Source organism: Mytilus trossulus, chromosome 10 (assembly GCF_036588685.1).
Source record: "Mytilus trossulus isolate FHL-02 chromosome 10, PNRI_Mtr1.1.1.hap1, whole genome shotgun sequence".
Taxonomy (NCBI): Eukaryota; Metazoa; Mollusca; class Bivalvia; order Mytilida; family Mytilidae; genus Mytilus; species Mytilus trossulus.
In genome coordinates this window covers 52,379,065-52,667,422 of record NC_086382.1, presented here as the reverse complement: position 1 = coordinate 52,667,422, position 288,358 = coordinate 52,379,065, and the positions used below count along the sequence as shown (strand labels likewise).

Sequence of the window (288,358 nt, the reverse complement as noted above, 5' to 3'; positions counted from 1 at the left end):
TGGCTATCCAGATCAAGTCTACTGAACACACACATCCGAAATACCCATCACTTGAAAGCAACGGTTATCAAAATAAGCAATACAAATATAACAACAATGAAAAATAAATTTTAACATTAAAACTTTTTTTTAAAGTAACAGTCAATTAAAGCAAAGTTAATTAGACTATGAACGTAAACGCTTCTAGTGTATTTTCTCACCTGCATTTTCAGTTTGAATTTGTTACAAATGCTTATTTTTCATGGTCAGCATTAATACATATACAGACTTTCATCAAGTCTGGTTACCGGTTTGTTTGTTAAATTATATAAAGGCGTTTTGTATTGTTATAAATACTAGAATTGCCGAGGGAACTTCTTTTCAAGGATGTTTTGCAATATGTCGGATTCATATATCTCGCAAATGTTTTTTTTGTTATTTCACTAGATTCGTCGAAAACGATTTTTCCAAATGATCTTCTTCTGTGTTGATTTGCATCATAAAGTTGAACAGTAAAGCTGCGGTTGTGGTCATGTTGAGTATATCTTTGTTCCAGAAAAATAGATGTTCAAGTTACGACTTTACTGCGGTTGGGCCTGATCCTTGGCTAATTTATCATCGTATTTATCATACTAAATTTGGTCCTGGTATCTATGATGAGTTTATTTAATTTGATACTTTAAACAATTTAGCTATTCAACATTTATAAAAATAAATACTACAAAGTGCTATTGAATTCACGTCAATATAACATTAGTCCTAAAGAACCAATAACCAAAGGTAACATAATAAGGTCATTGTGTTATGACTTGGTGTCGTCTTTACATTAAATACATTGGATGTTGAATATGTACTGCTTGCTAGTTAAGTCTTTTACACATATATGATTTGCATTAGTTTTTTTTTTTTAACCTTGAACTTCTTGTCAGTACACTGTAGCTTCTTGTACACTGATCTGTACTGTTATGTATGGTGCATTCATTTTTTCATTTTAATCGCCTTTTCACAATGAGCACATCATGGTAACATAATAAGGATATCGTGTTATGACTTGGTATCGTCTTTACGTCAAATACATTGGATGTTGAATATGTACTGCTTGCTAGTTAAGTCTTTTACAAATATATGATTTGCATTAGTTGTTTTTTTTTACCTTGAACTAATTGTCAGTACACTGTAGCTTCTTGTACTCTGATCTGTACTGTTATGTATGGTGTATTCATTTTTTTCATTGTAATCGCCTTTTCACAATGAGCATATCATGGTAACTCAAATCACAATTTCTATCTTGACTTTCTTATATTCTAAGACGTTTTACAGAGTTTGTAATATTATAAGCAACATGACGGTACTGGTGCTACATGAGTAGCAGATTACCATTCCGGATCACCTCAGAACACCCGCAGTTTTTGGGGGGTTCGTTTTGCTTAGTCTTTCAATTCCTAGGTTGTGTCTTGTGTACTATTATTTGTGTGTTTGTCTTTGTCTTTTTTAACCATGACGTTGTCAGTTTATTTTCTATCTCTGAGTTTGAATGTCCCTCTGGTATCTTTTGACAAAAAAACTTCTCCTATGGTGTCATTTTCTAGGAAACAAACCTACTGGCGTGAAGAAGACTTCCGTGTACCTTGGAAGGTGTGCACGCTGGATTGACAGTAAACTTTCATAAACTCCTGAGTTATACAGTGCAGGGGATAAAAAACATTAAATCACAATACAGAAGTTGGGATATTTATATAGTATTTTAATAAGGAAATATGTAATGATTTCCTATGGCTGTCAAACTACGGGAGTCAGATGGTGTTAAATTCCCATGACTTGCTTACTCATAGTTGTTATGGAATATAATTAACGATATATATTGTATTGCACAAGATGCGCACATCTTTTTTTCTGATTTGTTTGGAAAAAAATACCTTGGGCAGTCTGGAATTATTTCCGCAATTTTCTAAAAAATATAAAACAACAAATGTGCCATATGTGAGTTTTAGTGTCCATACTTTAAAATACGAAATTATCTTTTAAACATGACTGCCATTTATATTATAATTCAAATTTTTGCCCTTTTTTATTTAAATTTTTTTAACATGACCATCAATTGTCTCCTCTGACAACTCTGCACATATACAGCCAGTGGAACCTTCTAAGTAAATATCCCATATGCTATGTCTTCCTTGTGTTGCACTGAATGGGCTGCATTACTCATTCATGGTATAAAAAATTCTTTCAACTGACGATGTAAATACTGGAATAATGTTCATTGGTGGAACTAGAATTGAAATCCTATTTTAGCATATCAAAACTAATGTCTTTTTGAAGTGTGTATTCTTCCAAAATGCAAAGAGACTTTAAGATAATAAGTGGATTCATAGTGAATGCTTTATTGAGAAAAAAATGCACAAAAAACTTGTAAAATAATTGTGTTTCTTTGTTGTTGTTTTTAAAAATGGTTTAGTTTAACATGTTTAAGTGAAATTAATTTACAGATAAAGGTTGTAAGTTTAATCACATCATCAATCATTAAACTAAATTCATTTCATAACTTTCTTTTAATTGGAATGAGCTGTGATAACCCCGAAACATTTTGTATGTATGTGCCTGTCCCAAGCCAGGAGCCTGCAATTCAATGGTTGTCGTTTGTTTATGTGTTACATATTTGTTTTTCGTTCATTTTTATACATAAATTAGGCCGTTAGCAAAGCTCATACCACATAGTCAGCTAAAAAAAAAACCGAAATGACAATGTGACCTATTGTTGTTAATTTTTGTGTCACTTTTGATATCGTGTGTTTTTCTATGTTGTGATGGTATGCTATTGTTTCAGAAAAACGGAGAAGGTTTCGATTGATTTTCACGTTTAATCCCGCTGCAAATGTTTGCACCTGTCCTTAGTCAGGCTTCTGATATACAGTAGTTGTCGTTTGTTTATGTAATGTATACGTATTTCTCGTTTCTCTTTTTTTTTTATATAGATTAGACTGTTGGTTTCCCGTTTGAATGATTTCACACTAGTAATTTTGGGGCCCTTTATAGCGTGTTGTTCGGTGTGAGTCAAGACTCCGTGTTGAAGACCGTACATTGACCTATAATGGTTTACTTTTTTAAAATTGTTTTTTGGATGGAGAGTTGTATCATTGGCACTCACACCACATCTTACTATATCTATCTTGTGGAGAGTTGTCTCACTGGCAATCATGCAACATCTTCTTTTTTTTATATCTTAATAGTGACAGGTAATTGGTCTAAGCAGTGAGTTGGCTATCCAGACCAAGTCTATTGAACACACACATCAGAAATACCCATCACTTGAAAGCAATTCTGATCAAAATAAGCAATATAAATATAACAACAATCAAAACTAAATTTTAATAGTATTTTTTTTTAATTTACTTTCAATTAAAACAAAGTTTATTAGACTATGAACTAAAACACTACTAGTGTATTTTCTCAACTGCATTTTCAGTTTGAGTTTTTCCCAAATGCTAATTTTTCATGGTCAGCATTAATATTTATACACACTTTTATCAAGTCTGGTTACCCGTTTGTTTGTAAAATAACATAAAGGCGTTCTGAATTGCCATAAAAACTAAGAATTGCGTGGTGTCTTTTTTTCAAGGATGTTTTGCAATATGTCGGATTCATATGTCTCGAAAACAATTTTTTTTATTTTACTTGATTCGTCGAAAACGATTTTTCCTGTGTTGACATGAATATCAATAGTGTGCTCATTTTAATAAAAGAGGGACCAAAGATACCAAAGGGACAGTCAAACTCATAAATCCAAAACAAACTGACAACGCCAAGGCTAAAAATGAAAAAGAAAAACAGAAAAATAATAGTACACACGACACAACATAGAAAACTAAAGAATAAACAACACGAACCCCACCAAAAACTAGGGGTGATCTCAGGTGCTCCGGAAGGGTAAGCAGATCCTGCTCCACATGTGGCACCCGTCGTGTTGCTTATGTGATTACAAATCCGGTAAATAGTCTAATTCGGTAGGTCACATTCATGAAAGGGAAGGGGATTGTAGTTACGACGTAAGAAACATATCCGATATCATTTGTGAAACGGTTATTCCATAACGGTCAACCAACTCGTGATGGCGTCCGTAAAATTTACAAAGGGATGATTTCAACCTCACCATTTGGAACTCTTGGTTTAATAGCTTCCTTGTGAGCAGTAACCTTCTATCAAGAAAATCATGATAGGAAATGCAAGCACGGGAATATCGTATCAATTGGGAGATATATACCCCGTATGCAGGTACTGCTGGAATGTTGCTACTTAGAAATGGAAAGTTCACAATAGGAAAGCTGAAATCATCTCTTTTGTCGTAAAGTTTTGTTTTCAACCGACCCTCATTGTCAATTTCTAGATGTAAGTCAATATATTAAGCCGACTTAACTGTATCTGTAGTATCCTTTATCTCCAATTCGATAGGATAGATGCGTTCCACATAGTCACCAAATTTTGAATTGTTTAGTGAAAGAACGTCATCTATATAGCGGAAAGTAGAGTTAAGGGATATTGCTAACTTCTTATCTTTCTTCCTAAGAAGTTCCTGCATAAAGTCAGCCTCATAATAATAAAGAAACAAGTCGGCAAGTAGAGGGGCACAGTTTGTTCCCATTGGGATGCCGACAGTCTGTTGAAAAACATGTCCTCCGAACGTAACAAATATGTTGTCAATCAAGAAATCAAGCATCTTGATAATATCGGTTTCAGAGAATTTTTTGTTTGAATCAGAGTGATTCTTTACATTTATCCCTCCCTAAGACAAGATACTTGTATCTACGTTGGTCATTCTTTTTTATGAAGCAAAGTAATACCAACTCTTTCAATTTGTCTTTTAGTTTGGAATGTGGAGTACTTGTGTAAAGAGTAGAAAAGTCAAATGTTTTAATACTATTACAAGATAAAAGAGAGTTAGATTGTATGTACTCTAAAAGATCTTTGGAATTTTTAAGTATCCACATTAAATTTGATAAATTTCCTGTTACAATTTTTTCGAAAAACTAAGGATTTTGTTATCCCAGGCATAGATTACCATAGACGTATTTGGCACAACTTATTGGAATTTTGGATCCTCAATGCTCTTCAACTTTGTACTTGTTTGGCTTTATAAATATTTTGATAATAGCGTCACTGATGAGTCTCATATAGACGAAACGCGCGTCTGGCGTACTAAATTATAATCCTGGTACCTTTGATACCTATTTACACCACTAGGTCGATGCCACTGCTGGTGGACGTTTCGTTTCCGAGGGTATCACCAGCCCAGTAGTCAACATTGCGGTGTTGACATGAATATCAATAATGTGCTCATTTTGATAAATTTCCCGTTACAAAACTTAGAATTTTTCGAAAAACTAAGGATTTTCTTATCCCAGGCATAAATTACCATAGCCGTATTTGGCACAACCTTTTGGAAATTTGGATCATCAATGCTCTTCGACTTTGTACTTGTTTGGCTTTACAAATATTTTAATTTGAGCGTCACTGATGAGTCTTATATAGACGAAACGTGCGTCTGGCGTACTAAATTATAATCCTGGTACCTTTGATAACTATTTCCAAATGATCTTCTTCTGTGTTGATTTGCATCATAAAGTTGAACATTAAAGCTGCGGTTGTGGGTCATGTTGAGTATATCTTTGTTCCAGAAAAGTAGATGTCCAAGTTACGACTTTACTGCGGTTGGGCCTGGTCCTTGGATAAATTTATCATCGGCGTAATCTCAGAAGTAATTAAAGGTATTAAAACTGAACTCTTGAAATTATAATTGTTGCTTACTGGGTGCGCTGAGTCTACCGAGGCACTGCAGTTTAACAGCAGTGTATATAAACTCATCATAGATACCAGGAGTAAATTTAGTATATACGCCAGACGCGCGTCTACAAAAGACTCATCAGTGACGCTCGAATCCAAAAAAGTTAAAAAGGCCAAATAAAATACGAAGTTGAAGAGCATGTGATGCGTTATGTAACGACGATATAGTAGAAGTGCTGGGTGGAAACAATTAAAACATTCATCGGTATTTTCTTTCTATTGTGAGTCTGTAAATATATTATTACAGTCCAGGTGTTGGGTACCACCTTAAATGACAAATGTTGTCATGTTTTTCATTGTTACCCTCTATCTTAAAAAACTATAATAGATAGAGAAAAACTTTAAGTTTCTAAAAAGGTCAGCAAGACAAGATTCACGAGTAAGCATGCATGTTTGAAATCTTCAATCGGCTCCTTATAGAGTAATTGCCATTGAATGACGATATTTGATATGCATTTTTGCCTCATATCTTATAATTATAATATATAGTTATATAGAAATTGAATAAATAAAATATTATTAGCAAGACAAGATCTACATGTTAGACAATATGTTATGAAATTTACAACGACCCCGTATTGGAGTAATTGCCCTTAAATGACAATCTTTCAAAAATATTTCCGTTTTGCATTATATGATAAAAAAAAATAATAAATACATTGAAATACATTTAAACTTTAAATCAGAAAAATATCATCAAGGCAAGTTTCACAAACTGAACAAGTCAAAATTGAGTGACAAGTTTAGAAGATTATCTCTGTTCATATGAGTGATTACCTAAAAATTGAGGATGTGTTAACCCTCTTTAGTGTTAGCAAAAAAATAACGAAGATAGAAAAAAAATAAACAGATAAAATGATCAGTAATACAAAATCATTAAAAAAGAAATGTTTTCATGAAGTATATTCTTGTCTACAATGTTGGAGATAATTCATTGTTCATAATGCACATATAACAAGTTGAGCAACACAGGCCCTTTAGAGCCTCTAGTTTTATTGATCTATCTTCATAAGGAACACTCGAAAACAAAACTCTGACAGACAGCCAGGTAAAAGAAAAACATTATGACGCTCCTCATTGGCAAAGATTGTAGTGCCAGATAAAATTCCAGGGCTTATAATATTTCTAATACCGATGGGAATCCTAGGGGGAAAGGTTTGAATAAAGGCAACAGTAGTATACCGCTGTTCATAAGTGTCATAAATCCATGGACAAAAAACAAAATCGGGGCGACAAACCAACACCGAGGGAAACGCATTAATTACAAGAAGAGAACAACGACACAACACAAAAATGTAACACACACAAAACGGACCAAGCATCAGACAAATTCCCACGAGAATAACAAATATAACATTAAAACCAAATATAAGAATTTGGGATAGACAAGTACCGTGACACGTCTTATCGCAATGTGAATTTACACTAAAAATCTGTCCCAACTATGAAACTTCAATGATCTGTCTTATTCAATATCCCTGAACATGCAATTGCACAACTGCCACAATACAATTTATTTGTAAATGAAAATAAATATAATCATAAAAGTATGCCGTTCATTAATGAAAAATGTCAACAAAACATGCCAACATTGAATAAGTGGCTCAATTCTCTACAGAACAAATTCACTGTTGTAAAGAATGAATACAAAAGAGAAATACGAGTACACTGGAAGTTCTGCGGGCCGGATTGGCAGTAAACTTGTTTACACATATGAAGTTTTTTGGTGTGGGGGATAATGGAAATCATTTCACACTAAGATATTTGGGATATTTATATAGTATATGAATAAACAATGTATTATGATTTCCAATAAGTTTCATAAGTTCTCATGATGTGCTAATTAATCTGTGTATTTAGAATACCATTGACGTAGGTACCTACTTTCTAGCATCAAATGCACATTTCGACAATAAAAAGTAAAATCATAAAAATACTAAACTCCAAGGAAAATTCAAAATGGAAGTTCCCAATTTTAATGGCAAAATCAGAACTCAAACACTTCAAACGATTGCACAACAGTTGTCACATTCCTGACCTTGGTACTATTTTTCGGTGTTTATTCGGTGATCCCCGTGACCAAAACCTAATACAAAAGTTGAAGAGCAGATAAAACAAAAATTTGCACAAAAAAATAGCCAAATCTGGACAAATAAGTAGGGCTACACACGTAGGAGATACACTCCTTAACTTATTTAATTTTATAACATCAAATCTAAATAAGGCAATGTCAGTACGTTCATGTCAGAACCGAGTGTAATGCTGCTGGGCTGGTGATACGTCGGACACTGACAGTCCTTTAGCAGAGGTATCGACCCAGGTATGAATTTAATGATATTTATTTTAATGCAAAAGATGCGCATTTTGACAATTAAAGTCCCTTCAGTGATGCTCGAGGTCAAAATAAAGTAATTCCAGAACCTAAAGCAAACGTTAAAAAGCTGACTAAAACCAAAAAAACGCAAAAAGTATAGCCGAGCCCAGACTAGGTATCAGAGTAACGCTCGTGGGGATACATTTCTTAACTTAAAATGATTTTGAAGTTTTATAACATGAAATTTAAAAAGAACAATATCAGTATTCAATTTGGCTACTCATCTGGTAACACCCTCGACTGTGGTATCGTCACAGATGTTGAATTTAAGGTTTTATTAATTGTATACCGTCAATTAGGATGGTGAAATAACAGTACTCAATCGGTCTATGTCTAACAAAACTCTGACAGACAGCCAGGTAAAAGAAATAAAATATGACGCTCCTCATTGGCAAAGATTGTAGTGCCAGAAAATATTCTAGGGCTTATAATATTTTTATTACCGATGGGAATCACAGGGGAAAGGGCTTAATCGGTTCCAACTATGAAACTTCAATGATCTGTTTAATTCAATATCCCTGAACATAGAATTGCACAACTGCTATTGACCACGCAATACAATTTATTTGTAAATGAAAATAAATTGAATTATAAAAGTATGCCGTTTATTAATGAAAAATTTCAACAAAACATGCCAACATTGAATAAGTGGCTCAATTCTCTACAAAAAAACACTCATTGTTGTAAAGAAGGAATACAGTAGAGAACTACGAGTACATTGGAAGTTCTGCGGGCCGGATTGGCAGTAAACTTGTTTACACATATGAAGTTTTTTGGTGTGGGGGGTAATGGAAATTAGTTCACACTAAGATATTTGGGATATTTATATAGTGTATGAATAATACAATGTATTATGATTTCCAATAAGCGTCATAAATTCTCATGATGTGTTAATTAATGTGTGTTTTTAGAATACCAATGACGTAGGTACCTACTTTGTACCACCAAATAGACATTTCGACAATAAAATGTAAAATACTAAAAAAACTAAACTCCGAGGAAAATTCAAAACGAAAATTCCCTATTTTAATGACAAAATCAAAACTCGAACACTTCAAACGAATGGTCCACAACTGTCATATTCCTGACCTTGGTATCATTCGTGTATCTTCGGTGACCCATAAACTTAAACCTTATACATAAGTTGAAGAGCAGATAAAACAAAAATTGCCCAGAAAGTCAAGCCAAAACTGGACAAAAATAAGGGCTACACACGTAGGAGATACATGCCTTAACTTAAAATGATTTTTGAATTTTAAAACAGCAACTCTAAACAGGACAATGTCAGTATGTTCATGTCAGAACCGAGAGTAATGCTGCTGGGCTGGTGATACGTCGGACACCGACAGTCCTTCAGCAGAAGTATCGACCCAGTTATGAAATAATTAATGATATTTATTTCAATGCAAAAAATGCGCATTTTAACAATTCAAGTCCCTTCAGTGGTGCTCGAGGTCAAAATAAACTATCTCTAAAACCTAATACAAACGTTACAAAGCTGATTAAAACCAAAAACGACAAAAAGTATAGCGGAGCACAGAATATGTTTCAGAGTAACGCTCGTGGGGTGATACATTTCTTAACTTAAAATGATTTCGAAATTGTATTGCATGAAATTTAAATAGAACAATATCAGTACAGGCTACTGAGCTAGTAACACCCTCGGCTGTGGTATCGTCACAGAAGTTGAATTTAAGGTTTTATTAATTGTATACCGTCAATTTGGATGGTGAAATAACCGTACTCAATCGGTCTATGTCTTTGTCCTTTCTTCAAGTTTGGGACAGATCGATGGAAATTAATATGCAAAAAGAAAATCTATCGCAAAGATTTCTTATAATTCATTTAAAGAGGGACGAAAGATACCAAAGGCACATGCAAAGTCAAAAATCAAACATTAACTGACAAAGTCATGGTTTAAAAGAATAAGACAACCAATAACACACAAAACACACCAAGGAAAAATGAAGACTAAGCAACGCAAACCCAAACAAAAACATGGGGTGATCTCAGGTGGTCCGGAAGGGTTATCAGATCTTTCTCTACATTTGGCACCCGTTGTGCTGCTCATGTTAGTACAAATCCGGTAACAAGTCTAATCCGGTCGGGAACATTTGTAAAAAGGGGAACTGATCGTTGCTATGACATTGGGACCACATTCGCTATCATCTGTTAAACGGATATTCTGTAACGGTTAACCAACTCGTTATGGCGTCCGTTACATTAACGAAAGAATGATTCAGCTTAACCGTTTGGAAATCATGGTTAAAAGCTTCCTTGTAAGCAGCAACCCTCCACCAAGAAGATCATGATGGGAAATAACAGCCCTGAAATATCGTATCGATTGGCAAATAAACCTTTCCTATTGAATTCCATCAACATATTCCCTAGAACTAGAAGTTAACGAAGCAACAGACAATGCTTACTCTGCCTCATATTTAGACTGATACCTCGAATTTGACATACGCAGTAATCTCAGTACGATAATCTATGACAAGTGAGACGATCTCAATTTTGAAATTATCAATCCCCCCTTCTTAGAAGCAACATCACAACTTCACCTGCGAAATATATTTTCCAACTTATTCGGTATTCAATAACTTGCGCAGCTGCTACTATGGTTTTGTAAAACGTCACCAGTGTCTGACTAGAAAGTTGATGAACCAAGGGTATGTCAAAGTACGTCGCGTCCGTTTTCTAAAGAATTTCATCGTAAGGTACCATTACCTTGTTGATAAATATTCCATATAAACTCACAAATAATCCATGATGGTCCTATAAAAGTATAGATCATGGGTACTGGCTATGTATATCATCTTATTAACGTGTTCAAATATTCTTTTGTTTATCTTCACGAATATTTTTTTTTTTAAACAAATAAATATTCTTTAATATTGAGATTGATTGTTACAATTTTACTTCATTGACCAAGTTTCATTTGATTGTCCCTGTGAATTTCTTTCCGAGTATGCATGAAAAAAACACAGAATTAGAGAAAAAAAAACCTAACCTTTTTAAATTTATGTAATATACATTTTCAGACAATTTTGATCTCATTCATGACCCTTTGTAGTTCCTTAATGAACATTGCATATACATCTAAAAAATTAAGATTTTGCTGGGAGACATGGTATGACTTGTAAATACAAAAATCTAAAATTATCAAAAAATATTTAAAACCGTAATACCCTGATCTAATATTTTGTATACAAATACTATACGTTTTGCTAATATCTTTTTTGAAAAATTATTTTTGCTAGAAGATACTGTACTTTCTCCCAAAAATCGTTCAAAAACTTACATATAATGACGTATTTGTGAATATTACTTCAACTGTTTAGTCTGGTTTTCTGTGATATCCATTTGACGTGGCTGTGCTTATACATCATGTCATTGTTTTATTGTTCTATAGTAAAAAAGAATTTATTATTGTCTGGTTTTGTTTTTTTGCTGATGAACTTTGCATATATGCTTTTTTGTTCCTTTGTTGCATATAACGTGGTTCTGTACATCCCGTCATTGTGATTTTTTGGTGTAGTTTTGTCTTTCTTTTTTGTCAATGTGCTTTGGCTAGTATATGCCTTTATTTGTTTCTTTGTTACATGTTTGTTTGATTTTTATAGGGATTGAGATTGTAACACAATGTTGACTGTTGTACCTCTATTATCGAATTTATAACTTTTATGTCTGTTTGTTTTGTACACACATTGTTATCAATATAAGAGAATTGTATGCGACTGTCATATAAGTGAGAGGTTTCGCTAGCTACAAAACCATTTTTAATCGACCATTTTCTTCCTAAGAAAATACTTGTACCAAGTGTAGGAATATGACAGTTTGATGTGTTTGAGATTTTGATTTAGCAATTCGATGAGAGACTTTTCTTTTTGAATTTTTCTTGGAGTTCAGTATTTTTGTGGTTTTACTTTTGACTCAAAACGAAGTGATAAGTTTATTATACAAGATATATACTTCAAACGAAAATATTAGTTGCACAAACAGGCTAATCATCTGACTCCAAACAAAGTAGTTAGGTCCGCATAAAGGCTAATCATTTGACAAGCTCTTTTCTGAATTTAACCTCACCAGGAAAGATTATAGCAAAAACATCGCAAGCTGAGGATTTATATACCTAAACACGCGGTGTGCTACTTGATCGAAATAAACCTTGTTAGCCATCTAATTTAACTTTGCCTTAGGGCGTTTGAATCAAATTGTTTGGTAAATTAATTTCTCAAAATTATAAATGAGGAATTAGATAGTGAAAAATAAAATTAAAATTCCAAGGATCGAAATTTCAAAACGGAAAGTCTTTAATCAAATGTCAAAATCAAAAGCTCAAAACATCAAACGAATGGAAAACAACTACCTGACTGTGTACAGAAAAGTACAGAAGGTATATGTCATGTCGAAACCGAGTATGCACAGTGAGAAGAACATCCTACTGATGACACTATCGGGATTTACATTTATCCAGCTGTGGTACAGTCCCAGTGGTAGAAAATGGAAACAACACCTTAGAAATACACCGTGTCTGATTAGCTTTTCTGAATTTTCCTTCATTAGAAAAGCTCAAATTTTACATGTGTCCCCAGAAGTAACTGTATTGTCTCCAAACGAAATTATATACTAGGTTCGTCGACGCTTTTAATGGACTTCATTAAAAAACTACTTTTCGATGAAAGCCTATTACTTCTTATTTTTCACAAATATTTAGGAAACTAAAAAATTGTCGTGAATCAAATTAATAGGTTCTGTATGAAACGAGTCTACGGGGATGAAGAATTGTATATCAGAACTGTCAATGGTAAAGTTATTTATGATTTCGGGGGAACATCAGAAATATACGAAGGGTGACTTTGATAAAGAGTTGGTGTGGTTTTCTTTTTAACGTGCCGAGTATACATATGACATCTGATGAACGTCCCAACTCTTACGAGATGTGGCTGTGTATTTGTCGGTGTCTTCTCATTTATCCAACTTTTTAAAATAAGGCATTCTCATTTAGCCAACTTTTTATTTTTGTTAATTATTGGGTTGTTTGTTTAGTAATAATAAGGTGTGTTTCTAAAATTTGACAGTAAATTTGTTCCTGTATGTTTTTATATTATCCACAAAATATTATATAAAAATAGGCAAAAGTAAACTTGTTTCATTTTATTTTTAAATAAATTTTAGTTTATATTAAATAATGTCAATAATGAATAAATGTTTCATCAATTGTACAGAAGAAACCCACAAATCAGTAATATTTTTATATCAACATTTTTTAAAAATGGATCTACTGAACATTCATTTAGTCACGGTGTGCTATTGAAATTTCGGTGCCAGTATTTTATAATCGTTTAAAACTCCGAAGATAAAGTGTATTTGCTTTTTACTATCTATTTTTAGTTCACTAATTTAATCAATTTCTAGTCCAGCTCCTTCTTTTCCCCCCCAAAAAATCTATTTTTTTGTATTAATTTCAATAATGTAAGCGTTTATCTGTTTATTATGAACATTCATTGTTATAAATAAACTTATAATGTAGAGAGTCTTATAACAACAACACTTTAGGTACTGCTGCAGATATTTTATTGACATCTGGCCAATGGAAGCTAGCGAAATGGTTCGGAACTGTTTGTAATTTATTAATAAACTTGTTGTTTTATATCAGTTTTTTTCTCCCAAAATAACACAAACGGAATAATCATAAGAGAGGATGTTAAAATGCGACTATACGTGGTACCTTTAGCTATAGCTATAGAACGTTTAATAGTATAGATGTATATTGTTTGAATTTTGTTCTGTTAAGTTTTTGTGTAATAAAACGTATTCAACTTATATTTTGTCCTAAATAGATCATTTGGTCAGAAGAACAGAAAAAAACCGAATGAAGAGTATCTATTACACAAAAAAAGCATTGACAAATCTCTTAATGAATAAAAGTGCAACTGATATTTTTTCTATACAGTTCACATTTTAATTAACGCTTAAAAAACTTTAAAATACTTTCAAATGATTAAAATTACATTAACTTAATGGCAGTTGCACATTTTAACATGCTATGCTAAATAATACTACAGAAAATTTAATCCGGGTAGCCTAATTTTCAGTCTTATTTTTCACCTGTCATTCAACCCAAACTCTAATTGAAAAACCCTTTGTTCTTGATTACCTTTGATCTCATCTATCCAACTTTTCTTTTTACCTTTACTACCTAACATTTTAAAAAGTTGGATAAATGAGAATGAACCTCTTTGTCAATCCCGAAACAATCAAACAGACATTCTTCAGCAAACATTTTACTAACGTGAAATAAACGTATACTAGTATTTAATTTATTGCTATATCCCAAATAAATCTTGGGATTGCTCTTTTTATATAAATTATCGCTTGGAAAAATAATCTATATATTCAATTATTATATATCTATATTGTTACGGCGAAGCTGTTCTTGGAATTAGCCTACTTTGCGAAAACTGACAAAATTGGGTTTATGCTTTGAAAGTAAATGTAGGCGACCGATTTATAGCTGCAATTTACATTTCCATAACGCTTACGTAACGCGTTTAAAGAGGTGAATTTAAAGACCAAACTGGCCCCGTAACGTACGTTCACCTTTATGAAATGCTCTAGTTAAAGCCCAAAGTACAACTGTCTGATTGGATGAGACATAAAGCATGCAGCTATGTAACTAAGCTCTTAAACTTCCTCGTTCTTGATACTTAAACAGTTGGACGTTAAGCGACCATCAATTAACAACCCAGTCACAGTACAGATATATACAAATCGCATAGTTGATACTTAAAAAGGATGATAATTCAACAAGTACTTGAGGTAAAGCTACCGTAAAGTCTTAATGCTAAATGAACAGGCTACTGATTTTAGAATTCTATAAGAATCGCGAAACAAGTTATAAATAAATTTGACCTTTAATTGGTACACTATTTGTGCTACGTTCAAGTAAACGACTTAATATATTTGCTAGTTTATATGTTAAATTCGAGTCATTTAGTTCCCTCTTACCTTGTCTCTTATTTTAGTACAATTTTCGTACATTTAAATATCGATAAATATTACAAGCAATTGTTTTCCCAAATGTTTATCACAATACCAACTAGTGGTTTTACAGAGTCTGTGTCGCTTACCTTGGTCTAAATGCATATCTAACTACATTGTGGACGAGAATAGACTTCATGACAAAAAAATCTATATTTTGCTGATCTTGTTTTTGTGAACATTTGGTCTGTTTAGTTTTCCTCAATCGTCTTTAGTTTTAGCTCAAAACACAAAAGAGGGAAAACAAATTGCTCAGTTAAGCGCAATCACTGCTATGGAGAGTGACAGTCTACTTACTATTTGACTTTTGAGTAGATGTTGCCTTGCTGATCATTTTTGTGATTTATGAGTCCATTTATCTTTTGTAATATAAATCATATAAAGGCATAATACGTTTTCATCATGATTGGCACACATGGCCAAAAAAACTGGTAAATGTATGGGCAATTACTCTTATAAGAATGTGTCTACCAGTTTAATGATTAATGACAAATGGAAGAGTTCACATTTTGAATATTATTACTCCTTTCAGATTTTCTCTTATTATAATGGTTTACAAAATAAAAGACAAAAGTTGCATTAATTGTTTTTTTTACAGAGATAAAGATTATATAACACAATGTTGACCACTGTTTTTCTATTTATGACTATTATGTATTTATTTTGATCACACATCGTTGTCAATATAATTGAATTTTATGCGACTGTCGCGAATGAGAGGTATAGCTAGCTGCTATAAAACCAGGTTTAATTCACCATTTTCTACATAAGAATATATCTGTACCAATATACGAACATGTCAGTTTTTACCCATTCGTTTAATGTGTTTGAGCTTTTGGTTTTGTCATTTGATTAAGAACCTGTCATTTTGAATTTTCCTCGGAGTTCGGTATACTTGTGATTTTACTTTTCATTATGATGCGGTTCGGGTGAGTTTTTACCACATGCAAAATTACACCAGTGCCACTGAATGTATCCGATGAAATATTTTTTCCATTTAACACAGTTCTGAAAAATTAACCAATACAATAGATTATCCATAAGCAGATGTTTTCATTATAAAAATATACAGTAACCTTTATAAAAACAAAATAAACAAATAACAACGTCACACAATCTGGAAATGTCAATTATATGTCCAAAATAAGACTGTACACTCACAAGATTTAATAAAAACAGGCATATTAAAAATTGTTCCAACAATACATTAATTGCCAAAATATTTTTAGATTCAGAATTTATTTAAATCGCGTAGAAATGTTTTGTTATTCTTTTGATTAGAACAAATATAATTAAGATTTCGAGTTTAATGTATGGTGATGGTAAAGTGAGATTTCAACAAATTTGGGTACATTTACGGTGAATTTGTACAATCAAGTATTTTATAAATGACTATTTCCACTTAAAGCATGATCATATTTGTTGCGGCTCAGATACTAGTATATCAATTTCTGCATCATCAGTTGTTCTAGTGTTTTCATCTCAAGTATTTTCATTGAGTTCCAATGTTTGCTCAATCGGACAAATGCTCTTCGCTACCAATTTTAGCAATAAATCCTTCTGGAAATAAGGAGGATGTTTGCCTATTTGATTACATCTATTCCACGCATAGCTAAGTATGGAGCTCTGTTAATGTCTGTATGGGGATTTCCGTTTTTCTTAAATTGTACAAATTTGACATCACGCAACCGGTCTGGCTTTATAATGGGTATCTCGCATCCATGTGATAACCGTCGTCAATGAGCGAGCTAATTCTGATGTTATGATGGTTATCACAGGCCAACGGTGTCTTGGCTCTGGAGTGTCGAGGTTTACAATGAACAATTTTACATTCCGGCCATAATTTTTCAAACTCGCCAATGATGTTTGTAGTGAATTCAGCTTTTCTATCTCTATGAAAAATAAAACGGAGCACAGAAAAAAGGGAAGATATCAACTTAATTTTACCGCCCCAAATTTGATCAGGAAATCTGGGGAAAAGTCTTTTTATATTATGTCGGTGATGTTGTAAAATCCCTAGTAAAAATTAGTGATTTTATAAAAATCCTAAACGAGGTCAGTCAATCTAATTAAAATATTGATCTCTGATTACGTTATACTGCATATGCAATATTTTAATTAGATTGGAGGTCAGTGAGTATACCTGAAATTTCAGGGACTTGACAAATTCACTGTAACATATAGAGACCGCCTGTTGGCTGTATGTTGCCTATGCATCTTACCCAGGATAGATTCTTTTGAATTATATTCAAGAAAATGTTCACGCAGCTGGTCAAAGAAAGCAAAATGACGGATATTATTTTAATGTTAGAATGATATGTGCGCATGATTTGGCCACATATGAAGAGAATATTTCATTTTTATAAGTCTGGTTATTACATTTATATATATGTTATCAAAGCCGATCCATATGAAATGAACAGGACCGGTGCATGTATTTAGATATTGAAAATATTTCATTCATGTTCAGGACAAGAACAAATTTAATAATAAATACAAAACTAAGTATAAGGTTCTGTAATAGATATCGTCCGGAGAGAAGGTGTGGAATTATACACTGCAACTGTGCAATGAGAATATATAGGATAAGGTCAAATATTTTGCTTTGCAACAGGTCACATAATGTCCCATTAAAGAGTTGTTTCAAGGGTCCTTAAATTAAAGAGACCTTGATACACTCTCTTCAAGAGGCGTGTGATTTAACGTCCCAATTCTGACCGAGCGTGACTGCGTACTTGGAACATCCCCCACAGCCAAACGTTCGCTCCCACTTTGGACAGGGTTTTACTGCCTGACGGAGGAAGACCTGTAGTGACCATATTTCTATCTGCATATCACACACAAGTGTTGGTTAAATGAATAGTGATTTGAGCAAACATATAATCCACCTTAGGAACGCACTGGATAATTACTAGTATTTCGTCACATATAACAAACAAAATGAGTTTGATAGAGAGTAAACCCCAACTCTGATGTTACGATATCCGTGTGTAAATGCAGTATAAAAATAACTTAGTAGAAGTTTGTGTCAAAAGTTTAGGCTGCAAATACACCAGAAAAAAATACACACGAATAAAAAGATTTAGGGCATAAAATTCTTAATAACCTAGCTTAACCGCCTGGAACCTTCTGGTTAAGTTGAACTGCCTTATCCTTCCTGGGTGTTATTCGAAAGAGGGATTTTCATGTGTAGCAGTAGTATTAAAACAGTTACAATTTCTTATGAACTGAAAAATTGCAGTTGTTGTTTTCCTGTTTCATTCACGCATACCTCGCGTGTGTCTTTATTCGGATCTTGAGGATTGACTTGGGAATAGAAATATGGTCAACTGGACTTCCTCAATCAGACAAAGTATTTTTAAAGACGCAGTATCTCCACAAGGCCTACGTCGGGTATGAGAACGGTTAAAAGTGGTAAAAGACTCCGTGCCTCGTCTATCTTATTAGCTGGTACCCACGTGAAATCAGTCATGATTAAAACAATGATGTTAGAAGAGGAAACTGAAGACAGTTAACTATACCAAAACAGTAACGCAGATCTACAAACAAGAAAAAGATCATGCTATAAGCGAGATGTGCTTAGTTGTAATGCTTAATACATAGTATTTAGCAAGGCGAAAATAAAAATGACGTTCCATTTACAAAAGCTGTTTTCTATAATATATAATTGATCTGGGTAGTAGTGTAATAGTATCCACTGGACGTAACGAAACAATCAACTAATCAAGCATTAAAAGTTCCTAAATGCTATAGAAATGATCTAAAATAACACCTTTTATGTCGCGCGTGTCCACCTTAGCTGTTTAAATTTTACTACGATAATCAATATCCACAATTATTGACCAGCCGTATAAAATATTGCCATCAGAGTTTCGTAATGTGGCGTTAATTTTGCTGGTCTGGATGCCAACGTTACAAATCTAGAATTAAATGCAGTACCTGAAATTTGGAGAGAACTGTACGTTTTAGTAATTTATCAGTTGTACTGGTAAGTTTTGAACAAGCCTTCAGTAACTGCGAGTACTCTGATCGGTCGATACAGTGTGTCGTGTTCGTTGTTTTGCATCGGTCTGGTGAGTCAATCCTTATTCAACTTATTTTTGCTGTTTGTTCTAGTATTGTGCTGTTTAACCACTATACAAGGTTTGGGAAGGGTTCAGCGATCGCAAACATGTTTTCTAACCTTCATCCCTTTCTATATTTGCCTTTCCCTCAGGTTCTATCCCATATCAAAAGCATGTAACTCAATTGTTGTTGTTTGGTGCTGTCTATATGATTTGTTTTTGGTTATTGCGTTGTGCTTAAATCAAGCTGGTGGCTTCATAATTTTAACTGTTTTGTTTACATTTTGTAAAGTCTGGAGCATTTCACAACTTACTACCAGTATATTGGCTTATTATTGAAGGTCGTTGGAAAGTTATCTAGGGGTTGCTTACATTTTACTTTTTGTCTCTAGCGGGTAGCTCTCGTTGGGAATTATACCACACTTTCTTGTTTTCATTTTGAATATAAAATTAAAGAAGTCACTCGTTGAGACGCTTAAAATTGATCTGCACAGTAGATTTATCTTGCTGTTATCGGTTTTTTCTTTCGTTTTCAATAGCAGTTCAAATTGGCTGCGCGTCATCCAAAGTATTAGAGAAACTTAACATTTTATGAAAGATTGTTCTAACCTCGTAATAATGCATCAACTATTTGCCACTGGGTGTGAAACAAGATAATATAAATCAATAAAAAAATGTCAGGTAACGTGCATCCCGAAAAATTCAGAAAAGTGAATATTTTAAATCGCTGTTGTTCATGTTGTTGTTTTGATTTTTTTAACTCATTAATTGCTTTCTTTGATTGAAACTCCCATCATGTTAACTATTCACAAATAATGGACGCAGATTTACACATATCAACCATCTGTGACAAAAACATCAAACGAGATTTTGGTTTTAAACAATTTACTTAAAACTGACAAAACATAAAAGTAATCTCAAAAGGTGAGATAAATACATCATATTTGATAAATAAATACTATTCTATAATAATAAACATGTTACATGTCAAAAAAGTCATTGACAAATACCTTCAAAATAAATAGGATTAATATCTTGTTTCAAACGCACATAATGTCTCATACAAAACACTGTCATGGATTCTGAACACATAAGTTTACAATGCACCATATCACTCCATTCTAATATTTATCTGTCAACTTTACCATGTTTACAACTTAAAAGACAATGATTGAAATTATCTATAACGATTTTGTAGGTTGAAAGTTTAGAAAACAAAAGTTATAAGAAAGAATAACACGATGTGTTACTAAAGAGTTTGTAAGTTGAAAATTCAGAACACAATCTGTAACTATAAAATGTTTCCTAAAATCACTTAATGCCGTGTTTAATTGGGTAACCATAGAGAGAGCAGGATAGGGCAGGTGAAATTCATACATACTGGAGGGTTGAAAACTGAGTGGAAAGTCCTAAACATGCTAGAAGTTGTATAGAGTAGAAACAATAACGTTACCATTATATTAAAATACAATATAAACATCAAAACGTAACAAATAACAAATGATCGTGATGATGATAGGATCATGTATAGCTACTATACGGTGGCACTATGACTAATGAGATTGTTTATGAATTGAGACAATATCAAAGACCATGATAAATATACTGTTTATGACTGTACTACTGCTCACTAGGATAATTCTCGTCTTCTACATCAGAGAGCGATTCCCCTTCTTCTAGTAGAGACAGGATTTCCTCTGCAAGACTTGTTATGGCAGCCATGTTTACATTTTGTAAACCAGATTCATTGTGTTTTATATCATCGTCTAATTCGATGGTACTGTCAAAGTTTGTTTTTTCGATACATTCCTCAGAATCTGTAGACTGACTGTTCAATGATACACCGGAATCGTTTATACTCTCGTTTTCGGATGAGTTTAACGCGAGATTATACTGTTCAAACATATATTGTAAACTGAGTAATCTTTGTTGTTCTCGCAAATGATCTTGAAGTCCGACAACAATGGGATCGTCTGGTGCAAAGTGTTCCTCTTCAATTAGATATCGAATAGCCTCGTCTGCACATGCATTGTAACCTGCATTTAGTGAGTCCTGACAGGACGAGTTCATTCCAATCAGAGCAGGGTGAACGACCGGTTGTAATGTGGAGTATTCCATATATTCCGGTACAGGAGAAGATTGAAACTGGATCATCTCATCTGCAAAATAAAAAATAAAAAATAATGAATAAAAGATGTAGAAATAGAAACTTGTGAGTCTGCAAACATTATGAGCACCATATTTTAAACGGGGGAGAAATACATGTATACAGGGATTGCCATCTGCACAAACTACACGAATTTGTCCTCAGGTATAAAAATTGCAATTGAATGAATTTCATAGTGATCATACAAAAACGCTGGTTTTCTTAAAACATTTGAAAAAAAAAAGAAAGAAAAGATAAAGGTATCTACTGACAAAAATCTAAGAGTAAGGCTTTTAAGAATCATTCTTAACCTCGACTGTAAAAAATAGGTATAAAAAAAGGTAACTAAGGAAAACAGGTACAAATAAAACAAGTCCCATTTTCACAGAAGATTATAACAATAGCTGTATAATAGATTGCATTTTGTAATGAATACATATATATATATATATATAGTGTTGAATCGAAGTTGAATCAGGATAAACGTTAATTAATTATTGGGTAAGGAACGTTTGAAAAGTTTGTGTCGATGCTTACAATATATACCACACAGATGTGAAAAATCGTTTCTCAAGTGTGCAGGTTAAACCAATGTTAACGCTCTTATATTTTCATTCATAACTATTTGAAAAGTGAAATGTACATGCTGTTATGTAAGTGCATGCGTACTCTTGTTACTTTTACTGCATAGGTACATTACATGTAGCCAATAATGTTAACAAGGTCATAGAACAAAATTTACATTACGAGTTCAGTATTAATTTTATTTTAATTTACGTTAAATTCTACACTTTTATAACATTAAATAGAAAAAAAATCGATGTTATCCAAGTCTAGAAGTGTAGCTTGAGCTCTTTTTATTGTAATTTTACAAATGTCTATAAATTCACAATTTTTCGTGAGAAAATAAAAATCCGATAGCTGACGGCGGTCAAGACATCCTTTCGCACGCTCCAGTTTATAGAAATTCCTGGGAAATTTTTCCCCACCAGTCGATCGTGGACTGTTGCATTGGTTACAAATTGATTGAAATATTAATGGCAATATCTGTTTTCCGGCCTATATAGAATCGTTACCAGTATGAAAGGAAAAACGTATCAAGGAATATTGATCCGGCATCTAGCAAACGATGAATTAACGAATTGAATCAAGCTCGGTGACAAAATGAATGAAACAAAGTATTGGTAATAACTCTGTATATAAACAAATATTGACGCTTTTTTTCATTTCTTATAAAATCTTATTTTCCCTCTGAACAATTAGAACTACAGATCGTCATAAATCTGTAAAATATGGGATGCAAAAATATCAGTAATGTTTCTTGCTGGACAATGTAAGCAAACGACTGCTTTAGGTGGACTAGTGATTAAGCTGCAAACATAACGTGGATTTATTCTGGCATAAGACTTTTATATTTTAAATATTTGTAAAAATGCAAAAATACATACATCTAATCAAAAATAAATGAGTTTAAGATAATATTTAAATGCTTCTCAAATACTGGGATGCAGCAAGGTAAATGAAAGTCTTTACAATAATTTAAAAATTTAAATACATTAAAACCTAAAATCGTTTAACCCTATGCAACTCTCTAAAATAATAATATTATAGTTTGCTTTTATATTAACTTGCATCATATATATTATATATAGTAGGTCTCTTATTTAAACGAGATTTTTTGCATTGAATGACTTTTCACGTTCGTTACATCTTTTAAAGATTAATACAAAATTCCTTTAAAAACTGTTTATTTTTTTAAAAGCGCTCTTTTTAACTGAACTTAAACTTATTCTTTCGATAAATGCAATTTTACAATTACAATTTACAAAACCTACCTCTTTTAACTTTAAGCATATTTAGTCCAAAAATAAAATGCACTTTATGTGTATGTCTTAAGTCGTTGATAGTTTCCTTTGTGAGTAGTTGAAATATTCCCCAGCTGTCAGTATTGCCTGCTGCTGTCTGGTTATCGAATTTCAATGGTAATGTAGTGTGAATATAACACATGTGTATAGGAATGTTGGGCGAGTCCAAGTTTTTATCGGGGGATTACAAGTTATATTGTCAATACAATAATTGATAAAATCAACACTATTATTTAAAATCTGAACGTTTTATGAAAAAAATTAAATATTATAAAGATAATATGTTATCATTATGCAGAAGCTTAACTGTACTGTCCGTTTTAAAATTTGTGGTTTTTAAATTTTTACCTGTAAATTTTTTGCAAGATTCCTTCTTTTTGAATAGTAAACATCGATAGCAAAAATTCGGTTTTTATAAATAAAAGGGATTTAAATGACTGTGTGTCTAATCTAATTGGCTATTAAAATCCGAAATCTCGAATCAACACAGTAAGAAAAGAGTTAATTAAATTGTTTATGGCGATATGTATAAAGAACATCAAAGAACGCCGTATGATGTTTGTTACAGAACGGTCGGTCCTGTAATCACTATTTTACTATGTATGTAGGAGGAAAATTATATACTTTTCACAGTTGTACGAGAATCTAATTTATATATATGCATGACTAACAAATATACGAAAATGTGTCAAATGGTCGTATGACCAAGTTCGGACGTATTTACCTTTTGTACTAGTAGAATACTTAGTGTGAACAATTTCGAATGGCCAAAATTAATAGATTCGATAGCCTAAATCAAAACCAAGAAGGTTCAGTATGTCACTATTACAAAAAAAAATGAAGATATGGTTTGATTGACTATGAGACAACTATCCACAAAGACAAAAATGACAAAGACGTGAATACGGTCTTAAAAAAACTCTGGCTTTGTCTTAGCAATGATTATATATCCTTCTTTTTTGGAAAATTCTTTTTTCCAGAAAAAAATTATATACATACCAGATAACGTGCCAATGTTATAACCTCGTGCGTAAAACCTACAAACTACTCAATGGGTTGGCTGAAGGTTCAGTATGGTAAGCCGGTCATAAAGTACAGGAATTTATACTCAAATCTCCAAATTTTTCATGTTGAATACGTAATGATAAAAATTAATTCATCTTGAAAATTGATGTATAGATGTAGCCACTGGGTTTGATCAGGGATAATAATTTAATAAGTGAGGCCCGTCCGCGAGCCTTAATATGAAAGAAATCAAAATAGAAACACAATTCATGTGATTTTGAATTTCTAGTTTCAATTTAGAAATGAAAGAAATACATTTTACGCGATATGATTTTTCAACATTGATATAAAGTCGGATCAAAAACCGTGAAACAATATTTAAAAATTGATAATTTTAGAGGCAAGTCTAACGGATTAAGTGATGTCGCCAGGTACATTTTTAAACTTGAAATGAAGCGACTATATTGTCGTCTATATCTTTATCAATTCAATAGAAATCAAAATTTGCACACTTTGTGTTTGACAATGTTAATTGTCAATAAAAATGTTATTTTTAATTAATTGTAATTTAAACTCTAAATGTGCATTTCTTTTATATTGACTAGCGACTTAGTTACACAAATAAATTTCACGATTTGAAAATTAATGATGCAATCAAAATAATTTGAAAACGAAGTCAGGTATCAAAAAATTTCTTTTTCTATTTTTTCATTTTTTTTTTAAAGTTAAGTGTGACTTTTAACTTAGTAAACTTTTAAATAGATAGACTGCTCCACTTGTATACAAAATGACACACAAACTGTGACCAGACGGACTCTTGGCTTGGTGTCATAATAGGATTAATAGGGAAAAGACCGTTGACCTTGAACATTTCTGTGCTACTGTAAAAAAAAAACCTTTCGGAGATGCATAACCTGTGGTTGTAAATGAAAATGCCTGTGGTTTCAGAAGAAAAGGTTATACAAATAAGTGTAAAAATGATTATTTATTATTGAAATAAATGCTTGTCGTGTCAATCTTGATAATCGTGATATCATAGAATGGAAGGAAGAAAGTTATTTAAAAAAGAAGATATGTAAATATTACAAAAGGGATAACAGATGCACCAACTACCATGGGGTAAACAATTGTCCAAATAACGTGTCAACATTACAAATGGTCAACAAGGAAATATATTTGTATTAATAACACCTGGGACATAATATATTGTTTGTTTACTGTTCCCAGATAACACTCATAACTTTGAATATGATGATAAGAAAAATCATAGTAACGTTCGAATATATCTTTCGATGATTTTTCAGGTTCTTATAGAGCTAGGAAAAATAGTGGTATGTAAATAGAGTCGCAGGATTTTAACAATCTTTCGATTTGATATGCAGTAGAAGACCAATGCTTTTCAACGCAAAAGACTAGTGTATCATTATATACCCCCATTTTGTGTACTCCCTTGGATGTATTATGCAATTGTGGCCCTATAATAAATCTTTGAATAATTAATATCAGTGGGACATAATATATTGGTGTTAATGTGCTATTCCCAGAAATAACCAAACATGGAATATATTTTAACGATTAATCCAGGTTGAAATTCCCATGCTGTCACGGCTATTTCTAGTATTATAATGTAATTAATTCGTCATAATTTTCTATACATTGCATAAACTCTTGAATTACTGCCATCACTTATGATCTTTTAATAGAAATTTACGGTGAAAGGTTAATGAAAATCTAAATAGAGATAGGGATGTGATAAGGATACGTCCATTGTCCGAAGGTGTTGACACCTTCAATTATTGTCCTACGATTATTTTTCACATTCTTGTACAATGAGATGACATGTCTATAGGAATGTTTGTACAAAATCTTAAGATCAACACCTTCTTTAAGCTAACTGCAATTTGGGTAACACTCGTTGTGCGAATTAACGATAATGTTTTTATTGATGCCCGCACTACAATTTTCTTAAATGTCCACAAAGTGTCATCAACGATTAAACGTCAAGTTTTATAACTACTCGTAAAGCAGTTTGCCTAGTAAGTGTCAGTGCAATACAATTCAATGGCATGCCGTAAGGTGATAAAAAATATCATTTAACAATTTTCTTATGATAAAATCAATTAATCTATTAACACAGTGTGTCGTTGAATTTAAAACAGCTGTCAAAAGAATTACTATGTGTGTATTTCTTTAAATTAAGATTAAAAATGTTAGGACATTATTTCACAAATTACAATACAAAAAAATATTCAATAAAAAAATTTAAACATTAATTGACTATTTTGTAAATACATGGTAAAACGTTATTTGTTTAAAAGTTTGTTTTTGGTCATAGTATTATCAAAATCAATTGGCTATCCTGTGATCAGATATTGTTTTCAAGGTCGCATTGTAAATTCTTAAAGATGATTTATGTTTTTTGTTTTTGTAAAAAATGAGTTGAAAAATATTTTTCAAGTCATAAAATCATATTAGCGCCATGGAATCGTTTACACAAGGATGTGTACAGTACTATATAACTTATTGTTTAAGGCATCACTATATAGAAGAAAGTAAATGTATAAAACGTCCGGATAAATATATATGTATAGTCACATACATTTGCCATAAGATCCAAAAAGTGTTCTCGTTTTTTGTTTGGTCAAAATGTTTGAACTAACCATTACATATTATATGTTTTTTTTGTCTTTGTTATAAATAATGGTCGCTCTTTTTACAGATTAACTATCATTTAAGCTTTGTTTGAGAATAATTAGTGATTGCAGGTTTACCCAGAATGTTTGCTTCATTTATGCAAACCAAAATATATCAATGGAACAGAAACTGTTCCATTTCAAGTATTTTCACCATAAAAGGTTTTTTTACAAAGAGGTTCATTTTTCTTAATATTAAAATTAATTGTCTGTTTAATGCTTAGTGGATTATTGATTGTCTTTTGTACTTTTTTTCCATAAAGTTGAGAATGGAAATTGGGAATACGTCAAAGCATGGAAGTATTATATTGACAATATAATACTTCCATGGTCAAAGAGACAACAAACCGACCAAAGAGCAGATAACAGTCGAAAGCCACAAATATATGGCCATGGAGTTGACTTTTGAATTTTGTTTTCCCCCACAAATGTATTAAAAAAAAAACCACACACACAAAAAAAAGAACTGATATATACATGTAAAGGGTGTTCGCTGGTCTTGTTTTGTTTTTAAAACTCCTGTAAGTAAAGATATTCGGAATCCGATTGTTTTATCCATGTAGTAATAGTAAACATTTCGCCTACTTATATCTTTTCTTGTCATCATACTTTTATTATCAAAAGGCCATATTTTGAAAACATTATGAAATTCATAGTATTTGAAAGAAGTAAATGTCAATGTTGAATATAAGAAAAATTGAGAGATAATTATTTCCCGCCAAATTTTCAATGACTAGGGTACGGACCATACATTCTGTTTGCTTTCATAGTTCATTTATTTATATGCTATCGATTTATAATAGTCTTTTAAAGAGCTTGCTATTATGGAAAAGAGTAGCGAGCTTCCTTAATATCATATTTTAAAAAAAAGAACACTAATCTTATGCCACGAAATAACTTGACGTTCTCATTGATTGATATGGTTACATATATAAATTGACTGTTTACAAATTTTAGATTTTTTTTAAAAACTTAGGCTTTTCTACCTCAGGCATAGATTACCTTAGCTGTATTTGGCAAAACTTTTAGGAATTTTGGTCCTCAATGCTCTTCAACTTCGAACTTTATTTGGCCTTTTTAACTTTTTTTGGATTCGAGTGATGAGTCTTTTGTAGACGAAACGCGCGTCTGGCGTATATACTAAATTTAGTCCTAGTATCTATGATGAGTTTATTTTATATGAAAAAGTTGATATAAATCAGAAAATACTAGATTTGATGCAAAAATCAAATATTTGATTAATCGGTATACAGCATTTATATAAAATATAATTTCGAAGCCTATAAAATAAACAGCCAATGTGCAGATAATTCTTCTCACGAAGAAGTCATCTGATTTGTGGTAGCTAGCTGTTACATTGTATAGATGTTCGCAGCCGCTAGTATTGAATATTTAAGATGAAAGTCGTCTAAAGGCCATGTGCTGTCCAATGGAACAATGGTGTACCGTTATAGACTAATAATCCTAGGACAGGTGCTACATGTGTATCTTAAGTGGGTATTAAGTTAGTTGATTGTCTACTTCAACTTTAGCTTTTATTAACGAGCAATTCACAAATAGAAAAACTATTAAAGTCCCAGGTGAAACACATCTAAACAACGCTGGATGAAGACGATGCAAATATCCCTACAGAAGCCTGAACTTTAACAAATATCCCCACAGATGAGCCTGAAGTTTATACAAATCTGTAATGGGTTTACATAAAATGACACCTATTCTGTGTACACAGTGACAAGATTACACACCTTTGTAATAATCTATTCTTTTCCTTGAATATTGTTAAAGTTGATAAAGGAGTAAAAAAGTCATCGACTTTAACCGGTATTTATACTTGAGCGGCTTCGATTGTTAAATAGTTTTATCAAATTAAATGTATATTTTACGATTTAAAGATTTAATAATTGTATATAGTCTGCTGGTTTCAAATCAAAATTTAAGAATTTTATATTGATGAATACTACACCTGACGCTGATGGGAAATTCGTTTTAAATTTCAACGACTCGCTCGAAATCTAAACTTCATTTTTTTAAATTAAAAGTTTGAAAATAAATTCTCAAATGCATTGAGATTTTCACTTCTTTTTTTAATATAAATTCCATAATGTATTTGTATTTTGAAAATACAATGGCTATAACAACATTTATACCACTTCAAATGTTGCCTTCCTGCAATGTTCCTCATAAAAAATACGGGTAACTCCAGTATTGAAATATGACCATCTCTTGGACTTTGTGGGGAATCCCGGTGCAGTTTTTGCGATGCAAAACTACGCAGCCAAGTACGGTCTGAATTAGGACTTTATATGAGAGGGAGGGTATGTTTTTTTATATATTGTAATAAAGGCATATTTTGGTATACTGCCATGAGCTGTCGACATTAAAGTGCTGATTGCTCCTGTTCATTAGATCCCAAAGGAGTATATTCGAAGCATGCTGTTCACTAGCCAACAATTACTATAAATTCTAAGAATAACATTTAATATTAAGGCAGGTAATTTATAGAATGTTCTTATTCGTTTTTCCAACAGAAAAAATAGCATGTATCAATGTGAAACACAATAATTGTACAGCAAAAGGTCAGCAAACTATACAAAATTTAGATATACTAAACTTTATAGTATAGATTTGCCATAAACATGAACAGTGTATGAGTGTAGCTAAATGTCTAAACTAGTATTTGAGACCCTAGTTTCTATGATCTGTAATTTTACATTTACATATTTTAACAAATATTTTTTGACACGTTGAATGGAAATCCGGCTTATTACTTCATTCAAGCATAATAATTAAGAACACAAAAACCCCGAGAACGTTGAGGAGTAACAAATTTCATAGTTTCCCACACCACTTGTCTCCATATCCTCGGAGTTACGAGAGTCTGAAAAATGAGACATCTTTTATTCCCACATCTTTCGATGATATTTATTATACTACCATTGCATCAATTCATAGTATAATGATGACCATTGACCTAAGGGGTTAGGGTTGCAGGGTTAAATACATAAAATTTTAATCCGATATCATTTCAAAATTCACGTTCGAAAAAGGGTCATTGTCCACAATTAATGGTGCACCAGATGAGATGACAAAACGTTTTTATAGTCCAAGTAAAGAAGTCTTACAAGAAAACCATTTGACCGTCTATAGGTCAAGAGTGAGTAGTGAACCATGTTTTTATTGATGCAGTAGAATAGAAAGGGTCTTTTCAACCCCAGTCATATATCTGACAGTTACATCTGAATATTATAAATGAAATAATAACTATCCCAAGAACATAGCTAAATACGACAACAAAAGACTGACAAATTTTTCAAGCACTTGATATTTTGAAGTGTATGAATAGCATCTAGATTGTATCTCATTGGTGTTTAGTAAGCCATTCATTTATATGTTTAAGCGAAGACCTGAAAGAAAATCTGCTCGGAAATCTTTAAAAATTCGCATCGTTTTCATGTTCTTATATTATTTTGATATCAACTGTTTGCATTTTTATTCAAAAACATAAATAATAGCACCCTTCCTTGTGACGTTTCTACGAAATCTTATACACCTCGCCATATATAGCAATATACATTTTAAAACAAAAAATCATTAAAAAAAAAGAATAAACTTTTAATCGTTCAGCAGCGAAGTTATATTACAACCTATGTAACGCATATTCATGAGAGGGTAAAAACTAAAATTAATTTCGTTAGGTATAAATTTGGCAACCCTTTAAGTCATGAGTCGAAAACAATCTGACTATGCCCAGGGAAAAGGATCAATAGGCAAACAACTGTATAAGACTCGCACCATAAAAAACACAGCACTGCAACACAAACCCCACCAAAAATCGGGTGTGATCTTAGGTGGCCTGGAAGGGTAAGTAGCTTGATCTTGCTTTACATGTGTCACCCGTAGTGTTACTTGTATAAAATACGCTGATAAGTTATCTAGAACTAAAAGTTCCACGTATAAAAGCAGATTGAAAATCGACTCTAATCTAAGCATAAGACATCACTACATTCGTTTACCATCGGTCATGTAAGTTTTCTAACCTGGTAACTTGACCAATTTTGAAATTGAAAAATTTTATTATGACAATCATTCTAATTCGATTTATTTACAATTGTTAAGCTATGCTCGATATTGGTATGCGGAATTCTATGATATGCTTATAAATTAACTATTTCAGATTTAATACTGATCGCACTGATACATATTCATGAATATCTTTGACTCTCGCACGGTTCCGGAGCGGATTATTTTATGGATCATTGAAGTTCTGAATTCCAATTTAAGGGTGCGATAGTTTTTAAACAAAAAATCTTTTCAACCGCATGATTATTTGTGTACAGTGAATATGTATATTACACCGACTCAACAATGGGCAGCTGGCAATAGAAGAACCTTTGGCAAGTATTATTTATGTATAGTGTAAAAAACGTGCTGGATACCAACGAGTCCATGCAGTTGTTTATAGAAGTGGTCCAAGACATGTAATATTCAATCAAAATTAAAAATAATTTATGCTTACCTCCATTCTGTCCAGAGTATGAATTTATTTCAGTGGCGACCTCTACATGTAGCGGTTGACAGAAGTCAGTGTAGTCCTGCATCTACAAATGGAAAAGAACAGATTCATAGTACTATGCTGAAGACATGAGTTGTAAAATCTTATAGCGAATATAGTTTAATTTCCAAACAGATGTAATAGCAATTTTGACGACAAAATATTTATATCATATCATCTACTATCTATAGTAGTATTCAACGGAAAAAAATATAGCCGAAATGTATATGTTACTCCGGGTTTGTATTCCTTTGATGTGTTGCCATCGTCGGTTGCTCCTTTTAATTTCGTCGTGATACGTTAGAATAGTTATCAAAGGTACCAGGATTATAATTTAGTACGCCAGACGCGCGTTTCGTCTACATAAGACTCATCAGTGACGCTCATAGAACATGCGTGCACGTTAGATATGACGGAGACACCATGCATACGTTTGCCAGATTTGACAGAGACACCAAAGGGGCACATAACGTTTGCGCTTATAACGATAAGACACACATGCGCTTCAAATATGTAAAGACATTTGCGCTTTAAATTTTGATAAACCTGTAGTACATGTTATACGATGGATAAACATTCGGTTAATTACATTAACTAATTCGTTATATTGATGAACAGGCATCTCAGTCAAGGATTGAAATTTTTAAATGAGAGCGAAATACCAATCAGGACAAATAACAAGAGCGAATTTGTTCATTTCTTGGGTTGAAAATATCAAGCGAAAACCATTGGTAACTACGCGTCTCTTTGATGTTTTCATAATGTTTACTTCTAGGTATCTTTAACTTAACTATATGAATGTGCTATGAAATTACCTATAAAAAAGAAAAAAGAGCAGGCTAATGCCGCTTCAAGACAGTACTCGCACCTGCAAAGTGGGAAGGGGTTGACATAAGTTGCAATAACTTGTTTCCCAATCCACTATAAATAAATATATTTAAACAAACTTTTAACCATAAAGAAATATTGCAAAAGCGCAAATGTCCTATACGAAAAGTGCAAATGTCCATACCTAAATAGCGCAAATGTCCTATAAATTGAAGCGCAAATGTCCTATGGATTGAAGCGCAAATGTCCTCTGAATTGAAGCTCAAATGTCCTATGAATTGAAGCGCAAATGTCCCTTATAAGAAGCGCAAATGTCCTTTATAAAAATCGCAAACGTCCCGCGCCGTTCTCAAGAAAATCAAAACATTTACTGAGAGAAATGGACACCGTATCGCTGAGTGTAATGTATTAATACGTCTCCAGTGACAGTCCAAATTGTACATCCTTCATCCCGACCCCCCTGTTCTGCAGAACCTGCCTATTATTTTAATTGTTAATTTAGCATGCATGTAATAGTTACCACTGGACGTAAAACCAACAAAAGCAATCATTTGGTCAATCCATTCTAACCAGACTTGACATCTATACAGTTTGTACAGTCTAACGCATAGCTTAGCTCTCGAACAGAGAATGTTAAGGTAACCTTATTTTCCTTAGGGAACCAATATTTCATTTCGTAATAAGCCTGAGTTGTTGAACGAAAATTTCGACGCTTTCTTAAATCTGCAAACGAAAAAAATCCAACTTGATTGACATTTCAAATCGCTATAAAAATTAACTTGAAATCAGGCATTCTAGATGAATTAAATGCTAATTTTCATACTTTTTTGGGGGAATGTATACAAACGTTGATCGAAACACATTTTGTATGAAGATCTATGAAGTGCTTAATATTAAAAACGTGCGCACGATCAGCCCTGTTACAACCCAACAGAATTATAAAAAGAAGCAGCAAATCATCATAATTACATGTTTTACCAAAACCACGATTGTCGTTATTTTTTTTTATATTCTTTTATATTCATGCTGAAGTAAATATTGCATATTATATGAGGTAGTGTCCACCATCAGATTTCATATGTGAAAATCCACGTTAGGAGGAAATTAATCCCATTTTCTAAGATTAATGCGCTGTTTTCCTTAATTTTTTTTTTAAGTCCAAACTGTTACCTGCATGCATTGTAAATATGTAAGTTTTAAACTGTTTTGCATGTAAAAATTAATAACTAACATTATTTACTTTCACTTGAGGAATTTAACAAGCCATTAAAGTGTGACGTACACGCGTCGGAACAAAGAACACACGTAATACGCCCCGCGGGTTGTGATAAAAACCACAGATTAATCCAGGTAAGCAGTTGTCAGGATTCACTAGGGCACGCGACAGCTGTCGTTTGGTGACCTTATGTCGTAGCGTCAAAATACTATAATCGCAGTGAGGGAACTGATAGGACACTTTTGAATTTTATTTTTTATCCGTATTTTTTTCTACAATTTAATATTTTTTATCTGTATAAATATAAATTTACGAATCATATTTAAGAATAATCATGCTTGCCATACCAGCAACTTTATTTCCGTCATATATTCCTTTAAAGGTAAACGAAAGAAAGAAAAAATAACCCAAGGATAAAACATGAAATTGGTTAATAGTTTTAAGATAAATTATAAAAGTTATATTTGAATGGAATTGTTTAAAGGTAGTATTACTAACTAGCAAGCTTGATATTAAAGACAACATATTTTATCGTAGTCAAGATTTATGCAATGTTCATAAATCAACATCAGACAACATATCATATCTGCCTGCATAAATAATTAAATTGTTTGGTGTTTATATTGGAATTATTCTGAAAGAAACCGTTTAACTTTAGAACGTTATAACGTTATTTTTGGTACTTAAATTCTTACCTGAAACTGTTAATACATGACTTTATATTAATCCAGGTTAGTACTCTAAATTAAGTTTCTCGTGGTTACAAAATTTAAAACTGTTGTTTTCTAGTCGTTTCAAAACTACATTCCGCCACTGGCATTATTAACCAATCGGAAGGTTGTTCTGTCGCGTGTGATCTATTAAAAGACGCACGACCGACGCACACACACCTGCTTTCAATACATTTCTTTAATGCTAATCAATACAAATTAAAGCGGGAGACTGAAGCTATCAATATTTTATTTTTGAATTATAAAAAAGATATCTGATGTTTAATATGCAACACTAATCACAGGTTTATGAGAAATCCAATTAAAAATAATATTGCATTAGATTTTATTGGCAAAACGACGTCTACTTTTGAGATAATTATCAAATCTCAGGTTTTATATAAAAGTATTGAATCTATAAAAAAAAAAAAGAAAAAAAGCGCATGATAAAATACAATATATATATACATCACTGACAAGCACTTCAAGGCAAAACTTTCTTTCAGACGAATATTCAAAGAGTATTTAAGATGCAATGGCCATTTGTGCCTGTAATATACTAGTAATTGATTTATTCACCGCATAGTAGCGGTTCTATTGAGTGTTTATTCATTTTGTATATATATAAATGTTAAAGTAAGACTTTTTTATTTGAAAAAAGAGGTTGATATGATTTTTATGTAGTCCTTGGACAATTTAAAAGAGAACATTAGAGAACTTTCTTCAATTGTCGTTAGTGCAATGATTATACGCCTTGAAGATAATAGTACATCCTATCACTGAAATCAAAGCATGAAAAATATACAAAAAACTTTTTTTTTTCATTTTAACAATCTGCTTTACGTCTACCTTGAAGTAAGCAAGCCAAACTTTCAACGCGTGCTCATATTTATTCAATTATGGGTTGTTTGCATGTGGGAAAGCTTGTACATGTTTATTGACTTGGATAGCAAGTTATCTTATTGACACTCGTATCACGTCTTCTTATATTTATCTAAAAAACAAAAATTTAAAAGGAATCACCATTATTCTGACATTTATCACTAGTTATAAGGTGCAATAGTTTTGATAAGAATTCTTTTCAAAAACCGAAAACAAAACACAAGTAAAAGTTTACACACCACAAGCCGGTTTCAAATTTGAAATATTTTGTCAATAATTGGGAATTAGATTTTCAAGTTTCTCACATTCAAAAAAACGTACGTTTACAAATCTATAAAAGGAAAATGACATCGTACGAGTGTGGTGTGTCGGAAGCAATGTTTTGTATTCATACGTCTCAACTCGACCGATTCCGTACCCTCATCTAGATAGAAAAAGAGTAGCGGATTATACCTAGGATAGCCGAATGGTTTAAATTGTTATACGATGATGACTGATGTACCCATATTTTGACTATTTTAATAATTGTGACTGTTTATTTAACGCATCATGTAAATGTAGCGGAATTTGATGAGACTGTTATTAAAGTGAGAGGGTTAGCGCTATAGAACCAGGTTTAATCCACCATTTTCTACATTTGAAAATGCCTGTACCAAGTCAGGAATATGACAGTTCTTGTCCATTCGTTTTTGATGCGTTTTGTTTTTTGATTTTGCCATGTGATTATGGACTTTCCAAATTGATTTTCCTCTGAGTTCAGTATTTTTGTGATTTTACTTTTTGTATCATCACTATCGCATGCGTTCTAACTCAGAAATTTCAGAATGGTCAAATGTATATTTTCTGAGCAGCTATTGATCAAAGGTACCGATACCCAAACTTTACCAAGGGGAATGAAAACGTATACTTTCTAAATACCTTGTATAAAATCTATATCATCGGAGAATTTAAGACAGTATAATGTTGTAATATAATTCATGCCAGTGTCTTTACATGTACGAACATCACAACTAGCTAAAAAAATAAACATACAAAATGGAAACACGACTTTACATAAATTTTGTGAGTCCGAATTGATTTTCTAGATTAACTGTCATCAGGAACTCTCAGACCCTAACGTATCCGTAAAATCCAGAAGTGCCTAATTTTGATATCTTTATAATATATATTGATAAAAACTTTATTTGCAACAACATTTCTGATAAAAAAAATATGCCTGAGTGACATTTTATTATATGAGGGGATTTTTTATTGATATCATAGCAAAAACATTTTCAAATATATAAATAAATTCACAGTGTATGATGTGTAAGCAAAATATGAAAAACATGATTCGCTGTCATTTCCCATTGAAAAAGAGGAATTGCTCTATAATAAGCAAATGTTTTAACACGTGCATAGTTAGTATAAAAAAAAGTCCGAGATCTTGTAGTTTACAAGTAAAAATATTTTGAGGTGTGGCTGAATTTTGAGGTCTTATAACATTTGTGTAACCAAGGAAAAGTCGATGATTTCCCAAAGGCAGTAATATTGCAAAGTTTATACATGCGAATTTGCTACCCACACCTTATTCGGTAGAAGACGGACATTATCTGGAAAGATATTAATTAAACGTTAATATCGTTTGTAATGCTGTTTGAATAAGAATTTATGCAATTGGTGCCAACGGAGTACATTAAACGTTAACCTAATTTTCAAAATTTGTGGCCAATATTTTGTAAATCTTTTTTGCTGTTGTTGACATTATTATTATTGAATACGGGCAAATTTCAAGCTTAATGTTCTGGCTTTGGGACGCAGATGTCCAGTTTCCAATATGTCCTCTTTGATTTTAAGCGGTAACATCAAAGGAATGGAAAACAATTGTAATCGGAAAAGGCAGATGTACCGTTATATTTAATAATGGTTTCGAATCTCAATTGAAATAAGTTAGTTCTTTTCTAAAATATTTCTACCATTTGTCTTTTTAATAACTAAATATCGTTATTATGATAATTTATAAAATAATCAGATTGATTTTATTCCGGAGATTTATTTCGGATTGTTTCATACAAAATGCTAATGTGAAAATGTCTTTTCCCCCAAGGGGACCCCTTGTAGTTTAACCGAACACCTGCCGAATTTCGCACTTGAAAGAATAAGTGACGATGCGACTATATGCAGATGGCATACGACGGTCTGGTAAATAGAGTGTACATATGACCATGTGCATCACGCTTTAATTTGCCGATTTACAAAAGAAGGAGGAGAAACTATTAAAACGAGATCTTTATCGGCTTTATTTAAATAGTATCATACAAATGTTTGCTAAGTAAATAAAGAAAAGTATCTATAGTAGCCCTTGTACAGGTGTAATGGAAGTTACGTCGTCACATTGTTAAACTAATTTTGAGTAGACAATATTTTTTAAACGTTTTTCGCCTAGAATCTGCAGGATAATAAAATTTTAGTCAAAAGTAATACAGCTTACAGAAGTTACATATACGAAGATAATAGTATCAATTAAGCTTTTGTAGGAATATACCAACTGATTGTTTGAATCCAAAATATTTTTTTTGACATTGATATAATATAGCTTTCCTGTATCAAAGAGGCTTAATTAATATCCAAATTATAAATTAGATTTAGGATTGCATCTCTTGTGATGAGCCTCGAGCCTCGCTTTTCATCATTTTTCCAAACTCGTACACATAAATTATGCAAATTCGACACTGTACATACTTGTATTTATAATCATGTATATCAAGCTTGCTGTTAAATTTTCAAATGCCTTAAAATGACGAATTCTAATGAAACACGCATGTAATGCAATTATAAACCATGACAATTGTAAAAAGGAGAATTCCATTCTTAAAATAAAAAGATTTTGTTCATTCATGCAATAGGAATTGTCAACTGTCGGCGTAAAACGTTTACAATAATATCAACACAAAATAAGTGAGCCAATAAAAATAACGGGTTTTTATGAAGCTAACATGTAATGTAATTATACGGAAATTGAATATGATATTGGATTGCCTTGCGATTGTTGTCAGCCAATCAATATCAAGGATTCTATAAAATATGTACATGTAGGATAATCAAGTTGTCGTAAATATAGGGACTAAACTAATTGCAATCCTTGTACCAAAATTCATGATAAACCACAATTTCCATTTCCTTAGTATTGATAACATGGATAAACTTTCTTTTATGGATTGTAATGTTCTATTGATTCAATATGTTCCTGTTGCCAATAATTGCGACACTCTTGTCCTGAACATTCACGAATATTTGCCACTGGACGTTAAGCAATCAACAATCAATCAATCAACTGCGTAACAGATTTTAATGACATGTATGTTTTACATCATAATGAATAAGCAAGCAAGTAAAGCTCTAAGAGAATGGAAACCTACAGATGAGAGAATAATAACAGCAAGATTCCATTCAAAATCTGTTAAACTTACTTTGATTCAAAGCTATGCACCAACTAACGAAGCAGACATTGAAACTAAAACCGACTTCTATGAAAAGCTAAGAAGTGTAATGGAAGGAGTGCATGCCCATGACGTTTTACTGGTTAATGGAAACTTGAATGCATAAGTAGGTAGTGACAACAATGGAGTGGAGATAATAATGGGTAACAACGGAGTGGAGATAATAATTGGTAACAACGGATGTGGAACTTGTAATGAAAATGAAAACCTACTGATTGAATTTTGTGGACTAAATGGTCTGGTAATTGGTGGTACAATGTTCCAGCACAAAGATATACATAATCTTACTTGGACATTGCCAAACAGGAGAGACAAAAATTAAATTGACCATCTAATGATAAAAGGCAGATGGCGGCATTCACTCAACGATGTATCTGTAAAAAGAGGGACAGACTGTGGAAGTGACCACTACCTGATTATTGGCAAAATAAAATTGAAGCTCCGAAGATGAACGAGCAGAGCAGGAAAACATTTGATCTGCAGACTGAAGGAAAACAAAATAAGACAAAAATGTACTACTGAAATAAAAAAAAACAGATACCAAGCACTCCGTGAAATTGATGACAACAATGAAAACATGGGTGAAAACATAACTGAAGTTTGGGATAACATCAAAGACGTTTATACTAAAACAGCTGAGAAAGTATTGGGTTTAAAGAACAGAAAAAGAAAACAGTGGTCGTCAGAAAAGACCTTGGAAAACATCAAAGAAAGGACAGCCATAGAAATAAAAACAAATGCAGCTAAATCTAACAGATTGAAAACCAAATTGCAATCATACTATAGAGATAAAGACAAAGAAGTAAAAAAAGATGCAAAGAATCATAGGAGAAACTTTGTTGAAGAACTTGCAAATGAAGCGGAAGAAGCGTCAAAGCGTGGAGAGTTCAGTGCAGTATACAAAATCACTAGGCAGCTCTGTGGAAAGTCCGGGAATAATGACGCACCAGTACTATTCAAAGAGGGGAAGCTTCTTACTACAAACAAGGAAAAGTTAGATCGTTGGGCAGAACACTTCAAAAGTATCCTTAATAGGGCTGATGCAAACGATGATATATATCCGACATTCAACCGTTTGGAGATGCACCACTGGAAATAGGCACAGAAGCTGTATGCAAAGATGAAATCCAAAAGGCAATAAAACAACTAAAAAATGGTAAAGCACCAGGCATAGATAACATCAGTGCAGAATTACTAGAGTCAGACATACAGTCAACAAGCGAGATACTACATTATCTATTTACCATATGGATAGATGGAGAAATACCAGCTGATAGGGACAAAGGAATTTTAATAATAGTTGTTGACTGGTATATGAGATCAACCTTAGGAAATTGAAACACTGGGATAATATGTACACAAGAAAACTTCAAGACTGAAGGATATGTCAAAGAAACTTGGGCTCAAAATAAACATCGAGAAAACGAAAGTCATGTCAATCAACGACCAATCCAATAAAATTCCAATAAAGATTGGATCCATAAACATTGAGGAAATAGAACAACTAGAAGACTTTATATACCTAGACGGTGTAATAAGCAGTGATAACGAGACCACCAAAGACATCAAATCAAGACTGAGTAAAGCTAGACCATCCTTCTGTCAACTCAGACTAATCTGGAAATCATCATCCCTTGACAGAATCACAAAGCTTAAAATCTACAACAGCAATGTCAAATCTGTACTGCTTTATGGCTCAGAATGTTGGAGAATTGTACAAACTGACTTCAACAAACTGGCTCCATTCCACAATACCTGCTTGAAAAGAATATGTAAAATCTTTTGGCCAAACAAAATAAATAACCAATCAGTAACTATTCAAACTGACAGCACAAAGAGACATAAGAGATGAAATAAAAACAAGAAGATGGAAATAGATAGGCGATGTCTTAAGGAAGGAACCAGTAAACATCGCTAAAGTGTCACTAAGGTGGACTTCAAATGGCAACAGGAAAAGGAGAAGACCTAAAGAAATATGGAGAAGAACAGTGGAAAGCGAGATGAAAGAGGTTGGAATTTCATGGCGAGAAGTAGAAAAGAAAGCACATGTCAGAGTGTTATGGAGGGATCTAGTGTCGGCATCGAAGCACGAAGAGGATTAAGTAAGCAAGTATGTTTTACCCGTCACTTTGTCTCACTCAATATAATTAAAAACAATATGATATATAATAGTTCTATATATACAACAGAACAAAATTTACAATATGAACAGTTTGTTTATGAAAACTATCTACGGTAACTATAAAGTTTTCAGTTTCCAACTTTCACATAAAAAAAACACCACATCGACTTGTAAATGTCTGATTTCGCTTCGCGGTTTTTCTTTTAACTTAAGTGCGCATAATTAACTTAATGGTGCATGTATTACTAGAATTGTTTTAGAATGTAACAAGAGTTTTGCATCCAGTTTAAGCCAAATGAACTAAAATCGGTAACAAACTAAATTGATGTTGTGGTTTTTTAGCAAATATAAAATCATGCAATGAAAAAAATGTCAATATCTTTGATTTTAAAACCTGTTAAATAATATATGTCCTACACGATTTGATTATCAAATACCCACTATTTCACTTGGTTAAATCTGCAGTGACTAGTTTTAGAGTGTGCCTCTGACATGAAATTCCCCAAATAAAAATATGCTGAAGAGAGAAGAGGTGACGGGAGACTGAAAGAATAGACAGTTTAAAACACAGAAACATGTTTATACCGATTTTGATCAAAATGAAATTGAGAATGGAAATGGGCAATGTGCTTGAGAGACACAACATAACCAAAGAGCAAAGCCCCCAGGATTAATAAAAAAATAAGATTTGGTATGACTGCCAATGAGGCAACTCTCCAAAAGAGACCAAAATGACAGAAATTAACAACTATTCATGTATCTATCTATCTATATTATATACGTATCTAAAGTCTATATCTTAAAATCAACTGTTTACTGACCAAAATGGTTTGTAAGATACAATTTGAAAAAGACTGCGGTTGTTAAATATGTAAGCTTTACTTAGTCTGAGTCTGCGACTGCTTTGTGCAAATTTAATCATGAACTGTGTCAGTTAATAAACTCATCATAAATTCCAGGACTAAATTTTATATATACGCCAGACGCGCGTTTCGTCTACAAAAGACTCATTAGTGACGCTCGAATTTAGTTACCTCAGGTGTCTCCAGTTTTTAGTAGATATTGTAATTTCGAAAGATTCCTATTTACCAGGCGTTAATATCTGTAACTTCAAAAGGACAAAGTTTATAAAAAAAAAATAGTAAAAAAGTAAGATAAAAACCGCACTATTCAAGTCTTATTATAGTGCACCGTGCACCTAAAAAACGTTTAAACGGAAAACAAACTATTACCAAATACAAATACATTTGTCATACAATTTTAGTTTTATTATGTTTTAAATGCATTTTGAAACGTTATGAAAATTTAGCCTTTGGTTGTTGGCTTATTATCAAGTAATTTTGGATTTTAATGGCGTTTTGAATCTGCACACCTGATCATTGAAATAACATTATTTGATTTGTTGAAAGAATTTGGCATTATTATTTTAAAATCATAAGCAATAACATTTTCTTATGCATAATATACTTAATGATTATTATAAACGTGAATTGAATATTGATAAAGAATGTGAAATAATTCAATTTTGATTACATTCATAAGTTCAGGTACAAAATTTAAATCCAATAATGTATTGAATAAAAATCTAATTTGGTTACATAAAATTATCAAATTGAATTTGAAGAATTGAAAAAAGATATTGCAAAATGAATTATTAAATTCTGCATTGAAAGATCGTCAATTTTAAACCGTTGCATCATGGTAATTTGATGCACCACGCATTTATTGTGACTGACATCTGCATGAAGAAAAAATACAACGCTTTGTCAATTTTTTCTGTACTCAGTCAACAATTTTAGTGTTTAGAAATCAAAAATATGTAAATGTACCATACGATAACCCATTTTTTTCATCATTTTGTTGAAATTTGATAAAAGGGTTATTCGCTAATAAAGCGTAATATTGTTTTTAGAAAACAATCGTTTAAAATTTGTTCAAGTGCGCGGAAATTTAAAACATTCGACACTTAAAATTATAAATATCTGTTTAAAAACTTCTATAAACTTAAAATTAAATGAAATGTTTCTTCTACACTAACAGTATACTGGAGGACACAGGCATCCATTATGCAATGTCAGTGTGCTGTATAACGCTGAGACTACTATATGGCACATACATGAACATACTTTCTTCTGCGATAGCATTATATTATATGGAATGGACTGTAACATGTTATAGGATGACACTATGTTGTAGGACATGGACTGACTGTTTTTAGGCAGTTAAGCTGCCTTATGCGAGCACCCTGGATTTGTGTCCTACCCAATAAATGCTGAAATACGTGCCATTGTTATCATCTAGCTGGTTACTATTATTTATTATTATTAGACTGTTTTTTCATACTTTACATTCTGGATTAAAAAAAAATATGACCAGAAAAACCTTATATGATCGTCAAAGTTTTGAAGTTGCACATAGGAAGTAGAGTACATTAGGAATCCTTGTGTAGTTTATTATCCCCTGAGCTTTTGGCTAAGATGGCAAAGAACAAATGTATGAAATATTTAATCGCCGAAAATCTCTAAAGACAAGTAGTTAAAATTTCCCAAATTGCAAAAGTCGTAGGAATATTGTTTGTCATCAATACGTAGTACAACGTCAGTAGTCTATTATATGATAAGTTCAACTGTTCATGCTGTTGGCGGCAATTTCAAATTAGAAGACGAAATTTTTATATCTTTTCAATATCTAGGCAAGGGTTCAAATAAGCGGTGGTCCGAGGTCCGCGACCTTCCACTTTTGCACGCGGAAATTCGACTTGGTTTCTAGCTGCATGTGTATGTTCGCCCGACGGAGTCACCGTCCACTAAAAGAAAACACGAAATAACTTTGCAAACCTTTTCACAACAGTCTCCAAATAAACGATCTAAAAGCTTATTGTCAGCATTATAATTCATGACAGCGATGTTTATTTTGTTCAACCGCTAGCTTTATACAGAAAATCGCCGACAAATAGTGTTTAAATTCGACTAAATTCGTATCTGATTGACAAAAACGACATTGTAAACACAATAAAATGGCTGCCGTGATGACAACATTTTACAATATCGGAACCGATTCCGGAAGCGGATAAGGGTAATTCCGGGTTTGGCGGATAACTACTAAAAAAATCCAGACAGGTGACAAAATACATCTATGCATAGTAAATGATAATAAACACTAGAATTGAAAAGCAAAAGATATATGTTAAAGAAAGAAATGTTCAGCAGAAAATATTTTATACAGACACTCAAAACTAATACTTTTTGACAAATTTTAATGTCAAAATCCAATACAATGTGACAGCTGGGAACAGTGTATCTAACAATATATATATGTTCATGGTCACACTACAGTATAAATTTTCTTTATCAGTGATAAATGATGATAATGCATGTGAAACAAATTACTGCAATTTTAAAGGGGTATTTTTTTCTTAATTTTCAGGGTCAATTAATGTAGCTGGAAGTTTCTTACTTTATTTTCACAAATAATGCAACTATATTACATAATACCTGAATGCAAGCAAATCATATGATATATAAGTGGCGTCCTTAAGGCCACTCTACCCTCACTTGTTTGATGACTTGGAAACGGGTGAGATCCCCACCCCTAAACCATATTTCGGTATTCAAGTTTAGGACAATATAACAAATTAAATAAAATATAGGAGTTGTCCCTGGAGTCACCCAGCCCCTCCTGTTTGAGAACTTGGAAGCGGTTGAGATCCCCACCCCTTAACCATATGTATTCATGTTTGAGACAATATTCAAAATCAAATGAAATATAGGGAGAGCCGCTGGGGGTCACCCCGCCCCTCATGTTTTAAAAACGGCCTAGATCTCCAACCCTAAACCCTATAGTTTCATGTATGGGACAATATAACAAATCAGATGAAATAAAGGGGGAGTCCCTGGGGTCACGGTACGCCCTCCTGATTGAGAACTTGGAAATGATAAAGAATTCTCACCCCTAAACCATATATGCTCAAGAATGGGACAATATAACAAATCAAATGAAATATAGGGGAAGTCCCTGTGGTGACCCCACCTCTCCTGTTTGAAAACTTGGAAACAGTTGAGATCCCAACTGTAAAACAATATATACATTAATGTCCGGGCCAATATAGTTAGTTGAATGAAATAATGGGAGAGTCCCTGGAGTCACACTTCCCCCTCCTGTTTGAGAACTTGGAAACCGATGATATCCCAACCCCTAAACCATATACATTAATGTATAGGACAATATAACAAATAAAATGAAATTAAGGGGAAGTCCCTAGGGTCAACCTACCTTTTTCCTGTTTGAGAACTTGAAAACCGTTGAGATCCCCAACCCTAAACCATATATATATATATTCATGTATGGGACAAAATAGCAAATCATTTACATTTAATATGGGCCAGTCAGTCAGACCTCAACTTGTACTACTAGCAGTCAACTAAAACCAATGTTAACTACCAAGTAGAACAAATGCAATCATTGCGAACTTGTATCACTGCTGACTCACCATAAAAATATACATTGATATATGCATTGCTTTTGAAACCTTGATTACATACAAATTATTTGCCTTAATAATTAACTCATTAGATTACCATAAATTTATTATAAATGAATGATTAATGTTGAAGCAACATTGCCACAGTTTTCATGATTACATTGGCCTTGGTTTTTGGTTAACTGCCTTCAGTGCTTACAGCGCAAAGACAGACATTATGCTTCAATGTCAGTTCAGTGTTTAACGCAAATATACTTCCTTATGCGATGACAGTATACGGATTGACATCGATAGTCTTTCTTATGCGACGAGAGTTTACGGTATGGCATAGACAGTTTTTCTTATGCGATGACAGTATACGGTGTGGCATAAATAGTCTTTCTTTTGCGACGACAGTATACAATATGGCATATATAGTCTTTCTTATGCGATTAAATTTACAGTATACGGTATGGCATAGATATTCCTTCTTATCGGACCACAGATGACTTATCACGTTGTGATTGGTTAAACGCCGTCACGTGGTGACCCCCTATGAGACCGTAGGGGGTTAGTAGGTTTCATAGGGGGTTCATGACGCGTTAATGGCGACGTCATCTTTTGATGTTGTTGTGTTTCAATGTTTATTTTTTAACAAAACGCCGCAGAAAAAGTCCAGCGTCCGATAAATTCGTTATACGGTTAACTACTGACCCCCTACGGATCCATAGAGGGTGAATAAAATTCATAGAGGACTCGGCCTCCGGCCTCACCCCCTATGGATTTTACTAACCCTCTATGGATCCGTAAGGGGTCAGTAGCGAACCATATAACTTATATTATGCGATTACTGTAAACGGTTTGGCATATATAGTCTTTCTTATGCGATGGCAGTATATGGTATGGCATAGACAGTCTTTCTTGTGCGATACCAGTATACGGTATGACATAGATAGTGTATCTTATGCGATGACAGTAAACTGTATGGCATAGATAGTCTAACTTATGCGATGACAGTATACGGAATGACATAGATAGTCTTTCTTATGCGGTGACACTATACGGTATGGCATAGATATTGTATCTTATGCGATGACAGTATACGGTATGGCATAGATAGTGTATCTTATACGATGACAATATACTGTATGGCATAAATAGTCTAACTTATGCGATGACAGTATACGGAATGACATAGATATGCTTCTTATGTGATGACAGTATACGGTATTGCGTAGATAGTCTTTCTTATGAGATGACAGTATACGGAATGGCATAGACTATTAGTACGTTGCTTAACACATTTTGTAACATTGTATGATACAGACATAATTTATTATGCGTTAACAGTACAATGAATGGCATACTAAATCTTTCTAATATGATGTCAGTCCGTTTTATACATACATACTTTCTTATACGATGAAAGAGTACGCTATGCCACAAACTTTATTTCTTGGTTTTACTGCATACTATATGATACAGACCTTCTCATATAAGTATGGCACATCATATGACGCAAACAGACTTTCTTATGTGATAAAAAATATTCTGTCAGTCACAATTTTAAACGGACTTGTTTATGTGATAACAATATACAGTAAGGATCAGATAGAATTAGTCTTATGATAGCAGTCATACTAGTTTTCATAAACATACCTCTTCACATCTACTGTCGAGCAGTAAGCTAGGATCATCGAACGTAAAATTGAATTTTAAAATTGCCTACAAACTTATTGTCATGGAGTTTTCATCCATTTTCAGAGACCTTTTTAATGTCCTACAAATGGGATCGATTTTCAATATTTATGGCCTGGAAACCAAACCTTCTGTCCTATATATTATTTCATCTCTCCACACACTTTCTGGTAGGAAACACATTTTATGCAAATTTGATAATACTGACCTGACTGTAAATATTATGTGATCTAATTATTACAAGAATAAAAAGATGGATTTAAAAAACGAAAAATTAAATAATGACCAGACTTACCTACACTTACACGTACTTGCGGCTGCAAGCTAGGTCTGGATGAAATATATAGTTATCCCATGTCTTCCAGATGGATAAATACCCTCAATGTTAACTACCTAGTTGTATTTCAATATGAATACTTATGATCACTGACCTCTCACCTTTTTCTGAGGTATTTATTCATAATATTTGTTCTCGTCTGCAGGAATACACTTATAAAATTACAAGAATCTGTTTATTTGTTTTATATTTATAATCCGCACATACAACAAAGGGATATAAAAATAACCAATTTATTAAAATAAGACAACAAGAGTTCTTAAGTGTTAAATATTTCAAATACAAAAAAGGATATTTAATGATTTTAAATGTATTACATTTAACCGGCAACCCATCGGAACGTGTGTGACACAAGCTGTGCCACGCGGCCAATCAAAGTATAATTTACCTGTAGTCTGCTTACCTGTAAAATTTAAATAAATATTTTGACATCTTACAAATAAATTCTTTATACTAATCATGTTTATGAATGAAACAATATATACTATTTTGAGAAATGTAAAATATTGTACTTTAATTATCTTTAGACTGTAAAACATAAGGAAACATGAATACACTTCGATGTTTCAGATATGGTTTTATAAGTCCAATATTTGCATGAATTCAATTTCAACAAAACTTGGTGAATTGTTCATGCAATCGAAAAAGGATAATGGGATAAACACAAGGTCATACGGATTGAGTGTTTAGTCTTAGAGGCATGATTTTTTATTAGTTGTTAGTGGCTTTGAACTAGCTGTCAGAATACTGCGAATACTCTCAGATCTGTTCATTGTGTCTTTTTGTGTCGGGATGTATAAATACCCGGCCACGTCCACTTGTATTTTTTGTCTATCTGATGAGTTAAGCCTTTTTCAACTGATTTTTATAGTTCGTTCTTATGTTGTACTGTTATACCACTGTCCCAGGTTAGAGGATGGGTTGGGATCCCGGTAACATGTTTAACCCCGCCACATTATGTATGTATGTACCTGTCCCAAGTCAGGAGCCTGTAATTCAGTGGTTGTCGTTTATTTATGTGTTACATATTTGTTTTTCGTTCATTTGTTTTTACATAAATAAGGCCGTTAATTTTCTCGTTTGAATTGTTTTACATTGTCTTATCGGGGCCTTTTATAGCTGACTATGCGGTATGGGCTTTGTTCATTGTTGAAGGCCGTACGGTGACCTATAGTTGTTAATGTTTGTGTCATTTTGGTCTTTTGTGGATAGTTGTCTCATTGGCAATCATACCACATCTTCTTTTTTGTTTTATATTAAACAATAATTTAAAGATTACATATACTAATGTTAGATAAGATTATCTCTTAAAACGAGAAAGCGTGACACTTTGTATAAAACCTTTCCTTTTGTTAATACATACTTATTACTTGTGCTAAACTGTTATCACTTTGAACATTTAAAAAAGAAGATGTGGTAAGATTGTTAATGAGACAAATATCCACAAAAGACCAAAATGACACAAACATTAACAACTATAGGTCACCGTATGGCCTTCAACAATGAGCAAAGCCCATACCGCATAGTCAGTTATAAAAGGCCCCGATAAGACAATGTAAAAGAGGAAAATTCAAAACGGAAAGTCCATAATCAAATGGCAAATCAAAAGCTCAAACGAATCAAACGAATGGATTAAATGCATACAAATGACTTGTGTTAGCATGCTATTAGGTAAGATTTGTTTTGTATTTCTAGTTACATGAATATAAAATCTAATATAGTATGGACATCTTATATAGTATGGACATCTTATATAGTATGGACATATGTAATCTTTGTTGGATTTAATATGCATTCTAATTGGTTCAACCAATTGGAATATTTGCATGTTTTTCTGTGTTGTTCAAATTCTAACTTGATATGGCTTTCTACCTGTTTGGAGTCGAGTGCATCTGATGAATTTTTATGAAGACAACGCGGGCACCTGGTGTTCCAATTTATTAGCCTGCATGCTTACTTTGATGATTAGAATTGATAAAGGCAAATGGAAATATTATGTTAAAACATCAACTCGACCGAAGAGCAGAAAAGTGACAGCACAGGGCCATAGATAAAGGCAACAATAGTGTACCGATGTTCAAAACTCATTGAATTGTTTCACATTTTGTTATGACGAGTCCCTGTTTTAACTTGCTATGTGATTGATCATTGTTGAAGGTTTTTGGTGACCTATGGTTTTTAACTTCTGTATCATTCGATCTCTGGTCGAAAATGATCTTATTGTCAATCATACCTCAATTTCCTGTTTATTTAAGAAGTATAATAATCTACTTTCATTAATGTAGTTGTAATTGTGTGTGCTGCTTAGTAATCTATATTAGTATTTTAGGTTCTTAAGGCTGGGTGTGCGATAGAAATTAACTTCTATCTTTGCACTCAACAACCACTATTCAAAAACCAACCCAACAACAAAAACAACCTAAAACATCTAGAATTCAAAAATAAAAAAAGTAGGAGTTTCATGACCTGGAACTTGCACAATAACAAGTGACGAAATTAAACTAGTTATATACCTTTATCAAGATAAAGTCATAGTATAGAAAATCAAGTAAAATAGATCGAACTCTATAATAACTATATAGCTATTAGTGTCACATACAAATCATACCAAGTAAAAAAATGCCCACTGCTATTGGTTTATGATAATCCATCGAACAGAATATCTATGGTCTGAATATGCATAGGATTCCATGCCAATCTTTCAAAAGTATTGCGTTGAAACTGCATCTTAGTAACGCCCTAACGGCCTTGTTTTTTTTTTTACAAATTTCAAGATTACGCTGGTTCGGTCGTACACCCTTTTTTTGCCGTTTAAGTGATGTTTATAAAAATATACACTTAACATCATGCCTAGTATTAACTGATGTTGTTCCAGTAAGCACTTGTATCGTATAAGGTCATGAAACTCCTACTTTTTTATTTTTGAATTCTAGATGTTTGAGGTCGTGTTTGTTGTTGGGTTGCTTTTTGGATAGTAGTTGTTGAGAGCAAAGATAGAAGATTATTTCTATCGCACACCTAGCCTTAAGAACCTAAATCTTATAAGATAAGCAAAATGAGGATGTTAAATTTGATGTATGCTTTAAGATGATAACACAATGTTGACTGCTGTGCCCCTATTTTTGACATTTTACTCTTTGAGTATGTTTGTTTTGTTCACGAATCGTTGACAATGTAATGGAAATTGATGCGACTGTCATACAAGTGAGAGGTTTAGCTAGCTATAAACCCAGGTTCAATCCACCATTTTATACATTAGATAATGCCTCTACCAAGTTAGGAATATGACAGTTGTTATCCATTCGGTTGATGTGTTTAAACTTTTGATTTTGCCTTTTGATTTTGGACTTTCCTTTTTAAAATTTCCTCGGAGTTCAGTATTTTTGTGTTTTTACTTTTTCTTTGTAACCACACATCTGGTTAGCACCATCATGAAATATGTTCTTCCCTACATCATCGATAGTTTGTATTCTAGTTATGTCAATGGTACCTCAAAAGAATTACATGTATTTTTAATAAACATTGCATTTCAATATTTTAGTTGAAATCGTATGTTTCGCATTGAGTTCAATCATATTTTCCGTAGTTGCAATTTTAATACGAATTCAATGCCATGTTTATCAATTTATTTGTCAACAAGTTTCAGAAGAGTTGCACTTTTTTGAATGGAACTGTCGCCGGTTTCAAAAGATAAAACTAAATCTTCAAAAAGTATAGTTATCTATGAATGTCTATGCTATTTGGACTCACTCGAACAGAGGGTATTTTACTGTTCATACGACTCCCCAAACAACAACTACAAGGGACATTGCAAGTCCAAAGAGCATAACATTCTCCTTAAATAAAACCACAATTATACATCCACATGCCGCTCATACGTGGCTGTGTATTCATGCATCCTGTAGAATGTAGATGCATACCTCCAAATGTGTTTCACTTTCAGGTGTTCAATATTTTTTTCCTTATCCAACCCTTTGGTTTTGATTCATAGAAATAGAAAGCAAATGACCGTTTTTTATTTACGTTTACTCACTTTTGAATATTTGCAAAGTTTGTCAAACAATTGCGTGAAAGGTGTCTCAATTTTATACATTTTGATAGCATACTGTGGTTAATTATTACCTTTTCTATAAAAGCATTTAATAACATGCAACCATAAACGAGACCTGTTATTATGCAGTCTAACATTAATTTTAATAACAGGGTTATGCATGTAAAATAATTTTCACTTATTGATTCAATCTATTAATGTAGTATCTACTATTTACTTTGAACTGTCAATAGTTTAAAGGAAGGATTTGAACGGAAATGTATTCCATTAAAGAATTAAGTTACACTTTTTCTTTCAATTTTTCTTGCATATCATTTATTAAAAAAGGCAAAGTTTTGAAATTTATCAAATTCTACGATTTAAACTTAAAAACAGTCAGTTATATTTAATTAATTTTATCACAACGTTTTATCTTAATGTTTCGCTTTCATCGTCTATGTGCATACAGTGTAAAATGTTCGTCCTTTTTTTTACATGAATATCGATTAAATTAAATTTGTCGTAATTAAGCATAATTATACCTTAGATCAAAGATTCTTTTGCAAAGGGAACAGCGTCAAACCATCAATTCGAATAATTGAATTTTATTTCATAGCTTTTATACTTTTCAGCTTCTTATTCGTGTATCAGTTAATTTTAAAATGGTTTGTACTTAGTTTATCTGGCCACACAGACATTTGAACACATTAAAGTTTTACAAATATCTTTTCTTGTCTATGTCTAAAGTTGCGAGGAACCCTCCCGTATGCTATCATTCATGCATATATATGTATTTATTCATATGAGGTTTTTCTTGTTATAGAACACGTGCCCCCTCTTAATATTTCATGTAATCCAAAATGTTGGTTCTACGGCTATACACAAATCATTACTAATGATAAAATGCCTTATAACCGTTATTTATATATTTTTTTAATCATGTCCGGTTTTGGCTATATGCTTTTGACCCTTTTGGTTTCGCCAGGTCTTTAATTTTTGGGTTATCAAATATTTTTGTCTCGAGCATAACTGAAGAGGCATTTTTTACCACAATGAGCAGTAGGTGCAGAAACATTGGGACTGTAAATGCTAATATGCCATCAGAACTCTCGCATAAATCAGATAAGATCTTATACATGTAATTGAATTCAGACAACTCAACAAAAGAAGCATAACTCTTTTGGTACAGATATATGGTTAATCTTGATTGTCTTTCATACAGAAGTAAAACTGTTATAATTAAACTGAGCTATCGATATACTGTGATTAAAATGTGTAACAATTACGTCAGATCAAAATTGTTCTATCCGATGCTAAGGGTATACTGTGTATCACACTCTCTGCAAATTAAAGAACCAGCGAGGGGTCCGTAGGTGGCCTATTGTAAGGCGCCAAATTCCTCATACCAAACAATTTGCAGTAAATATGTAACTTTATCATAGTAGATATAACTCGGAAAACCTATCATTTGTATTGTACTTTACATTCATGGGCTAAGTGTAACTGAACTTCAAAATAAAAGTAGATCAACAATATTGAACTACAAAGCTAATTCAAAAAGGGGAAATCTATGAGCATGACGTTTATTTTAAAAATAATTAGATTGACTATCGAAATTCACATTGTTCATCTCTCGATTAATTTTGGTTATTTTTGTCTTTGCATTGCTGCTTCGTTGCACCTCAAATTCCTCATAATCATGAACTATTTGATGAACATTTTGATCACAAGTGTTTTATTTCACGTGTGCAGTAATATGAAATATTAAAGTTTTTATTGTTCAATAATTAATCTCTTTGATCACAAATTCAATAATTTATAATTTTTGTATGCTATCTGGTACATTTGTCATATGAGGCGCCGAAGGATACACGGTATTACACACGTCGTCATTGGGTTGATCATAGTTCTCAGTGTTTGTTTGAGTCGTAGTGTATGTACTTATTGTACTTGGTGCTTTCAAACAAATTATTTCCTTCTGAGGAAGTCTTTGATATCCACTGAAAATTAAAAGAACCAATTGTCAATTATACAAAACTTCCAATATTGTTTCATATGTTTCATTTGTCTTAGATGTTTTCATTGCTCATGGCATAACACTATCCATCATAATCTTTTAACTGCTTATTATGATCACCATAAACACGAGCTGTTTTTCGTTACGGGGAACATGATCAAGTTCATCATCATGGTTTGAGATTTGTGTTATGCAATAAAAAATTATCTGTAGAAACATATGTCGCGAACTGTTATTATTTAATTTCCTTTAGTCATTGTGCAGTTTATCCATCTTTGTATCTTTTTATGCTTTGAATTATTAATTGTGAAGTGATTAAATGTTATTTGGTCTAAATAAGACTTGGAAGTAAATATAGAACTGTTTTGCCTCACCTCTCACCAAGGTATGTCAGCAGATCAGTTATTTAATGTAGATATTTAGATTTTTTTTTTATACATAGATACACATTATTTTCTCAAAGTACCCAAATTAGGACCTTCATACGAAATTAAAGAAAAATAATGTGCTTTTTAACTATTATCATGGGTGTATTTTGTTTCAACAAGATGTCCTATGAATACGGGAAATGTATAACTAATACATTTGACTTTTCATAGAACTGCCCGATAACGCCCCCCAGTTTTAATGTCTTAACTTTATATATAAGGTTAACGCCATCACAATTATCAATTATGCTGTTTTAAGTGTTTTAGTCCATTCTTTCAAATTTATTTTCAAATTGTTCAATGGTTATACTAAGGAAGTTTTTTAAACAATGACAACAACTTTGATTTTAAGTTGCAAATACGTCGCACCTGTGATTTTGACAGATTTTTAGGCTGGTGTCGAATAAGATAATTAAGAACGCAGGTTTTTTTAAACATTATTTTCTATCATTTCTTTTTTCTCAGGTTGACAATACTAGACCTTAAATATTCATCAATAACCCTCACCCTGTTCTCTTGCATCCGTATGTTACAACCACAGCTAAGGTAATAACAATTATGAGAAACACTGCCCCAGACGATACTGCCACGGTGTGCCACAACTTCCATTCGTTTTGTGCTAGATTTGTATAGAATAATTAGACAAACTAGATTGACAATAATGATAAACAAAAGTTAAGATATATCAGCTAATAATTACTCCAATAAAATAATGTTTCTTTTATCTGCTCAGCTGTTTTATTACTTTTAAGTAAACACTTAGTTGGTTCGAATGCCCGGCATCTACTGTTGCTTTAATACATTCAAATTCTTATTTCCAATATTCAATTTTTTTCGTCATTCTATCCAACAGGCCCAGCTGTTATTTTAGTCATATTATCAGGACGTCCATCATTACAGCTTTTGTTAAGTAGCAAAATTTGTCATGAAAACATAATGAAACCTATATCTTTGCATCGTGATGCGCAAAAACTACTACGTACCATGCTGACATGTATCTCCATGAAAACCTTCTTGACAAAGACATCCGGGCATGTTACCTACAGCTACACATGATCCACCATTCTGACATTCTCGTGAACAAGTAGCTTAAATAAAAGGAATAGAAAGAATGTAAATCATGAGACGATAGAAAAAACACTTCAACATATTAAACCCCTCCACATTCTGTATTCGCATGTCCTAAGCCAGAAGCTTTGTTTGTTGTTGTGATATTTAGTTGTTTATCTTTCATTAATTTGTACATAAATTAAGCCATATAGTTATCAAAAGTACCAGGATTATAATTTTATACGCCAGACGCGCGTTTCGTCTACATAAGACTCATCAGTGACGCTCAGATCGAAATAGTTTAAAAGCCAAATAAATACAAAGTTGAAGAGCATTGAGGATCCAAAATTCCAAAAAGTTGTGCCAAATACGGCTAAGGTAATCTACTCCTGGGGTAAGAAAATCCTTAGTATTTCGAAAAATTCAAAGTTTTGTAAACAGAAAATTTATAAAAATAACCATATAATTGATATTCATGTCAACACCGAAATGCTGACTACTGGGCTGGTGATACCCTCGGGGACGAAACGTCCACCAGCAGTGGCATCGACCCAGTGGTGTAAATAGTTATCAAAAGTACCAGGATTATAATTTTATACGCCAGACGCGCGTTTCGTCTACATAAGACTCATCAGTGACGCTCAGATCGAAATAGTTTAAAAGCCAAATAAATACAAAGTTGAAGAGCATTGAGGATCCAAAATTACAAAAAATTGTGCCAAATACGGCTAAGGTAATCTACTCCTGGGGTAAGAAAATCCTTGGTATTTCGAAAAATTCAAAGTTTTGTAAACAGAAAATTTATAAAAATAACCATATAATTGATATTCATGTCAACACCGAAATGCTGACTACTGGGCTGGTGAAACCCTCGGGGACGAAACGTCCACCAGCAGTGGCATCGACCCAGTGGTGTAAATAGTTATCAAAAGTACCAGGATTATAATTTTATACGTAATTGTTCTCGTTTGAAATGTTTCGTATTTGCCATTTCGAAGCCATTTGTAGATGACTTTGCGGCATGGGCTTTGCTCATCGTTATAGACAGTATGGTGACCTATGGTTATTTATATCTGTGTCATTTGGTCTCTTGTAGAGTTATGTCATCGGCAATCATACAACATTTGTTCAGTTCAAGGCATAGTGCATTTACATCATAGATGGATTTTACTTACACTAAACACCAAACACACTTTTCATAGTAAACATCGTATGAATTAATGAATTCAAATTTGTTTTTTAAGTAACATTGTAAAAATAATGATTAATTGTTGGTTGTTTCAAAAATATTATTAGTCAGTTTGCTTCTTCTGGACATAGCAAATATTTAGAACGAACCCCTTCCTTAAAATTCCTATTCTAATTCGTCAAGTTTTAGACTAAAATCTGAAACTTAGTTATTCAATTTTAAGTCACTAAAATCTACATAGATATTTATATCTAATGTTCACCCATTTCATTGTACTTACGTACTGTACATTTTCCAGACCCATCTTCCCTCCACCCTGAACAGCATGCTTCTATTTGATGATAACGAATGGCGTATTTTTGTTTTGGAGTGAAACATGTTTGTATTCTGTAACGAAAAATAAAGTTTTTAGGGTTTTATTAGTTTCATTATTTCCAGTCTTGTCATATGCTGTACATTTGATCTAATCACATTAACATTCATTGAAGTCAATTATAAATTTTACATTATTTTTCATTTATTGTGCTAGCATTTACAGATTGTCGCAATGAAAGGTTAAAATTTCTATATATAATAATTGATGTTTACGTTTATCCAAAACATTTGCAATGTATTCTTCTATTATATATGTAGCTCTGGAAACATTTCTGTAATACCCGATAAAGATACTGCATTTAACCTACATGTATATCATATGTACCAATTATCGAATAGCATGTATCGTACACTGTTTAAATTTTTGTACCTCTAGCATATTAATATAATAGCGCAATAATAAAAAGAAATGGAAAATTGTTTATAGCTTTTCAATATCACATACGTATGAACCTGATACACCAATACAGTTTCGGGAGCTCTGCATAATTTATTATGTGTGATCGAACGAACACTTATAAACGGGAGTCTTGTTTGGTTTTGCGAACTTTTAATGTTCACATAATGACATTGTATAAAAAATAATCTAGGAAAATACAATTGTTGTTTTAAGAAAACAAATGAATAGTTTTTTTCTTCTTGACTTTTCTACCCTTTTGTGAATTTACAAGCATCTACATTTAATATAAAAAAAACAGTAGTATAACACTGTTTGATAGTCATACATCGGATGAGAGAAAACAAATCCGTGTTATAGACTAAAACTGAGGTTAAAAATCATATTTGAAGATATAATGTATACCGATATTTTGTACACCTCCTCCAATCAAGATGCCCACAGCTGGTTGTATATCTCTCCTGGCATATGAAAGCCTGATTGTACGATGTTAGATAATTCTCAGCTCGCTCTCTTGTACAAACATGCCTGAAAAAGTGAAGTATTTAAACTTCAATAAATCAACTAATAGAATCGAACAACTGGCTAAGTAGGAAAATAAGGAGATGTGGCATGACTGCAAATCACACAATTATCTATCAGAGACCAAAGGAGAGGATTAGGATGTAAACAATAAATACATGCTCTCCATTACAAAGCAACACAGCAACGCAAACCAATTACTCCAATTTGTATATATACCCCAGCACCGTTTAAAGGAGGTATGTTGTTTTACCCTTGTCGATTTGTATGTTCGTTCATTTCAAGATATTTCTATCACATGTTTCCATGATATTCAATATCTATATGAGGATGCTTTACCTTGTGGTGGGTTTTCTCAGCCATTGTTCTACAACGTCATGTCTACCGAATACTTCAAAGCGGGGGTTACAATAGTGAGCCATAGCCCACAGTTCCACATGATACAAATGTTGAGTTTAATATCCTCATAACTAAATCTATACCACTGATTGTGAACGGTACGTCCCCTAGAATACAATCCAACTGATAGCTTCTTTATTTCGGTAATGATATAATTGATACGTCATCAGTTGATAATTTATGTAATTTTACTAGAACTATTTTGCCTGTTAGGGCATTAGGCATGTTAGGTCCTTCATCCTTTTGTTGTTTTATGTGTTGTTTTGCATCTTTAGCTTTTGGTCTCTTTTGTATCCGAAGGAGATAAGTTTTTCTAGAAGCATGTAACGTGGAATTGAAATGTATTTGCCACTTGACATTTAGTAAATACATTTATACATTTATATATTTTCCCTCTTTCAGCGGATATCAATAATATTTACTAAGAAGTTAATAAAGCAGTTCTAAGCAGTTCAATTTAATAAGAGTGAATTTTTGTACTCACCCTGATAAGCAAGCCAAATGATACATACAATCCATAACAATAAGTACTAAAAGTTCCAGCTTGATGCTTATTTCCATTACTGTAAATATGGCGTGCACTTCGTATATGCGTTTATTATTTATCGTTCTTATTTTCAAATTATATTATTTCCATCTCTATCAATCTCAATCTTATTATCTCCATATTGTGTTTATTTACTACTTCATGAATTTTCACCTGTTCTATAAGTACTAATTCAACTTTCTGATAAGATATCGGAATATGGAATAAAAGGTTTTGATAGACAATCTGAAGTATATCCAGTATAGAAGAAGACCACTGTAACTTCCAAGTAAACTTAATAATGATTGCAGTATTTTCTGTAAAATGCCTGTACCAAGTCAGGAATATGACAGTTGTTATCCATTCGTTTGATGTGTTTGATGTTTGGACTTTTGATTTTGGATTTTCCTTTTTGAATTTTCCTCGGAGTTCGGTATTTTTGTGTTTTTACTTTTTTCTTTATTTATATCGTTATAAATAAATCGAGATTTGTACAAGTTTAGTGTTAATTACCTAGTTTTGTATTTAAAAAAAATTTTGTACAAACTTTTGTAGACTGGGGTCAATTTAGAAGACTCTTCGGAAATCTTGTACTAAGCCCAAGATTTCGTTTTAATTTCATTTTGCTCTTAAGTTGCTGTATCACTAATTTACACCTCTTATTCCCCTCACAATATCAAGCAAAATAATCAAATATAACTATAAATCTTCATACCCTCATCTCCACCAAAACAAAAACAAAAACAAAAGTGGTCGCCTTTGTAAATAGTAATAAAAGGTACCAGGATTATAATTTAGTACGCCAGACGCGCGTTTCGTCTACATAAGAATCATTAGTGACGCTCATATCCAAAGTATTTATAAAGCCAAATAAGTACAAAGTTGAAGAGCATTGAGGATCCAAAATTCCAAAAAGTTGTGCCAAATACGGCTAAGGTAATCTATGCCCTGGATAAGAGAATCCTTAGTTTTTCGTAAAACTCAATGTTTTGTAAACAGGAAATTTATAAAAATTACCACATTATTGATATTTATGTCAACATCGTAATGTGGACTACTGGGCTGGTGATACCCTCGGGGACGACACCTCCACCAGCAGTGGCATCGACCCAGTGTTGTAAATAGTTATCAAAGGTACCAGGATTATAATTTATAGTACTCCACACTGCTGATGTGCTTGCATGGTCTACAACTCTAATTGATAAGAAGATAGAGTTAAGTGTAATAAAAAATAGTTACTGTTTTTTTTTAATTTTCAGTGTTAAACAAATAAATGGATTGGTATCACATTTTCATTGTAGAGAAATAGAACTGTGAATGGACGGGGCCACACCTTTTTATAAGATTAAACATTCCAAAAGAGTAGACAGAAAATAAGGAAACCTATCAGTTTTCCTCTGAAATATATCAAATTCCCATGATCTTTAGAAATTACCTGTGTTATCATCGACCAATCCGTCATTGAAAGAATTCCCTCATTTCAGTTCTTGACTATCAAATACATCAGCCTATTAACATGGGATTTACCTGACAGTTCTAGGTATGCAGGGGCGACAAGAAGATGGAGATGAGATGTTTTTTGTTAAGTTATGTCATTCCGCTCGTCTGCATATACAGTATATGTTTTGTTTTCTTAGGACTTACATGTTTGTTTGTTTGGTTTTTTTTGGGTTTTTTTTGTTGTTGTTTTTTTTAAAGTAGACCCCTATTTTGCAGAATACTTTTTTGACACATACTAAGATAACAGGAATAATCATACTGACAGGATTTTGATTTTCATAATTTTTAATTGTTGTTAAATCTTGTCAAGAATGATTTGAGTGAATGGTTTGTCAATATATCTACTGCAGCATTTTCAACCTAAAAACTTAAATTTATATGTAAATGATATTTTATTCGTAGATATCTTCAAGCCTAAACATTACTATTTGACGTGCTGAAAGTACTAACAGTTTGAGTAATTTCAAATTTAGGTAGATGATTTTTTAGAATGAAGATAACTCTCAGTATCCTATAATTATTCATAAAACATGTTCACATGATATGTACAAGTAACAAAATCCACTATTTCAACAATGTTTGTATTTGCTTTTAAATGGGATTATGTTTTCTATCTTATTAATGTTATGTTTTCAATTGTCTGTGCATTGCCTTTTTTGTCAAAGACACACACTTTTCTTTTATTGAAGAACTGCTCTTGTGGACAGTTGTCTCATTGGCAATCATACCACATCTTTTTTGTTATATTTGCTGATCTCTAGATAACTTTTGGTTATTTGTGTCGTTGGATATATTGATGATTTGAATTATTGCAATTCATTACCGTATACCTATATCTATTTTTATCAATTTGGGATGCACTTTTTAAATAACAAAAAAGAGACCAACCTTAACCATAGTGTTTCTTCGCTAGAATGTTCAATTCGAAAATAGATGTAAAAAGAGTTGGAAAGGTATTGCTATTATTTGTAAGTACACTGTGTAGTTTAAAAAGTATTTGAAGTCTTAACAAAGCAGACAGTAGCATTTTATTAAAAATATTCTTATGAGTTATTGTGACAGCCATGAATTTCCATATTCATGTACGGTTTGTAACTGTGATGCCACGTCAGGGTGAAGAATCTGATGAATCTGGTATCTAACGGTTCGGGTAGATTGACTTTGTGAGCACTGCTAGACGTGGTACCAGAGAAAGTCTGCAAAATACATGCAGAATTAATTGTCTAATTCTATACAAAAAATACGAATGGTATGGATGACTTTATGATCATATCAGCTAAATGCAATAAAAAAGTATTTGCATAAAGCTTTATAGTTTTGACATCTACTTTTGTTCCTATTCAAGATTTATATTACCATTATGCATATTTATCATTTACGAATCACAGTTTAATTACAATACATCCGTAACATGATACCTATGTAAACGAAAATATCAGTTTCTGAAGTTAATTCGTTAAACGATTTTCCGTATTGACGTTCATAAGAACGTTCTTGCCTCAAAAAATAAAATCCAGATATAGACTAAATGAGGATCCTAATGAGAACAGCCGATCATATAAACTCTCTTTTCCAGTAATCTGGATTTGTTACACTACTTTATGAGCTTACTAAGAAAATGCATGTAGTTTTGACCTTTGCTCATTTATAACGCCGAGGGGAGACTGATGCCTGCCTTCTTAGTTTGAAGAGAAGCTTAAGATACAAGAGTGACATTCACACTCACAAGGCGAAAATAATATAACAACGCCATTTCTAAAAAACACCAAAACAACCAGACAAACAATAGTATACAAAACACATATATAAAACTATAGACCGAGCATCGAGAACCCCACCAAAAACTTGAGATGATATCAGGTGCTCTGGAAGAATACGTTTAACGTGTATTCGTGTTACTGAATGAAAAACCCTTACACCTTAAATTAATCACTTACAAATACATTTCCGTTGGAACTTGATGTGTAATTATGGAATATGTTTCCATCAATGCTATGTTGTATGTAGAAACTCCCAGTATTATATGCTGAAGGGCTGGAACTTCGAGCTTTGATTTGAAAATTGTCTATATGAGATACATTTCCTAAAAGTAAAATTATTGTATTCTAAAATAAAGATACAATAGTAGCCGTTGATAGCTGAGTATTCTGATTTTTGCCTATGGTGAATTGCATTAGCAAATTGAAATCTATATTTGAAATATGTACACATGGTCATAAGTGTTTGACCTCTTACATGTACAATGTAGCAACTCATAAACAAATTAATTCTGAAATATACTTGTTGTCATAGTCTACTGTATATCCGCAGTTACTAACAGCTCGTTCAAAGCCAATAAAAACTAAATGAAAACAAATATCTATCTAAGACTAAAATGTTATAACTTCATATTAATTTCCATGTTTGATGATACTTCAGTTTTACCTACTATGTGCAAAATAAGATATGTTCATGTTTTTTTTCTCCATATTTGATAAGTTACATTGATTAGTAACCTTTAAATAACTACAACACACTATAAAACAAATTAATCGCCACCAACACAAGATTGTGTCCCCAGTACACGGATGCCTCATCCGCACTATCCTTTTTCATGTTCAGTATATCGTGAAAATGGGGGGAAATCTCAAATTTGGCAGTAGAATTAGAAAGATCATATTATAGGGAACATGTGAACCAAGTTTCAAGTTGATTGGACTCCAACTTCATCAAAAATTACATCGAACAAAAACTTTAACCTGAAACGGGACAGACGGACGAACAAACGTTAGACGGGACAGACCAGAAAACATTATGCTCATAAATGGGGCATTACATTTTCCAATTGTCCCACATTCAAACTTCCCAATTGTCCCCCAAAATTATTTTTTACCTGTAATTTCACAAAGTGGGATATTCAGGAAAACACCGAACTCTTTTTGGTATGTACTCCCAGCACTAAAGTATAGTTATTTTTTTTTATCAAATGAATGTCGATGTTTTCAGAACAAGGTGTGAGATAAGGAAATACAAACATTTTCGCTAACTTCATTTAAATATATATATATACTTATATCAACAGTATATTTCCACACAAAAACAAACATATGCAATATAGGCGAAAAAATAATAATTGTGCTAGTGAATCATTCATCATCTACATTTATTAGCTTAGTTTGGCAAAATTAAACCATACTGGCTATTTCACTTTCATTAATGATTGAACAAAAAAACAAGAATGTGTCCTTGTCATCTGTACTCTGATCTTTAGTTTTTTTGCCATGTGGAAAATTGGATTAAAACTCTAATTTGGCATTAACAGTAGAATTTCAAAGATCATTTATATATCTCGTAGCTAGTGCACCTTTTATCAATATTGTGATTCAGATTTTAGAAACATGCTTTTTAAATAAGTTGTGTTTAGTTTTGAAACTTCTGTCAGTAAATGTGAGTACCATCAGATCTGTACTTAATTTATTTCTGTTGTTGGGATGTACAAGTACCCGGCCGCGTAAACCCTGTTTTTTTAAGATTTTTTTTTTCTATTTGTATTCATCTGATGAGTTAAGCCTTCATCACCTGATTTTTATAGGTCGTTCTTATCTAGTGCTATTACTGTCCCAAGTTAGAGGTGGTTTGGAATTCCACTTACATGTATAACCCCAGCCTACTCTGTATGTGTGTATGTATGTTTGTATAAAACAAAGATGTGGCGTATTGCCAATGAGACAACTCTTCACAAGAGTCGAACGTATGTCCCAATTCAGGAGTCTGTGGTTCTGTTGTTGTCATCTGTACTCTGACCTTTAGTTGTTAATTTCTGTGTCATTTGGTCTCTTGGGTAGTAGAGTTGTCTCATTGGCAATGATCCACCACATTCAAATGACAAAGATAGCAAGTAATGATAGATCACAAAATGGCCTAAAAGTCAAATGGCTTTACTCAATAGAACAATTGTCTAGTGTACCTTGCGAAAAAAGTATACGCAATAAATGACTAGAAATTGTATCTTTAAATGATAAAGAGTCAATTTTAGATTCGTGGTGGTACCAACATAAAATGCATAGCAATTGTTTCTTAATATTTATTTAACCAACCTAAATCTACTTGTAAATAAGATGTTGAATCCTCCCCGTACCATCCACCTGCATTCCATCTTGCATCCTTCGCCACATTTGAACTGTACATATTATATCCTGTTAAACTGGCATCAGGTATAGCTTTGGCATTTGATGGTCCAATAAGATTGTTACTGCTACAGTCTTATATGGAGACAATTTGTTAAAATGATAAATTGTATATTAATTAAGCTATATTGACTATATTTGAAATTTATTATTTAAAATTGAGAGCTTATATTTGCTGATTTGCTTTTTTTCCCTTGTTTTTAAGTTCATGGCTCTTTGCGAGCTATTGTTTGCTTTAAAGTTCATCTGGGTCTTGTTGAGCTATTGCAATTACTTAAAGTCCGTCCGTCCTCTGTAGTCGTCGTAAACGTTTAAAAAAACTTATCTCTTCTGAAACCACTTAGGCCAAGGAATAATAATTTCCTACTTCCTTTTGGTCATTTAACCAATCTGTTACCTATTTGGTAGTGAAAAAAACCACACAACGACGTTTTTATGTAGCGTGACACTTTTTGCGATGTTTTGTGGTACACTTTTCACACAGAACACCACTTTTAATTATGTATAGCGTAACCACGAACTCGAAATTGGTGATCCTATCGTAATGTATTTCATGATTTTTACATAAATTTAGGAACATGTTTTGTAGGTTTTATGTGCTTTTTTACAGTTGATATGACGCTATTTTGATGTTTAAGATAATACAAGAGATAGACGTATTCTATTTTCGTTTTTAAATTATAGTTCCACGAGCTAAAGCTTTATCAAAATCTGTGACAGTTATTTACTGTAACGTGACCTTAGCCAATTTTAACTTAATTTTAACTGCATGAGTTTTATGATATTTAAAATAAGTTTTTGTTCCTGCCATCAAACAAACAAGGGTGCCATGACTAAAATAAACCAGAAGGCTAAATCAATTGAAATTGTCTAATTAAAAAAACCCAACCTTTTGGAGAAATTATAACAGGGCGAAAATGGTCAGAATGCATGACCTACCTCCTTTCCTAGATCGGATCACTCCTTATATGAGTTATTGCCTATAAATGGCATGTTTTGAATAGAAAATTTTTCATGTCTTTGGAATATTATCTTGGAAACTGTTTTGAAAGATGTGGTGTGAGTGCCAATCAGACAACTCTCCATCCAAATAACAATTTAAAAAAGTAAACCATTATAGGTCAATTTACGGCCTTCAGCACGGAGCATTAGCTCACACCGAACAACAAGCTATAAAGGCCCCAAAATTACTAGTGTAAAACAACCGGGAAAACCAACGGTCTAATCTATATAAAAAAACGAGAAACACGTATAAATTACATAAACAAACGACAACTACTGTAAATCAGATTCCTGACTTATGACAGGTGCAAACATTTGCAGCGGGATTAAACGTTTAAACGGTACCAAACCTTCTCCCTTTTATAGATAGAAACTGTAAAATGAAAAGTTGGAGCAATAGAAGCTCTTCAAAATTGTCTATATGACCGACACCACTTGATATAATTACGGAGCTATTGCCCTTTAATGATGATTTGTCACTAATTTATGAATGTGTCTTTTGTTTCAATAGTAAATAACAGGTTGTCGATTCAGTTTGTTGAGAGTCTCTTATTAAATTTAATTGTGTTTTTTTTTATTTGAAAGAATGAGAGATTTTTGGCCTATTATTAAGGTTATTTTGATACGTACCAATTTCACATCTAAGACCACCATATGGATTTGGACAGTAACACTTGTATCCTGTAGTTTCATCTAGACAAACGCCTTGATTAACACAAGGTTTCTTTGTGCAATATATTATTCCTAAGTAAGAAAGAATAAATGATGATAAGGCATGATTGATTTTGATTTGTTATTTAATGTACTTATTTGGAATCAATGTTCGATAAGTCCGTTTTTAATAATTAAGCATATTTTGAAAAGCATGTCTTTGAAAAAAATTAAGTAGTTCAGAACAAAAATGCACAGAAAAATTTAATAATTCCTCTATATTTCCATTAGTGAAATATGCTTACCACGGGTAACAATTTTGAATACACTATCAGCAAAATGACCATGTATATCTGTAGCTCTAATAGTTATCGTGTAAGTGGCATCAGAATCGGGAATTAGTCCATGTATTCGACCGGAATCAGGTTCTAGTTTTACTCCAGGTGGCAACATTCCGGCTACAATACCATACACTATTGGTTGTCCTTCCGGGTCCTGTGACGACATAATTTTAACTAGACTAGCATCTATATATCGAATTTACAAAGACAAATTAATATATTTGAATTCGCTTCTTAGTTGCATAGTTTTGTACTTGAGATTTAATGGTTCCTTATGTAAGTGTATTGAAGTGTAAAAGCTTGGATCGAAGCACATTTTGAAAAAATCTAAAATTGTTCAAACGGTCATTTCAAATAATTACATTTATATGATACAATCCTGAAATTACGATTGCTAAATTAAGATTTGCTTTTTTTTTTCAATGCAGTTTTGTCTAGACACCATGATAACCACTCATGTGCCTGTACGATTTTATAAATTTTGAGTCGAACAGATAATAATGCCATTAAGTTTAAAAACAATGATTCTGTCATGTATTTTCAGAGGAAAAGATTTTTTTTTTCAATTGATGTTAATCGTCTCACTGCAATTGATTTTAACAAATCGGAGTCAATTGCTAAACATTTGTATTGCACCCTCCATACAAGTATATTCCCTAGAATGCGTTCAAACTCTGTTTAAGTTATGATTTTGATTGCATATAATGACCCAAAATGTATTTGCCTTTCAAACATGCAGCCTCCAGTGATCCTATAATATATGATTGAAAATAAGAGTTATTATACATACTATTCACATAATGTATACCTTAGCTATGACGTTTACATCTATTTTGTCCCCTGCGTGAAATTCTCCAATATATCCAAACGGAGAATGTTCTTCCCATACGGGAGGTTGACTAAGAATCAGCTAAAATGAAATGAAATGAAAATCGATTTTTTCAAGATTTGTTTATTTGTTTTTTCTTCCTGTTTCTCATAAAACACAGCAGCGCATTCGTTCCAAATTGACAAATTTTGTATGTGTTATAACATTGTTCAATTGCATTTAATGTTGTAATACCCTCGTAGAGCAAAACTGTGCTAATAATATCAAAAAGTAAATTAACATGGCTCTAAAAGGCTTTCGTATATTTCTTTAATTTCTCAAAACAAAAAATAAAATGCACTGCATTGACGATACAAATATGGCAATCTAATGATATACCTGTATTATATAATTTAAGTCTTCATTATCAAAGATGACTTTGCCGGTTTCATTGTATCCAATCTTTATATCTCCATTATTACTCTACAATTAATAAAATAACTTAATGGCTATATGAGTATATACAGATGCAGTTTTAAAGTAAATAGTCTGTAATCTTGAACGTATTTTTCTCATTCCCGTATCATCAAACAAGACGTAGTGTATATAATATATATGCTAGACATGACCATTATTGTTTTGTTTGTACTTATGTATTATTATACCGTTATTGTATGTGCATTATTTGTACTAAGTTTATGTACAACTTTTCCTTAAGCTTTGTTATTTCACTAATCAATATAAAAGAGGAAAGGGGCCTAGAGATCTTACTACATATAAACTTTAACACATACATTGTGATTGTCTACATAATGGTCCATTTAGACGTTCTTTTTATCTGTACATGTCTTTTGAACATTTTGTGTCGTCGATGGTGTTGTCTCTTTGGCAAAATCGATATTAAATTTAAACGTTCATAGCCTTATTACAAGTTATCAAGTTATAAGCAAAAAGTCCAACTTCGCCAGTTTTCAGACATAGAATACATTGCATGTACAAATGAAATATAACACAAACATGTACCTTCATAGTAAAATCACCAGAAGTAGCGGCATGGACTAAAACATGAGGTGGAGTCACTAGCATTGGACTGAAAAGTATAAAATTATTGTTCCGTATATTGCATATAAAGGCAAAGGGCAATTGCCACTTAATACATCTAGAAAAATATATAGTTTTCTCGTTTGAATTGAAAAATATACATCTTTGTGCTTATATTTTTCCTTTTAAAGAAGAGTATATGGTTTGAATGTTACTCATTGTTGAAGTCCCCTTTTGGTTGTTATTTTTTTATGACATTATGGTCTCATGTGGGGAGTAGATAGTAGTCTTATTGGCAATCATACCACATCTTTTATTATTTCTATATATATATATATATATATATCCTGTTCATAAAACAGAAACAAAGACACTTTCGGATGTAATACACATGTTCATTGAAGCGCAAAAATCGTTATACCATTGACGTAAATAGAGGACTCGATTATTGCAATACCATAGAGAACGAAATTAGAATATAATATTTCACAAAAAATATTACAATAAAGTTAACTTGACGGTTAGTCGAAATGATTTTTTTCTGACTAATTTACAGACCAGTATACAAAACACAACATATAAAACTTAAGGCTGAGCAACACAATCTGTCAACGAACGGGGGTATTTTTACTTTGCGGAAGATTGATTGTAAAATGAGCCGTATTTTTAAATGGGGCAAACAATGCAATCCAGATGACTGGCTTCAACGTTAAATATAATTAGTTACTTACTCAAAATTAGTTTGTGATGAAATAATGGAAACAAGAGAAAATCCAAACAGAACAACAAGCGCCATCTTGGCAGCCATCTTTGAATCAATTCTTCGTTAGATGAGCGTAATTTTTGGAAGGCGGAACTTCAGCTGTCTGTTAATGTTAGGTGCCGGCCTTTTCTACCTTGTTTAAGAAAACATAAGTACGCAGTTACGGACTGACGACCTAAAACTTAGACAGAGATATATTCATAATTATGTTTCTGAGATAATATGAATTTTAATCCATTTATTAAGTTTTGACGATGATAAATGTCACATGTGTTTGTTTTAGTTGCTTTGAAGTTGAGGTTATAAACAAGTTGAAAAACCTTAGTTTCTAGGTGGATATGAACTTTGGATTAATGAACTAGGAAGTAGCAGTATATTTCTGTAAGGTGCAAAAACATCTGAATGACCTTGCTTTCTTCTCTGTTTTTCCTAATATACCTTGCCATTGTGTACAATGACCAAAATCATTTTTATGTTGTCAAGATTTAAAAAATTTCAGGTTAACAGATTTTTTTTTGAGAAACAAGAAATTAAAGATTTAAAAACTTATTCTGTAAGACTTATTTGTAGAAGTTTTGATTTTCCCTTTCATATAAAAAGTAGCGAGTCTTTAAACAGTTTGCTAATTGGATAGATAGAGTGAGAGAGTAATGATCAGATAAGGATTTGCATGTGTTTGTCAAGAATTTTCAATGTTTGCAATATGCAGTTGCATATCATTATAAACCTTTGCCAATCAAATTCCCCCCCCCCACCCACCCCCCCCCCTCAAGAAAAATAATAAATATATATTTATAAATAAACCAACTCTATATGTGGTTTGGAGAGAAACCCTCATCTCTTTTAACCGGATTTACATAATGGTATGACGGTCTTCAAAACATATATATATATATATATGTTTAAACAAGCCAACAAAAAAGTTGACTGTCGATTTGCAAAGATTCTGCATAAGCGAATGATGAATGCAATAATGGTTTGAATATTTACAATACTAGTGACTCAGTCAAACATTAAATAGCATGATTTGAGGCATATACATTTGTACTTATGTTTTGTTTGTGTGTTGTTGTCATTTCGATCACTGTTAGGCCATAGTTATTATATTTTTAGTTTTACGAAATTTTTTGACAAAACCAATGGGTAGGAGGACGAAAAAAAAACAAAAAAACTGCTGCTACTGCTGCTGATTTTTTTTAATACCAACCGTCAATATCAATTTTTTTTTAATTATTTCACCAGGAGATTTTCTACTAGTGTAACAACTATTTTTTTTTTCTTGACAAGGTTTGAATTGAAAATCAATGTGCAACAACTTACTAAATCACCAAGAGCATAAATTTAGATTCTTTCATGCAGTTATGAACTAAAATTTATTTTTTTTTGCATGAAAAACACTTGGTCGGAGGAGAAAAAATAAATAAAAATCAACATTTTTTTTTTTTTTTTTTTCCTATTTGGCAAAAAATTAGGGTAGGAGGGTTCGTAAAACTAAAAATAAAAAACTACGGCCTTAAGTTCACTCGACGTTTCTTAATTACTTCATTTTATGGAATGAGATCAGCTCGATGTTTGCACTGTTTATGACGAATTCAGTAAGTGGCAGTTGCATCAGGGTTAGGATTCCCAGTTTGGGGTCGGTTGTTCTCTCTGGCTTCTCCATTAATAAAAACAAATGACCACCACAATAAAGCTTCTCCATTAATAAAAAAACTGACCACCACGATAAAGCTTCTCCATTAATAAAAAAACTGACCACCACAATAAAGCTTCTCCATTAATAAAAAAACCTGACCACCACGATAAAGCTTCTTCATTAATAAAAAAAACTGACCACCACGATAAAGCTTCTCCATTAATAAGAAACTGACCACCACGATAAAGCTTCTCCATTAATAAAAAACCTGACCACCACGATAAAGCTTCTCCATCAATAAAAAAACTGACCACCACGATAAAGCTTCTCCATTAATAAGAAAAAAAACTAACCACCACAATAAAGCTTCTCCATTAATAAAAAAACCTGACCACCACGATAAAGCTTCTCCATTAATAAAAAAACTGACCACCACGATAAAGCTTCTCCATTAATAAAAATCTGACCACCACGATAAAGCTTCTCCATTAATAAAAAAAACCTGACCACCACGTTAAGCTTCTCCATTAATAAAAAAAACTGACCACCACGATAAAGCTTCTCCATTAATAAAAAAACTGACCACCACGATAAAGCTTCTCCATTAATAAAAAAAACTGACCATCACGATAAAGCTTCTCCATTAATAAAAAAACCTGACCACCCCGATAAAGCTTCTCCATTAATAAAAAACTGATCACCACGATAAAGCTTCTCCATTAATAAAAAAAAAACTGACCACCACGATAAAGCTTCTTCATTAATAAAAAAAACTGACCACCACGATAAAGCTTCTCCATTAATAAAAAAACTGACCACCACGATAAAGCTTCTCCATTAATAAAAAAACTGACCACCACGATAAAGCTTCTCCATTAATAAAAAAACTGACCACCACGATAAAGCTTTTCCATTAATAAAAAAACTTACCACCACGATTAAGCTTCTCCATTAATAAAAAACTGACCACCACGATAAAGCTTCTCCATTAATAAAAAAGTGACCACCACGATAAAGCTTCTCCATTACTAAAAAAACTGACCACCACGATTAAGCTTCTCCATTAATAAAAAAGTGACCACCACGATAAAGCTTCTCCATTACTAAAAAAACTGACCACCACGATAAAGCTTCTCCATTAATAAAAAAAACTGACCACCAAGATAAAGCTTCTCCATTAATAAAAAACCTGACCACCACAATAAAGCTTCTCCATTAATAAAAAACCTGACCATCACGATAAAGCTTCTCCGTTAATAAAAAAAAACTGACCACCACGGTAAAGCTTCTCCATTAATAAGAAAAAAAACTGACTACCACGATAAAGCTTCTCCATTAATAAAAAAACTGACCACCACGATAAAGCTTCCCCATTAATAAAAAACCTGACCACCACGATAAAGCTTCTCCATTAATAAAAAAACTGACCACCACGATAAAGCTTCTCTATTAATAAAAAAAAACTGACCACCACGATAAAGCTTCTCCATTAATAAAAAAAAACTGACCACCACGATAAAGCTTCTACATTAATAAAAAACCTTACCACCACGATAAAGCTTCTCCATTAATAAAAAAACTGACCACCACGATAAAGCTTCTCCATTAATAAAAAAAACCTGACCACCACGATAAAGCTTCTCCATTAATAAAAAAACTGACCACCACGATAAAGCTTCTCCATTAATAAAAAAACCTGACCACCACGATAAAGCTTCTACATTAATAAAAAACCTTACCACCACGATAAAGCTTCTCCATTAATAAAAAAACTGACCACCACGATAAAGCTTCTCCATTAATAACAAAAAACTGACCACCACGATAAAGCTTCTACATTAATAAAAAAAAACTGACCACCACGATAAAGCTTCTCCATTAATAAAAAACCTGACCACCCCGATAAAGCTTCTCCATTAATAAAAAAACTGACCACCACGATAAAGCTTCCCCATTAATAAAAAACCTGACCACCACGATAAAGCTTCTCCATTAATAAAAAAACTGACCACCACGATAAAGCTTCTCAATTAATAAAAAAACTGACCACCACGATAAAGCTTCTTCATTAATAAAAAAAACTGACCACCACGATAAACTTCTCCATTAATAAAAAAAACTGACCACCACGATAAAGCTTCTCCATTAATAAAAAAATGACCACCACGATAAAGCTTCTCCATTAATAAAAAAAATGACCACCACGATAAAGCTTCTCAATTAATAAAAAACCTGACCACCACGATAAAGCTTCTCCATTAATAAAAAAACTGACCACCACGATAAAGCTTCTCCATTAATAAAAAAACTGACCACCACGATAAAGCTTCTCCATTAATAAAAAAAACTGACCACCACGATAAAGCTTCTCCATTAATAAAAAAACTGACCACCACGATAAAGCTTCTCCATTAATAAAAAAAACTGACCACCACGATAAAGCTTCTACATTAATAAAAAACCTTACCACCACGATAAAGCTTCTCCATGAATAAAAAAACTGACCACCACGATAAAGCTTCTCCATTATTAAAAAAAAAACCTGACCACCACGATAAAGCTTCTCCATTAATAATAATAAAAAAAAGTGACCACCACGATAAAGCTTCTCCATTAATAAAAAAAACTGACCACCACGATAAAGCTTCTCCATTAATAAAAAAAAAACTGACCACCACGATTAAGCTTCTCCATTAATAAAAAAACTGACCACCACGATAAAGCTTCTCCATTTATAAAAAAGGCTGACCACCAAGATAAAGCTTCTCCATTAATAAAAAAAAAAACTGACCACCACGATAAAGCTTCTCCATTAATAAAAAAAAATTACCACCACGATAAAGCTTCTCAATTAAAAAAAAAGAACGGACCACCACGATAAAGCTTCTCCATTAAGACAAAAAAAAACCTGACCACCACGATAAAGCTTCTCCATTAAGAAAAAAACTGACCACCACGATTAAGCTTCTCCATTAATAAAAAAACTGACCACCACGATAAAGCTTCTCCATTAATAAAAAAAAACTGACCATCACGATAAAGCTTCTCCATTAATAAAAAAAAGTGACCACCACGATAAAGCTTCTCAATTAATAAAAAAAACTGACCATCACAATAAAGCTTTTCCATTAATAATAAAAAAAAAAGTGACCACCACGATAAAGCTTCTCCATTAATAATAAAAAAAAAACTGACCACCACGATAAAGCTTCTCCATTAATAAAAAAACTGACCACCACGATAAAGCTTCTCCATTAATAATAAAAAAAAAAAAGTGACCACCACGATAAAGCTTCTCCATTAATAAAAAAACCTGACCACCACGATAAAGCTTCTCCATTAATAAAAAAAACCTGCCTAACACGATAAAGCTTTTCCATTAATAAAAAAAAGCTGACCACCAAGATAAAGCTTCTCCATTAATTAAAAAAACTGACCACCACGATAAAGCTGACAAAGAAATTACTTTAAACAAACAAGAAATCAATCTATAAAATTTGGGTGACCTGTCATACTCTTATAAAGTAATTTTGATGCCTTTTATTATTGGGTTAATATTTTATTTGTGCTCATTATATTAGTCTTATTGGGTTGCTGCTTCATTATTTTTCAAATCTTATCGAAGTTATTTATTACTGGTCGTTTTCCTACGTCGTCCCTATTTTTAGCTCAGATGCACTATCGTAATATACCATAGTTTGGTTTCTTAGATAACAACAGTTTATGAATTACTGATATCTAAACGTTAGTTAGACATATATTGCCAAAATCACAAAAAATGGCTACCACCAGCGTTTTGATATTATCTTCATGCTTCTTGACAATTTATGCGAGGTAAGAACTTTTTATAATATAACAATATTTTATAAAAATATTAACAAGGCATACATAACATACAGATGCTTTTATATATTCATTGATGGTAAATCGACAATTTTAAATTTAAAAAATCTGAATTAAATAATTTGTTTTAATTTGATTATAGATTTCTCATATTTGTCTTTAGTGAATGTGAATAAAACAATTTATAGAGACCGGTTTTGTAGAGCGCACAAAATGGATTAGTGTGTACGTTTTTTTTTTTATTTGACTTTTTTATTGTCAAATCTCTCTCAACAGTGGTTACCCTTTTGGAACATTTAAGATTGCCTCACGTTTTAACTGGGGTTCATCTTGCTCATTCTTTTGGTTCGCTGTGTTGTGTTTCGTGTACTATGTACTGTTGTTAGTTTGTGCGTGTTTTTTTTTTTTACTTTTGTTTGTTTTTTTGCAATTGCGTTGGAATTCTATTTTTCGACTTTTGTGGTTTTTTTTGTTGAGCATGTACTGATTTTATATCATGGATAAATAATCCATATCCTTTGTTTTCCTATTATGAGGTCGAATATCCATTTGGTATCCTTTGTGTCTCTTTTTTCGTAATTTTTTTTATTTAATGTTTATTCATTCATACCTTGCACTGTATTATACATTTTCATTTTTTGTATATGTTTATTTGTTTTTGTTATAACGTTCATTTCATTAGTTTAATCTTCAAAAATTGAGTATAACTTTCTGTTTATCCTTTTTATTTTCAGTTTCTTTGACATACAATATCCTAATGTGTACATTACAGCAGAAAAGGGAGGCAATCTTACAATACAGGTAATAACGTTACAAAGTATTAAACATATTCAATACAATTTAAGTAACTGCTTACCTACTATTGTCTAAAAGATGCCTAACATGTCTGAGTAAAATTTGATAGTTTTTTTCATATTGTCATATTAAAAGGGAAATCATTGATGGCTAAGGGAATTTTTAGCATACATTAATACCAAAAAAAATGTAATAAGATTAAGACGACGAACTGTCCGACTAGGCTATTCTGTTAATGTTTCATTTGGAAAAGACATAGAGTAATGACCAAAGAGCGATTACAAATATGCTATTGTTATGACATATCATTCACGTACATTTGCACTATAGTCTTTTCTAATTTTGAAGGCAGGACCTCAGCAAGGCAACATCTTTATGAAGCCAAATGGAAATGGCACTGTTTACATTGGACATACAGATATGCTTAAATTATTTGAGGTATAGTTATTTGAGAAACTATAACAGAAAAGCATATGCTGCACATTATCTGGTCGGACCCTCATACATGTTCTTTTTTTCTTTTTCAATTCTTCCAAAAAAGAAGCACATTTTAATTTTTATTACAGAAAAGTGGACCGAATTGATCAAACCAACACCTAACAATTTGTTATAACAAGCCATATATTATATCATGTCGGCGAATCATGAATCATAACTTATTTACACTTTTATAAAAAAAGATGTTTGTGCAAAAAGTAAATTCACGAAAATACTGAACTCCGACGAAAGTTAAAAACGGGAAGTATGGTTCCTTTGGCCTAGAAGTCTTATTGCTTCGTTTATTATGTGAACCTAGCTTAGACAAAAGCTTAGCCGTGGGTTATTTAAACGTTTTAAAGTCAAATGAGGGTAAGGCCACAACACATTGATTGTAGACCTCATTTTGAGTGTTCTGTGAATTTAACAACATACATTTTGGTCCAACGAATGGACAACAACGTCATTTCTAGTCATGTTAAAATGATATTTGTAACAATGACATACACATTTTGAAAAATATTACAACGCTCTCATAAGAATAGTTAAAAAACTTACTATATATATTCTTTGTAGATAGTTAACAGTTTACCACCGACATGGAAGGTTAACTCAGCACATGGCAGTCTTGGAGTGTTTGCCGGAGGACAGTCAGTCAACTTATTGTTAGAAGCAATTGTAAGCATTGGGCACTTAGTTCTCCGAATGAACAATTGTAACATTTATAAAAGTGGATTCTGGATAAAGATTTTTTTTATATATTATTATTAATTATTACTTGTATTCAGTTATAAAACTTGAACAGAAACGTAAATATCATAATAAAGATTGGAAATATATTCGTTTACGAAGGGATCAAAAGAACTGATAAACAGGGTAACAGTCTTTGTTGTTGTCTCTTTGACACATTCCCCATTTCCATTCACAATTTTTATTTACATTTTAAAATGTAGTACTGAATTTTTTTAATTACCTCAAAATTTTAAATATTTTAATTTCAATGTTCGAATTCAAGTTATCATATATTATTTGGTCGCCGTATTACTATGTTTATCGATTCAATATCTTTACAGGATCCCGAAGGTGGCAAAATGAGATTTGAGAAAGTATCTGGAGCTTTCCCTCCAGGTGTACACCTTGACAAGACTACAGGTCGATTAACTGGAAATGCACCGGATGTAGATGCAACGTACGAGTTTGGCATTCGTGTTACTGACGCTCATGGCAAATATGCTGATCAGATCTTTTCAATCGACACAAGGGGTATACTGTTTTGATCATACGCGGGAACATGTAAAATTTTGTCCCTTCCGTGTAGAATATTTTTGATTGTCCTACGTTATAATAGTATTTGGCTTTTTTAACTCGATTTTCCATACAGAATTTGCAAAATGGTGTCATAGTTCTGTTTACTGATAAGATTTTAGAAGAATATTTTAAACATAACATTTCTTTAAGTTCATATTATGCAATTCGTCATTTTTGTTTCCGCTATATTTTGATAAAAAAAAATTGACAAAGAGCATGTTGTTTAAAGACCCTTTTTAGTGTATCACTTGTTGTTGGTTTACTTGATTACGCATACTGATTAATATGTAATTTTTTTTACGACTGGCAACTGTTTGATGATGTTATGAAAAGGCTGTTAGAGGAAACTACTCTTATGAACGTATTTAGAGTCTCATGAATTGCAAATAAAATAATATGCGCTAAATGGGATTCTACAAGTGTTAAACTCAATTCTGTATGATGCTAGTAAGAATACCGAATCTTGTTATATTTTCAGAGAAGAACCAGTGCAATAGTAATCCCTGTCAGTACAATGGAAAATGTGAAGATGCTATAGATGATTATAAGTGTAACTGTACAAATCCTTATGGTGGATCATCATGTCAGTTTGGTACGTTTTATTTTAATATTTATATATATTAGTGGTCATAAGGATATCAACTTTGAAAACTTCCAAGTGTATGATCAGGATCCTTGTTTTATTAATCGCACATCTAATTATATTAAAACTTAAAAGTAGATGGTTAGCGCTATAAAACCAGGTTTAACCCGCCATTTTCTACATTTGAAAATGCCTGTACCAAGTCAGGAATATGACAGTTCTTATCCATTCGTTTTTTATGTGTTTTGTTATTCGATTTTGCCATGTTATTATGGACTTTCCGAATTGATTTTCCTGCAAGTTCAGTATTTTTGTGATTTTTCTTTTTACAAATAGGGTTTATACTAAATTTCTTTAAAAGTTATTATCTGTTAATCAAATTTCCCAGCAAAAACCAAAAAATTGACATCAATATTTTTTGTACAGATTGTAGAAGTAAAGCTGTCGGTGTAGATAACGGCGTTAAGACCATACCAGATGCTCAGCTGTCTTCCCATTACGCTTCAGGAGATCACCCTGCTTCTGATGGAAGACTAAACAACCCACGTGGCTGGTCTGGTACCAATACAGGCTCTTGGTTACAGGCTAGTATAACTTATTCATCAAATATTTTAATGATCGTACATGTAGAAAATAGCAGATTCTCGAAAATGAAAGTTTCTTCATATTCATTTCATTTTAGTGCTCAGTTATTTCTACATAAAACTTGCCAATAAAACAAAACTTTAAAATTACAGGTTGACATAGGTCATCCTACATCTGTTTATGGAGTAGCAACCCAAGGTCAGTCATCGTCAAGCTACATCAAGACCTTCAGGGTACAGTACAGTGTTGATGGAAATACCTTTACCAATGTTGTCAATGGAACATCTGCAATGGTAAACATAGTGCTTCTGTTATTACCCATAACACACATACATTTCTTTATATGTTAATGCATGTGAAGTCGACCTGATAGTTTTAGCGATTTGAAGAAAAAAAATAATTGTTAACTACAATACACTTTCATGTTGTATTTTTGCTGAGGTTTTTGTTTAATTTTAAAGGTGTTCGTTCTTTCCCTAAGTGATTGATTCTAATTATATACATAATAAACAATTTGTAAATATAATACTGTTGTTATTAATACTACTCCGTAATATAATAGGTTCTTTCTAAATGACTATCCGAGCGTACACCAGTTAAATACTTTTTTTTTCTTTTTTCTTTTATTTGTTTTTCAATAGTCAGGATTTTACAATACCCCTTCAATCACCACCTGACTATGGTTTTCGGGGTAAATTTTGAAAGTTGTATACAAGACTATCCATTTTTTTTAAATAAATATATTCATAATACAAGAATACAGAATCTACCAGTTAAATAATTGTTTTGTATTATTTGACAATTTACTTGCATTTTCCTTTTTACAGGAATTTACTGGCAGTAGCAGTGTGAACAGTGTAATAAAACATGCATTTCTTCAGCCGGTTACGGCCAGATATATCCGGTTCATACCAAGAACATATCAAACCAAACCAGGAATGCGAGTGGAAGTGTATGGATGTGAAATTGTCAATTAACAGTTTATGTTGAATTTGTTTAATAAATGAATCATTAACATTTAGTTATCATGTCTTTGATTTTGTTAATTTTTCAAACCAGTGTTTATCTTAAAACTGAAAACAATTTGTGTGTCTTTTTTATGTTGCAATGCTACACTACAATCACTAGAGTGAATGTTGGCGTTTGTGAAAATGTTAAAATCAGCTGTTTTTGTTTACACCGGTTCTGAGTCAGAAACCTGTGGTTGTTTGTTGATGTGATTCATAAGGCTTTTTCATTTTTCTTTTTTTTTATATAGATTCGACCATTGGATTTTCTGTTTGAATTGTCTTACACTAGTCATTTTGGGGCCCTTTATAGCTTGCTGTTTGTTGTGAGCCATGGCTCCGTGTTGTAGGTCGTACTTTTATCTATTTGCACCAAATTCATTCTTAATTTGTGACATGACAATGTTTCTTCTTCATCGTGAGATAAAATATGTAAAAAAAACCATTCCATACGAACACAGGGATAAAAAATATCCGTAGGAACATCATTAATTGTAAACGCTTATCTATACCATGATGATTCTAAAAGAGTTTTTTCCTTGTTTTTTTTTCAAAAATGCATACAATGTAGTATTGTGTTATTTGATCAAAATCGAGTAGCAGATATCTCATTAATATTTAGGTCTTTAAAAAAGAGGCGATAATTCCAAACCAAAATGGCATTAAAACTCAGAAATTGTAAACAACGAAAATCGACAAAAACAGGGAGTACACAAAAAACACAATGCAAACCAAAGACTGAACAACACAAACCCTAAAAACACCCGGGGTTTTAGCAGGTACTTCGGAATAGTAGTTATATTCTGCTTCTTATTTGACCTTCGTCATGTTGCTTATCTAGTAAAAAATACGATAATAAATCTTATTTGGCAGGTCACATTTGATGAAAACAGGACGGGATAGTTACAAAATATCCGTCGTCATCTGTAACTAGTGACGCCTTCCGTAAATTTTAACAGTTAATTTCAGCTTCACAACTTATATTAGAACTCTTTGGTCGAAAGCTTACCCCTAAGCAACACTCCTCCATCAAGATAGTATTGATGGGACATTTACGCTCTGGCATATCGTATTAATTGGGAGATATATACTTGTACTACATATGCAAGTGTAGCTGGAATATTTGATACATAGAAATGGAAAGTTTGGAAGCTGAACTAATCTCTTTTGTCAAAAACAAAGAAGACAAAAAGTCATGTCAGTAGGTTATGTAGTTTTGTTATTTACTGATTTGCTTAACGTCCTGTTGCAAATTTTCAAGCAGATTCATGACAAAAACAAATTACAAATTCGCCATGTTATTGGTCAATCAGCATAGATTCGGGAAAATTTGACTGCCAGTAGAAAAAAGTAGGGATAGGTGCGTACGTGTCGCCAGCAGGGTTGAGTTCAATATCGCTATCAATATATATGTAACAACTAGTCTATAGCTACACGCTCAATAGTCAAAATATGCATAGCACTACGTAGCTGATACGATATTGAACTCAACCCAGGTCACCTATGCATTCAGAGATAACACAAACTGTTCACGTCTTGAATCCGTCCGGATTTATACAACTCGCACAGCTTACTTGTAAGTAATGACACAAACTTTTACAAAAAAAACCCCGTTTCACTCATGTTTTTAATGCCAAAGGGTCTGTTTTTGTTTTCGATATTTCATTAATTCTGTTTTTCACATGCAAGTCGGTGTTGTTGCAAAATTGGTTGAAGTAATCCGTTATCGTTTGGTGTTGAAGATTAATAAATATTTCTATTGTAGCGAGATTCTAAGACATTCGATAAGATATTTATTTGCCTCAATCGAAATCTTTTACAGAGATATTTTCAAAAAAATGAATTGTATTTTCTAGATGTATTCTTGGTATATAAAAAAGAAGATGTGGTATGATTGCCATTGAGACAACTGACCACAGGAGACCAAAATGACACAAACATTGACAACTATAGTTCACCCACCGCTCGGCCTTCAACAACGAGGAAAGCCCATACCGCATAGTCAGCTATAAAAGGTCCTGATATGACAATGTAAAACAATTCAAACGAGAAAACTAACGGTCCCATTCATATAAAAGAATGAACGAAGTACAAATATGTCACACATAAACAAACGACAACCACTGAATTACAGGCTCCTGACTTTTGACAGGCACATCCATAAATAATGTGGCGGGGTTAAACATGTTAGCGGGATCCCAACCCTCCCCTAACATAGGACAGTGGTATAACAGTACAACATAAGAATGCACTATAAAAATCAGTTGTCATAGGCTTAACTCATCAGATGGACAAAAGTACAATTAGACGTTGCCGGGTACTTATACATCCCGTCAATAGTTTGTTTATAGTAATTGAAATAAAACAAAAGTAAATACATGATACGCAGTGGATTTATATAGTTATATTGCAATGATAAAATTACAAAACACATCCGTATAGTTCAACTTTCATACATGGAACATATTTAGCATTGTATGAATACGGGTGAAATCTAATAAATCTGGCAGTAGTAACATCCTGTAAGCTAGAATACAGTCTTCCAGATCGACCGGGGAAAACCTGAAAAAAATGAAAAAAAGTTCTTTTTAATTATATAAATGTTTTCAGAAGAATATTACCAATCTCTTAATTATATAAATGTTTTCAGAAGAATATTACCAATCTCTTAATGGTAAAACTATGTACAAATTAAACAGTCTGAACATAAATGTGTACACATGACTTATCATGAAGTTCAGTGGATTTATTATTTTTCTGTGTACCAATTTTCGTTAATTGATGAAACTTTGTGTTTTCGTAGATATCTGATTTTGTGTTTTTATTAAGTTCTGCAAACAAGCATATAGAACACTTGTGCCTCATTGAACATTTAAATTCGTGGTTCACCGGTAAACACAAAATGAACGAAAATTGGAGTACCACGAATATTTAAGAATCCACAATATTTGACAAACATATTTTCTAGATGAAAGTAAATTATTATAATAAGAGTTTTGGCAGTTAACTTTTTATCAGAGAGCAAATTTCATTGAGTACATATGTTTGCGTCAACCAACAAGTATAGTCATGCGCCAGGCCTATTCAATGACATAAATCTTCAATTTACGTGTGATAGAGGTAATGAGTGTGGAACAATATACTCCCTATATCTAACTTAGAATTCTAAGGATAAAACGCCTTTTAAAAGGAATTTATTGGTGTATTAAGTAAACGTTAACATATCATCATAGACTTTTATTTGTTTGTGAGTGAATTGTTCGAGTTTATACACCAATAAATCCCTTTTAAAAGGCGTTTATTCCTATAATCAACACAGAATAGCCCCAGTATCATAAGTCTGAAAGAAAATGTATGCTTACGATAGGTGAGGTCCCATTTTTAATAAATTGAAAATGTTGACCGTCCGTGCTGACCGATAATTGGAAGGATTCTGTCAGATACTGGGTGTTGTAGCCGAACATAGTAACACCAGCTATCTTAGAACGGTTACCTGGAAAATAAAATATATGTTTTCACATAGTAATAATATTCTAAATTTAACTTTTGAAAAGAGGATATTTTTTTTTTATTTCATATATGACACTATTTTTCATTAAGTTGTAATTCTTATGCAAGAATCAGAATCATTTTCATCGTTTTAAATTGATGCTTATCTTTACTTATATTATTGCACATGTTAATATGATTTAAATAGTATTCTCTTTATTCGGTGAAATGCAACCTGAACGTAAACTACAGAAAAAGAAATCTTAACAATGTCATTAAGTTCAATGAAAGAAACAAATGTACAACTGAAAAAAGTAAAACAAAATATTTCATTTTTGTAAAAACTAAAAGTGTGCTGTTTGCTCTAAGATTGATTTCAAAACATATTTCATAAAATGAAAAAGAACAATAGTAATTGAAATAATGAAAGTGATCAAAATATTTACCTAGATCGACCTGAAGCCAGGAATTCGCATTTTCTCCACACCAACCCTTTTCTTCACTGTCAAGACGAGCTTCAGTAGCATTTGACATTTCGTGAGAAAGATATGCCGACAGTTGAGCATCTGGGATTTTTGAAGGAAGAGAAACGCCTACCTCACTCTGTCTACAATCTGAAATGAACCCAACAGGAACAAATGTGTTAATTTGATTGTCTTAATGCTTTTATAATTTATTTGAATTTGTAGAATTGATAGTTTTTGTCTATTTTTGAAAACGTTTATAGAAGTATGATGTAGAAAAAAAATCATATTCTCTACTACATACATAGAGATTTTTGGGACCCTTTGTAGCTTCCTGTTCGGGATGAGACAACTTTGTTTGAAGGCTCTGTGTTGAAGGCCGTACTTTGACCTACAATGGTTTACTTTTTAAAAATTGTTCTTGGATGGAGAGTTGTCTCATTGGCACTAATACCAAATCTTCTAACATCTACTAACCTCTATAGATAAGGATATATTAAGGCTACAACAGGTATCAAGTTATGAGTACAGGGTATTTATGAAATTAAGAGGGTTGATTTTGTCATTGTTTGATAGACAAATATGTCAAAACTTTTATATTATTGAAGGTAAACGGAATGTGATGTACAGTGTACCTGTACTGCAATCTTTCCCTCCGTAGAAATCGGCACACACGCATTCGTATCCTTTACCGACATTTGTCTCGTTACATACAGCACCATTATGACAAGGTTCATATTGACAATGCTGCAACTCTGTAAAAAGCAATATATATATTAAATAAAGATAACTGGTGCATGCAAACATACACATTATTAATATTTTATCCAAAAGCTACCACAACCTCGTGCTATATATGAAGAGTTTGAAATATTGTTGAGACATTTGTATTTTGTCATAGACAATATTTCAACCTCTCCTAATAAATATAAAGAATAATTTAAACATTGAAAATAAATAAAAATATATTTCAAAAGACCACCACAACTACTAACAATCTTCACTGTGTTTTTGTTTTTGTTTTTGTTTTTCGTTTCCTTTCTTCTTGATGTATATCCAACATCTCCCTTAATCCTTGAAAAATGATAATAGTAAAAGCTAAAAATATTTAGCCCAGTTATTCATGTTTTTATTGTCACAACGAAAAAAAATTATGCCAGGAACCTTGTAGACGACAAGCTTAATCTGCATCATGATGTTTTTCCTTAATCTATTAAGTTGTGATGTATTTCCCACAAAAAATAATAATGGTAAAACTAAAAATATCTAGCTGTGATATGCTTTATGTTTGGTTGTCAAACCGGAAAAAAAACATGTCCTCACCGATAGTTTCCATTTTAAAAACTGCATCTTCAAACATCCCCCGAGATCCAGTAGCACGTATAGTAAAGCTATACTGAGCATCAACGTCTGGTGCTATACCATATATCCTACTTCGATCTGATTCAAGATGTATTCCGGGAGGGAAATCTCCAGCGACAAGGCTAAATCTTATTTTTCCTCCTGATGGTTCCTGAAAGAAGATATCATTGCAATTTAATACAGTTAGTATTAAAACAGTATATATTCTAAGAATATGAAGATGGCGGTAATTTTTTTCGGGGTAGGGGGAGGAGAAAAATATATGACACTTAATATTCATAACTCTATTTACTGTGCTATTTCATTACTTTTCACTTTAGAAACAAAAACATGAAGTAAAATGCCAACCTTGACTTTCAACGGTATATCGACCTCTTTACCGCCTTCATACGTTCCAACAAAACCTACATGAGAATGGTTTATCCAAATTGGCGGTAGACTGTACACAATCTGAAATAGTAAATGGGAATGAGTAATTCATAGTAATGGTATTTCATTGTTGAAGAAATTTTGAAGTCGTTGACAAATATTTAGTTCGAACTAGATACGTTCTGCACAAACAGTACATTTACTCACAAACTGAATGAAACTTTTGATATCATGTAGAATTAAGGCTTTATTTGAAAACTTTGTAACAATGTTTGAGTGATAAAGTTTTTCATATAGATATAAAAAAAAACAACAACAGAAAAACATAAAAAAGAGAAAAAAAACTGATAACACATCAACTTGACCCTGCACATACCTTCACTATCTCTAATAAATCGATTCCTTCAAAATAGACAGTCCCTGTACCATTTCCTGGATTGATGTGGATATCTCCATTTAGTCCGGACTGAAATTACAAAATCAAAGATTTTATTTACAGACTTATACGTAAACACAATTAAATATAAATAAACCTTACTGCATAATTTTTTTATTAGAAACTAATACAAGAAGGACGTCAGGCTAAAAATTCAGAAAGAATCTATGAAGCAATATAAAGTTTAACTATATATACTGTTTTACCTGAAGCTAGCAGTATTGTATTTACCTCAGCTGTTAAATTTCCCTTTTCTTGTGCAGCTACTGTTATACTTGGAAAATTCATTTGCAATACCCTAAAATCACAATATAACTTAAAAGTAATGGTATATCAAACAGAAAAAGTTAATTCATATTAATGGTTTTACAAAGTCATGCATTTTACATTTCCTTCACTTCATATTATTTAAGAAATAATTCATGGGGGCTTGAATATATCGTTATTTTACCACGGGTTGGCCCTTTATGACAAATATTTTACCCTGAGCGATAGCGAGGGGTAAAATATCGGCATAAAGGGACAACCCGTGGTAAAATCTAGATATATTCAAGCCCCCATGAATTATTTCGATTCTAATAGGACAAATACGGCATTTTTTGTAGATCGAAGCGCTCTAGGTGGAGGCCATTATTTGCCGTTCCCATAAATTAACGCACTTTTAAATTGGCGTAAAAGAACGGAGCAAACAAAATAAGTGACATGCTCAAACTATTCACAAAACTTATTTAGATAGATTTGGATGAATTTTAATGATAACTTACTTATATGTCTTCTATGTATATAAAAGATGGGCTTATACCACATTTTAGCATCGTTTGTTTACGTTTCCTTGTTGTGATGATATTCGGTATCAAAAGCGTGTATTTTCCCGTAAAATGCTTAAATTATAACGTCATCATTCTATGACGTCGTGTACTTCATTCATGAAAAAAACATATGACGTGGGAGTACGATCGGAACAGCCAATGCAATATATTCATATTTTACCACGGGTGTGTACTCAAAGCGTTTGAAGGACGTCATGTTAGAATGTTACAAACGCTTTGAGTACGCCAATCTAAAAGTGCGTTAACCCTCTTGCTGCCGGAGGGACACATATGTCCAAACCGGCAGTGCCGGAGGGACACATATGTCCATGGATAAATTTATGCAATCTTCTCATCAATGCTGTATCTCTTTCAAATAAAATACCAAATATTAAACAGGGTTATGTTTTTCTCCAATGGGTCCCAAATGTAGTGGTCATCATGTCGTGACGTCATATATCGAATGACGTCGTTGTTTGGCATTTTACGTCACAGACGTTGAGCTGTCGTATTTTCCGGCATATGAAATGCAACCTTGAAAAACGGTCGGCAGCAAGAGGGTTAATGTATGGGAACGGCAAATAATGGCCTCCACCTAGAGCGCTTCGATCTACAAAAATGCCGTATTTGTCCTATTAGAATCGAAATAATTCATGGGGGCTTGAATATATCTAGATTTTACCACGGGTTGTCCCTTTATGCCGATATCTTACCCCTCGCTATCGCTCAGGGTAAAATATTTGTCATAAAGGGCCAACCCGTGGTAAAATAACGATAGATTCAAGCCCCCATGAATTATTTCTTAATTTTAAAGTTGTTTCAGTAATATTAAAATCTTCATTCCAGATTTTGAGATGATGATTGGTAAAGAAATAAAAATACTCACTCTCCTTTTGATCCCGTAGTTATCCATATTTGTTGTAGAAAAACGAGAACCCAACACAAAATCATCGTTATACGGTAAACAACACGAACGTTTTACAGAACTAAATTAAATTCTTTGGTAACTGACTCGATGTTACTTAAATACAAATTGATGATAAGAAAGGAAGTAAAACTGTTCAATGTTAAATCTGCAAATATTTTATAATTGTACACTATTTGTACCCAATCTTTTAGAAATACTTATACTCGTCGAAAAATGATATTTCGAAACTTTGATATGATATTATTTCTTTATTTTCACAGCGTTAACAAAACTTGTCAAAATAAAATTGAGAAAGGAAATGGTGAATTTGTCAAAGCGACAACCACCCGACCATAGAGCAGACAACAGCCGAAGGCTACCAATGGGTCTTCAATATATCGAGAATTCCCGCACCCGTAGGTGTCCTTCAGCTGGCCCCTAAAGCATATGCATACTAGTACAGTGATAATGGACGTCATACTAAACTCTGAATTACACACAAGATACTAAAATTAAAAATCATACAAGACTAACAAAGGCCAGAGGCTCCTGACTTGGGACAGGCGCAAAATTGCGGCGGGGTTAAACATGTTTATGAGATTTCAAAAGTTTACATAATGTATCAAAGACGAATATAACTCCATTATTTGTACCTACTCATCCTTTTAGTTTAGAAACACTATTGCTTAACGGATATACACAGTGAAGTCAAACTCGGAAGAACATCTATTGCGTTATATAAAAAGCCCATTGTAATGCAAGTCGCTATTTTTTTCTCTCTGAATGTGTCTAGGCATTGAAAATAACACTAAAATAAATTCCGTGCGTTCTAAGTGCTTTACATTTGTTGTTTTACCGAAACGCTCATAACCAAAAATTGAAAAACCAAGGATACATAAGTTACATGTGTATAATTTGTGATTATGAATACTTCCTGAAATTTAAAGAAATTATGTATTATCACTGACAACTTTAGTAATTATATACAATCCTTAACATATTTCAGCATTTATGCATAATCACTAAAAAAATGTCAGGGATTATACCTTACAACTAGAACGATGAAGTAGTATAACTTATTCTGTAAAACAATTTTAAACTTTTTTTTTTAAATTAATATTAAAATGTTTATCACTATACTCAATGGAAACGATTGATTTTCACAAACTACATTGTAAATTTGGATGGCAAGTACTAATGTACATTGTACATTTACCAATCACGCGCGTTAATGTTTTTTTTATTATATTTGTAAAAAATTTTAACAACCTCTTTAAACATCATTGTGATTTACACAATGAATCTGATTATGTAAAAATTTGAAGAAACACATTTTTTTCACTTATTTTTAAGAAGGCGCCGAACAAAATCAGCCACTTCAAATTGGTTTCTTGTAAAAGGACTTTAAAAAGAAATAAGTTTGCCGTCTCCAAAACTTTGTTCTATTTGTCAATCATGTATTTTCTGTACATTTGATGTATTTGTGTGCTAAAAGATTACAAAGAAAAAATTAAAACAACATTTAAAAGGTTACAATTAAAAAACAATCAACATAATTTAATGGAAAGCGTCAACTTGAAAAAAATATCTAAACAGATAACACCCACCCGGAATACCGTATCAACTTTAAAGAACAAGTACAAAAATGTACGTATTCAATATTTAGTTCCTTTATAAATATTGCTACTTAGAAATGTAAAAATGCAAAACGAGACAATTGAAAGCATCTATGTAGTTCTAATATTTAGTTTTCAGCCGACCATAAACTTGAAAAAATAAAAGACAATAAATTAAAATGTGTTTCTTGAGTCCTAAGGACCATTATGCAAAATAAGTCTATCAGAAAATAAGTTCCGGAGAAAAAGAAAAAACAAAGTTGGGTTACAAACAAAAAATGTGGAAATCCCATAACATATAAGAGAAAAACAAAGGATCGACAGAAACAATAAACTGCACCGAAAAAAAGACCTATATACAAAGAAACGGACTATTTGATTAAAACTGCCATATTTCTTATTTGGTACAGGACATTTTAAGAAAAAAATGTTGGGTCGAACCTGGTTTTATTGTTATCAAAACCTTCCTTTCACATGGAAATAAATTTACAATAGAAACCATAATTAAATGTTTTTATGTCAAACACACGTTTCTTCTACAAAAAGACTCATCAGTGACACTCGAATAAAATATTTTAAAAAGCCAAAACCAAATAGAGTACTAAGCTGTGAATAAAATAAAAGGAATCACATGTCATATACAGTTATTCTAAATAGTAATTTGACTAGCATCTAAAAAATGATTTTAACTACAAAAGAGATGATTTCAGAATTTAAACTTTTTTTTGTAACAGCATCCCATACCAGCAGCGCTTGCATAAAAAGTTTTTATCTCCTACAATATTTTAGATCATGTGTTTCAAATTATGTTTTTCTTGATAAATAATTGCTACTTTGGTGTTAACTTTAAAATTGTAAAGTTGAAGTCAACCCGTTCGAAGTTTAATTGGCGCCAACATTAGTTATATCGTGATGGATTATCGATGTCACAGCTAAACACATATTTGTTTCAATGGTTGATGCCATTCTCCAGTCCGTCCTCACTTCATCGATAGCAACTTATATACTTACTATTATCAACACGAACATTGCAAAATTTTAGGCAGGATATGCTAACCATTACATATCACTTTATATTACCTCTGGGTTTTGATGGTTTCTTTCTCGATTTTTAGCTTTTTGTGTAGTGCTCTATGTTGAGTGTCTAATGTGTTTTCTTCGTTTTTTCCCTTTTTCATTCATCATTTTGTATCTTCTGACTTTTTTTGTAGTACATTCAGAGAGTTTGATTAACACTTACAAATATATATTTTTGAGACAGGCTTGGTACAGCACTTCAGTGTCGACATGAATATCAATTATATGATCAATTTATTTTTAGAAATTTACTGTTTGTAAAAGTATGAGTTTTCGAATTACAAAGGATTTTCTCATCCAAGGCATAGATTACCTTAGCCGTATTTGGGTCATTTCTTTGGATTTTAGTTGTTTAATGCACTTAACTATGTATTTGTTTGGCTTTCTAACTATTGAAGGCGAAACGTTTTCTAACTACTTTAGACGAACCGCGGGTCTGGCGTATCACATTATAAACCTGGTATCACTTGTTTCAGATAAGGGTCAACTCTAAGACTGAATTAGCTATAACTTCCACCAGAAAACATAGTCACAGCTTAGCATTCCAAGGAAACGAAGTTTTAAATAGTAATTTATATTATAACAACAGTTACTGTCCTATCAATATTTTTCTTAATTATTCGCATAGTAATAAAATAAAAGTACTGGTAAAATGAAATAAGTAGTTGTCAAATATGAGTGAGGAACTCGTGTTAAGTTTCCAGTGAGACAACCATCCACTGGAGTCCGAATTGCATGCATGGATGTAAGCTGTTTATAAGGTGCATTTCAAATTCGCCGGTCAGCAAATGACAACAAGTAGAACATATGCTGTATAATCACAAATAAAATGACATATAACAAATATGGAACAATTCAAACGTGAAAATTATAAGCATACAGCAAATGTGACACAGCAACTATCGACAACCCCGGATTTACTGGCTCTTTACTTTCAAAGAAACGCATATAGGTTTAATTCACCATTTGCTACATACAAAACTGATTGTACTAAGTCATGAATATGATAGTTGTTGTCTATTCTTTTCAGTTTTTGATTTTGCAATATGATTATGGACTTTTCGTTTGAAGTTCCTCGGAGTTCGGTATTTTTGGGATTTTACTTTTTATAATGTAGTGAAGTTAAATACGTTAGTTAACATTCAACCCTACTTTTTAGTCATAAATTTGCTAATTTTATCAGTGGATTTAGTTTACAGTTCGTAGAATTGTAGTAATAGAGATCCAAATAGAACTAATAGATATATAAATTTGTGGTATGAGTGCCAATGAGACAGAGAACTCTCCATCAAAGTCACAATTCATAAAAGTAAACCATTATATGTCAAGGTACGTCTTCAACACAGAGCATTGGCTCACACCGAACAGCAAGCTATACACATATCCACCTGTTTCAGTAACTATTACCTTAACGCTTAATATAGTGACCTCAAGGTTTTCCTTCAAATATATATATGTGACACTACATGTATATCCAAAATAAATTCAATAGCATATGTAATAACCAATGAAGCATTCGAGAGAAAAAAAAATTGCGTTCACATATTACACTATATATTTCAGTGTCAATTTTGCGTAGTCAATATATAACTTTGCTATTAACATAGAATTGCTTTATATTTTATTCAAATCGGTTAGCCGCAAAAGCTAAAACAATAGGTAAATAGCAACGAACTTACAAGGATGATCCGAATATGACCATTATAGATTAACAGTGTATCTTTACAAGATAAATCTTTGGTATAAGACTGATCACGTGGTTGTAATCAAACTCATCATATATTCTATATTAAATTTTTGTACGTCAGACGCACGTTTCCAATTAAATATTCGTATTTCGATATAGCAAGAAACAAATCCGAGAGTGAAATCAGGTCCTACGGAAAGGTAAACATTTTTTCACAACGAAAGAACAGAAACACTGAACTTCATCAGAAGCAAACGCCAACATACACAGAAACGGATTGTTCATAACAACTGCCATACTTCTGACTTTGTACTGGACATTTTATAAACAAATCGTGGGTTGAACCTAGTTTAAAGAATAGTCAAACCTCCCGCTTTGAAGGCACTGTTAGAAAAACCAACAAAAATACAACACTACGTGACTGAAATACAGTTCAAACAAAGTTTAACACTCAGCACACAGAGAAATACACAATAATATAAAAGTAATGCCAAATGAAGAACGAAGGTGAAGAGCATTGAGGAACTACTTAATTTGTTTTTCAATACATCTAAGTTAATCTTTTCCTGATGTAAATCTAATTCTTTCAAACAATTCAACGGTTTGTAAACAATTACTTATAGTTTTGACCTATCAGTTTGGAATTTTGGATCCTCAATGCTCTTGAACTTCGTACTTGCTTGGCTTTATGAATATTTTGATATGAGATTCACTGATTAGTCTTATGTAGACGAAACGCGCGTCTGGCGTACTAAATTATAATCCTGTTACCTTTGACAACAAATTATAATTCGTGTGACCACATACCGAAGCTATTTGATCGTCATTATTCAAGATATATTGTTATCAAAATGTCATTTTCTATGTACGTTGGCGTTTGTTTTTTGTAGCATTATAATGTTTCTATTGTTCTGTTGTTTTCCTCTTTTAATGTATGTGGGTTTTTTTTGGTTTTGGTTGGTTACCCTTATTTGTTTTCCCTCAATTATTTAGGACTATTGAACAGCGGTATACTTCTTTTGCATTTATTTAAAGGGACATTCAAAGTTAAGAATGAAATCAACAGTGCCGCATTCACAATTATTGATGAATGTCCAGTCCATCCTATCTCTTGTCTCCGGCATTTGTTGTTCAGTTTTTGTATAGAAAAGGAGCAAAGACACACTTGAACTTTTGTGCTGAAGATGTTTTATGAGCTGCAAAAAATGATACAATTGTAAACCTTATTACTGCATTTTTATTTAGCATCCATAAAGTTCAACTCTCATACAGGGATAGTATCCACTTTTGTATCCCTTAGGATGATATCGTACAAATCTTGCAAGTGTCGGACTGGGTAAATCATTTGTGTACGTGCTTTGTCCGCCACTGAATGTCTGCAAAATAAAATATTAGAGTAGAAATTGAATTTAAAATTTCCTTTCTCAAATGAAATTGTTGTACATGTTGTATCAATATGTAAATATATGTGTCTTAATTCAGATCGTTTGCAGATTGTTTTAAGAAAAAGCTTTTTTTTTTCGTTGTTTCATTGTTAAAACATTTTAAATAATATTATAACATATTTCATATGGTCAGATATGTTTTCGTACGTCGTCTGAATTCGTACAATCAGGAACATATATGCAAACTTTTTCGATGGAAGCTGTGGCGTCACAATGTATTCGTAAAAGCACAAAAACCTATGAGATGAGGATATAAAAAATATTCAATTAAATGCATAACGAATTCTATAAAATTAAAGTAATTACACGAAGACCACTTGTGTCATTGATGTTGTTGAAGTGCACTCCATCTAAGCTGACAGACAAGGTATAGCCATTTGTATAAAAGTTGCTGTTTATGTACTGATAAAGTGTTTTGTACACTGTCTTTGGTTCTCCTGAAAAATATTTCGAGAACATTTTACAGCAGTAGGATATGTAAACACTTACATTTATAATTATTATTAATTATGTCTTTGCAGTTGTAGATAAGTGTATTTTATTTTCAATCCCCTTCAATAATATATCCATTGTAGAATGTGTCTGAATAACACTGATTTGTCATTCATTACTTATATGAAAGAGATCTTTGTGTTAACTACTATCTTATTATCTCAAAAGAATTTCAATACATTGCTTCACGACATGAAATGCATCAACTCCGAGCATCAGTTAAAATAGGTTTACTTCAGATTTAAAATGTATGTTTGACATTTTTAAAATCACTTTAACATAGCCTTATTTTTCAATACTTTACCCAAGTCAACCTGTAACCATGAATTGTCATTTGTTCCACACCAATAACTACTCCCTGAATAACGTCCATCAGATGCGAGTTTAGTCGACTGTGACAAGTAAGCTGACATTTGAGCATCAGGTATTTTATTTTTATATCGTACACCAAAGGCATTACTTCTGCAATCTGTAGAACGACAACAAATTAACGATTTTTCAGTAAGCCGAATTTTTTCTGTATTGTGTAAACAGTAATTTATAAAAGTTCAGAAATAGATCTGCCAATAAAAGAACGCAGTTAGTACCAAGAGGAAACAAAAAGGACATTGGATAAATTATTAACAGTTTATTTTAAATTGCAACTCACTCATTCGAAAAAAAGAGATCCTTTGTAAAATACAATGTTCTTAGCAGGTAAGTGTTCTAACCAATTCATGTGTTTATATATCACTCTTTAAACAAAGTTCGATTCAAAATCTAAAATATTACCGAATACATTTCAAAATAAATCAAAAACTTACAATCAACGACACTAAAAAAGACTATTATAACTAACCTATTTCACAGCTATGTCCACTGTAAGGTTCGGAACAAACACATGTGTAACTATTGTTGCTATTGTCTATACATGTACCATGGTGCTGACATGGACTTGACTTACAGTTGTCATGCGCTAAAATAAAAACGTTGTTAGTTTTTATGTGATGTGATATAACAGAAATGTTCTTTTAGTCTTTTTTTTTATCAATATTACTTTTATGACTTCAAATTGCCCGACAATTAATTGAAAAATCACTATTTTAGTGACCAGCTTTTATATATTATATAATGTAAAACTGATCTTGTCTACAGAAAAAGTAGAAAATGATTTGTTCATTTGAATTCATTTAAAAAGAAAGAAATACTATTATAATATTTGTTTAACCAACAAAAAAAAGAAGATATTTTGATATAAAATAGCACTGATCAATTAAAGCAAGAGTTAGATAATATAAGTTTTCTGATTTAAGATTATTTACCTTCTGGTTAGGTTGAGTTTTTATGACATTTACATTTCTTTAATGACTTACAAATAACTTCCATTTTGAACACAGAGTCAGCATATTTTGTTTGATTGTTGATGGCTCTAATGGTAAATGTGTAAAAGCGTTCAATATCTGGAACTACCCCATTTATATAGCCACCCGTCTGATCAATAATAACACCAGTTGGCAATTCCCCAGCAACCAATTGGTATTCTAACGGTCCATTTTCTGGATCCTGCAAATAATATATAAATCTTTAAAAAATAGGTATACAACTACTTTACCATAAAAAATCACTTTTCTCGACCCAACCTAATGATTTTTCATAATGCGTTGTGCAGTTCAATAGTTATCAAAAGTACAAGGATATAATTTAGTACGCCAGACGCGCATTTCGTCTACATAAGACTCACCAGTAACGCTCAACTCGACATATTGATAAAGCCAAACATGTACAAAGTTGAACAGCATTGAGGAACCAAAATTCCAAAAAGTTATGCCAAATACGGTTAAGGTAGTCTATGCCTGGAATAAGAAAATCCTTAGTTTTTCGAATAATTCAAAGTTTTGTAAACAGGAAAGTTATAAAAATGCAAAATCCTTTAGCTCTTTTAATTGAATAGCTGTGAATAAAATGAAGTACACTGTAGTTGAATAGAGTGTGAATATATATACGATACTTACTCTTGCCTCTAATTTAACATGGATTCGTTGTCCTCCCTCAAATGTCCCAAAGAATCCGGTATGCGCATGAGGTAACCACACTGGAGGTAGTGTTTTTGCCATCTGTTCAAAATGTAATTTAAAGTTAAAATCTTTCTAACCATTTGATATTTGTGAAAGCATTACAATTCAATTTCATAGTTTGTTAGTATCATCTTTGTTTATTTTGTTAGTGAGTTACCACAGACAGGAAAGTTATACACTGACTGTAGCTAGTGCAGTCAAGTAGAGTTAAAAATCAGTCTTAGACGAATACTTAAACCAACAGAAGGGCTGTATCAAGTTTCTACGAATGCAAAATGGACATCATACCCAGCGGTTCGTGCCTCATGAAAGGTGAAAGGCATTCAGTCTGATCTATATGTCATTGTAAGAAATCTTTGAAGTGTCCATTAGCGGCAAAGTGTAAGCCACAATGTCAGCACCTATTCAGCATTCTCCCATATTTCAGTGATAGTTTAATGTCTCGCATTCTTATACGACCTTCTTTGCGGAACAGACCTAGTGATTTTTGTTACCTTAATGATCTCCAAAATGTCTTCTCCATCAAATATAACTTTTCCGCCTGGTCCAGGTTCCAGATATAAATCTCTTGCAAGACCAGACTACAATGTAAGCGCATCTTAATTTGAAAAGTTTTATACAGTATTAATTTATATACTCTTTATTGATAGTAGTTGATACAAGATAAATGAATTGTTTGCAAAAAGTATTGTTTAAAATGTACTGCTACTTTTTACTCATCAAAAGCGGTTTTCTACGATTTTTATTTTAAAATCGTTCTGAACGCTTCCTTTGTATTCGTTGTTTATGCTAGAAGTTTCCAACATTTTATATTTCTTAGGTCACCGAAGTTGAAGATTATGTAAACGAAACACGCGTCTGGCGTATCAAATTATAAGCCTGGTACCTTGTTACATTAAGATTACAATTTAAATCAGCTAGTAGCTTCATTCGCAGTTGGAAATATAGACGCACATGTCTTATCAAAGTTTTTATGAGTTCTTTTAAAATATTACACCAATAGCGAAAACAAAAACATATATTGACTTTTCCGGAATTTGGTTTGTAGTTTTCAACAAGTTATATTCGTAAATATCGTTTTTCAACATCACATACATAACAGCTATAGATCCTCTGGTGTGGAACAAATGTAGTTTACATCAGCATAAAGCCATTCAAGAAAGGACATTGTTGAGATCAGAATACAATCTTCAAAATTTCAATAGTCAAGTGTCAGATCTATATCGTCAAAAACGTAGTAATATTTGAAAGTGTTTAACAGATAGAAAACTAAATAACTGCTTTTAAGGTACCAATTTTGTAATTCAAGTTTTTGGTTATTTTCATGTTGCTCAGTCGTTATTCTTCTATGTTGGGCATACAACTGTTGTTTGTCATTTATTCGTTTTTTTGTCTCTGTATTGTCAGTATCATTTCCGACCTATAAGTTTGAATACCCCTATGGTATCTTAAGCCTTTCTTCTATAAGAAACAATCAAGTAAACACTCAGGGTATTTTTTTGTCTGCGTTTACACATTCATTGTAGTTGATCAAAGAATATTTTTTATGACTCATTTGTTTCTTTCCTTCTTAAATCTACAGTATAGTGCGGAATCATTTGATCACCCTTTCCAAAGCAGAAAAAGTATTTTTAATAACATTTTTACTATTTTTACCTGGAGCGTAATGTTTCCTGCATTTTGTGCTTTTACTGTCAAATGAGGAACATTGATATCTAACACCCTAAAATATTTAAACACAATAAAATGTCTGTCTTACTAATTCTTCTTTGTTATATTTAGCTTGGTATATTTTACTGAATAGAGCGTTAAATGTCCACAATCCATAATTTAAAACAACAACCATTATACCAGTACATATCAACACTTTATTATAGACATGTTCATTGCAAATAAAAGATAAAAGTATGTATATTTGCAATATTTAACATATTATCAGCTTATAATGTAATACCTAAAATGATTTGTGTGCTCAAAATACGAATCATAAGTTACATTTAAAAAAAAAGACCAAGTTTGTTAAATTCTGAAATGCTCGAAAGGCTTTATCAATAAAAGGGACATAAAATACCAAATATATACGAGGTCAACATTGCCCGAGATATTGTATTGTTTTAAATATTTCAACATATAATTTAATACATTTCTGTTTTAACCATTTTAGTATCTGAACATTGACTTCTTTGCTGAACATATCATCAGTGACTAGCAATTAGACAGAACAGCAGCGGATTCAACACAGAGCAAGAAGTTGTAAATTAAACTTAAATTTGGTTTGTTCGAAGTGCTCTCCTGGATCCGGAACGTTCAAACTCCATAAAATATAGCTAAAGATGTATAATAACGTGAATACATGATTTTATGTTACAAAAAAAACCCGAAAGAATAGCGTAATGAACCTAAGGTCAACTTTGCCCGTGGGAGCTTGAACCTAGCTTTATTGACATTCAAAGTATATAAAAAATGTAGGAATTAAGATAAAAATGAACGTTACAATACATATGATATCAGATTAAAAGTATGATATATGAACTCACCCATCATCAGCTGCTGTTTTTGCAAAGAATATCAGAAAAGCATACAATATCTTCATTTTGGAAAAATAATATTTTATGAAAATATGGAAACCATCTTAAATTGGGGACATTATTCAGTTGCTTGGGAGGGATGAAAATTAACAGCTTGTAAATTGTGTAAATAAAGATAATACCATACATATATTAATTAATACAGCACATCTTTTATCTTGACATATCAAGGACCATCTAATTCTGTCAATGTCCCCTTATATGAAACTACAAAAGCTTCCTTGTTGCTTCTGGAATTCGGTTTGCATCAGATAAGAATTTGCAACTGTTAAAACTGTCAGTCATATAACAGAACCGCCTAAGATTTTATTAAATATGCAAATTAGATGATTTTGATGGGACCTTATGTTGAAGGTACGTGAATGCTTCCAGAAAAAATGGCTACAACAATATTTGTACTGCTTTTAGTTTTTCCTAGTTGTGTTTTCGGAAGGTGAGTTTTAATGTTTGTATTAATATACAATAAATGCTTGAAATTGAAGTTGAAACGTTTTAAATTAAATACTAATTGAAGTCACATATATTGTCATATAAAGCATAATATAATAAATAACTTTTCCATACATTTTGTAATTTATCTAAATCGTTTTGAAAATAGGATGTATTTTTTTCTTATATTATTCCACACATCATCTACTGCAAATAAGGTTATCAAGATAAGAGTAGGTATTCATTAAAGAGATAAAATTTAGTATTTTTTAATATTTAATAATCGTAAGATTGTTTTACTTTGTCGTTGTAGTTTTTTCCAAATTGACTATCCAAATGTTAATATATCGGCTGATCCAGGAGGCGATTTAACATTTGAGGTAAGGATATACAGTAAATTGGCTATTGTTTTGGTGATATTTATTATTTAATGAGCACCTGGTAATGGTTTACATCGTCATTTACAGTCTTCTTTCAATTGATAATATAACAGTCTCTTCGTCAATGCAAATTTCATATCGTCCTGAAGAAGTTTGCGATAATGGTAGGAGTTTTCGGAATGGAATGACAAGCGTTAAATTTCCTATTTAACCCATTAATTTAAACAAAATAAGAATAACAATGTGTTGTGATTACACATAACCACCAAAGATCAAATGATGTGGATTTAGACATCAGGATCTATACGCCACCCCACCCCCAAACCCCAAAAACTAAAAATAAAAACCTACGAGATAAGCTTTCAAATGTTAAACAATTCAAATTTGAACACCGACCGTTTGTTGAACCGAAAAAATTACGACAACAAACAAAGGACAACCAATGAATTACAGGCTCCTGATTTTGTTCACATGTGGAACATACGTATTGTGGCGAGGTTGAACAACTTTGCAATTAAGCGGTTTATCCTCCTTCTAGCAGTAGACAGTAGTTTAACATCACAACAAAGAACAAACTGTAACGTCAGTTGGAAAACTTTTTTGTAATAAAGTTCTACACCACTGGTGATATGCTTAATATGTTTATAAATATTGAAATTTCGTGCAAAACCGAATTACATTACATTCAAAATTGTTCTAGCATCTCATCCCTATTTTCATGATTTCATAAAGGAAAATTATGTAAAAAAATTCTAATATATCAGTAGCTCTATATAGCATTTTCAAATTTACATGTATATAACTCAAGGATTAAGTTATCATGTGTTATTTTTAAATGGGTTTAATTTTGAATATTGGAGCGCCAAAAGTATGAATCTTATTATTATATTGTTTCGATTGCAATGAAACTGCAATTAAGTTTTTTAAATCAACCATTCACTTTTTTAATCAGTTCATCTGTGCCCAATATCACATTTTCAGAAGGCTGTCTACAGAGGTCATTACCATATTTGCCAATTGATGATGTTTGTTATCTGAAATACGATTGAAATTAATATAAAAAAAAATACGTATATTGTTTGGGTCATTATTCTTGGACTTTGTATAAATACCATGCAATCAAAATTATGTTATTACTTATAGTTGTGAACCGTCTGTCGTTAGGATGATATTTACACGTTTGGATTCTTTAAATGATGTAAAGGACAAGTTACCAAAGGGTCGCCCTTGCCATTTTTGAATGACAACATATCTGACAAATGGTCAAAATCCCCATGCCTAAACATTATATTTTAATATTTGTCATGTCAAAACGAATTAACTGATGAAAAGATAATAGGAGTATCAAAGGCTTATCCTTAGCCTTCTCATTTGAAATATTTCTTGAAAACAATTGAAACCAAAAACCCTGTCGTTTGTCTATATATCATGAAATAATAATTAAGATACCTCAACTTAACCACGTATTTCCCAATTTGACATGAAACCATACATTCAATACAAGAAATCATTTTGAAAATGAAAATGGTACGCAATATCTGCCAAATGGTTAGATCTCGTTCCCTTAAGCATTTAATTGTCAATTTAAAATTGAATGATGCACATAAAAAGTCGATAGGGTCATAACAACCCCTTCTATTAGAGACTGGTCAAAATACTGCGATCACCAACTTTAAACAATATAATTTCTTATTTGACATCTTAGATTGTGTAAAGTAATGTTAAACTTACTATTTGATTTATTACAGGCGGGAACTGGAGGTGATGTAATATTAAAACCAGGACAAGGTGGAACAGTGTACATTTCTGGAACAGATTTAAGAAAATTTATAGAGGTACACAGCAGTAAAAACTTTTTATGCGGCTTATATTAATTAGTTGGATGAAACCTGGCACATCCTTCATTAAGACGAAATGATAACAATATATTTCGCAACATACTATCCCTTACTTCGAATTACATGTACATATTTTAAATTTGACTGGACAGAAGCAATTGATCCTTATTAACCAAGCATAAAACAATACCGAAAAATCGATATGTTAATTAAATACAAGTTTACTTTAGATATAAGAAGATGTGGTATAAGTACCAATCAGAATATTCCTCATCCAAGTCATTATTTGTAAAACGTAAACCATAAAAGTTCAAAGAAGCGCATTTGACACTGAGCGTTTGCATATTGGACAGCAAAATAGAGAGGACCACAAAACGACTACTGTTAATATTCAAACAGGAAAAACCAAAGGCCACATCTATAAAAAACGTCAATAAACGACAATCACTGAACAACAAGGTCATTGACTTAGGATAGATACAGAGAAAAAATGCAGCTGGTTCAAAAAGAAATACAATAGTTCCACACTATTTTCTGAAGAAGAAAAAATATCATGACCCCAACATTTTCGTATTGTATTCGTTTTACTGTTTAAGTGCATTCATATACATGCAGAAATTTTCTGTAAAATACTACAGAGTGTTTCTCATTCAGCTTGTGAGAAGTAAAACATACTGCTACTTTTTAGTTTTCGACGAATACAACAATATGCTATGTAAAGATTTAAAATAAAATATACATGTGAAGCATAATGCTTATTCCTCATATTTCTTTTTTACATATTGTTAAATGGAATGTATTTACAGAAAGTGAAAAGCTTGCCACCAGTTTGGACAAAGCAGTCCGTACATGGTACTCTTGGAACATTTCTCTCTGGATCGGTGGTTTCAGTCTCAGTTCAAGCTGTAGTAAGTAAATTTAGAAAAATCGAAAATACATTCAAACTTTATACTTTTGAATTTGCCATTTAATAAACAGGATAAAGGACTCTCAGTTTTCAATTTTACTTGGAGCTCGGTATTTTTGTAATTAAATTTTTCTTTTTGAATGCCACAAATCACACATAAAAAAAAAAACTCAGAGATCATGGTCTTATCACAACCATTCTTACTTGTTTTGTCGAATGTTTGGATACAATTATGTAAGAAAACCTTTTTCTTGGGTACATTGTTAGTTATCAATACTTATCCAACACAATCGACAATTATAGCTAAGGAACAATGTGATGATATATTAAAGGATAGGTAAACCAATATCAATACGCGAAATGACCTAGATGTTGTATGATTCATTGCAGGATCCAGATGGTGGAAACATCACGTATCAATTAGTATCTGGTCACTTACCACCAGGAACAAATCTTAATGCGAAAACTGGTCGCATAACTGGTCGGGCACCAGATGTCGATGCGACGTACACATTTACCATCCGGGCAACTGATCACCATGGGAAGTATGCAGATGGTAGTTTTTCAATTGATATTCGAGGTATGCGAATAACATTAGATTCAGATAAAGGGTAAATGGATTATCTATTTTTGTTAGGTCCACAAGGCTTGTTCGATTTGACCATATGCACTCATTAAACGTAGAGGTTATAGTGATTGATCAATTCAGTGAACATTAACCTTCTCAATATGCAGGTTCAGAGCATAGAGGTGTTCCAGGTTTATCATGTTTATAATTTGTTTTGTTGCGACTGTTTATGAGACTGCACCCAAATTTATGTTAGCGCTTTACCAGAAAATAATTTAAGTACATAAATTTCTAAAGTAGTCACAGAACATGAAATAATGGTAGGTTAGTGTATATTTCGGTTTTTTTTTCAGAACGCGACCAATGCTTAAGTCATCCCTGTCAACATGGAGGTTCCTGCAAAGACGGGTTTAATGGTTTTAACTGCACATGTGGCCAAGACTATGGTGGATCATTATGCGAAACAAGTAAGAACCAACACGACATAACTCGCAAAAGACAATTGTAGATACTGTCGTCAATGTTGATTGTATGGTATCTATATCCGAGAAATAACAAACATACAAGATGAATAAAATATATTTCATGAATGAAGTACACAAATAAAGTTCTATGATACTAAGTTATCTTAATTAAGAAAACATGAGTTTTAGACTTTTAATGTAGTACACTTTTTGAAAAAAAGTTTAAAACAGAGGTGAAAGTAAAATATTTATTCAAGATTATAGTTTCTTAGAATATTTCAGATCTTAAATTTAAAACAAATCTGTAAACAAATGTTTACTTTATTAGAACTTAAGATTGTGGATCATGCATTTATACAGGACTCAAAATCAGTGCATGCACAGCAAAGTACACACATAAAAAGCAAAGTTATACATCTCAGAGTAACAGCAGGCATTTTATCTCAAGAATAAATACACCATAACATTTTGCATTTTAATATTTTAGTTTTGTTCATCTATATATTTATTAGATTGTCCGACTAACGACTTCGGTGTCACAAATAGCAGAAAGAGAATTCCAGATGCGCAGATGTCCGCCCATTACACGTATACGACACAAAGTGCAGCTAATGGAAGATTGCAGAGCAGTTCCGGGTGGATAGGGACTGGTGCTGGATCATGGCTACAGGTCTGTGAGCGCATGAATTTAATACGTTGGAAATTTGATGAATCTTAACACTGACAAAATATCTAAAACATTTACATAAATTATCGCGTTTAAAAGAAATTACTGATGCAAAATTTTTAAATCCATAATTGAACTCCTTCTTACAAATGGCTTTATTTTATGTTTGCTTTACTTCATTTCTGCATAAACAAAATCGATTGGATATTTCAAAGTTTAGTTTCGTAAAACTGAAAATATAGACAGAAATGAATGTAGACACACGACTGCCTTGGTTGTACCATATTCAAGTATTTACATCTTGTATACAAAGTTCAACTATTGGATTCCACATGGCATCTTGAACGAAAAACAAATGAGATTCTGTATCTAATTTGATTTCTTTAAGAATGTAAATAAATATACATTAAATATTTGTGTATAAAATACACATTAAATATGAATCAGAAAATGTCAGATTTTGTAAAAGAATAGTTTTTTTTTTTATAAACTATTGTCTTTAACGTATAATTGTGGAACTAGGTTCCAGTATAATTTATAATAGAATCTCACAAAATTAACAAAAATGGCAAAAGAGCAAACTAGACAGTTTCTTGCAAGCAAATCGGTCATTTGGATTAACAGTAATAGTTATTCATAGATATGAGCCCATGATTTTTTTACAGGTTGATCTTGGTGAAATAAAGAAAGTATACACAGTAGCTACTCAGGGTTTCAGATCATCTTCATACTACACCTTGACTTATAATGTTCAGTACAGCGCGGACGGAAACAATTTCAAGTATATCGAAGATTCGACAGCAGGTCATAAGGTTCGGCTTTTATCATCTACTTTTATACGAAAAAAATCTGTTGGCAAACCTAGTAGTAGGGTATATAGTGAATCACATATCTGGCCGTTCGATCATCTACTTTTTTGTCCGTTAAAATAGTATTCCGTGATATTAATTATAGCACTGATTTGAAATGTGAAGCCACTATCATGAAAAATACAAGCCAATATCTATTTTATATACGGTTCAATAGTATTTCCTCTTAATTAGTTAACTTTTCAGAAATTTGATTTCTTTGGTGACCGGTTAATAATGAGTTTAGCTTGATCTTTTGTGGCTTACTATACTAATAGGTATACAATACAATACATGTACGTGATTACATCTCAGTTGTTGACGCAAATCGTGTTATGATTAAGATATTTATACTATTTGCCTCGGTCTTTCGTTCACACAATTGATATAAATAACGAAATATTCGGCTCTATCCGAGGAAAACAAAAGATTATTTCCGATTGTTAACAGCAAGTAGTATAGAACATATGAAAAAAGGTTAACTAATCATATCATTTGTATTGCTTATATTTATTTCAGACTTTTGCTGGCAGTGCTAACTACGATACAGTTGTAAAGCATTATCTAACACAACCAGTAAGTGCCAGATTTGTAAGGTTTTTACCATTAACATGGCACAGTGGGGGAAATCCTGGACTCAGAGTGGAGATTTATGGATGCTAAGAATTGATGTAAACACACGATTACATAAATGTTTATTTTAAAATGTAACCATCATTTTGTTATGCTTGTTTTTCTCTCTCCTGTATATAAAGCAATTTTAGAAATTAAAAGAACAGTCTGAAAAAAACGGACAGTATAAAATATGTTATCTCATTTAGATCTAAAATTTGTCGAAACGTTGTATTACTTAGATCATAAAAGTTGTGTTTGAATGACGCGTTAGTTGTGAATAAGAAATGCTTTTCCAGAAATAAAAACGAGAGTAAAAATATTTGCGAAATTAACCACCAAAGAGAGTAATTCCAGATACAAACAAACAAACAAATAACTTATAAGAGTCTCACCTCTTTAAAACATTTGATATAAAACACAATATAGGCTTATAAGTTAAGGCACCAGTTGAGCGTTTTCCCCAAAATGCATGCCAGTGGAATTTTAGCTAAGGCCATCATTGACTCAAGACAAAAAAAGGTTCATGTTCAAAATATTCGAATTATATGAGTATTTTATCAACAGTACATACATGACTTATTCAAGAAGGATACAGTATGTTAAAAGGTGTACGACACTATTTGTTTGAACACAGCAATTCAACTAACTATTTCAATGAAATAGTTGTATTGAACAAATTTCCACAAACATCTCAATTAATCAAAGGAGATGTTTCATCTGTTTCTTCTGTCGTGGATTCTAGAATACATGGTATGGACTGTCTACTCGAGTTCTTTTTATTATTGTAAAATTGAGCGACATCTATCTCTGGAACTGAAACAGATCGGTAATTTTTCTTTGTGGTTGGAGCTGTTGTTTTTTGGATTCTATTACGAATTTGCTGTAAAGAAACAAATGATACTTAGTATTAAATGTAAAGTAAGGAACTGCATTACTCCTTAGAAAACAATAAAATTGGTTTTGTACCTTTATTTATAAAGGTAATCCAGATTATTAAAGATCGCCAATAAAAAAATAAATAGATGTTTTATGATTTGCCAATGAGACAACAATTCATCTAACTTAGTTAGTGCAAGCAATTATATGCAATCTTCCCAGATATAATATGAAACAATTCAATTGAGAAGACCAATTTATAACAAATCAATTGAACAGACTAATTGATAACAATTCAATTGAGAAGACCAATTTATAACAAATCAATTTACGCAAAAGATACATGACAGACATGAACCAATGACTACCACTTAAACCCAGGCTCCTCACTTGGGATATATTATGGTATTGGTGAACAGAAATGTGAACATTATTTTTTTTTAACAAAATCAGGAAAGCTATTTTTAATGTATGAATTTATAACTTGAATGAATAATCATCGGTTATGGTTTCAACAAGTTAAATTAAACAGATTAAAAAATTACCTGGGAGATTAAGGGGATTTGCTAATTGAATAGATGTTTTTGATGTGCTGTAATGAAATATTCAAGAGAAAATCAGTTTTTAAAAAATATTTCACTACATAAAACAGGAAACTGCAAAATTGTAATGTCGAAATAACTTGGAAACAACAAGTTAAACGTTGCATTGTTATGCTAGCCTTACAATAGTAAAGCCATGTTATGTTTTCCAATCTGTGAAAAATTAAATAACAAAAGTAACGAACTCCGAGGAAAATTCAAAACGTAAATTTTACAGTCCGTAATCAAATAGCATAATCAAAAACTCAAACACAACAAACGAATGGAAACAACTGTCATATTCCTGACGTGGTACAAGCACTTTCTCACATGAGTCCGCCCGTCTGTCACTATCAGGTCAAAGTATTGGTTTCAGTTTAACTGAAAAACTTTTGTGACCACTTAAAGTGGCAATGTTCAAGACGAGGTATATGGTTTAATGTTTATCCTAAATAATAGTATTGCCACAGATTTCAAGGTTAACTGAACATGGAACTGTTATAGTCCGGACGGGTCGTTGTGTCTGAGGGACACGTATTCTTGTTAATGACTTTATGAACTATATTGATTTTTTTTAATGCCATACTGACGAGATTTTTCACGCGAAAATCAAATTCAACAACATATAAAGGTTATAAGATATTTTGAATAAAAATGACTACGTACTTTTTCAAGAACTTGAGATATGCTGGCTCTCTTTGTGTTAGCGACTTGGATTTTATTGTCGATATTAACATCAACATCAGTTTCATCAACAATATTCTCCTGTAATAATTCCTCCATCAAATCTTCTAATGTAATAATACCCATGATCTACAACAAAATATGCATTTATTAGTAATTAAGAGAAATGTTTTCATATCTGCAATATATATAACATAGAATAAGATTAGAGTATAGCGTTAAAAAGCAGTATATCTACCTATGGATTGCAGTTGTCAATCGTAATTACAATGCATTACAATGCATTACAATGCATTAACATGCAAACAAGGCAGGGAAGTCCACAAACATTTTAACTACAAGCTATGGTACATTTAGTACTATTTTATGGGAAGCTGTACATACACCTTTGACCAAGTGAGTATTCTCATGTGTTAAAATTTCTTGCTATTTAAGGGAAATATTACAAAATAATATATTCAGAGTCGATTGAGTCTCCAATACACATGTTATTAGAAAATGTCTTTGACATAGGACTCTATAAAAATTCAGTTGACAGATCAAGCCATACTTTGTGTTTTGGGGAGCTTTTTTTTTCTTATTTCTTATATTTTGCGATGAAAGAATATTTTCCTATGAAATACTTTAACAAATATATAGCTATAAGTAAATGAAATTATTTTTAATGCTGTAACAAGAGATAATTCACTAAAAGACAAGCCTGTTATGTCCCTCTCTTGAACGCGGCGAAAGTTTTTTTTACGTAAGGACTCATTGAAAACTCCTTGGAGACAGTAAACTTTTATATGGATTGGTTATTCTGCGTAAATACGTCAATTACTCATTTTCTATAACATTTCTGTGAAAAATGAGTGAAAGTTATCCCATTATTTTTATTTGTTGGCCTGAAAAGTTAAAATTTTGAGGAAATAAGAGGTATGAATTGACCAAAAGAAGAAACCTTATGAAGAATACAAAGAAGTCAACTAGTGGTATTTATCTTCCTAAAATCATCTTGTGTATCCTATTTAACTGTTTGTAAGCAGATGAGATAAATATTTGATCATTTATTGGTCCAAACTGTAGTCTATCTTGAAGTGGCTTGGTTCGGATTTGTCGAAGAAATTTTGCTCGAATCGCTTTAGATGTCGTCTTTCATTATACTAGATTTTTCTCAAACTATTGAACAGATTATAACAAAACTTGACAGGAATGCTTGAAATAACCAGAATTACATAAGAACAAAGTCATATTCAGTTTATTAAACAATCATGTCTTCTAAAAGGTGTAATACCACCAAATCATGGTACGTCACATCCGGTTGTATACGAAAATAGGTCAAAAATTATTCCCTTGCATTTGACAGTTGAAGGTAATTTATGCTACATTTTATTTTAGTAAAACATTTCTGTTTCGTAAACATATGTCTTGGGTATTTCAAATCACTAAATTTTTTTTTGGGGTGGGGGGGGGGGGGGGTTCAATAGAATATTTTGTAAACTTGAGGTAACATAGTTCCTAATCTTTGTACATAAGTTAGATAAGGGGAGAAATTTTATTCGTTAACTTCCATCGATGGCTATTTTATTGCATACAATGAAATGTTACGTGGAATTTCTTTCTATAGTACTGGACAGGGTAAAACTTTACTCATGCCAATTATTTCTTTATTTGAAACAAAGATAACTTCTGCACATTTTTTTTCACTTGTGAGATTCAATATAATTTTCAGACATTAAATGCAAATCAAAACAGACGGACAACAATACAATAATCAATATACAACGTAATTTTGTGTTTGTGTTTATCTGTATTTATGTTTTCTAAAGTAAAATGACATTCTTACCTTTGGCGCCAATGAATAGGAAAGTGTGTGTTCTTTCACAAATGCTAAATGCCCTACAAATTTGAAGCAATAAATTGAAAGATTAACAAATGATTACTTTAATTGCTCTTTTGACGTATCAAAAATTCAGTATGTGATGTGAAACATATTTTCTATATATACATAATTAAATTTTGGATGTAACGCTTCTTCTGATCGGCTGAATTTATTTTGTTATGAACCCATACACATAATTAAGTCATGTGACCGTGACGTCATCAACGTTTTTTCATGGTTTTCTACGGTTTAAAATGTAATTTAGAATTAAATTATAAGAAATGACTGTAATATTTTTTCTTTCTATTCGAAATAACATAAAAAAAGTTGTGCACAACTTTTAAATAACCCGCTACGCGCGTTATTCAGTGTGCACCACATTTTTTATGGTATTTCTTCATAGACAGAAAAAAATATTACAGTCATTCCTTAAATAAATTTCTACATATTATTAGGCCGAATGAAAAACAAACATCTTACTTTACCAAGAAGTAATATGACAAAATACGGAATATTCAAAACGGTATGTTCCTTATCATATATGGTAAATTCAAAAGCTACAACACATAAAACAAATGAAAAAACACAACTGTTATGTACCTGAATTGGTACCGGTATTTTATTATATATATCTATTGAATGTTCCTATCAATTATCCGGAAAAAAAACAGGCGAAATATTCGTCATTAACACGAAGAAGATTTAAAACGCGTACGTAGAAGGGATACTGGCAAATTTAAAGAAGAAAAACACTGAAAAGTTTACTGACACGGCACAACTTTTTGGAATTTTGGGTCCTCAATTTGTTTAGCTTTTTAACTATTTTGATATGAGTCTAATGTAGACGAAACGCGCGTCTGGCGTATAAAATTAGAATCCTGGTACTTTACAGACACTGATTCGTCGTATGTTAAGATGAATTATAGATGAACTATTTACTTGATAAAGTTTAGAACAAAATCGAATGAATGCTATAAAGTATAATTTATTTTCATCATTTTAATTTTTCCAAACAGACAAGAAATGCAATTTATTATCATAATTGTCTGGTTAGTTTTGATGTGTACTGCTAAGGAGCTAAAGAGCGACTCAAATTTAATGTAAAGTTTTGGCTAATACGACCCGTCGATTTCGCCTGTAAAAGATATTTAGGTATCGGAATACTCGTTTGACCGGTAAATTTAACAATTCTGCTTTACTCCCTACTGAAAGGAGCTAAATGGCTGGTGTTGCATGTGGGCAGAATATGCTTGACTATTCGAAACACCCAGTCTTGATACGTGTTATGATTCCCTCAAAATTCTTTTTATCTTGATTGTATTTTCTTCTCTGGATTATTATGTTGTGAGTGGATAGTCACTTCTAGGACAGTGGTTAACATCTGTTGCCTCTAATTTACTTGAGAATCACACCAAATATTTTATTTGTTAGACATGAACTGAAACCGTTATTTGTAAGGACGACAAAGACTACCTTTTGGTCCTTTTAACTGGTACAGTAGGTCAAATAAGGGTAAATCTGGTTGAACAAATATGACGTCTCTAGTTGCTTTCGATGATAACAAATCTCTAATGGGTATGGTCTGGTAAGGATCGAGACATAACAATGTTTTTGTCAATAATACCGTCACAATATTATCTCTGTTACCTTCATATATCGGGATTCTGGAGAATCCAATTTCCTGTAACTAGAAAGCATTAAATTCTTTAAAAGAAATACGACTATGTTTAAACTATTCACAAATTATGATGTATACACATTGCTGTCAGGTTAGTGTTTTGTAATACGATGCACCTGTCCTCACTGGACCAAAAGTCTGATTTACGCAGGAGCTTATAATAGCTATTTCGGTCTGTCAAATATATATTTTCATAACTTTTTTTACATCATATGTAAAGATGTTTTATCAACCTAAGATAATCATATCTAAAACATTTGTTATGCGGCATGTCTAAATATACTCGTACTTCAAATTACAAATTTGTACTTATAACCATCCTACTTTGCTTTTACAATTAGATAACAAAAATGCATAAATGAAATAACCGAGTTATATTTTTTAAAATATATTCATGGTAGAGTATATATGTAGGATAAAAAAAAATTATCCAGCTCAAGCGTTTTTCTATTGCTAGCGTATACCTGTACGCAACACGCATGTAATACGTGCTACAAGCGCGTTGAAAACGCAACATATAAGTTTGAGACACGTTTAAGGCACGTTGCTTACGCTTCAAGACCGTTCGACTTTGCTTAAAACGTATGCGGGTGTGTTTGTAACAAACAATCCATAATGAAACGTCAGAAACACACCGAAAGCACAGATTATAGTCCCAGATACGAACGGGACGCCTCTCAAATGTGTTCTACAGACTTTTTTCTTTCGTACCGTGCAATCCATTTACGTAAAATAAAGGCAACAGTAGTATACCGCTGTTCAAAACTCATAAATCCATGGACAAAAAACAAAATCGGGGTAACAAACCAAAACCGAGCGAAACGCATTAAATATAAGAGGAGAACAACGACACAACACCGAAACGCAACACACACAGAAACAGACCAATCATCAGACAAAACACCACGAGAATAACAAATGTAACATGAAAACCAAATACATGAATTTGGGATAGACAAGTACCGTAAAACAAACGCCCTGACATACGCCAACCTAACTTACTTGAACGCCCGATAAACGCTTAAGGACGCTTCCCGTGCGACCAATACACACTAATAGCTCGTTTTGCACAAGTTTCAGATATGATTGACAAGTTGAATCCATTTAAAATTACTAGCGTATTGGCAGAGTAAATGATTTTTACCACTCCCGGTGTACGTCGGAATTATACGTTGATGTGTGACGCCGGTATTTAGTAAGGAATTTTTCTAGATTTGTCTATAAAGCTATATGTACTCACTACTTTAAGTGTATCCTTGTTCAAAGTGTCATCTACGTTTATCATAAACACGTCATCTATAGGAACTATTATATCTTCTGTAGTTTTCACCTTCATATCAAGAGTACTCTTCAACATAAATAAAGTAAGCATGGTAAAGTTAAATTAGAATTGCATACAAAATGAAACAATCAAGCTAATTTTAATGTCAGCTATTAGCGTAAATATTATTTTGTAATTGGCTTACAATTAATGCTAAGTAGATTGGCTCATACAAAAAAAAAATACTGGCAACATCTCAAAATCAAGATTTTATGTATTTTTGAAGCTGAGCTATACTATGGTCGGGTTGTTGTCACTTTGATACATTCCCCATTTCCATTCTCAATTTTATTATTTGTTGGTAAAATTTCAAAATATCAGATATTCTTCTATGACGCTTATCTTTCTCTTTAATTAAACCATATCAAATTTCCAAAACTTTTTAATGTCAGTTGTATTTTGATCGACGTTGAAAATAAAAAATAATGTCTGCAGAACTAAGTAGTCAAGATGATATTAGAAAATATCTTTTGAAAATTAAGTCTATTTGTAGTTGTTCAATTTAAAGTAAAACGGTTGTTTTATTCTAGATCTAATTTGCTTCAATTTATATAAACAAATAAATAACTTATGTATATTAATTTGAATATTAATATCTGATACACGATTTTCAAGGTGAATGTAAGAGGGACACAAATTTGCCTAATCACAGTTTGCATTCCCATTAACACATTATGTCACTCTCCGGGGATTTGTAAAAAAAACATATTCCACTAACAACTGTCATATAAATGAAACAGTTTAAAATTTCTTTTGTCAAAATATAATTCAAAAATCTTTATCTTTCAAGAGTTTGCTTTTATGGATTTCTGAATTACATTAAGTTTGCTTCCTATAAATAAATAATTTTGTACGTTTGTACAAAGTAATCATGATTATGATTAATCCCAAATTTCTAAACTCGATATTTTTATTAGTGTAGCAATGCAGTATTGACAAAAATTCTAACAATCTTACCTTTTAAAAGTTGTAGTCAAACCTTTTATCATACCATAAAAACAAATATGTTATTTTTTGCTACGTCGTCAGAAATTGTTCGGCACAAATTTCATGATAGAAGTTCAAGAAATCGTCCAAAGATTGTTTTTCTTTATAAGATACTTAATCAACGTCGAATATTTATGAAGGAAAACAAAACTCGATTTAAGTATTTTTTTTATATATTTTTTTTTGTATAATTATAGTAAAAATTGATTGAAATGATTTTACATGTGCTAACTTTAAAATAGTCTACGGATGAATGATTATAGGAGAGCACATTTAATTTAGCCTAGTTTATGTCTTTCGTACATTTAGTTACACATTTTCATGCAGGAACAACTCAATAACTGCATCAATTCACCATTTGAAATCATTACAAAGTATGTTTGCTAACTATATGACAAGCTTTAGATCTATGTAATAAGTAATTTGGGACCTTTATTATTCTGACTTCGTCTTGCGTAAATGGTTCTTCTACTCCATTCTCTGTATCCGCACCAGCTTCAGCGTGTAAATCCACAAGGACTTTAAATTGTGATCGCTTATAGAACGTGCCTTGGTCAGAGCCAAGTAAACAGTCCAAAATCTTAGCTATAGGCCAAGTTACTATGCAGGTTATTGCAATTAGGAGGTACACTAACCTAAACAAGAATAATATATATATATATATATATATATATATACTGGACGATAACTGTATATTCTGACAAAAAAAAACATAAAATTGTTCAATCATATCCTGCAATCCCTAATAAAGATACATTTAATTTTATCATCGGTATAAGGACATCATTCGTAATGATAGCTCAACATGCAGTCTTCTTATACGTTTATGTATTTCTCATCCAATTTTTTATGGAAATATTCTTTATAAAGCACAAAAATGTCAGTATTCACCGCAGAAACTAACAAAACCTTTAGATAGACTTATTAAGAAGGGATGTGGTTACGATACTGTTGTCAGGTCATTAAAGATTGCATATTTTGGCGTAAACATTGATTCACTTATAGGGTCTTTGAATCGGAACTAAACACATTTATTGAAAAACCACTTGTTGGCATGACACGGGTTATGTTCTTCTCATATATGTTATGATGGTATGATACTAAACCCCTATCGGGAAGGATTGTGCCTGATATTCATAATCTTTCAATCAGTTTAATTGAAGTTTGGAGCTGGCATGTCAGTTAACTGCTAGTAGTCTGTTGTTATTTATGTATAATTGTCATTTTGTTTATTTTCTTTGGCTACATTTTATGACATCAGACTCGGACTTCTCTTGAATTGAATTTTAAATGTACGTACTAGTATTGTTAATATGCGTTTACTTTTCTACATTGGCTAGAGGTATGGGGGAGGGTTGAGATCTCATAAACATGTTTAACCCCGCCGCATTTTTGCGCCTGTCCAAAGTCAGGAGCCTTTGGTCTTTGATAGTCTTGTATTATCTTAATTTTAGTTTCTTGTGTACAATTTGGAAATTAGTATGGCGTTCATTATCACTGAACTAGTATTTATTTGTTTAGGGGCCATCCGAAGGACACCTCCGGGTGCGGGAATTTCTCGTTACATTGAAGACCTGTTCGTGGCCTTCTGCTGTTGTTTTTTTTTGTGGTCGGGTTGTTGTCTCTTTGATATATTTCCCATTTCCATTCTCAATTTTATTATACATAAACAATTGGGGAGAAACATTATTGAAAGGACCTATAAGGAAATAGAAATGAATAGGTCAGAAAATTATTTTTAACATGGATAGGTCCCGGTCTGCATATAGACAATACAAAATAACAATTCAAAAATGAAGATCGTCCTAATAATACAGAAAAAAGAAGATGTAGCATGGTTGCCAATCTGACGACTGGTTTTTTTTTATAGGCAACGGTTTACCGTACGACCTTCAACAATCTTAGAAACACAACCGGATATTCGGCTATAAAAGGCCCGATATAAAAAATATATATGAAACAAAAGTATTAAAAACGTGTAAATAAGTATATGACCGTATTAGACATTAAACAGATAAACGAATATAATAAGCAGAGAAATTAAACGAAGGCAATTTAAAGATAAAGTTATTTATACCAACAAAAAAATGCGAGTGCGAAAGTGTTAATTAATCGACAAACTAAACATTTCTGGATGGTAATGCACCAAAACAGGGGTATGACATTTGTGCCCATTTTTTATCTTTCATTTGCTCCTATATTTTTTTTATTACAAGCGTCAATTCTATATTTGCTGATATTTGTATTTATATTTTAATACGGTGAGTAAATACATGAAAATGTGCTATACCTAACAGGTATATTGGTAAAAAATAGATATAGACGATGTTCACTTATGCTCAAGTTAATTTTGGTACTGTGGATTCATTATTATTCGTTGTATACCAATTTTCGTGGGTTTCGTTGGTACAGGTGAACCACGAATTAAAATGTTCAACGAATATCATATTTACAATAAGCGTTGTATACGGAGATTGGCTTAACCACGAAATCAAGTATCCACGAATATGCAAGTTTTCAGCAATCCACGAACATTGATACCCACGAAAATAAATGAATCCACAATATATAATGTTCAGGAATTTGGATGTGACACGATTAAATTAATGACACGAGCCGGGAGTTAATTCGTTGGTAATCGATGGCCCAACACATTGGCGGCACAGTGCCCTGAAATATAATTCACAGCTTTAAGCTAGGTTCACACTGCGATCAGATCAACTCGATGATCCCGATTGTTCAAATGTCCACGACCAAGCTCAACCAAATTCTTGATCGGGGCTGTTTACGACTTCTACCCAACAGCATTCTGACTGTACACGACCTTAACTTGACCATTTACGACTCCTTAATGACTCCAGTGGCTGACACGACGACAACTGTGTAGCCAGTTTGATAGACTTGCACTTACTTATTTAAGAGGAACCAAATGCTTATAAAAACTTCCTCATAGTGGACACTGGACACATGTTTGATTGCTATTTTTTTTGGGAAATGACACCACAGAATGAGATTTGTCACTGGATTAGTACTTATGTTAGATAGAAATATACATTAACTTTACTATCCCCATTTCCTTGCTTTCTTACAAATAAAAGCGTACTGTTTGTGTCATATATGTGCATATGTAACATGTGTTAAATAGTTCAAGTTATTTTTTGTTGTATCCATGACAACAACCTGCTTTTTTTTACTAACTAGAGGCTCTAAAGAGCCTGTGTCGCTCACCTTGGTCTATGTGAATATTAAACAAAGGAAGCAGATGGATTCATGACAAAATTGTGTTTTGGTGATGGTGATGTGTTCGAAAATCTTACTTTAATGAACAGTCTTGCTGCTTACAATTATCTCTATCTATAATGAACTTAGCCCAGTAGTTTCAGTGAAAAATTTACTATAAAGTACAATGACTCCTTAGGGGGTTAATTGACCATTTTGGTCAGGTCCACTTATTTGTAAATCTTACTTTGCTGAACATTCTTGCTGTTTACAGTTTACCTTTATCTATAATAATATTCAAGATAATAACCAAAAACAGCAAAATTTCCTTCAAATTACCGATTCAGGGGCAGCAACCCAACAACCCGTTGTGAGATTCATCTTAAAATTACAGGGCAGAAAGATCTTCATCTGATAAACAAATTTACCAAAATGTCAGATTTGCTCTAAATGCTTTGATTTTTGAGTTATAAGCCAAAAACTGCATTTTACCCCTATGTTCTATTTTAACTGTGGCGGCCATCTTGATTTGATGGCCGAATCACCAGACACATTTTTTTAAACTAGATACCCCAAAGATGATTGTTGCCAAGTTTGGATTAATTTGGCCCAGTAGTTTCAGAGGAGAAGATTTTTGTAAAAGATAACGAAGATTTACGAAAAATGGTTAAAAATTGACTATAAAGGGCAATAACTCCTAAAGGGGTCAACTGACCATTTCGGTCATTTGACTTATTTGTAAATTTTACTTTACTGAACATTATTGCTGTTTACAGTTTATCTCTATCTATAATAATATTCAAGATAATAACCAAAAACAGCAAAATTTCCTTAAAATAACCAATTCAGGGGCAGCAACCCAACAAAGGGTTGTCCGATTTGTCTGAAAATTTTAGGGCAGATAGATTTTGACCTGATAAAGAATTAAACCTCGTCAGATTTCCTCTAAATGCTTTGGTTTTCGAGTTATAAGCCAAAAACTGCATTTTACCACTATGTTCTATTTTTAGCCGTGGCGGCCATCTTGGTTGGTTGACCGGGTCACGCCACACATTTTTCAAACTAAATACCCAAATTATTATTGTGGCCAAGTTTTGTTTAATTTGGCCCAGTAGTTTCAGAGGAGAAGATTTTTGTAAAAGCTAACGACGACGGACGACGACGACGGACGACAGACGACAGACGACGGACGACGACGACGACGGACGCCAGACGCCAAGTGATGGGAAAAGCTCACTTGGCCCTTTAGGCCAGGTGAGCTAATAATATTGCAAACAGGGTTAAAGATGTCTCATATTTCCCAAAATTTGGCATAAATTGAATTTCAATCCCCTGGAGGATACCTTTTCTGAAACTATTAATATCATTTGTTTTTCGACTCATGTTTTTTTTTTAATTGTACTTACAAGCGTATGAAAAAAGTGACTGTAAACATTCGACCATACAGTGACATATACGCCCGACCATCCGTCGAACATCCCCAAATCAATAACCGATTTTTCCCTTTGAAAATCCAATTGAAAAGACAAAACAGATAAATTGTATATTGTACCATAATATACAAGGTATACTAAAAGCCAAAATCTTCTTAAAAAATTAAAAACACAGCAGATATATAGTTTAACTACTAAATATTAGTTATATAAATCTGTAAATTAAAGCTAATATGTTAAAAGTCTAAGTTATAAATGTTCATTTAACCATACTTACGGAGATAAAGTTGCACCTATTGCTAACCCATACTTTGATGTAATTGATTGTGGAATAACTCTGAAGAATATAAATGCATATACCAGTAAAGTTACTTCTTTAATAGCTCCTCATGAAGATTGAAGCATTGGTCATATATAATTTACATATATTTTATTAAACTCACAGCTTGTTTATAACATTCATTCTTCCTGACTTTTTTTCTACTTCAAAGTTCTATAATACCAGTGTAAACTGATTATCTTTGTACCCTAGTTAATCAATTTGTATGTAGTTCAAGATATTGTGCACAACTTCACCCTTTATATACCTCTTTGAAATTAAACCTTAGAAAATACCAATACAAATATATTGGATAGCTTCTCTTCCAACCCACCCCCAAAAATTATGAAGTATGAAAATTAAACAGAAATGCCTCATACATATATTACGATTATAATTTTATATCTTTGTATGTAAATTGTTCATCTCAATGCAGACGTATTCATAGCGTCTAATTTTGAATCTAAATTAAAGATATTTGTAATAAAATTATCATTATACACGTTGATATAAACAATACGTAATTATTGTGGTGAATACTTTGAATAGCCATTATGTGGCATGCCAATAGTGGAACAAATACATAAAAATGTTACTTTTGATGGGAAAACTCATATAACAGCACTAAACAGAACAGCCTCTCGGCAATTGTTTTTTTTTTTAAATATGCGTAATAAATATTAAGATTAGAAACAAAGTTGTGAGCTTCTTTTACCCTCTTCATTTTCTAAAAAAAATTGTCTGTTTTGTAGCTCACCTGACCCATCAGAATCAACAAACACACATATTTCAGATTTCCTAAATGATACTTCTGGGAAGAGTTATAAAGGCCAAAAATAAGTACGATATCTCATGACAATGCCCTGTTTCAAACACAACATCATACCCATTGCGCCACTATCCAAACAGATGTCCATGGGAACAACTACATTCATGTTGGAACATTCAACTTTTTAGTTACTCTGGAAATTAGAAAAGACAGCATGAAACTGCATCTCTTCCAAACCCAGTACCACAGAAGAAAGTCAAAAGGAAAAATTTCCTTTACCTGTTATTGAAATATTTAATTGGTTATGAATTTATTCCTAAATTGTAGCATCTTTGTCCTCGTTCTAAATCAAATAAATACTAAATGAAAAATGTTATTCCTCGTCCTTCTGAGGGTTGTAGCATTTGTGTTTCCCATCGTTTATCTGTGCATTATCTTCTGGTACAATGCCCTCGGATAAGATTATTTTATCACGAATTTAATCCTTTCATTCCGATAGAAGAAGTTTCTTATTGTGCATAAAATACAATGTTTTAGTTTACTCTAATGGCCCACATGAATTATAACACCTTGGTTACTGTGTTAACTCGCAAAATAAATAGTTTAACTCAATTGAGAATGGCAAAGAGTAATACTTTTTTTTAAATTTGATTCAGTGTTTTTCACTGACAACAACAGTCAGTCCGTTGTAGATGGCCCCAAAATATTTCTATAACAACATAATTTGTCCAAAGGCAAAAACTATGTCAAGATGTCAAATTTTGAATAGAAACATATCGAAAGAGTATGTAATGCATATTTAAAATTGGTTGATTACGCGATTTAAATAAAATAAAATGACCGATTGTTTCTTTGTTAAAAACGGCATCTCAGTTGATTCCAAATTCCAAATTGTCCGTAATCTTAAACTTTTGTCATCACCTCTATCTTGGAACTTTTTACGTGAGTTTACCCGGCCAGTTCTTGTTAACAATACTTTGCGATTTATAATCAAACACTGTGTATGACGTTTATACACTAAATCCGTTGGAAGAGTACTGATTAATATTTTATTTTCAGAGTCAAAATATCAGTTATCATGAGCTTGCGAGTACTTTTAGATCTGAACTTTTTTGAGTTTTTTGTCGTGTTTTCTTGTGTTGGGTTATTTCGATTGAGTTTCGAAGGAAGTCAGGACGTAAAATTATGCGGTTGCTGTGGATTTGCTACATGTACCATTTGTTTTTCTCTTATGTTCGTCTTACTAAAGCATACACCTGGTCATTGGTTTTCTTGTTTTACGTTTTGTCATGATCAGAGTGTCACTAATTAGTATTTTGTAGATAAAATACGCCTCTGTGTATTCAATTTTGCAATAAAACCACGTCTGTATTCATTCGTTCTGTATGCTAAATCGAGTAAATTCTTCATATGCGCATGAAAAAAAGGGGAAAAACAACATTATTCACTCTTTATACATCAAAACGAATTCAATTGAAATAAAATCTTTTAAAATTCTTCTACTGAGCATAGAAAAACATGAAACAATTACTTACTCAGCAAATATCAAAACTGAAACAACTGAAACAACAACGGCATAGACTGGACTGACAAGTTTGTCCAAAAATATTGGCATTGATTCTTCTGCTGCTGAACATGCTAACAATAGGGATACTAACAGAAGATGATGTTGCTTTAACAGTGGCAAGATTCTCTTTGCATATTTTCTCTCTTTTTCACTTCCTCCCTCTGTCATTGTTTTAATTGTCGTGATGTCAAGAGAAAAATATCCAATAGTTAACCCTGATGTCAAACCTACAAAAAAAAAGACGTATAATAAAGGCAACCGTAGTATACCGGTGTTCGAAAATCATAAATCGATTGAGAAAAAACAAATCCGAATCTATTTACAAACTAAAACTGAGAGAAAAACATCAAATATAAGAGGAGAACTACGACACAACAGAAACACAACATTGAAACGTAACACACACAGACACGAACTATAATATAACAATGGCCATATTCCTGACTTGGTACAGGACAAAAAAGAAGACGTATAAGCAACCTTAATTGTCATAAAATATATGTAGTTTTATTTTATAATTTTCATCTTTTCTCTATCAACATTGATCTAACACTTTGCACTGTTGTTAAAACACCTGAATTTGAGGTAGCTTTAATAGTGTCTAATTATGAATTAACATTGATATGGTTATATTTATAAATTAACTGTTTATTAAATTTAGAAATTTTGAAATACTACGGCTTTTCTACCTCAGACATGAATTGCCTTACCTGGAAATGGCAAAACTTTGAGGAATTTTGGTCCATAATGCTCTTCAACTTCGTACTTTATTTGGCCTTTTAACGTTTTTGGATTCGAGAGTCACTGATGAGTCTTTTGTAGACTAAACTCGCGTCTGACGTTTATACAAAATTTAGTCCTGGCATCTATGATGAGTTCATTTACTTATTAGTATGGAGCTTCGAGAGCATCGAGATATTTGTAAACTCTAAAATTGAAGAACATTACTACAACAGACAAGTGTGGTAGGTGCAAATACTTGTAGTTTTTTTTTATGCATAAGTATAAATTCCACCGTAAAAAAAACAAACAAGAAAGATTAAAAGATATATCTTTTTCAAGCACGAATTTGCATCTCTGCTTCCGGCGACAATTCTATAAATGTATCATTTGTATTATTTGTATTATTTGGGTATATATAAAATTAGGCTACATTTTGATATAATAACATTTATTATTCACAGTACTAAATTATAAATGGGTCAAGTGTAAAAACTTCTTATGAGTCATAACAACATAATATATATAAATATATATATATATATATATATGTCGGTTTGAATAACGATTGTTTACAAGTGGATCTTAATAAAAAGGTTAATGTTTGCGTATATTTTTTATGGTAATTAGCTAGCGTCAAACAAATGATAAGAATATTCATAAATGTTATTGACACCCCCTAGCCGCCCCCCCCCCTTTTACGACAAGCGATCAGACGATAGTTTTAAGTTGGCGCTCCAACGCTAGTCGATTCATTTGTCTTTTAAAATACAACTACTATAATCGGATCGGGATTATCCTAAGTTGGTATTTTTATATTGACAGGGCGTAATCAATACAACGGCTTCATTTAGCTTTTTTAAAAAGGGTCTACTTTTATTTATTCCATTTATAGTATAAACGTTGAGACAATGCACATTGTCTACTCGTATTCCACTAATCGAGATGTATACACATGATGGGAGGGTTCAGCATATACCGCTAGATCGGTATTTAGCTTTCCTTTACCCCTTCTAAGCAAACGGACTTCCCCATCTCGGCAAACTGAAGGATCGAACTGCTTGACGAAACATTTCAAGGTAATTTTACGTTACTCTCTCATTAATTATTTTGATTCATTCAAGTATTACCGTTTAAGATTCCCATTAATTAACACAAGACACGTTAAAGTCTGTATACCATAACATGGAACCTATAAAAATGACACATACCTGCAAAAAGTACAAGACCGACATAGATGCCACAGTATATCCAAAACTCACTATCTGTATAAGACAAAGGCTGCTCTTCCTTTTTATAAATTGTCCCATTACAATCTATTTGTTCCTCGCTCACAACAACACATGTACAATTTATAGACATTTCAACAAACAATAGTTTCTAGTAAATTACTATGTCAGTTTATATCAATTGAACTTGCGAAATAATTTATCTGAAAGCCACAAAGGTCACGGTTAAGATCCCCAGGTTTTACAACCTTTATATATATAGATATGTATACTTTGTTCATTAAATAATATCAAATAGTTTAAGGCCTTTCTATAATTCCTCGTATACATTAACTGCAAGTCAGTTAATTATGATAATTTAAGAATAAAACCCTCGTTTGTACATAAATGCTTTCAATGTACATGTATATGGTAACTAGATTTAATGATAACACACAAATCTGATAAAACAGTTTGTATTGACCCAACCCTCATAGTTTTTTAAGGAGGAGATTTCCTACAATACTATTTTCGGGTTGGCTAGTTGGACTATTATAGCTGTACACCACCCTTTTCATATATGTCATGCACTAAATCGAAAGAAAGTCATTCCGTCATTCTGCAACGAACAGTTTTACGGACTTTTCCATTTAATATTTTTATTTTTAGTATGTGAGTCAACTATGATGAGTAACAGATCGGGATTACGTTTGGTTTTGCTTTTCTGAATTTTGCCGAATTTACAGGCTTTGGACAGATTTGCAGTTTTTGTCATAAACGCCCTTAAGAATTAGTTGATTTATTGTATGCAAGTCGACTATGATGAGGGTCAGGACGAATTTACGTTTGGTTCCAATTCACTGATGTGCTTCGGACTTTGAAAAAATCGTAAAAATAATTCAGATTTTTTTCTAAGCGCCTTCACATATTGTGCTAATTTTTTTATATGAGTCTAACACATGCATGATGAGTTACAGATCGAGTTAACGTTTAGTTCCGCTTCTCTTCTTTATTCCGAAAATATCTCGTGACAAAAACAGTTGTAATGACTTTTTTTTATAATCGGTTTCACAACTTGAGCTTTATAATAACCTTAACAAGACACGGGGTATTTGTAATCAGTAATTATTAGATGAATGATTGGTATGTGCTTGCTTTAAGTTCATTTGCAAATATTAAAACGAGGACGAGAAAAAATATTAATCACAAGTACAAACTGAAAACAAAATTTAAATTTTTGCTATGCAAGGCGGGTTGCAATTTCAGACTGCCACAGAAAAACGCTGTTCATTTATAAATGCAAAATATTCAGTAATAAGATAAAAAAATCCCTATTGGATTGCGAAAAGAAAATATCAAGTTTTTTTTATCAATGAGTATAAATTGACATTTGTGTCATTGACCTTGCGACCCTTTCACACTTAAACAAAAGATCACTCAAGGTCAACGAGTTATTATTATGCGTATTTGTTAGGGGTGACTGCGCTCGATTTGTAATCAAATAGATTAAATGATCAAACATTTAAACAAAGAATGAAACTTGATAATTTCTGTAACGGTTAGATAATTATTACGCAAAACCAATAATTCACTGATGTGCTTCGCACTTTGAAAAATTCGTAAAAATAATTCAGATTTTTTTCTAAGCGCCTTCACATATTGTGCTAATTTTTTTATATGAGTCTAACACATGCATGATGAGTTACAGATCGAGTTAACGTTTAGTTCCGCTTCTCTTCTTTATTCCGAAAATATCTCGTGACAAAAACAGTTGTAATGACTTTTTTTTATAATCGGCTTCACAATTTGACCTATATAATAACCTTAACAAGACACGGGGTATTTGTAATCAGTGATTAATTAGATGAATGATTGGTATGTGCTTGCTTTAAAAGTTCATTTGCAAATATTAAAACGAGGACGAGAAAAAATATTAATCACAAGTACAAACTGAAAACAAAATTTAAATCTTTGCTATGCAAGGCGGGTTGCAATTTCAGACTGCCACAGGAAAACGCTGTTCATTTTTAAATGCAAAATATTCAGTAATAAGATAAAAATCCCTATTGGATTGCGAAAAGAAAATATCAACTTTTTTTTATCAATGAGTATAAATTGACATTTGTGTCATTGACCTTGCGACCCTTTCACACTTAAACAAAAGATCACTCAAGGTCAACGAGTTATTATTATGCGTATTTGTTAGGGGTGACTGCACTCGATTTGTAATCAAATAGATTAAATGATCAAACATTAAAACAAAGAATGAAACTTGATAATTTCTGTAACGGTTAGATAATTATTACGCAAAACCAATAATTTGGTCTATTGTATAATGAGATGGATATCGTTTAACCCTCTTTATTCAACATAAATTTATATTTAACTTAGTTGTACAACAGTAACAAGAACGTGATCTGAATAAGATTAACGCAGATACTGTGTAAATGGTTATTTTAGAATATTTGATATTCATATATGAAATAAAAACAAATTCTATGATTTCACATATTTCAATTTGATTAATATATTGTGATGAATAAAAGTGAGTGATATTCACACTCTCTGTCGTCCTCATAACAAATCAGTTGCATACTTGTACTGCTTATTACATGTACCCCTATAACAGTTTGTTACATGATCTGCTTACCCTTGGAGCACCTGAGATCACCCCTAGTTTTTGGTGGAGTTCGTGTTGTGTATTCTTTAGTTTTCTATGTTGTGTCATGTGTTCTATTGTTTTTCTGTTTGTCTTTTTCATTTTTAGCCATGGCCTTGTCAGTTTGTTTTAGATTTATGAGTTTGACTGTCCCTTTGGTATCTTTTGTCCCTCTTTTGTTACGAGACCCTTAATCGTCTATCTTTAAGTTAAGTTTTCTCACACGACATGCATTTACCAAGTTACCCTGCATATTTTAGTTCCGTTATTAACATAGTCTTATGTTTGATTTTGTCAGATTTTATGCACTTCCCCTTTTTACAATATACCTCCGGTAATTTTGCCGATATTTTTTATTTGCTCTGATCATGTATTATGAAGCTTAAAAGTTAGGCTAAATATATTAAAGGTAGAGTCATACCCATAAGTCAAAAATATCATATTAATGACATTTCCAAGCGGCTTTTTTATAGTACGAGCACCATTCGATCCACCGCAGAACAACATAAATTACCGTTATAATGATACAAAATAAAGATAGGGTCACCGACTTCATTTTTACGGTATACATCATTCAATGTTGTGTTCTTTGTGAAAAAAATCCTATAAAACGTCGAAATAATCGTAACGTCGCCGTGTTGCCGGCCGTAAAACGTTGTTTTTCAAGTTGACGTTTTTCACTACCAACAAGGTGAAAAAATGATTTTTGGACAACAAAGGAAGTCGGTGACCCTATCTTTATTTTGCATCATTATAACGGAATTTTATGTGTCAACAACATACAGTTTTTAAAGAAAAATCTATGGAGTAGAATAAAAGATTTGGCGATTTTAAGACACATTTTGTATGTTTTTTCGCTGATTTTAAGTGCTTTCTATACAAATATTCACCCATATTAAAAGAAATCAATCTGCAATATTTCAGATAATAAAATAGATAAATGCATTATTTTTTCGATTGTCAGTTGTAGTTCACCGAGCCAAGATTGTATGCAAAATCTGCGACATAGCTCATTAACTGTTCCTTGACCTTAACATTAAATCGTCAGTGACAGACATCAATCATAAAACAGAACTATTATATGAAGACAAGTATTTATATCATCAGCATAAAACTCATTAGACAAACACACCACCCATTACTTCTACGTTTTATCTATTAGTGCTCAAAATGCGAACATTTCATAAGCGCAGTAACGACTTGTTCATGAAATAGGATGCTTTATCTTATCATTGTAGTATACATAATCATAAGGCAACACGCCAATTGTAGATGAAATATTGTTTGTATTGGCTAAACATAAACATAGGATGCAAGACATTGTTTTATTCAGTCTTTTGTAGAAAACACCCATTTTTAGTAAACATCAAAGCCTGTTTCTTAATCTTGATAAAGCAATTCCCAGAGTCACTTTCTTCATTGACGAATATCGAATCAATCATGTCTGGAGACTCAGTTTGACTACAAGTGTTAATACTAAGCGTACATGTTTCTATGACACTGGTATTGTCATAAGTTTCTGTTTTTACCGGGGAGCTTATAACAGCACTTGATTCAGATTGTTTCATTTTTCTAGTAATTTCTTTACATTTTTTATATCTTGCTTTTCTTTGTTCTCTTCTGACGTTTCGTTTCTTCAGGAGCTCATTTAATTTTAATGGATCGGGAAATATTTCAATAACTTCTCTACTGTCTTCATCTGGATTCCTGTTTTTCTTAACTAGCTGTACTCTTGAACTAATACGTAATTCACTAGCGAAAAATATATTTTCATACTGCTTCTCTATGGATGATGTGTCGCATGAAAAATCTTTGTACTCCAGGTCCTTGATAACATAACTTCCATCATCTTTAATATGACGTGCTCGTTGAATGGTATGTTTTTGCATTTCCAGAGGATCTGAATATAAGAGGGTTTGATAAAAAAAAAAGTTTTGAAACAAAAGAGTTTATGAATACATTATTTTGTAGCATGTAAATGATTTAAAATTGAGAGTTTTCCTATATGTATGCAAGATAAGTTTGTAAATTTGGTAAGATTGTCATGTTTGAACAAGTTTCCATTCAGACAGATAAGTGAGATTCCCGTAAAAATGTTTGTCACAGAGGTATAAAGCAGAAAAGGGTATACAAGGGAGTTTTATTTGAGAGGACGTATAACAGTGTTGATATAACTCCAATGTATCTATTACACTATATTAACTATATAGAAATATGTTAAAATGTTATAAAACTTTACTATAGATTTTTTTTTATTCAATATTACGTTTTCTAAATTTACCATTCACAGTATTTGCGTTAATTTGAGTTAGATTATGCGATTGACTCTGTTGTAAAACTAAGTTAAGTTGGTCATTTCTGTTTAGGGATGGCTATGACCATATCTTTCTCATTATTCAATAGTTCAAATAACTGGTTTTGCGTATTCAATAACGTAACATTACGGAAGTTATTATTCCATTTGTATTATTGTTTGATCATTTAATCTATTTGATAAAAAAAGATCGAGTGCAGTCAACCCTTACATGTACATAGTGATAAATCTTTGACATCGAATGATATTTTATTTAAGTGTGATAGGGTCGCGTTGTCAATGACTTATATACGTCAATTTATAATCATTGCTATATATATAACATTGTATGTTTTAATAACAGAACCTTTTGCATCAAACATACGCATGTGCTAGTTTCCCAGCGACAGTCTGAAATTAAAAAGCTCAAGCACAGTCAACCAACCAGGCATTGCCAATATTAAGTATTACATTTTGTACTTGATATTATTTTTGTTTGTCCTAATCATTACTGTTTGCAAATTAACTTTAAGCAAGCACACACTAATCAATCAATAAATATTATTAATTACCGATTGTCTTAGCTTAATAGGTTTATAAAGATAAGTTCCTTTCGTAATGCTCATTGTTAGTTAGGTAAGTATACAGAAGCGTAATTTTATTTTACTCTTTTTTAAATAAAACCATCACTCGGTTTTATTCTATACGCTTCATTAGGCAAATAAGTATATTATATGAATTATCCCCACCTTTAGACAGAGTTATGTTATATAGGCATAAATGTTTACAAAGTTTATCTTACGTCATGACGATATAAGAAAAGTTTGCTTATGTACACTATTAAGATACAATAAGATGGTTAACATAAAAATAACTTACATTTGTATTGTATGTTGACATGTGTCTATAGCATGTGTGTGTTACACTTAACGATTTTTGGTATTAAGTTACCATTCAGAATGTAGAATTGTCACACGATGTATACACATATCATATAACGACCCAATATGTCCAATTAAGTTCAAACAATACATTTTAAATACCATTAACCATAGACAATAGCACTAAACAGTTAAGTAAAGATCAAATTTTATCTGTTCAACATAACGACAAGTTAGAGATTATTGCATATTTCAAATAGTTATCAAAGGTACCAGGATTATAATTTGATACGCCAGACGCGCGTTTCGTCTACATAAGACTCATCAGTGACGCTCAGATCAAAACAGTTAAAAAGCCAAACAAATACAAAGTTGAAGAGCATTGAGGACCCAAAAATTCCAAAAAGTTGTCCCAAATACGGCTAAGGTAATCTACTCCTGGGCGTAAGAAAATCCTTAGTTTTTTGAAAAATTCAAAGTTTTGTAAACAGAAAATTTATAAAAATGACCATATAATTGATATTCATGTCAACACCGAAGTGCTGACTACTGGGCTGGTGATACCCTCGTGGACGAAACGTCCACCAGCAGTGGCATCGACCCAGTGGTGTAAATAGTTATCAAAGGTACCAGGATTATAATTTGATACGCCAGACGCGCGTTTCGTCTACATAAGACTCATCAGTGACGCTCAGATCAAAACAGTTAAAAAGCCAAACAAATACAAAGTTGAAGAGCATTGAAGACCCAAAAATTCCAAAAAGTTGTCCCAAATACGGCTAAGGTAATCTACTCCTGGGCGTAAGAAAATCCTCAAAACCAGATTCCCTTTTTCAGAACATCACATACATCACCTATTTAACAAGTGTAAATTTAAAGAGCATTGAGCACCAAAATGCCAAACACGGCAAAGGTACCAGGATTATGATTTGATATGCCGGACGCGCGTTTCGCCTACTTAAGACTCACCAGTGACGCTCAGATCTAAATAGTAATCTATGTCGGGGATACGAATATCCTCAGTAATTTGAAAGTTAATACTTTCAACAGAAATTTAAAAAAAAAATTACCATATAATTGATATTCATGTCAACACCGAAGAGCTGATCACTGCACTGGCCATACCCTATCAAATGTGCGTTGCCACAAAACCATCGAGTTTGTAAACTTTTTTTAAGATAGCTTAAAAGCATTAATGTATTTTGTACCATAGTGATACAGGTCTTGTACGGAACAGTCGAATTCAAAGAATGTGCTTCCAATTGTAGACATTTTCTCGATCTCTGTTACAAAAATATTAACTGATCAACGCACCTATCAATCAAATACTTTCTTTAATGACTTAATATAAAGTTCTACACAGAAAGATTGAATTTAAAAGAATTTATTTTAATTTTTGCTAGACACCATATATATTTTTCGGAATCGTTAAGACGTCACTAAAAGACTAAATTAATGGTATACAATGGATTACTTTTTTTTTCCGTAGCGGGTGTCCATCAAAGAGCTGTCTTTGTTATGTCATGTTTGTCTTTTTGTAGAATTTGGTAATCCATTTAAATCGACTTTCCTTAATTTCTGATTTGATGTCTCTTTTTAAGGTAAGGTTGTATAGGTCTTAATTACTGATGGATTTTGGCGAAAACACGTATAATAGAATGATGACAGTTTGTTTACGTCAGATTTTATAACCCTCCATTACTCGCGCATAAAGCAAAATTGATTTCACATTGCTACTATAGATTTTGATTTTTGTGGACCTGGATATTGATGTTGTTTTCAATAGTGTTCGTAATCCTGAAGTTCCTGCTTTGTTAATCCTGCCATATCTTTGATAGTTCCGTTGCACTGGCTGATATTGGTGCCAAGACAAAATTTTGGTTGACTTCTTCTATGTTTTATCTTTTAAGCGTTATTGGTTGATTTCTCGTTTTTTTTCATTAAGGCTTATTACCTTTGTCTTTGTGTATTTATCTTTAAACCGATAAAGAGGGCAGTCTCATGTGGTCTTGATGTTTTGTTTGGCATGTTTTTTTCAATTTGTAGATAATAGGCATGTCATCTGCAAAATCTAGGTCTTTTTATATTGTGCTCATCGACCATCTAATTCCAGTTGTTCTATTCCCTAGTGTTCTTTTCATGCACGATTACACGTTCTATATTTGTTCGTTGTAGTCTTATAAGACGAGACCCTGTATTATATAAGACAGGTACTAGTACTCACAGATCAGGGGCAATACCATATCATGTGGTATTTAAATCAAAACGGCAAGAGCATTGATGATGTGAACATGGTGAAAGTTTGATATGTGCACAATTTATCACTTTTTATAGTTCAATTGCATGTGTATCCTTATAGCCCCTACTGGAATTTCATTTAAACTCACTGAGCATGGAAATGTTCGTATATTTTCAAAAAAAGGAACCATATTGGGTGTACTTTTTTTTTTATTCATTTTTATACACATAAAACATTACAAATATATACTTCTTGTTCATTGTTATTCTTAAATGAGGGATAAAAGATACCAGAGGGACAGGCAAACTCATAACTCGACCATAAACTGACAACGCCGTGACTAAAAACATATTTCTGTCCAATTTGAGATTGTAAGAACATTTATATATTAATCGAAACAATGATTTTGAAAAAATAATTGAAGTGTAAAGTTGACACACTCAATTCAATGATAGATTTGAAATGTTCAAGGAAAGAATGATAAACACGTTATATTCAATGCACTGTGTGTATCTCAAATGAAGTGATCAACCTTGGAAGATTTAAATACCAAGTCAGTACCATAGAGTTCTGATTGCATTTCATTGCTTTCAGAGGCTCCCGACTAATCTATATTATAGTCAATATTGACCACACGACTGCTTTAATTAGTCTACTAGAGAATGATGGTAATAGCCGATTCAGGTCTGCCTAATTGTGGCCATAGGATATCAAATACCAACTGAGAGGAAGGTCTGGCATATATTCATAATCCCTAAGATGGCCGTTCATACATTTGTGAACTGACTCTTCTGACTCACCATCATATTGGGTTTTCACATTTACACTGTAGAAAATACAATGTATTCGTAGGCTTGCAAGTAAATTTGTTAAATATGGTAAACTTTTTATCAGTGAATGACTGTTAATAGGTAGTCAGTATGTGCTCACATGTCGAAACAATGTTTGTTCTTACAACTCTTAAGTGATTAAGGCCTTTGAGAATACGGAAAACCAGCAACGTTGGCTCTGGGAAGATACTACATTGTTTAGAATATTGTTCGATTTCTTTCATATTTTCGTGAATTTGAATAAGGCTTAACAAATTTGTCTTATTCAGGAATGAAATTAATAAAAAAAATAGGCATTATTGTTGACCTTTATCTCTTATACTATATACAGCTTTCCTGAAATATGGTATGTGTTTATTGTTGAAAAGTGATAAACATTTTGAGTTCTATTTTTTGTTTAGTTAGTTGTCCTCTAGCTCATCAATGTTTAGCCTTTAAATCTCCATTATATATATGCAGTATACATTCATTATACTATTGAGACACGTTCTAGTTAAGTTTTGAAAACTTAATCATCTAATAATGGTCATTTTGAAATTGTTCTATGAACACATCCCTCCAACTGCATCTGGTATGTTATTGCAACAAACCTAGCAGTTAAATGTTATTTTTTTTAAAAATGAAAAGAAATATTTGATTATATCCAATGCAGTGGTTTAATTTCAAAGATGGCTCAAGACTTGCTGAAAGTATTTTGCAATATTCATGTATAAATGCCACCTTTTTATAAACATTATTGCTAGTGAACTTCTAATAAATTCGAATAGAGACTAGTTATATATTTTTTAATGAACAAAACTAGTAACATATGTATAAAGTTTGAAATAACAAAAAAGTAAAAAATTATAAATCATTGTATAAATAACTACTTGCAAAAATATTGAAAGAAATGAAAATGGTAATTTTGATCTAAACACGATCTTAAAGTAGAACAATACAAAGATTTTTTTACTTCCAATCACTAACCTTTGAAATGCTGTAACTTTCTTATGAATGCATAGAAAATAATAAAAGAGGTATATATAGATAGATAAAAGATTTATCTTTTAAATGAATGCAATATTTTTATCATGCAATCATTATGTAATCAATTATTATGTAATTAGTAGCAAAATCTGGGTAAATTCACTTGAATAAATTTAGCTCTGTTATCTCTTTAACTATAAAGAAAATTTTAACGAAAATCTTAATCAACACATCATGGGCTTCAAAAGGGTGTATCAGATTGTCTCTATGGTATTCCATCCTCTCATCTATAATTAGTGTCAACATCCTAACCACATAAAAGAAGATAATGTTCAATTAGGTGTAAAATTTGTTCTATACATTCTATCTGAAATCTGAGACACCCTTTTGTAGATAATGGCCATAGGAACAACATATAATAAACCCAACCCTCTAGGGATACCTATGCAAAAGTCAATTTCATTTGAAAGTGGAAATTTGGTGAAAAATATTTTAGACACAGTTAACATTAAAATAGGTTACATAATTGTTGCATCATACTAACACTGCATTAATTTGAAAGAGTAATCTGTTAGCTATCTAAAACTACCAATTTTATAAATTTTCTAGCATTATTAGGAAAGTTACAGCATTTAAAAACTTTGGAGTTTGAGTCATAAAATCTTTGTATTGTGCTACCTTAAATGTCTATATATATATATATAATGAAGTAAAAAAAAACAAACATGCATAGACCTCTAGATGGTCATTTATGGGTTTTTCATCATTGATTTTGCTTGAATCGCAATATTCTGTAGTGTCATGACAAGTTGTGACTTTTGAAATCAATTAAAATCAAAATTGCCATTTCATTATTAAAATCAAAATTGCCATTTCATTTCACATTTTATTAAGTCTATGCACAAAACATACAAGTAAATTGATTTTAGAACATACATTTTTGTTCACCTGAGATCATACCAGTACTATAACTATTTGATGAAAGACAAAAAGCACTAATCTACGAGTATTATCATGGTTTTGTTATGGCAAACTGAACAATGATTGAATAATAATATCTATATGAAAATCTTCCACTTTAAATTTTCATACATGTTTGAAATTTAATTTAACAACAAAATAAATGTGCACATTTTTTTCATTCTGACAAAAATAAACCCCATAAAACCCATACATGTAGTCAGTTATTTTCATGATCATTTTTAAATATAATGTTTAGAAGACAAGACAAAGCTCTTTTTGTCTGCAAAAAGAAAAAAATACATGCATTCTGACACAATGTATAACATAAAAACAATTTCTATGCATTTCATTCCTTTGATTGACACAATCAACAGGACAAGATAAAGAAACACTTATAATTCTCTAAACAACAATTTAAATATCATTTATAAATCTCTTAGATGATTTATAAATCCATGCTAGTCATATATTTAATTATTGATAAACATTTGTACTTGGCACACTGTACAAGAAGCGTCTGAAAATTTTTTCTTTAACTCTACATCAGTGCTCTACATGCACTTCATTCATGATTTTTCTTTGAAATATAATGTATTTATAAAATGCACTTTTAAGAGCATTTAGAAATTTTGCATTTGTATAAGGACAGTTAATTTGAAAATCAATGAAATAAACCAATAGCAATAATCAAACAATGTTACCATCTTGATAACATAGCACATTTAATAAATCTAAAGAATTTAAAACTAGTATAAGAGCAGAATTAGTCTGTATATCATTTATTTGGTACTTGGTTCCTATTTCGTTAAATCTAGAATGATAACTCTTCAACCTAATAGTATAATTACCCCAAATAGCAGTTGATCATTCTCAGAATTTTCATTTTTTATTACATTGACATAAAATTTTCTATTTTAAGTAGTCAGCATCTATAATTGATGACTTGGTTTAAGTAGTTTTGGGTAAGGAGTGACAGTATCAATTATCAATGCTGTTTAATGCTGCTACATCTTTCCATAAGTGACTGTTTGAAAGTGTAGAACGATAAGGTTGAATTTTCATGACCAGAACCCTTCGTTGATGTGGCTTGGCTACATCTATCATCCTCTGTACAATAGAACTGGCATATCTATCTGTCAATATTGTTCTGAAGGCACTGAAAAAAGACCATTAAATGTAACACATATGAACTCATCAGTGTTCTCCCCAGAAATTTTGGATAGCATCACATTTTGCTTAAAAAAAAATGACTATTTTTTTTTATGTCATTTTTCGTGTGTCACGTTGATGCTCTATTTCCTTTATATGTTTTAGTTTATATTGTTCAATTCATAACCAGTCATAACTGTTATTTTGTTTACTTTTTTTCTTTTTTTACTGGTAAAGGCCTTGTTGAGGTTAAACAGCTGAAAGGAATTTTGAAAGGGGATCACAAATGCATCAATTAGTTAAAATTTTGTAGTTATTTTAAAAGCCAAAAAATTTGTAGTAAAGCTTTTGTACATGTCTGAGTGTATTGGACCATCACCAAAAAATAATCTCCTAAGTTTGGTAGCAATAAGTCCTTCAAATGGATTTTCCCAACATTTTACTGTATTTTGGTCCAATTTACTAAAATTAGTAACAAGGGCATTACAGTTTTCTTTTAGTTTTTAGGCATTTTTTCTTCAATATTTTACCATGTGCCAAGTGCAAGCAATATTTAGTTTGACAACATAGTTATTTATTATGAAGAGGATTCTCAAATGATAATTCCAGCCAAGTTACTGAGTTTCACTTGGCCCATTGGTTTCCTCAGAAACATTTTCTTTAATAGATAACAAGATCTTAAATGATGAAAAAACTTTAAGTCTTTTTGATTGGTTGAGCTAAAAAAAGATATTAATAAAGTGATTTGGAAAACTTCAGAGTAAAGTTTGCTATAATTTTGCAACGTTAAATTCTTTGTATTAATAGATTTAGGCAATATTTTGTAAATGGAATTAACTGCCTTTATCCAGAATTGTAAAAATAACAAATTGTTTGATACACTATGCACTTTTCTGCAACATACACAATTGACTGTTAAAATGGTCAAGTATTGTTATACATACTCATTAAATTACTTGATAGGACCTAATTATAATGTCATTGTCAGTGCACTATATATGTTAAGTGAGATGAGGCCAGAAATATTGTGTAATATAAATGTCAAGCAAGTAAAAGTGTTATAAAATAGAAATTCCTTTATAATATCAGGTCCAAGTATAATAATATTCTGTTATATTATGTCCACTGGAACACATATTACAGAATTTGTTCCTTAAACAATGACGGGTACCACTAAAGAATGAGGTGTGGCTTTCTTATTTTCTAAGCTCCAGACCACCCTGAGGTCCACCTTGATATAAAACCTGTATTTACTAGGTTGTTAAATTACATGTTTACAAACTTACATATCATTCATAAGGCAGACTTCTTTGATGAGTATAGCCTTCTGATCTGGCTGTAGACATGTCAAACACGTCTCAACTAAATAACTGTAATTAAAACAATTTTAGTATGTTAAGATGTTATAAGTTATGAAGTCAACGAAATATTTCAAAAAGTTTTTATTGTTTTAAAGAATATATATGAGTACAATAATTATTCCAACCAATATTCTAATTATAAGACATGGTGATTTTCTATCTAGTTTAAAAGATTCATAAACGTTCATCAAATACTCTGAAAGAGATTGACACTAAAATCCAGCATCCTATTCAACACACACTATTTACAGCATTGTCATAGTTAAAATTTCACCTCAATGAACAATGATCTTATTCTAGACAAATAAAGGCTACATTTGTATTAAAGAAATAGACTATGAGTGCCTTGGTATCAAGAAGCAAGAAGGGATTGCTGAACACACTGTGAAATGAAAACAATTTAGTTATTTTTATACATAAAAATTGTTTACATGAATTGCCAAAAATTAGAACAGTACAGCAGATGAAAAATTCAGCGATGTTTCCATTTGTACAAAAGGGGTATAACTCTGGAATGGTAAAAGTGAAGCCACAAAAATTAACACTTTTTCTGGGTTTTCGGGTAATATATACTGTGGATTCATTAGTTTTTGTGGATTTCTGAAAACTTATGTGGATATTTGATTTCATGCATGGTTTTGCCAATCTCTGTATACAAATATAAAAAAGAAGATGTGGGGTATGATTGCCAATGAGACAACTATCCACAAAAGACCAAAATGACACAAACATTAACAATTATTGGTCACAGTACGGCCTTCAACAATGAGCCAAGCCCACACCGCATATAGTCAGCTATAAAAGGCCTATTGAAATCATGAAATTCATTGAATATTTGAATTCATGGTTCACCTGTACCCAGGAAACCCCAGAAATTGGTATCAAACAAATAATGAATCCACAGTAAGCATTGTGCATCAGATTCATAACATTTGGTCAAGGCAAACTTGGTAAAGGGAATAGAAATGAATAATTCAACAATTTTTCCATATGCAAAGGGGTATAACTCTACATATAGAAACTAAATGTGATGCCACAAAAATTACACTTGATCTGTGTTTTGTGGAATTTAGCAGTGCACATAAGATTCATAACATTTGGTGGAGACAAAATAAAGGTTAAGAAAGTACACCAATTTTAGGACAGAAAGGGTAAAAATTAATGCTCCTTCTGCTACAGCAGGGTGACAAAAAAACAATAAACAATGCATAGTTCAAAAAACATGACTTGGTTCATGCACTTAACCTGATGTGGTTAACTTTAACATACATGTAAACAATAATAGGTTTTCCAAAACTGGTTTGAAATTTCAAACTTGATATATAATTTCAATTGACCAGGTGGGTTCAGATAAATGTTTAAAAACATTTTTAGATTTATTACAATGGTCAATTTCAAGTTATTGCAACAACACTGTTTGGCAGTATATCACCAAAAAAATAACCTATATCTTCCTTCCCAAATGAGTTCAAAAATGATAATATCAAGGGCATTTTCTGACTAAAGATAAGTTCATGAAGATTAAAATCATGAAATTAATTCTAATCTATGGACCAAAGTTTTACCTATTGTACCGCTGAACACAGTGTGATAGAAGATCTCCTTTCAGCCAGTTTAAAATTCTATTTTTATCTTCAGGAGTTCCCTTCTGTAATACACACATGATAACCTCTACACCATTGGGATCTTGTACTAACTCATCTGACTGATCCAAAATACCTTCACGTATAGGTTTGGTCCTCCACAGAACACAATGTGTTATTAGTTTCTGTAGCACCTTACTACCATAGATATCAGTACAAAGAGTTGTTAGCTACAAATAAGGAGTCAAATGCATGATTATTATTTGAAAACTTCTTTCCTAATAATTATATGACATGGAAAATAAACAGTTGACACAGATTACTGTCTCCAGCTGCCATTATGCTATATCAATAGTATAATGCAAATGTTGAAATTAAAATGGCAATATTAAAACATATTTACTATGAAAAATATTAAAAGTCAATGAACCATGAAGTATGACTGGAAGTGCAGGGCCAAAGAACCTCCATGGAAATGATGGTAATTTGCTAGTAAAAACTGCAAACCAAATAAAATTGACTTAATTATCATAAAAGATACTCTTTAAACTTGAATATATAAACTATGCAAAAGATTCAATGTGAATAGACCAAAGTTGCCAAAGAAATTGATGTTGAGGCACAAGTTCATTAGAGCTTTATATCAGCCATGCATAATTGTGAATCAACAATATGCACTTAACATATTAATCTCAAATGATTAACAATTCTGTAATTTTGACATTAACAAAAGTCATGTCATAAAGATGTCTATTCAAATATAATAAAACTCTATGATGTGAAATGATTATAATGACGATTGACATACCTGATCTTTACAAGTTTCTATAATGGTTCTAAGGCATTGCGGTGAGAATATCTCTATACATTTCTGTATAACATGGTTTCCTATGTTATTTGTGGACATACCTGATCTTTACAAGTTTCTATAACGGTTCTTAGACATTGCGGTGAGAATATCTCTATACATTTCTGTATAACATGGTTTCCTATGCTGTCTATCATACAGTGGAGGACACTTCTCTCTAATTCCTTCAGAATTCCCTTTTGTATTTGTACAGTTGATGTACTCAATGCTTGTAGTATGACCTTTGAACCATAAGGATGTAGTGTTAACTGGACAATGTTTCCAAATAACTTCATAGCTAGATAATTGGACTGCTCACTTAATGTCTTTATCAATAATATCTGTAGGACATGGTGACCAGATGGACTCTTACACAGAGTAATGAACTGACCTGACGTTAATATTTCATTGACAATAATTGAAGTTTCTTCTCTTGCAGCTCTTGGTAACTTAGACAGTACGAATCTGTAATATCATATTAATAAATTATAATATATATATAAAAATTAACTTTTGACACAGACAAATGACTCGCCTGTTGGCATAAAATTCAGAAAAAGACAATATTATAGACCACAACATAGTTAATTGTTTTAAAGATTTAAATCATCAATTGTTCCTTCATAGATAAAGGAAGATATGGTATGAGTGCCAATGAGACAACTCTCCATCCAAGTAACAATTTTTAATTAACAGCTGCGCTCATAGCCAAAAAGTATACAGATCTTTAGATTTATATAAATAAGAAGTGTGTCAAGTTTTCTGAAATAATCATAAATAGTTTTTGAGATAGAGTGCGATATGTGAAAAAAAAACTCCACCCCCTGTTTTAATTACAAAGTCCTATAACTCAAAAAATTTTCATTTTATTTTCACAAAAAAGTAAACAGATCATCATAAGAAACAACAATATTCAGTTTCATGAAATTTGGATAAGTCGTTCTCTAGTTACGTTGCAACATGTTTAGGGAAGACAGACAGATGGACGCTAGACATTTGTATACTATAATAGGCCCGGTCAAAATTTTTGATAGGTGTATAAAATTATACTCAGTTCCTGCCAGTTAAGGTGGTACCTAACACTACAGGGAGATAACTCTATAAAATCAGCTTAACGTTTTAATTAAGTTGTGTTGTTAATGGAATATTAAGCTTCTCAATGATCAAAATTAGTGTTTGTCAAACTGCTATATAACCAGTGTAATTTTTCTGATAAAACGGTTGGTTCAAATCTTTTGAAATTTTTATATTTTTGTCAAAGTAAGTATTTTGCAAAAATTTTATGAAAATTAAACGAGCCAAATAATTTTTGGTCAAGGTGTTGGGTACCACCTTAAGCAATTGACATCTCGTTGAACAGCTCATTTAGATTTCTTGTAAGTTATTTTCATAACATGTTGCATGTTGTACAAATGAAAAAAACAAATCAATAATGACAATATGAAATCATTTTATAATATATATTTCTTACTTATGAGTAAAATTTATTCAACTTCATTAATTATGTAACAATGTCTAAAATATGTTTTCCAAGTTTATGGTGTTAATTTACCTGACCATACGAGTATTACTCATATGGTGAGTGACGACCATACATGTATGGTCCAAATACTCATATCTCAAAGGAACATTTATTTAGTTAGTTTTTTTTGTGCCTCTAACCAATCTTTTGAGTTCAAACAATTGCAACTGATTTTCTTAATAAATGAGTTTGTTTTATTTTCAATTGAATTGTTTCACATAAATGCTTATCATGTTTATCCATTTTATAGACACTTTAAAGTATGGGGTTTTCTCATTGTTGAAGGCTTAACAGTTGCCTATACATTTGTAATTGCTTGTACACCCACATCATTTGTACTTTAATTTAATCAATGAACCATACCCATAAAAATCTAAAGGTACAGTATTATAGAGAGAAGTCAAAGACAATTTAGGTTAAAAATATAAATAAGAAGGTGTGGTATGATTGCCAATGAGACAACTGTCCACAAGAGACCAAAATGCCACAGACATTTTAAACAACTATAGGTTACAGTACAACCTTTAACAATGAGCAAAGTCCATACCACATAGTTAGCTATAAAAGGGCCCCAATATGACAATGTAAAATAATTCAAACGAGAAAACTAACAGCCTTATTTATATAAAACTAGAGGCTCTAAAGAGCCTGTGTCGCTCACCTTGGTCTATGTGCATATTAAACAAAGGACACAAACGGATATATGACAAAATTGTATTTGGGGTGATGGTGATGTGTTTGAAGTTCTTACTTTACTGAACGATTTTGCTTCTATAATTATATCTATAATGAACTTTGCCCGTTAGTAACAGAGAACTATATTTGGTAAAAATTTACATAAATTTACCAAATTAATGAAAATTGTTAAAAAATTGACTATAAAGGGCAATAACTCCTTAAGAGCGGTCAATTGACCATTTAGGTCATGTTGACTTATTTGTAGATCTTACTTTGCTGAACATTATTGCTGTTTACAGTTTATCGCTATCTATAATAGTATTCAAGATAACCAGAAACGGCAAAATTCCTTTAAAAATTTCTAATTGGAGGGCAGCAACCCAACAACCAGTTGTCCAATTCATCTGAAAAATTCAGGGCAGATAGATATTGACTTGATTAACAATTTTACTTCTTGTCAGATTTGCTCTAAATGCTTTGCTTTCATAGTTATAAGCCAAAAACTGCATTTTACCCTATGTTCTATTTTTAGCCATGGTGGCCATCTTGGTTGAATGGCCAGATCATCGGACACATTTTTCAAACTAGATACCCCAAAGATGATTGTGGCCTAGTAGTTTCAGTGGAGATTTTTGTAAAAGATTACTTACATTTATGAAAAATGGTTAAAAATTGACTACAAAGGGCATTAACTCCTAAAGGGGTCAACTGACCATTTCGGTCATGTTGACTTATTTGTAAAACTAACTTTGCTGAACATTATTGATGTTTACAGTTTATCTCTATCTATAATAATATTCAAGATAATAACCAAAAACAGCAAAATTTCCTCAAAATTACCAATTCAGGGGCAGCAACCCAACAACCGATTGACCGATTCATCTGAAAATTTCAGGGCAGATAGATCTTGACCTGATAAACATTTTTACCCCATGTCAGATTTCCTCAAAATGCTTTGGATTTTGAGTTATAAGCCAATAACTGCATTTTACCACTATGTTCTATTTTTAGCCGTGGCGGCCATCTTGGTTGGTTGACCAGGTCACGCCACACATTATTTAAACTAGATACCCAAAAGATGATTGTGGCCAAGTTTGGATTAATTTGGCCCAGTAGTTTCAGAGAAGAAGATTTTTGTAAAAGATTACTTTAATTTACGAAAAATGGTTAAAAATTGACTATAAAGGGCAATAACTCCTAAACGGGTGAACTGACTATTTTGGTCATGTTGACTTATTTGTAGATCTTACTTTGCTGAATATTATTGCTGTTTACAATTTATCTCTCTTTATAATAATATTCAAGATAATAACCAAAAACAGCAAAATTTCCTCAAAATTACCAATTCAGGGGCAGCAACCCAACAACCAATTGACCGATTCATCTGAAAATTTCAGGGCAGATAGATCTTGACCTGATAAACATTTTTACCCCATGTCAGATTTGCTCTAAATGCTTTGGTTTTTGAGTTATAAGCCAATAACTGCATTTTACCACTATGTTCTATTTTTAGCCGTTGCCGCCATCTTGGTTGGTTGACCAGGTCACGCCACACATTATTTAAACTAGATACCCCAAAGATGATTGTGGCCAAGTTTGAATTAATTTGGCCCAGTAGTTTCAGAGAAGAAGATTTTTGTAAAAGATTACTTTAATTTACGAAAAATGGTTAAAAATTGACTATAAAGGGCAATAACTCCTAAACGGGTCAACTGACTATTTTGGTCATGTTGACTTATTTGTAGATCTTACTTTGCTGAACATTATTGCTGTTTACAGTTTATCTCTATCTATAATAATATTCAAGATAATAACCAAAAACAGCAAAATTTCCTCAAAATTACCAATTCAGGGGCAGCAACCCAACAACCGATTGACCGATTCATCTGAAAATTTCAGGGCAGATAGATCTTGACCTGATAAACATTTTTACCCCATGTCAGATTTGCTCTAAATGCTTTGATTTTTGAGTTATAAGCCAAAAACTGCATTTTACCCCTATGTTCTATTTTTAGCCGTGGCGGCCATCTTGGTGGGTTGACTGGGTCACGCCACTCATTTTTTAAACTAGATACCCTAATGATGATTGTGGCCAAGTTTGGTTTGATTTGGCCCAGTAGTTTCAGAGGAGAAGATTTTTGTAAAAGATTACTTTAATTTACGAAAAATGGTTAAAAATTGACTATAAAGGGCAATAACTCCTAAACGGGTGAACTGACCATTTTGGTCATGTTGACTTATTTGTAGATCTTACTTTGCTGAACATTATTGCTGTTTACAGTTTATCTCTATCTATAATAATATTCAAGATAATAACCAAAAACAGCAAAATTTCCTCAAAATTACCAATTCAGGGGCAGCAACCCAACAACCGATTGACCGATTCATCTGAAAATTTCAGGGCAGATAGATCTTGACCTGATAAACATTTTTATCCCATGTCAGATTTGCTCTTAATGCTTTGGTTTTTGAGTTATAAGCCAAAAACTGCATTTTACCCCTATGTTCTATTTTTAGCCATGGCGGCCATCTTGGTTGATCGACCGGGTCACGCCACACATTTTTTAAACTAGATACCCCAATGATGATTGTGGCCAAGTTTGGTTTGATTTGGCCCAGTAGTTTCAGAGGAGAAGATTTTTGTAAAAGCTAACGCCGGATGACGACGGACGACAGACGACGGACGCAAAGTGATGAGAAAAGCTCACTTGGCCCTTTGGGCCAGGTGAGCTAAAAATGAACAAAAAATCAAAAATGTAACACATAAACAAACGACAACCACTGAATTGCAGGTTCCTGACTTGGGACAGGCACATACATGAATAATGTGGCAGGGTTAAACATGTATATTTATATAAGTTTTAATATAAATATTTGATGTCTCAGACTTACTGTGATCCTACACTGTCTAATAGAAACTCCACTACATGACCAATTATATCCATAAGTTGTAGATTTGGTAATTTATTGTGTTTTAAATGGTCCAACATGTTATCATTTGTTCTCTGATTTCTTCTGATAAATAAATAAATTGAAAAATAAAAATTCATTATAATCATGATAATAATGACATAAAAGCAGATATACCATGTATACATCATTCATTTTATTTTTGTCTTTTTTACTCTAACTTGCTATGCCTACACCTTCCCCATCACTGATGATAAATCCTTTCTCTTTGAACTAGTTGTCACATAATTAACCGTGTTAACTGCCTTATTTCATTTTTTGAAAATAGTGGGTGTAAATTATACATAAGATCCATATATAAACAATCTTTTATTTCAATTCTTGGTATATCATGTTGTATGCAATCATCAGATGGGGAATAAAAGTGATAGGGACAAGGGTTGACATAAGGCCAGTCAGAAAACTAGAACCACACATGCACTTTTACTTGGCCTAATGTTATGCTCAATCAAACATATTACCTTTCACACAGTCCAACATTATTCTGGTCTTCGGAGAATGCTTTGTCAGCTGGAAAACAAAGATATTTAAAATAACAATAATATGGTTTTATAGAACTGCATACATGTACCTAATATTATCTTACCACAAATTGTTTAGTCCTTAAACGTTACCTAACAAGCTTTAACATACTGGTTACACCATTAATTATACAGAACTACATCACTAGAAATAGCAGGTTTATAATTCTCAAATGTTGATCGAATGTGTCATATGCAGGCTCAACAAAAAACTATTGGGCATGATTTTAGTAAAACAATTTGTTTAATGGAGCCCTAAAAATAATTCAGGACTTCCATAAATTCAAATTTAGGCCCTCCATATTCAATTTCAGGATACATATTGAAATATATTGAAGGAGATCCTGAAATCTATATGAAGGAGATCCTGAAATATATTGAAGGAGATCCTGAAATATATTGAAGGAGATCCTGAAATCAATATGCAGGAGATCCTAAAATCAATATGAAGGAGATTCTGAAATATTTCAGGATCTCCTTCAATAAACACAACACTATTGACATGATTGACTAAATCCTTGCCTCATAAAAGAACAATACATTTACCATAAATCTCTATTGATGATGCCTGTTGATTTGCATCATCAAGCGACTGGTGTTGTTGTCTGGAGAAATTAAAATTAGCTGGATCAACCTGTGTAGAAAATCCTGGCTGTATGTAATAGCTAACTGTATAATCTGATAGTTGCACATTGTTTGGATACAGTGGAATGTGTGGATAACATACATGTCGTTGGCTTGTAAGATCAATGACTTCTAATGCAGTTTCATCATAATTATCTTTCTGTAGTTGAGGACAGGGATTAGACTGAGAATGAATTGAAAACTCTGAGTCTGGTTTTTTAACTTGTTCCTGGTTCAATATGGAAGCAGGCTGATTATTTGTTTCTTCTGTCATGTCTGTAAACAAAGTAAAATGTTCAAAAAGTATGTAAAATGATGTGTAAAACATTTATTTTAATAATAATAATAATAATAATAATAATAATAGTAAAAATTTCTACTTTTTTCTAATTTTTTGACTAGTGAACTGTCCCAAGTCTGTAGCCTGTAATTCAGTGGTTATCTTTTGTTGCTGTATATCATATTTGTTTTTCTTTCTTTGTTGTGTACCAGGCTGTTGGTTTTCTCGTTTGAATTATTTTACATACATGTGTCATTTCAGGACACTTTATAGCTTACTATGCAGCATTGGTTTTGCTCATTGGTCAAGGAAGTTAGTTGACATATAGTTATTAACCTCTGTCACAGAGCTCTGTGTCATTTGGTCTAAAGTTGAGAAATGTCTAATTGGCAATCATAACACATCTTCTTATTCTTATATGGCAATATGGGTTAGAAAACAATATGATTGATTGTTGGTTGCTTAATGTCCAGTGGCAAATATTTCATGCATATTCAGGACGATAGAAAACAATAAGAACCTGCCCACAATAATTTAAACCAACTCAAGGTGAGGACTACTACACTCATCCTATATCATAAATGTAATATCTTTAAAACATATTTACTTTATGTAAACAAGAGTGCACACACTGAAATGTCTCGCCTTCTTTACTAATCCTTGATACTATCTTGATAGACCTAAATATAAAGCTTTATTTCAACTGTCACATAAACTCAACATTAACCAAGAAAATGAAACATTGATCAATGAACCATGAAAATGAGGTCAAGGTCAGATGAACCATGCCAGGCAGACATGTACAGCTAACAATTCTTCAATACGACAAATATAGTTGACTAATATTGCTTATAAATAAAGAAAAACAGATCAAAACACAAACACTTAAAACTTAGCAATGGACCGTGAAAATGAGGTCAAGGTCAAATAAAACCTGCGTAACTGACATATAGATCATAAAATATTTCCATACACTAAATAAAGTTGACCTAATGCATAAAGTATTAGAAAAATAGACCAAAACTAAAAAACTTAACTTTCACCACTGAACCATGAAAATGAGGTCAAGGTCAGATGACACCTGTCAGCTAGACATGCACACCTTACAATCATTCCATACACCAATTATAGTAGACCTATTGCATATGGTATAAGAAAAACAGACCAAAACACAAAAACTTAACTATAACCACTGAACCATGAAAATGAGTTGGACATGTACACCTTACAATCCTTCCATACACCTGATATACTAGACCTATTGCTTATAGTATCTGAGATATGGACTTGACCACGAAAACTTAACCTTGTTCACTGATCCATGAAATGAGGTCAAGGTCAAGTGAAAACTGTCTGACAGGCATAAGGACCTTGCAAGGTACACACATACCAAATATAGTTATCCAATTACTTATAATATGAGAGAATTTAACATTACAAAAAATCTTAACTTTTTTTTCAAGTAGTCACTGAACCATGAAAATGAGGTCAAGGACATTGGACATGTGACTGACGGAAAGTTCGTAACATGAGGCATATATATATACAAAGTATGAAGCATCCAGGTCTTCTACCTTCTAAAATATAAAGCTTTTAAGAAGTGAGCTAACACCGCCGCCGGATCATTATCCCTATTTCGAGCTTTCTGCAACAAAAGTTGCAGGCTCGACAAAAACTATTTTGCATTACAATTCCACCTCTTCAACAGGTTAAATGTTTTGTTAAAAATGTAAATCTTACAATATTTCACTTCTTCTGTGTTGTCTCCTATGCAATGAGTTTTCAAGTCACAATATTAACATGTTCAGAGTAACAATAAAGTTCCAACCTTTTCAAAATGTACTTTCATATACATGATATAAAGCTTAAACACATACATGACATATACATACCCTCTGCAGTTTCCCATGATTCCAAATCTTTACCATTTCTGCTGTAGTCGTTGTCAACAGTTACTCTGAGGTTCAAGTATTCTTTGTTAAAACTTAAGTTTTCTTTATTGTTATTTTCATCATTAACTGCAACCATTTCTTGATCTACCATAAACTGCTCTATATTTTCATCATCCTTTCTATTGACTTCGTGACACTGTGAAACCAGATTAAGGTCATTTAGACCTCCCACGTCTTTCATTACTTGGTCAGATGAAATCATCTCAACTGTTTCATCAACTATATCATCTAATACATTCCACTTATCATCTTCATTGAATACGAACTCATCAGCACAGTGTTTACTACTTATCTTATCTGTAATATCATCAACCAAACTTTCAACAACCATTTTATTTGTCTTATTATCATCAATAGTAGCCTCTTTGATCTGTAAACTCTGGTTTTCATTCAAATCCTTTGTTTCTTTCTTCTCCTTCTCATTTTTTTCTTCTGCAGCTTGTATGTCAACTTCAAGTTTATCTGTAAATTATAATCAACATAGTTCATAATTTAAACAACAATAGACATGCCTGTTGAAATGTTTGGTCTGCTTTACTGATTATGACTAATTCTAACATGACGTCCTTCAAACGCTTTGATTACACACCCGTGGTAAAATATGAATATATTGTAAGGGCTGTTCCGATTGTTCTCCCAGTCATATGTTGTTATATGAATGAACTTCTCGACATCATAGAACAATGACGTCAGGATATAAGCAGTTGACGGGAAAATACACGCTTGTGAAACGGAAAATCATCACAAGGAAACGTCAACAAATGACGCTAAATGAGTTGTATTAGCCATTTTTGTATATATATGAGACATATAAGTACAATAATGATTAGATTCATCTAAAATTATCTAAATATGTTATAATAAATAGTTTAAGCATCATCATTTATTCACTTTGCTCCGTTATTTTACGTCAATTTAATAGTGCGTTTATTTATTGGAACGGCAAAAAATGCCATCACCTAGAGCGCTTTGATCCAAAATAATTGCCGTATTTGTCCTATTAGAATCGAAATAATTCATGGGGGCTTGAATATATCTAGACTTTACCACGGGTTGTCCCTTTATGCCGATATTTTACCCCTCGCTATCACTCAGGGTAAAATATTTGTCATAAAGGGCCAACCCGTGGTAAAATCACGATATATTCAAGCACCCATGAATTATTTCTTAAATAATATATTACAACATGTAAGAGCTAACTTCAAACATCACAAAAACTTCATTTTTACAACTGGACCATATAAATAAAGTACATTCAGTTTGCCTATCAGCGCCTTTTTACTTTGGTTCTGGCAAGAAAATATCTATAAAGTTTAAATCAAATTTTCTTTTTTACTTATAAAAAACATCACATGTACAATGATGTATGTAGTAGATACTTTCCAAATACTGTATAATTTTAACTGTAAAGAAATTCTTCTACACCCAAGTCCATTTAGTTTAATTCATCATTTTTAAATGTTTCTAATAATAAAAGAGAAAGAATACCTTACTTCATTTTTAACATTGGTTGACTTTTTAAATCGCAATTCATAATTACTTACCAAAATAATCATCTGTTGGCTCAACTTTTATTTCTGCCGATCCTACTTGAGATATCTGTTGTTGTTTATAGCTAGTGTCAATTGGTTCAGCCTTTATAACTGTTGATGTTTCATCACAAGTGACTGACACTTGACCTGGTTCTTTGTCAATTGGTTCAGCCTTTATAACTGGTGGTATTTTATCACAACTGATTGGTTGTTGACCTGGTTCTGTCTTTATACTTGATACAGAGCCCTGTACTGATAATTGGCTAGACTGTACTGTTGATTGGTTAGACTGTGCTGCATATGGTTTAGTCTGTTCTGCAGATTTGTAAGACTGTACTGTAAACTGATATGACTGTACTATAGATTGGTCAGACTGTACTGCTGATTGCTTGAGCTGTATTTCTGTTTGGTTATTCTGTACTGCAGATAGGTTAGCATGAGTTATTGATTGTTTATTAGACTGTACTGTGGATTGCTTAGGCTGAATTATAGATTTTTTAGACTGTCCTGTTGACTGATAAGACTGTACTGTGGATTGGTTAGACTGTACTGTGGATGGGTTAGGCTGTACTGTGGATTGCTTAGGGTGTACTGTGAATTGCTTTGGCTGTACTGTGGATTGCTTAGGCTGTACTGTGGGTTGCTTAGACTGTACTGTGGATTGGTTAGACTGTACTGTGGATTGATTAGACTGTACTGTGGATTGCTTAGGGTTTACTGTAGATTGCTTAGGCTGTACTGTGGGTTGCTTAGGCTGTACTGTGGATTGCTTAGGCTGAACTGTGGATTGATTAGGCTGTACTGTGGGTTGCTTAGGCTGTACTGTGGATTGATTAGACTGTACTGTGGACTGCTTAAGCTGTACTCCTGATTTGTTAGTCTGTACTGCCATGAGGTTAGACTGTACTGATGATTGTTTAACAAACTTTACTGCTGATCGTTTAGCCTGTATATTGGAATGGTTAGTCTGAACTGTGGATAGGTTATCCTGTAATGTTGATTGTTTAGTCTGTACTGCTGAGGGGTTAGCTTGTACTGATGTTTGTCTAGTCAGTACTGCTGAAGGGTTACCCTGTACTGCAGATATTTTAGCCTGTACATGCTGTACTGCTGAGGGGTTAGCCTGTACTGCAGATAATTTAGCCTGTACTGCTGAGGGGTTAGTCTGTACTATAGATTGGTTAGCATGTACTGCTGGTTTGATAGTCTGTACTGCTGATTGGTTATTATTCCTAGTTTTGACAGAGCTGCCAGTTTTGTTTTCTATTTGGTTATCAGATGATTTAATTTGAACATCTTGGTTTTTCTCAAGATCACTTTTCTCTGCTACCTTAAACTGAGATTCTACATCATGGAAACACACTGTACTCTTTTGCTGAGACACCTTTGCAGAAACATTGAACTTTTGTTGATTATCTTTTCTTTCACTCTGATTTGTCTTGTTTATTGTATCTTGGCTGAGTTGGTTTCCTTCATTCACGTTTTCCTTCTTTCTATTATCATTGTCCATATTCTTAAAGTTTTTATATACCTTAGAGTAAGAAAAGTCCTGCTCTTTTGATAAAATATCACTACTACCAAAACTATCATCAAACATTTCAATGTCATCATAAAGTACAGTTGGACGCTGGAAAGTATAGTTAACCTGGACTGATCCTTTTGTTTTCCCATCCTTCATTCTATCATGGTCTATATATTGTGCCTTAGTTTTGGCATTTAACAAATCTTTCTTTCTGTGTAACTGCTTAGAATTATATAAATCCTTAGATTTAAGCCTCTTTTTATTAGATAATTTATTTTTGAGAGCAGACATCTTTTTCGATTGTGAAACAGATTGTTTTTTATCATGAAATGGATCTGGACTGTATTCAGGGCTGTCCTTTTTTGCAGTTTTATTCCTGTTATTTGATTCTTTATCTAAATCTGTTCCTTCCATTTTCCTCTTCCTAAAGGTACAAAGCACAGTACAATGATATTAATTTACGAATTTATTTTAGTTGAAATATATATATATAGCAAATCCTGACACTAAATAAAGCTCGTGTTAAAATCATAAACTAGAGGCTCTAAAGAGCCTGTGTCGCTCACCTTGGTATATGTGAACAAAGGAAGCAGACAGTTCATATCAAAATTGTGTTTGGGTGATTGTGATGTGTTTGAACATCTTTATTAACTTTACTGAACATTTTTGCTGCTTACAATTATTTCTATTCATAATGAACTTGTCCGTGTAGTTTCAGTGGAAAATTTTATGAAAATTGTTAAAAATTGATTATAAAGGACAATTATTTCTTAGGGGGTCAATTGACCATTTTGACTTATTTTTTAGTCTTAAATTGCTGTGCATTATTGCTGTTTACAGTTGATCTCTATCCATAATAATATTCAAGATAATATTAAATAACCCAAAACAGCAAAATTTCCTTAAAATTACCAATTTAGGGGCAGCAACCTAACAACGAGTTGTCCGATTCATCTAAAAATTTCAGGGCAGATAGATCTTGACCAGATAAACAATTTTACCCCATGTCAGATTTGCTCTTGATGCTTTGGTTTTTGAGTTATAAGCCAAAAACTGCATTTTACCCCTATGTTCTATTTTTAGCCATAGTGGCCATCTTGGTTAGTTTGCCCGGTCACAAAACACAATTTTTAAACTAGATAGCCTAATAATGATTCTGGCTATGTTTGGTAAAATTTGGCCCAGTAGTTTCAGAGGAGAAGATTTTTGTAAAAGTAAACTAAGATTTATGAAAAATGGTTAAAAATTGACTATAAAGGGCAATAACTCTTAAGGGGTCAACTGACCATTTTGGTGAACATTATTGCTGTTTACAGTTTATCTCCATCTATACAAGTTTATATTCAAGATAATAACCAAAAACAGTAACATTTCCTTAAAATTACCAATTTAGGGGCAGGAATTTGCCCAAAGTGGGTCAACAGGTGCAAAAAGCGTCAATTTTGCCGATTTTTCACCCCTTCTCTTGACCCAGAAGACCCAGGGTTGCTGGTTAAGGTATCCAGCTGTAGCCTGCGTGTAGAGTGGACCCTAGTGAACAAATTGACCCCAACAGTTGTTAGGTCGGAGTGAATCTGATCTTGATGCATCAGTCTACAGAAGGTCATTTGGACCCAAAATACTGAATTTCACGATTTTTGCCGATTTTTGACTTGGAATGGACCCAAAACCGGAAGTAGTTGTTTCCTATGCATATTTCAATAATAATTATGATCAGCAGTTATATGGCTGTGGGTTTGCACTATCTTTGCCAGTTTTATGCCTCTGAACTTCTTGTGTAAGATACAGATGTGAAGCCTACCCCTCCAGAAAACCGATTTTTAGCCAATTTCAATTTTCCAAGTCCGTATTTATGCTCAAAATGCTACTTATACATGAGAAACGTGAATATGGATAGCCTGAGGTTGACGGAACATGCATAACTTTTAAAATAAGTATCATAAAGTGGACTTCTAAAAGTATGGAACGCCATTGGAGCCAAATAACAGTTATTAGGGTCCGCCCGTCAAAAGACGGGTACCGCATGGTAAGGGTTAACAAACTTAAAAAAAATAAAATATTTTTTCAAGCGTTTTTGATCTAATCCTAGTATCTGGAGGCCTTACTGACCCGTTCTGACCAATAATAAGAAGAAAAAACATCCAAATTAGAGCTAAAACGAAAAAAAAAATGGTTTCTTTTACCAAGGTCCTTAACCCTTACCATGCGGAATTGTTTTTAGAAAATGTCTAATTTTCGTTTATTTGCAAAAATATGCAAATTATATGCAAATGAGCTCAGCCCTGTTGCTGTAGCATATTGATTTCTTTAAATCTAACATAGGTGATCACGGGGTGGGGTGGTCGGGTGAGGAGGCGGATTTTTTTTGGCAGGAATTTGCCCCAAAGTGGGTCCACAGGTGCAAAAAGCGTCAATTTTGCCGATTTTTCACCCCTTCTCTTGACCCAGAAGACCCAGGGTTGCTGGTTAAGGTATCCAGCTGTAGCCTGCATGTAGAGTGGACCCTAGTGAACAAATTGACCCCAACAGTTGTTAGGTCAGAGTGAATCTGATCTTGATGCATCAGTCTACAGAAGGTCATTTGAACCCAAAATACTGAATTTCACGATCTTTGCCGATTTTTGACTACGAATGGACCCAAAACTGGAAGTAGTTGTTTCCTATGCGTATTTCAATAATAATTATGATCAGCAGCTATATGGCTGTGGGTTTGCACTATCTTTGCCAGTTTTATGCCTCTGAACCCCTTGTGTAAGATACAGATGTGAAGCCTAACCCTCCAGAAAACTGATTTTTAGCCAATTTCAATTTTCCAAGTCCGTATTTATGCTCAAAATGCTACTTATACATGAGAAACGTGAATATGGATAGCCTGAGGTTGACGGAACATGCATAACTTTTAAAATAAGTATCATAAAGTGGACTTCTGAAAGTATGGAACGCCATTGGAGCCAAAAAACGGTTATTAGGGTCCGCCCGTCAAAAGACGGGTACTGCATGGTAAGGGTTAATTTAATATTATAATAATATTCAAGATAATAACCAAAAACTGCAAAATTTCTTTAAAATCATCAATTCAGGGGCATTATACCTGCAAAACCAGTTACCCGATTCGGCTGAAAATTTCAGGACAAGTAGACCTTGACCTAATAAATACTTTAACTTCTTGTCTTATTTGCGTTTTTGAGATATAAGCCAAAAACTGCATTTTAACCTGTGTTCTATTTTTAGCCATGACGGCCATGTTTTTTGACGAAATAGAAAATAAAACACAAACTTTATTTTATACACCCTACTGATCATTCAGTTGAAGTTTGGTTGAGTAGTTTTAGAGGAGAAGATTTCTTAAAGTTAGCAAATATGATGAACAAATTGTGAAAAATTGTCATTAAAGGACAATAACCCCTTAAGGGGTCAATTGACAACTTTGGTCATGTTAACTTATTTGTAGATCTTACTTTGCTGATCATTTTTGCTGTTTACAGTTTATCTTTATCTATAATAATATTCAAGATAATGACCAAAAACTGCAAAATTTCCTTAAAATTACCAATTAAGTGGCAGCAACTCAACAATGGGTTGTTTGATTCATCTGAAAATTTCAGGTCTGATAGATCTTGACCTAATGAACATTTTAACCCTGTCAGATTTGTCTATATTTGAGAGATAAGCCAAAACCTGCATTTGACCCCTATGTTCTATTTTTAGCAATGGCAACCATGTTTGTTGATAGATCAAAACTTCGGATACAAATTATAAACTAGATATCCTAAGGAACATTCAGTAAAAGTTTGGAAGTATTTGGCCTAGTAGTTTCAGAGGAGAAGATTCTTGAAATAGTTTACGACGACGACGGACAACGTACACCAAGTGATGGCATAAGCTCACATGGCTATATGCCAGGTGAGCTAAAAAGACAACAAACTATGTTTTTGAAAAAAAAATTGGATTATTATAAAATAATTTAAAAAAATTTATAAGTAATTAAGACATGATGATTGATTGATTGATATTTATTGCCACTTTAAGCCAAGTTATGCTATTTTGCAGTTATCAATTTTTTTAGATGGAGGGAGCTGTGTTGGAAAACAGGTGGGTTGGCAGGTGTGTATAATACAATATGACATGTATATTAGAATATAATATGTACGTCTGAGTCAGTGACAACTCTACAAACAGATTTAGAGTTGTCACCGACTCAGACATACTTATTAATATAATTATTTTCTGTGACTGTATCTTACATTAATTTGTAGGATCCATTACTTTAGATAATTTAGCTGATCTGTAAAAATAACATGTCCATGCCTTATATATCATGTACTGTAGTACAACACTAGATTTAAACTGACGAGGAAAGGTAACACACAGCCACTAAAAGCTTTTTTTTTTTGTGAAGCCCAGGTGGTCGTGTGGTCTAGCAGGACGGCTACAGTGCAGGTGATTTGGTGCCACGATATCTCAGTAGCATGGGTTTGAATCCCAGCGAGGGAAGTACCAAAAAGGAGTAGGTCCGGTAAGGACCCATTTTGGCCTCAAATTTCAGTTTCATCTGACGAAAGATTTTGACCACTATTTAAACACTTAAGTGTCTATTTCACTTGATTCAATTAGTTTATGTGAAAGATTTTCACTAATTTAGTCATTAAAAACCATCCGATTCAAGCTCAAATATGAAAAAATCTTTCAAATATGCCAAAAAACGTCACTTTTCAGATGCTTTTTGTCAAAATTGAAAGTGGCCGCATTCGTGTTCATCCACAACCTTTATATATGTTATGTATCATCATAAAATACAACTTACATTTCAATATTAAGATCGATGAACACGAATGCGGCCACTTTCGTTTTACACAGAAACAGTCTAAAATTTAACTAAAATGATAGAATTTTGAAGATCCTTCAATAATTTAGCATGACTTAATGGTGCTATAACCCGATATATGTGCATTGTATTGTCAAAAACAGCCCATATTTATTTAGCAGAAGCATTTAACTGTCCAATAAATAACTAAAAGTTAACATTTTAACAATTTTGTAAAACTGTTATATTTTGGGGCCGAAAAGGGGTCTTACCGGACCTACTCCTTTGCAAATTAAGCAAATCTACAGATCTAACATTCTTAGGTTGATGTTTAGACAAGTTGTATAGAATATAATATGCATATATTGAAGCCTTAATAAATTACAATCTTGTCCTGAGCATACTTTACCTTGAAGTGTTGACTTGACTCTTTTTTCCTGAAAAATATATAGAAGTTAAAAAAAGAGAGAAAAGATTATAATTATCTGGTGATGTGCAAAAGTAAAACTTGTGTGATGAGAAAAATAATCATATGAATTCACAAATGCATCAGGAGAAAAAAGTAACAAGAGTTTGGACCATTTCGTATGAAAATAGGAAATGAACATAATCTATTACTTGTAATATTGTTAAAGTACACATATGGCCAACTACACACAATAGATAACAATCCAGTATAAGAGCTCTCTGTCAAACAGTGTCATAAAATATAAAAGTGTTGGATCAAATATTAACAGAGTATTGTTGTGATTCCCAGGGATGAGGTCTATTAATTTGTTTTCTGATGTACCTGATTGTATTACAAAAAGAGATTTAATTTTAACTTAACCAATCTAGAGGCTCTAAAGAGCTTGTGTTGCTCACCTTGGTCTACGTGAATATTAAACAAAGGACACAGATGGATTCTTGACAAAATTGTGTTTTGGTGATGGTGATGTGTTTGTAGATCTTACTTTACCGAACATTCTTGCTGCCTACAATTATCTCTATCTATAATGATTGGTAAAGTAGTTTCAGTGGAAAATGTTAGTAAAAATTTACAAATTTAATGAAAATTGTTAAAATTTTACTTTAAAGGGCAATAACTCCTTAGGGGGTCAATTGATCATTTTGGTCATGTTGACTTATTTTTAGGTCTTACTTTGCTGTAAATTATTGCTGTTTACAGTTTATCTCTATCTATAATTATATTCAAGATAATAACAAAAAAACAGCCAAATTTCCTTAAAATTACCAATTCAGGGGTAGCAACCTAACAACCAGTTGTCCAGTATATCTGAAAATTGTAGAGCAGATAGATCTTGACCTGGTAAACACCTGTCAAATTTGCTCTAAATGCTTTGGTTTCGAGTTATAAGCCAAAAACTGCATTTTACCCCTATGTTCTATGTTTAGCCATGGCAGCCATCTTGGTTAGTTGGCCAGGTCACAGGACACATTTTTCAAACAAGATAACCCAATGATGATTGTGGCCAAGTTTAGTTCAACTTTGACCAGTAGTTTCAGAGGAGAAGATTTTTATAAAAGATAACTAAGATTTTTGAAAAATGGTTAAAAATTGACTATAAAGGGCAATAACTCCTAAAGGGGTCAACTGACCATTTTGATCTTAACTTATTTGTAAATCTTACTTTGCTGAACATTATTGCTGTTTACAGTTTATCTCTATCTTTAATATTATTCAAGATAATAACCGAAAACAGAAAAATTTCCATAAAATTACCAATTCAGGGGCAGAAACTTAACAATGGGTTGTCCGATTCATCTGAACATTTCAAGGCGGATAAATTTTGACCTGATAAACAACTTTACCCCCTGTCAGACTTGCTCTAAATGCTTTTGTTGAGTTATAAGCCAAAAACTGCATTTTACCCCCTATGTTCTATTTTTAGCCATGGCGGCCATCTTGGATGGTTGGCCGGGTCACCGGACACAATTTTTTTACTAGATACCCTTATAATGATTTTGGCCATGTTTAGTTAAATTTGGCCCTGTAGTTTCACAGGAGGAGATTTTTGTAAAAAAAAAAAACGACGATGTCAAGGTGAGCTAAAAAGCTTGCATTAAAATGATCTAGGTATCACCATTTTGTCAGACCATATTAGTATTCCCATTTATGTCTGTAAGGATATTATCTTACTTTTCTCCTCTTCAGTATGTCTGTGTTTATTATCATGCTGACCCTCCTCCTTTCTCTCCCTCAAATTAAGATTATCCACAGCTTTTAATAATTCTTCAATGTTAACAATTTCATAATCACATAATTGATCTTTCAATGATGACTTTTTGTTTAGCAGACATTTCAGAATTTCCTCATCTTCTGATATTAAATTCATTTTTAGATCTTTGTATCCCTAAAATTAAAACAAATCAATCACTTATCTTAAAAAAAATAGTGACACCTCATACATCTATAATATATATAAGCATATTATATTTTTAATGTACAAATAAGATGTTTAACATTCAACAATAAAGATTGCAATGGAATCAATCTGTAACAATTTTTGGTTTCTCAATACAATGCATTTCGAAGCTTAGTGTAGACTTTTTAATCAATCTCGACATGAATACTTTAATTCCAGATAATAATAATGTTAATATGTGCATTTTTTATTGCAAATCACTCGATCATCATAAATAAAAAAAAATCTGCTCTTTGGTCGAGTTGTTGTCTTTGACATATATTTCCCCATTTCCATTCTCAATTTTATCTATTTTTATTGAAAAATAGGTATTGGTATCTTGACCTTTGACCTAATTTTCTTATTCATCCTATGCATGCCATGGGGGTACTATTATCAATCAAGGTGTGGTAAAGATTTTGTTAATAGCTGACAAAATTTTGTCAAAATATGAAATGGTGATTCTGGGACAATCAAAATAATTACATTTTCCCCCCTCCATAATGACGCCTTTTGACACATCCCCTTTACTCCATAATGACGCTTTTTGACGCCTATATAGAACCTGAGTTGAAAAGCTTAGACTACAAAATGTCTGCACTAGATTTAATAAAATTTGATTTCAATATGAAAAGGATATATATTCATAAGAATATCTGACTTAAATTTATTTGATGAAATATTTGTTTTCGGCAATGCATTTATACTTAAATGCAGATTTTTAGCATTTTATTGAAAAATCCTATGCAAATCATGTATACCAAAAAAAATTCAAATGAGGAAGTAAATTACCAAAACAGATGAAGAAGTTCCTGAGTAAGCAATATTGTATGCATCAAGTTTTAAATCTTCCAAGTTGTTTTTAAGTTTATTGGCATGGCTTATCTCTCTTTCACATTGGCTTATAGCTTTGGATCTTGATTCCTTCATCATAGCCATTAAGGATTTTTCTTTCCTACTTAGAGCTAGAATTATGGAGTTGAACTGCTTGCTCAATCCTTTTTGGAAACTGTCAATGCTTTTCTGAAAATTAAAAGACAAGTTTTTTAAATACTTTTCCATAAATAGCTCAGAGGCTGCTCTGGCTCCATAAAAGTTGAAACCAAAAAATCACCAGCTAGCTACTATATTTTGTTGCAAGTTTTAAAAACTTGGAGCCAACTTTAGAGCATGAGCCTTAATTTCCCAGACCCAAATTGAAACCATGTTCACCTTAAAATGTTATAATTTCTGTGCACTGAAAATCATTTATATCATGTGACTCAAAGCAAATGTGTAACTATTGTCCTATTAATTTTTTTTTTCTTACTTTCTGTATATATTAGAACAAAACAAACAAGAATGTGTCCCAGCACACAAATGACCCACTCGCACTTTCATTTTCTATGTTCAGTGGACTGTGAAATTGGGATAAAAACTCTTAATTTAGCATTAAAATTAGAAAGATCATAAGGAACAGGTGTACTAATTTTCAAGTTGATTGGACTTCAACTTCATCAAAAAGTACCTTGACCAAAAACTTTAACCTGAAGTGGGACAGACGGAAGAACAAATGACCAGAAAACATAATGCCCCTCTACCATTGTAGGTGGGACCAAAAAAAAAAAGATGAATGAGTACTGTAAGCATTTTGTTTCATTAAGCAGAATTCATAACAGCATATTAGCTATTCTAATTCAATTTGGATGTAACCTTTTTTTTTTATTGGCTTAAAGTTGCCGTCAAAACCACAGTTGACCATGTGTAACTAAGGAGGGACTCGCCATTTTGAATTAATGAATCAACAAATGTTCGAATACTACTATATAATCGAAAATAAAACACCTACCTCGAATTCGCCGTTTTAATGTAATTTTATCCGAATTTGAAGCGTACAGGTAACATAATAACCTCCAGTTTGTAAGTTTTCATTTGTGTGATGTCACGTTAAGCCATGACATCTTTGTGCCAAAATCATTCATGAAGTTTCGTTTTTTTTTTATTTGACAAATTTCGACATTTTTTTCAAGTTTTGTCGTATTTTTTCTTTTTGTAATGCATTAGAATCGGAATAAAAGTACTGTAGTTGAAGAGTTGCCACCGTCAATTTTGATTTGACAGTCACAAATCTCCGTTTTACTGTCTCCACTACGCATCGCCAGTAAAACTGCATTTGCGACCGTCAAATCTACAATTGACGGTGGCAACTCTTCAACTACAGTACTGTTATTCCTTAATTCATAACAACAATTTATTTCCCCCAACAACATGAACAAAGGGAAATGAAAAGGCGGTGATGGTTCCTAAATTGTATACATGTACATTAAGTAATTGACTGTGAACAATATTACCTCAACAGAATGTTTAGAAGTTTCCCAGCAACTATGGACATTTTCCAGCTCTCTAGTGTCTCTGATTATTTTTGGTAGTATTTCATTCATAGCTATAGCCTGAAAAATAAACAAAAATAAAATTGAGAATGGCAATGGGGAATGTATCAAAATGATAACAATCTGACCATAGAAAAAACAACAGCAGAAGGTCACCAACAGGCCTTCAATTGTGCACATGCTGAAATGTCTTGCCTGATTGACTTATCATTATTCAATTTATGCTTACAAGTTTATATTATGATGGTTAAACCACAAGTACCACATATGAACTGGTCTGAGGCTGTTCTCTTTGACCGTAATTCCTCATTTCCAGTCTCAATTTTATTAACATGTTGATGATCTATGGAAAAGTGGTCAAAGCCAGATCAAACTAGCCAGACAGACATATAATATATTCACTTTACAACTATACCATAATAACACTAAATATAGCTTTAGCCTATTGTTTTTAATATCTGAAATAGAACAACCAGGGTAGTTTCAAAAACTAATTAACATTGACCAATGAACCATGAAAATTAGGTCGAAGTCAGATGAACTCTGCAAGGCAACAATTGCACATGCTGACATTCCATACATCAACTACTGTTGACCCATTGCTAAATAATATATATATATGAGTAACAGATATCCCCATGAAAATCTAATATTGAACAACATGAACATTGAACCTTTGAAATCAGGTCATGGTCAGATGTTAGATAGGTGACAGACAAAAAATTACATCAAACAATCAACTGTTTGTAAATGTTTTCTTTCAAATTCAACTTTCCTGCAGGGAATAAAATGTGTGTCTGGCAATCTGACACTTGAAATTTTAGTGAAATCTTTGAACAGCAACCAGATTACAATTGGATTCTTTTGATAAAATCTTCTTGACCTTAATTAATATCTACCTGATATTTAGGGAAGATGTACTGTAATGCATAAACTTTGTGTCCTTTGTGAAGTTTAAAACATTTCCAGCAAATCCCATCTTTACAACTCTCACAATAAGATGTAATCTGTATCTGGTGGACTTGACAGAACACAGAGTCAAAAGCCATGATTGCAAAAATATTCTTCTGTTTCAACTTTGATACAACTTCATTCACCACACCTACTCTCTCTCATTCCATTTCTGAAAAGAGAATTTAAACATTAGAGTAATGAAGAGTTTTATTCATTATACAGTGTTATACTGGATCATAACATTATATATGAAGGCAAAACCAAATGAAATGTGTTTCTCGACATAAAAAAAATGTCACACCTTCCTTGAATTTTTACATTACTAATTAGACAGAATCTTTTTATATGACCAAAAGACATTACTGTTACATGTAATTGAAAGCAAAAAATTGAAAGACAGTAGTTCATTAGGGACATCAAAAGTTCAATGTAGGATAAAAATCTTAATTCAGATAGTTTTTTTAATGACCCCCCTACCCCTCCTTAACTTAACTTAAGAAAAAAGTATTGACCCATATGGATATATATGTAAAATCGATGAAGGATAAACAAAACTTGCAGCAAGTTTTTTTATCCTTTATTGATCTTTTGATGTCGTCCCTTAGTTTAACATGTAAACTGTAAGTCAATGCACAATGATGATGATGACTTGTGTTCGTACATGTATTATATACAGAGCTATATAACCTGCCTGAAAATAAGAAATGGTAATTCTGATACATCTTTATATCAATTTACCATTGACCTATAAATATCATCAGTGGTTCTGTTACAACTAAGCTTAAAAACAAAAACTAACATGTACACAGATGCAAAATTTCAAAGTCTATATTCCATGAGGAAAAGGCTGTGTCATACATGTATTATATCTTTGAAAGAAAAAATAATCTGAATAAATGACATTATGATTGACATGTTGACATGTCTAACTAAATTATTTTATGTTGTGATGTTACACTATTGTTTCTAATTATTGTTAGGGTGAAGGTTGTAACCTGATAAAATGTTTAAACCTTTTTTTAAATCTAAATTTGTTTCCACCTGCATACAGTAACCTGTCAACCTGTGACTATGAAAATGCAGCTGGTCATGAGACTCATGACCTGCATTGAAGAATGAAATTTCAGGTCATAACGTGTACACACTTTTTCGAGCTGAAAATACTGTAATTAGGGGTAAATTTTTTATAATTTTATTAAAAGTTTCCAAAACATGTGTGACACTTTCTCCTCTTCTTTGTTTAAAGTTATAATTCACATTTCTGCATTGTTCTATACGTATAGTATTTTACCCTTAATGACTGGCTTCTTCTATCGTTTTTTCAGTCTTTGCTCATCACATGTTACATGTTTCATGTTCTTAAGTAATTAGAGTATAGTAAAATAAAGTTAAACAGTTAAAGGAAGTATAAATGAAAAAAAAAAAATTCCAACTTTTTCTGTATAATTGTATTAAGGTATGAATAAAATGAAAAATTATATTTCAATATGTATTTTAATTCAATTTTTGTAGATTTGATCTTTTTACCCCAAAAAACGTAAATATAAGGATAAATTTTGAATGGTGACGAATAAGGGGAAGTACCTCAGTTGAAAAATGTTTGTAAAACGTGACAACAGTGAAATTTATTTACGACCTAAAGCTAAGGTAATTGGTGTTAATTAACAGTGTGTTTGACCCAAAGCTTTTAAGTGAAGCCATGCACTTGATGGGCCACTTAATTTGACAGTTTACACAGGTAGCTCAACTTCTGTTGATGGAAAAATTACGAATTTGCCAGTATTTCAGAGAAAAATCACTTATGAAATCATTCTTAGGCTTAGTAATGAAGTTATTCAGTGACCCGGCGGGTGTCCCGGGTAGTTCCTCAGAAATGTGAAAATCTTGGGTCACACCGGCAAAATACAGGTCAGTTGACAGGTATGCAGCTGTCCTTAGGTTCAGTTTATTTGTTTTTTGATGTGGTATATATAAGATGTTTTTGTTTCTTTTTTTATATACCATGTATACAAAAAAAGTCATGTACGTTAGACCATTGTTTTTTCTCTTTGAATGGTTTTACTCTAATAATTTTTTGGGTCCTTTATAAATTGCTGTTCAGTGTGAGAAAAGGTTCCTGGATGAAGACTGTTCTTAAGATGAATGATTCTTAGGTTGTGTAGAATGAAGTTTGTGTTTTATTTTCTGTTTCCTCAGAAAAAATTATCACCATGGCTAAAAGAAAGGCAAGATGCAGTTTTCTACTTATATATATATATATATAAAAAAAAATAAGCATTTAATTTAGAGCAAATCAGACAAAGGCTTCTAAAGGTGTTTTCAATAGGTCAAGGTCTACCTGTTGTGAAAATCTGATTTTTAAGTTATTGCCCCTGTATTGATGATTTAAAAGAAATATTGCAGTTTTCAATTATTATCTTGAATATTTAATAAATATTATTATTTTTATAGATACAAATGTAACTTTAAACAGTGTAAATATATATATACGAGTCTAAATTGAAAACTACGTTCAAACCTATGATTGCGTTGGATAAAAACCCCAATTTTTATATGTGTGCATGATAAACAAATTTTGTTGTAGAAGGGTTTAAAAACAGCACAAACAACATTTTTCAAAAGACAAAAAAAGTGAAAAAGTATATTTAAACAAAACGCATTTGACTAACAGGTCAAACAACTGATGTTCTTTAACTCTGCTGACTGCCATTGGCGATTGCCAAATAAAATTGAACACAAGATGTAACAAAATGGATCTTAAAATAAATTTAATACTAAACAGAAAAAAAAATTTAACTTGTGGCCAAGATGTTATGCCACAAACATAGTGTCAATAATATTTTAGACACCAGATCCAGATTTCGACAATAAATGTCTCTTCAGTGATGTTAGGGATGGAAATGGTATGTGGAAGGCCATATAACAAGTACCCTCATTTTTAGATAGACTATTAAATTTTAAGTCAATATAGGATGAATGGATCATATAAACCAGAGGGAAAATATGATACAAGCCCAAACAAAAAAATATAAACGAGTCTAAATTGAAAACTTCGTCCAAACCTATGATTGTGTTGGATAAAAACCGCAATTTTTATACGTGTGCATGTAACATAAATTTCGTTGTAGAAGGGTCTAAAAACAGCACAAACAACATTTTCCAAAAGACCAAAAAAGTGAAAAGTATATTTAAACCAAATGCATTTGACTAACAGGTCGAACAACTGATGTTCTTTAACCCTGCTGACCGCCATTGGCTATATATATACAACTCGTCTAAACATCAACCCAACAATGTTAGATCTGTTAATTTGCTTTCACAAATTTTTTGTTCTTCCCTCGCCATGATTCGAACCCATGCTACTGTGACATCGTGAGACCAAATCCCCTGCACTGAAGCCGTCCCGCTAGACCACAAGACCACCTGGGCTCTACAAAAATAAAGCTTTCAGTGGTCGTGTGTTACCTTTCCTCGTCAGTTTTAATCTAGCTGCGTACTACAGTACATGATATATAAGGCATGGAGATGTTATTGTTACAGATCAGCTAAATTATCTATAGTAAAGGATCCTACAAATTAATGTAAGATACAGTCACAGAAAATAATTATATTTAAACATTGTACATACGTCTGAGTCGGTGACAACTCTACAACAGATTTATCCATCAGATCGCCATCAATGATGGTGAAACATGGCTGTGTACATTATGTATATACAACTCGTCTAAACATCAACCCAACAATGTTATATCTGTAAATTTGCTTTCGCAAATTTTTTGTTCTTCCCTCATCGGGATTTGAACCCATGCTACTGTGATATCGTGACACCAAATCCCCTGCACTGCAGCCCTCCCAATAGACCACACGACCACCTGGGCTCTACAAAAATAAAGCTTTCAGCCGTTGTGTGTTATGTTTCCTCGTCAGTTTCAATCTAGCGGTGTACTACAGTACATGATATACAGGCATGGAGATGTCTTTGTTACAGATCAGCTAAATTATCTATAGTAAAGGATCCTACAAATTAATGTAAGATACAGTCACAGAAAATAATTATATTTATAAATACGTCTGTCAGTCAGTGACAACTCTACAACAGATTTATCCATCGGATCGCCATCAATGATGTTGATACATATATAAATATATATATATATTGAAATTAAGCAAAAATAATCATTGATGAAAAATTTAGGCAAACAGGCCAGCAATTCAGGCTTTTGAGAGCCTCTTGTTATGTATATGGACACTGTTTTCTTCCCATTACCCATATTTTAAAACTATTTACAGAACATCTAGTGAATTTGGACCCCCTTTTTTCAGCTCCAAGCCCCAAGCATGTTAAAATACTAATTTGGTTTTGTGTAGATGGTAGAAAAGTTATAGATTTATCGCTGCTGGATAACTCGGACTAAAACAAAGTCAGACTATAACAAAATCGGACTATAACAAACTCGGCCTACCATTATTCATATGCAGAAATATATTGAACCAACTCGGACTACGATAAGAAGATTGTTTTTTTACTGTAATAAAAAAAACTTATATATTAAAATTATATACGGATTTATGAGATTATAATGAATATTTTTGAAAAGAAAAGATCGTATATAGAAATGTTTAATATTTGTTACATCAGTTGAATTAGATATGTTTAAATGAGGGTAATTAACTTATACTTGTAGAAATATTATTGTGATTTATGATGTTTATTGACAAAAGAAATTTTAATGATTGGCGTGTGTTCGTGTTTTTATTGTGTTTAATCCTTGGTGTTTATGATTAGTAAATTAACAAAGACAAATTTGATTGACAGTGAATGGCTTCTTAACAATTTCACTAATCTGTAATGGATTCAGCAATTGAAAAGTTATTATATTCAAATGGTCACATCAAACAGATACAATGTTTTAAAAAAAAACTGAAGTCCAGTTATAGCCAATACAAGACAAGACACATTTAATTGGATATTTAGTTCCCAATTTCGTGTAATAACAGGTACTTGGGTGATTACGGTAGATAGGTGTCAACAGTACATGTGCCAGTTGTTTGTTTAACCTACGGTGATTAAAAAGGTGTCAACTATACACATGGCATGATGTCTTAATCAATTAAGATATGCATATAATAACATTTTTTTCTGAGAGGGACATTAATACAATTAATACTACAAAGACAAATCAGTGGTAAATTTTCAATATATGAATATCAAAAAGTTTTTTTTTTGTGTTTTAATTTTTAAATATATATCTTGTTAACATATTTTTTTTTTATCCCCTTCAAAAATGTTCAAAAATAAATTATTTAATAAATTGAAGATAAAAATTCATTTTAAATTAAGAATTACCAATAACAACAACAACCAACATTATACTTATATTCTTCTAGTAGTCCGAGTTTGGTATAGTCCGAGTTTGTTATAGTCCGATTTTGGGAGGCCGAGTTTGTTATAGTCCGATTTTGTTATAGGCCGAGATATCATGGATTCAGATTTATGAGACTTAAGTTTTATGATTATAAAACATTGGAGTAAATCTGTGACTACTCGTTCTAGTAGTCTCAAGAGTAAAAAGATTGTATGGGGGGCCGAAATAATACATGTATCTGTCATTTGTCTGTGTCTGTGTTATAAAAATTGAAAAAGGTAGGGAGGTTGCCAATGCAATTATCGTAATGTAATCATTTCCTTGTGAACATAGTGAAGGAAAAAATGTCAGATATTACCATATACTTCAGTTGCTTCGAAAAAGGGGGAAAATATATTGTATGAGCAAAAAATTTACCAATGCACCAATGAATTTCTTTTTTTGTGCTCTTTAATAATGTTATTTTCAAGGATTTGTATAGTTAAACTCTATACAAATCCTTGTTATTTTATACACTTTGTCTATACTTCAAACTATTTTTGGCTGACCTCCCTATCTCCATATTTTTTTTAAAGATTGGCTATGTTGAAATGGTATTCTAGAGCTTACATTACTGTGAATGGATTTCACTCACAGCTCGTTTTTATGTATCACAGTATATGTAGAATCATGTAGATAGATAACACATGTGGTCAGTCAACTTGTTAAATTTCCCGCGGAAATGTCAGTAAGAAATATGTTGCAAAAATTAAGTGTTTAAAAACGTATTTAAAAAATAAATAAATAAAACTTATACATATTCTTGTAATTTAAGTATATATAGAAGACTAATTTGCTTTTAAAACGAGAAGAAATCAAGGATTGTTTTTACGACATTCATAAACTGTAGGGCGGCATTTTCAAGTAAACAGAAGAACGTTGACTCAAGTCTCACCCCTTTATATAAAACAGAAAGGTTAGATCATCAGGGTTCCAAGCATTTATTGTGTTGATAATTTTTTTCAATCACTATAAATACAATTTTTCATCCAGCAAAGACTCTAAACACATGTATCAAGTGTATTCATTAGTGTTGTGCAATCCCTGTCTTTGTCAGACTTTGAAGAAATATGTCAATAAAAAAACAACCTTGTTGTCAAAATACCAAGAAAATATTATATATTTAAACACTAACTATTTGTTTACATTTTTAATCCTGAAATTAATACTTGATTCAGTGATTTTGTAAAATCTGTCTTTTTTTGAAAATTTCTGTATGCTGCTTTTTCAAAGCCTAAACTAGCTGCGGAATCTTAACTCTTATGTCCTTATGTTATTTTCTAACTATTTGCGGACCATATAGCAAATAGTAAAAAAATAACATAGTGACCTAAGAGCTACGGTTCCACAGCTAAGCCTAAACATTGTTTAATCACTAATATGAGGCAGGCTTTACCTTAGTCCAAATAATACACCTTATCGCTATTCCCGCTTGACCCGAGAATCTGTTCCGCTTGAACTATTGGCGTCATACAACAATCACTTTTTCCATTGTGGCGTCAGATATTTTGAATTATGACGTCAAAATTTTACGGGACCCCCTGTGATGTGCAGTAATGGCGGACAAATAGCGATAAGGTGTATTATGACGTCTGGCAAGGCTATTTTTTTTTTTCTGGGACCCCATCCTACAACATCATAACGCTGAAGCCATATTTTACGTCTGGAGTTTGAGAGCAAATTTTGGGGGGAACTTTTGACACCTAATTTTGACAAGAAATTTTCATTGCCGGTTAGAAATTTTTACGTAGTTACCATGGTTACAAAGTCCTACCTTTTTTGTGATTATTGATGTAAAATATTTCCAGAAAAAAACAAAAGAAAGGATAAAATAAGATACGATTCCATTTGAAGTGGGGGAATATTCATTTCTTTCAGATGAATCAAACAACCCATTGTTGAGTTGCTGCCACTTAATTGGTAATTTTAAGGACATTTTGCAGTTTTTGGTCATTATCTTGTATTTTATTATAGATAAAGATAAACTGTAAGCAGCAAAAATGATCAGCAAAGTAAGATCTACAAATAAGTTAATATGACCAAAATTGTCAATTGACCCCTTAAGGGGTTATTGTCCTTAATGACAATTTTTCACAATTTGTTCCATCATATTTCATGTATTTGCTAACTTTAAAAAATCTTCTCTAAAACTACTCAACCAAATTCAACCAAACTTCAACTGAATGATCAGTAGGGTGTATATAAAATAAAGATTGTGTTTTATTTTCTATTTTGTCAAAAAGCATGGCCGTCATGGCTGAAAATAGAACACAGGGTAAAATGCAGTTTTTGGCTTATATCTCAAAAACTCCAGCATTTAGAGCAAATAAGATAAGAAGTTAAAGTATTTATTAGGTCAAGGTCTACCTGTCCTGAAATTTTCAGCCGAATTGGGTAACTGGTTTTTCAGGTTTAATGCCCCTGATTTGATGATTTTAAAGAAATTTTGCAGTTTTTATACGACCGCAAAATTTGGTTTCGTCGTACAATGTATATTGCTATCACGTTGGCGTTTGCTTTGTCGTCGTCGTTGTCCGAATACTTTTAGTTTTCGCACTCTAACTTTAGTAAAAGGGAATAGAAATCTATGAAATTTTAACACAAGGTTTATGACCACAAAAGGAAGGTTGGGATTGATTTTGGGAGTTTTGATCCCAACATTTTAGGAATAAGGGGCCAAAAAGGGCCCAAATAAGCATATTCTTTTTTTTCACACAGTAACTTTAATTTAAGTAAATATAAATCTATGAATTTCGACACAAGGTTTATAACCACAAAAGGAAGGTTGGGATTGATTTTGGGAGTTTTGGTGTTCTAACAGTTTAGAAATTAGGGGCCAAAAAGGGGTCCAAATAAGCATTTTTCTTGGTTTTTAAGTGAATAGAAATCAATTGGAGTTATCTTTCTTTGTATAGAATAGTAGTTGAATCAACTTTTTTGCACCATAACTTTAGTATTAGTGAATGGAAATCTATGAAATTTAATCAGAAGGTGTATGACCACAAAAGGAAGGTTGGTATTGATTTTTGGAGTTTTGGTCCAAACAGATTAGGAATAAGGGGCCCAAAGGGTCCAAAATTAAACTTTGTTTGATTTCATCAAAAATTGAATAATTGGGGTTCTTTGATATGCCGAATCTAACTGTGTATGTAGATTCTTAATTTTTGGTCTCATTTTTAAATTGGTCTACATAAGGGTCCAAAGGGTCCAAAATTAAACTTAGTTTGATTTTGACAAAAATTGAATCCTTGGGGTTCTTTGATATGCTGAATCTTAAAATGAACTTAGATTTTTGATTATTGGCCCAGTTTTCAAGTTGGTCCAAATAAGGGTTCAAAATCAAACTTTGTTTGATTTTATCAAAAATTGAATAAATGGGGTTCTTTGATATGCCAAATCTAACTGTGTATGTAGATTCTTGATTTTTGGAAAGTTTGCTATAGCTTGCTATTGCTACTTTCCATAGCCATCGGCCTCAAACTTATGGTGACAGATTATCGCCATTTATTCTGATCTGAGATAATTAAGTTCTAATACTATAGTGTTTGAATTCTAATTCTTGGAAGGTTCTTTTAAAATTTTGAGTAACTACTAATTTGACTGAAAAGATTACAGCTTTAATAAACAAGAATTGAATGTTCCCCGACGATTCGGATGAATTTAACTTCATTTTGAAAATGAGTATCTCAAACACTACAAAATCACAAGAAATCTACGCCAGATTGCGTCAGTTTCATTCATGAAAATTTCATGAATGAACTTTTTCCGCTCTACTTTTACCTGTTTACTATGTACGTACATAAACGTGGCAAAAGCCAGAGTGTATCGAAAAAATCAGGAATGACTGATTTAAAACACAAAGTGGAAAGGGATTAATATAAGTTGCATAACTTGTTTCCCAATCCACTATAAATAAATATGTTTAAACTAAACTAAACTAAATGCGAGAACAAGCCGTCGGATAATTGACAAGTGATAATGGTTTGTTATAACAAAACACAGGTGATAGATATAAAATACTCAATAAATATATGTCTAATGTCTCATTGATGGACGAGTACAGGTGAATACGGTACCGGTGTCATATGGTATTTTGAACCCCCTAAAAATTGAACCCGGTGTCATATGGTATTTTGAACCCCCTAAAAATTGAACCCGGGGTCAAAATACCATGCGGTAAAATGACCCCGGGGTCATTATACCGCATGGTATTTTGATGACCCCGGGGTCATTATACCGCATGGTATTTTGACCCCGGGGTCATTTTTAACATATGGTATTTTGAACCCCCCTGCGGTATATTGAACCCCCCTGTTTTTGAGAAATAGTATTGCAGATAATCTAATTTACAATTTCTTGGCTATTATATTTTTTTAATTAGAGGGTTTGAGTAGGGGGTTCAATATACCGCAGGGGGGTCAAAATACCATGGCTATATAAAATTTTGCAAAATATCTTTTCCAGTATGCTTAATACATACAAACTACTTATTGGAGTATTATAACTATGTTAAGGAGTAAGAATTGCAAGAAGTTTTGAAATTTAAGGTCTATGGTAGGGGGTTCAATATACCGCAGGGGGGTCAAAATACCATGGAAACTATTTTTTTTTTCTTAAATCTTTTCCAGCATTTTAAATACATACAAACTACTTATCGGAGTATTATAACTATGTTAAGGAGTAAGAATTGCAAGAATTTTTGAAATTTAAGGTCTATGGTAGGGGGTTCAATATACCACAGGGGGGTCAAAATACCATGGCTAAGTAAAATTTTCAAAATATCTTTTCCAGTATGTTAAATACATGTAAACTACTTGTAGGAATATTATAACTATGTTAAGGAGTTTTAATAACTAGAATTTTTTTAATTTAAGGTCTATAGTAGGGGTTCAATATACCGCAGGGGGGTCAAAATACCATGGAAATTATTTTTTTCAAAACATTTTTTTCCAGCATTTTGAATACAAACAAACTACTTATTGGAGTATTATAACTATGTTTAGGAGTTAGAATTGCAAGAATTTTTGAAATTGAAGGTCTATGGTAGGGGGTTCAATATACCGCAGGGGGGTCAAAATACCATGGAAACTAAATTTTTTTCTTAAATCTTTTCCAGCATTTTAAATTCATACAAACTACTTATCGGAGTATTATAACTATGTTAAGGAGTAAGAATTGCAAGAATTTTTGAAATTTAAGGTCTATGGTAGGGGGTTCAATATACCGCTGGGGGGTCAAAATACCATGGCTAAGTAAAATTTTCAAAATATCTTTTCCAGTATGTTAAATACATACAAACTACTTGTAGGAATATTATACCTATTTTAAGGAGTTTGAATACCAAGAATTTTTGAAATTTAAGGTCTATAGTAGGGGTTCAATATACCGCAGGGGAGCCCAAATACCATGGAAATTATTTTTTTTCAAAACATTTTTTCCAGCATTTTGAATACATACAAGCTACTTATTGGAGTATTATAACTATGTTAAGGAGTTAGAATTGAAAGAATTTTTGAAATTGAAGGTCTATGGTAGGGGGTTCAATATACCGCAGGGGGGTCAAAATACCATGGCTAAGTAAAATTTTCAAAATATCTTTTCCAGTATGTTAAATACATGTAAACTACTTGTAGGAATATTATAACTATGTGAAGGAGTTTGAATAGCTAGAATTTTTTTAATTTAAGGTCTATAGTAGGGGTTCAATATACCGCAGGGGGGTCAAAATACCATGGAAATTATTTTTTTCAAAACATTTTTTCCAGCATTTTGAATACAAACAAACTACTTATTGGAGTATTATAACTATGTTAAGGAGTTAGAATTGAAAGAATTTTTGAAATTGAAGGTCTATGGTAGGGGGTTCAATATACCGCAGGGGGGTCAAAATACCATGGCTAAGTAAAATTTTCAAAATATCTTTTCCAGTATGTTAAATACATACAAACTACTTGTAGGAATATTATAACTATGTTAAGGAGTTTGAATAGCTAGAATTTTTTTAATGTAAGGTCTATAGTAGGGGTTCAATATACGGCAGGGGGGTCAAAATACCATGGAAATTAATTTTTTTTCAAAACATTTTTTCCAGCATTCTAAATACATACAAACTACTTATTGGAGTATTATGACTATGTTAAGGTGTTAGAATTGCAAGAATTGTTAAAATTTAAGGTCTATGGTAGGGGGGTTCAATATACCGCAGGGGGGTCAAAATACCATGGCTAAGTAAAATTTTCAAAATATCTTTTCCAGTATGTTAAATACATACAAACTACTTGTAGGAATATTATACCTATTTTAAGGAGTTTGAATAGCTAGAATTTTTGAAATTTAAGGTCTATAGTAGGGGTTCAATATACTGCAGGGGGGTCAAAATACCATGGAAATTGTTTTTTTTTCAAAACCATTTTTCCAGCATTCTAAATACATACAAACTACTTATTGGAGTATTATAACTATGTTAAGGCGTTAGAATTGCAAGAATTTTTTTAATTTAAGGTCTATGGTAGGGGGGTTCAATATACCGCAGGGGGGTCAAAATACCATGGAAATTACTTTTTTTCAAAACATTCAATTTCAAAAATTCCAGCTATTCTTAATCCTTAACATGGTAATAATACTCCAATTTGTAGTTTGTATGTATTCAACATGCCAAAAAAGATATTTTGAAAATTTTAATTAGCCATGGTATTTTGACCCCCCTGCGGTATATTGAACCCCCCTTCCATAGACATTCAATTTCAAAAATTCAAGCTATTCTAACTCCTTAACATAGTAATAATACTTCAATAAGTTTTTTGTATGTATATAACATGCTATATGATATTTTGAAAATTTTACTTAGCCATGGTATTTTGACAATGTTTGACCACCTGCGGTATATTGAACCCCCTACCATAGACATTCAATTTAAAAAATTCCAGCTATTCTTAATCCTTTACATAGTAATAATACTCCAATAAGTAGTTTGTATGCATTTTACATGCTGGAAAAGATAATTTGAAGAAAAAAATATTTTCATGGTATTTTGACCCCCCCCCCCCCCCTAACCATGGTATATTGAACCCCCTACTATAGACCTTGAATTTCAAAAACCCAAGCTATTCTAACTCCTTAATATAATTATAATACTCCAACAAGTAGTTTGTATGTATTTAACAAACTGGCAAAGATATTTTGAAAATTTTACATAGCCATGGTATTTTGACCCCCTGCGGTATATTGAACCCCCTTCTATAGACCTTGATTTTCAAAAATTCAAGCTATTCTAACTCCTTAACATAGTAACAATACTCCAATTTGTAGTTTGTATGTATTCAACATGCTGGAAAAGATATTTTGAAAATTTTACTCAGCCATGGTATTTTGACCCCCTTGCGGTATATTGAACCCCCTACCATAGACATTCAATTTCAAAAATTCAAACTATTCTTAATCCTTAACATAGTAATAATACTCCAATAAGTAGTTTGTATGCATTTAACATGCTGGAAAAGATATTTTGAAGAAAAAAATATTTTCATGGTATTTTGACCCCCCCCCCCTAACCATGGTATATTGAACCCCCTACTATAGACCTTGAATTTCAAAAACCCAAGCTATTCTAACTCCTTAATATAATTATAATACTCCAACAAGTAGTTTGTATGTATTTAACAAACTGGCAAAGATATTTTGAAAATTTTACATAGCCATGGTATTTTGACCCCCTGCGGTATATTGAACCCCCTTCTATAGACCTTGATTTTCAAAAATTCAAGCTATTCTAACTCCTTAACATACTTACAATACTCCAATTTGTAGTTTGTATGTATTCAACATGCTGGAAAAGATATTTTGAAAATTTAACTCAGCCATGGTATTTTGACCCCCTTGCGGTATATTGAACCCCCTACCATAGACATTCAATTTCAAAAATTCAAACTATTCTTAATCCTTAACATAGTAATAATACTCCAATAAGTAGTTTGTATGCATTTAACATGCTGGAAAAGATATTTTGAAGAAAAAATATTTTCATGGTATTTTGACCCCTCCCCCCCCCCTACCATGGTATATTGAACCCCCTACTATAGACCTTGAATTTCAAAAACCCAAGCTATTTTAACTCCTTAACATAATTATAATACTCCAATAAGTAGTTTGTATGTATTTAACAAACTGGCAAAGATATTTTGAAAATTTTACATAGCCATGGTATTTTGACCCCCTGCGGTATATTGAACCCCCTTCTATAGACCTTGATTTTCAAAAATTCAAGCTATTCTAACTCCTTAACATAGTAACAATACTCCAATTTGTAGTTTGTATGTATTCAACATGCTGGAAAAGATATTTTGAAAATTTTACTCAGCCATGGTATTTTGACCCCCTTGCGGTATATTGAACCCCCTACCATAGACATTCAATTTCAAAAATTCAAACTATTCTTAATCCTTAACATAGTAATAATACTCCAATAAGTAGTTTGTATGCATTTAACATGCTGGAAAAGATAATTTGAAGAAAAAATATTTTCATGGTATTTTGACCCCCCCCCCCTACCATGGTATATTGAACCCCCTTATATAGACCTTGAATTTCAAAAACCCAAGCTATTCTAACTCCTTAACATAATTATAATACTCCAATAGGTAGATTGTATGTATTTAACAAACTGGCAAAGATATTTTGAAAATTTTACTTAGCCATGGTATTTTGACCCCCTGCGGTATATTGAACCCCCTTCTTTAGACCTTGTATTTAAAAAATTCAAGCTTTTCCAACTCCTTAACATAGTAACAATACTCCAATTTGTATTTGGTATGTATTTAACATGCTGGAAAAGATATTTTGAAAATTTTACTTAGCCATGGTATTTTGACCCCCTGCGGTATATTGAACCCCCTTCTATAGTAGATATAGGAAGATGTGGTGTGAGTGCCAATGGGACAACTCTCCATCCAAATAACAATTTAAAAATTAAACCATTATAGGTTAAAGTACGGCCTTCAACACAGAGCCTTGGCTCACACCGAACAACAAGCTATAAAGGGCCCCAAAATTACTAGCGTAAAACCATTCAAACGGGAAAACCAACGGTCTAATCTATATAAACAAAACGAGAAATATATACCTTGATTTTCAAAAATTCAAGCTATTCTAACTCCTTAACATAGTAACAATACTCCAATTTGTAGTTTGTATGTATTCAACATGCTGGAAAAGATATTTTGAAAATTTTACTCAGCCATGGTATTTTGACCCCCTTGCGGTATATTGAACCCCCTACCATAGACATTCAATTTCAAAAATTCAAACTATTCTTAATCCTTAACCATGTTAACATAGTAATAATACTCCAATAAGTAGTTTGTATGCATTTAACATGCTGGAAAAGATATTTTGAAGAAAAAATATTTTCATGGTATTTTGACCCCCCCCCCCCTAACCATGGTATATTGAACCCCCTACTATAGACCTTGAATTTCAAAAACCCAAGCTATTCTAACTCCTTAATATAATTATAATACTCCAACAAGTAGTTTGTATGTATTTAACAAACTGGCAAAGATATTTTGAAAATTTTACATAGCCATGGTATTTTGACCCCCTGCGGTATATTGAACCCCCTTCTATAGACCTTGATTTTCAAAAATTCAAGCTATTCTAACTCCTTAACATACTTACAATACTCCAATTTGTAGTTTGTATGTATTCAACATGCTGGAAAAGATATTTTGAAAATTTAACTCAGCCATGGTATTTTGACCCCCTTGCGGTATATTGAACCCCCTACCATAGACATTCAATTTCAAAAATTCAAACTATTCTTAATCCTTAACATAGTAATAATACTCCAATAAGTAGTTTGTATGCATTTAACATGCTGGAAAAGATATTTTGAAGAAAAAATATTTTCATGGTATTTTGACCCCTCCCCCCCCCCCTACCATGGTATATTGAACCCCCTACTATAGACCTTGAATTTCAAAAACCCAAGCTATTTTAACTCCTTAACATAATTATAATACTCCAATAAGTAGTTTGTATGTATTTAACAAACTGGCAAAGATATTTTGAAAATTTTACATAGCCATGGTATTTTGACCCCCTGCGGTATATTGAACCCCCTTCTATAGACCTTGATTTTCAAAAATTCAAGCTATTCTAACTCCTTAACATAGTAACAATACTCCAATTTGTAGTTTGTATGTATTCAACATGCTGGAAAAGATATTTTGAAAATTTTACTCAGCCATGGTATTTTGACCCCCTTGCGGTATATTGAACCCCCTACCATAGACATTCAATTTCAAAAATTCAAACTATTCTTAATCCTTAACATAGTAATAATACTCCAATAAGTAGTTTGTATGCATTTAACATGCTGGAAAAGATAATTTGAAGAAAAAATATTTTCATGGTATTTTGACCCCCCCCCCCCTACCATGGTATATTGAACCCCCTTATATAGACCTTGAATTTCAAAAACCCAAGCTATTCTAACTCCTTAACATAATTATAATACTCCAATAGGTAGATTGTATGTATTTAACAAACTGGCAAAGATATTTTGAAAATTTTACTTAGCCATGGTATTTTGACCCCCTGCGGTATATTGAACCCCCTTCTTTAGACCTTGTATTTAAAAAATTCAAGCTTTTCCAACTCCTTAACATAGTAACAATACTCCAATTTGTATTTGGTATGTATTTAACATGCTGGAAAAGATATTTTGAAAATTTTACTTAGCCATGGTATTTTGACCCCCTGCGGTATATTGAACCCCCTTCTATAGTAGATATAGGAAGATGTGGTGTGAGTGCCAATGGGACAACTCTCCATCCAAATAACAATTTAAAAATTAAACCATTATAAGTTAAAGTACGGCCTTCAACACAGAGCCTTGGCTCACACCGAACAACAAGCTATAAAGGGCCCCAAAATTACTAGCGTAAAACCATTCAAACGGGAAAACCAACGGTCTAATCTATATAAACAAAACGAGAAATATATACCTTGATTTTCAAAAATTCAAGCTATTCTAACTCCTTAACATAGAAATAATAATTCAATAAGTTGTTTGTATATATTATATAACATGCTGGAAAAGATATTTTGAAAACTTTACTTAGCCATGGTATTTTGACCCCCTGCGGTATATTGAACCCCCTACCATAGACATTCAATTTCAAAAATTCCAGCTATTCTTAATCCTTAACATAGTAATAATACTCCAATAAGTAGTTTGTATGCATTTAACAAACTGGCAAAGATATTTTGAAAATTTTACGCAGCCATTGTATTTTGACCCCCTGCGGTATATTGAACCCCGTACCATAGACTGTCAATTTCAAAAATTCTAGCTATTCTAACTCCATAGCATATTTGTTACTCCAAATTGTAGTTTGAATGCATTTTTAAAACATGCTTGAAAGATATTTTGAAGAAAAAAAATTCCATTGTATTTTGACCCCCTCCCCCTTCCATATGGTATATTGAACCCCCTCCTATAGACCTTAAATTTTAAAAATCCAAGTTTTTCTTACTCCACAACATAGTTTTAATACTCCAATAAGTAGTTTGTTTGTATTTAACATGCTGGAAAAGATATTTTGAAAATTTTACTTAGCCATGTTATTGACCATGGTATATTGAACCCCCTACTATACATCTAAAGACATGTTAAAATATCTTGCTACTGTAACTCCTTGACAGATTTATACTCCAATTAGTAGTTTGTATTTATTTTATTAGTTTGAAAAGATGTTTTGAAAATTTAATTTTTAAAATCAAGTGAGCCATGGTAATTTGACCCCCTCCCCCTTTTTCACCATGTAGAATTTAATCTAAAAGTCTACCATTCTATATAAATATTTTAAATTTCAAAGAAGTATAGTGTCCAAGCTACATGGTCTAGTTTTAATGCTTTTAAGAAGTTTTTTGAATGAAATTTTGTTGGTTAAGACTTCAGAGCACTTATACCAAGCAAATATTTTTCTTTTAACCAATCATTGAAAATTGACCTCCCCTTCTTGTATAAATGATTTTTAATATTTGATTAGCTTTTATGTAATGTTAAATGTTTTATTAATCATCTAGAATGAAAAAAACAGGGGGGTTCAATTTACCATGGGGGTTCAATTTTCCATACAGGGGGGGTTCAATTTACCATGGGGGGTTCAATTTACCATAGCGGTATTTTGACCCCGGGGTCATTTTACCATGCGGTTCAAAATACCATATGACACCGGGGTCAAAATACCATGCGGGGTCATTATACCGCATGGTATTTTGACCCCGGGGTCATTTTTCACATATGGTATTTTGAACCCCCCTGCGGTATATTGAACCCCCTGTTTTTGAGAAATAGTATTGCAGATAATCTAATTTACAATTTATTGGCTATTATTTTTTTTTAATTAGAGGTTATGCAAAATATCTTTTCCAGTATGTTAAATACATATAAACTACTTATTGGAGTATTATAACTATGTTAAGGAGTTAGAATAGCTTGGATTTTTGAAATTCAAGGTCTATAGTAGGGGGTTCAATATACCGCAGGGGGGTCAAATTACCATGGCTAAGTAAAATTTTCAAAATATCTTTTCCAGCATGTTGAATACATACAAATTACAATTTGGAGTATTGTTACTATGTTAAGGAGTTAGAATAGCTTGAATTTTTGAAATTCAAGGTCTATGGTAGGGGGTTCAATATACCGCAGGGGGGTCAAAATACCATGGCTAAGTAAATAGAAATCCAATTTATTTGTCATCCAAACACAGAGGCAATGATTACCATGATCATATCAAACGAATGGCTTACAACAAAAATTCTATGAATCTAGCGTATATAAACTTTTTATTCCTGTGGTCATACTGCTGTTGTTATGCTCCCACCGTATTGAGTTTTATCCTTGTTCTTCTGTAAGTATGTACATTCTTCCCTTACTTATAAGTACCTCCGTATATCCCAAAATTCGTTTCTGTTCTCTTACTTTAGTTTGCAAATTGTATGAAACTGATACGCAATGCTTATAATCACAATTCACAAGTCAAGTTTGAATTTTAGTTGCGTAACTTTTACCATTCTAGCGTTTAATGCTACTTTACAAAAAGAAAAGTTGCTGGAAATTTAAGATTATGTTCTCTAAGTATAGTTTGTCTTAACCAAATGTTTTGAAACTTATACACAATTCTCATTACCACAAACACTGATCAGGTTTGAATTTTGGTGTATTTATTTTTACTGCTCTAGGGTTGTGCCTTGTTACAAATGGAACCAGATGGTCGCAGGGCACAGCTTTATACGACCGTAGAAGTTGAACCCTGAACAGTTGGGACAAGTATGGACACAACATTCAAGCTTGATACAGCTCTGAATTTGGATTGCGATCAAATTGTTGACATAACATATAGGTTTCTGACACAAAACAAATGTCAAGATCTTACAATTCTATTGCGCAGTACTGTACAATGAGAATGAATACACAATGTTTATTAGGGCCCCGCCGACTAAGGCGGGTCGCCCTATAGTGATCAGTCTGTCCGTCCGTCCGTCCGTCCGTCCGTCCGTCCAAAACACTTTCGTGTCCGCTCCATATCTAGAGAACCATTATGATTTCATACTTAATACTTAATATGATTATCAACCAACACCAGAGGGTGTGTCATGTTGTATGTACAACTTTCTAGGTCAAAGGTCAAGGTCAAAAAATTTGGTTTTAGTTGACAACCCCCTGTCCTGTGGTGAAGATCGTGTCCGCTCCATATCTAGATAACCGTTATGATTTCAAAGTTTATACTTGACATCCATTTCAACAACCACCAGAGGGCGTGTCATGATGTATGTACAACTTCCTAGGTCAAAGGTCAAGGTCAAAAACTTTGGTTTAGAGTTGACAACCCCATGTCCTGTGGGATTGTGTCCGCTCCAAATCTAGATAACGGTTATGATTTCAAAGTTTATACTTGACATCCATTTTAACCACCACCAGAGGGCGTGTCATGATGTATGTACCACTTCCTAGGTCAAAGGTCTGTCTGTGTCTGTTGGTCTGTCCATCGCTAACAAATTTGATCCACACTATATTTTGAGAGGACAGCTGTTATTATTTCATACTTTATACCTGACAAACATTTTCAACTTAACATATATATAAACCAACACCAGAGAATGTGTCATAATGTATGCATCCTAGGTCTAAGGTCAGTCTGTCAGTCTGTCCATCCGTTTGTTGTTCTTAACAAATTGTGTCCGCTCTACCTCTCGAGAACCGTTAATATTTCATACTTTATACTTGGTGGGTCATAATATATTGAAGGCATAATTCTAAAAATATGTGACAAATATCAATTGGGCAGCACCTTTAAACATATTCTTCAAACATCAATCCATACATCCAGAAGTCACCTTAGAGTAGTCAACAATTAGTTCACATCATGCAGTCATATCACTATTATACTATGAAAGTAAGATGAGAATATTTATCAGTTTTAACTTAAAATCTTAGATTGAAATCACACATGAGACTCCTTAGAGTAGTCAACAATTAGTTCACATCATGCAGTCATATCACTATTATACTATGAAATAGTACTATCACTATTACCCCACGTTATTGACAGCGGGGCCCACAGAGATGGCTTCCATCTCAATGATATCTAGTTAACCCATAATTCAGATAAGTAAAAATTTTGGTAGTGTCACATTTACAGTTCTTGAGTTTATAACGTTAATGCTAGTGAGGGCATCATTTGAGTCCCATGGACATGTTCCCTATTTTTGACAAAAGCCTTTAATATTAATTCACTTTCTTTACAGTTCAGAGTTGTATTGATTTAAGTTACTGTAACAGTCTTATTTATAAGTAAGGATGCAGTATTTTTTGCAAAGAACCAATGCTATCCAAAAGAGTTCAAAGAATGAAAATGTATTAATAACTATAGGCCACAATAAAGGTCGTCAATAATGAGAAATTTTTGTACCATATACATGTAGAGAGCTTTAAAAGGCCCCCATATGAAACGTGTGGAACAATTAAAAAAAACAAGAAATCTTAAGTGTTAATTTACTAAAAACAAATATGAAGGACCTAAACCAATAATTTTAGATCTACAGCTTAATTACTGACGAGACAATGGTTTAGATTAAAACATCAAAGCTGTGATGAAGTACATATTTGAAATAATGCACGTCTATAACCTTTTTGGAATAATACACAGCTACAGTTGCAAACTTTCCAGAGGTGCTATCCAGCACTTTGATTAGTCCTGTTTTCAAATTGGTCTAGATTAAAGTCCAAAGGGTCCAAAATTAAACTTAGTTTGATTTTAACAAAAATTGAATTCTTGGGGTTCTTTGATATGCTGAATCCAAACATGTACTTAGATTTTTGATTATGGGCCCAGTTTTCAAGTTGGTCCAAATCAGGATCTAAAATAATTATTTTAAGTATTGTGCAATAGCAAGAATTTTCAATTGCACAGTACTCAGCAATAACAAGAAATTTCCAATTGCACAGTATTGCGCAATAGCAAGAAATCTTCAATTACACAGTATTGTGCAATAGCAAGTATTTTCAATTGCACAGTTTTGCGCAATAGCAAGAAATATAATTTCAATTGGAGTTATCTTTCTTTGTCAAGAATAGGTAGTTGAATCAACTAAAATCATTGTTTTATACAACATACAATGTATATTCACTTTTACTTCCAACTGATAAATTAAGACAATCTTTACCATTCAGTGATAACAAGCACATTTTTACATTTTAATACTTTATGATGTATTTAGATGAGTAATTATTGTTGAATTGTGATTAGTTTTGGAATAAATGATAGGGGGATGTGAAAATAAAAATTGGAAGGGGGGGGGGGGGAATTCAATTTTTCTCATTTGAAGTTTCATAAATAAAAAGAAATTTCTTTAACCATTTTTTTGAGAGGATTAATATTCAACAGCATGGTGAATTGCTCAAAGGCAAAACAAAAATTTTAAGTTCATTAGACCACATTCATTCTGTGTCAGAAACCTATGCTGTGTCAACTATTTAATCACAATCCAAATTTAGAGCTGTATCCAGCTTGAATGTTGTGTCCATACTTGCCCCAACCGTTCAGGGTTCAACCTCTACGGTCGTATAAAGCTGCGCCCTGCCGAACATCTGGTTGGTTATTATCTTGAATATTATTATAGATACAGATAAACTGTTAATAGCAAAAATGTTAAGCAAAGTAAGATCTACAAATAAGTCAATTTGACCAAAATTGTCAATTAACCCCTTAGGGAGTTATTGCCCTTTAAAGACTTTTTTCACAATTTGTTCATCATGTTGACTTACTTTAAAAATTCTAAAAGATGTGCTGCCCAGCTCACCCCTTCTGGTGCCAACAAATTGGCCTTGGCAATATATTAATTGGGTATCAAATTGTTCCATGTTTGCAACATGTGCCGTAGTTCCATGACAAAATAGTAAATAACTGAAAGATGAGAACTGTAATGAACTCTTAAGAAAACATCATTCGGCTTCACTCTTGAAATATTTTTAATTTTTGAAATCAGACATGTGTCTGTTGATTAATATTAACAATAACATGATTAAAATCAACGCCATTTTGTATTCACTTCATTGATGCTCAATGCATTTAAATGGGGACACATAGTTGGACACCTGCCCTTTATCCTGGGTTGGGAACACCCAAACCCTTTTAAAAATGGCTGGATCTGCCAGTGGTCCTTGGACCAGATGTGATTTTGCAATCACTTGTATTTATAAGTAACCCCCCCTGCATGATTAATGTGTACAGTATACATGACATAAAAGTTTATTTTTTTCAGACAAAAATGGCAGAAGTTGACAATTCTAAAAACATTACAATGCTACAAGAGGAACTGATATGTCCTATATGTTTGGATTTGTTTGAAAGACCTATCTCGTTGCCGTGCCTACACAGCTTCTGTTTTAAATGTATTGAACAGAAAACAGCACGGGATGCTACACAGCAGGTCTTTCCAAGAGGCTATGTCATTTGTACCTGTCCAACTTGTCGCAAGAGAAATATGACACCTAATGTTGAAAACTTGCCAAAAAATTTCAGCTTGGCTAATATAGTTGAAAAGTTTAAACAAGTGATGGGATTGAAAAAAGTCATGTGTACCATTCATAATCAAGATGTAGGTCTGTTTTGTGAGGACTGTTTGTCACTAATGTGTTTTACTTGTTTTGGAGACCACAAAGGACATAAGATAGATGATGTAAAGAAAGTCTGTGAAAGATACAAGGTTTGTACTTTTTAGATGAACTTTGAACTTACTGGATCATTCTGATCATCAGAAGTGAATATTATCCATTTCTGTGTTGCTCACCCCTGACAAATATTTTGTAGTTAAAAAAGCTCACATTCATTTTGCTTAGTATCAGTCACTATTAATGATAAATTTTTGCCTATTTCAATGTATTTTTAAAAGAGCAAAAAATGAAGAAGCATTCTACATTTACAATATTTTATACAAATCTACTAGAAAAAAATATGAACATACATGACATATATAGCATAAAGATAAATCAACATCAATCATTTATTAATGACACGAATGAGGCAGCAACCTAGGCAGACAAAAATGTTCTTAATGTTTAGTAGTTGGAGATCACATCAATTTCTATAAATTTGTTTTCCGTTTTCACTTATGCATGTTATGTGGAATATAAACATTAAAAGAAGATGTGCATTATTATAGATCTATTTTGGCATTGTTTAAAGTTTCTTTTCTGGTATTTTTTATTACAGAGTAAAATGGAGTTGACTTTATTACCAGGACTGCATATGAAACAAAGACAGTTGGAAGGTGCTGTTGAACATTGGAATGGAATTATGCATACTGAACAGGTACAGTAGAATTATATACATGTATATACACATGCACATATTGTCAATAAAAAAACAGACTAAAAATGGGAAAGACATTTACATGTACACAGGCAAATTTCACTCACTTCATATTTTGAAACCTGAGCTATGGAAAGTCACAATTGTATCATGTTTATCTTCCCCTCTGAAACTTCTAGGGTCAATTTTTTTGGCAAACATTGTGAATGGATCAAAGATATGCATGATATGGATAACCTACAAAATTTCCTCATTTTGTCTCAATCAAATAAAAAATAGGGTTGCCAGTTATTTCATGGGCATACACATGGCGAAACCAACTGATTTTTTTTTTAAATAAAGGGATTTTCGGCAGTCTCTTTTTAAACAGACAAAAATTTGTGAATGGCGTCATGATTGAAAACTAATTTGAAAATAGGACACAGATTTGAGGCTGTATCTTTTTTAAAGGACATAGATTAGCGAATGACGTCACAATGGGGCACAGATTTGAAGTTATATTGATTCTGTAAAATCATTGTAACCAGCTTTATATCAATATATGTTATCATTGTTTTATAGGCAGGTAGAACACTGAGAAATGATCATATTTCTAAAGAGATAAAATTACTGAAAAACATGTTGAATGAGTATATGGTAGACAGAATAAGTGGGATGATTGCCTACAATTGTAAAATGACCAATCAGCTGATCACACAATGTGAAAATAAAAAGAAAATAGTGGAGAAAGATCTTATAAATGTGAAGAAGCTGATCTCTGATATTATATCAGACACTGATCCTGCTAGGACATTATTGGTAAGTTATCTTGATGAACATACTCAATCAATCTTAATGAATATATGTATTTATAACTCTTATTGTATGATGGTGTATGAAAGGGGAACCCGGTTAGTTTCTCATTTTACTCTAAATTCGAATCAAATCTTTTCAAATGTCTTCAACTTCGTACTTTATTTGGCTTTTTTAAACATGTTTTGATTCAAGCGTCACTGATGAGTCTTTTGTAGACAAAACTCGCGTTTGGCGTAAATATAAAATTTCAATCCTGGTATTTATCATGAGTTTATTGTTTGTTGTCCTTTTTGTATAGACTTTCACATCACAGCTAATAGTAGATTCTAATGAACCTCTTTTTACCCTTTACAAGCGTTAGGTTGTGACAACTCAGTCTCAGACAGTTCAGTTTAAGCAGAAGAAATCTGCTTTAGATACGAATATATATATATACAGCATGCAAATACATTTATAAAAGGATAAATTGGAGCTTCTGAGAAAAGAAGGACTAAAATATGCAAATTTCAGACAAACACAGTAATAACAATATATACTTTCTTTTGTATACACATCAATTAGAATTTTGAATATGAAAATGCAATGTTAAAAAAAAACGAAATATTTATCTTGAATTTACTTATTAAAACATATTGAACATTATCAATGATTATACTTTTTCATTTCAGACATTTACAGAAATAACCAAAAGGTATTTAAGAATTAATGTACATGCAATTGAATGATTAAAAATCTTATCTATGTATTTAGGAGCAGATAAAAAAAACAAACAAGGAAGACTACTTTTGAAATTGTTCGTTACACATCACTACCAGTAAAAAAAATACCAATCTTGTATTTTAACATGTTTAAAGATTGTATTGCTACCAGGAATACATTATTGTTTATTTAGAATGTTCAAAGACTATATATACAAATAGACAAATGAGAGAGGTGAGAAAGATACAAAAATCCCAAAGGGACATTCTGACTCATGACTTGAAAATAAACTGAAAAACATCATGGCTAAAAAAGAAAAAAGACCAACAAACAAACAATAGTAAAATAAACACCAAAAAAAAACATGAATCCCAACAAAAACCTGGGGTTATCCAGGTGCTCTGGAAGGGTAAGTATATCCTGTTATACATTAGTGGCACTTGATGTGTTGCTCATCTTAGTACAGACTTGGTATATATATAAAGTCTAATTCTGTAGGTCAAATTCAGTGAAAATGGGACAGAATTGTAGTTATGACATTTGGAAGCTATTCAATTCATCTGTGAAACAGATATTCAATAACTGTCACCCAACTGGTGATGGCCTCCATAAAATTAACGAAGGAATTATTTCAATTTCACCACTTGGAACTTATAGTTTGATAGCTTCCATGTGAGCAGCAACCCTCCATTATTACAGGAAATACAATATTTATAATTATAATAGTCTAAAGTTTTATAACCAGTGCATTAAAACAAGCATCAATATAACATAAGATAACCTAGAAAATATTTATTTTGAAATATATACATGAGTGACATGACATCCCAAGAAACCATTACAAAAATTAATAGAAACAAAAGATCTGAAAAGCTGTTTTTTTTTAAGGGGAGACCATGATATAGAAAAACTGTCAGATTATGCAATGGACCTCCCAAAGAAGGCAATTAACATGACATTGGATCCTATATGGAGGAAAAAATTAGAAGAATTCAGTAACAGTATTAAAATGACAATATCTGGTGTTGAGGAAGATAATATAGAGCTACCAGTGGAAATTTTAGATGAGAGTAAGTACTTTGGACACATGTATATTTTTAAATTAGTTGTTGGTAATAAACTTAAAACAGTCATTAATTGTCAGGGGTTTATAGTAGCAGAAAATGTTCGATGGTTTAGGAAATGTATTGCTTAATAATAACATCTTTTTATTACAAACAATTAATTTGGGAGGTAGCATGTCTTCTGATTAGCCATTTTTTTTTATCTATCAGCTCATAGATTTAATTTTGACATTGGGCCATCAATGTTTTTTTTCATGATTTACTCTTTACAAACAGAATCTAGAATTTGATATTAACGTACGACTAATCATTTTTCTCTCTTCTGAAATTGACTTAAAAAATGTGGTTCACACTTTAGAATTAACCCATGAGGCATTTTATTCAATGTGCACCACATTTTGTGGTAAAGATGGCATGAAATGCAATTAAAACCATACCTAAAGACTTGATATCTAAATTTTCCAAGACTTATCCCTACCTTTCTGATACATAAAATATAGTGCATTGATCATAACGTTCTATACATCCTATCCATGAACATTTCCAGAAATTTATCAATGTAATATATGCTCAGATATTCAAGTCACAAAATGATGTTAAACCTGTCAACAAAATTACATAACTTTTGCAAGAAGGAATCTAATATCCATGATATCTGTTCTAAAAATATAGATGATGACATTGTTAAAGTCATCTTTAAAAATTAGAGTTATCTCACATTGTCCAGAATTATAATTAAATCAACTACAACTAATGCTTGATGTTGAAATATTTAATTTTACACCCCACTGAAAAATTGACGCAATCTTTAATGTACCTTTCTGTGCCTACAAGCACTTTGATATATGTTATTTCTCCATAGAAATAATACAGTCATTCTTCAATAAGTTATCAAAGTTGAATCATGTATTAGTCTTCCAATATTTGCATAAATCTGCTGAATATTGTAACATTGGTATTAGGATGTTATATACACAATATATTGTTCTAGAAATTATCATACTGCAGGTAATGAAAGCCACACAATTACACTTACTATTGGTCTATTCATTTGTAGGTTTAATAAACACTTTTCTTATATATTAAAAGATAACAATGTAATCAATTGACTAATAATTATTTACGATTTTTTATTTATTTCAGAAAAGATATTTAGTCTGAATAATTTACCCTACAGCATCAAAATAACTGAAATGGTAAGTCCCAAGCTCAAACATGTAAAAGGCAACACAGTGTTTATTTTATGCTAATAATTTGACTAGGTGAGTTTCAAAATGACTATAACTGGTTTTCTTATATCTATGCAGCTTTTTTATAAAATCACAATAATTATCCCCCACCTACGATAGTAGAGGGGCATTATTTTTTCTGGTCTGTACGTCTGTTGGTTCTTCCATTTGTCTGTCTGGCCCGCTTCAGGTTAAAGTTTTTAGCCAAGGTAGTTTTTGATGAAGTTGAAATCCGATGAACTTGAAAATCAATACACACTTTGGCTATGATATGATCTTTCTAATTTTTAAGCCAAATTATAGTCTTTACCCTAATTTCACAGTCAACTTAACATAGAAAATGATAAAGTGAGTGGTGTATAGGTTTACTGGGGACACATTCTTGTTATAATTTAAAGGAGTATGTTCGATAAGGTCCTAAAATGGCCCTCTTTTTTAGCGTAAATTTCAAATTCGGATTTCTCGACCAATATCACGATAAATTGAAGGTAATAGATTGACTAGGTAGGATATAAACCATTTTGTTGAAAATTTTACGTTTCTGAGTTTTATTATGACGTCACAAGTTGTACTCATCTTGATTTTTCACGAAAAAATCAATGAAAATGGCTAAATTTATATAAATTATTGGACAAGAAACATAGAGCGCATACGTCGACAACAAAGATCTTTATAAATAATGTTTGTGAAGACATTTTACACGTCTTATTTGAATCTTAAGCTTGTCGACGCCTGCGCTCTATATTTCCTGGTCCTTTATTTGGTTGAAATCTAGCTGATTTTGTCAAATTTCATCAAAATCCCTTATCTTGACCTTTTTTGGATGTAAAAATCAACGTGGTAGAATTAAACTTTGACAAAAACAGCCCTGTTTAACTTTCTAACACGTCTTTAAGGCAACTTAAAACATTTATTGTCTTGTAACTATGAACTTTATAATTGGGGCCAAATATGGCCCTTACCGAACTTACTCCTTTGGTTGATCATGTCAAAATCGCAAAATTGCAATAAAAAATGCTCACAGAAATTTCTTAATTTCCAGATCATAGATTTATGATTCAATAATTTTTAACGATGGTTTTTCTCTTAGCTGTTATCATAGATATAAGAAGATGTGGTATGAGTGCCAATAAAACAATTCTCCATCCAAGTAACAATTTATAAAAGTAAACCATTATACGTCAAGGTACGGTCTTCAACATGGAGATTTGGCTCACACCAAACAGCAAGCTATAAAGGAACCCTTAAAGTTACTTGTGTATAACCATTCAAATGATCAAATCTTTGTTGCAGGAGGAGCAGATTAAAGCACTAATTCCTTTGAAGAACGTTATGTCACTGGACTGTATGTTTGATAGACAGAAGGTCATGGTTCACTTTAGCACATTGTAAGTTAGTCTTGGGCCAATTGAATGTCATGGTTCAGTTAAGCACATTGTAAGTTAGTCTTTGGCCAATTGAAGGTCACGGTTCACTTTAGCACATTGTAAGTTAGTCTTTGACCAATTGAAGGTCACGGTTCACTTTAACACATTGTAAGTTAGTCTTTGACCAATTGAAGGTCACGGTTCACTTTAGCACATTGTAAGTTAGTCTTTGGCCAATTGAAGGTCACAGTTCACTTTAGCACATTGTAAGTTAGTCTTTGACCAATTGAAGGTCACGGTTCACTTTAGCACATTGTAAGTTAGTCTTTGGCCAATTGAAGGTCACAGTTCACTTTAGCACATTGTAAGTTAGTCTTTGACCAATTGAAGGTCACGGTTCACTTTAGCACATTGTAAGTTAGTCTTTGGCCAATTGAAGGTCACGGTTCACTTTAGCACATTGTAAGTTAGTCTTTGGCCAATTGAAGGTCACGGTTCACTTTAGCACATTGTAAGTTAGTCTTTGGCCAATTGAAGGTCACAGTTCACTTTAGCACATTGTAAGTTAGTCTTTGGCCAATTGAAGGTCACGGTTCACTTTAGCACATTGTAAGTTAGTCTTTGGCCAATTGAAGGTCACAGTTCACTTTAGCACATTGTAAGTTAGTCTTTGGCCAATTGAAGGTCACAGTTCACTTTAGCACATTGTAAGTTAGTCTTTGGCCAATTGAAGGTCACGGTTCACTTTAGCACATTGTAAGTTAGTCTTTGACCAATTGAAGGTCACAGTTCACTTTAGCACATTGTAAGTTAGTCTTTGGCCAATTGAAGGTCACGGTTCACATAAGCACATTGTAAGTTAGTCTTTGGCCAATTGAAGGTCACGGCTCACTTTAGCACATTGTAAGTTAGTCTGGCCAATTGAACAGCATTTATGATTAGATCATCACACTTTTTAACATACTGTGAATTCATTATTATTTGTTGGATGCCAATTTTTCATGGTTTTTGTGGGTTCATGTGAAACACAAATATAAGTGATGAATGAATTACAAATTTATATAGGCTTTGTATGCATAGATTGGCAAAACCACAAAATCAAATATCCAAGAACATGCAAATTTATTTCAATCCATAAAAAAATGAAATTATGTTAATTGGATAAAGATATAGGAAAAGCATTTCATAAATAAGAAAGCAATCCATAGCCTTTTCTTAAAGGTGACAAATATGAAGATATGTTATGATTGACAATGAGACAATTATTCCCACGAAACCAAATGACATGGATGTAAAGTTTATAGGTTGTTAAACTTGTGATTAGAACATTTTTTTATTAAAAATATTTTATGTTTGAGGTTTAGTAGTATTATCAAGCTAGATCAATACGTGTTGATGATAAGAATTTATCTGTTGGGAGACCTGCAGTATCTTATATGTTGTCTTTCAGAAATGTAGAGTTCTTAAACCTCCACAAGGATACAACTCCTGAAACAGTGTTTGCCTGGGAAATAAAATTACAGTAAGTAATAAAAACATCACATGTTCATGATCCATAAAGGCTTAATGTCACACTGTTGATGTGTCTGGTATAGACATCTTGATCCATACTTTTTCTGTATGTATTTTCATCTAGTTTGACTACTGACATTATTTTTTAATCAATTCTTGCATTATCATGTTTTTGTCTTGCCTTGATGAAGTCAAAAAGCGAGACATAGGTATGCTGTTGGCGGCGATGGCAGCGGTGGCAACGGCATCAACAATGTATAAAATTGTGCTTAGGTCTAGTTCATGATGAACCACTAGTGGTAGGTCAATGATATTTGGTATGCAGTTGTATTAACATTGGCACATCTCATTACCATGGAGATTATTTGTCCCCATCCCCTTAGTCAAGGTCTATTGGCTTTGAAACTTTTCATAGTTTACATGTATTAGTTTGTGATTAGGTCAATTTATGGGGAACCACTAGTGGTAGGTCAATGATATTTGGTATGCAGTTGTATAAGCATTGGCATATCTCATTTTCATGGAGAATTTTTGGACTCCACCCCCTCAGTCATGGTCTAGACTTTGAAAATTTTGCTAAGTTAACATCTCATTTCCATGGAGAATATTTGGCCCTGCCCCCTCAGTCATGGTCTATTGACCTTGAAACTTTTGCTTAGTTTACATGTATTAGTTTGTGATTAGATCAGTTTAAGATGAACTGCTAATGTTAAGTCAATGATATTTGGTTTTCAAATGTATTGGCATTTATATTGTTTCCATGGAGATTATATAGTCTCACCCCTGATCATGATTCATTGACTTTGAACTTTTACATAGTTTACAAGTTAATGTTTGTGTTTAGGTTTGTTTAAAGGGAACCTCTTATAATGAGTCAATGGTAATTGGTATGCAGTTGTATTAGCATTGGCATATCTCATTCCATGGAGATTGTTTAGCCATGTACCTTCAGTCATTATTCATCGACTTTGAATATTTGCATAACTTACATGTTAAAGTATTGCCATTTGAATTTCAACATTTGCATTATCAAAATTACAAAAAGGTGAGACACATCTCTGTGATAACAGTTTATTACTTATTCTCAGACTATTTCTTTTGTGTGTTTTCAAGTGCTGCAATGTAGTGCATGTTTATGTTCTGCACACAGATACTAATAGACAACCTATCTCCCAAGGTCAGGGTTGGGCATTAGCTAGACTCCATGTACTTCGTCTTCTTACCTGTTCTAATGATTATATTCTTTCTCTAGTGTCATCTTCTTACACTATGATAGATCTATCAAGTAATGCAATATTATTAATGAGAAAAACAAATTTGGTAAATAATAATTCCAGGCTATTCTATTAAAATGGATGTGGCAGATAGGCTACCTCAACGTCCAACATACTTTCTTTGAGTAATTTTGCTGATATCAAAAAGAAATATAACCAGAATTGACCCACAACTCATGTCCAGAAATATTACTTCCTTTGCTACCCTGCCTCATCATTTAAAATACAATACCAGTCATCAATGTCGTGCTAGAGCAAGTTGAAATTTTTTATTTTTTTTTTGTGTATATTCAGACGTGAAATTCAACCTGTCAAGTCATCATCTAAAGTAACTGAGGAAGGGATAGAAATTAATTTGATTAAAGCAAAAAAAGAACAGTGGGAGATTCTTGAAAGGGCAGGTAAGATAAAATATCTTGCTTCAATTTAAAAAACATGAAAAAAGGAAGCTTGCTTATTTTACATAAAAAGAAGGGTTAACTATTCGGTTGATATATTCCATTGCCGTCTATATTACAGAATAAGGATTGCCTTTAATTTTGAAAAAAAAAACCACAGGTTTCATGACTGTCCTGAAGTAAAAAGAGCATTAAGGCTTGGTTTAGAACGCCCTCAAAACTTTTGCCTGAAATATAAAAAAAATTACATGAATAAGACAAAACTTAAACTCTTATTTTGTCATACTTGCGTCAAAATATGAAGAAAAAAATGCTGACTTTATGCACTTTCCTGTCATTTGTCCTTTTTGGAGTTATTGTCACAACAAAATAACTTTCAAGAATAAACTTTTTACATAATTCAAAAAAATATTAAATTGTTGTTATGATGTGTCCTTATCTTTCCAATTTGCCTTTTCAGAATCTAAAGAACTATTGGTTATCTCATTGTTGGTTCACCAAAATAAAAATAATGAAACTTCATTGGTTGAATTATATACACAAAATGCATTAGATTCTGAAATTAAAAAGTGCAAGATATACAAACAGATATAACTCTATAGGGTTATTATAGAAAATAACTTATACATGTGTTATTACAGATACTTTTCTTTAAATTTTCTAAATCTGTAATAACATATGTTTGTTATTTGTAAAATTATTTAATCTATAGTGGACTCTAGGGAACTCTTGAGACTTTGAGCAGAAACTAAATGCATAGCCTTGATAATTAATTTTTAAATTGAATTAATAAATTTTTGATTAACCATGGTAAATCAATGAAGCAAGGCTATTAAGGAATTAACTTAGCTGTGATATCAAGGCTTAGTTATTAAAGGAATGTAACTTATTAATATATAAGGCACTTGGGAATTACTGAGAAACTTGCGCAGAACCTCAATACATGCTCTGGTCATTATTTCTTACAATGAATTTAAATACATTGTAATTAAGCATGATTTATGTCTGAGCAAATGCTTTGAAGTGATAAAGAGAAGCCGTGATAACACCCTATAGTTATTACAGGCATATTTTTTCTGTAATAACATATAGGTGTACTATTCAAAATTCGAATACTATGAACTGTTATATCTTTCAATAATTAAGTAAACATAAAGGCAATAGTAATATCAATAGAACTTGAATACATTTTAACTAAACTTATGATGTATATTGTATATGTAAAATACGTGTGTTATCACAGTTCTTTCATTTTTTAGTCCACAATAACAAATGTATGTTATTTTCCTGTAATAACCCTATAGACATGATAGAGTTATATCCCTGACTGATATAATCAGCTAGGATTTGATACAAACCAGAAAAATCAAGTAATTTTACAAAATATTGAACTTATTTTTGCTATTTCTTCAGACCAATTGTTGTTCCAGATTCAACATTTTTCAGACCGATTTATGCAATTAGATATATAGTACTTGGTTCTCATTAATAGTCATTGCAATAAACAAATAAACCGCAAAAATACTTGCTTGGTTAAATGAATTTACAACCCTTTACTACATTTATTTTGAACGTTAATAACAATCTTTGATATGAAAAAAATGTTATTCTTATTTTCAACATAGCAAGCCCAATTATCTCAGAGAGCAGTGAATTAGCACAGAATGATTCAACTTCTGTTGAGAATACTACTCAGTCATCACAACCATGTCAGTCTCCAAAACCATCCACTAGTTATGTATCATGTGTCACAGCAGGTTCAAAGAAAAGACCTTCAATGGATGGTTTGTATTACATGTCACAAATCTTGTTTAAATGTATATGTGTAATGTGTCATTTCTCATGTTTCTTTTTTAGACCTTTTTACAACCAAGATGGAAGACATGGCTAAAAAGAGAAAGTGGGGAAAAATAAGTTTGTCTATAATTTTGAAAACCTTTATCAGTAGAGAAGATGTGACATGGCAAAAATGTTCAGAATGTTGAGCTCTAACTTTTTACATCAAAACTGTCAGACCAAATTTTATATTAGTTTTTGTCCTGTAATGACAATTTTACCTTTTATTTCATTTATTATTAAAATATCTACTAATAGGATAAATGGAGGAAATCATCTGAGGATTCCTTATTGGAGTTATTGCCCTTTAATAACAAAAAAATTGTATACAAAATTAGGTGATTTACAGTACCACTTGTACTCCATTTATGTACATTCATATGAACTTTTAAAGGCAGTATTCTTAGTATTAATCATAGATGTTGGTTCTCAGACATAAATGAAAACTGAAATATACCCTAATTGCTCTTAATGCTAACTTGGTCCAAAGAGTGCTGCACTTGGTGTCTGTATTGACTATCATATTTATGATTCCCAGGGACTTTTTTTATTTCCTATATTGTGTTATTCTTATTTACAACCTCTGTATCTTGACAATTTGCATTGGAAATCTTTATGAAATAAAACAAAATCAAATATATCTTCTTATAGGAAATGATTGTCACTCAAACACTAGTTCAGGAAGAAAGAAAAGAAAGAGTTTACAAAACTCGGTAAGTGGCAAATGTACTGATAAATGGTTCTAAAATTTGAAATTATACAGCACTGCCAGACTACAAATTTATTCATCTTAATTTGCATGTTCTACTGTCAAGTTCTTTGAAATGGACCGAGTAGGGGATTCAAAAAGAGTAAAAATTATATTGTCTAATATACAGAGACTTTGAATCAATAAGCAATGCTGCTGTCCATGGGGTTGTCTTTTTCAGAATTGTCTGCCTACTTTAACATGTTGAAGACATCTTAGTGTCAACACTTTATGATTTTAAACAATTATATAAGTGCTGTTCCATTAAAACCCAAAGCACACAAGAAAGGCACTTTGAAATCAGTTACCATTTACAGAGGCAGTTTCTCTTAACAATTTCAATTAAAAAAAAAACCATATCCTAACAATGAGATTTCTAAGTGATTTTACATGGTCTTGATATATGTAATTTTATGTAACAGCCCTGTTCAGAAATAAGAGTCTCTAGATCTCTTTGTTCCTTTTTCATTTATTTTTATTTGTAGGATGAACAAGTTGAAGACTTGTTAAAAGAAATGGTAGACACAAAAGAAATACTAAATTTCATAAACACAAAGGTATGTTGTCAGCTCTATAATATGTGAGGATGTTTGCTACTCTGTAAGAAAATAAGTAGCTTTGAAGAAGACAGTTTCAAAACTGACAATAGAATAGATAACAGACCTACAAAGCAGAAAAAAATTAAAGGTCTGTTTCCTAGGTTTTGAGATATTGTCAATGAATCTCTTTAGATTTTTCAATCATTCATTTAACAGTGGTACCTATTTGCTTTCAACTATGAGAAAGATAAAGAGGGCAGTATAGTGATTGATAGTCTGTTTGTTCTATGTTTTTATGCCCAACCTAGGAGCATTATTTTTAGGCAGTTAAGCTGCCTTATGCGAGCACCCTGGATTTGTGTGCTACCCAATAAATGCTGAAATAGGTGCCATTGTTATTATCTAGCTGTCTACTATATATTATATAACTAATTGGACAGTTTTTTCATACTTTTCATTCTGGATTACAAAAAATATGACCAGAAAAACCTTAAATGATCGTCGATTTTCCCAAAAGTTTTATAGTTGCACATAGGAAGTAGAGCACATTAGGAATCCTTATGTAGTTTATTATCCCCTGAGCTTTTGGCTAAGATGTCAAATAACAAATGTATGAAATATTTCATCGACGAAAATTTCTAAAGACAAGTAGTTAAGATTTCCCAAATTGCAAAACTCGTAGGAATATTGTTTGTCGTCAATACGTAGTCAACTACGTATATAAGTTCAACTGATCACGCTGTTGTCGGCAATTTTGAATTAGAAGACGAAATTTTTGTTTCTTTTTAATTTGGACGCAGGGGTTCAAATTAGCGGTGGTCTGGGGTCTGTGACCTTCCACTTTTGCAGTCTGATTTTCTACTTAATTACTAGCTACGCCCGACAGACCTTGAAAGAAAATAAAAACATAACTTTGCAAACATTTTTACCAAAGTTTCCTAAAAAAACGATCTCAAACTTATTTTCATCATTACTATTCATGACAGCGATGTTCAATTTGTTCAACCGCTAGCTTTATACAGAAAATCACCGATAAATAATGTGTAAATCCGAGTAAATTCGTATCTCCTTTCTGTCAAAAACAACATTGTAAACAAAATGGCTGACGCGAGACTACAATATCGGATTCGATTCCGGAAGCAGATAAGGGTAATCCCGGGTTTTTTAACCAAAAAAAATCCAGATAGTTGACAAAATACAGCTATGCATGGTAAATGAATATAAACACTAAAATTGGAAACCAAAATTGTTTAAAAGAAAGAAAAAGCAGAAAATATTTTGTACGCCAATTTTAATGTCAAAATCCAATACAAGCATTGACAAGTAACAGCTGGGAACAGTTTATCTATCAATATATATGTTCCTGGTAACAGTATCAATTTTTTTTAACAGTGATAAATGTTGGTAATGCATGTTAAATGCTTTTCAAGTTAAACATATTGCTGCAATTTGAAGGGGTATTATTTTCTTCTCAATTTTGATAGGTCAGTTAAAATATCTGGAAGTTTCTTCAGGAACATATATATTGACTTTATAGATATACTGTTCCCAGGTTTCTTATATATAAAAAAAAAAGATGTGGTATGATTGGCAATGAGACAACTATCCACAAGAAACCAAAATGACCAAAATTTGGTAACGGTCAAGATCCCCACCCCAAAACAATATATATATATTCATGTATGGGACAATATAACAAATCATATGAAATATAGGTGGAGTTCGTGGGGCCACTCTACCCCTTTCTGTTTTAGAATTTATACAGTTTGCTTTGATTTTTGTCTATGCGTTCTTTGTTTGTTAGTTCCTCCTTCTGATGTCTGTCTGTTCTGCTTAAGGTTAAAATTTTTGGTCAAGGTAGTTTGATTCATTCCAATCAACTTGAAACTTGGTACATATGTTTCTTATGGTATGATCTTTCTAATTTTAAGACCAACTTCAAAATAGAGTTTTGATCCCAATTTCATGGTCCACTGAACATAGAAAATTATAGTGCTAGTAAGGCATCCCTGTACTAGGGGCACATTCTTGTTAAGTACCTATTGACGTACTTATGTATCATCTACTGCTACTGAGTTCCTTGACAGGATTTTGTGAAACTTTCACAGCACCTATCACAAAACGAATATCATTGTAGAATTTTGTACATATCATGTATTTATCTTTATAGATTCTGATAACATACCCAGAGTGTGATGTGGCAAACAAAACACAATTGATTAAGGAAACTTTACAAAAGGTAAGATAGCTCAATAGTGTTACTAAATATAGAACTCTGTGAAATAAGCATGTTTTATGTCACTTACTTAAACAAGTAAATATAGCAAATACAATCATCATATAGATATAGGAAGATGTGGTGTAAGTGCCAATGAGACAACTCGCCATCCAAATAACAATTTAAAAAAAAAAGTGAACCATTATAGGTTAATGTACGGCCTTCAAACCAGGATTCAATTTTGTATTTTTATACATGCATTTCATCTCCAAAAGACTCATCAGTGACACTCAAATCCAAAAAAGTTAAGAAGGCCAAATAAAGAAAGAAGTTGGAGAGCATTGAGGACCAAAACTGATCAGCAAGGAAGGCCCAACATAACAAATGTAAACAATTCAAATAAGAAAGCTAACAGCCATGCATTTATGGACTGAACATTAAATGAAATAAATGTGATCAATAAACTACATCCACTGTGTGGTTAAACATGTTTGTAGGCACACAATCCTTCCCTAACTTGGGACAGTTTAACAGCCATGCTAAAAAATAAAAATCAGTTTTAAATGGATATTTTCTCCCTGTGTTGAAGACCCATTAGTAGCCTTCTGCAAGTAAAGTTGAAATTGCACTGTCTTTTATCAATATGTGTTTCAAGTTTTGTAAACATATGTTGATTAAAATGTGTGCACATTACTAACCCAATTAAAAGTCCTTAAAGCTTCCAGGTATTTGATATTAAAATACAATGTATTTTTTTCTTTCTATTTTTTCACTAGCTATGGACATGACAGACAGATTTTTAAAATCTTGAATTGATTGATCACCAAGCATTTGGCCACAGTAAAACAACTTGCACTAGAATGAGGACCTGTTATACATAAATTAAAGAATTTGATTGAATGTTATAAAGGACATGCAAGTTTAAGACAAGTTGTTCTAAACAGCAGGCACTGTTTACATTTATTTATTTCATGTTATTAACTGGTATTATCTATTGTTCAGTTCAGTTATTATTAAAGACCAATATTTTAATGTTATCTTTTTTAACAAGAAGCCATAATACAATTACATTTATCTTATTTAACTAATGTTCAGGTGTTTGGTGTTAAATTTTGAAGATTTACAATATTATGGTGATTGCCAAAAGAAGCATTCTTCATGTTAGATACTGCAAGTAAAGTTGAAATTGCACTGTCTTTAATCAATATGTGTTTCAAGTTTTGTAAACATATGTTGATTAAAATGTGTGCAATTTCCAATTTTCATCAGTTTTAGTTGTTCAAAGTGATGATTGTTTAACAAGGCTATGTAACCACAACCTAATTACATGTAGTAAACACTATATGATATTACTACTATGCTTTGTTGTAATCTTTGTAACAGGCAACTAAAAGAAAAAGATTGAAAAAATGGCTGATATTTAAATTGAACTGGTACTTTGTTTAATCCTGCATGTTTTTAGTATGGCTCTATAAAAAGTGTATTTTGGAAACAATATGTTGTCCCTTTTTCAGTCCTGTTTGTGATTCTGTCTGATTCAAAAGCACTAAAAAATTGATTTAATAATAAGCAAGTAGAGTAACAGTGCTGTTTGGAAACTTTTCCAAATTTTCAACAAATAGCTGCAAATCGTATAATAATATGCATCCATCAGAACAACATTGGAACATATAACTGTCAATTGGTGTAACTCATGCTTTCCCAATGAATTTTTCGTTTCTCTTAATCTGAATTGACTATATAGAATGGGTATACAACTGATGATTTTTTTTGTTCAGTTAGTCAAAGTTCAAGGTGACTGTTCAAGTAAAAAGAAGGTTTTTTTCACAAATGATTTCCAATAAGATATTGAGATTCAATTTCTTAACTGGAACAAAACTTACATTGGTTGAAGATATAGAGAAGGGGAAGAAGTGATTGTTGTAGTGGTCAAAGTTCAATTTGTCCATTTGTTTTAAATATTTTTTGTTTTAAAAAAATACCAAATGTTAAATTGAGTTTCTTGTTGGTTTTCAAAGGATGCTTGTATGGATGAAAGATAGAAAGATATCGGGCTGATTGAAGAACTCTTTTGATATCAAGTAAAAGGTCATGGTCACAATTTTTTTAATTAAAAGAAAATATTAAAATATTAAGTAAAACTCACTGTTTTTAGAAAACAACTTGAAATACCCTTGATTGATTTGAATAAAAAGTTGCATCAAAGCAAACATGATAATCTGTGAAGGTACTTTCAGATGGGTCAAACACCTATTTAGCCAAATTTAGAAATTCACTTACATTTTGACTGCACTTGTATTTTCAAAGCACCTTCCCTATGTCTCAATGAGTGTTATAAAGGAACAGCCTTTAGACAATACCAATTTTACTTATCTTGTTTCCCCCCTTATTCCATTGGTAAGCAGTTTGTGTAATTATTGTAAAACAAAAGTTAAAATAGGTTAATAGCAAGAAAGGAACAACACTAGAAGACTTTGGGATCAAATCCTAATGGTTGGAAATACATTTTTATGAATTTAAAAAAATGTTGGTTGCTACATAAAATCTCTTAACAATGGTTTTGATATAATTTTTATATAAAAAGAGATGCAATATGATGGCAAATGAGACCACTATTCATGAAAGACCAAAATAATGTTGATGAAAGCAACTGTATGTCATTTTATGGCATGTCATGATGAGCAAAATCAATACCCTATAGCAAGCTATAAAAGACCAAGACATGACGTGATGTAAAACAATTAACTAGAAAAATCAGCAGCATTATTTTTCAGAAAAGAATGGAAAATATAAATATGAAAGACAGCAACGACCAACAACCACTGTTTTACAAGGCTTATAGAAGGATTGTGCCTGATATTCATATGATAAAGACATAATCTTTCATTCAGTTTAATTGAAGTCTGGAGCTGGCATGTCAGTTAACTGTTAGTACTGGTATAAAAAAGAAGATGTGGTTTGATTGCCAATGAGACAACTATCCACAAAAGACAAAAATGACACAGACATTAACAACTATAGGTACTGTACGGCCTTCAACAATGAGCAAAGCCCATACCACATAGTCAGCTATAAAAGGCCCCGATAAGACAATGTAAAACAATTCAAACGAGAAAACTAACTGCCTTATTTATGTAAAAAAAATAACGAAAAGTAGTCTGTTGTTATTTATGTATTATTGTCATTTTGTTTATTTTATTTTGTTACATTTTCTGACATCAGACTCGGATTCTCTTGAACTGAATATTAATGTGCGTATTGTTATGCGTTTACTTGTCTACATTGACTAGAAGTATAGGGGGAGGGTTGAGATCTCATCAACATGTTTAACCCTGCCACATTTTTGCGCCTTTCCAAAGTCAGGAGCCTCTGGCCTTTGTCAGTCTTGCATTATTTTTTATTTTAGTTTCTTGTGTACAATTTGGAGTATGGCTTTCATTTTTACTGAACTAGTATATATATTGTTTAGGGACCAGGTGAAGGACGCCTCCAAGTGCGGGAATTTCTCGCTGCATTAAAGACCTGTTGGTGACCTTCTGCTATTGTCTGTTCTATGGTCGGGTTGTTGTCTCTTTCACACATTCCCCATTTCCATTCTCAATTTTATACCTGCTGCATTTTTATTCACCTTTCTTCAATGTATGAAGTACCTAAATATCATAAGGGTTCTTACACGAACATTATACTCGAACCTTCCAACTACTCCCGATTATTCAGTTAAATTATTAACGTTAATTTGATAAGCAATCAAAGTTGTGCTTCACAGGTATTTTGATACAGATATGGATGCTAAAACTCATCAATGATCTAATTGACAACTTACAATAATTGATCTTCCTTCTTGCAATTATATGAACTATTATACTTGACTACGGTTTACACAAGTATTTCACATAACACTTCTTTAAAATAAATTTGAACTTAATTGGTCCTAGGGATTCCCACCGTCGATACACTTAATTTATTTATTAGAGGTATAAATCATAAAGATTTTATTCAAACATGAAATTAACATTAAGATGCTTCGGGGTTCCTAATCAATACTATTAATGTGTTTCTATTCAGGTGAGGCATATTTCATACATGGTATTCTTAGTAAGAAAAAAAGCTAGCATAACGTTACAGTGTCGTTCATTTATGATGTCTTGTTTCTGAATAATGCAGTCTGTGAATTAAAATGTTTTCCTAATTCAGTAATTTCTCAATCTGTAATATTAGAAAAAAGAAAAATCCCAAAAATACTGAACTCCCAGGAAAATTTTAACAAAAGGAAAGTCCCTAAATAAAGGGCAAAATCAAAAGCACAAACAAATAAGAAAAATGGATAATAACTGTCATATACAAAGGCAACAGAGGTATATACTGCTGTAGGAAAGTCACAAATCTGGGTTTCAAAGTTAAACCATGGGAAACACATCAACTATAGAAGGAAAACGATGAAACAACAGAAACACTGATTCAGAAGTGCAATAAATCGTTATCAAAGGTACCAGGATTATAATTTAGTACGCCAGACGCGCGTTTTTTTTTCTACATACGACTCATCAGTGACGCTCATATCAAAATATTTATCAAGCCAAACAAGTACAAAATTGGAGAGCATTGAAAAATTCCAAAAAAGCTGTGCCAAATACGGCTAAGGTAATCTATGCCTGGGATAAGTAAATCCTTAGTTTTTCGAAAAATCCATAGTTTTTTAAACAGGAAATTTGTAAAAGTGACCACATTGATGATATGCATGTCAACACCGAAGTGTTGACTACTGGGCTGGTGATACCCTCGGGGACGAAACGTCCACCAGCTATGGCATCGACCCAGTGGTGGGAATAGTTATGAAAAGTACCAGGATTATAATTTAGTACGCCGGATGCGCGTTTCGTCTACATAAGACGCTCAAATCAAAATATTTATAAAGCCAAACAAGTACAAAGTTGAATAGCATTGAGGATCCAACGTTCCAAAAAGTTGTGCCAAATACGGCCAAGGTAATCTATGCCTGGGATAAGAAAATCCTTAGTTTTTCGAAAAATCCAAAGTTTTGTAAACAGGAAATTTATAAAAATGACCTCATTATTGATGTTCATGTCAACACCGAATACAGTGCAATTAAATGTAAGAACATTCAGGACAGAAAAATACACAATAAACAGTACGATTGTACATTTCGATACGATAATCACAGAATAAAAACAAACAAGTAAAACAACAAAGGGCAGTTCATAAAAACAGCACATCAGAACCACGGACTATCCGTCACATGACTAGATACACGCCACAAAAGTGACTTCACAGGTAAATTTCTTAATATTGGATATAAATAAAAAAAAAAGGTTAAATTATGTTAATCCTGACTTGGTAAAAGCATTTTCTTACATAGAAAATGGTGGATTAAACCTGGTTTTAAGCTAGCTAAACCTCTCATTTGTATGACAGTCGCGTCAAATTTCATTATACTGACAACGATATGTTGACAGAATAATAAAATTGAGAATGGAAATGGGGAATGTGTCAAAGAGACAACAACCCGACCAAAATAAAAAAAACACAACAGCAGAAGGTCACCAACAGGTCTTCAATGTAGCGAGAAATTCCCGCACCCGGAGGCGTCCTTCAGTTGGCCCCTAAACAAATATATACTAGTTCAGTGATAATGAACGCCATACTAATTTCCAAATTGTACACAAGAAACTAGAATTTAAATAATACAAGACTAACAAAGGCCAGAGGCTCCTGACTTGGGACAGGCGCAAAAATGCGGCGGGGTTAAACATGTTTGTGAGATCTCAACCCTCCCCCTATACCTCAAACCAGTGTAGAAAAGTAAAAGCATAACAATACGCACATTAAAATTCAGTTCAAGAGAAGTCCGAGTCTGATGTCAGAAGATGTAACCAAAGAAAATAAACAAAATGACAACAATACATAAATAACAAGACTACTAGCAGTTAACTGACATGCCTGCTTCAGACTTCAATTAAACTGACTGAAAGATTATGATTTCATCATATGAACATCAGGCACAATCCTTTCCGTAAGGGGTTTAGTATCATACCATCATAACATATATGAGAAGAACATAACCCGTGTCATGCCAACAACTGTTTTTAGAATAAATGTGTTTAGTTCCGACGCAAATACCTTATCAGTGACTCAATATTAACGCCAAAATATGCAATCTTTAATGACTTGACAACAGTATCGTAATTATATCCCTTCTTAATAAGTCTATTCAAAGGTTTTGTAAGTTTATGAGGTGAATACTGACACCTTTGTGCTTTATAAAAAATATTTCCATAAAAAATTGGATGTGAAATACCTGAACGTATAAAAAGTCTGCATGTTGAGCTATATTTACGAATGATGTCTTTATACCGATGATAAAATTTAGTAAATGTTTTGACTAGTTTGTGATATCGAAAACCCCGGTGTAATAATTTTTCAGTAATACATAAATTTCTCTCGTTAAAATCTAAAACATTGTTACATACACGAGCGAATCGTACAAGTTGAGATATATAAACACCGTAAGATGGTGACAAGGGAACGTCACCATCTAAAAACGGATAATTAACGATAGGAAATGAAAAATCATCCTTTTTATCATAAATTTTAGTATTCAGCTTTCCGTTAGTGATATAGATATCAAGATCAAGGAAAGGGCAGTGGTCATTGTTAGTATTAGCTTTATTTAAAGTAAGTTCACCAGGATAAATTTCATTAATATACATACTGAAGTCGTCATTATTGAGAGCCAAAATATCATCCAAATATCTAAAAGTATTATTAAATTTGTTTATCAGATGTTGTTTTGATGGGTCTTTGCTTATTTTTGTCATAAATTGTAACTCGTAACAATACAAAAAGAGGTCCGCAATAAGTGGTGCACAGTTAGTCCCCATTGGAATTCCGATAATCTGACGATATACGGAATCCCCAAAGCGAACAAAAATGTTATCTAGTAAAAATTCCAGGGCATATATAGTATCAAAGCATGTCCAATTAACATAGTTTTTTTGTTTATTGCTACTAAAAAATGACCTAAAAGAGTTTGAACATATATATTCACATTCTGATTTTTTGAATGCCTATTTAATTAGGTGTGTGAATTTTTTCTTAATGAAAATGTGAGGCAATGTGGTATACAGGGTAGAAAAATCAAAACTTTGAACAGATTCAAAATCACCAATATAAGCATGCAATTTATCAAGTACTTCCAACGAATAAACACACATAATCATTACAAATGTCAAAAACAGGGGTACATCTATCAACATTGTGTTATAATCTTTAATCACCACACAAACTAACAAATATGTAACAAAGTGCACAAAATGGCACACCTACCAATCATATTAGCCTAAATTGAAAACATTTTACCATAATACTGATTTTTTTTTATCTGCGAATTCATTAAACAATGAATCTATTATACAGGATCTATTCGCCAATCAGTTTTTATTTGCGCATGTGCGATTAAAAATGTATAGAATGTAAAGAAAAAAAACGGATAGACGATTCTTTGTTCCAATTTGATTTGTCTGTAACCCATAAATCTACAAATGCTATATATCATACGGTACCCTCCTTCAATCTTTCTACTCTATAATGAAAAATATGTTTACTGTAAGTTTTTGCTGTCACAAAATTATTGTGAAGGAAAAACATTAAAGGGGACACAAGTTTCAATTTTTTAGTGCATTAAATTTAAAATTATTCATAATTTTTATTGTCTGAAAAGTCAAAATGTAGTGCTACCTTAATATTAAAGATGCTTTTATTTTGCCAAAACTGGAGTTAAATGTGTCACACGTACAGTTTTTAATCTTAATTAAGATAAGTGACTGTAAATATTCACATTCTTTACGGATAAAAAAAAATAACAGATGACTGCATGTGACACGGAGTGGTTAACTGAACTACCACTTCAGAGATTAGGCTTCCGGTTGGTGATGTCTCTATCAAAGATTTAATAATAATAGATTAAAGGTATTTATTTGATAATTGATTGTACTTTCATTTCAATCGCACCAACACCACCAATAAAGTTGACACTTTTCAGACATAACAAAAACTATTTTTGGGTGACGCCCTCCCCCTAAATAAAATTAGAAATGTGATGGCAATATCTCCTCACTATAAGTTGGGTCTTAATTTTTGAAATGACACTTTTCAAAAATGCACATACCTTTAACGCTGATAAAAAATGACATTTTCCCTTGAGTTCGCATTATTGTGTAATGGGGAAGAGCATTTGTTGTAAAAATATTACAATGAATCGATCATGCATGAAGATTATTTTTATTTATTTTTTGTGTCCATCAGTCTGTATATTAACACTTCGATGCACCTTGGTTTTTTTAATGGCCTTAATATTGTATTTTAATTTATTCCTGATTAATTGTCACAATTTTTTTCTTTTTCTATTTTCATCTTTAATCATCATCTTTAATATACCTTTTGATTAGTTTTTAAGTGTCGGTTTTAAGTTTTCAAAAATTGAAATTTTCAAATTTTCCGAATCATCCCTGGAAAAACCGGTATAAAAATGTAAATATCAATTCAATAATCTATTTATAAAGTGTAAACTGTTCCGACAAAGAAGCATGATCGTATGAATACGGTAAGTGTATTTTCATTACGTTAGTTATAACCGCTAATTGATTACTAGTATGAAGATCTAGATATATAAGTGTTTAAAATTCATATATTTTATTGTTCATAAATTATCCATTATTAATGCAAAACAGGATTCTTTAATAGATTTACATTGTCATGATTGTCTCGAGCAAATAACATTAATTATGCTAACTCTTAATATTAAAATATCTAAAAGTATACAGGCAGGGCGATACATTGGTTTTCATAAAAAGAAAATAATTAAAATCTATTTTAATAGATATTATTCATTCCTTCACAAAAATAAGGTTAAAAGGTACATTGATTCTAACTTTTAATTTACCTAATTGTGTTTATATACATGAAAACAGTGAGTGACGTGTCATTATGTGTATATAATTTACATCAGATGCACTTGTGCACTAGACTTATTTTTACACATCATTCAGAAGCATATCACGTAATTTGTGTTGAAAATTCGTGCTGAACAATCGATCATCTATGTTTCATTAAATGTTTGAAAAATAACGTAATCTGGTTGTTGATAATAGGACAATAAACTTAAAAAGGTATGCACATTTTCGAGAAAAGGATGAGCAGTAAACGTATTTCAAAATCATATTAATTGCGTATAATAAGACATGCCAATTCTATAAATATTGTTAATTTGATGAATTTTAAAACATCTTCTTCTGTTATTGTCAATATGATTGATACCCAAACAATATATCATTTTTGACCTCTATGTCGACATCAATGCATGGTCAGTTTAAAACAAATAGCGTTTTTTGGGGGGAATGTTTCATTTGGATTTAGAATACATGATATATATATTTTCTTAATATTGAAAAGCAATAAAGATTCCGTTTTGAACATTAGATACTTTTGGCAACTGATTGGGACTTTTTTTTTATTTGAGAACAATTATTAAAGTGGAATAACTTTATCGATTTTTATTCTAAAACGATGCTATAATTTCTATATTTTCAAAACATGTGTGGCTGTCAGAATCAATATGACTTTATTCTAACATTAATTATTAAAAAGAAATAATTGAATTCACCAACTCAGCTAAATCAAAATAATAATAAAAGGTTCATGCAGTATACTTCATTTTCTAGACATATAAATTGGTCCTCGATTTTTTTACAAACATGTGTTTCACACATACCCACCATTTGTAGCCATACATACTCAAACTTTTAAAAAATGGATGTTATAGTAACGCATAAAATCTCCCCAAAAGTAAGATAAGACTGTCACTTATCTCCAAAAAAAATGGCTATTACTATTATATATAGATATATGAAGATGTTGTGTGAGTGCCAATGAGACAACTCTCCATCCAAATACTAGTAACAATTTATAAAGGTAAAACATTATAGGTCAATGTACGACCTTCAACACGGAGCATTGGCTAACATCGAACAACAAGCTATAAAGGGCCCCAAAAATTTTTTGTGCAAAACCATTCAAACGGGAAAATCAACGGTCTAATCTATATAAAAAACGAGAAACTAGAAACACGGATAAATAACAAACTAACGACAACCACTGTACATCAGATTCCTGACTCAGGACAGGTGCAAACATGTGCAGCGGGATTAAACGTTTTAATGATACAAAACCTTCTCCCTTTTTCTTAAACAATAGCATAACATCACAACATAGAAAACCGCACTATAAAATATCAATTGGAAGCCTGAGGGTAAACTCAATTAAAAAACGTAAATTAACACACTATGAACGAATAAATTTGATCTGCGATACCTGAATGCAAATGCACAGTTAATAAAATTTAGGGGACAAACATTCAATGCCAAAATGCAAACAAACAAGTCCAAACAAAGACATGGCAAGACACCATCGCGAAATATTTAACCCTTCGAAAATAACCACTTTTGAAAAAAAAACGGTTTAACAATATCTACAGGTAAATGAAAAATAATTTTGTCGTTTTAGGTCTATAACTTATATGTATAAAATTTATATTGGGCTTTATATGTTATACTTTTATCATATATGTTATGGATTAAATATTATGCAAAAAGTCGTCATTTCGAATTTATCACAGAACGCTTTTCTTCAAACCTTTTTTCTTATTTTATTAGCATATTAATTTTTTTTAATTCCTTTTCCTTTCACCTTCAGTCTTGTTTTTCATGCTTCATTTTTATGTCTTTTATCTCGATGTTTATTATTGACTTCCCTTTCCACAATATCACAAATAATGCAAGAGAACGCTTCCGTCAGCAATGTCCACAATGTAATGTTCAAAGTCTCAATTCGAAAAAATAAGAGAAAGACATGTCTTACTTCTTTAAAACTATAAATCAAAGCAATTTACATTTAATAACATCATGTATTTATCATATATACCTCCATTGTAGAATTAATATTTGAAGCAGTTTACTATTTGAAATGAAGAGAAGCGAGCACAAACAGTCTCCAAAATGTGAAGGTAATGATGGCTAACACGTTTTTTTATATAAACATATTACACGTTACTCAAACTACTATACAAATATCGAATATGACCATTATCGACCAAAACAGCCATAAAAGGATATTCAAACAATTCCAGTATATAACTATACATATCAGTACATTAAGGAATTGGCAATTTAACACCAAAAGGGGGTTATGTCTTGTTCCTAAAATATATTCTGATTCCCAATTTTATAAGAAATAATAAACTGGGGTCAAATAGATGACAAAATAAAGTTCTGATTCCTGATTTTTCGAATACCGTATTCAAAAATTATTGTTTCGACAAGATATATGGTTTTAAATATCTAGCCTTTTTTTTTTTAAATATATCAGAATAATTAATGAGTTTAATATTTCATTTATTGACATAATACTACCGGATATAATGCTCTTATGTATTCATTTGAAACGCATACAAGTTCTAAGGTCATAACAGTTTACTATGATTCATGCATTCATTGTGTTAAATATAACGTTTTTGTAAAACCAAAACCTCAAACCCATTCATATTTTATAATTATAAACCACCACCTAAAACAGGATTAAACACAAACCACTTTATACAATTGTTTGTAATAATTACTACCCTTATTTCCTGGCATATATTTGATTGCGAAGTGAAAGCAGATATTAGATTTAGGTTTCCATACGCAATAAAAGGTAAAGGATTTGTAATGCAAGAAAAGACAAGTATCGTACCCTTGCTAACACTGAAACATATGGGGTTTATGCAATCTTCTTTTAGTTCACACGAACGAAGTAATACTGCCCACAAAATAAATTATATAGATAAATAACTTATATCTAAAAGTAAGGTATGGGTACAAAGTGACATAACATCAAAATAATTCGGCATAAATATTCAAGGGGAGTTTCGTAGAATAAGCATTGTACCATAAAAACCTGACCTACATGTGAGACTTCAGGAAATAGTCTTTCGTTAAGTGGTGGAATTTAGAACACAGATATTACGTGACCTAATGTTAATCGGACTAAAGAATTATCTTGGACCAACACTAATCTTCTCACGGATGCTTAATTAGCTAATGTCAAGTCCTAGAAAAGTTGAACGGTATTATATATATTGAATCATTTGTTGTAATATTAATCAATTGCAACTTTTTTCAATATGGTAAACATGTCTATGTTTTGAATTTAATTGTACTGTATTGTAAATTCCTCGTTCCAACAACCGTTTTTGTACTTTGAATACGATTACTTCTCTATTGGCACGGTCTTCATTCAACTATCTTTTCTTGCAAATGTAAAATTTTCAATACTTTAAAAGTACAGTTTTGTCTCACTTATGAAGAAAGAATTAAAAGACATAAAAAGGGATTCTAGTGAATTTTTGTAATAAAATGTTATTTTTTTAATTTTGCAAATCACTCTTCACAGACTTTTAACATGCATCCCCTGAGATCTAGGTCAGAAATTGATCAAACTCAACATAAATTATTTCAAAATGAAACAGCAATTGACCAAATGTGTATAAACAAAAAAAACATTCATGAACATGGTTCGCTAAATCGTTCGGTATTTTGAAAGGCTGATATGTGTAACGAATACATGACAAACATTCAGAGTTCCATTGTTTTCTTTTTAAGCAATAAACTAGAACATAACAATTAAAACATTTTTGAAAAAGAAACGGTGTTAGTTATTTAGAGAGATTGTTTAATTAAGAGCAGTTACATAATGTTAATCAACAGTAATAGATGAAATTTGTTATTGAAAAGGGGTGACAATACAAAACAAAAATAAAATCTATCATTCAGTAATACTATATGTTTGGTACTCAAGTACCTCTATCATTTATTAATAATATTTGTTTGGTACTCAAGTACCTCTATCATTTAGTAATAATATTTGTTTGGTACTCAAGTACCTGTGTTTTATGAATATCACATCGTCATATTATTAAGTAATAATCTTCAACCTGCCGCTCTTTTAAATGGTGACGATTTCGTTTGTTATACGCCCGTCAAAATTTTGACGGGACGTATTATGGTATACAAATGTCCAGTGTCCTTCCGTCTGTCCGTCTGTCCGTTTGTCTGTCCGGCGTAAATATGTTGCACCGTAACTTGAGAACAACTTATCCAAATTTCATCAAACTTAATATAATTGTTTCTTATGATGATCAAATGATCTGTATACTTTTTGGTGAAAGTAAGATTTAAACTTTTTGAGTTACGGCACTTGGTAACTAAAACAGGGGTGTGTTTTTTTCTTCACATTTCGCAGTTTCTCAAAAAAGATTCTTTATTATGGCTTAAAACTTTAAACACTTCATAGTTATATTAATCTTAATATCTGTATAATTTTTGGTGATGATTCAAAATTTCATTTTTGAGTGATTGATTATTTTGTAAAAAAAGGGGAGGGTTTGTTACATGTCGCGCCATATCTCAAAAACGATTTATGATTATTGCTTAAAACTTTACACATGTCTTTGTTATATTAATCTAAAAATCTGTTTACCTTTTTGTGATGATTCAAAATTTCATTTTTGAGTTATTTAGTATTTTGTAAAAGTTTTTTTTAACATTTTGTGCCGTATCTCAAAAACAATTTTTCATTATTGCTTAAAACTTTACACATTTCTTTGTTATATTAATCAAAAGGTCTGTATGCTTTTTGGTGGTGATTCAAAATTTTATTTTTGAGTCATTGAGTATTTTGTTAAACAGGGGAGGGTTTTTTACATGTCGCGCCGTATTTCAAAATTATAATTTATGATTATTGCTTAAAACTTTACACACTTCTTTGTTATATAAATATATTAATCTAAAGATCTGTATGCTTTTTGGTTTTGATTCAAAATTTGATATAAGTGATTTTGTTTTTTGTTAATGATGTAACAGGATGGGGGACCTCACATTTCCCGCCGTGTCTCAAAAACAATATATGGTTATTGCTTAAAACTTTCTCATAAACTATTTATGATTATTGCTTAAAACTTCCACACAAGACGTTGGGCGTATCATGAGCTCATGGCGCAGCTGTTTATTTCCTTTGTCGAGTATGCCAATGATTTTTACATAGTTTAGTCTTAAAATGGATTGAGTAAAGTTGTACATTAACTTCTACAGGTTCTAAAAGTAATGGCCCTAATCGCAAACAAGATGCCCAAGAAAACAAGAGGAGACCTGCATCAGCAAAGAGCAAACCAGAGACAAAGAAAACGCATGAACCATCTACTAGTAAACAAGGTAACAACAAAATATAAATAAATTGACGAGAATTTACAAATAACTACTTTACGATAACACAGGATACATTGACAAATGGATACAGTATTTCCTGGGATAGGCCAATAAAAAGTAAAATCGCAAAAATACTGAACTCAGAGGGAAATCAATTAGGAAAGTCCATAATACATGGCAAAATCAAATAACAAAATGCATCAAAAACGAATGGACAAGAACTGTCATATTCCTGACTTGGTACAGGCATTTTCGTACAGGTAACAGTAGTATACCGCTTTTCGAAATTCATAAATCGAAAGAGAAAAACAAATTCGTGTTACAAATTAAACCTGAGGGAAACGCATCAAATATAAATGAGCTACGACACAACAGAAACACAACATTAAAATGTAACACATACCGAAACGAACTATAATATAACAATAGCCATTTTCCTGACTTGTTACAGGACATTTTAAGAAAAAATAGTGTGTTGAACCTGGTTTTGTGGCATGCCAAACCTCCCGCTTTATTGGCAATGTTAATTATAAAATTAAAATGACAACATGATTACATGACAGGAATACAATACAGGTAAATGGAAGAAAAACAAACGAATAATATCCAAGAAAAGGTACTAGGTTTAAAATAATAATTTTAAAAAAAATACGCCAGACGCGCGCCACGTCCACACAAGACCAACCAGTGACGCCCCGATGAAAAAAGTTTGAACACCAAAACAAGTACAAAGTTGAAGAGCACCAATGACCAAAAATTCCAAAAAGTTGTGACCAATACGACCAGGGTCATCCGCCTTGGACTAGAACATCCTTATTATTTAGAATAATTCATACTTTTGCAAACAGTTGATTTTATAAAATGACTATATAATAGATAAACTTGATTAAACTGAATTGGTGACCAGCTACAGAATTAAAACATTACAAAAATACACAGCCGTGTTAGCAAAAGCCAGTGCAACGCACAAAGTGACATCACATTGGAATTTCTAAAACGAGTTTTAAAAATTAAGAAAGATTTTAAGATTAGATTTATTAATAACAGAACCCCTAAGGGTGATTGAGGAATAGAAATATAGTCACTTAGTCTTTTTTCGACTGGCAGTAAACGCTTGCCGAAGTGGGGCGTCCGTTTGGCTGTGCAGGATGTTTATAGTTCGCAGTCACGTCCAGTCAGATTTGGGATGTTAAAACCGATGCCTCTATAAGGAGAGTGTTATGCTCTTTGCACGTTAAGAACCCTTGCATCAACTCTTTGAGGGGTCCGTAGGTGGCCTGTTGCAAGGTAAAATTTCTGTCCCTATCCAATATACCCTCATTTTCCAGTGGCAGTCCACATTTCCCCGACCATCCTCCCAGATGGCCTCTATTAATTCAAGACCTACCTATAGTATTGTATTTATTGTGAACTTGTTCTCGTACTGTACTTGCATGAAATATTTGCCATTGGACGTTAAGCAACCAATAATCAATCAAACAATCAATTAATAACAGTGAAAGTTACAATTAATATCAAAAATATTATCACATATTAAAAGTCCCTTATCAAATGGCAAAATCCAAAGTACAACCACGTCGGTGGAATGGAAAGCAACTTTCATATTTCTGACTTGGTACAGACTGAAATGTTAATTGTATTTTAGCTAAGTTTTTATCAATAAGTTGATAATACTTTATCTATTTTGAACCCGAACTAGCCCGGCATTGATTGTGTTTGTAGTGTTGATTTGAATTTAAATATATACAACTAGTAAATTATCAAATTAGGGAGCTTGTTACCACAAATAACTTTTAAAAAATCTTAACTAAACCATCCGTAGATTCAAAGATTTGTTTTGCATGTAAAGGCTGTACCTTTAGAAAACTTATTTAATATATAGACAAATTTGTATTGTGACTTAAATGATTAAATAATAAAAGACTATAAGTATTGTTTTTATTTTGTCCAGCACTGATACAACGCTTTCATATCATTATAACATAACTAATTTTGGGCTTCATTATGAACTTTAGCTTTAACTTATTTGTGTTTATCATCAAAGTGCGATAATAAAAGAAACGTAGTTTAGAATGTTTTGTCTCAAGCCTTCTTAACACAGTTATCGAAATATCATTGTTCTTGATATCACAATTGGTATATTTTTAAGCAGAATTATCAAGGTCAATCAAGTCCTGATTTGTTTCTTCTCTATCTGATTTCAATATAATCCTGGAACCTTTGATAACTTTATTTAATGTTATCGTTCATGTTAATTTTATACGCGAAATCGATCATGAATCTTGATATATGAAACCATTTTTGAAAAATTATTCCAATGATAGAATAACAAATCTTTATATGATCAATCTTTAAAAAAAAGATGTAATAAGGTGCAACTATCAGATGTCTAAATGTAATATATATGTTATTCAAAACAGGTCAACCAACAGATAAAAGCGAAAAACAGAGGTCTTCAGTCACATACTTGATCAGTGAGTTTATCTTTTAATCACCTTTCATTTAGTGAAAACATTACAATGTTTTTCATGAACAGTGAATTCATCTTTGATCTAATATGAATTTTAAACACTATTTACTGTTGAGAAATAATAATGAGGAAGGGACTAAGTTCCCTAAAGCAGATAAAAACTCAACAAAGAGACCAGAATACAGCGTTTGTACGCCAGACGCGCGTGTAGCAAGATTTTCTTTCCATTCCGGTGCACCCGTTTTTGTTGGTGTTTGTGTTACTCTTTCTTTATGTTTTGTGTTATGTTTGTTTCTTTCTTAGTCATGGCACTGTCATGAGTTTGGATGTCCCTCTGGTACCTTTCACATATCTCTGTCTAAAAATAGTGACCTCAAAAGTAACTTGGATATTCTTTAAAACTATTATGTCATGAAGCAAACCGTGGATTCATTTATTTTCGTGTGAACCATTTTTGATCGAGTGGGGAAACTTGCATTTTCGTGGATATTTTATTTTGTGATTTTGCCAAAGTCTACATATCTTCTTAATGAAAATGTGTAATTCGTTATACATTTGAATTCATGGGACCATGACAATTGATATCCAAAGAAAAGTAATGAATTTAAAGTGTTTCTACAACACTGGTTTTTCAAATATTGTTTTGATTCTAGCGTTCCTTACAAAGATAAGTGCTCAAATGCACAAAATTAAAAAAAAATATATTTTATTAAAAATGCTATAAAGTTTATACTAGTATTTTTATAATTAATATATTCGCATCTTTGAAGGATATAAAGACTCTAAGTATTAGGGTTTAGAAAATGGACCTGATTTACTTACTATTCATCAAAGAACAAAAAGGGGAATCATTAGAAAGAGATCAGCCCAGAAACATTTGAGTACTTACTGCAGTAAAAATATAAACTTGCAAGACTTACTGTAACAGAAAAAAAAACGATTAGTTTTTTTTACAACTGAAATTGCCGTTGTCACAATACGATAGCACTACAAAGCGCTAATTTAATTAAGGCTGAACATTAAATTAGCAATTAGTTTAGAGTAAATTCATGTTGTAAATGTGTAACATGATATTATTTATCTCTTTATTACAGAAAAGCAACCAGTTGAATGTGAAAAAAAGAAGTTTCCAGCCAAAACAGCGGACAGTGAGTTTAAATTTCAGCCATAATTTCATTGCAAGAATAAGACAAAGATTGTTCACGTTGTACAGTTCGAGAAAACACGTTTTCATCGCTTTTGCCTTGATATATAATCTATCTAAAATTAACTACAGATGTCTCACATAAACCAGGTTAAAGCTAAACCAAAATGCTTATGGTATACAAATAACTGATGAAGCAGTAAAATTTCAAAGCCGAAGGCAACAATATGTTTGTGATATGAATGATTGAATAATGATTGTGAACTAACCAACCCCTAGTTGTATTAATTATGTTACTATATGTTACTATCATTTGTTCATTACAGAGAAGCAAGCCGACAAATGCGAAAAAGAGAAGTCTTCATCTTCACCAGTGGAAAGTGAGTTTATCTTTTTTTTTCACATATTTTCTAGAAAACAAATGATAACTTTATTCACGAGGAATGAAAAAGTCTTTCAGCTAAGAAAAATGTGGTAACAAATTTAACAGAAAAAAAATTTGATATTAATTACAAAGGTCCTTCTCAAATCTGATCTCAGATGAATTTGAATTATCCTTTTTAACCGGATTTTTGTGACAAAAATATCGGTTATTGATTTGGGGATGAACGGCGGGCAGCCGGGCGGTCGGGCGGCATCGCGGGCGGCAACCAAATGTTGTCCGTGCATTTACTCATGAACTGTTCAAGCAAAGCTTTTCAAATTTTAATATGTTGTTACAGACAACAAAATGAAGGTCAAGTTCAATAATGACGATTTTGGCTTTTACCGTTCAGGAGTTATGGTTCTTGAAAGATTAAAAAATGGCTTTTCCAGTCCTGTCCGTGCATTCACGCATGAACTGTTCAACCAAAGCTTCCTAAATTTTATTATGTAGTTACTGATGACAAAATGGAGATCAAGTTCAATAATGACGATTTTGACTTTTACCGTTCAGGAGTCATGGTTCTTGAAAGATTGAAAATGGCTTTTCCAGTCGTGTCCGTGCATTTACTCATGAACCATTCAACCTAAGCTTTTCAAATTTTAATATGCTGAGACTGATGACAAAATTGAGGTCAATTTTGATATTGACAATTTTCATTTTCACCGTTCATTAGTTATGGTTCTTGTGATATTGGCATGATACAAATAAATGTTAATGAATGCGGTTTGTTGTCGTTGTGACAGCCTCTTGTTGTGTTCTGATATCTGATGTAGCTGTTAACGTTTCTTTTTAAACATTAAAAACTATTTTAACATCACTGAGGTTCAAACGTTTGGTTTGAGCATTCATGAGGGAGATAACAGAAATAATGTCAAGGATGCACAAAATTTATAGAATGTTTTTTCTCCTTTTTAGCTCACCTGGCCCGAAGGGCCAAGTGAGCTTTTCTCATCACTTGGCGTCCGTCGTCCGTCGTCGTCGTCCGTCGTCGTTAACTTTTACAAAAATCTTCTCCTCTGAAACTACTGGGCCAAATCAAACCAAACTTGGCCACAATCATCATTGGGGTATCTAGTTTAAAAAATGTGTGGCGTGACCTAGTCAACCAACCAAGATGGCCGCCACCGCTAAAAATAGAACATAGGGGTAAAATGCAGTTTTTGGCTTATAACTATGAAACCAAAGCATTTTGAGGAAATCTGCCATTGGATAAAAATGTTTATCAGGTCAAGAACTATCTGCCCTGAAATTTTCAGATGAATCGGTCAATCGGTTGTTGGGTTGCTGCCCCTGAATTGGTAATTTTGAGGAAATTTTGCTGTTTTTGGTTATTATCTTGAATATTATTATAGATAGAGATAAATTGTAAACAGCAATAATGTTCAGCAAAGTAAGATCTACAAATAAGGCAACATGACCAAAATGGTCAGTTGACCCCTTTAGGAGTTATTGCCCTTTATAGTCAATCTTTAACCATTTTTCATAAATCTAAGTAATCTTTTACAAAATCTCCACTGAAACTACTAGGCCACAATCATCTTTGGGGTATCTAGTTTGAAAAATGTGTCCGATGACCTGGCCATTGAACCAAGATGGCCGCTACGGCTAAAAATAGAACATAGGGGTAAAATGCAGTTTTTTGCTTATTACTATGAAACCAAAGCATCTAGAGCAAATCTGACAAGAAGTTAAATTGTTAATCAAGTCAATATCTATCTGCCCTGAATTTTTCAGATGAATTGGACAATTGGTTGTTGGGTTGCTGCCCTCCAATTGGTAATTTTTAAAGAAATTTTGCCGTTTTTGGTTATCTTGAATACTATTATAGATAGCGATAAACTGTAAACAGCAATAATGTTCAGCAAAGTAAGATCTACAAATAAGTCAACATGACCCAAATGATCATTGACCCCTTAAGGAGTTATTGCCCTTTATAGTCAATTTTTAACAATTTTCATTAATTTGGTAAATTTATGTAAATTTTTACCAAATATAGTTCTCTGTTACTAATGGGCAAAGTTCATGATAGATATAATTGTAAGAAGCAAAATCGTTCAGTAAAGTAAGAACTTCAAACACATCACCATCACCAAAATACAATTTTGTCATGAATCCATTTGTGTCCTTTGTTTAATATACACATAGACCAAGGTGAGCGACACAGGCTCTTTAGAGCCTCTAGTTTAAATTCAAAGCGGTAAACAAATCTTCAAACTAAATAGTTATTTTTTCTTTTATCACTAAAGTTTATGTGACTTTTTATAAAATAAAAGACTTTTAATATTAGGATCGGAAAGATCTTACTATCTCACACATTCATAGACGTATACAGAGTAACCTCCGTTAGACATCCGTCAATTAACATAATAGTGGGAATTGTACTATATGATTACTTTTGAATTTGGACAACTAGAGTTGTGCATGTTTTAATGTTTTTTGAGAAGCGAAAAAAAGCAACATATATATGACTAAACAATAATTTGCAATAAATCGAAAGCTTTCCATGTTGGACATGTGTAACTGATATATGATAATGTCATACATATTACAGAAAAGCACACCGATAAAAAAGAAAAACAGAAGCCTGCAGCCCAAAAATCGGACAGTGAGTTTAGCTTTTAGTCATGTTTTCATTCGATGAATGAGGACACTTTTGTCAAAGAAAAGTTTACAATTTTTGTAACATCCGTTTTCCCTTATAATAATAGAATATAATATGCCTTTCAAAGAATTGAAGACCTTACATAGTTTAGCTATTTCAAGAGAACGATACCAACCGTTTTATTAAGAAAATAAGACAACATAATCAAATGAACGAAAACGTATAACAGTCCATACTGTGACGCACTCAAAATCCACATTACTGATAAATTCATGTTATTAATTGAATTTTTAGTTTTAACAAGTCCATACTTTCAAATGTATTGAAATAGGAGTAATCAGACGCTGTCACTCCAAACGCAATGCATCATGATTCTAACAACACTTAAATGATTGATGCATCTACCAAAGTAATACAAATGTATCACATAACAAAGAAAAAAGTAAAATCACAAAAATACTGAACTTAGGAAAATAAATTCAGAAAGTCCATAACCAAATGGCAAAATCAAATAACAAAACGCCTAAAACATGACTCAAAAACAGTCTGTAATAAGTAGAATATGACAGTTGTTATTCCTTCGTTTGATGTGTGTGAGATTTAGATTTTTTAATTTGCCTAGAGAGTTTCCGTTTATAATTCTGTTATTTTAGTTTTTGAAATCACTTGTCTAAAATTTGCTTATTTATGCTATCCATATTTTATTCGTTACAGAAAAACAAACGGATAAAAGCGAAAAACAGAAGTCTCCAGTCACTTCAGTGGACAGTGAGTAATCCTTTTTATCATCAGTTCGTATCGTAAAAAAAATGTGTCTTTTTCTTTATATTACGAATAAGTTATACTGGAAGAAGAAATACTAAACTTTTTAAAATAGATCAAAATACACTATGATGTAAGTAAAGTTCCTAAAGCAAACTTAACCTCAGATGATTTGAAGCTCTTTAACGGTTGCTATATATTAATTCGTACATTACTGTCTTTCAAATATTTTCGTTCTAGCATATCTACTGACGGTAAAACCAGATAGTTGCTTAGGATACGCACCATTTATATAGTGTTATATCTGTGTTCAAACCTATACACAAGTGTTCAGAGTACAGCATACTTCTATTTAAATCAATAACATATACGAGCAGTTAAATACATCATAAACCTTTAAGATCCGTGTTAAGAAAACCAATAGTATTAAACAATCTTTACTTATATTTTATATAATTAAAAAGAGTTGTATAACGCCAGTGAAACAACGGTCCAGTAAAACTCTGATACTAACTCTGATATAATATAACGTTGTTTTTTTTTTTATTTTAAACAAATGCCGTTGCCATTGTTATTATATTTGATTAAAGATTGCATCGTATGACGTACAAGTATTTATTATATCATATATATAACAGGAAAACAAACCGATAAAAGTGAACAACAGAAGCCTCCACCCAAAACATTGGACAGTAAGTTTAGCTATTATTAATGATATCACTGTATGAACAAGAAAATTTTTGTTCCTGAAGAGTGTTCAAGTTTCTTAGTTATCACATGTTTATTTGCCTTGATCTGTAATTGGTTAATAACAAATTAAACAGGTTGGCACTATTCAAAACCGTTAGGGTTTATCAACTAATCTATTTATCAAAAAAGCATGATGTATCCTTCACAGGATTGAAGACCATACATATTTAAGCGATTCAGGGATCAGATACTGTTATTAACCAATTCCTATTTTTTAAATAAAAAAGAACTCTAAATGAGACGCACCCAAATTCATCATTGATGATAAATGCAAAATACTAATTGGAATTTGGTTTTAATACGTTTTTATGTAAATGTATTTAAGGAGGTGAAATCTGTTGTTGTCACTCAAAACACAGTACTCCCTGTTTCCGACAGATTAAAAAGGGTCGAAATAATAGTACAGAAGACACAACATAGAAAACTAAGACTAAACAACACGAACCGCAACACAGACTGGGGGTGATCTAAGTAGCTCCGGAAGGGTAAGCAGATCCGGATTCAAATTAAGGTTTTAAATTTGGACAACTGCTTTTGACCAAGCTATTAGTGTTATCAACAATTTAGTTATGACTCAGCAATGATTGTCAGTAAGTTTGGATTATCCCATGTCTAAACTCTGTTAATATTAACTATTTACATTAATTTTGTTTATAACAGAGAAGCCTACAGATAAATGTGTAAAAGAGAAGTCTCAATCAACATCATTGGACAGTGAGTTTTGCTTTCAATAATTACATATGACAAAGTCATAAAGAACGTACATTGAAGTTTATCTGTTCGTTTTATTTAATTTCTTGGCTCTATGTTATCATTATTTAATTACCAGGTCATTTACTAACATTAGACACATTAACTTTATTCAAGACTCGTGTGTTGTGCATATATAAAAAGCCAAATCATGAGTTTCTGTTCAAAATATTATCAAGTTAAACTTCATGGTTCACGATTCAAATTAAGAATTCCAATTTAAATACTAAACGCCATTAGTAATGCTTATATGAAAACAGATTTGCAAAGTTGTGATAAATTATTAGTCTGCTGAAATTATATATACATGTAGCTACATTCCATACTCGACATATATTGCAAGCATAATCGTCAATTTAGTTTCACCTTTAAGGTATATAGGGTGTATTCCTCTATCAGAAAATAATCGGTTTAAATCTTTAATAAAATGTGTGCACATTAATAGTAGAATGGAAATTCATGTGTAAGAATTTACATTTCAATATAGAAAATGACAGCTTTTATCATATTTATGGTTGTTTTTTTACAAAAAAAAAAATATTTTTGCTTGAATAATTTTTTTCAAACTTTGACAAATAAGGGGAGGCAACTCAATTTTAATGACAGATAATTCAGATAAACTTACGTTTACAATAAAATATGTTAGGAATTTACCTATGTTATAATGCAGCTAGAAAACGGGTCTCGTGACCACATTTGTTTCTTTTTCTGATCTCAAAGCATAATATAAAAACTATCGTCTCATATTTTATCTCAAATTCCATGGTGTAGTTTTGGTTTTATGGTAGAAAGTTTGGTTTTCCATGAATAAATCTGTCAGTTTTGCATAACCTGTAGCATACAAATAAGCACCGTGACCAATTCTTTTTACTAGACTAGTATTATTTTTTGTAAAAAGCATGATATAAACTACGTTTTTTTCAAATTATTAAAAAACAAATTTGGATTATAATTTAGAAATCCCATCTACCTTAAAGCATTTTAAAAATCTTTTTTCCCTTCCATGGCCAACAGTTATGAACGCACGATTTTGAAACTTATTTAAAAAAAACAAAAAAACAAAAGTAAGTTGATACTTCAGATAAATGTAATCCATTGCTTATTTTTGTCAATAAGATTCTTGGAACACATTTTGTATTTTTATTATTGACATTAAATTGCTATTCAAATATCTCTACAGCAAATGCAACTCGAGCTTTGATATAAGTTTGAAACCCATTATACAGTTTACTATCGATTGATGTAATGTGACCATTTCCTAAAAACGATTTATATAGTCAATATACAGTTTCTATGTCAATGCAATATATTAACAGTTTGATAAAATTATTTATTGTTAGCTTACCTTTTTTTCAGAAGAAACTGCCAAAGACCGCATCCCTGTCAATACAGTTATTAGAGAAAGATTCAGTGGACATCAAGACAAATGCAAACTTTCCATGGAAGAAGTATCACCCGCTGCAAAAACCATCAATAGCTTTATCGACGACTTTATTCAAAAACTGAAAGAAATATCTACTCTTAATTGGAACAGTTTTAGATCTGGGTCCTATTATGACAAAACAAAGGCAAGTATTTTTAAGAACTGATTATGGCTTCAGATATACAGAAGAAATGTTATTTTGGCCTACTTTGTAGCATCGGTCTAGTTATCAGCACTTTTGCGTTGACATGAATTCAAATAGTCTTTAGGAGGCTCGCGGGTTCACGAAATTCAGCAAATAGTTAAACATTTGTTTTTTCATTACAAATTTTATTTATTACACTATTAGTTATAACTTCATGACATGGTACCAAAAAAAGCCACCGTACAACTGTTTTGATTTTTGCCAAATATGACTTTTTAAAATGTTAATATCATTGAAAAAGCTTCAAATTATCTCCCTTTGGTGCGAAAATGCCAGTTTTTGGCATTAAAATTGAAATATATTTGTTTAACTCATCGGTGACCTATATTTTTTATTATTGTTTTCAAATATGCTGTGCATGAACTAAATAATTAGACAATTTAAGCGATTTCTATAGTTCAGTTTTTTTTCATTTCGATATAACCTTTATTTATCCTATTAGTTCAACAGAAAAAAAGGACATTAACAAATTATTATGCTTCTTTTGGAGGAAAATTGTGATCTTAAATGAACAGTGAACCCATTTTTTATTCTATTTTTCTATAAGGTATAGGCTGTAGTTTATTTTTAAAAAAATTTAGCGAAATCGTATATTAGAAAAAAATTTATTTATACCCGCGAGCCCTCTTAATGATAAATTATTTTTATAACTACAGATTTTCAAAAACACTATAGATTAACTACCCCAGGAAAACATTACCTTAGTTGCAATTGGCAAAATATTTCAATGCTACTCAACGTTGTATTGTATTGGAAAGTTGTTAATTTTCTCAATCAAGCGTCACTGATAAATTTTCTGTAAACAAAACGCGGTGATTGACAAAAATTGGGATCCTGGTATATCTCAGTATTAACTAATTGATTTAAAGAGGCGGTACTTTTATGTGTTTATCGATTTTGATATACAAACCAAGAGAGAAAAAAATCCTGAGGAAATAACATAATCTTATTTTGAGCATGAACGGGTGTATCAGAATTTTTGTTTAAACAGTAAATTTTGAAAGATTTATGTCATTATAATAGTATCGTTGTTCATTCATTAGAAAAATCAAGCAACAGGAAAAAAGTGTTTTTTTCTTTTTTAGAACTGCCATCCAGATGAATTTGATATAATGTTTTATCCTGAACTGTCTGTTGAAGTGGATTTCGATGACATGAAAATCCCTGGCTTTTATAAGGTTAAGATGGTGTCACCAAGAGTGCCGGAATTAGAACATGTGTTGGACAAGGATCGGTATATTGTGCCTGATAAATTCAAAAAGTATGTTTTTGGATTGTTTGATCGGGTATTAGGGCCAGACGGGATTCGACAAGGACGAAGAACAAAAAGTGAGTGATAAAAATATGATATGAAAATATAAGGTATTGTGAAATGGATATCTGGAGTGAACATTTATTTTTAAAGAAGAACTGTAGAAACCCAACTAAATATACAGTCATAAGTCGAGTGTATTTTTCCAACTGAACTGATTTTTATAGTTTGAAGAGAAAAACCTTTTGCAAAGTTCATCTTTCGAATTAATTTTCAAGATATTCGAAAATTTGGTTTTGATATAACTCTTGTTTTCGCAAATGTAAACAGTTTCTTTTTTTTTTACATTCCTGGCTCATTATTAGGGCACATTTTTGAAAGAAAACAAAATAATCTCTATATCTTTTTTATCATCAATGTAAGTATCAAAAGGGGAAAATTAATTTTGTGAAAATGCTTCCGAAGCGCTTTTAATAAGTTTACCTTCATCACGAAAACTCAAACATAAACATCGAAAGCCTTGATGGTGTAACAATACGTAGTCACTTCAGAAGCCTTTTGACCAAAGAAACACAACAATAATGTCAATTTCATCTATAGTCGCCAGGTCACTAGGAGTTTTTCTTTTAACGATTTATGAATGGAATGTGAAAAACTATATCACGAGTGAACGTGGTTGATTGTTTAGATTATTTTTACCGAACCGCTACGAATTTCCGCTGAAGGAGACTATAAGGTCAATTTTACCTAAGGGAGTTGAAACCTTTTGAACTAAGTATCAGCAATACTAGTTTAGTGTATCATCTATACATGTACATACAACTTTCAATAGGACATTGTCTTTCTGATAACAATAAAGCATACAAAACTTCAATTCATTCAATTTAAAAGATTTGAAAACTATTACATTTTTTTAAATGATATAAAACATATCTGAATAAGATTTTGTCCGATAGCTTAGTTATCTCATTGAAAGATAGATATAACTTAGTTTTAATAAATGAAAAAGTATTTGTATTATGCTTATTGTTACTGTGCAAATTTTAATATTTCATTTATATTCTAATTTTCGTATTTTAGGGAAGTCAACACTAAACCCACGTAGTCCAGCTTACACAGTTTATTATGATGCATTCCCAGGGAAAAGTTCGATCGATATTGATCTTGTTCCTAGCTTTTATATTACTGGATGGCCACCAGAGAAAATAGCTAGAAAGATAAATCCATCATGGATATCACTTGACGATGTCGTCAACAAAGCAATGATATCTTATGATGTTGTTTGCAAAACCTGTCCTGAAGGTACGAAATATGATTTGTGGAATATGAAACCTTCATTCTCACAATACTGAAATGCCACTCTTTCTCATAGATATTTTGATTTTATTCCGAAAAAATGTTGTGTATGTTTAAATATTGGGAGGAAATGTTGACAATGATATCCCCTATAACCCAACATGAATGAAAATCAGATGTGCCATGTTTTCCATATTAGACAACTTTAACAGAGACCATATATTCTGGAACTTAGTAACTTTATAAATGTTTTGATATAATAGATATATTGAGTTAATTTTATTCCCAATTAACATCTTAGTGTCCTGTTGTATGGAGAAAAAGTGTCAGTGCAATAAGGACTTTTCTTGAATTTTACTATTGCCCTACCATGCCTGTAGTAAAGCTGATTTTATTATTTAATATGGAAAACGTTACTTCAAGATACAGAGCAGCTAAATATATAGAAAACATGTGTTTCAAGCTTTAAAGCTGAGTTCAAAAAACATTTCGCACTTGTGGTAGGCAAATATTACATCAATACAAGATACTACTACTTGACAAAATATTTAATATATAAACAACATATTCGATAAAATTTCTCCTTTATTTTAATCGTTAGGGTGCACTCCTTTTTTTCCCTCATTTTTCATCAAAGCGAGAAAGCGACTATACCTGATAATGTATCGAAGTAGAACTAATTTTTTAAAGATAGTGAAATAAACTTTAAAATCGTTAACTGTAACAATTTATCTGCACCTGATGCATATTTTGACAATTCATTTATCGTAAATGATGCTCGAGGCCAAGCATTTGAAAAATCCAAAACCATAAGTAATGTGTGAGACCTGAAAACCCCAAAAAGACATCAAAATAAAATCACATTTTGGCATGTAGTTAGTGCAAATAGCACATCCATTCACTGTTTTCTATATTCAACTCTATCAACTAGGTGATATACGAGTTGAAGTTGTATATTAATAATACATTTTTCATTTCAGGTGCGGCTGACAAAAACCTACTTTTTCGATTATCTTTTTCGAGAACAGAAAAAATGCTCGTCAAACATGCAAACAGTGCAGACAAACTGAATTTTAAAAAGACTGCTTTTCGGTTTATAAAATTGTGTATTCAAGATTTAAAAGAAAAACATCCTAGAAAAGTTGAAAAGTTTTGTTCCTATCATATCAAGCAATTCATGTTTTCTCAGTATGACACATGGCCAACAAGGGAGAGTGAAGAAGTTCGTATCCAGAGATGTCTTATAGGAGAGCTAATTAAAACGTTAAGTCTACCAACACCTACAATCCTGAACTATATCATAAAAAATGACAATGTTATCAGATATGTATCAAGCGAAGAAATTGCAGTAATTGTTAAAGGATTGCAGGAAAAATTCAAGTTACTTCATTGACAGAATTATTATTCATAATGTGCACTGCTCTTTTAATATAATTGATATCTACTAAATTGAATTGAAATTCTGTCTGATTTATGTTAATTTTCCAATATGTGCATGTTTTTTATAAATAATACGATAATGAATATTTTAAAACCGTAACTCTGTATCTAATGGCATTGTTCAAATCAAGATTGAAATGCAACGCCTCGATATTAATGGCATAATGTTTCCATACATGTGTCCATCCTTATATTTGTCCATTATTTTGTTCCGTTTCTCAATAAAGTTTTGGTTTAATACAGTCACGATTATTTGTACACAAGTTCGTTATCATGTAAAGATAAATGCCTACTAATATTTTTGAAATGTTCGCATACTGTAAACCAACTTATTTTTGCGAACGATTTATTTTCGCTTTTTTTGCGAAATGAAAAAAAAACCGCGAACTTGTATTGTCGCCAAAATTCGTAACTATCATCTTTCTTTTTCTAACTACAACGTACATCAAGTGAATTTTAAAATCGCACAAGTAAGTCACAGAGAAGCTAAAAGGACTAAACGCAAGATAAAATATTCGCGGAAAATTGGTTTACTTGTATTTTTCCACGTGAATCATATATTTACCCGGAAGAAATTGTTCCGAGTATTCCTTATTTTGATTGGTTAATTTGTGGCGTATATACTTAATTTAGTCCTGGTGTCTATGATGAGTTTATTTACCGTTTACTCTAAAAACTTAACTTTTGATTTACTTAGAACAGACAAAGTTGAACTATTGGATGTTATTTTTCCGGTTTTGCTAACATGAGAAACACGACGAATGTGCAGCAGGATATGTTTACCCTTGATGTTTTCGTGGGGTTCATGTCACTAAGTCTTTTTTTCTGTCTTGTGTTTTGTGTATTATTGTTTGTCTGCTTGTCTTTTCTTTGTATAATGTCCTTCTGGTATCTTTCACCCCTGTTTTACCTGAAACACTGTGATAATTTGCAGATAAGAATGTGATGGCGTAGTACAGACAGACATGACGAGAGTAAAAACTGACAAAATCACATGATCTCTAAACGAAGTTAAAAAGACACTGTTATAATCTAATATCTGGATTTACGTTCTGGTTTTATTTAAATGACCTAAATATTGTATTTATGGCCCCGTTTTTCAGTATCTTTTTTCTGTTTTTATCTTTATTGTCGGTCTTTAAATTTACCTTGTATTAGTAGATAATGTAATTTAAGTGTGAATAGTAGTTTCAAGAAAAGGTTGATTTAAAAATATGAGTTGCATTTCCCGGTTGATCACGTAAAAACCGCCAAAGAAGTGAAAGTAGAATTCATTTATTTGTAAAGTGTACATATTTCGATCAAGTAGCGGTTGTCTTATAAATATGGTAAGTGTATTTTCCTGTTCGTTAGCAAAACACATAATATCAAGTCTACTACATGTATTTAATTACTAGAATGAAAATATGGACACGATTTTTTAAGTTCATATTTTCATGCATTGTCAATAACTCAAGATTCTGACTTTGAATATTGATATTGTCTGTATACAGTCAAGGGATTGAATCCAGGTGAAACTTTAGTTATCATTTGAATAAATATCACAGTTATCATAATTCCGACAAATGTATGTACAAGGGCAACAAAACGTATGGTATACATTTGTAATGAACTTCATTTATTAACATGAACACAGTGGAGTGACATTACGAATATATGATCTTATTTCAATATGATGTTATTTCAATGCACAAACACTATTTTATTTTACATATCATTCAAAAGCCTGTCTCCTAGTTTTTAGGTAAAAGATATTCGGACTGCACATTTTCTGTAAACTTTTTATCTGTATTTAACCGAAAGTACACATTCTTGATTTTTATTAATAGGACAATAAAAATATAAAAGCATGAACATTATCGAGATCAGATGCGGCAGTTTCTAATCAAACGTATCCGAATCAGTATTTCCGTATAGTTTCAAAAGTACATATTTCACAAATGTCACAAATAGTCACTGATGAGACGTTTATTGATGAAACACACCTCTTGCCCAAACACAAAATTTCAATCCTTGTATCTATGATGAGTTTATCTATAGACAGCCTGTGCAAAAAAAAAAACAAATCTGAATGTTGAAGATTAATTTAGAAGGTCATATCTAATGGAACGCAATACAGTATATTGAAGTGATGTGGATACCAGCCCAATATAACAAGCTATTGCTTAAAGATAAACTTACATTTTAGATTTAGGACGATTAGTTGAAATATAAAATCGATAACTTGCTATCGAGGTCAAAAGTTGAACCCATTAATACAACAAGTAACATGTTACGACTCAGATTGTAAGGAAGAACAACCAGAATTGATGGGAACAAATGTTTGTCTTTTTTCATTTGAAGAAGAAATATCACGAGTCAGAGTGTAAGAGAACAATATATCTTTATTCATTGAAGGAGGAAGGACAGATTACTATAAATATGGTTGTTTCCCGATAAATCTTCTGATGTCTCGTTAAGTTGTCCAGAACATGGATCTTTTTGATGTTTGTCAATGAAAAGAAAAATTTAATGTAATCGAAATCTTAATTAATAAAACACTTCAACTCAGAGATTCTAAGCATATATACCATAGTTCTACAACGCCAAAACGCCGGTGTTTCCTTTCAAAATAAAGTTAGACTGTTATCTATATGTTTCTCCCGAAATCTAATCAAAACACAAATTAGTTGATTCCTTATTTCAAATTATATGGTTTAGAAGCTAGAATGAGTTCCATACGCAAAGAAAAAAATTAAGCACCCAACGTTTTTTTCGAATTGACAAATATTACGATATGGATCATGGAATCCGGAACAAATGGTGGCAAAAATAGTAATACAGCCTGTTAGAACATAACAATAGCTTAAATATAAACATAACAAATTGCAACAGAAATTATTATTTCATGAATAGATTGTCACAAAACCACAACACCAGTTTAAACACTAAAACATGTTCATTTTAAGTATGGAATTTCTGAGGTCTTTTGCAGGATATTACTGCCATTTCACTTAGAAAACGTTCATTGTAAGTCTGTTAACGAAATCCATAGCTCAACATTTAGTTATTATATTGGGTGAAACCACCACGTAATTGTATTAAGGCTTCAATCCTGAGTCTCATCCCTCCAGGTTGTAGTTGGATTTCCTGCCGTTGTATGCCGCCATTTTCGGTGCAATGCTGCTTCCAACTGACGCAAATTTTGTACAGGTGGGTCGGCTGCTGGTACCCGACAGCTAACGTGTCCTCAATATGCTCTATCGGTTTCCGATACGTGCTACTGGCAAGCCATGGAAAAGCAGCTAGTGCTTCGCCTTGAAGAAAGGCGGAAACGGCCATTGAATGATTAGGCCAAACGAAGTTGTCGTTGTCGGTTAGTTAACATGGGACGTCTTGTTACTCTTCTTGACTTGAGTTCTGCTTATTTCCAGTTCCTCATGTTTCTGGTTGATGGCTGTCTACAAGGTTACCATTATCTTTTAAGAACAGGAATTGTTGCGAATGGCATTAGTCTAATTAGCCCTTGCAGTGCCCTGCCTTCATGCTTCGATGTTACCAGTGGTCTATTGGATCTTGGCAAGTCTTTCACGTTTTTGGTTTGTTTCCACACAAACCTGCTGACTATAGTATACTGTTTGCCCATCTGATGTCCAATAGTTTATATGATAACTACAGAGTATGATGGCCGCATGCCGATAATCTGCCATATTTGACCCTCCGATATTCGTTTCCATACCACAATCGCAGAATATGAAAGACATTTTCAAATTGCTGGACTGAAATACTTAAATTTGAAGCGCGGGGAAACTGCATTTTGTTATCTGCATGGGAGGCACGCTTTTCGTGCATGGTACGTCGATATCTTAATAACCGGTCACACCTGTATGGTCACATCTTTTTTCAGGAACATTGGTCTTGTTAAAATCAATATTTATATTCAAATTAACATTTTGGGTAAAAAACCCAACTATAATGCGATTTATCAGGGATTGCTTAATTTTTTTCTTTGTGTATGTATAACTCCTTGTATGTAAAAGGTATCGGATGGCAGTTAATATTTTTAAAAGTATCAATTATCGATTGAATGTGACAGACTACAGCAAACCATTAAAAAACATAAAATCTCAGAATCAACATCTAAGACAAAGATGATTATTTGTTACAGTATTAAATTATTTGTTCATTCATTCACATTGCTAGTTAAGAGCTATCATTTATTTTTCTTTATCTGTATAATAACAACTTGTTCTGATCTATTTTATCAGTAACATTCTATTAACTTAATATTTTGATATGGAACAGGGTTCAACTTGATGTCTTATTGGACTGGATATATTGTAAGCGACAGTTATCATTAGTTTGCAATTTACAAGACAAAATATGATATCATGCATCCACGTAAAACTGTTTACCCCAACAATAGTTCGTATAATATGCTCTGATAATATGGCAATTTGTTGTATTGTCTTTTCTAGGTTTTTAAAAATTTTGTGAGATGTTCGGAATCCTTTGTTCTTTTCCTACGATAGTGGTTGTAAACTGCCTTTTTTCCAATTTGAAACCTAGACAATACCAATGTAAAACAAGGTATAAGTTCGAGTCTTTACTGTTATATTTCAAATTAAATATCTTAAAAAGGGGATCCGTAGCCTATCAATATTTTTGCTAGTATTGTTCCTGATTTTCTAACTTATATTATCAAATTATAAATTCTAGATTTTCTAGAGCACCCTTCAGGGAATACTATATGGTATCAAGAGAGATAAGGGCGTCGTCAATTTTTTATAAACAACTCACCGGTTCTTTTGTTTCGAAAAAGATAACATTACAAAATGCCGCCGTTATTTGTCTTATATTACGATAATTTGATAAACATGAATTTTGTCCAAAACATGTTGCACAAAATAAGAACATTTGGTCTTATATTTTACTTATAAACCACTGTCCAAGCTTACGGGGAGGGTTTGAATCCTGCTAACATGTTTAACCTTGCCACATTATTTATGTATGTGCCTGTCCCAAGTCAGGAGCCAGTAATTCAGTGGTTGTCTGTTTATGTGTTATATATTTGTTTTTCGTTCATTTTCTTTTTATCTAGCCGTTAGTTTTCTTGTTTGAATTGTATTACATTGTCATATCGGGGCCTTTTATAGCTGACTATGCGGTATGGGCTTTGCTCAGTGTTGAAGGCCATACGGTGACCTATAGTTGTTAATGTATGTGTCATTTTGGTCTCTTAAGGACAGTTGTCTTATTGGCAATCATACCACATATTCTTCTTTTTTTGATATAAGAAGATATTCTAAAAGCTTTTAAAAACAAATCGCTTGTGTTTTCATTTTAAGTTTATTGTCTACCCAAAGGAAATTGTAGACCAAAAAAAAACATTTTGACCATTTTCTTCTCTAAAAACAACACATGAAGTTATGTTTTTTCTCTGATTTGCATATTCGAATTGATTGAAAGACAAATATGTAGTTTTTTTTTTAATTCTGTGTGACGCATAAGACCAACCAGGTTGTAAGTATAGTCTAGTTGAAGTTTGAGTTAATGGATAATAAAACCATCAAGTGGAGAAAGACAATGCATACAATAAATTTGTCTTGAAATTCAAGACATAACAATAAGTTATAATTTTTTTTTATTTTGTTCAAACTATAAATTGAATAAGTTTATATTTATAACATCATGCTTTTAATATAAACATCAATTTCAGAATAAATGTTTGAAGACATCTTCACTTTGAAATGAGGAAAAGCGATGAAAGAAGACACGGCGATTATGATTCTCCTAGATATGCAGGTAATGCTTGTATGTGTTGTCCCCTACCGTCGAAGTTGAACGAAACGTTAGGTTTGCACTCCGTCTATCCGTTAGTCCAGCGAATCAGCTTTCCACACTATTTTCTTTATGCTTAAATATATTGATTTGATTGTTGGTTTATTGTTTTATCATGCAATGTAAAGAATAAATTCGAAATTTGTTCCAGTCTGATGATTTCGTGCAGAGTTATGGTCCTTCGATTTAAACTCACTCAAAGAATGCTTTTTCGTCATGCTATATATAGATTACACCATTATATATCAGATTAGGATTTTGTTCCAATAAAAAAATTTTCATGGTAGGGAACTATGACATTGTATTCCCATGAAATACTTACAGAATGCTTGTTTTCTTTCTATTTTCCTAACTCAATTTACGATTAAAATAAGAATATACTAATTATCAATAATAAGAGCCTTATAAGAATACATATAGTTCTGAGGCATCACATATTTATGTTCTTATATATGTAACATTCAGGAGCCTTGCCATTATCTAAATGTATCCAATCCGTCAAATGTGTCCAGTTGACCTAACTGTTTGTCCCGTCATGTATGTATGATGTTGCACGCTTTTATTCAAGAAAACTAATATGTATTTTATTTGCATCAACCCAAATTTGATAAGATCCAAATTAAACAGACGTTGGCAGTCTTTTTTTATATTTAATAATTCAATAAACAATATTTTCTACATACGAAAATGCATGTAAATCGTCAGAATTATTACAGTGGTTATCCATTTGTTTGATGTTTGAGAAAATATTGAGAAATATATCTTCGTTAGTAAATTTAGGATTAGAAAAACAGTGATGTTTAAATGATGTGTGTTTGAATGACAATACGGAATTGGGCGAAACAGACTTTTTGTAGGAACAAGAACGTCTTTTAATACCTCTTTTTTTCAAATATTTCAAATATTTTTCAAAAATCTATGCAAATTTTACTTTTTAGCCATTAAAAATGTCCTTTATCCATTTAACTGTATACCTAACAACAAAATTAATTGTATTTACCTGTATTTAATATTATTGTAAATGTCGGCATTTGTTAAAGATTATTTTTGATTTTATGATCTGAAAAAAGTCGGATCAGTTTTTAAAAGTAAAATATTGAAGTGATTACTAATTTAGGAACTTTAATATTCCGTTTTACGACTTAACACTTCCGTTCTTAACCATCCGCTACTTGTGTATCTTGTTGACTTACATAAATGTTCCAAGTTCATATCGATGATTCATGTATTGATTGTGCAAAAAAAACTTTTTTCCAAAATTGAAAATAATTTATCGAAAACCTATACCCTATTCAATCTCATGATGCAATGATTGTATAAATCAAAACCTGCATGGACAAAACTTTAAAGAAAAGCCACTTATTATAACTGATTTATAACTTTTCTATCAACATTATATAACAAACAAACACAAAAGTTTACAATGTGTAATAAAATGTACAACGTCACATTTGTTTTCATAAAATTGCGACATTACGTAGTTGATTGAAATTTCTTTTTAGATAAACTGAAATTTAAATGTATAAATATTGAAAATAATGGAACCATACTTACAATAGGTTTAATGTATTTTAGTTTAAAGTTTTCATGAGCAAAGCACGCGTGCTTCAGGTGTCAATGCTCCAGGTTGCCAATCAGTAATGAACAACAAAATATATATTGTTTATACGGTTAATTATTTTTTTTTTTTATTTATAATGTATTTTAAATTTATGTGGCCGTGATTTAGCCTTTTGTGCAAATGCAGCGTAAAGCAATCATCCATCAATCATAGTAAAATATCAAATAAAAGTTGGTTACATTACAAACGTGAAATGCTTCATTATTTTGAAATACAATTACAGTTGACACGTGACATCTTTGAGTTAGAATGTATCTTAGAAATACATTACTTTACTCCTTAAAGAGGTTACCCGAACGTTAAATTGACTTATATTATATAAATATGAAATACTATAAAGAAAGAAATATGATATGACTGCCAATAAAAAAACTCTCCACAAAAGACCAAAATGAAACAGAAATTAACAACTATGGGTCATGGTACGACTCAACAACATTGAGCAAAGGTCATACCGCAAAGTCAGCAATATAGAAGAAAAACGAAATGACAAATGTATAGCAATTCAAAAGAGAAAACTAACGACCTAATTTTTGTTCAACAAATGAACGAACAACAAATATTTAACACATCACCAAACGACAACCAATTAATTACAGGCTTCTAACTTTGGACAGGCCATACATTCAGAATGTGGCGGGGTTAAACATGTAAGCGGGATACTAACCACCCCTCTAACATGGGACAGTTGTGTTACAGTACAACATTAGAACTAGTATACATTTAAGTTATGATATCAGATACTACATGACATATATTAATACAAGAATGGAAGAATACGTTTAAATAGGTCATTGACCTTCTTTGCGTTTTATCATCTTATGATATGTTATATATATTCCGTGACACATAATCCTCCAACACTGTGATAACAAAATCAACCAATAAGGCGTAGTAATCTTTGACAAAAAGAAAGACCTACATTCGGCATTGCATTGATGAATATTCTTCTCGGAACGTCACAGAGCATCCAACATCTCACTAGATTTGGCCAACCTGACTTGCATTGTCAGTGGCATTCACTATAACCAATATAAAGATTAAATTCGAATTGATATTTCAAATCGTTAGATGTGACAATCTAACATTGTTCAGGTTTCATCATAAATTAAGTACGTGTACACCTGTCTCTAATATTTTTTTTTTACTCTAATCTAAGTTTATGCAAGATCTAATTAATATTATATATCATTGTTTACGTCAAAATCATCTGCGGATGCTAAATTACAGGTACTTATTAATATCATTTCACACGTAACTTAAATCTCACATTCTCTACAGTTCAATTTTCATATAAGGTTCTTCAAATCATTTGTGGACACAAACTGTATTATTATAGTAAACCCTCCATTCACACAATTTTCGGATAACAGTAGAAACATAACAAAATTATTCGGTGTTGGAAAATTTGTTTAATACACATATTTTCCCAGACTGGGTATTCAGAATGACACATTATGATAAATTACGCCTTTTAACAACTGTAAATATACCTCATAATTTTTTTTACGAATAACCTAATAACATTTAGTCTAGTCTCACTTTTCCTACTTCAAGATTTTAAAGGCCCTATCACCAAGCAAGAGGAAAGGCAAATATCAGCACCAAACAAGCAAGCTACAACAGAATCGCATGAACTAGCAACTGGTCAAAGCAAAGACCAAAGACAACCTTTAACACCAAGACACAAGGGTACGTAATTAAACATGTTGATACTAATAACAGGTTTTATTAGTAAATAAAACAAAATTTGGGAGAAGAAAATTTGCTATTATAGTCCCGACTATCATGGACTTATTGTGATAGATTAGGCAAAAACCATTGATTCTAAAAAAAAAAAGAAAAGAAAAGATTGAACGTTAATTGTATTTTATTGCAAGAATTGTTTTTTCTATTGTATACCATGAAACCCAAACCAACATGACATGTTTATTTTACAACTTAAACAAAATTTTCCAATACTGTTTTAGAAAATAAAGAGATCCCAGTTGATACTCATGAAGATGGTCAAGAAAGCCACATACGAGTATACACACCAAGACGTAACAAACACGAGCAATATGGTCATAGACGATCATATAAACCAAGGGATTATGGTAATCTAAATACTTTTGTAAAAATCAATCCAACCGTTTTTTAAAAACTATGATTATGAAAGCATTTCAATATTTCTAAAGTTTTGATTACACATAGAGAAGCATTTGAAAGACTAAAAATCGTGTATTTGAGATGTTAAGACAACTATAAAATTCTGAGTTGTAAAGCATTAAATTAGTTAAAACTGCACAAATGATAGTAAGATTTATACAATTCTAAATAAAATTGAGAATGGAGATGGGGAATGTGTAAAAGAGACAACAACCCGACCAAATAAAAAAAAAACTACAGCAGAAGGTCACTAACAGGTCTTTAAGTTGTCTTCAGTTTGTAGATTCACAGGTCAATAAGTTTTCTTCAGTTTGTAGATTTACTCTAGTTTTACACACACTGTTGATTCATTAATATTCGTTGAATACAATTTTTGTGGATTTTACTGGAATAGGTGAACCACGAAATAAAATATTCAAAAATGACAAATTTTAAAAGGCTTCTTTGCTGACTTCAACAAAACCACAAAATTAAGTATCCACGAACATGCAAGTTTTCCATGGAAATTGGTACCCACGAAAATAAATGAATCTTTAGAACTAAGAACATCCATACAATGTTCGGTTTAAGTAAGATTATATAGATTTTTTGTATGAAAGATAACTAATTTTTGACATTCGAATCATTGTATATATAAACATTTTGATATCAGGCGGTTTTTTTTTATTATGCTATAAAATATGTGGTATGATTGCCAAGGAGACAACTGTCCACAAAACACAAAAAGTGACACAGAAATTAACAACTATAGGTCATCGTATGTCTGACTGAAGTATCTTTAACCATGAATGTATGTTAACAAAATTAAATTCCTTGCTCGATGATTTTAGCAACTGTGAAAGTTTGGTTTCAATGCATGCTGTAAACTTTGTCTGCTTTAGATAAAATGATAAGTATAATGTTCCAGCTGTCCAGTTTGTTTATTTTATTTTCCTTGTGCACATTATATATGTTTTATTTGAGTCTATGTTCATTAAAAAATCTGGATATCAGTAGTTTGATTTTGTATAATGCTATATCAACGTAAAGTTTTTCAACAATGATGCATATTTGTAGTTTAAATACATGTTTAAATGATATCGGATATGTTCCTTACGTCGTAACTACAATCCCCTTCCCTTTCATGAATTTGACCAACCGAATTAGACTATTTACCGGATTTGTAATCACATAAGCAACACGACGGGTGCCGCATGTGGAGCAGGATCTGCTTACCCTTCCGGAGCACCTGAGATCACCCCTAGTTTTTGGTGGGGTTCGTGTTGTTTATTCTTTAGTTTTCTATGTTGTGTCATGTGTACTATTGTTTTTCTGTTTGTCTTTTTCATTTTTAGCCATGGCGTTGTCAGTTTGTTTTAGATTTACGAGTTTGACTGTCCCTTTGGTGTCTTTCGTCCCTCTTTAAAACTATTTATACTCACACTAACTGGTTGAACAATAAAGTAAAACATTTGATTTTTATACATTCGGAACAAAAACACAGATAAATGACACATGCATCATATTTTGATGCCTTTTCTATTCAATTTTCATGAACAGGCATTATCTCTGATGCGCTTTTATATTCAATATAAGCATGATTAAATAACTGCATATATATTTGCTAAAATATAACTAACCATTTACATCAAACTAAAAAAAATATTGTTATTTTTATACAGCAGATTCAGAACATAACCGATTTTACAACGAAAATGGAAACTATTATCACAGAAGGATACACAAACACAGACCAAATAAATACGAGCAACATGGACATAAAAGATTCTATACTCCAAGAGATAATGGTAATCATTTTCACATTGCAATTATAAGTCAAAAATATTTTTTCTAGAACAGTACGAGTTTATTTCATTCAACTTTTAAGAATTACTCGATAAAACATCACCACAAACTTATATAAAACATAGATGTGAAAAGAGCTTTGTGTTGTTTTTGAGAATATAATGGGGAATGTGTTAAAGAGACAACCCCAACACAGTGCACAAAAAAGTCAGGCGAAATAGATGGAACACAAAACACCTATGCATACACATGAATCAAAATTAAAATAGAGTAAAGAAAAAATCAAAGACTAACAAAGGCTACAGGCTGTAATAATTAAAACATCGAGTTTTTCAATTCACAATCTTAGTTATACAAGATCTTTTGATATCTATTTACTCTGTTTCAATAAACTCTCTAAAAATGGGAACGTCGCTTTTGAAAGCATTATTTGATTTATGTTTCCAGACCTTTTATCTTTTTACATTATTTAAAATTGACAATATTGATGGATCATTTATATGTGAAGTTTTCATTAGCAGATTAAAAACACAATAACGTGTAAAAAACAGTAAAAATCGCAATATTTATATAATCCTCCAGATGATAATAATTGAAAAAAAAATGTTCTTTATCACGTGTTTTATTTATTTACCGCAATTATGAAATTTCTAAGTTTTTATTCATTACTCAATGGTTACACCATCTTGCATATACAGGAATATATATGGTAATAATTATTGAATATTTAGTAGATACAGAGCACCCATTGTCCAACCACGAGGATTGGTGTCATGGCACACCAAGACAACATAAAGACGACCGATATAGGCATAGACGATCATATACTTCAAGGGATGATGGTAACATATATAATATTTATTTCGTAATTTACAATGCAGTTTTTGTAAACCTGATATAAAATAAGAAAAATAAAAATATTTCAACATTAAAATATTAGAATTTTAGTAATAAAAACTTACGACAAAAAAGGGGGGTTGAATCAATTCATATTGAGTTTGTTATGTGTGTGGAACGATTGCGACCCGTCAACAGTAACTAAATCAAACCTTTATCATGATGTGTATACTAAAATTCATGAGCAGTTACCGTTTAGCAATTAATAATTTATTTATCAATACTTTACATTAGAACGTCAAAGCTCTTCCAGTGAGGGTAACCATTATGACTACAGAAGAGCTAGAGATAAAGAGCGATGTGGTTATAGACAATGCTATGTTCCAAGAGATACAGGTATGTGTAAATAAAAGGGAAAATATGGTAACATCATTGATATAGCATATTAACACATGTTAGTCCGAATTTCTTGAATATAGTGATTTAAGATGTTTATTTTCGATAAAAAAAAATCGTCTATCGTCAAAATACACACAAAATGTATTGAACAAAATAAGTTGAGTCTTAACAAAGATAATACTAGAGTCCAACCAGCCGTTTCGTCAACATGAGTATTATCAATGACACTCGAAATGAAAAAAAAATATAGTACCAAATCAATCATGAAGTCTTAAATAATTTTTGTGTTTGGTTTGTGTTTTAGATGACTATGAGATTTAATCACCAGACTATTTACTAATGATACGTTGTATTAGAATTTAAAATTGAGAATGGAAATGGGGAATATGTCAAAGAGACAACAACCCGACCATAGAAAACAGGTCTTCAATGTAGCGAGAAATTCCGGCACCCGGAGGCGTCCTTCAGCTGATCCCAAATTAAATATATACTAGTTCAGTGATAATGAACGCCATACTAAACTCCAAATTGTACATAAGAAACTAAAATTGAAATAATATAAGACCAAAAAAGGCCACAGGCTCCTGACTTGGGATAGATGCAAAAATGCAGCGGGGTTAAACATGTTTATGAGATCTCAACCCTCCCCCTATACCTCTAGCCAATGTAGAAAAGTAAACGCATAACAATATGGACATTGAAATTCAGTTCAAGAGAAGTCCGAGTCTGATGTCAGAAGATGAAACCAAAGAAAATAAACGAAATTACAATAATACATAAATAACAACATACTACTAACAGTTAACTGACATGTATATTTTAACATTATGAATAGTTTACATTTGAGCAGTTACAAAATTATCATAATGTAATTATAAAACAAAAATTAAATCCTTCTTTTACAGAATACAAGTGACAATGTCTGTTTCAAAAACTACAATATAAAATTGTGTACGTCAGAGTCGCCTTTCGATACTTAAAACATCAAACATTATATGAAATTATAAAAACATTTTAGATTTTAAAGAATCTGAAGAACAAGCAACCACACATTGTCCCAGAACAACAGATCTGCCTGAAAGTTACAATGGTTAGTAGATAAACTAACTTATATACTCAGCAGCACTAGACAATAAAATTGAAATCTTTATTTTTCTTTACAAAAAATATCATTTTCAAAGCCTAAACTAATTTTTTTTGAATACTATTTATAATATAAGAAGAATTCTTGAATTCGGGACACTATGCCAACAACTATTATTTGGTATCTTTTTAAATTCAGTGCATTATCATATGACAGCATAGGACCTCGATTGCCAATTGGTGTACATAGTCCAAAGGTGAGGTTGTGAGTTTGAATCCCGCACTTGCAATGTTCACTCTACTTCAATCTTAATGGACTAGGATTTTCAATTTTCCATACAAAGTATGGTAGTTGTTTTAGAGCATTCCGGTTTCCTCCAGCAGTTACACGGAGCGACACGACATAGCACAGTAGTGTTGAAAGTGGCGTTAAAACATCAGCCAATCGATGAATATGACATATTAGTCATAAAGTAATTTAATTGCGCTTTATAATCTGAATTTTCTTTACATTCCAACCAAATTTAAAGAAAATAGATAAAGCCTGTGTTGGTATAGAAAAAAAGTTTGATCTATACACATAAAAAAACGTATTGCAACACCTTGATTTTTTATGAATTAAAAACATTGCCTCTTATTTTGGATGGAATATGATAAAATCTTTGTAACATAATATTAAAACATAGTTTATGATAACATTGACATTTAAACGAACAAAAATGAATGAAAAAAATATTTTATCTAACCACAATTTTGATAACAAAATGAAGTGTTTTTGTACAAAAAATGCATTTTATAACTTTTTTTGTAGTCGAACTTTACAAAGTCAGACATTTCAAAATTAATCTTGAGATTCACATTATGTTTGATCGTTATACGCCAAATAATTAGTACTTTGTGGACAGCCTCCATCAAACAGATAACCGCTCTTAACGACTTCTGATTCCTGCCATAAATCGACTTAATTGTTGCTAAGGTAGCAGAAACCATTTACGATGAATCACATTGTTTATTTTGATGACGTGTTTGAACTGAGGTGTCGTTTCGTGCACTTTACGCCCAATAGTGTCCCATATATGCTCGATATTGTACTAATCCGGACTACGATCGGGCCAAGAAAGATCAACCGAATTCCATTGGAACAATGGAAATCCCACCCCTTATGCTAATTTCCTACTTTGGCGAGCTCTGCACTAGATTGGAGACGGACAACTGTTTGTCTGTTTGTAAGCAAAGATCCCCGAAATGGTCGTATCGCACGATAACCAGGAGCGATGAGTCGATTTCTAACAGTTCTTCTTTAAAGGCTCCTGTGACCAACACTCTCTTTTTCAGATTGTATTGTATGCAATGGGTTTCCTTCTGACTAACCTTCATTATGCTTGATTATACCAAGCAAATGATATATGGAGTCTTCTTGATCTCGAAAGGTCTTTTACTTCGTTTGTTGCCTGACTTTTATTCTCAAAACGACTTATAGTGGAATGGTGATGACCAACAATACATACAATTGTCACAGCAACTTACCTGCTTTTCTCATGATGATAATCTGCCATCTTGCTCACAAGAAATTTTACCCTTATGTGAGTTTGTTACAATATATATTCATATTTATCATGAGCAAGATGATCGAAACAGACCAGAAGACCTTTTTTAAAGTGCTAAATGTTAAAAAAAAAAAAAGTAAACTTATTTTTTTCGTTTTATCAAGTGTATTTAATGATTTTGAAGATTACGATTATGTGCCTCTATACTTGAAGATACTGAAGCATTGTTTCTATCGTTTAATCATAAAAGTCTGGATTTTTTTTATCATACATCTATGATTGCCGACGAGAAAATTGACCTAACCAATGCATTTGCTCCAAACTGAGATCATTTGAGGTTTATATAATATCATGGATGCCATGTTGTTAGATTAGAAATGATGTTAAAATCTACTATTTTTGTTTATATGGGACGTGTTGGGTAGCTTTTATGTACTGTTTTATTTACCTCACTGGCATTTCGTCGGTGTTGGGTTTTCTTACTAAATAAAAAAGTAGAATATGCGCCCTGTATATTTGAATTTGAGAATTAATCGATTAGGTCTCATCCTTCAGTTGTGTTCAAGAAATTAGCCTTTGAGCTAAGAAGAATTTTTTAACTTATTTAACGTTGCGAAATAATGATTATAATGAAAATAAGATCCCTCAAACTAATAAATTCATCATAGATATCAGGATTCAAATGTTGTACGCTCGTTAAATCTTCAAATGATAACCTTAGATGGATTTTGTTTACTACTTTTAATTATCTTTTCAATTCGCGTAAAGGAATATTCTATTCAGGAAGAGGGAATTAGACTTTGAGCTAAGAAGAATTGTTTCACTCATTTAACGTGTGCTAAATAAAAATTATATAGCCCAGTAGTCAACTCTTCGGTGTTGACATGAATATCAACAATGCGGTCATTATTATTCATTTCCTGTTATTACAACTTTGAATTTTTCGAAAAACAAAGGATTTTCTTATCCCAGGCATAGATTACCTTGGCCGTATTTGGCACAACTTTTTTTGGAATTTTGGATTCTCAATTCTCTTCAACTTTGTACTTGTTTGGCTTTTTAAATATTTTGATGTAATTGTCACTGATGAGTCTTATGTAGACGAAACGCGTGTCTGGCGTACTAAATTATAAACCTGGTACCTTTGATAACTATATAGAAAATCATGTTCCATCAGGCAAATAGTTTCATCATAGATACAAGGATAAATATGCTGTACGCGCGTTATTTCTTCAAATGAAGACCTCAGCTGGATGTTGGTAAACAACTTTTATCTGATGTCTGCATTTTGTACCTCACATACTTTCAAATGTTTTAGTTCGGACGAACGTTCCCCTTGAAATTGAAACAATAAAATCACTCATATTAACAAGCTGTATTATAAGAGAGAGTTTAGATTTTGGACAACCGCAGTTGCTTTTGTAACTTTTTATATTGTGCTTTTAGTCATGATTTCATTGTACGAATAAGGAAAGTTATTTTGTAAATGAAAAGTATTGAATTGTATTTAAAAAAACTGAGGGTCATCTCCGGAAGGATAAGCAGTTCCTGTCCCACATGTGGCACCCTTCGTGTTGCTCATGTTATTATAAAACCCGCTAAATAGTATTATTCATTATGTTAGATTCATGATAAGGGAAGTGGATTGTATTTACGAAGTAAGGAACATATCCGATATCATCTGTGAAACGGTAAGTCCATAACTGTCAACCATCTCGTGATTGCGTCCGTAAAATTGACGAAGGGATGGTTTCAACGTCACCATCTGGAATTCTTGGCTTAATAGTTTTCTTGTGATCAGCAACCTTCTACCAAGGAAATCCTGATAGGAATAGAACAAGCACGGGAATACCTAACCAATTCGATATATAATCTGTATGCAGGCACTGCTTGAACGTTGTAAACAGTAAAATCACTAAAACACTGAACTCAGAAGAAAATCAAATCGGAAAGTCCCTAATCACATGGCAAAATCAAATGACAAAACACAGCAAAAACGAATAGACCAGAACTGTCATATTCAGACTTCGTAAAGGCGTTTTCAAATGTAGAAAATGGTGGATTAAACCTTGTTTTATAGCGCTAAAAAAGTGGGTTTTTTTCGTATTTTGTACATAGATATGCTATCGATTTATTACATTTGAGCCTTGTTGTCGAAAATCAAACAGGTTAAAGCTATAAAATACAAATTTTTATGGTGTATCAAGTAGTAACATTAACAGGGTTGAAGCCTTAAATATCTTTGCAATTCAAGAGATCGGATAACTACTGTAATTAAGAAACACCTTTATGTCTAGATTGTACGTGTTACTATATATTATATACATTTGTTCTTAACAGAGAAACGTACAGATAGATGTGGAAAAGAGAAGTCTCCATCAAATCCATTGGGCAGTGAGTTAATTTTTCAATCATTATTGTATTAAAAATAGGAAGATGTGGTATGTTTGCGAATAAGACAATTCTCTACAAGAAACAAACTGGCAAATATATATTTAAGTACTTTTGTTGATGTTTATTAATTTAGAACAGATTTATGCTAAACATATATTGTGCATTAGTGATTTGTGAATACATTTACTTATAAAATCTGAAAATTGATGCCTTATTCGCTGACATATATTGTAATCAAAACATCTCAAATGCAAATGATATATAGACTTTGTTCTATGGTTGAAACACATTGTATCGTAATATCATAGTTATATATGATATTAACATTAATTTAACTTAAAATTATATGAAACGAATGACTGGTGAAATTTTTTTTTATCCAATTCTTGAACCAATGCATGCATATATCATACACTTAGTCTTCTGTGCATTATTTTATCCTTTTTTACGCAAACATTTCGTATAATCCTCGTAATTTTTTTTCTCTCTGTCTGTTACCGTGTGAAAATATGGCAGCTGCTTAATAATCGTGTTTTGAAGCCAAAGTTTACCGATTGTCAACTTATAGTAAACAATCAACAAGAAGCATGGAAAATAAGCACGTGTATAACATGTACAATCAGGTAATACTTTATTTAAATGACAGACACATGCGAAATACGAGGGTCACGCTGAGGTTACTTGCATACTGAAAATATGTCGGCGAAGTGCCTACTGGAAGCAAGCAATTAAAAAAAAGTAAACTTCTTCTAAATGTATAAAAATCAAAGAAAATTTGAGGTTTCATATGACTATAAAATATTTCATTGAGGTAAAACTGATTTGTAGTCCATTTTTCTAAGCGTTAAAATATATTCTTTTTAACGTACTTTTTCAGAAGTTAAAGCCCAATACCAAACCCCTGTCAGTCCAATTTCTAAAGAAAGGTTAATTGATCAACAAGACAAATGCAAGCTTTCCAAGGAAGAAATAACTCCGGCTGCAAATGCTATAAATAGCTTCACTAACGAATTCATAAAAAAATTGAAAGAATTATCTACTGTGAATTGGAACAGTTTTAATTCTGGGTCCTATTATGACAAAACAAAGGCAAGTATTAGATGTATGATTTCTTAAATCAAACGTGAAAAAAATGAACGAAAATAGTAACCGGATTTGTTATTTGTATTACAAAAGTTCGCCTTTTCGTGTTGAAATAAATTATCATTAATATGAAAACAGTTACAAAATAACTTTAATAAAGTTATATTTTTTTCGAAACACTATAAATTGTCTACCCAAGGAATAGATTACTTTTAAAATGTGGATTGAATTTGTTTTTTAAAGACAACGACTGGCTTTACAGTCCTCGCAATGTCTGTCAGATTATTTAAGTTGTAATTGACAAAAACCTTTTGGTATTACGAGTCCTCAATTTTCATTATTTCTTGGCATTTAATTGTAATTTTTATTCGCGCGTCACTGATAAATCTTCTGTAGAAAAACCGGGCGTCTTACGAACAACAATTTAATTCTGGTTTCTCGGATGAGTGTAATCATTAACAAATTGATCGAAAGAGCCAGTAGTGGTTTGTTGTTTTCGCAAATGTTTTATCCATTCGAATTTATAAATCAAGAGAAAAAATCCCGATGAAATAAAATGAACTTCTTTTGGAGCGAGAAAAATGTGTGACATAATTTTTGTAGGAATGTCAATTTTGAAAATTTCCTACATACGTTTTTATTACGGTATTGTTGTCTATTCGTAAGAACTATAAAGAAACAGAACATAATTTGTTTTCTGTTTTTAGAATTGCCATCCAGATGAATTTGATATAATGATTTATCCTAATCTGTCTGTCGAAGTTAATTTCGATGTTATTAATATCCCTGGCTTCTACAAGGTTAAAATGGTTTCACCAAGAGTGCCGGAATTAGAACATGTGTTGGACAAGGATCGGTATATTGTGCCTGGTAAATTCAAAAAGTATGTTTTTGGATTGTTTGATCGGGTGTTAGGGACAGGTGGGATTCGACAAGGAAGAAGAACAAAAAGTAAGAGAGTAAAACATATAATGGATTAATGTAGTGTAATAAATAATTTAAGATCGAAAAAATAATTTAACAGGACAATAAACACGAATTTTATAACAAAAATTGAGCGCCATGTTGTCATGTTCTAAACCATGTGTTTTAGTTTAACAGTTAGTTTAGTAATGCTGTAAATATTGGTTGAAAGTTATTTATTTGGGGGTAACTATATTAAACAGTTGGTTACTTATATAGTTCATTTAGACCCCAACACATTTATAGGTCTACTTTCGAGAATAAGATGTTTGTGATCTGAACTGATCATTATAGTTAGTAGAGTAAACTGCTAACCCTTTATCCTTTTAATTTCTTGTTATATAAAATCAATTTTTATTTAGGTGTCTTTTCTGCTATTGTAGTGTTAATTTACCTGTGTAACGCAATAAAATTCAACGAACTGACGACGGGAACAAAAGTTGAAATTTAGTTTTATACAAAATGACATTGTTTAAAAAAAAAACAGACTTTACTTTCATTTTTATCAAAAGATAAAAACAACTAATTAGTTCTACCCTATAATGATTGTAAAATGTATTTGTGAGAGTAATTATCATATGATCAAGCCTTGTAGTCAAACAAATAAAATTGTCATATTGAATATAGGTTGGAAAATTTGCATAACACAAATCAATGATATTATGATATTTATATTCTCATCCCAAATGCCATCGATGCAGGTATCAAATGGAACAAATTATGAAAATATGACCGAAGACACATTTTACCTGTTTCATGAAAGTGTATGTATAACAATCACAGCCGCTTTAGAATTTAAATGGCCAAAAGGAATCAAAAATTTTTTTTAACAAGAAGATCATGCCATACATCAACGAGTTCAGTTGGGGAAAAATATGAACATGACTAACTTATCCTTTGATACGATTATATAAAAAATAATTTATCTTATTATATTTTGTCAAACCTACAATAGATAATTTGCTATAACGTTTTATTGAATTCATAATTGTTGATGCCTTAATTTTATATATTTCTATATTTTCGTATTTTAGGAAAGACAAAACCAGATGGATTTAGTCCAGCTTACACAGTTTTTTATGATGCATTTCCAGGAAAAAACCCGATCGATATTGATCTCGTTCCATGCTTTAATATTGATGGATGGCCACCAGATAAAATAGCTAAAAAGATTAATCCATCATGGATAGCAATTGATGATGTCGTAAACAGAGCGATGAAGTCGTATGACGTTGTTTGCAAAACCTGTCCAGAAGGTATGACATATTATTCCTGCAATTTGAAACTAAAACTTTCTTTCTACTTTATATTCTGATAAAATTCCGATAAAATATAATGTTAATAATGTATATAATGTATTATAATGTAAATATAAGTATGGGTATAGGTGCCAAAGAGACAACTATTCATTCAAGTCACAATTTGAAAAGTAGACCATTATAGGTCAAGGTACGGCCTTCATCATATTTGAGGTGTAGGTGAAAATGCTTATAGTGACATCCCTTATCACCTGGAAATGTTATAGTCAAGAAGATATAGCATTACATTTTGTATTGAAAAAAGCCAACTTTTCAACAGAAACCTCATGACGTGAAAGTTAGTCACTGTATTACCTTTTTTAATCAATAAGATATTGGTAAATAAAGGCAACAGTAGTATACCGTTGTTCAACATTTAAATGTAACACACACAGAAACAGACTAAACATTAGACAAAATCAATGTGAATAACAAATATAACATTAAAAACAAATACATGAATTTGTGATAGAAAAGTGCCGTGACACGTCTTATAGTAATATGAATTCACACTCAAATATAAGAGAAAATAAACGACACAACGGAAACACATACATTAAAATGTATGACACACAGAGTCTGTAGACAGATCTAGAGCTTAAAGGACATTACACATACATTTTTTATTGTCACATTTACTCCGTTGATGGTACCAATTTGTCTCAACCAGAGGCACATCTCGACAAGTAATGTTTCTTCAGTGATGCTCAATAGATATAGGAAGATGTGGTGTGAGTGCCAATGAGACAACTCTCCATCCAAATAACAATTTAAGAAGTAAACCATTATAGGTTAAAGTACGGCCTTCAACATGGAGCCTTGGATCACACCGAACAACAAGCTATGAAGGGCCCCAAAATTACTAGTGTAAAACCATTCAAACGGGAAAACCAACGGTCTGATCTATATAAACAAAACGAGAAACGAAAAACACGTATATATTACATAAACAAACGACAACTACTGTACATCAGATTCCTGACTTAGGACAGGTGCAAACATTTGCAGCGGGATTAAACGTTTTAATGGATCCAAACCTTCTCCCTTTTTCTAAAACAATAGCATAACACGACCGTAAAATGACAAATTAAATACAAACGTTTGAGAATTGAAAAAGACAAAAGCTACAAAATAAAAACGTTGGCTAGTTATATAAATAATAAACTAGCCATTCCCAAAACTAATTGCATTTCTGAGTGTAAAACTTATTTTGTTTTTTAATTTTAGATACATCGGACAAAAACCTACTTTTTCGTTTATCTTTTTCGAGGACTGAAAAAATGCTCGTTAAACATGCAAACAGCGCAGACAAACTTAATTTGAAAAAGAATGTTTTTCGGGTTGTGAAATTGTGTATTCAAGAGATAAAAGAAAAACATCCTAAAGAAATTAAAAAGTTTTGTTCCTATCATATCAAGCAATTCATGTTTGCTCAGTACGACACATGGCCAACAAGGGAACGTGAAGGAGTTCGTATCCAGAGATGTCTTATAGGAGAGCTGATTAAAACGTTAAGTCTAGCTAAACCGACAATCATGAACTATATCATACCAAATGACAATGTTATCAGATATGTGCCGAGCGAAGAAATTGCAGTCATTGTAAAAGGGTTGCAGGACAAACTGAAGTTCATGCACTGACATAATTAGGGTTTGTTTTTTGTAATGTGAAAGCGCTGTTGATTTATAAATATATTTAATAGAAATTTTGTCTAAACTATATTTATTCCGTGTTTATTCATTTTCAATATGTGCATGGTTTGTCTTCCTACACCTACAATTAGAAATTGTGACAATGTGATCAGATATGTACCTATTGAAAAAAAATGTAATAGTTGTTAAAGGATTAGAAGAAAAAAATCACGTTCATATACTGACCGTTTTTTATTTATATAATTGGAAAGCATTGTTCTATTACTATAATTGAAAGACATGACAATATTCTTTCTCTATAATTAGTTCAACCCTGTATACCATCATTCCCTAGTTTATAATTTTGGATACGGGATATTTTGGTAATATTGAACAAAAAAACGTAAAACATTCTACACAGAGGAAAACGTTTCTTATTGACAACATATCTGTTTTTCACCTAACTGTGGGCATTATATTGCGAAGGAACGGTGCGACTGTCCTTGCCGAATTCTTTTTTATTTTCATATGAGTACGAGTTCCTTCAGGCACTTGTCAGACAGACTTGGACAAAATGTATGTTTCTCAACGCAAGATGATAATAGTACATTGAAATCATTGTGTAGAATCTTGCCTTTACTTATCCATTCATGCATTGAGAGACAGTTTGTCATAAACATGATAAATGCTTGGCTTCGTGCAATGTATTAAGTATTGGTTTTAGTTAAAACATTACAAAAAAGCAATTAAAAGCGTGATAAATTGAAAAAACAACCACACATCCATAACTGAAATATGACCTCATGTCAATTGATTTATTTTTTTCTGTGTGCAGCGTTGTTCAAATCCCTTTCATCATACTGTTTAATACAGATTTCCAAATGGCATTATTCAACACAACAAAGCTATCTGACCATATCTCGGCCTATTGCATTGCAGGTTGAAGGTGGGATGCATAGATTGCATGAATACCTTGAATAGACATTCCTGCAAAACACAAGGCCAAGATTATTGACTTTTTTTATATTTTTTTGGTTTAATTATTAATACCCTTCATGCTCATAAGGTACCATACCATGTATTTTGGCAAGAAGCCAAATAGTATCGAACAAATTCAAATGGAATGCTGTTTTTCCAATTCTGAATATTAGTATATGTACATCAGTCTGTATGTGTTCTGATTTTTTAAGGGTTTTATCTTATATACGATAAGATAAGATAATAAATATTTTAACCGGAGAACATCTCACATTTGTTATATGACATTTTTACACATCAGTCCTTCATTGTGATAGAGGGGCAACACGGCTTCTATATGTTTTAACCTACAATCACGATTTGTAGTGAAATTGATTTGCTCTGTGGTTTTGTTTTATTTTCTGATGACTTAATTATGTATCGGGTTCAGGGACGATGGTAAAAATTTCAAAACTAGTATCTATTAGTGAATTTGCGATAAAATTGATGATGACTGCATTTGTTACAAATAATACCATGTTTAAAAACGATTTCGAAAAATTGTTTGTGTTGTTTTGAAACTTGTATGCAATGGCTTTATTTTATGTTATGTGTATATTTCACACGCACCAATTGGACTTGATTGCTATAGAATCAATTCTCGTATTATTGGTTATGTACCAGCATCTACATCAGTTTTGCGGCAGTTGTTTTCCTTGCATATATATGTAATAAATGTAAACACTTGTATAGAAGTAAGTCAAGAGTATGAACAGCCATAGCAATGCACACAATGAGCGATACATTAGTTTTTTCTTTAATAAAATGATATGCTAGTATACTATATAATAAAAATAAACCAGAATGACTCTATAAATCAAGCAAACATCCAAAACAATATCATCGAATCATTAAAACAAAAATGTTCAAAACGTCTGAACGAGATTCGACCCCTATCTTTGAAATCATCTTTCAATTGAAGTTCTATGCTCTACTGATGGAGCCACGGCGATGCTTGACCATAAAAATCTTATAAAGGAGCTATATCGGTACAATTAAGCGATGTTACAATTTTTTCATGAATTTTTTTTTTTTTATGTTATAAGGATACACTAAACCAATTTCATTGTTGAAGGAATAAGTAAGATAAATTACAACAGTCACATAGAACGTAACTTTCGTTTGGTTTAAAAATGTCTTTCTTGGGGGGATTATCTGTTTTTCCCACCTAAAAACATCCTAAATTCCGCATGTTAGACTTTCAACCATTTTTAGGGTTAAACTAACTATTAATTATACTTACGACAACTACTGTACATCAGATTCCTGACTAAGGACAGGTGCAAACAGCCTGTAATTCAGTGGTTGTCGTTTGTTTATGTGTTACATATTTGTTTTTCGTAAATTGTTTTACATAAATAAGGCCGTTCGTTTTCTTGTTTGAATTGTTTTAAATTGTCTGATCGGGTCCTTTAATAGCTGACAATGCGGTATGGGCTTTACCCATGGTTGAAGGCAGTACGTTGACCTATAGTTGTTATGTGTCATGTTGGTCTTGTGTGAATAGTTGTCTCATTGGCAATTATACTACATCTTCTTTTTTTATATTTTATTAAGTATTTTTGGTTGTGAGGGATGCACAAGTTCGTAGTCCCGTTCGTTCAGAGTGTGGACGTTGAATCTGAAGCCTCTTAAAGAGAAAATGCTACGCTCTTTACACGTTCATTATGCATGACATATTATACACTGATTGTCCGTTTCTTATTTTATGTCGACGAAAATTCAAGTGTGCGGTTCTAAAAGTCTTAGAAGATTTAATTTAAACTTAAGCAACATACTTAATCAAATTAAATGGTTAGCAATAACTAGTCACATTAGGTCCGTACGTCGATTAATTACGTATGTCGCCTAATTAGAAATATATATTAAATCTAATTTAAAAGCTGCTAATGGTAAAATACGGAATAAGAATGAACAAATTGTTATTAGGATACACCAGCCATGCCGTTGTACATGTAATGGTTTAAAAGTCGATGATACAATACTCGTTTCTAAATATTTTTAACTAAAAGTACTTAATACACATGATACGGTGCAAAGGTTAAGATCTAAATTGGGTTAGAGATAATAAAAGCCTCACTGTGATGAGATTATTTAATTCAACGTAGGGCGTCTTGTTTTAATCAATTAATATTTCGGAGCATTTTATATCTGACTATTTATAGCTATGCTTCATGAGTTTTACTCATCGTTGAAGTCCGTACCATTACCTCTTGGCGATAATTTCATTTCTTTGTCCTCTGGTCTCTTGTGTAGCAATTATACCACATCTTCCTAAATGAGTAAAATATGTTGTAATGTTACTGGCTCAGGTTACTGGTACTCGACACTCGCGTTATCCTAAACTGAATGCCAAATAAAATGCAAAGTTCAATAGCATTGACAACCAATTATTCAGAAAAGCTGACTAACTTCAGCAACAGCCATCACTAACCTTAGTGTATACATTTATCATTGGTTACTCTCAATGTATAAACAATAGACGCAGTAATGACATTTTCCGTATAAACAACTGAAGTGCTAACGACTAGACTGGTGATAATCTCATGAACGTCATTAGGCTGTGATTTCAAACCACTTTGTGTTAAATCTTATCAAAGATATCATGCTTACATTTTGTGTGTATATGACAAGTATTATCTCGTCTATATCAGATAAGTGGCGCTCCATATAAACCAGTTGGTAAGAAAAAATATATAGTTAGGCAAACGTATTGCCTAAAAGAATGTCATTATGGCTTGGAATCCTTAGTAATTGGGACATTAGTGGTTAAAATCAATTGATGTAGTTTTTATTGATATTACATATTTTTGGAATTGTATAACTATTATAAACATTCAATCTCTACATTTTTAAAGTACGTTTATAATACATGTTTTCCCCTTTCCTATCAACGAAAAAATCCAAAGAATGTATATAAAAGAAATAAAGATATAAATAGACAAATTGTACATTCCAATTTTACAATATTTGGTGAACGACAGGTATACATTTAAAAATAATTTAAACATTATTCAAAATAATTAAAGTAAAGATATATATTTAACAATTATATGGCTGATGAACACGAATTTATATAGATTTCCAAAAATTGATTTTGTACTGTAGATGCATCGGGAAATCCTTTGCAAATCGAAAGTAGAATTCAGAATAACAAAAACCTGTTACATATTTTGACAAGGAGTGTTACATGTACGCTTTATAAAAAGTTATCTGATCAAAACAATTACGTTTGAAATAATCATACAAAAAGATCAGATAGCTCTATCCCGTTATAGAATGAAGAAATGTGACATTTGTTTCAAAGAATTCAAAGGAGATGCTGGTATCAGGATACATAAAAGCAAAATGCACAAAGGTAAAGGATTTATTTATACTGATTTAAACAACATTTGATAATTATTATCTCATCAATTTATTTTAGAATTACCCTTTCTTTTCATAGTATTGTTGTGGAGTGTTAACAATGCAGTTACAGTTGTTGCTTCGTTAATATTTAGAAGTTTTCCTTAATGTTCCTTAAAAAGGATATAAACTGATTGAATAATCAAATGGACGATCGATGCAAGTTGTGGCCATCATTGCAGTTGATCAAAAAAAGTAAAATCACAAAAATACTGAACTTAGAGGAAAATCAATTCGGAAAGTCCATAATCACATGGCAAAATCAAATAACAAAACGCATCAAAAACGAATGGACAAGAACTGTCATATTCCTGACTTAGTAAAGGCATTTTGAAATGTAGAAAATGGTGGATTAAACCTGGTTCAATATTCATTTTAACTTGTATATCATATCGTACAGCAACGTTTAACAATCAACTTTGATATGGCATGAACTGATTAAAAAGACTTATGGTAATACAAACAAATTAAGGTTATTGCACGAAGAAGAAGCGAGTTGGGATTCGTCGACAGGGTACTTCAACCAAAAGAAAGATCACAATGTAAGCAATAACACATGTTTAACGTATGATACTCAAATTAAAAATTCGTGTCCTAGGTCATATCATTACACATTTTTTATTGACTGCATGTGTCTGCTGACTAGTATGAGTTTTTCGATAAAATACAAGAAGTGAGATTGATATTTGTACAATACCACCATTATACATAGGCCTACAACTTGAAATAGTTGACAATGGAACAATTATCCAACTGAGACCAAATCACGTGAAACTAAACAAAAAGCTTCCCAATATTAATGTACATAACAGAAGGGTTATTTTCGTAGGTTTGTTTTCCATATATATTCACTGACAGATATTATAAAATTGAAATGGAAATGTCAAGAGACAACAACCGACCAAACAGCAGGAAACAGCCATCTTTAGAATTTCGATCGTTAAAAAGATGGATTAAAGATAATAAACATATGTTAGATGTTGATCACACATTTTATGTTGATATCATTACTGGAATTACGACAAGATGTGACTACATGGAAAGAAGTAAAACCATAACGACTTTACAAAACAACTTAAAATCAAAAACAATATCAAATTAAACCGAACGAAAAGCATTGCCGAAACACCATTTTAAAATACAAAATAACATGATATGAGCTACATGCATGTGGTAATTTTGTTATGTAAATTTGTCATTTTTTTTTATATCTAGCACCATGATGCCATCAAACGATTTGCAAAAGTTAAAAGACAAACAAAAATGTCCTGTCTAAATGTCAATTGAGTTTTCATAAAATAGTAATTGATAAAATTATTAATAATCTGGGTTATGTCTATTTATCAGACTGGTATGAAAAAGGATTCATATATTATAAAGGTCTGTTCAAACCTCATTTTTTCGGTACATTAGGTGGATACAATATTTGATTTTCTTCTATTCGTTAAGATTAAATTCAAATTAATTGTGTGAACCATTATGTTCATTGCTCATAGATTATTCTCATTTGTTATAGATGAACCAATAGGAGGTAAACCAAAAACAGCTGTACAAGCCTCAAATGGTAACTTATATACTTTTTATATATTTTCATTGGTATCAATTTTCGTGATTTTAGGAAAACTTATACAATTTTATATTTTATTTCGTGCCTTTTGCAAAGTCTGCATACATTCTTTTAAAAAAACTTGTTATTTGTTGAACATTGAAATTCGTGGTTCCCCTGTAACTATGAAATAACATAAATTCGTATCCAACGAATATTAATGAATCCACAGTACTTGTGTTAGAGTTAATGGAGATGATTCGTATGAGTTAAACAATCCTCAACCTAACACAGACATCAACAGGTCATACTTGATAAATATATCTATAACATATTAAAAATTCCAAGCTATAATCGTTCAGAATTTAAACGGCTGTGTATAAATTAAAAACTGACTACACAAACTTGTTATAACTTTCATATTCTACACAACAAAGAATAAAATCAACTGATTTAAGACATGTACTAAGTCAGGAATATGCAGTTGTAGTCACATAATTCTTTTCTATGTATTATGTATTTTGTTGCACTTCAGTGTTCCTGTTGTTCCTATGTTTTCCTCTTATAGTTGTTGTTATGGTTCATTCAGTTAACCCGAATTTTTTTACCCTCAATTTATTTATGACTTTTTAGCAGCGATATGCTACTGTTGCCTTTATTTGTTACCACAACTGAAGAAGTTTCTGACTGATAGGTACATGCGTATGTTGTGAAGTTGAACTCGTCGTTTTATCAATTAGTATATAATATATCATAAATCGGGTAACTTTTATTGTAGTCATAAATACATTTAAAACACGCATTCAACTTTTAAAGAAAGTAATAAAATACACAATAACAGATACCATATCTAATAATAAATGGACAAAATATATATAAGAAATAATGCACGCTTTTGAAACGCTGCCGGTCATATTTTCGGACTGTTTCATTTTAAGATTTTAGATCATATTTATCCATGTCAAACAACTCTATCTAATGTACTGCAATATCAAACTTTGGATATTAACTGAAATAACACTTAAAAACAGTCAACGGAATTCTGATTAGTACAAATATGTAAAAAATTGAGATTGAAATCAGTCAAAATTGTTCACAATAATTTGTGAAATATACATACAATAACACTTTGCACAAAAAGTGCCTTCATATGAGGGGACAAAAAGTAAAATCAAAAAAATACTGAACTCAGAGGAAAATCAATACGGAAAGTCCATAATCACATGGCAATATCAAATAACAAAACGCATCAAAAACGAAGAGACAAGAACTGTCATATTCCTGACTTGTTGCAGGCATTTTCAAATGTAGAAAATGGTGGATTAAACCATTGAAATTATTTGATCTAAGATGAACTGTCTTCCCGAGGGCTTCAGACGTTAAAAGTTGAGATACTCAACTCCTATGATGGCAACTATTGTTCTTTTAAAACGTGCCTACATCCGTTTTAACAATCTTGGATTTATCATTTGATGATTTTGTTAAAACAATCATTTCAACAAAGAACTTCTATAGTACGTCATATCTAAAATAACATACGCTTATATATGATAATCTCCACTGGTATGTGCAACACCCTTCAGGAGTATCAGTTCACCAGCAGAATCACCGACTCAGTAGTTATAGAAAAAATGGTACCCATTTTATCAACAGATGCACATTTCGACAATCGATGTTAGTGAGTCTCGAGGCCAAAATGTTTAAAAATCCAACGCTTATCTTAAAGATAAGGAGCTATAAACCAAAATGATAAAACAGTGTAGCCTCAACAAGGCAAGGAATCTGAGCTTAACATAATAGAAATCCATTTCTTAATTCAAAGTAACTTCCAAAATTTTGAAACAGCAAATTCTAATAGCACAAAATTATGACCATATCGAAGTACTGGCTACAAAGACAAAACGCTAGTGATATCCTCGGGGGATATTAGTCAACATGCAGAGGCATCAATTTATTTTAGCGCATTTCGACTGAGGTTATGACATTGAACTAAGAATCAAATTCATGAATTAAATATGATTATGATATCCTTTGTATGTCAACCACAACACTTTGGCCACGTATCATTTTTGTAAATCAAGTTACTTTATTTGATTTTATTGTAGGCGATCATCAAACACAAGATTTAAAATTCAAATGCAAATTTTGTGAAAAAAAAACTGAAACAGAAAACGGTTTGCGAATTCATCATGGACAAATACATAAAGGTTTGTAAAAACGTTGCACCTGAACTTATCTTAAAATCATTGATTGAAGATGGATGCATTACATAAGAATCTCAAACATACTTAAAAGAGGGACGAAAGATACCAAAGGGACAGTCAAACTCATAAATCTAAAACAAACTGACAATGCCATGGCTAAAAATGAAAAAGACAAATAATAGTACACATGAGCTATCTATAATCTATAAGCTGTGTTTTATAGTCGTTTGTCTTTTGTTTGTTTATAGTTTAATTGATGGTGTTGAAAGATTATATTGGACTTGTGTTAGTGGTTAACCATCTCTATCTTTTACGAATTACCCTCATAAAAAATAATCTTTTTCTTTTTCTTTTAAACAGATATTAAACCAACCAATAACACATCTTACTCAAAGTTAATATATACTTATATAATTCTTGTTTGCATGACCTTTAACACCAATAAAATTAACGCTCCGTTAAAGATTAATATTAAGGTTCAAATATAACGTAATATTACATGCAGTAGGCTATCATTAAATGGTCGTTATCTGAATTCGTATGTATCAAAATAAAATAAACCTTTTTTATAAGTATAGTAAGAACTTTATGCTCTTTCTAAGAATTACAGACTTAGTTATCTTATGTTTTAACACAGGTACTACATATCCAGAGCCCGCTTCTACAGATAAGAAAGGAAGCAGAACAAAAAGTGTGGCGGATGCACATGGTAGGTAAAAAGTAAGAACACAAAAATACTGAACTCCGAGGAAAATTCAAAAAGGAAAATCAAAAATCAAAAGGCAAAATCAAATGTCCAAACACATCAAACGAATGGATAACAACTGTCATATTCCTGACTTGGTACAGGCATTTTCTAATGTAAAAAATGGTGAATTGAACCTGGTTTTATAGCTAGCTAAACCTCTCACGTGTATGACAGTTATTTATCCTTTCTTAAATATGCTTCATATGAATGTACTTAAAAAACACTTCAAAGCTTATAAGTGTTATACACTTCACGATCAGATAAAATAAAGTACGAATTTGAGGTGCATTCAGAACAAATTAGCGATAACTTAAGTTTCAGTTTAGATTATCTATATTTGGGATAGAACATCCTAACAATTTCGTATAATTCAAATTTTTGCAAACAATTTGTATAACATTCATGATTGGATGGGATTTAATGTTTTAATCAAAATTGTTATAAAAATACACAAACGCTTTCTCTTTCAGAAGAATCAAAACTATATTTAAACGTTGCTACCGCAAACCATATATACGAGGCAACGTTAGTCTTCGAAATTATAGTTTAAATAAACAAGTAATATAAAACAATAAAATTGCATGAGCTTTCACCAGGACAATCGTATACGTTTCCTGTTATGAGTGCATTACCGACCATACGTATTAGGACTCAGACAAAATGATACAATTCGGAATAGAACTAAAGTTATACAGATTAGACATCTCTTCTCGTAATTCCTGAAATGATCGGATATTTAAACAGCTTTTTAAAACTATTATAAGAACTTGATGCTCCTTCTATGTATTACAGACCTAGTAATCTTATGACTTCTCATAGGTACTACCTATCTAGAGCCCTCTTCTACAGATAAGAAAGGAATCAGAATAAAAAGTGTTCCGTATGCACATGGTAAGCATAATTATGCTTCATAAGATTGTATTTAATAAAAACTCTTTAAAGATACACAGCTTATAAGTGTCAAACACTTCACACTCAGATAAAATAAAGTACGAATTTAAGGTGCATTGAGAACAAATTAACGATTACTCATGTCACATTTTAAATTATTTATACTTAGGATAACAAATCCGTAGCATTTCTTATAATTTAAAGTCTTTCAAACATTTTTTTTAACAATTATATTAAAATTAAACGGTTGAGATTTAATTTTCTAATCAAAATTGTGATGAAAATTACACAAACGCTTTCTTCAAACCATTGTTATATGCGAGACAACATTAGTCTTCCAAAAACATATGTTAAATAAACAGGTAAAATAAAACAATTAAGTTGCATGAGCTTTCACCCGGACAATCGTATACGTATCCTGTTATGCGTGCATGACCGACCATATGTATTAGGACTCAGACAAAATGTATAATTCGGAATAGAACTAATAAGTTATACAGATCAGACATCTATTCTCGTGCCAAAATCAACTTAATGAAATCACTTACCTCTTGTATCGAGGTACAGCACAACGTATCAGTCTTCATTTGCTAACTTGGTGAAAGTGAAGTGTGGGATTTTTTTGGGCATATAATCCTTATTGCATCAGTTTTTGTCCGAGGACAACACTCCTGTTAACAACGTCCTTGTAATGTGAACATGTATGCACGTTACGGTTTAATCTAAGACATGTAAATACCATATGAGGATGCGGAGGGTAATTTCTGATTGGTTGGTTTTCATGTTTTATGACATTTTCAGCACTATTAGCTATTTTGTGGCGGTAAATTTGTATTGATGTAAGAGTAACAATGGACTTCCGACAGAAATAAAAGTACAAGGATTATAATTTAGTACGCCAGACGCGCGTTTCGTCTACATAAGACTCATCAGTGACGCTCATATCAAAAAAGTTATAAAGCCAAACAAACTGACTATCTTAGTAAATTAAGATTTTAGTCGAATGCACATGCAGCTCGGGGGGAGTAGTAGAATTCAATACCTTAGTACTGACAGGCATAAGATGCATTACTTGGACTATCTAGATAACTCGCTACGTTTGTAAAAAAGTATAGTTAGTCATGAACAAGCAACAATTAGCACATGATAACCCAAAACAAACAGGTAACTTGTTTGTTTTGCTTTTGTAGGCGGCAATCATACAGATGATTTGCAATTTAAATGTAAATTTTGTGAAAAAACGTTCGAAACAGAGAGAGGATTGAAAATACATCATGGACGTGTTCATCAAGGTTTGTAAATTTTTCCGGGTCTTAAGTGCCTTTTCTGTAATTCATTGTTTTTATATCAACTTGAAATATATATTTGCAAATATTTTGATTCAGTGGTTGCTACATAGTATCTATTGATTTCCAGATTATAAATATCTGATCATTCCTGGCGCAATTGTTTGAAGACATCTAACATAATCCATGCTATATAGCACATACATTTATGTTGTACAAATAATAATAAATAACTACAAAATAAGGTGGAATTACAAGAGGGATAGTCAAACTCATAGATCGAAAATAAATTGACAACGCCATGGCTAGAAATAAAAAGACAAACAGACAAACAATAGTTCACAAAACACTACATAGAAAACTAAGGACTGAGCGACACGAACCCTTGCAAAACTGGAGGTGATCTCAGGTGCTCAGACATGGTGTTATCAGTTTGATGTGGACCTATGAGTTTAAATGTCCTTCTGTTTTTTTTTGTCCTCTTTTAAGTGTAAATACTATTAAACGCTAAACGCAAGAACGTTAAAAATAAAGCGATGCACGGGAACATTGTACATTTTATGAGAAATGCGTTTTAATTTAACGAAGTAATAGGCAATTATGGACCTCTTCAGGTAGTGTCTCAGTAGACATTTATTGAACAACGATTATGGCAAAAACTATGACTTCGCGGTAACAATGTAACACATTTGATTTGTATCTTAGTTATATATAGTGCGGTTAATTGGGGGGAAATAGAACACTTTTTGATTATTTTGTTTTAAAGGAATGTTTCCTTGCACTAAATACTATTAACAGCTGTAAGGCTCGATTTAGCTAAATTTCTAGTTTACGATCCTAAATGGAATGATTAAAACTGAACTTTTACATTCCAATTTTATGAAAACGCCAGGTGTTCCGTTCGACACCGGGGGCATACGTCACGTTCTTTAGTTGTCAAAATATGAAATAAATCAAACTATACTTTTACTTTCCATTTGTATTAACCATCATTTGATATAAAACAACATACTTGACGTCTCTTATGTGTAAGCTATATCAAACACAACAATGAAAACCATCGACAATCAATTATTGAAATAAAAACTCCACCCGACTTCAAGTTATCGTCTAAAGCAAAACCCAAATATTAACCCGGTATATTCAATTATTTTCTAGTTCATGCATTTTGTTACATTGATACTTTTAAATCCATCATTTCTTAGTTAAGAAAATGCCTGTCCCAAGTTACAAGTCAGGAATATTGCAGTTGTAATCCATTCTTTTGTAGAGTTTTAGCTTTTTATTTTGCAATTTCGTTATGGATTTTCCGTTTTGAAGTTTCCGTGGAGTTAGGTCTTTTTGTATTTTTACTTTTTATTTTGAGATGACAATTGTGATGTTAAATTGAGAATGGAAATTGGGAATGGTTTAAAGAGACAACAACCCGATCATAGAGAAGACAACAGCAGAAGGTCACCAACAGGTCTTCAATGCAGCGAGAAATTCCCGCAACGGAGGCGTCCTTCAGCTGGCCCCATAACAAATATATATACTAGTTCAGTGATTATGAACGCCATACTAAACTCCAAATTGTACACAAGAAACTAAAATTAAAAATAATGCAAGACTAACAAAGGCCAGAGGCTCCTAACTTGGGACAGTCGCAAAAAATCGGCGTGGTTAAACATGTTTATGAGATATCAACCCCCCCCCCTATACCTCTAGCCAATGCAGAAAAGTAAACGCATAACAATTCGCACATTAAAATTCAGTTCAAGAGTGCTAAACATAATTGGTCATTACAAGTTAAAAACAAAATCTTCGACTGAACACCATAAACACTGAATGATCAAAATTTTAACTGATCGCAAACTTAGCTACAACATTATGTCGAAGTTGCCAAAATAAATCTATTAACACAGTATTTTAAATTCTACTTGTGTCTTTAATTTCGGTTAAGACAACAATATGTATTTACTGATTAACATCGGATAACTGGTTACACATACAAAAATAAACGTAATTGTCCATTCCACGTCTATATTCACCCCACGTCTACTGAAAAGAACAAAATATCAATAAGTTAGTGTATGTCTTTGTCTTTTTTTCGTTTTAATCAACAAAATTCATATAAGACGTAAAGGTTATACAGAACAAAGCTTTAAATAACACGAATCTAACTACCAATGATGCAGTTACATGTAAAATCTTCAGTTTTTCTTTACTTGGTCTACATTATTTTAAGATAAAGATTTTCCTGGACATTGTTGCAAAATTCCAAATGGTGCAACAGCAGCAACGAAGGACCCGTATGGTAGATAAGTTTATGTTTGTGATATATTAATAAGACAACTTAAAACGCCTATTGTTTACATTTGCATTGACACCAGAAGCATACTTATGGCGTCACCTAGCTTTGTTGTCAAAGAAAATAACATCGTTTTCGAGAAGTATTCGTTTGATGACGTTTTACGCCGAAAAAATGATATATTAGTTTACATAAATTGTTTTAGATAAAATAAAGGAATTCACAGAATTCTATGTCAAACACAAAAACAATGTGAAAGAGAATGAAAAGCAGATATGTTAAATCTTTAGTTGATATTGTCCTAAACTTAACTTTAAAATGCATGAATTGATTTATGTATTATTTCACTGTGTTATATTGAATATTGGTACTGTTTTAGAAATATTAAATTTTTTGAGACATGTTTACAGCTGAAAGCGTAGCAAAAGTAGAACTTCTAAGATCTCCTTCAGTTCCGCTTGATAGTAAGTGTATATATATTGTATGTAATGCATGTGACACTTTTATCGAAGTAAACAAGGAAAAGAGAATCTAATGGCCATTGAATGATAATGAAAATTCATGAATCAACAAAATATAACACAACGAAATGCAAAACCAACGTATAAACTTGGAACGAGTAAAACAAAACCAGATACGGATCCCGAAAAAAGGCCCGAATATCACGAATTTATAGACACAACATATTGATAGCCTACAACTACAAAATAAGCAATGACAATATTACTATGTGACATTGGTTTTCAACAAACACGTTACCATGGTTACACGAATTAAATTTATGTACAGAATATGTCAATGCTAATACAACAAAACAACCGATATTTATTAATTAACAAATGAATCACTATTTGTTAAACTCACAAACGCCTATAGATTAGATTAAGTAGAACATGATTTTCATTTCAGTGATGGTAAAAATAGACAAAGCCAGAGTGACAGATCAAGCCATTGATAGACTTTCAGATCAATCGGAGGAGTGCAAGATGTCCAAGAAAGATGCTAGTGCAGCTTCAGAAGCAATGAACTCATTTACTGAGTCTTTCCTGACAGAATTGAACAAAATTTCTAAACTGAAATGGACTCATTTCAATTCTGGTTCTTTTTATGATAAAACTAGAGTAAGCATTTTTTTTTATTTTTACAAACATTACTAGTTTATTGAATAAACTGGGGTATCCATCGACAATAAAACCTTTGGTAAACATTATCTGATAAAAGTACGTGAAATACAAATTATCTAAACAGAACCTGAAATTAAACAAGAATGATATAGCATGTCGTTTACTATATGGACTAAATCTCACAGCAATATTTAAAATGATAGATCTTACACAGACTCAATACAATAACTTACAAAATCAAATCAATATTTGTCAAATGAAGAACATGAGCTGGTTTTTATCGGTACAGCTTTGTGGATTTATTTCAGGATTTTTACACGCAACTTATTATAAGTGTGCATTACATTACAATTATTGTGGTTAAACTTTGTATTAACTCGACAGTCAGAAAGCTTTTATGATATATCAGTTTACAATGCTAACAGAAGAAAGTAAGCTTCCACAATAGAAACTATGACTTAACATTGCAAGGTGTTATGCTATCAAAAAGATAGGCTCTATTATAGTGAGTCGTACAACTAATCCTCCCCTTGTATCTCAATTATTGACGACTTCATGAATTCGGCACATATTGAATTGATGACAACGATATGCATGTGTATTCCAACATTTTTGTATTTATATATTTATATCTTCTTTTGAATAATTTAAATTGATTTAAGTTGACACAACAATGCAGAATATAGTCCTGATAAATTTTATTTGATGATTTATTACAGAGTAGTCCTAATGAGATTGATTTGTAACCTTTATTACAGAATAGTCCTAATGAGTTTGATTTGTAACCTTTATTACAGAATAGTCCTAATGAGATTGATTTGTAACCTTTATTACAGAATAGTCCTAATGAGTTTGATTTGTAACCTTTATTACAGAATAGTCCTAATGAGATTGATTTGTAACCTTTATTACAGAATAGTCCTAATGAGTTTGATTTGTAACCTTTATTACAGAATAGTCCTAATGAGATTGATTTGTAACCTTTATTACAGAATAGTCCTAATGAGTTTGATTTGTAACCTTTATTACAGAATAGTTCTAATGAGTTTGATTTGTAACCTTTATTTCAGAATAGTTCTAATGAGTTTGATTTGTAACCTTTATTTCAGAATAGTCCTAATGAGTTTGATTTGTAACCTTTATTACAGAATAGTCCTAATGAGTTTGATTTGTAACCTTTATTACAGAATAGTCCTGATGAGTTTGATTTGTAACCTTTATTACAGAATAGTCCTAATGAGTTTGATTTGTAACCTTTATTACAGAATAGTCCTGATGAGTTTGATTTGTAACCTTTATTACAGAATAGTCCTAATGAGTTTGATTTGTAAACTTTATTACAGAATAGTCCTTATGAGTTTGATTTGTAACCTTTATTTCAGAATAGTCCTAATGAGTTTGATTTGTAACCTTTATTTCAGAATAGTCCTAATGAGTTTGATTTGTAACCTTTATTTCAGAATAGTCCTGATGAGTTTGATTTGTAACCTTTATTTCAGAATAGTCCTTATGAGTTTGATTTGTAACCTTTATTACAGAATAGTCCTAATGAGTTTGATTTGTAACCTTTATTACAGAATAGTCCTGATGAGTTTGATTTGTAACCTTTATTTTAGAATAGTCCTAATGAGTTTGATTTGTAACCTTTATTACAGAATAGTCCTGATGAGTTTGATTTGTAACCTTTATTACAGAATAGTCCTGATGAGTTTGATTTGTAACCTTTATTACAGAATAGTCCTAATGAGTTTGATTTGTAACCTTTATTACAGAATAGTCCTAATGAGTTTGATTTGTAACCTTTATTACAGAATAGTCCTAATGAGTTGTATTTGTAACCTTTATTTCAGAATAGTCCTGATGAGTTTGATTTGTAACCTTTATTACAGAATAGTCCTAATGAGTTTGATTTGTAACCTTTATTACAGAATAGTCCCGATGAGTTTGATTTGTAACCTTTATTTCAGAATAGTCCCGATGAGTTTGATTTGTAACCTTTATTTCAGAATAGTCCTAATGAGTTTGATTTGTAACCTTTATTATAGAATAGTACTAAGGAGTTTGATTTGTAACCTTTATTTCAGAATAGTCCCGATGAGTTTGATTTGATGATATACCCGGATGTTCAGGTGTCTGTAGATTTTGATGATAAGTCAGTTCCTGGTTTCTATAAAGTTAAAATGGTATCAACAAGAGTTTCCGAATTAGATAGTACAGTTACAAGGAATGATTACGTTACACCAGGGGCCTATAAGACTTATGTTTTTGGATTGATTGATCGTGTGCTTCAGAAAATCAGAGAAGGTAGAAGAGTGACGAGTGAGTTAGCTTATTCCAATATTTTGCTTATCCTTTAATGTGTTAAATGAAATCTTATTCCAAGTTTATAATCAGTATTTTTTGCTTTTCTTCATAGCGTTTTGTTATGCCGTCAGAAATATATTTTTACCGACCGATACTGTGATTCGATTTATTTAGCCCTGGATTTTGTTAACTACTTCCAATATTTAATTTCTGACCATTCTGGTGTTTTGGCGATTGAGACATAACCGTTGAAACTGACTTACAATATATATGCTAAACAAATTACATAGATTATCATAAATAATGTTTTCACTTATAAATTACAAAATCGTTTATAATGTCGTGAAACGAAAGACAAGTCATTTAAATATTAAAATGACGCAACTAATTTCTCTGCACCAGATATGCATTTCGACAAAAGATGTCTCTTCAGAAAAACGAGTTGCAATAGATTTCATTACAAATATTTTAGGGATTTTTAACCTATTATTTCAGAGAGAGTTAAGTCCAGAAACAGTCCTGCCTACACAATCGATTTCAATGCAATCCCTGGAAAGAAAGCAATCGACGTAGATTTGGTTCCCTGTTTTAAAATTGATTGTTGGCCTCCAGTTGCGAAACGAATAGATCCTAAATGGATTTCATATGACAGTGTTGTCCGCAATGCAATGAAATCTTGTGACGTAGTATGCAAAAAATGTCCACATGGTAATAAAAAAAAAATAAGTTACATACTTAGAACACACAATTTTCGAATGAAGAAGCAACCATACCAAATTTTCAAAAGTTGCATGTTTTAACAGTTGGGTCCTTCTAATGTTTTTTGTGTAATGATGTAAATAAACTCATCATAGGCACCAGGACTAAATTTTGAACATACGCCAGACGCGCGTAAGGTATGGTAAAATTATCCATAGACAAATCTGTATGTTGAAAAGATTGTATATCTTGAAATTTTAATTATAGCTGAATATTCTTAATGTCGAGTTTCAAAGTCATCTTGAGGTGCACTTTTTAATTTTAATTTTTTAATATTTGTTCGATTGTGACAAACTTGATTTGTTAAGTAATCAATAAAAGACGGCGCCCATAAGAAGAACAGGGAGTGTTCTCAAAAAGCGCTTTGCTCGAATATTTTTTTATTCCGATATTTTGTTTCCTGTAACAATAAATACTGGTTTTCTTTATAGAATATAGTGTTTTGAGAAACAAAAAATAAATCAACTACTGTATATCAAGAGCGGCATGTTTTATTCTTATACTGTAAAAGGCAAACGTAAATTGGTTGAATAAATGGCATTTTGATAAATAGGAGGGGGGGTCCCCCAAAAAAAAACCACAAACAAAGATTGTGTGCCGATAATCTCACACAAAGGATATTTTAATTATTGTAGTTTAATCATATCATGCCTGGACTCAAATACTTTTTTTTAGTATCCAAACTACCTTAACAAAATAAAGGTTTTGGTAAGCGTATTAGATGTATCGCGGTTCTAGATCTAATACAGACAGTAACCTGATCAGACTGAAACAAAAAGGACACGCAATCCCTTTATTTCCTATTAGTGTATGAAGTTGAATTGTATTTCGAATATTTCTGACCATGTTTACTGAATTTTATATATTAAGATAACTGCGTTACTGGGTAAATACGTATTTTGTCTCCTCTGCGTGGACAAGTAAGAATGGAATCGAATAACACTGACTGTTCAAATTGGTTTCTAAATTGTGGCGTTAACACTTAAACTGATCATTATAAGACCGTGTCTCAATACAGTTTAATAACAACAACTTAAATATTGATAGCTATACTTTGAAACTTCTTCAATCCTATATAAATATGTATGTAAGCATGTCATTGACTTCGATATAAAATAAATTATTCTGAGTTATTTGTTAGAAAATTCAATTCAATCGAAAATATTAGATAATTGAACAATTTGATTGTTTTAGATCACCCAGACAATAATTTGCTATGGCGGTTGTCATTTGCAAAGGCAGAGAAAATGTTAATGAATCATGCTAACAGCAGTGGAGATTCGACATTCAAGAAAGATGCCTTTCGTTTCATCAAGTTGTATATCTGCAATATGAAAGAACAATTTCCCGGAGAAATACAAAAATTCAGTTCCTACTGCATAAAACAATTTATGTTCACACAATTTGACAACTGGCCCAAAAAAGCAACAGAGGAGGTCATAATACAAAGAAGCATTTTGACACAGCTAATTGAGGGACTGGAAGAACGATGTATTCCAAATTATTTTATACAAAATGATAATGTCCTACAGTTTATTCCAAAGCATGAGTTAGATCTTTTATGTCGCGGGATAAAAATGGAATATGAAAAATTGCTTGGGAAAAAAAGAAGTAAATAAACAGAATGTTTCGTGATTAACAAAACAAGATTACACAGGCTGTATTGTCTGCTTTACTGATCACAATCATTTTTCTGTTGATAGTCTTTCAGATAAAGGTTTATAACAAACATCACATAACTTATAATAATCAACCCTGTCAGACCAACATATGTACACATACCAATAAATTCATACAACACGAATAGTTAAGTCTTTGCTTATAGAAACAGAACTTAACACGTAAACTTGGCATTTACCAATGAATCCGGGACATAAGGTCAATGTCACAATTATAATACCTGCCATCAGAACATTTACAGCTAACAATTTTCTATACTCCAAATTTAGCTGGACTATTAAGTATCTACGAAACATATTTAACCTGAAAAACTTAATATTTGACCAAGGAACTATGAAAATATTTAATTCAAATGAACAAGACAGATATCGACATTACAATTATTCCATACACCAAACATAGTTGAACTATTGCATATAGTATCTGAGATGAAGAACAAACTAGGTAACCTTAACATTAACCAATGACCCATGAAACTGATGTTAAAGCCAGATGACCCTGCTAGACGTCATGTGCCATTTGCAATCATTTCATACATCATATTGCTTTAAGAATCTAAGAATAGACCAAACGACACAAACTTAAATGCAACCCACAAACCATGAAAATGAGGTTAACGTCAGATGCAACCTGCCAATCTTGACATTTATACCTTCAAATCATCCCATACGACAAATATAGCTGACCTACTGCTCATGGTTTGTGAGAAACTGGTAGCCAAGGCTCCGTGTTGAAGGCCGTACTTTAACCTATAATGGTTTACTTTTTAAATTGTTATTTGGATGGAGAGTTGTCTCATTGGCACTCACACCACATCTTCCTATATCTATCTACAATCATGTTACTTAAACCTTGGTCACTAATTAGCCTTTAATTGAGGTCTGGTGAACATTTTTGCTATTTGAGTGAGATACATATTTACTGCCAAAAATATAAATAACATAAAATGCCAGCTTACTTATTTGTGAAATAATACCTTCACTAATGGATTTCTTTCAGATTCGGAGATCATATTTTTTTAATCGAGTGTAAAACTACCAATCTTGTGGTTTGTAACAAGATTCATAAGTACGAATTTAATATAAAACATATGGGAACGCAAACCAGTATTGTTGTTTAACCCGAATGCAAAGTGTGCTGTAAACAGTATCAGCACTTTGCGTCTTTTGTCCGTTTGTTAGTTGTTTTTGTGACACTAGTTGCTCTGGTGAGACAATTAAACCATTTCTAATGAAATTTTACCGTTAGTTACAGTGCTTTTTTTACACACTAGGATAACCAGAAGGATGAACACACATTACCAGGGTTAATCCTGCCACATTCTGTATGTGTCTGTCCAAATTCATAATCATATTTATTAATGTTTAGTGGTTATTATTTGGGTTTTTTCATAGTTGACATAGTGCTTTTTCAATTTGCTATGGTCATATTTGTTTGTCGTGACTTGTTTTAACATGATCGGTCCGTTGTGTTTTGTCCTTTCAATTTTCTCAAGCTGCAGCCTCTGTTAGATAACTTTATAAGATATTTGTTCGTTTTGCGCATTAGTGACAACCACATAATTATTAGCTGACAATTAGCAAGGGGCAAAAGATACTATAGGGACAGTCAAACTCATAAATCAAATAGAAACTGACAACGCCATGGATAAAAATAAAAAAGACAAATAGACAAACAATAGTACATATGACACAACATAGAAAACCAAAGAATAATCAACATGAACCCCATCAAAAACTGTTGGTGATCTTAGGTGCTCCTGGATGGTAAGCTGATCCTGCTCCACATGTGGCACTCGTCGGGATGCTCATGTTATAACAAATCCAGTAAATAGTCCAATAAGGTAGGTCACATTCATATAAGGGAAGTGGATTGTAGTTACGACATAAGGAACATATCAGATATCATCTGCTTATTGGTAATAATTCCTGGTTATCTCTATTATTTATAGTTTTCTACTAAATTTGCTACAAAAAATTGATCAGCTGAATTCATACAAATCTGTATGTTAATGCCTGTCAATTTTAAACAACTAAAGCTAAGTCAAGTGTCAACAAAATAACATTTTTATTTGAAAATTAACAATGAAAAGTATTTTCAATATAAATGTATGAACATATATGATATTTACAGCATTTGTTTAAATACACACATACCATTAATATTTTCTTTTATCTATGTTACATCAAACTTAGGTATTTGAAATATCAATGTTAATTTTTTATATATCAAGATAACTCTTAACTTTGATACAAGAAAACCATTTGAAATTGGTATAAAATAATTTTAGAAAACATACAAAAAATACTTAAGCAGGATGACAATGTTTTTTTAAAAATATTATCCTTAAATAATGACACTGTTGAGCAAATCTATAATGGATATATAGATATTATTTCATCACCAATCCTCCAATATAACAAACATATAAAGTCATTGGAACAAAACAAATCATCTAATAGAAAATATGTTGCCTTCAAACAGATACTGACATTATTATACAATATTAGTTATGCCACCAAACATTCTTCATGATTTTTCTGACATAATTAAAAACAGTACCACAAAGAAGTATGAAATGATGTGGAATTTTCTGTGAATTACAAATTCATTTGCGTTTCCATCTTTATTTTTATGAGAGTCCTTTAGTATTAGTTTACATAGCCTCATAATTATATAGAAAATTTGTCTAAATATAGAAGCATGGTGTATGTAAACAAATGCACTACTAAAACCTAGTGAAAAAAAAATGGAAAGACTTATGGGTGAAGTAATTTGGGCTATCAGTTTTCTGAATTCCAATCAAATGAATGACATTTGATAGGTTTGAACTGTTCAGGTAATCCACCTTTTTAAATTCATGATCAACATCTAATTTCGAAAAATAAGTTTGTAAACAAAAATGTCAAAAAAAATATACTTCATAAAAACAGATCTTATTTTTACTTTTAATTAATATTGCTCAACACTGGAATTTGTACAGTTGAAATTTTGCATTTAAACAAAATCTTATATTTGTTCTTCAATATGCAAATTTTATCTTTTATATTGGAGGACTTACCGGATACATAAATTGAAAGGCAAACAGTTGCAAAGAACTTCAATTCTGGACAGTATACTGAGAAAACAAATCTCTCTTGGTGTTAATACATACCAATTTTTTTTTATTAGCTTTTCCTTATCCTAATATAACATTGTTTTTAATCTGATAAAAAATGCTCTAATGGCAGTCCTTGAATAATTGACATTCATCAGTTATCAGAACAAAATCATGCATAAAAATGTACTTATATTTTGTAGCATTGAAAGATCATATCACTGAAAAAATCATTCCTATAATATACATTCTTTTATAAAGCCATGCTAAAAAAGTCCATGAAAATATAAAATGAAATAAAAAAAGCAATTTTCAATTCCCTTTTGCCCTATTTTAAAATAAAATTTGCCAACACAAAGAAGAACATCTGATCATGTAATCATTATATCACATTGCATAATTAATAATAAATTTGATTATTTATCATTTCAATAATGCCATTGTTATCTTTCTCACTTGGTTTGCTATGTTATTCCTCTATTTATGAATTCCAATACTGTCAAGTGAAATTTCGTGAAAACTGATAGCACAAAATACAATAGTTTGAATCCACTCAATCGTGTGGATAGACGACCTTCATCCAGGGTCTAGGTAAATACTGAGCACCATCAAATCCTTCGAAATATTCATCAATACCTGGATGCATTATCTGAAAAAGATCAAATATTTATTTAGCCATTGCCAGAATCTAATACATAGAAAAACAAGAATGTGTCCAAAGTACACCAATGCCCAACTCATATCTTCATTTTGCATGTTTAATGGACCATGAAATTTGGTAAAAAAATCTAATTTGGCATCAAAATTAAAAAGATCAAGTTGATTAGACTTCAGCTAACTCCAAAAACTACCATGACCAAAAACTTTAACCTGAAGCGGGAAGAACAGATGGACGAATGGACCCACAGACCAGAAAACATAATGCCCCTCTACTATCGTAGGTTGGGCATAATAAACTCATAATAGATACCAGGATTGAAATTTTGTTTTTACATCAGATGCACATTTCCTCTACATAAGACTCATCAGTGATGCCTGAATTAAAAAAAAATTAAAAGGCCAAATAAATCACAAAGTTGCCGAAGGTGCAATGGTGGTATAGCCAGTCAAGTTCATTAAAACTTCCATCGTTGGAAGTTGAAGAGCATTGAGGACCAAACATTCCTAAAAGTTTTGCCAAATACAACTAATTATAAATGTGCAAATATATTCTTATTTTGAATTGAAAACATTATTCTCTCCACTCTACAAAACTAATGTATCAAATCTAAAAACTGTACACACATAAAATATAAATTAATTAATAGAGTCCATTAATCAGACATACATATATTTGTTTAGGGGCCAGTTGAAGGACAATCTGGGTGGGGGAATTTCTCGATACATTGAAGACCTGTTGGCGACCTTCTGCTGTTGTTTTCTATGGTCAGGTTGTTGTCTCTTTGACACATTCCCCATTTCCATTCTCAATTTTATATAAATAATTCGCCATACATATTTCAATATGTTGCTTATCCGAAATTTTTGCATTGTTTTATTTTGGTCAAGTTTAAACAGTAGTGGTTTTGCTTAAAAACATATATTTCACACTTTGAATTGGATATCATTATGTTATCAGTATGCAGCATTTCATGACTTAGCAATAATTTATTCAAATTGACTCATGGTTAATAATTGCTCAACAATAAAACGCACAAAAGGTAAAAATTAAAGGGGACAATAAAAATTATAAGTGAATTAGAGACAGACATCACAATTTCCTACCAAAAATATCACAATTACAGATTAATTAACGTTACACCAAAAATATGGCTTATCAGAAAGATAAGCTGTTTCTGTTGCTCTGACATAACTGATAACACCTATTTTAGAGTTTTTAAATTTTCCCCAGACATTAATAATATAAACATTTGATGCAAATATTTTATTGACATGAAATGGAGACAAAACTGCCCAGAGTAGTCCTATAGAACATTCATTCAAGGATCATAGGTAATTTCCAAATAACTAATATTCCCAAGGGTATAACTCCTTTAATAAAATTTGCACTGATTTTCAAACTCGTCTGAGACATTGCTTATACATAACTCTAATATGAGTTTTATAAATTTATTTACAGATTGACATCTGGTATTTATATATATATGTCTCCTCAAAACTGTGTTGATAAAAGTGGCAAATAGGGGGCATACTATGTTATTCTCAAAATGAGACTGTAATTTCAATTTCTGAAAGGTTTTTAGGAACATCCATTTAGACAATACATCTTTTAAATTCTATAAAAAGTGAGAAAAAAGTTACTTAAACATACAATTTCATTAAGTAGTTTTCTAGTGAATATAAAAATATTTGTAACATTTTAATTTCATACCTTCATATTGCTGATGATTTCAAAATTTTCTTCTGGAACATACGTTAACTGTGGTGTTAATCTATCTCTTGTATCTACTAAAATGGAATAGTTTGGCATGTCTCTCCATTCCTATTTAAATGTAAAAAAGTTTATGGATTAGTTGTATATCTATCAATACATATTTGTTTTTCGTTCATTTTTTTACATAAATAAGGCCGTTAGTTTTCTCGTTTGAATTGTTTTAATTCTCTTATGGGGGCTTTTATAGCTGACTATATGCTGTATGGGCTTTGCTCATTGTTGAAGGCTGTACAGTGACCTATAATTTTTAATGTTTGTTAATGTTTGTGTCATTTTGGTCTTTTGTGGATAGTTGTCTCATTGGCAATCATACCACATCTTCTTTTTTATACACTATTATGACTTTTCTGATGATTTCAATGTACATTCAAAAGCATGGAAACAGTGCCCTCATAATGTGTGTTTCAAATATTGGCTTTAATAAATCTCAATAAGAAAAGATTACATGCATATAATTGGGTAAATATGATGAATAAATACATGTATGAGAAATCCAAATTGGAAAAAGGGGAATATGTCAGATAGCAACCAGAGGTGGACTTCAGGACTAGGGTGCTTTCTATTATTCTACTCCCGCTTCCTGTTTTCTTTTTTAACCTTGCTGTCAAGTAATTGTTAACATGATTAATACTAACTGGTTTATCTTTGTCATGCATCTGTTTTATCCAATCTGCTGGTGCCTGTTAAATACAAATTGTCATGTTACATCACTGTTTAAAACTAGGAGGTTTGAACTGTCACAATTATGTTAATCCCAGCTGTACACTAGCTAGGTATGTGTCTGTCCAATGTATTATAAGGAGCTGGTAATTCAGTGGTTGTCATTTGTTTCTGTCTATTGTTTTTTCCTTAGTGGTTCTTAACATAAATCATGTCATTGGTTTCCCTCTTAATTTGTATTACATTTTGTCATGCAAGGGCCTTTTTTAGAGGAAACCTAGACATTTGATGTCATAATTGAATATTGACAAATGATGAAATAAAATAACTGTTCATTAAATAGAATTATTACATTGGCTACAATGAAATACATTGATTTCAGTGAAACAAAAACCCAATAATTTCACATTTGAAATAATTTTACTCCTCTGACATCGTACACTATAGTCATTGTCATGATGTTGGATCAAAGCAAATTGTGAATGCTAAAAACAAGATATAGTTCCTTTCATTTTCTAATTTAATTACAGAAATAAAACCATTGGCCAATGTAATAAAAAGAATAACCAATCAAAGAATATTGAATATTTTTCTCTATTAAAATTCTTCGATTAGATATTCTATAAATAATAAACAGGTAAGGGTAAAATACTTAGAATTAGAGAAATGTATATGTAGAACAGGTTAAAAACTTAAATATTGTTAAGGAAAAGAGATATTTTTCCATCTATATATATATATATATGTTACAATATATGTAATTCAAATATATGCACTTACCCTACATTTAGGATCCCAGCCAACAATGACCCCTCTGTAACCCCAGATTTTATGTCGTATCACCTGACCTATTCTGTATTTCACATTTGGAGGTCTTGGACTTCTGGGTTGCGTAGAAGCTGAAAATTGATGCATAAAAGACAATAAAGCACCTTTATACATTTTGTAATATTGATCGGTTACACCTTTGAACTTGGTGTCTTTGGTCATGCTGGGTTGTTTTGTCGTAGAAAGAATTGTCTATCCTTCAAATTTTGATAAACAGTACAAATGCAATAATAAATTCATCTATTATCTAAGTAAAAAAAGGGCATGCCGCTGCTAGGAATCATGAACATTAGTGGCAATAACTGGCAATGATATCAAAATGTGGCACATCATGCATGTCACCATCTATGCATGTTTGTCTTGTATCCAACACTGATCACCTTAGCTATCGATGCCACATGTAAAAAAACATTGTAACAAAAAACATGTGTATTAATTTATTCCCCAGTGTTTTGGTGGGGTACGTGTTTTCTGTGTTGTGTGTTGTGTATTGTGTTCTATTATTTGTCTGTTTATCTTTTTCTTTTTTAGCCATAGGGTTATCAGTTTATTTTCAATCTATGAGTTTGCTGTCCCTTTGGCATCTTTTGCCCCTCTTTTCAAGATGAACTGACCAAAATCTAATAATTATTTACCTTATACCAAAGCTTTAACCTAAATGCAAATAACATATAAATCAGAGGGCAGAGTGCATGTTATAAAATGTATCAAAAGATTTTTGAATACAGATATGAGCAATTTAAAAAATAAGGAAATAAATAACATTCCTAATGTTGATTAAGACTGGTTAAAAACTTTCAAGTAAGTTAGAATGATTACAAAGTTTTTTAATAGTTGAGAGAGATTGATGAAATCATATTTAATATTATAATTTTCCTAAAGAAATTTGTAACCTGTTAAGAAGAATAAAAGGAGATGTGGGGTGTAAATACATGCATGTCACAAAGTACATCAACAAGATAGTTACATACATGTAACAGCACAAAGCAAAACTACCTATACCTCTATCATATTCAGTCATTATAAAAAAAAATACCTGCAAAATGTCCTTCTGGATCTTTATATTTCAACACTTCTAAGGCTGGAGATTCTCCCTGGGGGTCATCTACAGAAGGGTCATCTGACTCGGATAATGAAGAGACAGAATTGAGAAGATCTGTACACCATCGTTTCCAGGTCTGCCATGATAAATATTTCTCTTGGAACACAGATGCATCATTCACTAAGCTAGAATATAAAAACAAAGCATATTCTAATTTCTTCAAACATCGTAAGCTTTTAACAATAACAATGTTATGGAAGCATACATGTTATACATTTCCAGTATGACCATCTCTTCATGCTTCACTCAACTATACATACAGTCGGCATGACACGGGTTATGTTCTTCCCATTTATGTTATGATGGTATGATATTAAACCCCTAACAGGAAGGATTGTGCCTGATATTCATATGATGAAGACATAATCTTTCAATCAGTTTAATTGAAGTCTGGAGCTAGCATTTTAGTTAACTGCTAGTTATCTGTTGTAATTTATGTATTATTGTCATTTTATTTATTTTCTTTTGTTACATCTTCTGATTCACACTGGGACTGCTCTTGAACTGAATTTTAATGTGTATTGTTATGCATTTACTTTTCTACATTGGCTAGAGGTATAGGTGGAGGGTTGAGATCTCACAAACATGTTTAACCCTGCTGCATTTTTGCACCTGTCTCAAGTCAGGAGCTCTGGCCTTGTTAGTCTTGTATTATTTTTAATTTTAGTTTCTTGTGCACAATTTGGAGTTTAGTATTGCCTTCATTATCACTGAACTAGCATATATATTTGTTTAGGGGCCAGATGAAGGACGCCTCCGGGTGCGGGTATTTCTGGCTGCATTGAAGACCTGCTGGTGACCTTCTGCTGTTGTCTGTTCTATGGTCGGGTTGTTGTGTCTTTGACATATTCCCCATTTCCATTCTCAATTTTAGTAAATTTCCAGATTTTGGTTCTGTTTATTTTTCTATGGCTTACAGTTTTCTATTTCCTAACGCTGCTGCAGCAGTGAACCTGAAGTTTTTAAATACATTTTCTACTAAGATTATGTTTTGCAGGCAAACAATTAATGTATATGTAAAACGCTGTGTCTTGTGAATCTTAACTGATTATAATATGTTCTAGATCAAGATTCCAGTTCTCAAAATTTTAGTTTTAATCAAAAGATTTTGTTGTTTCTGCTTTTCCTGAGTGGATTCTTTTTATATATATATACTTTTAAAGTTTTAATCTTTTAAAATAAAAGCTCCCCGCTTCCTTTACCTGCCTTTTATTAAAAACAACATTCCTTTTGATGTAGGGAATAAGTATTTCAATAGGAATGAATATAGTATTCTTCTTACTTTCTTAGAGCATAGCTTCTCTGTGAATCAGTTGTAGACATGAATTTAGTAAACAAATACTGTGCTGGTACTGCCATTAACAACAGTCCTAGCTGTATTGCTGCACGACGATCTACTGGCATAGTCTTTTATTTCTTCTTCTGATAAATACATCTGCAAAAATAATCATAATCTTCAATGTTTATTCGAGGCTCCAACAAAAAGGCCAAAAAAGGTACGACGTTGAAGAGCATTGAGGACCAAAAATTCCTAAAAATGATAGTGAAATATCTTTCATGACAAATAATCTACAGATTAAATACATGTAGCTTCTCATTGTACTATTCTTTGCATTACTTTAAATGTCATCATAAGGTTTTAGATATATCAAGAATATGGTACATGTAGTCTAGGAAAACATACATGTTGTTGAAGGCTGTACATTGACCTATAATGGTTTACTTTTTTAAATTGTTTTTGGATGGAGAGTTGTCTCATTGGCACTCAAGCCACATCTTCCTTTATCTATGTTAATCATATTTGTTTGCATAGTCATTGGTTGTTTTGCACATAAATCAAACACATAGTTTTCTCAATTTTAAAAACAGTTTTACATTTGTCATTTCATACATTTTGGGTCTTTTTATATATTCTTTTATAGCTTGCTACGCATTATAGGTTTTGCTCATTATTGAAAGGTGTAAGATATTCTACTTACATGTAACTGTATAGTGGCTAAATAAATGTATTGTAATTATGATCCCAGAAGTACTGATTTGATTTGATTTTTGGTATTTAAATGCAAATTTTAAGCACCACTTTTGGGTTATTGTGTGGTGGCCAGTTTTTATTGATGGAGGAAGCTAGAGTCCCTGAAGAAAACCAACATCATTCGATAGGAAAACTGACAATCCTAGTAAATATTGGAGTCAAATGAACCAGCACAAGCGAGGTTTCAAACTCACAACCTCAGTGTTGACTGTCTAATGATTACAGTAGTAACTACTCAGACCATTTGGCCAGGGAGGACCCTCCTAGAAGTAATGAAAATTAAATCTAACTTGATCTTCATTTTAGCATGACATACATGTACAGGTCAAATGAATAATATACATGTATGGTCTAAATAATCTTCATTATTTCTTTTTGCTATCACCATTTTATCATCCATACTCATATAGATTAAGTATCTGATATGTTTCGGTATACAAATCATGCAAATGTAGTAGTTATAGTATCAAAGAAGTAAAAAATATCTGCATAAATCAATAATTTGATGTGCAAGGAAGCATTATCTTCCAGATGACAAGTAATTTTACGATATCTTACCTGTTGTATACACTTCAATAGAACTGTGTATATGGCAGAATGCCTATTATGACAGCGTCAATACTAAACGCTATACGGATACCGAGTTCCTCAGTGTCAGGTTCAATGGTTTTAGTTATGAAATAGTGACAAACAGTTTTTATTAAAAACTAAGCTTATCATCAATATCAATTATACAGTTATGTTATCTATTGGTAGTTTACATGACGTGTCATTTCATTTTTCATAAATATTTAACCATTTTAAATTGATTTTAACTAACAAATAGATTTTTGCCACATACACTTTGTTGTTGTACGACCTGTTTACGGTTGACGTAAAAGTATGAAAACAATAACAATAATAAATTAAAAAAAATAATATATAATAAGAGACAAATGTTAACTGTGAATTATATCAAAACCCTTATGAACACAAATTTCTCTTTTTTAAGTTTTATCCAAAACATTGTGTGGATTGTAACGTAAATTGGTCATACTTTCGTTTTCTTATCTTATTGCCAATCTATCTCCAACGTAGCAGCACCTCCAGTCTCAGTAAAACAGTTAATGACAGGAAAATCCCATGTTGATTCTGAAATTTTGTGCTTATGGCATGTGATAAACATCATTTGTGTTAGTTATATATTTTCTAAGTCAAACTTATAAATCTAAAACAAACTGACAACGCCATGGCTAAAAATGAAAAAAGACAAACAGACAAACAATAGTACACATGACACAACAAAGAAAACTTAAGAATAAGGCAGCAACCATTTGATTTTCGGGGGGGGGGGGGGGGGGGCTATGTTTTTTTTTTTGGGAAAAAAGTTTGTTTCCATCTTTTGGAGAAAAAAATAATTTGTTTTTGATTCTGAGAGAAAAAAAAAATTTTGTTTCACCCTCAGCTGCCACTATATGTAATGCTAAAATTGAAAGACAAAAATTGTAATCGACTTGTCGCGAAAAAAATAGATTTGTCCAGAAAAAAAACCCATTGTCTGATGCTTAATTGGTCCGTTTCTGTGTGTGTTACATTTCAGTGTTGTGTCGTTGTTCTCCTCTTATATTTAGTGCGTTTCCCTCGGTTTTAGTTTGTTACCCCGATTTTGTTTTTTGTCCATGGATTTATGAGTTTTGAACAGCGGTATACTACTGTTGCCTTTATCTAAGTCGTAAATACTCAGTATAAATACAATATATAAAAACTAGAGGCTCTAAAGAGCCTGTGTCGCTCACCTTGGTATATATGTGAATATTAATTTTCGTAAATTTCGTAAATTTCGTAATTTTACGGACGCCACCACGAGTTGGTTGACCGTTATGGAATAACCGTTTCACAAATGATATCGGATATGTTCCTTACGTCGTAACTACAAACTCCTTCCCTTTCATGAATTTGAACTACCGAACTAAACTTTTTACCGGATTTGTAATCACATAAGCAACACGACGGGTGCCGCATGTGGAACATGATCTGCTTACCCTTCCGGAGCACCTGAGATCACCCCTAGTTTTTGGTGGGGTTCGTGTTGTTTATTCTTTAGTTTTCTATGTTGTGTGATGTGTACTATTGTTTTTCTGTTTTTCTGTTTGTCTTTTTCATTTTTAGCCATGGCGTTGTCAGTTTGTTTTAGATTTACGAGTTTGACTGTCCCTTTGGTATCTTTCGTCCCTCTTTTAAACAAAAGAAGCAGATGGATTCATGACAAAATTGTGTTTTGTTGATGGTGATGTGTTTTTAAATCTTACTTTACTAAACAGTCTTGCTGCTTACAATTATCTCTATCTATAATGAACTTGGCCCAGTAGTATCAGTGGAAATGTAAATAAAAATTTACAAATTTTATGAAAATTGTTAAAAATTGACTATAAAAGGACAATAACTCCTTAGGGGGTCAATTGACCATTCCAGTCATGTTGAATTATTTGTTAATCTTACTTTGCTGATCATTAATGCTGTTTACAGTTTATCTCTATCTATAATAATATTCAAGATAATAACCAAAAACAGCAAAATTTCCTTAAAATTACCAATTCACGGGCAGCAACCCAACAACGGGTTGTCCGATTCAGCTGAAAATTTTAGGGCAGATAGATCTTGACCTGATAAGCAATTATATCCTGAGATTTGCTCTAAATGCTTTGGTTTTTGAGTTATAAGCCAAAAACTGCATTTTACTCCTATGTTCTATTTTTAGCCGTGGCGGCCATCTTGGTTGGTTGACCGGGTCACGCCACACATTTTTTAAACTAGATACCCCAATGATGATTGTGGCCAAGTTTGGTTTAATTTGGCCCAGTAGTTTCAGAGGAGAAGATTTTTGTAAAAGCTAACGACGACGGACGACGACGGACGACGGACGCCAAGTGATGGGAAAAGCTCACTTGGCCCTTTGGGCCAGTTGAGCTAAAAAGATGTGGTACATGTAGGATTGCCAATGAGACAAATCTGGGCCACAAGATACCAAAAATGACACAGAAATTATCAATTATAGGTTATCTTATGGCCTTCAACAATGAGCCGAAAGCCCATACTACACAACAAGCTACAAAAGACCAAGAAATGTCAATGTAAAACAATTCATACGAGAATACCAACGGGCTAATTTATGTATAAATATGTATGAGCGAAAAACAAATGATGTATTTAAACGTGACATAAACAAACGACAACCAATGAATTACAGGCTCCTGACTTGGGACAGGCACATACATAGAGGATGTGACGGGGTTAAACATGTTAGCGGGATCCTAACTCTCCCCTAACCTGGGACAGTGGTATAACAGTACAACATCAAACGAACTATAAAAATCAGTTGAAAAAGGCTTAACTCATCAGGATAAAGTGGACGTTGACGGGTACTTGTTAATATATATGTATCTTCAAGAAATCAATTGGTGTTTTTTTCACTTTTAAAGTACTCCTGAGCCCAACAGTTTAATGTTAAAATGTATTTGAGACTACCTGGGTTGTGTATACAAAGAAAAATTCTAATAATAATGTTTCAGCTAGACATTTAATTAAAGCCGATGGTTAGCTTTTTTCCGCCCACTGATCAATGGCATGGGCTTATCCCATACATTCTTTACTATCTCGATTTGATGCTATCTAAAAGCTATTCATTTATGCAGAGTCTCTAATCCCAAGTCACATAGTGGTTGGAAAGTTGGTGCCCCCAGTAAGTGTTTTATAGAATTTGTTTTTTTACATGTTTGGACGTAATTTTTTGCTTTTAAGAAATTCTTTACTACCCACTAAAAGAACTGTCTACCGAGACAATTGGTTGGAAACGAGCTGAAACCAGTGCGTATTTCATATAATTTGGCTTTTTTCCTAGTTTCGGATGAAATTTTCGTCCTGGAAGAAGGCTTACCCCAGAAAGTCTTACCTCCAGAAACAGGGGGGATTGTGCCTGATATTCATATGAAGAAGACATATAATCTTTCAATAAGTTTAATTGAGGTCTGCACCTGGCATGCCATTAACTGCTAGTAGTCTGTTGTTATTTATGTATTATTGTCATTTTGTTTATTTTCTTTTGTTTCATATTCTGACATCGGACTCGGACTTCTTTTAAATTGAATTTTACTGTGCTTATTGTTATACGTTTGTTTTTCAAAATTGGCTACAGGTATACGGGGAGGGTTGAGTTCTAAAAAAACATGTCCAACTCCGCCGCAATTTTGGGCCTGTCCCAAGTCAGGAGCCTCTGGCCTTTGTAATATAAAAAAGAAGATGTGGTATGATTGCCAATTAGACAACTGTCAACAAAAGACCAAAATGACACAAAAATTTAACAATTATAGTCACTGTACGGCCTTCAACAATGAGCAAAGCCCATACCGCATATAGTCAGATATAAAAGGCCCCGCTAAGACAATGTAAAACAATTCAAGCGAGAAAACTAACGGCCAAATTTATGTAAAACAAAATGAACGAAAAACAATTGAGACAGGCACATACACAAATAAAGTCTGGTATGATTTTTAAATTTAGTTTCTTGTGTATAATTCGGAGTTTAGTATGACGTCCATTTTCACTGAACTAGTTTGCATATTTGTTAAGGGGCCAGCTGAAGAACGCCTCCGGGTGTGGGAGTTTCTCACTACATTGAAGACCCATTTGTGGCCGGCTGTTGTCTGCTCTATGGTCGGGTTGTTGTCGCTTGACACATTCCCTATTTCCATTCGCAATTTTATTAACTATCCCGATATAGTCCTATCGATAAGCTATATTAATATCCATTAAATGCAGAGTAATATGGTGATGCACTATTTATTTTTTTGCTACGGCAAACGCAAACCTTTGCGAAATAACACAAACCTTTGCGATATAACCATTGCACTTTCTAGTGACTGAACAGGTTAAACAAATACTTCTCTAGAAACAGAAAAAGAACTCGGAACAGTACCATCCATGCATGCCAGACTATGAATAAAAAATCTCTGATCGGAATAGCATGGACGATATGTTAGTTATATGTCCTGGTGAATAGTAAGGAAAGCTACCAATAATTCTGCAGATAACACAATTTTATCAGGTTTTAGTACACTTTCTGTTTAAATTTTCACACAATAATTAAGTGAATCATTACTGAAAGTTTCAAATGTTATGACAAGTGTTTCATTTACCAAAATAACTGCGTTTCTGCGAGAAAAAAAATCATTTGCAATTTTGTGATCATGAATTAAAGAAAAAGTAGATCCTTTTGGAGAGCACTAACGCATGTCAATTGCGAACTGACCCAATATTTTTTTTTGTATCATGACCAGGCCGCTGATACTGACATTAACGAGGAGTACACATAAAAAAGGGAAAATACACAAATTACTGATAAAATAATATACATGCACTCCCTCTTTTGTGTGAATCTCCTGATACATCTGTATTGGAAATTTTGAATACTCTATACAAGAAAAACAGAATGAATTCCTATAACATTAAGATTATCAACTTAACAAATCTATTTATGGTTCCTTAGGCTTAGATGAAAATTAAAAAAAAACAATATTCTAAACAGGATCACTGTAAATTCAAACTCTACTTTTTTTTAAACATAAGAATTATTTTCTTGCTGATCACATTATGTGATATGCAGGTAACTGGGAATACAATATGAAAATCACGTGAAACGCTTGAAGGCTATTAATCAAAATTATTTTGTCAAAACACTAGAAAATCTGGTGTCACAATATTTTTTTGTGTCCTCTGCTTGAACAGATTTTTTTTTCGTCGATTTGGGAATCAGAATATCTTTTTAAGAAAGAAAAACATATCCCCTCCAGCCTTTTGAAGTTATGCTATTTTTCATACACAGAAAAAAATATTACAGTCATTCCTTGAATAGATACCCTCGGAAAATAAGAGTGTACCAGCAAACAGTTAACCTCGTATTTTTTTCAATGATATACGGTCATTTTTATGTTTTGTAATAAGTTAGTGCTGATAGGTTGTTGACACAAACTAGAATTAAAAAAAAGAGGCATTAGACCACTTTCGAGTTCATCCGTCACCGGAAAAAACTCGTCAATTATACGCGCCTTTATCACCGTCATTTGTGCGTTTAGGGGCGTCGTCACTTCCTTCCAATGTTGAGCGAGTGGTTGGAAAACTATAAATTCTATATTGAACGAATTATTCGGCAAATTGAATTCTCAAAATTGACAATCAACACTGCTGTCATTAGGGAATTGTCAGTAAGTACCTACAGAGCAACCATTCTTTCTAGTTTATCCTGCACAAAGACGATCACCAAGACGCTTGATGAACGTAAATAGTGCAGGGATACAGGCGAGCACCTCTATCTGGTAAATGACGTCATAAAGGCGTGCATAATTGACGAGTTTTTGCCGGTGACGGATGAACTCGAAAGTGGTCTATTCATAGACACGCTTTGTTTATCTTTACAGACTCAAATATTGCATATTACCCATCTTTATAGGCTACCTTGATGACAACTTATTGTTGTGCCCATTGATGAAGACCGAAACAACATAGATTTTGTTTGTAAATTACATTACACGAACTGCTTAAGGAATTCGGTATTTTTTATTATAAATCACTTGAAAACTCAACATTTAACACACGAAACGTACCAATGAGGCAATTCTGAATTATCCTAGATCTGTTCGATGTTCAACTTGAATTCCAACAATGGATGAAGAATGTTCTTTCGTCACAGTACTGACTATCTAACTACGTTTTTCAGATAACTTTAAATTGTTAGGTTTTCTAAATGCTCCACGGCATGTAACCTCTTTCTAAATTATTAACAGTGGTAATAGAAATCAAACCCAATTATTAAAGTCATTGTTCAACTAAGAAATCAGTTTTCTTGCTTTAAATGCCCTTGTTATTAGATGCAACAAATGGTGTGTATTTATTTTTTGGATGAAAGTTTGATATAGTCTAAAAACTTGGGAGGTTTTAGTACCTTGTTTTACCCTTTATGTCCATTGTAAAAGTGCAATTTAAAAAAAAAAAATCTTCCACATTTATTTGAAAAGTAAAAATTGTTTAAATATTTTGATAAATATGTAATTCATACTCTTAAGCTAAAAAATGGTATCTACATTATTAGTGCCTATTACTTTGTTTGAAACATATCATAAAACTAGTATCTGGATTACCTCCCTTTGAATACCAGTGGAAATATTTTCAATGAATATGTGTTTTTGTCAATAAAATATTACAATTAATATTCCATCAATGATAATAAATTAATATATTGGGGAAAACACACAAAGACTGTGATAAAACTCTTTTTATTGAAGAGATAAATTAAAAAAATATATTTACTGCTGATTCATTTACTGCATTTGTATGCAACTTACAAGAAAATGGAGTGAATAAATGAATCCTGCAGTTTCAGCAGGTTAGGAGACTGTTCTGGTCATATCATTCACTTTCTTGACTGCCAAAAAGATGTTGTTGCCCACCTTAGATATCTTAAAGTGTGTACAACAGGTGAAAATGTAAATGAGCAGGATCTGATACTGTATCGCGCCGGCTTGTTTGATGTAGTTGCAACCTGCAGGCAATTGCTACTTATTTGCAAAGCCCATAGAGATTCTCTTGAGACTGATTGAAAACACATAGTTTGAAGTGTGCCTATCCAGTTCATACAACAAAGTGTTAAGGAGATAGAGCCATTGATTTCAAAACATTAACCGAAATATTTATCTTGTATCAATCCTTGATATATGTTGGACGTGGTAAGGTAAATTGTACATGTAATTCAGGTTGTTCCCTTTTCTTAACCCTCTTGCTGCCAAGTTGAAATATGAGTCCATCACCGGTAGACTGCCAAGCAGACAGTACATATACACATGTAGTATATGTGTTAGACTCAAATCAACGCACAATTTATACGTCATAATATAAAACAAGTATCCAAATAGACGTCCAATTTTTTGGCCTCAAATCGACGTGCAAGTTTTGGCTCCTCAAATCAACGTCCATTTTCGCGGAACTGCTGCAATGACACTTTGCAGCAAATTACTTTATTTATAGCTTTACTTGCAATGGAACATAGACTATTCCAATATATTGATTTGTTAAGGAAAAAAAGCAATGTCTAGACTTTTTACCTTTTTTAAGATCCTGTGTATGGAACAGTGTTAAGAAAGTCTGTTGATTTGATTGGCCATCGTGGATGATGTGTCGCAATCAAGAATTATTTCAGCACATTAGCCAAGGACTGAGTCTAATGCAATATGTATTTCCAGGAAATACAGTTTGAATTAATTACATTGGAGTTATGTTTTTTTTTGGGTGGGAGGGGGTGTTGTTTTCTACATTATGCAATTAGGATTTCAGTTATTTTATACAAAATACCATTCAAACCTAATATGATTCGGTTTGATTGCCAATGATACACAAAGACCTCAATTTGGAGGTTTAGATTTTAGACATCGATTTGAATCCGTGACGTAACGAATCCACGTCGATTTGAGACAAACGTCAATTTGAGTCCGGTTGTCGATCTGAGTCTAACATATATATTATATGCAGTTTCATTAAAATCTAAGTCCCATGATGTGCCAACCATTGCCTGAGTTTTCCTTGGATAGCATCTAAGTTCATAAAACTATCTTATTCAGATAAAACTACGGTTAAAAAATTGTCTCTGCATTTTGTTTAGAAACAAATGTCTTGGATAACAAAAATCATAAGTAATTAACATTTTATGAGAGAAACACTTAACCACGTACATTCTCGTTATTTTATGTTTTATTAATCACTTCACTCATTAAAAAGGATTTATTAAAGTGTCAACAAGAAATGAATTTATCATTCTGCATGTAAATGATACTAATGTACAATATGATAAATGCAAAACATAGTATACTTAGTCTATTCCAAAGTTTAATTACAATGGTAGCAATATAGACGTTAACAACAATAGATATAGAAAGATGTGGTGTGAGTGCCAATGAGACATCTCTCCATCCAAATAACAATTTATAAAAGTAAACCATTATAGGTCAATGTTTTTTGTTTTATCTATTTAAATGTTCGAAAATGAAGTAATTCCTTTTTAATAATAATTTTGGTCACAGCTTAATGCTTCTTCTGATCATTTTGAAAGTCCCTTCTACGTATTGGTTACCTAAACTACACAAAAAAAACCAGTTAAATATCTTCAACGTATCTTTCAGTGCTTTAACAAGTTCCTTAACTACTATCAAGAGCTTATCATAAACTATTGCAATAAGACAATAACAATCAAAATCAAGGAGTAAACAAAGACTAAAAAAAGCAAAGGACATTTACATCAACAGTTATAAATAATAAATAAAAAACAACACGACTCCACTAAAAACTGGGAGTGAAATCAGGTGTTCAAGAAGCGTAAGTATTTCATGCACCGTATACGGCCCACATCGTGTTATTTCGTTGTTCAGTTTGGTAATGATAGAAGGTGATGATGACTGAGGAAGAATATCAGATATGATTTTTGACACACTCTTTTCATAATGGTCAATCAGCTCATGATGGCGACCGTAACATTTCTTGAGTGATGACCTTAATTTGATTGATTCATAGCCCTGTCTTAGCAACTTTTGAGAAAGCAGTATTCCTCGTTCAACAAAATCGACGTACTTTGAGCTAGCTCTAGAGTGACGTATCAATTGAGACACATATACTCCATATGCTGGTGCCGCTGGGATGTTGCTACATAGAAATGGAAAGTTTACTTTAGGAAAATTAAAATCATCGCGTTTGTCATAAATTTTGGTATCCAAACTACCATCAGTGGTCTTTTCGAGAAAAAGGTCGAAATATGAAGCAGATTTATCTGTGTCGGTAGTATTTTTAATTTCAAGTTCACTTGGATATATTAAATGTAAGTGATCACTGAATCTATTATGATTAAGAGACAGTACATTATCAATATACCGAAAGGTGAAATTAAAAGACTTGGCTAATTTCTTTTCCCTTTTTTGTGTACAAGTCCTCAGATAAATTCTGCTTCATAAGAAAACAAAAACAAATTTGCAAATACAGAAGCGCAATTGGTACCCATTGGACGGATGTCAAGTTGGTTCAATATTCAACATTCAACATTCAACATTCAATTTTTTTTCTTTTCTCTCGTATCCATTTTCAACATTCAACATTCAATTTCAACATTCAACATTCGATTTCAATATTCAACATTCAACATTCGATTTCAATATTCAACATTCAACATTCAACATTCAAATTTTTTTTTTTTTTTTTTTTTTCTCGTCTCCATTTTCAACATTCAACATTCGATTTCAACATTCAACATTCGATTTCAATATTTAACATTCAACATTCAAATTTTTTTTTTTTTTTTTTTTTTTTTTTCTCGTATCCATTTTCAACATTCAACATTCGATTTCAACATTCAACATTCGATTTCAATATTCAACATTCAACATTCAATTTTTTTTTTTTTTTTATTATTTTTTTTTTCTCGTCTCCATTTTCAACATTCAACATTCGATTTCAACATTCAACATTCGATTTCAACATTCAACATTCGTTTTCAACATTCAACATTCGTTTTCAACATTCGATTTTCAACATTCAACATTCGATTTTCAACATTCAACATTCGTTTTCAACATTCAACATTCGTTTTCAACATTCGATTTTCAACATTCAACATTCGTTTTCAATATTCAACATTCGTTTTCAACATTCGATTTCAACATTCAACATTCGATTTTCAACTTTCAACATTCTATTTCAACATTCAACATTCGATTTCAACATTCAACATTCGTTTTCAACATTCAACATTCGTTTTTAACATTCGATTTTCAACTTTCAACATTCGATTTCAACATTCAACATTCGTTTTCAACATTCAACATTCGACTTCAATATTCAACATTCAACATTCAAATTTTTTTTTTTTTCTCGTATCCATTTTCAACATTCAACATTCGATTTCAACATTCAACATTCGATTTCAATATTCAACATTCAACATTCAACATTCAAATTTTTTTTTTTTTTTTTTTTTTTTTTTTCTCGTCTCCATTTTCAACATTCAACATTCGATTTCAACATTCAACATTCGATTTCAATATTCAACATTCAACATTCAAATTTTTTTTTTTTTCTCGTCTCCATTTTCAACATTCATTCAACATTCGATTTCAA

The 288,358-nt window shown here is 32.0% G+C and overlaps 13 protein-coding genes and 1 pseudogene across 22 annotated transcripts; 6 read left to right on the top strand and 8 right to left on the bottom strand.

Annotated features, from left to right (window-relative positions):
• Positions 1-20,223: 20,223 nt before the first annotated feature.
• Positions 20,224-47,346, bottom strand: LOC134687602 (uncharacterized). 3 transcript variants are annotated; one of them, XM_063548027.1, is made up of 3 exons: positions 47,247-47,346; positions 31,522-31,603; positions 20,224-21,455 (listed from the first exon to the last, which is right to left on the bottom strand). In XM_063548027.1, the coding sequence occupies exons 2-3, from the start codon at positions 31,601-31,603 to the stop codon at positions 20,917-20,919; spliced, it is 621 nt and encodes a 206-aa protein (XP_063404097.1). In that variant the 5' UTR covers positions 47,247-47,346; the 3' UTR covers positions 20,224-20,916. The 3 variants fall into 3 exon arrangements, with proteins under 3 accessions (XP_063404097.1, XP_063404096.1, XP_063404095.1); XM_063548026.1 differs by lacking the exon at positions 47,247-47,346 and adding an exon at positions 34,297-34,429; XM_063548025.1 differs by lacking the exons at positions 31,522-31,603; positions 47,247-47,346 and adding an exon at positions 23,278-23,456 and having other exon boundaries at positions 20,229-21,455.
• A 5,559-nt stretch (positions 47,347-52,905) lies between these two features.
• LOC134686332 (uncharacterized) lies at positions 52,906-58,388 on the bottom strand. The gene is made up of 6 exons (XM_063546002.1): positions 58,180-58,388; positions 57,180-57,302; positions 56,283-56,389; positions 54,747-54,851; positions 54,271-54,382; positions 52,906-53,318 (listed from the first exon to the last, which is right to left on the bottom strand). The coding sequence occupies exons 1-6, from the start codon at positions 58,254-58,256 to the stop codon at positions 53,135-53,137; spliced, it is 708 nt and encodes a 235-aa protein (XP_063402072.1). The 5' UTR covers positions 58,257-58,388; the 3' UTR covers positions 52,906-53,134.
• Positions 58,389-60,764: 2,376 nt separating this feature from the next.
• On the bottom strand, positions 60,765-68,592 carry LOC134688001 (uncharacterized). The gene is made up of 9 exons (XM_063548467.1): positions 68,462-68,592; positions 67,713-67,779; positions 67,089-67,172; positions 66,690-66,791; positions 65,846-66,035; positions 65,520-65,633; positions 63,798-63,962; positions 61,659-61,804; positions 60,765-60,917 (listed from the first exon to the last, which is right to left on the bottom strand). The coding sequence occupies exons 1-9, from the start codon at positions 68,536-68,538 to the stop codon at positions 60,765-60,767; spliced, it is 1,098 nt and encodes a 365-aa protein (XP_063404537.1). The 5' UTR covers positions 68,539-68,592.
• Positions 68,593-73,826: 5,234 nt separating this feature from the next.
• LOC134686331 (lactadherin-like) lies at positions 73,827-78,735 on the top strand. The gene is made up of 9 exons (XM_063546001.1): positions 73,827-73,963; positions 74,707-74,773; positions 75,116-75,205; positions 75,821-75,922; positions 76,318-76,507; positions 77,031-77,144; positions 77,562-77,719; positions 77,873-78,013; positions 78,548-78,735. The coding sequence occupies exons 1-9, from the start codon at positions 73,908-73,910 to the stop codon at positions 78,695-78,697; spliced, it is 1,068 nt and encodes a 355-aa protein (XP_063402071.1). The 5' UTR covers positions 73,827-73,907; the 3' UTR covers positions 78,698-78,735.
• Positions 78,736-81,148: 2,413 nt separating this feature from the next.
• On the bottom strand, positions 81,149-86,616 carry LOC134688000 (lactadherin-like). The gene is made up of 9 exons (XM_063548466.1): positions 86,543-86,616; positions 85,079-85,145; positions 84,788-84,877; positions 84,391-84,492; positions 84,004-84,193; positions 83,316-83,435; positions 82,663-82,830; positions 82,090-82,220; positions 81,149-81,289 (listed from the first exon to the last, which is right to left on the bottom strand). Exons 1-9 carry the CDS (start codon positions 86,605-86,607, stop codon positions 81,149-81,151), a joined length of 1,074 nt encoding a protein of 357 aa, XP_063404536.1. The 5' UTR covers positions 86,608-86,616.
• Positions 86,617-92,184: 5,568 nt separating this feature from the next.
• Positions 92,185-97,587, bottom strand: LOC134687999 (lactadherin-like). Its single transcript, XM_063548465.1, has 9 exons — positions 97,472-97,587; positions 96,591-96,657; positions 95,429-95,515; positions 94,872-94,973; positions 94,233-94,422; positions 93,719-93,835; positions 93,185-93,349; positions 92,695-92,825; positions 92,185-92,319 (listed from the first exon to the last, which is right to left on the bottom strand). Exons 1-9 carry the CDS (start codon positions 97,525-97,527, stop codon positions 92,185-92,187), a joined length of 1,050 nt encoding a protein of 349 aa, XP_063404535.1. The 5' UTR covers positions 97,528-97,587.
• Positions 97,588-97,851: 264 nt separating this feature from the next.
• On the top strand, positions 97,852-104,286 carry LOC134686329 (lactadherin-like). The gene is made up of 9 exons (XM_063546000.1): positions 97,852-97,955; positions 98,265-98,331; positions 100,080-100,166; positions 100,976-101,077; positions 101,467-101,656; positions 101,998-102,111; positions 102,621-102,778; positions 103,441-103,587; positions 104,143-104,286. The coding sequence occupies exons 1-9, from the start codon at positions 97,885-97,887 to the stop codon at positions 104,284-104,286; spliced, it is 1,080 nt and encodes a 359-aa protein (XP_063402070.1). The 5' UTR covers positions 97,852-97,884.
• Positions 104,287-104,929: 643 nt separating this feature from the next.
• Positions 104,930-121,647, bottom strand: LOC134687998 (uncharacterized; annotated as a pseudogene).
• A 9,531-nt stretch (positions 121,648-131,178) lies between these two features.
• LOC134687601 (titin homolog) lies at positions 131,179-165,428 on the bottom strand. 3 transcript variants are annotated; one of them, XM_063548024.1, is made up of 16 exons: positions 165,341-165,428; positions 159,311-159,534; positions 158,373-158,471; positions 156,835-157,065; positions 155,778-155,991; positions 154,047-154,074; positions 148,383-149,257; positions 147,324-148,340; positions 145,720-146,241; positions 143,470-143,823; positions 142,864-142,912; positions 142,325-142,447; positions 137,295-137,697; positions 136,368-136,615; positions 134,728-134,811; positions 131,179-133,448 (listed from the first exon to the last, which is right to left on the bottom strand). In XM_063548024.1, exons 2-16 carry the CDS (start codon positions 159,458-159,460, stop codon positions 133,271-133,273), a joined length of 4,575 nt encoding a protein of 1,524 aa, XP_063404094.1. In that variant the 5' UTR covers positions 159,461-159,534; positions 165,341-165,428; the 3' UTR covers positions 131,179-133,270. The 3 variants fall into 3 exon arrangements, with proteins under 3 accessions (XP_063404094.1, XP_063404091.1, XP_063404092.1); XM_063548021.1 differs by having other exon boundaries at positions 147,324-149,257; XM_063548022.1 differs by having other exon boundaries at positions 147,324-149,257; positions 165,366-165,428.
• Positions 165,429-165,552: 124 nt separating this feature from the next.
• On the top strand, positions 165,553-197,362 carry LOC134687600 (tripartite motif containing 13-like). The gene is made up of 15 exons (XM_063548020.1): positions 165,553-165,686; positions 181,598-182,041; positions 182,548-182,646; positions 183,208-183,444; positions 184,110-184,132; positions 185,029-185,210; positions 186,348-186,400; positions 187,727-187,821; positions 189,251-189,322; positions 190,881-190,987; positions 192,610-192,768; positions 193,472-193,533; positions 194,054-194,125; positions 196,278-196,346; positions 197,102-197,362. Exons 2-15 carry the CDS (start codon positions 181,604-181,606, stop codon positions 197,111-197,113), a joined length of 1,680 nt encoding a protein of 559 aa, XP_063404090.1. The 5' UTR covers positions 165,553-165,686; positions 181,598-181,603; the 3' UTR covers positions 197,114-197,362.
• Positions 197,363-204,224: 6,862 nt separating this feature from the next.
• LOC134687598 (cyclic GMP-AMP synthase-like) lies at positions 204,225-225,403 on the top strand. Of its 4 annotated transcripts, none has more exons than XM_063548017.1 (14): positions 204,225-204,311; positions 207,332-207,402; positions 210,527-210,646; positions 213,061-213,114; positions 214,205-214,258; positions 214,581-214,634; positions 217,233-217,286; positions 217,998-218,051; positions 218,684-218,737; positions 219,456-219,509; positions 220,902-221,113; positions 222,259-222,502; positions 223,506-223,727; positions 224,702-225,403. In XM_063548017.1, the coding sequence occupies exons 2-14, from the start codon at positions 207,363-207,365 to the stop codon at positions 225,112-225,114; spliced, it is 1,629 nt and encodes a 542-aa protein (XP_063404087.1). In that variant the 5' UTR covers positions 204,225-204,311; positions 207,332-207,362; the 3' UTR covers positions 225,115-225,403. The 4 variants fall into 4 exon arrangements, with proteins under 4 accessions (XP_063404087.1, XP_063404088.1, XP_063404089.1 ...); XM_063548016.1 differs by lacking the exon at positions 204,225-204,311 and adding an exon at positions 204,875-204,945; XM_063548018.1 differs by lacking the exons at positions 204,225-204,311; positions 217,998-218,051 and adding an exon at positions 204,874-204,945.
• A 947-nt stretch (positions 225,404-226,350) lies between these two features.
• On the top strand, positions 226,351-247,826 carry LOC134687997 (cyclic GMP-AMP synthase-like). Its single transcript, XM_063548463.1, has 13 exons — positions 226,351-226,489; positions 230,860-230,945; positions 234,160-234,294; positions 234,573-234,698; positions 236,412-236,537; positions 237,270-237,377; positions 237,667-237,768; positions 238,790-238,861; positions 242,742-242,795; positions 243,673-243,884; positions 244,586-244,829; positions 245,876-246,097; positions 247,367-247,826. The coding sequence occupies exons 2-13, from the start codon at positions 230,891-230,893 to the stop codon at positions 247,777-247,779; spliced, it is 1,869 nt and encodes a 622-aa protein (XP_063404533.1). The 5' UTR covers positions 226,351-226,489; positions 230,860-230,890; the 3' UTR covers positions 247,780-247,826.
• A 4,125-nt stretch (positions 247,827-251,951) lies between these two features.
• On the top strand, positions 251,952-267,121 carry LOC134687597 (uncharacterized). Of its 2 annotated transcripts, XM_063548014.1 has the most exons (12): positions 251,952-252,145; positions 253,709-253,756; positions 255,844-255,945; positions 256,580-256,651; positions 257,510-257,581; positions 258,772-258,873; positions 261,095-261,163; positions 261,568-261,621; positions 262,067-262,278; positions 264,366-264,600; positions 265,081-265,293; positions 266,539-267,121. In XM_063548014.1, exons 1-12 carry the CDS (start codon positions 252,067-252,069, stop codon positions 266,961-266,963), a joined length of 1,683 nt encoding a protein of 560 aa, XP_063404084.1. In that variant the 5' UTR covers positions 251,952-252,066; the 3' UTR covers positions 266,964-267,121. The 2 variants fall into 2 exon arrangements, with proteins under 2 accessions (XP_063404084.1, XP_063404085.1); XM_063548015.1 differs by lacking the exon at positions 261,095-261,163.
• Positions 267,122-269,074: 1,953 nt separating this feature from the next.
• On the bottom strand, positions 269,075-278,053 carry LOC134687596 (uncharacterized). 2 transcript variants are annotated; one of them, XM_063548012.1, is made up of 7 exons: positions 277,736-278,053; positions 276,428-276,580; positions 275,080-275,270; positions 273,996-274,114; positions 273,191-273,235; positions 272,493-272,603; positions 269,075-270,770 (listed from the first exon to the last, which is right to left on the bottom strand). In XM_063548012.1, the coding sequence occupies exons 2-7, from the start codon at positions 276,547-276,549 to the stop codon at positions 270,675-270,677; spliced, it is 684 nt and encodes a 227-aa protein (XP_063404082.1). In that variant the 5' UTR covers positions 276,550-276,580; positions 277,736-278,053; the 3' UTR covers positions 269,075-270,674. The 2 variants fall into 2 exon arrangements, with proteins under 2 accessions (XP_063404082.1, XP_063404083.1); XM_063548013.1 differs by having other exon boundaries at positions 278,019-278,038.
• Positions 278,054-288,358: the final 10,305 nt, after the last annotated feature.

Excerpts from the sequence above, each read along its gene's own strand:
- LOC134687602 (XM_063548025.1), bottom strand. The coding sequence starts at position 23,449 with ATGTGTTATATTCACACTACATTACCATTGAAATTCGATAACCAGACA. Across the intron at positions 21,456-23,277 it reads TATGCTTAAAGTTAAAAGAG|ATGAGATGATCCAGTTTCAA; the intron begins GTAGGTTTTGTA and ends TTTATTTTGCAG.
- LOC134686332 (XM_063546002.1), bottom strand. The coding sequence starts at position 58,256 with ATGGAAATAAGCATCAAGCTGGAACTTTTAGTACTTATTGTTATGGAT. Across the intron at positions 56,390-57,179 it reads AGGAGGTGTACAAAATATCG|AATACAAACATGTTTCACTC; the intron begins GTATACATTATA and ends TTTTCGTTACAG. Across the intron at positions 53,319-54,270 it reads TACGGATGCAAGAGAACAGG|TGGATATCAAAGACTTCCTC; the intron begins GTGAGGGTTATT and ends TTTAATTTTCAG.
- LOC134688001 (XM_063548467.1), bottom strand. The coding sequence starts at position 68,538 with ATGGCTGCCAAGATGGCGCTTGTTGTTCTGTTTGGATTTTCTCTTGTT. Across the intron at positions 63,963-65,519 it reads TGGTCTTAGATGTGAAATTG|ACTGTAGCAGTAACAATCTT; the intron begins GTACGTATCAAA and ends TCTCCATATAAG. Across the intron at positions 61,805-63,797 it reads TTATTTACAAGTAGATTTAG|GAAATGTATCTCATATAGAC; the intron begins GTTGGTTAAATA and ends TTTTACTTTTAG.
- LOC134686331 (XM_063546001.1), top strand. The coding sequence starts at position 73,908 with ATGGCTACCACCAGCGTTTTGATATTATCTTCATGCTTCTTGACAATT. Across the intron at positions 73,964-74,706 it reads TTCTTGACAATTTATGCGAG|TTTCTTTGACATACAATATC; the intron begins GTAAGAACTTTT and ends TTTTATTTTCAG. Across the intron at positions 77,145-77,561 it reads TGGATCATCATGTCAGTTTG|ATTGTAGAAGTAAAGCTGTC; the intron begins GTACGTTTTATT and ends TTTTTTGTACAG.
- LOC134688000 (XM_063548466.1), bottom strand. The coding sequence starts at position 86,607 with ATGATTTTGTGTTGGGTTCTCGTTTTTCTACAACAAATATGGATAACT. Across the intron at positions 84,878-85,078 it reads AGGGAAATTTAACAGCTGAG|TCCGGACTAAATGGAGATAT; the intron begins GTAAATACAATA and ends TTGTAATTTCAG. Across the intron at positions 82,221-82,662 it reads CTGGCTTCAGGTCGATCTAG|GTAACCGTTCTAAGATAGCT; the intron begins GTAAATATTTTG and ends TTTATTTTCCAG.
- LOC134687999 (XM_063548465.1), bottom strand. The coding sequence starts at position 97,527 with ATGAAGATATTGTATGCTTTTCTGATATTCTTTGCAAAAACAGCAGCT. Across the intron at positions 96,658-97,471 it reads AAAACAGCAGCTGATGATGG|GGTGTTAGATATCAATGTTC; the intron begins GTGAGTTCATAT and ends TAAATATTTTAG. Across the intron at positions 95,516-96,590 it reads CAGGAAACATTACGCTCCAG|TCTGGTCTTGCAAGAGATTT; the intron begins GTAAAAATAGTA and ends CTTACATTGTAG.
- LOC134686329 (XM_063546000.1), top strand. The coding sequence starts at position 97,885 with ATGCTTCCAGAAAAAATGGCTACAACAATATTTGTACTGCTTTTAGTT. Across the intron at positions 97,956-98,264 it reads CCTAGTTGTGTTTTCGGAAG|TTTTTTCCAAATTGACTATC; the intron begins GTGAGTTTTAAT and ends TTGTCGTTGTAG. Across the intron at positions 100,167-100,975 it reads ATTTAAGAAAATTTATAGAG|AAAGTGAAAAGCTTGCCACC; the intron begins GTACACAGCAGT and ends ATGTATTTACAG.
- LOC134687601 (XM_063548021.1), bottom strand. The coding sequence starts at position 159,460 with ATGGCTTTTGACTCTGTGTTCTGTCAAGTCCACCAGATACAGATTACA. Across the intron at positions 157,066-158,372 it reads CTTCTAAACATTCTGTTGAG|AAAAGCATTGACAGTTTCCA; the intron begins GTAATATTGTTC and ends TTTAATTTTCAG. Across the intron at positions 133,449-134,727 it reads GTCTGCCTTATGAATGATAT|TGCCTTCAGAACAATATTGA; the intron begins GTAAGTTTGTAA and ends GTCTTTTTTCAG.
- LOC134687600 (XM_063548020.1), top strand. The coding sequence starts at position 181,604 with ATGGCAGAAGTTGACAATTCTAAAAACATTACAATGCTACAAGAGGAA. Across the intron at positions 185,211-186,347 it reads AGTGGAAATTTTAGATGAGA|AAAAGATATTTAGTCTGAAT; the intron begins GTAAGTACTTTG and ends TATTTATTTCAG. Across the intron at positions 186,401-187,726 it reads GCATCAAAATAACTGAAATG|GAGGAGCAGATTAAAGCACT; the intron begins GTAAGTCCCAAG and ends TCTTTGTTGCAG.
- LOC134687598 (XM_063548017.1), top strand. The coding sequence starts at position 207,363 with ATGAAGAGAAGCGAGCACAAACAGTCTCCAAAATGTGAAG. Across the intron at positions 207,403-210,526 it reads ACAGTCTCCAAAATGTGAAG|GTTCTAAAAGTAATGGCCCT; the intron begins GTAATGATGGCT and ends TAACTTCTACAG. Across the intron at positions 219,510-220,901 it reads TCAATCAACATCATTGGACA|AAGAAACTGCCAAAGACCGC; the intron begins GTGAGTTTTGCT and ends CCTTTTTTTCAG.
- LOC134687997 (XM_063548463.1), top strand. The coding sequence starts at position 230,891 with ATGAGGAAAAGCGATGAAAGAAGACACGGCGATTATGATTCTCCTAGA. Across the intron at positions 230,946-234,159 it reads TGATTCTCCTAGATATGCAG|ATTTTAAAGGCCCTATCACC; the intron begins GTAATGCTTGTA and ends TCCTACTTCAAG. Across the intron at positions 244,830-245,875 it reads ACAAGGAAGAAGAACAAAAA|GAAAGACAAAACCAGATGGA; the intron begins GTAAGAGAGTAA and ends TTCGTATTTTAG.
- LOC134687597 (XM_063548014.1), top strand. The coding sequence starts at position 252,067 with ATGAAGAAATGTGACATTTGTTTCAAAGAATTCAAAGGAGATGCTGGT. Across the intron at positions 252,146-253,708 it reads TAAAAGCAAAATGCACAAAG|ATGAACCAATAGGAGGTAAA; the intron begins GTAAAGGATTTA and ends CATTTGTTATAG. Across the intron at positions 255,946-256,579 it reads TCATGGACAAATACATAAAG|GTACTACATATCCAGAGCCC; the intron begins GTTTGTAAAAAC and ends GTTTTAACACAG.
- LOC134687596 (XM_063548012.1), bottom strand. The coding sequence starts at position 276,549 with ATGCCAGTAGATCGTCGTGCAGCAATACAGCTAGGACTGTTGTTAATG. Across the intron at positions 273,236-273,995 it reads GCTGGGATCCTAAATGTAGG|GCACCAGCAGATTGGATAAA; the intron begins GTAAGTGCATAT and ends TGTATTTAACAG. Across the intron at positions 272,604-273,190 it reads TGCATGACAAAGATAAACCA|GAATGGAGAGACATGCCAAA; the intron begins GTTAGTATTAAT and ends ACATTTAAATAG.